Source organism: Ursus americanus, chromosome 1, assembly GCF_024610735.1.
Source record: "Ursus americanus isolate L20-20 chromosome 1, mUrsAme1.1.p, whole genome shotgun sequence".
NCBI lineage: Eukaryota > Metazoa > Chordata > Mammalia > Carnivora > Ursidae > Ursus > Ursus americanus.
The window spans coordinates 97,725,744-97,969,536 of NC_142127.1; the positions used below are offsets into that span (position 1 = coordinate 97,725,744).

Sequence of the window (243,793 nt, forward strand, 5' to 3'; positions counted from 1 at the left end):
TTTCCATTTTCTGTAAGCCCTGACTCCTCATGAAAGTTTCTTGAGCGTGGCTCTGTGTGTGTTGGTGTGTATGCGTGCCCTCGTGTGCATGTCTGTGGCATACCCTATTGTTACTAACACTGTTGTTAATAGAATTTCTGAGAGGACTGAACAGTAATTAAAGTGTTTTCTCTACTGGTGCCTTGACAACCCACAAAAACAGGTGTCATACAGATATGAGGGTAGAGGAAAGAGTGTAGTGGACCCGATCCATGTGGTTGAAATGATTGGACATAAACTAGATCTATGTCATTTGCAGTGCACTCCAACTGTCTGAACATTTACTCCATTGTTTACACAACAAGATAAAAAAGAAGGGTGTCTGGTGGCTCAGTTGGTTGAGCGACCAGCTCTTGATTTTGGCTCAGGGTTGTGAGATCGAGCCCTGTGTAGGGATCCATGCTGGACAAGGAGCCTGCTTAGGATTCTCTCTCTCCCTCTCCCTCTGCCTCTCCTCCCGCTCACATGCATGCTCTCTCTCTCTCTATCCCTCTCTCTCTCTCTCTCTCTCAAAAAAAAAAAAAAAAAGATAAAACAGAAATAATACTGCATGCAGCTCAAAGCCTAATGCAAAGCGGATGCTCGGTGGTAGCAACCATCATCAGTCTTGCTTTGCTTCAACATTATTGTCATTGTTTTTCTTGTAATGATACTGAAAAAAGCTGTGACTCTTCCAGTCATATTCACTGGAGTCCACTTCTTAGAATTTCTTTTCCTGAACAACCAGCAATAATAATGTGAATAATTACCACTCTTTTCAAGTAGTTAAGATTTTACTGAAGAATAGCAGTAGTATTTATTCCTGAATTATCTTATGAAATCATTCTCAACCACATTTTAGGAGCTGGAGAGAGATTCACGCAAGCATTATTTGAGTTATCCATGTGGTAGTTCTCGTGTTACCGCCAGCTAACTGAGTTGGTTATCACCACTAGTAACCCACCTGTGATTAGTGACAGCCAGGTCCAGGGTTAAAGCATTCCTCTTCATGTTCTTCCTACTTGCCTTGCCTCCCTATTGTTTCCTATTTTGAACGATTCCTTGTAATGTAAGCACTGAACAATGGCCCGGATGAGGCAGAAATGAATTCACAGCTCTTGGGCTAAAATATTTGAGGGGAAATCATCGAGAAAATGACCACAACCATTTTCATGTGAATTATTTTCATTTTCTTTAGCACCTGAAGCATAAAAAATTTGGGTGGCTTCAGGACTTGAAGTCAGTATGTTTCCAACGACTCTATAAATTATCTTTCAGACAACCCATCACATTAAATAATGGAATTATTGAGTAAATAAGGAGCCAGATGACTCAAAGTGTTTTATAGTTGAGGGAACATCATGTCATATCATGGCAGTATAGAAAGTCCACTTTACGTAAGGTTGGGATTTCTCTCTTTAAGGTGTCACCTTACACTTTGACTGCCAAGTCTCAAAGAGGCAGGGAATTAGTGCTGTCAGTTTGAAGAACTGGGGAATGTTTTTCCTCTGGATTTCATCACCCCCTCATCAGCTGCATAAGCAAGAAGTGAGATAATTTGTATTTATGGAGACAGATAGGATTCTATGTCATAGGCAAGGAGAAGAATTCCCATGTCCTTGTTACAGTAATAATGGTACTAAATGCCTTGAGCCCTTTTAGAAGTAAGTAGGATATAGATCTTTAATAGTGTAAGAAAAAAGGTGTATTAGGTATCACAGCTAAGCAAGAAGTCACTAAGTAATACAAACATGTTTGGCTAGAACTACAAAAAGATAATTTTATTATTGAATCAGAAATGAGCTAATTAGCTAAAGAACTTCAAAAAGGGTCCCTGTGGTTCATGCTTAGGACCAAAAAAAACCAGAGAGAATTGTAAATAAAATGCGTTCTTTTATTCTGGATACCATTTTCACCTCCACCCAGCCAATTACTATATATCTTCTAGTTTTATTTTATTTATTTATTTTTAAAGATTTTATTTATTTGACAGAGATAGACAGCCAGCGAGAGAGGGAACACAAGCAGGGGGAGTGGGAGAGGAAGAAGCAGGCTCCTAGCGGAGGAGCCTGATGTGGGGCTCGATCCCATAACGCTGGGATCACGCCCTGAGCCGAAGGCAGACGCTTAACAACTGCGCCACGTAGGCGCCCCTAGTTTTATTTTTTTATATAAAGTGTTATACAGTAGAAAAGATGCTCTAATCCCATTTGTTTGTTTTCCTCTGTAATATAAGTAACAGACCAGAATTTGTGCACCAAACAAAATAAAGTTATTTTCCTTCAACACACATTCCATTAGACATCTGGAAAACATTTGAGGCCACACTTCATGATCCACAGATGAAAGAATTGATATGAATGAGAAATGATGATGTTCCTCCAAGGAATGAAAAGATTTGAAAATGAGTTTTTATCTTCTTTCCTAGATGCATTTTCTAGTCCTTGTCGAAGGCCAGCAAAATGGGCTCAGGATTCAACAGCAGAACCACACATACATGAGCTGGGCTCGTGCTTCTGCAATCGATCAAACAATCGCACTTTACCAGACGCCTCAAGAGAATGTCCTTAATGCTCACCTTACAGCATTTTACTCCTAGTTCTTGGGTTCACCTTTTCAGAAGGCAATTTCTATACTTCGATCACCGCCTGGAATTACAGGCCCAGCTGTCAATGACTTAATAGCCTGTTCTCCTATGACCAGATGTATCACTCAAGTGTTTCATTACACATGAAACAAGAGGAGGCTGGGGTGGGACTGTCCATGCCAATTGGATTATTTCTTGCACACTCACTAATGGTGGGTTCTGAACTCTCAGTTGTCCATAGATATTATTACATTAATTCTGATGGTGAATATATATATAGCTAATTTCTATTTGAAATGTAGAAATTTCTTCAATTTTATTTTTATCCTTAAAATACTGTAGTAGAACTTTCAGAAAATGAATTATGGTCTTCTATCCCATTTTATTTTTTATTTTCTTCTATATTCTGTCTTCTTTTCTCTTCATTTTTAAATCATATAATTTGTCAAACTGAGGGAACCCAGCCAATTATGAATTCAGTTTTCTCTTGCATTCTCCAAGACAATTGAAATTCCAAAGCTTCAGAGTCATATTCATTTTAAAGGACTTTCAGTGTAAAGTCTCTTGTTGATTAACTCAAATAAGAGCATGATACTGTGGAATGGCCTTGACTGAACTCTCTCCAACTATTGATCAGCACATGATTATATGTAGGGTATACTGGAATGCATTGCACCAATATCATAACATGTGGCTGAACTATTTGGTTGAAAAGAATTACTGAGAACAGAATTACCTGAGAGTTGGACAGTTACACTGTTCAAGAATCTATAACAGAAACTGGGATCATGGATTACAGAGGGGCATATTTTGAAGATACTGCACAATATGTCGTAAATGTATGAAAAAGTATTCTGAGACCAGGTCAGTAGGATTCACCAAGCTCCCAAAGGAGTCTGTGGAACAAAAAAATTTAAGAATTCCTGCTCTAAATCACAGACCGTGGTTTGTCCTATGTTTTCTTTGGGAAGATAATGAACGTGCTAGGGAGGCCAAGGACAAACCTAGAGCAGGGCCAGTATCATGGGCATGTGACCCATGCTCAGAAGGGGGTCTTGTGCTTGGGATTCATACTCTGCAAGCACCATCTTGAAATTATTAATAATTTTATCTTTGAATTTTTTAAATAAAGCCCACTTGGAGAATGGAGCACACACCAAGGGCATGATGTCTTAGCTTGTGCTGGGTCTATTTTCTACCATCTCTTTGTGTTCTTGCCTCCCGTAGATAGGTTCTTTTACAACGATCTTGCCAGCACTGCCCTGATTTTTGAACAAGGGGTACCACATTTTAAAATAAATGTTTTATTTTAGAATAGTTTTATATTTGAAGAAAACTATGAAGGTGGTACAGATAGGTCTCATATACCCAAGATCTGATAAATGAGTAGTGAAATTGAGATTTGAACCTAAGTGTATGGGCTCCCAAGACTCACAGTCATGTAAGTTGATGGAACCATCATTGTTTTTTCTGGCCAGGCACTTTGGGAGTTGTAGTCTGTCTAGTTCTTATTGAGGTTGCCATAACTCAGTTTCCCTGTCCACCTAATATCACTTAATATCACTCTCTTTTCTTTCATTCCTGCCTTTGGAGGGTTTTTGTTTGTTTGCTTGTTTTCTTTCCATAGTCACCTCATGGCGGCATAGGATTCTAAAAATATGCAGTGGTCAAGTCTCTAAAAATGTGATTGGCAGACATTGACTGTAAAGGTAAAGGTTGAATTCCCTAATCCTACTTTTTGGAAATTCAGAAATCTCCAGTATCTCATCAGAGAAGAAATGTGGCAAGTCACTTCAAAGCAGGAAAAGAGAATGTTTGAGCTCTGGGTAAACCCTTACAGAGAAATGATCCAGCAGGTTCCTGCCAACATCTAATTCTCCCAATTAAACTGGTTTTCTCTGGCAGAAAATTCTCCTTTTTCAGCTCTCCTAAGCATTGACACTATCAGTTATTTTATTACCTATAGCAACATTATTGGTCATCAGCCTACTATTTGTGCCTAATAGACATCTGTTTCAATTAAAACCACCATAGCTGACACCCTCTTCTGAGCTCCCATCAATGATCAGGAGTGAGAAACATAGGGGTGCCTGGGTTGCTCAGTCGTTTAGCATCTGCCTTCAGCCCAGGGTGTGATCCCAGAGTGCTGGGATTGAGTCTGGCATCGGGCTCCTCTGCTGGGAGCCTGCTTCTTCTTCTCCCACTCCCTCTGCTTGTGTTCCCTCTCTCGCTGGCTGTCTCTCTCTCTGTCAAATAAATAAATAAAAACTTTAAAAAAAAATGGAGTGAGAAACATAAGCAAAAAAAAAAAAAAGAGTGAGAAACATGAACAAAGCTGTCCATAGAAGCCTACCAGCCTTGCCTGGCACCCACCCACCTCACGCTTGCAGGACCCTCACCCTCGCCAAACTGTGTCACTGCCACACGAAGAAAACAGCAATTAAACAATATGACTGAAGCTCAGCTTGCCATCCATTCTGCATCCAGTATAGGAAAATAGACATTAACCATGGTCAAGCTCTAGATTTGTTGAAGGGAAGGTTAAAACAAAACAAAGCAAAAAAAACAAGTATAGCAGTGGAAAGTGTTCTGCTATGTTAACTATTCATTTTTCACCTGTTTCTATGATTGAATAAGCTTGACCCCTTTCATGGTTAGAAAAATAGCCAGGAGAGCTCAAGATGTGAAGTTGAGCATTTTTTCTTGTGGGTTTGCTTTGAAGTTTTTCTAGGATTTCACTATCCACCAGGGCTCTGAGGTATCTCCTGTTTCTTGAAGTGACACTGAATCTGGAGTCCATTTTGTATTTTTTTTATTTGGTGGAAAATCATTTAATAACAGGTAGTATTCAACATTAAAACCACGTTTCCTAAGTCTGACATACCAGAGAAAAAGCAAAGGTGTATAATCAAGCAAAGCTATCTCGATTGAACACCATTCTCAAAATCATCCAATTTTATCCCTTTTAAATGTTTCCATATCATTTCTTTTCCATCTTTCATACATATCTTGCTGGGAGAGACATGGCTGAAGTCAGATGAATGATGTGATTTCTGGGAAAGAAAAGGAGACATACAATGTGGAACTCACACTTGGTAACCTTGGAGTGAGGACCAGGAATTTTCAAAAATGAGTTCTTTGGAAGAAAATGTTTGCTTTGCTTTGTTGTTTCCATAGGATACATGTGGCTAGAACCACAGGATAATGACAAGAGCTGAAACCACCATAGGTCATACATTATTCTTAGTTCAGTGAGAGAACACTATAAAGTCACAGACATCCTTTAATAATAAGAGAAAATCCTTATATTACTCTTATCCAAATGTTTCTGTCCTTTCAACAACTCAAACACATATTCAAAACTCAAAAATAATGTATTCCATGAGTTGTGTTAACACAGAGTTTTTTAATATTGAGACAGATGCCTAGTAAAAATTTGTTCATTTGTTTGTCTCAAATTTTCTTCTTGAAAATGTTCCAAAAGTGGAAAGAAAAAATGAGAGTGTCAAGGTGAAATTCAAGACCCATTATTGGAGAAACTTGATAAAAGTGGCGATTCTGAAACATACTATAAGTAGAAGTGCTGCCAGACTCAGTGAAGATCAAGGAGTAAGAGACATGGATGGGTGAAGACCCTCATGGCAGAAGAACCACAACAGCACAGTTCTTCAAGGCAAGTGGCAAATCTAAAACTCAGCAAAGCTTGAGGCACAGGGTGGTGCTGGGAGCTTCCTTGGTCCTCATGGCATAAAGTTTTGAGAAACAGGGAGAGTGGATAGGAATGAAGAATCAACTGGGAAGGCAAAGAATCCCGAGGCCTCTAGCTCAGAAGGCAAGTGGAGGAAAGAGACAGTGTCTGACCCCTTCTTAATAGAAGAAACAGAGGAATGAATAGATAATACAGAAGAGAAAATTATGGAAATGAATAAAGCTGAAAAGAAGAGGGAAAGAAAACTATTAGATCATGAATAGACTTAGAGAACTCAGCGATTCCAAAAAGCACAATAATATCCATATCATAGGCATCCCAGAAGAAAAAGAGTGGGATAAAGGGCAGAAGGTCTATTTGAACAAATTATAGCTGAGAACTTCCCTAATTTGGGGAAGGAAACAAGCACTCAAGTCAAAAATGAACAGAGAACTCCCCTCAAAATCAGCAAAAAAAAAAAAAAAACAGGTCAACACCATGACATGTTATAGAGAAACTTGCAAAATACAAAGATAGAGAATTCTAAGAGCAGCTAGGCACAAAACTCTTTAACCTACAAGGGTAGAAACATAAGGTTAGCAGCAGATCTGTCCACAGAAATGTAGCAGGCTAGAAGAGAGTGGCATGATATATTCAGTATGCTGAACAGGGAAAATACGCACCTAAGAATACTGTATTCAGCAAGGTTGTCATTCAGAATAGGAGAGATAAATAGTTTCCAAGACAAGCAAAAACTAAAGTAGTTTGTGAACACTAAACCAACTCTGCAAGAAATATTAGAGAGTACTATTTGAGTGGGAAAGAGAGACAAAAAGCAAAAAAGACTAGAAAGGAACAAAGACAATCTATAGGAACAGTGACTTTACAGGTAATGTAAATTGTAATACAATGACACTATGTTCATGTCTTTTAATAATGACTCTGAATGTGAATGGACTAAATGCTCCAATCAAAAGACACAGGGAATCAGAATGGTTAAAAAAACAAGACCCAACTATATGCTGCTTATAAGAGACTCATTTTAGATCTAAAGGCACCTCCAGATGGAAAGTGAGGGGATGGATAACCATCAATCATGTTAATGGCCATCAAAAGAAAGCTGGAGTAGCCATACTTATATCAGACAAATTCGATTTTAAACCAAAGGCTGTAATAAGCATCGAAGAAGGGCTCTAAATCATAATAAAGGGGTCTATCCAACAAGAAGACCTAACAATTGTAAGTATTTATACCCCCCCTCCCAGCTTGGAAACGGCCAGATATATAAATCAATTAATAACGAACTTAAAAGAACTCATTGATAATAATACAATAATAGTAAGGGAACTTTAACACCTCACTCACAGCAGTGAACAGATCATCTAAGCAGAAGATCAATAAGGAAACAATGGCTTTGAATGACGCACTCGACCAGATGTACTTAACAGATATAGTCAAAGTATTTCATACTAAAGCAGCAGAATACACATTCTTTTCAAGTGCATATGGAACATACTTCAGAATAGGTCATGTACTGGTTAATAAATCAGACCTCAACCAGCACAAAAACATTGTGATCATACCATGCATATTTTCAGATCACAATACTATGAGACGTAAAGCCAACCACAAGAAAAAACTTGAAAAGACTAGAAATACATGGAGGTTAAAGAACATCCTACTAAAGAATGAATGGGTTAATCAAGAAATAAAAGAAGAAATTAAAAAATACATGGAAGCAAATAGAAATGAAAACAGGAACATTCCAAAACTTTTGGGACACAGCAAAGGTGGTCATAAGAGGGAAGTACGTAGCAATACAGGCCTTACACCTAAAGGAGCTGGGAAAAGAATAGTAAATAAAGCCTAAAACCAGCAGAAGGTAAGTAATTAGGATCCGAGCAGAAATCAATGATATAGAAATCAAAAAGCAGTAGAACAGATCAACAATACTAGGAGCTGGTTCTTTGAAAGAATTTTAAAAATTGATAACCCCCTAGCCAGACCTATCAAAAAGAAAAGAGAAAGGACCCAAATAAATAAAATCATGAATGAAAGAGGAGAGATCACAACCAACACCACAGAAATATAAACAACTATAAGAGAATATATGAGCAATTACATGCCAACAAATTGGGCAATCTGGAAGAAATGGATAAATTCCCAGAAACATATAAACTACCAAAACTAAAACAGGAAGAAATAGAAAATTTGAACACACCCAAAGCAGCAAAGAAATTGAATCAGTAATCAAAAATCTCCCAACAAACAGGAGTGCAGGGCCAGATGGCTTCCCAGGGGAATTCTGCCCAACACTTAAAGAAGAGTTAACACCTATTCTGCTGAAGCCATTCAAAAAATAGAAAGGGAAGGAAAACTTCCAAACTCATTCTACTTCCAAACTCTTCCAATCAGCATTACCTTGATTCCAAAACCAGGCAAAGACCTCTCCAAAAAGGAGAAGTACAGACCAATATCTCTAAAGAACATGAATATAAAAATTCTCAACAAGATACTAACTAATCAAATCCAACAGTACACTAAAAGAATTATTCACCATGATCAAATGGGATTTATTCCTGGGCTTCAGGGGTGGTTCAGTATCTGAAAAACAATCAATGTGATCCATCACATTAATAAAAAAAAGGATAAAAACTATATGATCTTCTTAGTAGATGCAGAAAAAACATTTGACAAATACTGCATCTTTTCTTAATAAAAACCCTCAAGGAAGTAGGGATAGAAGGAACATATCTGACCATCATAAAGGCCATATACAAAAGACACACAGCAAATATCAGTCTCAACAGGGAAAAACTGAGTTTTTCCCCAGAGGTCAAGAAAATGACAGAAATGTCCACTCTCACCACTGTTGTTCAACATAGTACTGGAAGTCCTAACTTCAGGATTCAGACAACAAAAAGAAATAAAAGGCATCCAAAGTGGCAAGGAAGAAGTCAAACTTTTACTCTCACAGACGACATGATACTCTTTGTGGAAAACCCAAAAGACTCCACCAAAAAACTGAGGAACTGATTCATGAATTCAGCAAAGTTACAGAATGTAAAAATCAATGTACAGAAATCTGTTGCATTTCTATATACCAATAATGAAACTGCAGAAAGAGAAATCAAGGAATCCCATTTATAATTGCACCTAAAACCATACCTAAGAATAAATCTAACCAAAGAGTTAAAAGATCTGTATGCTGTAAACTATAGAACACGTATGAAAGAAATTGAAGAAGACACAGAGAAATGGAAAAACATTCCATGCTCATGGATTAAAGGGATAAAGAAAGGTGGGTAATCAGAAGGGGGAGTGAAGCATGGGAGACTATGGACTCTGAGAAACAAACTGAGGGCTTCAGAGGGGAGGGGAGTGGGGGAATGGGATAGGCCGGTGATGGGTAGTAAGGAGGGCACGTATTGCATGGTGCACTGGGTGTTATACGCAACTAATGAATCATCAAACCTTGCATCAGAAACCAGGGATGTACTGTATGGTGACTAACATAATGTAATAAAAAAACATTTAAAAAAAAAGAACAAATATTGTTAAAATTTCTATACTACCCAAAGCACTCTACACATTCAATGCAATTCTGATCAAAATAACACCAGCATTTTTCACAGTGCTAGAACAAACAATCCTAAAATTTGTATGGAATCAGAAAACATCCGAATAGCCAAAGGAATGTTGTAAAAGCAAAGCAAAGTGGGAAGCATCTGGTCCCAGACTTCAAGCTGTATTACAAAGCTGTAATCATCAAGATAGTGTGGCACTGGCACAAAAACAGACACATCGAGCAATAGAACAGAATAAAGAACCCAGAAATGGACCCACAACTATATGACCAACTAATCTTTGACAAAGCAAGAAAGAATATCCAATGGGAAAAAGTCCCTTCAACAAATGGTGTTGGGAAAATTGGACAGCAACATGCAGGAAGAATGAAACTGGACCACTTTCTTATACCATACACAAAAATAAAATAAAATGGATGAAAGACCTAAATGTAAGGCAGGAAACCATCAAAATTCTAGAGAAGAACACAGGCAGCAACTTCTTTGACCTTGGCCACAGCAGCTTCTTACTAGGTATCTCAAGAGGCAAGGGAAACAAAAGCAAAAATGAACCATTGGGACCTCATCAAAATAAAAAGCTTCCGCACAGTGAAGGAAACAGTCAACAAAACTAAAAGGCAACCTTTGGAATGGGAGAAGATATTTGCAAATGACATTGGATAAAGGCCAAGTATCCAGAATCTATAAAGAACTCATGAAAATCAATACCCAAAATAAATAATTAATCCAGTTAAGAAATGGACAGAAGACAGGAACAAACATTTCTCCAAAGAAGACATACAAATGGCCAACAGTTACATGAAAAAATGTTCAACATCACTCACCATCAGGAAAATACAAATCAAAACCACAATGAGATGTCACCTCACATATCAGAATGGCTAAATTTAACAACTCAGAAAACAACAGATGTTGGCAAGGATTTGGAGAAAGGGGAACCCTCTTACACTGTTGGTAGGAATGGAAACTGGTGCAGCCACTCTGAAAAGCAGTAGGGAAGTTCCTCAAAAAGGTAAAAATAGAACTACCCTACAACCCAGCAATTGCACTACTGGGTATTTATCCAAGGGATACAAAAGTGTTGATTCAAAGGGACGTATGCACCCCAATGTTTATAGCAGCATTATCAACAATAACCAAATTACGGAAAGAGCCCAAATGTCCATTGAGTGATGCATAGGTAAAGAAGATGTGAGATATATATATATATATATAATGGAATATTACTCAGCCATCAAAAAGAATGAAATCTTGCCATTTGCAACAACATGGTTGGAACTAGAGTGTATTATGCTAAGTGAAATAAGTTGCCAGATAAAGATAAATATCATATGATTTCACTCATATGTGTAATTTAAGAAACAGAACAGATGAACATAGGAGAAGGAAAGCAAAAATAAGATAAAGAGAAGGGGCAAATCATAAGAGACTGTATAGTTAAGAGAACAAACTGACGATGCTGGAGAGGAGGTGGGTGGGGGAATGGAGTAAACGGGTGATGGGTACTGAAGAGTACGCTTGTTGTGATGAGCACTGTGTGTTATATGTAAGTGATGAATTACTAAATTCTACCCCTGTAACCCTGCTAAAAAAGATAATAGTGTCAATCAAATCTGAGTAACGATGATATGATCATTAGTATTATGAATCTCATAATAACACATATAGCTCATACTATGTGCCAGGCAACATAAATATACATATGTTTAATCCTCACAACAAACCTGTAAGTTAGCTTCTCCTATTATCCCCATTTGACAGATGAGAAAACTGAAGCACAGGGAGGTTAAAGAATCTAGTGCAGTGAATAAATTGCCTAAGGTCATGGAACTACACAGTGGTGGTCAGAATTTAGACCTAGACCCTCTGGCCCCAGATTCCATGCTCTTAACCATTAAACCAGCAGATCTCCAAATTTTTGGTCTCAGGACCTCATCACACTTTGAAATTTATTGAGGATCCCCAAAAGCTTAATTTTTGTGGGCTATTTCTCTGTTAATATTTACCATGTTAGAAATAAAAACCAAGAGATTTTTTTTACAGTAGAATTCATTTAAAGTTAACAATAGTAAAACCATTGAATTTTAACACGAATAAGAAGTTTTTAATGAAATGTATTTTCCAAACCAAAAAATAAGAATAACAGTTCTTATCACTGGTTTACCCTTTTAAAATCTTTTAATGTCTGGCTTAATAAAAAAAAAAAAAAACCTGGAATCTAATATCTGCTTTTGCATTTTATCTGTTGAGCTATGTTGTTTTAGTTGATATATATGAAAACAATCCAGCCTTACACAATACGTAGTTGGAAAAGGAGCAGAATTTTATTATAAGCCTTTTCAAATAATTGAGGATGTTCTTCTTTAATATTAAAAACTTTGAAATGTTGTAGTTTCTTAAAGGACACTTAGAGTGGAGAATATGAAACCATAACAATGAACTTTTCTTACCCTATTACATTAAAATCCGTTGATCTAACTCACACTTTGAATGAATCTTTTACCCATGCATAATTTTGCGACATCACACATTAGTCATTTAGTTCACTGAGTAATACAGATCTTTTAAATGTTGACACAGTTTATTGTGCAATATTGAGAAATCATACTGTTAACATCACTACTGAACTCATCAGAAAAGTCATAAGTGTTGGAAAGATGTCAAACTCAGAATGGTAAATGAAGTTTTTCCAAAATTTTAATTTTTGCTCAAAAGTTTGATATTTTTCATTGGCAACAAATATTGCCACTCATCTTCCTTGATGTGACAGGCTCACTTGATTCATTTTTGAGAAAATATCTGCCAAACACTCAATTCTGAATAAGCTTAGGTTTTCTGTCATTTATTCTTTCATGTGAAGATGGTGTTCCAGGAGCAAGGAGCTCATCATACTTTCGTATTTAGCGGAAGTGCTCTATGTGTAATTCCCTGTCGTTGTGCAGATATTACAAAGACATGTACTTAAGGGACAGGTTTCATAAAATTAACGATTATTTCTCCTTTATTAATAACATTCTTACAGAAAACTAAAACTGGGAATTTTCTTAAACTGTGATTTTATGGCTGTGACGGCAACGATGACCACCAGTACTTTCTGGCGTTACTGCCTTGATGCACGCTCAGGCACGAGCAGTTTCGGCCGCCACTGCTTTTGCACAATTGGTAAAAATGTCAAAACAATGAAAAAGCAAATAAGATTTTAGTGTTGTGATCAAAATAGTTTTGACCTTGCAGACCCCCTAAAAAAGTTTTCAGAGATGACCAAGATTTTACAAACCACACTCTGAGAAACACTGAGACATATTATACTCTCCATAAAGTTAAAAAACGAACAAGCACAGTATATTTACAAAAATATTACAGAAGAAAAGAAAGAGAGTGGTATGGACTGAGTGTGTGCCCCCCCAACCCTAAATTCATATGTTGAGGCCCTTATCCTCAGGGTGTTGGCCTGGTGAGGTTCTGGTGAGAACTCTCTTCATGGCTTACCCTGATCTCAGACTTCCAGTCTCCGTAACTATGAGTAAATCAATTTCTGTTGTTTAAGCCTCCCCAGTCTATCAGGTTTTGTTATGACAGCTTGAGCTGACTAAAACAAAAAGGAACAGAAAAAAAATGGCAGATGAATATAGACGCACCAGAACTATATTGCCAAGTAGCAGCTCAAAACTATAACTAAACACATTGTCATAAACTTAAAAAAAGAAAAACTGAAGCTGTGGCCTCTATAAAACAAGATCTCAAAGCTGAGATTAAAAAGTTTAGGGAAAATATAGGAAGACCAAAAAAAGGTGATTCAAAACTCAAGAAAAAGAGGCAAAAGAACAATAATTAATCCTAGAAAGAAGTCCTTTCTAGAGCAACAGTAAGAAAAATACAATAAAACATGGAGAACACAGAACTGAAAAAAAAAACAAGCAAACAAAATTAAAATGGATACAAGGTTTAAAAAGTTTAATTGATGGGGCGCCTGGGTGGCACAGCGGTTAAGCGTCTGCCTTCGGCTCAGGGCGTGATCCCGGCGTGATGGGATCGAGCCCCACATCAGGCTCCTCCGCTGGGAGCCTGCTTCTTCCTCTCCCACTCCCCCTGCTTGTGTTCCCTCTCTCGCTGGCTGTCTCTATCTCTGTCGAATAAATAAATAAAATCTTTAAAAAATAAAATAAAAAAAATAAAAATAAAAATAAAAGGTTTAATTGATGCCCCAAGGAAAATCATTATGATAAAAGAGAAAAAACATTTTGAAATATATTTAAAGAAAATTTTCCCCAAATCAAAGGAAATACGTCTCTACAGATTGAAGGCATCTGCTCTGACCAAGTAAATACTGAAATAGAAAGCCAACATTGGATCTAAGGGTACTGAGGACAATTTATTTATCTTTGCAATAAAGAAATATTTAAGCAGCCAAGAAGATATAAAATCACCATAAGAGAGGAAATCTGGTTGGCCATGTAGCATCTTATTCCACGTTGTGTCTAGAAGATGATCAGCACAAGAAGACAGCTGAGCACGCTGCAAAATACTCAAGGCAAGAAAGCATTAAACACAAGTTTTATAACAAGACATTCTGCCCTTGAAGACTTAAGGTAACAAAACTTCTGCACATATAAGAATTCAGAGAGTAAAATTCTCATTAGTTTTAATTTTTTTCCTTGATTAAAAAAAAAATAGGTGAAAAATGATTTGAAGGGAAAAGGATTCAAGGTGAGCTTTAAATAGACCAAACAAGAGGACTTTGCCAAAGGACAAATTATAGGCCTAGAACGACCTTTACGGATAATAAGCCTCAACAATACAGAATTGAAATAATTTACACAAAAGCCAAGAAAGGAAGTTGGGGAGAAGGGGGTGAAGATTATATGAATATGCTGCTTTCCAGTAGTTTCATAGCTTGTGGTTAAAAAAAGAGTATTTAAAACCAATAAATCAAGTAATAGAAATAAAAGTATAGATTTAAAGATATGAAGGCAAACATGGGGAAAAATAATATATTCAATTAAAATTGGTGGTGAAAGGGAGGGGAGAGAGAGGAGGAAGAACTAAATAATAATTTCATTATTATTCAAAATAGGAATAAATAATGTGTGACCAAACAGAGGATTAAGCATACTAGATAATATTACATTTAATAAAGCGGCCGACAGAAAAAAAATCTCATTGAAAAAAACCTCACCACAAAAAATATGCAAAAATACAAAAACAAATCAAACAAGCTGATATACTGTATATCTGATAGCATTTTATTTTATTTTTTTGAAAGATTTTATTCATGTATTTGAGAGAGAGAGAGAAAGCAAAAGCCGGAGGAGGGGCAGAATGAGAAAGAGAAGCAGACTCACTGAGCAGGGAGCCCTTCTCTGGGTTGGTTCCCAGGACCGGATCCCAGGATCCCCAGGATCATGACCTGAGTCGAAGCCAGATGCTTAACGGACTATACCACCCAGGCACCCCTATCTGATATCATTTTAAACCAGTAGGAAAGGACTGAATTTAGAGTGGCAGGTCAAATAGTAGCCATACAGAAAACTAAATTAAAATAGATCCCTACCTTGTAAACTACCCAAAAAATGACATCTAATATAAGGAAAGTTCATGTATAAAAAATAATGGTACCGAAAACAAAGAGCGTGGGGAATTTTTTTCTTACTATTTTGGCTCAGGATGACCCTGCAGGGATAAGTCCAGAGGGTATTAACACACTGACCCCCCCTCTCCCATCCTCCAATCTCTGGCCAGTGTTGTCCATTAGCTGAAACCAGATGGTGCCAGAGGGCAAAGGAGCCAGAAGGATACAATACTTCAGTGGCTGGAGAGTGGGTCAGGAAAAGAAACAGTCTTCAACAAATGTGCTCAGAATACAGAATGAGGAAAGGGTAGTCTCTTCAACAAATGGTGTTGGATAAACTATATATCCACATACAAAAGGATGAAATTAAACCCTTCTCTTACACCCTACACAAAAAACAACTCCAAGCAGATTAAAGACTTAAATGGAAGAACTGAAAATGTAAAACTCCTAGAAGAAAACATAGAGGAAAATCTTCATAATATTGGTCTTGGCAATGATTTCACGGATACGAAACTCAAAGCACAGGCAACAAAAACAAAAATAAGCGAGTGCGTGTACAGAAAATGAGCAATCAACAGTGTGAAAAGGCCACCTACAGGAAAGGAAAAAAATGTGTAAACCATATATCTAAAAAGGGGTTAGTCTCCAAAATACATGAGAAACTCCTACAACTCAATGGAGGTTCTTAAAAATAGTTTCTCTAAATCCTATCTCAGATGGATGGAGGTTTCCAAGTGATCCCCCCCCCTTTTTTTTTTGCATTTACCACTTGCACACTTGATCCAAATATTAAGCCCACATTTAGTAAAGTGTTCAAAAGATTTTTGGTATTGACTTACCCATCAATTTTCCTTTCCCTTATTTATTCACATATTTTGTATGTGATATAGACACTGCAAGATACTGTGAAACTTTTTGGAAAAAGAATAATATATAAATAAAGTTGAAAAATGAATTTCCCTTTGTATGGACAGTTATCTTTGCACCGACTCAGCACAAACTCTGGAGCCAGGCTACCTGGGTTCAAATCCTAGCCCTGCCCTTAGGATCTGTGATGCCTTGGACCTGACATGTAACTTTCCTGGGTGTCACTCTCCCCATCCCTAAACAGAAGTAAATAAATAGAAGTGTTTCCCCTAAGGTCACAGTGAACAGTATATTAGTTACTACACAGACACAGGACTGTATCCTGCATATTGTTAGTGCTACACAAATGCAACCGAGTATTAATGTCGAGCTTCCATGTCACACTGTGAAGTACATGGCTTAGGTTTAGAAATGACGTCCAGGGAGTCCCACAGCTTGAGAGGAGCAGAGGGTTGGTGTAGAATAACAAATGCCTGCAATTCAAGGTACTTTAGGCATTCTAGAGCATGGCCTATTGTTTTACATGTGGGAAATCAAATCCTGAGATCCCAAAGGATTAAATGACTGACCCAGATCACCCTTCTTCTAGGGGGTAGGGCACATCAGTGAGGGTCCCCAGGCATAGAAGAGGCAGACTTACCATTATAAGAAACAGGAGTCTAGCCTATGGAAAGAACACTGGATTCCCAGATCTAACCCTGTCACTCACCCTGGGGGTCATGGGCAAGTCCCTGGATTTCTCTAGGTCTCCATCTGGGAGAAAAGAAAATTGTCAAATCATCTTCCAAGTCCTCTTGTGATTCTAGTCATTACGGTTCTCTTTGGGCTCACGCCTGTAACTAAACTGGAAACATTTGCAATGTGGTAGAAACAGAGCTTCCAAAGTCAGAACAGAAGATTTAACGTTTCCTACATCCAGGCTTCGACCCTCCTCTGTACTCCTGCCCAGTCCTTCCCATGAAGAAATCCCTTTGAAGTCATTTTGACTCTGTTGATTAAGGAATCAGTTCTTCTAATCCACCAGACTTTGATCCCCACGCAACCCAGATAGTTTCAAACAGATGAAACCGCTGCTCCACAGTCACCGACCATGCTCCCAAGCAGCCAGCAAAGATGCTGCCCCCCAGCCAAGCCCCCGATGCCTCGTGAAATGAGTGGTGAACCTCAAGCCGTAGTCCTCACCACTCTGTAGCCAAGTCATTAATTCATTCAGAAACTATTTATGGGTCCTATTTAAGTGGCAAGCATTGTGGTAGGCATTTAAGGAACTCATGATTTAGGGAGAATAGACAGCCATTACTCACAGAGTCACACCAAGGAAAGCATAAGTACAAGTACAGCTAGGATTAGTGCTTGGAAGACAATCCGCACAGCGCTGTGCAAGTAGAGTGCAGTGCAGGACTTCCGGTCACTCCTTTAAAGGTAAAGAAGTATTATCTGTGTCACAGCGAATGGGTTTAGGATGCGAGGACTGAGGATGAGGAGTTGGCACTGCTCTTTGCAGCATATGCGAAGGCCACTGGTGTGAGTATACGAGGAACTAGAAGTGACCAGCACACTGAGGTACAGAGCACAACAGGACTCTGCGTCGGCTCACCGTGGGTTCATTTAAAGATAACTCTAAGAAACAGTTTTCTCAGTTATATTGATGCTCAAGCCTCCCTCTGCCCCGCTTCCTGCACGTTATCCAGTACATGGGAATAGTTACAGTGGTCTTGGTTCAATCTCTGACTTTGAAATGCATGAAGCAGTTACCAGAAATTTTCACCAAAGGCTATCCATGATGGTTCTTTCCAAATGCTCTTGCATTTAGTGCTACAAAACTACTTTGATGATGCAGTTACCATCATCATTAACCTAGAATAACACCATCATACTCACATGCATTTCCACAAATTGTTTTTTTTTTCCAGATGGCATATTTTCCAGTAGAAATGACTTTGTGTATTACCTGCTGTTCCTGAGTATCTCAGACCATATTGTGTCTGCTGGGAAGAATTTTCGCCAGGGAAGCCAACATTGTGTTTATATTTCTCTTTCCAAAAATTAAAGAATTAAAGAGCAAAAGAAGTCATTTTTAAGTGAGTCGTATATACATATATATTCATATATACACGGAAGATATTACATGTTCGTTAGCAAACAAAAGAAAATCTTGGAAGGAACAATCACTCCCTAATTACATCAACATGAGAAAGTTGCTCTTGACACGATGATATATCGAGATGACTACTTCCTTTCTTCTCTATTATAAACATGTTTTCTTAGATTATGAATTGAAGTTACAGGGGGAATGCCGCTAAATAAAGCCCAAGCTGTGATATCTCTCCTGGAAATAACAATCTGGTTGTGAATATCAACATCTTCTTTTAAAATTGGGAAATCAAAGATGAAGTAATGAAGAGATAATACTAAAGAACAGCAGTGTATTCTCAGGCTTATTTGTACAAAAATGCTGATGGCAGATAGACATAATAGTTCTTGAAAATTACAGGGTGTTAAAAACTGAACAATAATTATGATACAATGGCCTCCATTTTTAGTAAAGTCATGAAAATTAGTGTTATACCATTCAAGGTTCATTGGAGTAAATGGTATGTTTGATTAAATGGGAGTGCATGAAATAACACATTTATAATCATAAAAGAGTCTGGGAAACAAAGACCCAATTGTTAAGATCCAACTACGCTCAGAACAATTTCAGTACTTTTTTTTTTTTCTTATTTGGATAGTCACACTAGACATTAGAGTCCTTGATTCACAATGGATTCTGCATTTCCACTATCGAACTTCTCAGATGAGAAATGCAACATTTTAAGGAAGAATAAAAATGATGGTGTACACTAGATACATAAAAAGTAAATAATTTAGAGCTCATCTCTGCCATGTTATAGTAGATACCCTTCATACTAAGAATGAGAAGAGCATCTCAAGTCTTAGTCTAGCTCTGCGGAAAGTGGGAGAAATCGTTTAATCTAAGTCTCCATATTTTCATCTGAAAAAAATGTTAATGTGGTATTAAGATAGGTAAAAGATGCCCAAGACACGGGTAGATCTTTCTTCTCAAACTTCTGTCCTGCAGAATAAAAACTTTGAAGCAGACTCCAACGTATAATTTATTTTACCAAGAAGACAGGTGCTGGCCTGATAGGAGCGGTTTAAGAGAGAGCCATGTTGCAGGACCATCTCTGTGACTTATCTGGAGTGAGCTATGCCCTGCGCCAGGCCCTGGGTCAAGAGCCTCCACCCACCTGAAAGGCTGGCTAAGACATGCACACTCAGGAGTCAGACTGCCTCTCCAGGATGGTGCCATTTAGCAAATACCCCTCTAAACTTAACTTCCTTCAACTGTAAAATAAGCTGAATAATAGTTCCATCAGCATTTTCATTTTGGGAAGCATACAATAAAAAAATGACAGGAAAAATCTTAAATCCTGATACATGGTAAACACTTTATAAGTGTTCGTTTCCATTTTTTTTTTAAGATTTTATTTATTTATTTGACAGAGAGACAGCCAGCGAGAGAGGGAACACAAGCAGGGGGAGTGGGAGAGGAAGAAGCAGGCTCACAGCGGAGGAGCCTGATGTGGGGCTCGATCCCAGAACGCCGGGATCACGCCCTGAGCTGAAGGCAGATGCTTAACTACTGAGCCAACCAGGCGCCCCTCATTTCTATTTTTATCTCATTTCAATCTCACATCATTCAAGCTCAAGTTTCGATTCCTGATGTGCATGGAAGGAAAGGAAGACCGAAATTTATTTTCTCCTGGACCAGGGAAATACATTTAGATACCAGAGCAGAGATCAAAAAGAGCTACCAAAATCATCTGGGGAAGTTAAGCATTTTAGTTTCATGAAAAGGAGCCCCTCTGGGGAAGAACCATCCCCAGGGCTCACTGAGAGCACAAGCGTTGAAAGCAAGGCTCTGAAAAGTCACTAAAGGCTGGCCCATCCACAGCACAGAGACACTATGTTCTCAAGACTGAGATGGACCTGAGAATGAGGTAATCTGATCCATTGGAAAATTTGGGGACCCAATTTGGGAGTCCCAAAAGTCAGGTGTTTGGGCTGTTGCAGGGACAGAGTGAACCCAGAATGTCCTTGGAGCACGTAGGTAAATCATAGGCTTTGGTATTAGTGGGTAGTGAGGTCAAATCCTAGCTTTGCTTCTTAAGTGATTATGGGATTCAGCCAACTTCCTTAAGCTTTTCCAAAATCAACTCTTCATCCATAAGGAGGGGGTAATAATTCTGACCACATAGGATTTGTGAAGATTAAATAAGTTGATGTATTTAAAGTGTCTTGTACCTCATATATGCTCAAAAGTATTAGTTCCCATTATTTCGGTTCCTTCAAAACTTTCTTCTCTCTTTACCTTCTTTAGCCCATGTCTTTGGTGGAGTCCATGGAGTAGCCAATGGACAGTGCTGAGCATGAATGAAATAATTTGTTAATCTTGGACCTAACCATCCCTCCAGAAATATATTCAGGAAGAGCCTGTAAACATGCTTTCCTGAGTTCCTTTTCTAAGATATTCTGAACCTAAAAAGGAAAGGCTAGAACGTGTTCAAATCCCATATCCTAATGCTTAAGTATCTCCTCCAACAGCTACCGATAAAGATTATATTATAGTGTCATTTGAATTTGCCTAAAAACAAAGATAAACTTTTGCAAAACCAAAACTATAATGTTGAAAAGAATTGCAAGGTTCATTAGTTTTTCAGAGAAAAGGAGAAAGAAAATGTGTCGCGAGTTCTCTGATGGTAGCCCACTGTGGAGAAAAAGGCAATTTGTAGAAAGGCAACTTTATTCATGATATAACAAAGTCGGACCTTTAAAAGAAAGAACTGAATAATCGGTCTGGAAAATAATTTTTAGTAATAAATTCTCTTTGGTGGCTGGCCAGTCAAATTCTGGTATGGGCTTATTGTGACAGAGCGACTTCGGAGCTGCTTTTTAAATGCTGGGGAATGCTGTTCTTCCACGTGAGGCGGAGGGACCTGGTTCTGCAGCGTGGTACAGAGCGCATGCTTCGGGACAACGCGGGACACAGCCGCAGGGCCTGGAACGGCAGAGGCGGAAAAGCACCACAATCCCTGTGTTACTGGCAAATTCCAAATTCTGGCCTTCAAAGGCTTCTTCTTTTTGTGATGTGGGGATTTGGGTTGGATCATATTGCGATGTCTGGAAGACACCAATTCCCAATGAAAAGCACAAAGGGCTCCATGGGAGAATTGTGGGCATTGGCTTAGACCAAGGTTGTCCCGGCCTGGAAAACTTGGCCTAAGAGTTGCCTAATGTTGTCACATACAGGAAGAGCCATCCTGCCTGCTTCAAACTTCCTTATTTATTTATTTTTTTTAGTTCTCAGGCTGCTTTTCCTCACAACCTCACTTCCCTCAGCGTACAACCGAAGCCAGCGATTACCAGACAGGACATAATAATGGGAGATGGGAAAGGGCTGAGTTCAGGGAATTTCATCTCCTTGAAATGCGTATGTATTTAAGAACCATGCTAACTTTGTTTCACAAGGAAATTTAAAAAAATGTAAATGAAAATATACTTCAAAGGACTGTCTGCTATGTCCTTGATAACTCAACCACAATCCTGGCTGGCCAAGAGACACCCAACCCAGACAAGGAAGGCTTCCCACAGGGGCAAGAGCAGAAAAAATGCTGAATTTGGAGTTGAACCATCATCAGCACTGAAGCCTCCAAGCCATGAGCTCTGAAACATGGCTCAGTGTTACCAGCTGCCTTATCATTATGGGTTGAATTGTGTCCTCCACCCAAATTCATATGTTGAAGCCTTACTTCCCAGTATGTCAGAATGTGACCTTATTTGGAAATAGAGTCATTGCAGGTAAAATTAGTTAAAATGAAATCCTAATCCAGTATCACTGATGTCCTCATAAAAGGGGGAAATTTGGAGACAGACAGGCAGACACACACACACACACACACACACACACACAGTAATGTAAACATAAAGACAGAGAGCGAGGTGATGGTGCAGAAACCAAGGAATGCCAAAGATGGCCAGGAAACTACCAGAAGGCACAGGGCAGATTTCCACTCATAACCTCAGGAGGAACTAACCCTGCCAACACCTCGATCTTGGTCTCCTAGCTTCCAAAGGTGTGAGGTCCCAGTTGTTTAACCCATCCAGCTTGTTACAGCAGCCCTAGAAAACTCATACACTCATACACCTGATGGAGTTATAATCAGGTTTCCATTTTATTCATTAAATAAGCATTTCTGAGTGTGTCTGTCACTGAGACAGACTCTGTGGGTGCACAGAGGATCAGGCCACTGTGCCCACCCTCTGGGACTGTGTAGCAGCACCAGTCAGACATGACTATTGAGCACTTGACGTGCTGTAGCCTATAAAATATATATCAGATATCAGAGACTGTATTGTAAGAATGTGAAATAGCTCACTCATGCATTTTATAGAAGTTATGTGTTGCAATGATAATAGTTTAACTATTTTGGTTAAAGTATATTATTAAAATTATTTTCTCCTCTTTCTTTTAAATTTTTTAATTTGACTACTAAAAAATTTTAAATTACACCTGTGGCCAGCAGTATAGATCTATGGGAGAGCATTGCTCCAGAAACTCTCAGATAAGGGGTGAGGAAGACATAGAAGCAAATAATGGCCTTGTGTCAGGGCTGTAGTGGATTTTCACAAGTCTGTAGGAGCCTGGAAGAAGGAGCTGCATCCACAAAGAAGGGAGGATTTGACACAGGAGCAGGGCATTCCACAGCCCAGAGTCCAGCCCTTTTGTGGAATTACTAAGAACACTGCGGCTATCCAACAGGTCCTTGTGAAGGACTAAAAAGCGAAAATGAAAACCCCCACAGAGCAGCATTAACTGAGCATTAGAGAAATGCTGGCTCTGGGCTAAGTACTTCATTTACATTTACTCGTTTACTTTTCATTGCAGCTCTATCAGTCTGACACCTATTATTCTCACTTTATAGATGAGGACACTGAGATGTTACATACTTTGTCCAAGATGTCAAGTTCTTTGCCCAGGCCAACACAGAGAAGGGTTCAAACCTGAGCCTGGAATAGCAGGTGAGAGCCAGCTTGAGAAGGAGCTCATTTATCACAGCAACATATACAATTAAGGAAGGGGTGGAGGGAGGGTGGGAGGACAGTAACTAGTTTCTCTTGTAGACAATGAAGAGGACATGGAAAGATTGTAAGTAAAACTCTGGCGTGATCACATTTGAGGTTTAGGACAATAGGAGCTCTGGGCGTGAAGAACTGTGGGGCTGGCGGTTCTGTGTTCAGTTAAGAAGCTATTCTCACAGAAGAGTAATCCAGAGAACTTCCTGTTACTATGGCCTTTGAGGGCTCTCAGGAGACCTTTGCAGACAAAAAGACAAATGTCCCAAGTCCAGAAGTGATCTGAGGGCACAGAGCTGGTCTGACTGAAACCAAATTGTAGATGATGCAGGGCTCCTTCCCCCCATCTTTGGGAGCCACTGTTCTTTGACACTCCCGGCCATGGGAAAGGCTTGGATCAGTAGTTGAATCGAAATAGCAGAAGAAATAAATAGGACTTCTGCCCCAGAGTTTTGTTCCTTGGAATGAGAGAGGGGCCAAGTTTTACCTTCAGCTTCTGAGGCTTTCTGGCATCCCTAGAGTCACTCAGAATGAATCTTTCTTCCATTCTGAGACTGCCTAACGTGTGGGATGCCTCACTCTTTTCCTTCGAGAGTCATGGAGAAGAAACGACTCTAAGGAAACAATGATTTTGATTCTTTAAAATACAAGTTCTCATAGAACAGCACTTGGAATGTGATGACTCAAAGCTCACACCTGTTGCAATTCTGAGCCTAAAAGTTAGGCAACTTTAGATAAGATGGCTCTTCTCCAAAATGTGATTTCAAGAGCTATTTCTAGAAGGTCACTGGTGGGCCTCACATGCCCTCTTTTGGTTTATGAAACATGTAATATAGTGAAAAGGGTCCAGTATTTGCTATTTCACATGTCTGAAAAAAACACATTGAGAATAAGGATATGGGTATAACTCAGGACTGCTATTTTAAGATGCTATTTATTTGTGAAAGAAGTTTCTACCCCGATAGAAAAATTATCTACCTTCTGGGACAATCATTATGCAAAGGCAAATTCCCCTTGGCTGATGGGTTGTGAAAAGGTGCCTCTTCCTTTGGAAGAGCGTGCTGCCCACTTGGTCTATTACGTCCTCTTGGCAGGGCGCAAACTCTATTCTGTGTGCAGAGACCCTCCAGACCTCATAGCCCATCCACGCGGAGCTAACATGATGACCACATTCGTAGTGGAACACTGCAAATCATAAACACATTAACCGATCTGAAAAGTAAAATGTTAAACTTTAAATACAAACCAGGCATCTAAACATAATTGGTTATAACTGACTTATTATATAATCTCGATAAGTTACTGAGCTCTGTAAGGTGATCCTCAATAATTTAGTGTCTTAATGATGTAAAAAAGAAAAAAACGAGTAGCAAAGAGAAAATTGATTGATGATCAGAAAGTAATTTCAATTATTTTAATAGCAATGTTTCTATGAGAAACAGGAAGAGTTTAGTTTTTGGAGGGAGTTATGTTAATCAGATCAAGGAGTTATACTAACTGAAGATAAAAATGGATATAAATGATGAGTAGAAGAGGAATTTCATTACTTCCAAGGACTCTGAGTCCTAGAATTGCATTAACCATCTGTTGCTTAGTGGAGAACCCATTTTAATAAATAAAGAATAATGGCTTGAAACCAGCACATCAAAGCCTCAATTTCAGCTGTACCAGCTTCTACTTATGCTGAAATTACACCATGTCTAGTAAATTGTTGTAATATGTGGCAGCAGTTTCTCCCAAGCAGGCAAACACTTCCAGTAACAACGTTATTCATCCTATTTATTTTGCTTATTAAAGATAAACATAAAACTTGAGCTTTTCAAGCCCAAAACCACCAACTCCTAATTAGTTTTATCTAAATTAATGAGGTTTTACTCTACTAGTTTCTCAAAATGCAGTATTAAATTCTAGGAAAAGCTGTTGCAGTTAAAATGGAGAAAGGCAATAAGAATTTGGCAAAAGACTAAAATTAACGGTCTAATCCCATCCGAAGTCCCCCAGTTAAAATCTTCTTATACCCATAATAGCATTGCCATGAAGATAATCCAATTACGGACATCGCATTTTGTTTTCTGTGGAAAATTGGAATCAGAAACACTAGTTCATATCTGTGATCAATCTTGGTTTTGGTTCATCCCAAATTTACATTAAAATGTGACCCTGGAATGGAGTCATTTCTTGGCTCTTTCTTGCAAGTGGGTGTTTCCTTGAATGTTTCTCTTGGGCTTTGCCCCCAAAGAACAAAGAATGCTCCGGAATGGCAACCAGCACCATATGATGGCAGGTTTGAAATCAACTAGGTCCTACCCAGCATATTTTATTTTACAAATCTCATAATATTTTTAAATGGCTCAACCTTGGTCTAATAGGTATGTTTAGATAAAGAGATGGAACATTTTTTATTAAGAAAATAGTTGTTAAATGACTTTATAGACATGAAAGTATTGGTAATTATTGGTAATTTATTATGAAGGGCTTAAAAATGGATAATACTTCAGTAATTCCATTTTCAGATCACCTCAGTACCTTCTTAGGGTAGCCTCTAAGCTAAGCTATTGAAAACTTAGTAGGAGCTTAAAAATGTTTTTAAATGGAGGTCATGGGTTTCCTAAGCACAAACTATTCTGATTATTTTTAAATAACCAATTTTGGGTGCCTAAGCAAAACCCAAAATAATCTTACTAGGACATTCCAAAAGAAACATTCTCCCCAAATCTCTTTGTGAATGTCAGCTTTGGTCAAGTGTGCAAGACTATGTCTTAGGTTCATTTTTAAAAAAATATTGTAGTTTATTTGTAAATGTCCAATATAAGATGGATTAGATTTTTCTTCCTCTTAGCAATTTGCTCTTACCCGTGCAGTTGTTTTTCTTTCTAAGCCTGGGGTTTATGCACCATACATAGCTCTCTTCTGGTAACTGTTATCAGCTGGTACCTCTTCAAAAGAAGCAGCCAGAGTCTTAAGTTGAACAATTGTGTCCCATAAAATTACGCTGAAAGCCAAATCTTGGTGTCTAAAAGGAAAGTTTCTTGAAGATCAATCAGAATTTGGCAATTAAGGGAACCTTCAGCCTCACTCAGTTCAGTTTAGGGTATACCAAGGAGATGAGAAGATATATTGCACATTTTTGGAATGCTTAAGAACTAGCTATGATGAATTAAAGTGTCATCACGTCCCATCTGACTGAAAAATAATAACAAGTAAGAGCAATTTAGGATAATCTGAAGTGTTTGACAGTACTGTCAAAGTTTGCATCAATGGATCATGAACTAAAATGTGATCACGGATTCAGAGCACATATGCTCTTCCTGTCAAATCAGAGAAAGTCTGGAATGGTGTTGCGTAAATAATTAAATATTAAAGTTGAAAAGGAAGAAGGGGAAGAGGGGGAAAAAGTATGAAAATGCAAAAGACAGGACAAAGGAAAAATGTTTTCTGAAGTACAAATTTGGGGGAAAATCAGTTATTTTCATATGCTTCGTATTGTCAGAAAAATAAAAACGCCTTCCCCTAATACCCATCCTCTTTGTTTTCAGCAGCAGAAATAAACAGAACAGAGTGTAAGACAAGAATTCTGTAATATACGACTAGAGAGGAAATGTGACCAAAAGGGATGAAATCCCCATCTTAATGACACTTACACCCCAGAGGCTTAAATAGATACTTACATAATATATATACACATACATATACTTACGTAATCATACAAATAAAGATAGAATTGAAAATGCAGTGAATGACTGAAGAGAAATTACAGGGTGCTCTAGAATCCTGTAGCAGAAGGACATGACTCAGAGTTTTAACATGTCCCGAGAAAAACAAAATAAACCATGAATCTTGGTTCTGTAGGGGGTGGAAAGAGTATTTTGTCCATTGACCACAGCCAATAAAATACTTAAGTAAAATCTCATATTATGTTATTTGTGCTCAAATAAAACTTCCTGGGCCTTTGTTTGTTTTTAAAACTTTTTCTATTGCTATCAAAAATACTTGGAAACGAATAGCAAAGGATGTTTATTTATAGTGGTGTAGAATGCTAATTTAAAATAAGATAGCAGAGGGGTGCCTGGGTGGCTCGGTCAGTTAAGGGTCAGACTCTCAGTTTCAGCTCAGGTCGTGATCTCAGGGCCGTGAGATCGAGCCCCGCATCAGGCTCCATGCTCAGCAGAGAGTCTCCTTGAGATTCTCTCCCTCTCCTTCTGCCCCACCCCTCTCTCTCTCTCTAAAATAAATAAATAAAATCTTAAAATAAAATAAAGTAAGCTAGAGGATTTAAGAAGAATGGAAATAAAAAATCCCAAGGAGGTGGATCTTGCCTGAACAGAGGAATAGCCCTGGACCTGAAGTCAGAGGGTTCGAAGTCTCCATCGAACACATCCTCGGTGGGCTGCCTTAGCCAACTTATGCAACCTCTCGGAATCGGAGTGTCTCCATCTCTAAAGTAACTGCCAAACCTTCTGGGGGGAATATGAGTTAACGTACACGAAACCGTCTTGTGACCACCAGTATGGAACATATAGTACAGAAAGGGAGAAAACAAAGCATTAAAAAAGAAAATGCAAGTCTGAATCACCCCTCTGAGGAGAGTTAATACTGCCTGTCCCCAAAGGCTTCATTAGCTATTTGAAAGATTTCGTTGTGTATTTATCTTTAAATTGCTTACTAATCATCTCAAGCAAAAGCTCATGGCAATATTATCAGAGCCAATTACTTAGCATGTCACACTCAGTACCCCGGAAAAAATAACAGCAAACGCTTTCTGCGATAAATAACCATACATGCACTTGGGATTTAACTTTTACTGTGAGAGGAAAATGGCGTTGCTTTGAAATAGATGCTGGCTGGGTCCTTTCTTTCTTTCTTTTTTCCCCCCCTCCCTCGTAGAAGCATATTCAAGGACAAGGTAGTGAAATTGAAATTGAGGAAAGGTCAATGAGGGAAAATGCCATTTGAATCGGAGATGGGTGGTAATTCTTAATTGGGTGTCCCTCTTCAGTAGGCTCTCATATTTTCACTTCAGGAGGCTTGATGCTGGTTACGGAGTCCATGAAGGGCACTGCTCAAGACGCACAGGCTCCATGGCCACCTGTCTTGTGAGATTAATGGGGTGTTCTGAGAAATCATGGCCTGCAGGAAACATTTTTAACCAGTGCCATCAGAGGGAATCACTCCGTGTTTACCTTCCAGGATTTCAGCACAGGTTCTCCCAAGATGGAATGCAAGATTTTATAAATAGTGATCACTTGCAAAATGTTCTGGAAGAGTCCCCTCTGAAATAAGTCCGCCACACTGAATAACTATTTCAATGGTTGACACGATATCATCTCAGTGAATTAAATATAAATTGAGCACTGAAAAATAAAACAAGATTTATTTAAACACAATCAAGGAATGGGTTATTTATGACCCAGTAGGAATGCTTTTGAGAAAGAATTCCCTCTTTACTCAATTTGATCTATTCTGTCCTTCAGGTTTTCATTACTTCAAAAAGGAAAGACATATAAAGTATGAAAGTCCTCAGCTTTATTAATGCAAACATATTTTTTATTAAAGAGTGAATGCATTTATGCTAAAGAATAGTTTACATGTGTGTAGAGCAGCAAGCAATATCTCCAAGAGGCGAGTTCTTCTCAATACGACTCCATGCTCATTCTACATGCCTTAAAACTGGACCCATACACGGGGGCACACGTACACACACACAAACGCATACACGGACACGCAGATACACAGACCAAAACGCTGACACCCTAACTCTGGATTCAGTGAGCTCTCATTTAAGGCTTCTGAAAGGTGCCCCAGTGCCCTTAACATTACTGGGATTAAAAACAGACTTCCATCAAGGAGCAGCATTACCTGGAAAACTAGCCATCTGCTCCCAGCCTTAAATGTATGTTTTTGAACCAACACTTTCAATTGCATTCAGTGTTGACTCTGTGTTGATGATATCTAAAGATCCATGAAACTGAGACATCTCAGGCTCTCTTAGTGAGAATTTCTCATTAGAAACAGTGAATAAACCGGCAGCTCTGCCCCTAAGGTATCACCAATTTTAGGATAACAGGGTCAGACTTCCCTTTAGGACGCAGTTTCTCTAGACAAGCCAGGTGTATACAGCACATTCCCTAGTAGAGTACAATATTGAGTGATGGGGGCAAGGCTTCCTTGGTGATGCCCGATCAGATCTGAAGCTTGTCGTGAAGGATTCATCACACAGGACCATCAACTAAATAAGTTACCATAAATCAGAATTGATCAAAGGACAACCTACATGGAGTTTGCTCACTTGCTGATAACTCGTTCCCTTTTTCCAAGGTTTCTGTGGCTGTGGTGGTTGTTTGAAACTCCTACTTTGATTGTTTATTTCATCTGCTTGGTTAATTTCTTCCCTTTTTTGTGTCCTGCAGCGTATGCTGAGAATCCATCCCTTGGGGGTGTTGGCTGGGTTGGAAGGGGAAAGAGGGTAGATGAGGATGGATGAGGAAAGCAGCTATTAGTAGTCGCAAGTATTCTAAGAAAATAGATGAAGTGAATACAATAAGAGGGTACTACTTGATATATTTACGTAAATAAAAGCATTATCTTTAACTGTGAATTAACTGCCAACTATCAGGTTGTTAGTTGTAAAGCTCATATAAAGGCTGTGCTGATTTGCTTACTGAGGAGAGAATCTGAAACATGCCAGGGAGAGGGGCTCTCAGGATGAGCCTGAGGTGTCCTTTAGCTCTGCAGCCTCCACACCTGCACCTGCAACCCCCCATAACCCCCCCGACTAGGGATCCTACAGGTGCATCTAACATTCTTGTTGGATTTCATAAGGCAAATTGGAATGGTTCATCAAATAACAGCCGCAGTGTATTTGCCTGAGAGTGGTGATAACTGGCATGGAGGTCTCCTACAGGGAGGCATGGGGAAATGAGGGGGGAAAAAAAAGAAGAGAGTCTAGAACTTTCCTCCCCATCCACACGCCCACCCTCCTCACAGTCACAGCAGCAGCAGATTTCAATGTAATGTAATTACTTTAATAATACATTTCTTTAGATTTAGAATTGCTCTTCTGAATTTAAAAAGCTTGGTCGGCCAATAGTTTGGCAGTCTTTTCTTCCCAAATTTGAATCATTGCTTATTCATCTATCATCTGGAATTCCTTGACCAATGCCGCCATGCTGAAGCACGCTCAGTTCATTCAGCCATCATCGGATTCCAATTCCTGGGAAACTTCTTCCGATGAGCTGTTCCTATGGATCCGACCGTCGCTTTTCATACTGTGGAAAGTCTTCTTGAAGGCCTCCATCATGGCGTGGGCCAGCTTCTTGGCCTCGAGCTTGCTCTCACACTCTACAGCATGGCAGTCCATCTGGTAGGACAGGTCGTCGTTGATCTCCCTGTAAACCCAGGCGAAGATGTTGGGGCTCACGTTGTGGTCAGCGGTGCAGTAGGCGATGCGCGCCACCTGGAAGGTATCCATGTGGACTGTGGCTTCACCTTTATGGTCGAGGTGATGGAGCCACACTTGGAATGGTCGGATTTCCAGAAGGGCATTGGCTGGAAAGACATCTTCTCGGGCTAGCGTGTGTTTCTTCCAGAGCTCGATGACTGGCTTTTCTGTGCAGCCTGACAGAAACTGCATGCCTGTGGTGGGGACTTTACCCAGATAGGTAACCTGCAAAGGAAAGAGAGGAAGGAAAAGGGAAAGGTCAATATTAGGCTCTTCCTTCTAGTTGTTCACTCAGATGCTCTCAGACAGTCACACTGTCACTTTGGGCAGGTGGGGAGACATCTTTCCAGCTCCCTAAAACAAAACAAAACAAAACAAAACAAAACAAAACAAAACAAAACAAAACAAAACAAACTTGTTACCAGAATATCTCCCTTTTCTCCCTTACAAGTCGAGCACTTGGCAAAGGTACTGAAATGCCTTAAGTAGCGTTGGATTTTTAAAAAACCTAATTTCTAGAGACCCACTTTCCCTCCCCTCTCCCTACCGCCTTTTAAAATTCAAATTAGAGTAACAATATGATCTTTTTACATAATTTGGCATTTCTTTAAAATCATAAAGCCATTTGAAGTTTACTTTCAACCAAACACATGCAGAATTTAATGACAGGAGGAAGTCAAAAGGATGCTGCATCTGGAAAAAAAAAATCTTTATTAAACTTGTCTCCTTATCTCTTTACAATTCTCTTAGTGTTTGATTTCACTTAAGCTTTTGCTTCCAGCAAATGCCAAGGACACAAAAACTGCTCCATTTACATTATGGCTTAAAACATGATTGTTTTCCCCACCCCCTCCTCCAACCAGCAAGATAATTTTTTAAGTATAGCAGTGCTCAGTTGTTTTTCAGCCTAAACAAGTTTTAAACTATGGGCATCTGGTTATAGTGATAATAAATGAAAGATCCACAGATGGGTTAAGACTGAAATGCTGGCTTATCTAATAGCTAGACGGGCAGCATGAAAACAAAGACAAATAATTCCAAGTGATTCAATAAGTGTCTTTTTTTAAAGATTTTAATTATTTATTTGAGAGAGTGCATGCACAGGTGCACGAGTGGGGGGAGGGGCAGAGGGAGCCCCAGGCAGGGCTCCATCCCAGGACCCCACCCCCACCATGACCTGAGCCAAAGGCAGAGGCTTAGCCCACTGAGCCACCCAGGCGCCCCTCAAATAGTGTCTTTTAAAACACTTGTTTATTATCATACTAAGAAGGAATTTTCATTCTTTCTTTTTTTTCATCCTTCAAAATGCATGGAACTGCCACTGTTAGACAACTGGCATTATGGAAATGCATAAAACTGAAGAAATCATTTAAGAAATAACATGAAATAATATATAATTAGATTCAAAATTGATGAGACAGATGTAAATACTGTCAATTTGCGGAAGACGAGATCAGAAAAAGGTCCATGGGAATGATGAGAAAGGAGATTTGGGTACAATGACGCCAATCAACGTCTGTGTTTAGTGAGGCTATAAAGGCCACATACAAAAAAATGCAGAACACAGAAGTTACGTACTGTTGCGTTTTTTCATGGTTTGTTTATCTCTTAAACAAGAGTTAATTGTACAGTCCCTTTAAAAAACAACTTCTTTGTAAAGAGGCACAGTGCTGCACATTCACGGCATACTTATCGGGAACCTATTATGCACAATGGCAAAGTGCCAGGGGGGATGGGGAAGGGGGAGGGAGAAGATGGAGAGGTCCAAAATCAATAGGAAGGAGGTCACTGGTATTTGCTTGCAGCACGGTCTTTGAAGCAGGCAAGTCAAGATTCATATCCTAGTTCCACAGTTCACAGGGTGGGTGGTTCTGGGCCAACCGCTAACCCTCTCCCATAACAGAAGGCAGACCGTGAAAAGGGCAGGCGAGGGATACAAGCAAAGTACCCCGGAGGATTCAGAGGAGGGAGTGATGGCATCCTGCTGACGGAGGGCCTCAGGGGAGAGAGTCACTGGATCTCAAGACATGGGGTCTCAAAAGCCCGGTAGGAGAAGCACATGAAGGGAGTGAGAGAAGGAGGGAGCAGAAGGGAAAGGGGTTGCAGTGAGGCAAACCCCCTCCCCACAACTTGGGCAAATAGGCCGCTTGGGCCTGACAAGACAGGAGGTGGGGGCAGAGGGTAGCCCTGGAAAAGAGACAGGAGGTGAGCTGCCACTGGATGAAAGCAGGCTGAACTTTGGAAGACGGCCCTGCAGGCAGTCTAGGGAGTAGGGACATCCCTGCTCTCGAGGGAACGCCATGGAAGGTCTACAGTCCCAGAAGTGCCTGGATCAGAGCGAGGCTGTGAACCTGGAAGACTCATCCGATGCCTGGGAGAACAGATGGGAAGGGCTGGGCAGCAGCAGCGTGCTCGGGCAGCACAGCCAGGAGGCAAGAGGGCCCGGATCGGGAGTGGAGGTGGTGGAGGTGAAGGGAAAGGACAGACAGAGCCCAATGGGGCCGACATTACTGAGATGGGACTGACAACACATGGCAGGAGACAGAAGGGGAAAATGACACAGACAGAAAAGCAAGTGCCTCACCCCACAAGCAGAGCAACGGGCTGGATAGCTCCCATCGCTCTGGGTTGGAGTAAAAGTACAATAAAGAGTTCTTGATTTACATACTTGCCGCAAATGTGCTTTCTGTATAGGGTACTTTATGATACCTTTATTCCTTTTAACAGCTTTATTACTTTTTTATTGAGGTGAAATTCACATCACATAAAATTAACCACTTTAAAGTGTGTGATTCAGTGGCATTTAGGAGTCAAAATGTTGTACAACTATCAGCTCTGTCCAGTTCCAAAATATTTTCACCACCCCCAAGGGTGACGTCATACCCATGAAGCCGTCATTCTCTATCGTCCCCTCCCCCCAGGCCCTGGCAACCTCCACCCTGCTTTCTGTCTGTATGGATTTACTATTCTGGATTTGCACATAGTATGAGACTCTTTGCGTCTGGCTTCTTTCACTGAGCATAATGTTTTCAAGGCTCATCCAAGTGGTACCATGTAGCAATACCTCATTTCTTTATAGGACATCTTTACTTTTGGAAATTCAAAAGGAAATGGGGAAACGAGCTTCAGTGCTTGAAGTAAAAGTGCATTCTTTCTTTCTATCCACTGAAACTAGAAATAACCATGTTTCTATTTGATAGAAACAGCCTTCAGAGGGAGGAACTCGACCTCAATTTGCTCTAAGCTCACACACACACACACACACTTTTTAAAAAAGTTATCCAGCCAATGCCGTCTAACATGATATCATTAAGGGATGAGCTTAAAGAACTTCATTAGAAGTTGTAGATAATTCACTCTAATCGAAAGCAATTTCATAATAGTAAATATGTGTAACTCGGAAAAATGTATTCCTCTCTTATAAATATTTATGACTTGAAAACTGAAGATTTTAAGGGAAATGAAGTTTTATTTTGGAAGTGTGCTTGAGAGAAGGATGGGGCAGAGATGAGTACGCGAAGAGCTTACTAAAATAATAATGAAAGCTACTTATAATATGTAACCTCTATAAAAACAATTTTAGGGGCTCCTGGGTGGCTCAGTCGTTAAGCGTCTGCCTTCGGCTCAGGGCGTGATCCCAGAGTCCTAGGATCGAGCCCCATATTGGGCTCCTCCACTGGGAGCCTGCTTCTTCCTCTCCCACTCCTCCTGCTTGTGTTCCCTCTCTCGCTAGCTGTCTCTCTCTCTGTCAAATAAATAAATAAAATCTTAAAAAAAAAAAACAATTTTAAAGCTCTGAGGTAGAATGTAGGACGTAGATGTAACCTCTTTGGTATTAAACTTATTATGAAAGTAATCTTCATTCAATGGCCCAGTTTCACCAAGGTCACCTGGATAGCGCACTGCCCACCAAGCACGAGGTCCTAAATCGTCACTTACGCATATCACGGCCAAATCAAGTCACACGGATGCTGAATAAGCCGTACCTAATGTTTGCGTCAGACTTTAGACAAAAGACACTGTGTGTCTACCAGCTTCGTTGACAGCCCTGTGGATCCGTGGCTTAGGATGGAATATGATTGCCGCTAGCCCATTTTCAAAGATACGAACCCTAGGTCAGGTGGTGGCACCAGGACGCAGTCTCCGTCCTGCAAGGTGCTGGGCTTTCAGGAACATTTTGATGATTTGTGAGGAAAACTGCACGGAAAAAAATCTTAAAAAGATACCTGTTGAATTCCTGAGCCACTTTGCTATTGGATGAGAAACGTTTCCATTCGAGTCCACCTACTCGCCTTTTGTTTATTTTCCCCATATTGTGACTGTAAGAGAGATTCTGGATTTCTGTGAGCATCCTAGAACAGTGAGTCCTCCCAAAGAATGGACAGTATTCTTATGCGGTGCTTTCATAAATGATACTCTTTTCCATGCCATTAGGGGCCTAAGCCTTTCTTTAAAATTTTATTCCTGGCTATATAATTGCAGAGAGTAAGACTCAGAAACCTTCTAAAATTCCCAGGTAAAATAGAGCACAAATAACAAAATTTTATACACACACACACACACACCACACATATACACACACACATATATTTTTAATATATTTAATATCCATATATAATATATGTTTTCTAAAACTCAAGAAAATACAATCTACTTAAAATGAAATCAAAGAAAACAAACTGCTTAATCTCAAGAAATGCAGACTTTTGGCATCTTTCCAAAAGTTTCCTGTGACAAAAGAAGCATAAACGTGTTCTACCAGGACTAATTCTGAATATTCCACCAGCTTCATCTTGCAAAGTATTACTCAGCCTGCAGAGGAGATTAGGGGCTGCCTCCTCTCCACTGTGATACCGACAGGGGCCTCCAACCACACCAAATGTTCACTGGGGCTTCCACAATCTATGTCTGCTCTCGATCGCGATCTTCCATGGAGACTACAGAGGCAGGAGTGGACAGACAAGCCCTTTGTACAAGCACAGAATTAGCAAACATGGCCCCCGACATGCAGACAATGGCGGATCGTCTAGATAAGCAGCTCCGATAAGATAAGCTGCTTGATAGGACCAGGGTCTGCTCACCTCAGGCCTTAGTAAGGCTCTTGGCTGAGTCTCCTCTTCAATTAAATGAGCTAACCCTTTCCAAACCCTTCTAGGCAGTCCCAGTAATGAACTGTTCTCTGGTTCCTATAGGAGCTAGTCAACATAAAACACGAGCCAGAGGGTCTAAACTGATGTCACTGGGTGAACATTGGGAAGTCAGTGAAACCTCTGTTTTGTTGCGACTGTGGAGTTGATGATGTCAGAAATCCCAGGACATAACATAAATACAAAGAAACAATGCTAAGTTGACATTTCCTAAAGAGACATAGAAAAAGAATGACCTGAATGGAGTTTCCCTAAAAATGGAATGTAAAATGATGACATGAGGTACAAGACAGCTTCCCCTCAGAATGACCCCTTTAAAGCAGCCCTGTTATCATCCGTAATGGCCCATGTTCTGGAATCCTCACTCTGTGCCCTTTCCCCTCATAAGTCAATGATTTACTGCCTGCCTGCACATTTGCTAACCCTCCCTTAAGTTCTCCAGAGTCTGCCATTATCCCCTATTGTTGACTCTAAGTCACCGGAAAAAAACAACAACAACAACTCCTCAGGCTTTAATTTAAAAATGTTAATTTCTCCCTTTAATTTTTATATATGGTTTAATAAAAATATACCTATGGCTCTATTTTTCAAAGGAAAACTTAAAGTAAACACTTAAAAAAAATCAGCTGTCTCCAAATACCAAAGCTTCATTATGCTGTGCGTTCACCCATGTCCTCTACCGACATGAGGCCACAGGATCCATGCGTGTCAATAGACGGAAACCCCCAAATACAGCGTGTTATCTCTGTAGCCTTCCATGTCAATGCTGTGGCAGGGATTTACTCTCTCTCTAGAGAGACATCACTTCTTGCCACAATATTCCTTGTGCGGGAAATTTTCTTTCACACCCCTCTCTGGGCACTTCCTCCCTAGGAGGAAAAACACAGGACTCAATGTGCAAGGCGGCTTCAGGAGGTCCTGCCACCAACATAGCTGTACACCGTTTCAGGTCTGGTTAAGGAGACTCTTGTTATCCTGTCCATCTATGAAAGAGGTGAATGTTTTCTAGATGAATAAGTCCCTTCTGAGCCTCATCCTTATAGGCTGAAATCTTCCAGAGCCACAGAGTAGACGAGAAACCTTGAGTCACCAAACTGGTCACTAAATGTCCAAAATGGTAGACAGATTTTTTTTTTTTTTAAAGTTGTTGCCTCCCAGGGCGTAGGAACAAAGGGACTCAGAAGATGACAGGGAGAGTCTTCCGGGGGAGTAACAACCAGTTGGAAATATGCGGTAAATACTAACATCTTTTCTAAGGTTGCAGGAATAGGCATTGGGCAAGAAACTTATTAGAATGAATCATTCAGAGAGAAATAAACAAGCAGAGCAAAAAAAAATAAAAAAAATGAAAGTTTTTCCCCATGTGTCATTCAATGGCATACACCAATGCCTCAGACACAGACGGTTGCAATGTGTGTGAATGGGCTTTGCCCAATCCTGACTGAAAAAATTACAGGAGAATATTCACGGCGTGTGAAAATCCATAGAAGCCATGGAGTTGAGGGGCCCGCCCAAGCATCTGCAACATTCCCAGTGTCAGTCGGGAGACACTAGTGTCCTCAGAAACTCTCCTTCCCACCCAGGACTTTTCCAACAGCGCAGCCAGCTCGCCATTCATGAATCACCATTCTTTCCTCATCTGTGGCAAAACAAACTCTGGTTGCCTGACATGGAGCCTTCTGGCGAACCAAGCCAGCACCATCCCTTCCTCCTGGTGGCCAGTCAATATTTCATTCTTGCCCGAAAACCCCTTGTTTAGGGTCCTGACTCATTTCATTCTAGACCAGATAATGGGATGGAGAGGCTAATGACAGAGGCCCCGAAATAAAGAGGGGGAATGAAATGGATGATCACGTAAGAATCCAAGCACCTGGCTTCTTGGGGATCTTGGACCTTCAAGCTGGACAAACCCAGCTGCACAACGGCAGGAGTCCAGCTTTGGTTCCATTTACTGTGAGGTTTCTGCAGGATGGCACATCCAGATCAAAGCTTCTCCAGAGGCCTTTCTTGGGATATAAAAATCCTTGGTGTTCTTTCATCATCTGTAGGAGACTTCCTGTCCTCAGCTGACATAAAATAACATGATATGAACTTGAGATGGAGAATACTAGACTGGAAATCCTATAGCCTTTGGGTTACAAGGCAGAAGATAAGAAGAGCCAACTCTGAACCAATAGCAGAATCAAGCTCTTCTCTGACATTATACTGCACTTTGTGGAGAAAGGGGACAGAACATTGAGATCACAATCCCAGCTTGAATTGTCTCCTTCCTTGTGGGCCGCAGAGAAGCAAGCAACCACTGTACACTCTGAAGAGCAGGGATGGATCCACATGCCAAGAACCTAAAAATTCTCAATCTAAAGACAGACATAATGCTAATTATGACCTTGAACTTGTATTACATGTTGTAAGCCATGAAGAAGGTATTAAAGAATAAATGCTATTCACAGTGAAACCTATGAAGTCATTGAGAAAAAAAGTAATAAGCTTTGGGCTTGAAAATCAATTTCTTTTGAAAATTAAATTTCTTAATGGCACATTCATTTGATAAGTATTTACTGAGCACCTACTAGGAACTAGGTATATTAGTGAACAGAATTAATACAACTCTTGGAGCTTATGTTCCCTCCCAGTACACAGACAAAGGTTACAGGACTCAGCACGACATGGGCAAGGCGGGCCCCTGTGTGAGAAGAACACACACATGCCTCTCTGAGCATTTTCAATGAATCCAGAAAACTTCTCTTAGTTTCAAAAAGGTCTTTCATACAGCACAATGGGGACAAAAAAAAAAAAATCCCCATTTAGAATCCGTTCCTTGTTCAAGCTATGTCCTATGAAGGCTCATATCTTTACGTTCGCTGTGGTTTGGGTTCCTGAGATAGAGGTAGAAGATCAGGCAAGAGAGGGCTTTGGAAGAGAATCAAGGGAGAAGGGAAGACAAGTAGGAGCTAGGGAGATATGGAGGTAGAAGGGCCAAGGCAGACTTTGCCTCCCAAACAAAATGACCTGGCAACAACAACACCATTGGTGACTTGACATTTGCCCTCATGACTGGAAAAAAGGGGTTCCTGGCCTCCCTTGACATCTGTGTCTTCACTCTCAGGATGTTCCAGGCACATCAAACCAATTTGCCTTTATCGAATTATTGGAGTAAAATGATGCGTTGTTTTAGGCTGCCCAGCATCTATTCTACTTTTCTTTGATTTCTCCTTTATTTTGGAGATCCAAATAACAAGTGTTGCCAGTGTTTAAACCCAAAGTATTGATAATTATATTGCAATAAATTCCTGATGATTCAAAGCTATATCATCAACATTCTCGGTTTTCAATGCTAAATGGGGCCACCATACCTGCCTAACACCACCGCTTTGTTGCAGAGATGATGATTCTGATAACTTGCCCAACATCACACAGCTGGTCCCTGAAAGAGCAAGATGTGGGACACAGTGCTTCTACCCCAAGGACCAGATTCTTCCCTCTACCCCAATCTTCCCTGAAGAGCCTTTGGACCCTTTCTTTTATTATTATTATTTTTTTTCTTTTTCATTCTTATGTCATCTACCTTCTCTCTGGCCACTTCTTCAAGTGTCTACACTGAGACCCGGTCAGGAACATGGAAAGGTGACAGACACTTTGCCAGGGCTTGTTTAACATTCAAAAAGGAATTTGGAATCAGTTAAACTGTCCTTAACCTGAGATCTGTTTGCATAACTCAGGGATTTAAATGGTGATGCTAGCTAGCATCAATATTTGAAGGACGGAGACAAGAATGCACTCTTAATATGCAGATACCCTATTCCTAAAGAATCTTGAAACGGTGCTTTGCAAAGCAAACAATCCCTATTTCAAAGAATAGTTCCAAGGAGCAAATATTAAGCATGTGCTGTGTTGGCTCTAACCCTGCCCTTGTGGGTGGTGTACCAACAAGCCAGACAGCATGTGATGTGGAATTGCTCTGGGAGCCACACACATGGTGAGCAGGGCTTTACAGAGCCCTCAACAAAGGCAGGAGAGCCTCAAAAGGCCAGCCTGAGAGGCCAGAGCTCAGCTCTCAGCAGACCTGGGAATCCCTTCTGGTGACCCTCCAGGGTTCTACTCCTTAGCCCTCCAGACTTCTGTGGGTCATCCCTAAGAAGCCCAGACGATTCTGGATCAAAATGAGGATTTTCTTCTCCAAAGTAAATCTTGGGTGCCACTCTGGGGCCTGTTTTTTGGCAGACCTCTTCAGGAATACACCCAGCTGTCCTTTGGCTAGACAGGGATGAGGAGGGATTGTTGCCACTTTCCTTGAAGCTATGCTTTGAAGTCTTTGCCTTATATCTGTTTGGCCAGGCTCAGTCCGCTGACCCAGAGGCAGATGAGCCTGGTGGCCTAAGGTAAGCCTGTCTCAACAGCACATTTTTGTTATCCCCAAAGGGGATGGTGATGACCTGGAAAGGCTCACAGACTTACTCTAAATTTTCTTCTTAGCAACAATGCTGGCAGTACAAGTTAGGTTTTCCAAAGTGCATTTCCTCTGGTGCACATTTATGCGTATTCCTTTGTTTAGTGATATGTATTTACTTCTGTAACTTTCCTAAGGTCATAAATATTAAGAATACTTTTCTTATTGTTCAGCAAGATCTTTCCAAGTATTTGCATGTGTTATGTTGACAGAATCTATAAAAATATTAATAGAAATTTTACTGGGAGATATGTTTTACTTTTATTATGTAAATGTACATCACAGGGGGAAAAAGCAAATTTACTAAGACGCAATAACAAAAAATAATTAAGTACTATTTTTGCACTCTAATAAAGAAACGAACATTGCTTCAGTTGTTAAATACAGCTTCTGTCTCACAATTAGGTGTTTAAGTGATAGATTTGTTTCTATGATTCATATTATTATACCTTTGTCCCAATGTAGAGTGATTCGAGACACTTTGCCCCATCTTGTGCCTATCAAGCTGTTTCAATGCACGATTTGTCCTGTCAATTGGCTCTTGGATGTGTGAAGTTGGAAATATTGTCATTGTCACTGTCAAAGACAGAAGCAATTTATCTGGAAGGTACTGAAGTGTGCCCCTGAAGACAAAGTCACTTAATAAAAGTGACACCACATTGAAACATACATCCCCTCATCGGGCCCCTTCTGGTGAGGTGGCTCAAGGATGGTCAAACCTGTCACTGTTCCACTCGGTGGGGCAAGAGCAATTTATTTCATGACAAGTCTAATATCTCCCCTTCTGTTTTCTATTCAGGAGAGTATCCTGGAGAGAGACAGACATTCAGCAGAGCTCTCCAGGCCCCAAAACGTTCACAATGAGAAGATTCCCTAAATGATAAATCAATATGGAGCACAATGCCTGAGAGTTATCCTGACAAATGGATTCAAGGGACAAGCACGGTGGCAGGTGAAAAATGTCACCAATTTTACTCCTCGTAGCACTTTATCAGTTCATTTTGCTTAGTGCACAATTCATTAGAAATGGACCAGAGACGGCATTAAACATTTGGAAGGAATCATATCGAGACAACATTCAGTTGGAGGTAATAAAATAAACACACCAATCTCTGGGCTGCAAGTCTAGAGCTCTTGATCAAAGGCCAGTGAAGGTTTGCAACAAGAGAGGTACACTGAGGCGAATGACACATGGAATTACTATGTATTCCAGAGAAATGAACATTTATGTTCAGACGAAAACCTCTACATGAATGTTCATAGAAGCTTCATTGGCAATAGCCAAAAAATGGAATTGGTCCAAATGTCTTTCGACAGGCAAATGGTTAAGTAAACTGTGGCACAGCTCTACCATGGAATGTACTATTGACAATCCGGATGGATTGTCTGCAACAATCCAGATGGATCTCCAGGGAATTCTCCTGCATGAAAATGAACAATCCTGAAAAATGACATACTGTAGGATTCCACTTGTATATCACTTTAGAGATGGAGAACAGATTGGTGGTTGCTGGGGTCAGGGGTGGGGTGAGGACTCACTGTTAGTGAGGGACATATTTAGAATCTTCACTGTGGGGCTGGAAACATGCCTACACTCGTGCAAAAGTTGCACAGAACCAAATACATGCACGCATCCTGAGTACAACTTGGAAAAGCTGAAGAAGATGGGTGGAGGGTATGACTGCAGTATTACACGACAGTTTTGCAAAGTGTTACCCTTGGAGTAAAGTGTTGGTAAAGTGTTGGACAACTCTCTGGCTTACTTCTTAACAACAGCGTGTGAATCAATTATCCCAATGAAAATATCAATTAAAAAAGTCATCTCATCCATCTTATTAAGAGTTGTTTTTCTAATTAAGCTATCTTTTATTTATAATTATTTATCAAAATTTGTAATACATTTATGCTGTTCTGATCAATGCATATGCATATTAATTGTATGGATAACTCAAACCAGAAGATATTTATATTTAAAGACATGGTCAAAAATTAGTTTTTAAAATTTTCTAATATTTACATATTTTCCTTGCAGAAGAAATATGACAGGATGGCAAATAAATGATTGAACAACATTCTGAAATCCATTCTCTCCCTTTACCGGGGAAAGGGAGAGTGACCCAAGAAAAGAAAGAAATGGTCTGGTTTAATCTCCTTGTCAGCTTGTTAATAACAGATCTTGTGCCATATGCTAGCAGGAAAGATCTTATCTGTGGAATGTTTTTTGCAGGGTGTATCTGTTTGCCTAGAATTGTTCGTGGTAAACAAACCTGAAAGCTGTAGAGTTACAGCACATGGCTTCCAGGAAAACGTCTCTTAAGCTACGTAACTAAGTATAAAATGGAAATGGAAATACGTGTAAGTATAAAATGGAAATGTCTCAAGGTTTAGAGGGCTCTCCTCCACATAAGTACTAAAACCACATACAGTGTTAGGTATCTTCTGTGTTATCTGGGCTAGACCACCTATGATGCAGCAAGAAGGGACTGAAAAAGACTCACGGATGATCCCAGATCTCACCTTGTTTGGCTTGTGCTGTTTCCTTGAAATTATTAGTAAAGTTTGGTCCTGGATGAAATTTCTGATCTGAACACCCAATTCTCTGTGTAATCTCATAGGGTGATCAATAACCTTTCAATCAGACACTGATACTATTTTAGGATGGCATTCGATGGGGTTGCAAGGGCTGCAGGAGGGGACAGAAGGACTGTAAGAGATCAAGGAGGAAAAGAAATGCTGTAGAATTTATGATGGTTAAAGAAGAACTATTGTAAGTAATGCTGCTGTGGACATGGGGGTATGGATATATTTTCTAGTTAGTATTTTCACTTTCTGGATATATTCACAGAGGTGGAATTGCTGGATTACACGTAGTTTCTTTTTTTTCTTTTTTCTTTTTTTTAATACATGGGGCTTGAACTCATTACCCTGAGATCAAGACCTGAGTTGAGATTAAGAGTTGTACACTTACAGGCACCCCAACCAGGCACCCCATAGTTGTTCTATTCTTAATTTTTTGGGATCCCCCATTCTGTATTCCATACTGTGGCTGTGCCAATTTACAATCCCATAAACAGTGCACAAGGGTTTTCTTTTTTTCACATTCTTGCCAGCACTCGTTTTCTCTTATCTTCTTGGTGATGGACATTTTAATAGGCACAAGGTGATATCTCATTGTGTTTTAATTTACATTTCCTTAATGCCTAGTGATGTTGGGCATCTTTTCATATACCTGTTGGCCTTTTGTAGATCTTCTTTGGGGAAATGTCTATTCAAGACCTTTGCCCATTTTTAATTGGGTATTTGTTGGTGTTATTGTTGTTTATTTGTCTTTGCTACTGAATTATATGAGTTCTTATATATTTCGGGTATCAACCCCTTATATAGTTATGCAAATGATATATGGTTTGACATTTTTTTTCCCATCATAGATTGCCTTTTGATGGTTCCTTTTGTTATGCGGACACTTTTTAGTTTGATGAAGTCCCACTTGCTTATTTTTTATTTTGTTGCTTATCTTTCAGGTGTCATATCCAAAATATCATTCCCAAGACCCAATAGCTAAGACGTGGAAACAACCTAAATGTCCATTGATTGATGAATGGATAAAGAAGTTGTGAGATAGATAGATAGATAGATAGATAGATAGATAGATAGATGATATAATTCAGCCATAAAAAATTAAGGAAATCTTACCATTTACAACAACATGGATGTACCTTGAAGGCATTATGCTAAGTGAAATAAGTCAGACTGAGAAAGACAAATACTGTACGATCTCACTTATATGTGGAATCTAAAAAAACCAAATAAACAACCCTCCCCCCAAAATGAAAATAAACAAACAAAAAAACCCAGCTCACAGACAGAAAGTTCAGACTTGTTACCAGAGGCAGGAGTGGGAGGGAGGGTAATTGGAAGGATGGTGGTCAGAAGGTAGAAACTTCCAGATAAAAGATAAATAGGTGCTAGGCACATAATGCACAAAGCGATGACTACAGCTCACATCTATGATACACAGGAGGGTTGGTAGGAGAGTAAATCCTGTAAGTTCTCATCACAAGGAGAAAATTCTTTTTTTCTTTTCCTTTTTATTGTATCTATGTGAGAAAATGAGTGCCAGCTACACTTAATTGCGGTACTCATTTCACAACATATGGAAATCAAACCATCAGGTCATACGCCTTAAACTTATACAATGAATGCCAACCACTTCTCAATAAAACTGGAAAAAAATAGTGCCTGGCATACAAGGTACTAGCATAAGTTGGAAAAAAAAAAAAAAGAAGAGTATGCTCATGGTATTTTTTTAAAGAGATGCTAGTTTGATAACATAGGTTATATTGACTACATTTAAAGAGTCATGCAGCAATTTTATTTAAAGTTACAGTGTTTTAAGGGCATGTGGGTGGCTCAATCTGTTAAGTGTCTGCCTTCGGCTCAGGTCATGATCCCAGGGTCCTGGGATCGAGCCCCGCATCAGGGTCCCTGCTCAGCATCCCTCTCCCTGTGCCCCTCCCTCCCGTTCATGCTCTCTCTCTTGCTGGCTCTCACTCTCTCTCTGAAATAAATGAACAAAATATTTTTAAAACTTAAAAAATAAAATTACAGTATTTTAAATATGATAAAAATTATATCCTTTGCAACTGCTTAAGTGTACAATGGAAATATTCACTGTGTAACTTAAAAATGTATAGTCAACTAAAATACTGATAATATTTTGTAGAAAACTGAATGAAATCCCTAGAATATCTTACCTGACTGACTGTTACTTGAAAGATCTACTCATAATTAGAGAACTGCTAACTAAAACTACACCAAGATGCCTTTCTCACTTACCAGACTGGTAAAAATAAAAGGTATGGCACACATTGTGTTCACAAGGCTATGGAGAAATAGACACTCTCATGTACTGCAGATTGGGGTACAAACTGATATAACCTTTTTGGAAGGGAGTTGGTAATAGAGAACAAAACTATACAAGATCATCGAATACTTGGCTCAGCGCTAATTTAAATGGAAAATAAAAATATCTTTATAAGCATATATAGTTGAGTAAACAATCTTGAAGGTTTAGTTTTTAGATACATGCAGCCAAGGATTTGTTTTTGATCAAAATCACCCCATCATGCTGATCGGATCAACCTATTTCAGTGACAGTTGACGAATACTATTCTAATTGTCCTGGTGCACGTGTGTGTGTGTGTGTGTGTGTGTGTGTGTGTGTGTGTGTGTGTTTGAAATAACACCTCTGACAATCAAAATCTGTAATTACTCAAGAGCTTTACTGTATTTACCTTCTGTTTCCAAATAGAACCCAATGCATGATGTGAAAGTAATTTTTAATGACTACCCCCATCGTGTTTTTATATTGTTAGTTAAAAGTCACCTTGGAACCGTAACTTTCTTACTATTTAACTATTCAGCTCTGCTCAAAGAAATAGTGTGACTGATAATATTGCAACTATTCACCTCCACAGTAGAGTTATCACACTGAAAAAAAGCCCTAAAGAATTCTCCTGCTAGATTTCTTTGTAAGAAAAGAGAGTGATATCAAATATTTAGAAATACAGGAGCAAGGACTTACAGAGGCTTATGTTAGAGCTTTGAAGAGTGTCTGGTTAAAGTCATTGCTAATGAGTGTATTCTTAAGAGAAGAAAAAAGAAAGAAGTCTCTCTTTCAGTGTTGGGAAAATGAGAATAAGGAACGAAGCCGACTCACCGGAATCTTCTGAGATGAATGACCACTTCAACAAGTACAATTATTTTTAGTAAGAGTGCACTTGCACTGGAGCAAAGGTTTCAAATCTTGATGGATTAAGGAAAAGCAAGAAGCTCTTCTGTTATTTTTCAAGAAGCACCTGCTCGGCAGCCAGAAGAGTCCTATTTTCAGCCACAGTAGAGTAATACTAGCAGGGCAAAGTCTATGATCACTGCCCAGTAGACAGACTCCATTTTGCTTCCCTCTGGTTGGCTCAGCAGAGGCAAAGAGCCATGGAGACCATCAGCCCAGGTAAGCAGAAAACTCAACAAGGCAAATGGAGGAGGAGACCTGTGAACGGCATCAGAAGGAAAGTCTATGTGGCCAGCAAGGGAAGAACAAGGAAAACATCTAGTCTATATCCTTTGAAATGGGTCTGACTTTCTAGGCTCCGGAAACCTCATACACATAAAGCAAAGATACAGATAGCATGACTTCCAGATCTAAGCCTGGAAAGCAGATCTCTTTCTTAGAAGAATTTTATTTTCATTGTTTTAGGAAATGTCTCTTTTTAAAAGTCACATAAGTTCCCCATAAAGGCACTGAATTTCCCATATGGGCCTTTGTACTGATTCTTTTGAGCTCTCTCAACATGCTTCTGATGAGTTTCTGTGTGTTTCCATGTTCTCACTCTCTCTCTCCAACACCAGCTTCATCGGGATGCTGAGATGCTTGGGGTGATAAGAGCTACTAGGACCCAAAGGACAGTCATACATGGATCTACAGGAGCACAAAGCCCTGTCACGGAGACAGCTGGTGCAGGTTCAGCTCATTCTTCCTCCTTTACCAGGAACAGAGTGTGACGGTTAATCTTCTGTGTCATCTTGACTGGGCTCTGGAATGTCCAGATATTCGATTAAACATTATCCTGGGTGTGTCTGTGAGGATGTTCCTGGAGGAGACTAACATTTGAATCCTTAGATTGGGTGAAGTGCATTGCCCTCCCCAGTGTGGATGGGCCCCATACAATCCCTTGAGAGTCTGAACAGAATAAAAGGTGGAATAAGGGAGAATTTTCTCTCTCTGCCTGTCTTCAAGCTGGGACATTGATCTTCTCCTGCCTTTGGATTTGAACTAGGCTGGAGCTAGACCAGTTGCTCTCCTGGGTTTCCGGCTGCCAACTACAAGTCTAGGGACTTTTTAGTCTCCATAATCACATAAGCCAATTATCTTCAATAGAACCCTTTATTATGCACTATATACAGTGCATATATAAAAAATAAATCTCTTTACACACACACACACACACACACACACACACACACACCCTATTGGTTCTGTTTTTCTGGAGAACCCTCACGCAGGTGGGATCTACCACTTCACCACTATCTCCCCTCTCCACACCCCATAAATCCTCTTTCTCACTATCCCTTTTCTTTTTGTTAGGGATTGCTCGAATGTTCCTCAATTACTGTCAGCTCTCAACCTCTATAATTGTGATTCTGTAACAGTGATTCTATACTGAATCAAAGTTATGATGTCTTTGAAGGGAAGTAGACTAAGAAAGTCAGACTTGATTTTTCTTCAACACCGAGTTATACTTGGGAAAATAGTAAAGATGAGTGTTTGTGTTCCTCATTTCCAGAGGGGACAGGCCATCTTAGCCTCACACTGAAAGAGCACTTGCTCGACCTGTGGGGAGTTCAGGGCAGAGAGGACATGCCTTCAGGAGGCCCTGGCTTCTCTCTTCTGTAGCCTCCCTCTACAGATGGCCTCACTCTGCCCAAGTCCCAGGAATCTCTTCTTGTGCTTCTTGTGAGTTCCCTCCATTTTGCCTTCTATATAAATACCTGGGAATTCACAGTAACAGCCCATGTTAGAGTGCAGACTCCCAGATTATAAGTATGGGTGCCACATTAACAGCATATGACACATTGTGTGAGCCCCAGAATAAAGAATAAAAAATCAGCTAACTCTCCTTAACTTTCAACTTTTTAATGGCATGATAACATACTCAGCGTTACCATTTTCAGACTCTTAAAATTCAGGCTAGTTTCATGTGAGTTTATTTCCTTTTGGATGTTGGTCTATTTGTAATGATGAATGAATGATAATAATGTAATAATAATGAATAACAATAATCATCTCAATTAATAAAATGAATGACTGGTATCCTGAGAAAATAAGATATCAAGGAAGCCCGAAATATAGCTAAGCTCATATTTAAAGGGGTTTAAAAATTAACTTTCCTCACTGATTGGTTAGAAGGAACAGGAACAGACTGGTGGTAGTTTTAGTTTGTTTAGGGTTCTCCTGCTTTGTTCAAGGTTTCTCTACTACCAGGCCTCTGTTACCTCAGTTGGCAGTGATGCCTTATTTTGTTGGGTCAGTGCTTTTCACAAAACTGTGAATGTGCTCAGAAGGTAATGAGTGGGCACCTGGATAGGCTATGCAAGAAACAAACAGATGGGGGAAAGAGTTTGGGGTGGAAGTGAGATGATATGAAACCTTCCTTTCCCGGCCCCAGCTATGATGAGGAGTTTCCGGAACCTGGAAGGACACTTTTGTTCAACATCAAATGTCTCAAGCCCAAGCCCAGATGCCTTCCCTGCCTGCCCTGCACTCTCCTTTTTGGATGGCTCTTCTTGGCCATCTCCCATAGTTTTCTGTCAGTCACAGACTCTGTGTCTCAGGTCAAGGGCGGCAAATCTTTGCACTGTCACTGAATGTTCCCTGTTCCTTGAGTTTGTGCAATCACAGAATTGGCAGGTGAGGCTCCCTCTGTGACAGTAAGGCCTCCGTTATCTGCCTCAAGTGCCGATGGCCCAAATCAAACTTGACATTGCCTGTCTCTCTCCACAGTCATTCTGCTCTGCCTGGTGGCAATTCAGTCTGGGGGTTAAAGGAGAAAATGGCTCTTGGAGCTTCTCACTGATTCCATCAAAGAACCCACTCACCCTACCAGGAGCCACGCTGCAGCAGGGCAATATATTCCTTCCACCGAGCAAATAGATTCAGTTAAAAAAAATAAACACGCTGGGAGGGAGGCCACAATTTTTCACCAGTCAAACCTTAGTCTTAATACACAGACATACACACTCCCCCAACTTCCTGAAATTCCTTCCTTGCAAAGCTTGCAGTGTGTGAATGCTAAGAGAAAAGTTAGCATCTCTAAATTAGAAATGTGATGTGTGTGCCCGCACGCATGTGTCCACGTGCAAGTGAGAGAGAAAGAGATATGAAAATGCACTTTGTGGCCTGAGGAAACATGCCCCAGCTCTTCTTCTTGTAGAGGTATACAGTGGGAAAATTAACAGACCTGGTGAAATCTGATGGAAAACAAATCCTAATTTTCCCCCTTAATTTTCTTTCAGGAAAAATATGAAATAAAAACATAATTTAGTCCGAGGTAATGAAAACTACCTCTAACCTAATTAAACTCTCCACTATCCCCAATAATCCTCCAAAAGCAGAAGACAAGTGAGATTTTTATTCTTCTAACTAGAAACTTAGATTCAAAGGAAGACTCTGAACAGAGTCACCTCCCTAAAATATTTGATCCCTTGTTAGATTTTGGTTTGGACAAAATTTTTAACTTGATGATTCCATCTTGCTTTCAAAATGTATAAGAAATTCACCAATTTAAACCTGCTGACATACAGTTCAAGCTCTACTCACTATTGCCCTTATATGAGCTTAAATCTCCCAATAAAACAACAAACTCAGTTTCTATTGCCCAAATTAATGTGGCAAGATCTCCTATCATTTGGATTGCTGCAGAAGAGCTCCCAATAAAAGAACAGTTAGTTATTTTGGGGTGCCCAGGAAAATTCCCCTGTGACCCTACAAAGCACCATGGGCTCCCAGAACCATGGAAAGTTTGAATGAACCTGGGAAAAGGGCTGCTGTCCCAGCTCTGGACCACTCTTTGCTCAGCGGGATCAACACAGCTACATTTTGTGCTCAGAGTGGTCCCAGTTTTCTTGAATCAATCCCTCACTCTTCTAGCAAAAGGAATTGAAATCTAGGCCAAAGGTCTACACTGCAAATAGACATCACACCAGCCTCCTCCACTTCCTTCCTGGCCAACATGCTCAAAGCAAACTTTTCCACCGAGCTCCAGTTTCAAACCGGAAGCCCTCAGACAACCAGGGGAAGACAGGCAGAGAAGTGATTTTTGTGCTAATCAATTCTGAGCCCCAGCTAAGCCAATTATCGATGACTTATTGACCTCACAATAAGATAAAAGCAAAACAAAGCATAATCCTCTTCATTTAAAGCCAATACTGCACTAAGTGATGATCTGATTAGGAAAAAAAAAAGAATAAAAACAAAATGAGATTTTAAAAAATGACAATATTCAGTTTTATGTCACCAGGAAATTAAATTTTTAAAAAATATTTAATATTTCTGATTATTTTACTTGTGGGTCTCATCCCAAATATAAAAATAATAACAGTGCCTAATATTATGAAGTGATAACTCTCAGGCACTGTTTTATGTACCCAATATATGAATTCACTAATTCTCATGTAGCCTTGGGAGAGAAATACTGTTCTCATTCTCAATTTATATAGGAAGAACTGAGGCACAGAGAGGTTAAGGCACTTAGCAGAGAGGTTAAGGCATGAGAAGTTTGATTTCAGAGCTCAGTTCTTAAGTGCTTCTCATGTCATTTCTTTGAATCAAGATGGTTATCTGTATTCAGACACTCCCTCTTTGCTCAAGTACCTTCATACTAAGACTGGGGATGTAATGAAATCAAAATCTCCCCTTGTGATATATACTGTTACTTAAAACTATTTTGCTTTTCAGGGTGATCCCTAAAGTGGCAGATTACTTCTCAATACCTTCTGTATGTGGTAGCAGGAGTTACCATTTTACAACTCAAAGTGTGCCTTCCTGAGTGCAGACAAATGAGTTGAAGCCACATGCTATACCATCTAGCAAATTTTTACCATTCCAAAAACCCTCCTAACTGACCTAACTTAATGGAGACTCCCCTAACTGAAGAGCCCCTTTTGGAGTAGCACCATCAACAAAATTCAGCCCTCTTAATTACCACGCTTTGTTCTACCCACATCCTCTGGCCAATCCTTGCTGCAGTCCTAACTCTATAAAAAATTGTAATAAAGGCTGCACACTGCCTGGTGGGAGGGTCTCCTAAAGGGGACAGCTCTCTCTGTTGCAAAAGAGAGATAATCCTTCCTTGGCTGGCCTTTGTTTATTCTTTAACAATACTGCTTCTCCTCCATAGGAAAGAAGGAACAAAGCAAAATTTGCAACTTCAAGGTGTTGGCCAGAGTAGCAGGGGTGGTCCAAAGATCTGTCCTAAAAGCTTCACTTAGGTGTGCTAACCAGGGCAGGAAGGGGCTATGATGGGGCAGAAGTCAAAGGGAAAACCAGAAGCAGTGGCTAATGGTGTATATTAAAATGAAAATGTACGCTATGCTATTTTTTTATAAATGCAAGATTGTACATTATGCTTTATTTTTAGAATTTTATACATGAAATATATTAAATATGGACTTTCACAGATTTTATTTTATGAATTCTTCACAATTTTTAAAGTAACAGTATCTGGAGTGTTGTGCAAAATTTATATTGCAGTATAGGGTACTGTCATTTTGCTGGAGGTTTGGCAATCACCACATGACCCAAGAAATTAGATGCAAACTTGATTGTATATTAGCATTTTTCCAAGAAAAGAGTCATTGCATTAATCAGTAAAGGGATTAGCAATGCAAAAGAAGAAAAAACATATTGCCTATACTAAATTCCTAGAAGTAGAACTATGGCAGTGATGAATATGAACATTTTTTAAAATTTTGGTGTATATTTTAAAAGTGCCTTTCAGAAACATTTTGCCAAGTTTTATCCCAATAGCTATGTATGAGGCTCTTTCTACACACTTTTCAACAATGGTCATCACTACCTTTAGCATCTTTGTCAATTTGACAGATGAAAAAAGTTACCGTGTTATTTTTTTATTACTAGTAAGATTAAATTTTTTCATGTTTGTTGGTGATCTTTATTTCTCCCTTCGTGAATGACCTGTTCAATTTCTTTGCCCCTTTTTGTTTCTACAGAGGGTTGTTTATCTTCTTTCCAGTATTTGAGTCTCATTTTGTTTTACATGTCACTCCTTTGGCCAATATGTCCAGAACAATAATAGACAATTCCGGTGATAATGGCAATCCTCATCTGTAGCCTGAATATATTTGAAATGCAGGACAATTCCAGAACATCAGAAATTCACCCATGAGCAAATATAAATAGCCAGATACATTTCAATGTCTCTATTACCTTGTGATTATCAGTAGCTCAGATAATTGATAATCAAGAGCTCAAAAGATAATACAAGAGGCATGTTCCAATTTCTTTCCCAAGTTTAGCAGCTCAGAAATCTGACATTACTTTTCTACCACTCAAAAGATCATAAGAAACTTGCTGACTGTATTCATGCTGTTTTAAAATTCAGTCAGAGGGGGGAAATCAGAAAAAAGTCATCTACAAAGAACATACATAACTCTGAGAACAACTGGCTGCATTACCTAGACACATGGAACAGACTTTTCCCCAAAGCAACTAATTCTCTAGCAACTTAGTTTATCACAATCTTGGGAAAAAATTTACACACCAAGATATATACATATACGTATTTATATATATATATATATATATATATATATATATATATATATATATATATATACACATTCGCATCTACATGTATGCATTCATGTGCAATTAACCTTACACAGGCAAACTTCTATAAATATTGATCATGGAAGAGGAAAACTGGAAAATTGCCAAAATAATAAATCATTTGGCTATAGAACTTTCCCAGATGACAGCTCCTGTTTCTTTAGATTATCTTTCTGTGAATCTCAAAAGAAGTGCCTTCCCTGAAGCAAGACGAGAGACCGAGAATGTTCAGCCATACAAAAGGCACTGTAGCCATATCGGTGAACTCCCCCATTCGAGTATACATCTCTTAGTTTCACAACCCCCTCACATATTACAATGCAGAATGAGGGCCATGACTGATGAAAACTTTGGAGATTTCTCTACCTGTCAAAATGTATGGCCTCTCCAGCAGAGTTCTAAAATTGCATCAATTCTAAGCTGGGAAATCATGGGCCCAGGCAGCAAATCTATTATTCTGAGGTGAGACAGGCTCTCTACATCTGGAGAGTTTTTTTAGGCTATGTGGAATAGGCTCATTGGTCCTTAAAATTTCCTTTCTAAAAAGTCCATCTTCCATAAATAAATAAACAAATAACAGTCCATCTTTCCAAATATCTACATAAGTATACCCTCAGTTCACAGCATGTTAACTGCCAAGTAATGGCGGATTTGGAAATGTCCCACGAAACTTTGGCCGCTCTACATCATGCTGTGTGGATTTTGGTGTGTGCATCCAGAATACTTGTATGGGACTCTCAGAGACATATGTCTCGCCATCAGCCAGCGAGCCATTCAGTGTCCCAGCTCAAACAAGCAGGGCAGCTCCGTACAAACCACTGCAGGCTCTCTCAGGAGTAAGCTGTTAATACCTCTCCCAGCTTGGCAGTGGCCTCAGGGTTTATTTAAATAATTTGAGCACCCCCCCCATCACATGCTTAATGTCAATCAGTGCGCTTTAAATTATAATTTTTTAAAGCATCTCCTACCATTTTCTATGAAGAAAATAACCATTTGCTACGCATAGATTAGAAATCCATCAGGCCTACAATACATACAACTTAAGAGAAAAGCTTGTATAGAAATTTAGCAGGAGGGCCAATCGATCAAGTGGTCTGACTCCAGTGTCCCTGAGTGTCGAATTTCCTTGTAGGGTTCTCTACACACCCCCAACTATGGCTGCGAATCCTGGGCTCTGCACAAACTCTACTTCTGCTTGATGACCATTGCATGTGCAAACCCCCATTCCTTTCCTTTCTCCTACTGCATGGATGAAACAAACTCAAAATGTCTGTCGAGTTTTATAAAAAGGAATGGAACAAAAAAGAAAACAAAAAGAAAATTTTAATCCATTTGAACAGATGACTATGCAAAAACAACAGCTTTGGGAGCCTAAACTAATCCAAATCCTTATCATTAACTGAACGGTGGATTTTATACCAAACAGTTGGACTAATCAGCTGCTGCCTGGCCTTGGACAAATTACTGGATCTTGGTTTCCTCATCCACACAGTGAGGATTCATTCAACAAATGTTTGAGTGTCTCCACTCTGTCAGACTCTGAGAGCACAGCAGTGGGGGAGAAAAGACAATTGAAGCTAACGGTCTATCATGTAATACAAGTAAACAACATCTACAGTATCAATTGTTACAGGGAGGAAATCAAATGGGGGGATGTGAATAAATGTCCAGCACACAGAGGGGCTGGGGTGTTGCCTTCATGATGGTTACAAACTGACGTGGCTCAGCTTGCTGCTTCAGCTTGGATTCTTCTCCAGTTCCTGAATCCTTTCTTCCTGTCTCCTAGGCCATCTGGAGGATAACACTTTCCTCCTGTAGCATCGGACTTCATCCTTCCCATTTTGTCTATAGACAGACCTAGACCAAATAGCTCTCTTCAGAAGAGCTTTAGCCCCCTAGTGAGAGGTCAGGCGCACCCCCTATTCTCCAGCTCACCTGAAGGACAGAGAAATGTGAGAGCTCAAAGTCCCACACAGGCCTGGAGTCTTCCCAGCTAGGCTCTCCTCACGTGTCCCATCTGGAGGATGCTGGTTAGTTCCCACCCCCACTTCCATGAGCAAAGAATAATTTCACTAAAGCAGTTTAACAGTATTATTATGCCAAACTATTCAGAATTTGGGATAAACGTAATTTATATATGTTAGCACCTGTGCGCCCAAAGGTTACAACGGCCCAGAAGTACAAACAGAACATCATCTCGAGGCTATTGGAAAAGATCACACAGAAATACTCATACATGTGCGAGGGGGCTCCTGTCAAAGCCTTAGACTTCTTTATAATGCTCGCTGTGAGGAGAAACTGTCCTGTTTAATTTTCTCTTTTAAAGATAGTTCTATTTTCACTATTATGTTTAGTAATACATTTCCATAATAAGTTTCTACTCTTCTCCAGAGTTTCTACCTGCTGCCAAGGGCCTTCTCACCTAACTGCTGGGATCTGGCTCAGAGACCGCCTTTTTTTCAACAACTGGGGATCGATAAAGCACTTGCTGCTTTGAAGACAGATTTATGTGTCGGGCCATTCTCTCCTCCAGAAGCCTTTACACATGAAATAAATTTCCTTGGTTATCTATTGTCCAATTTGGCCTGTGGGAAATGTTCCTTTCAAACAAGAAGAAAAAAATTGAACTGAAAACTACCTGAAGGCTACCTGGCATCTCACTGAGATGAGGGACAAAGCATGTGACAGCAATTCCAAGCAGTTCCATGTGAATATTGATGGCAGATGAAGAAAAAAAATCAGCAGAATTTTACTAATGGTATTTGTGAGTTTTCTTTACAAGCAGGAACTGTATTTAATAAAGGTTCCAACATTAAAACACATCTTTGTCCCAAACAATTTTTATTCTTTAATGTGTGCCAAATGTAATTTTTGTGAAAACTGTATTTCAATAAGTAAATGATCTTAAGTGATATTTTAGTCAGCCACGATTAGGAGCAACAAAAGCTTCTGCCACAAAAATCTAATAGAACATAAGTAAACATAAACATAATATAACCATTTCTAGGTAGAAGACACATTTCTATCAATTAAAACACCTGTGAGGCATATAAATGTATGTAAGTCTGTAATACACATGGGCCATATTCTGGTTCAAATTGTATTAACTTCTCTTTTTCCTGACTGGACATTTCTCATAAAACTAAGATTCTGCCTGAGTTTTTAAATCTATTAGGGGAAATGGTTTAATTGAACACCACCAAAATAGGATTTTCAAAAACTGTAAACTCAGAAACTATAAATATGTTACGCTGATTAGAGAATGAAAAACAAGCATTTGTTCATTCAAAACAAATATTTTCTGAGCATCTAAAATATGCCAGACGCTGCTGTAGGCATGTGGAGACAGAAGTGAATAAAACAGACAAAAATCTGTCTTCATGAGGGAAGAGAAAATCGTATCTTCTTATCTGGTGGCACCTGTCCTTTTCAAGGCTCCATCAGCCTGAAAGGCAGGTGTCCCATGGCGAACCTGGACAGTAAAGCCTCTAGTACACCCTCTCATCATACACAGAGTTCAAATTCACTTCATTTTATACCGACCAAGGCTAACTTTTCACCCTCCAAATTGGATGATTGCTTTTGGACATAATATAAAATGGAATTTTGTGGTTTATCGTTACCTTAAACAATTACTCTGAAGGGGCTTAACAATGAAATATCGAGTGACCTCTGCTCCCAAGAAATACATTCTTTCTAAAGTTAAACCAAGCAACCGGTCAAGGCGGACCCATGATCCATGTTTTGGAATATCTTCGGGGAAGGTTTTAGGATTAAGATTCAGAAGAAGTCTATTGAATCTTGGAACAATTTCAAGAAAGGAAAAGTTTCTCCATTCCTCCCCATTCATTCAATTCTTGTTTTAATCATATGAATGGATACTAACCAAGGACGGGATAATTACAGATCAATAACTACAGAATGGGTGGTTTTATATGCTCATAGTGATGCTGGGCACTTTTTCAAAAAAAGAAGAGTTTGTATTCAGGTTGAAATCAATAAACATGAAGTGATCCCCCAAGAATACGAAACAGCAGATAACTAAGTGATGGGTAGTTTGGTATAATGCATATACCCAACAAGACGTCCTAAGAGGCAAGGTTTAACAAGACTGAGATGAACTTGCCTTGAACAAGGGGGTGAACAGGTTAAAAAGGACAGATTGCTCATAAGGCTTGACTGAGGAATTAATCATATGCACATGTGGAAGGAAGAAGATCATCTGACTGAAATAGGGTTCGTGTTTGAAGAGAGGTAGCATGTGATGCTGGGGACATAAGAGATTACGAAAGAACCTGGTGACTTATAAGGGTTCCAACTAGACCAGAATCAGTAACAGGAATGATGATTTGGTGGGGTGAATCAGATGATAAAAGCAGTATTTCTTTTAAGTAATCCCTATTCCCAACATGGGGCTTGAATTCATGACCCTGAGATTAAGAGTTGACTCTGAAATCAAGAGCCGACCTGAGATCAAGAGTCATATACTCTACTGACTGAGCCAGCCAAGTGCTCAATAAAGGCAGTATTTTGGAAGCTTAATCTGGTGGAGGTGGCCAAAGTCAACCACAATGTGACTTGCCACTCACAAAGGAAAATGTACCTCGATGGAAAACTATGCATTCATTGTCTAGACTCTAGGGAGTAGCCCTCTGAATTATCGGATTTGGGCTCTATGGGAGGGCTGTCCAACTTTATAAGTTACAAGTAAGTGATAGCAATGCAAATAATTCTTATGTATAGATGTGCAAATCTGTCTTGTCCAGAAGCAGTCTGAGCGACTTCCCATCCCCCCAAGCCTCCCCCACCCCCAAACTGGGGATAACAATTTTGCTTCCATATATATAGTCATTTCAATATTCCTGATCATATCAATGAGCCCATCCTTCAGATTCTCTTTTGAACTGGCTATAACATCTGCCTACTTCCCTCATTGATTGATGAGTAAAATAAAATCCAAATACATGTTTGTTTTATGTCTGCCTAAAAGTCAGAATTTTGCCTTATGCAGAAATTTCCTATGAGGGATAAAGTCATAACGCAGGCCTGGGTACCTTGGCAGAGAAATCGGTGCCGGTACAAATGGGGAGAAGGGAAGAAACCAGAGTCTTTATAAAGAAAATGCTGGGCAAGACATGGTGACTGAATGAGTCCCCTGGAAAATTCCCAACTCGTTATCATGGTCTTTTATGCTTATCATTCCTGATTGGTCCTCAAATTCACAAAAATTTACAAATCTCCAATCAACTCTGAGAAAGGTGCCTGACTGGAGGAGAGAGGCAGAGCTTCCTGACATGTGTTCCTTTTGCAACTCTTTCCTGCTCCTCATGCAGAGCTGACCTCCTAAGAGTGATGCCAAATACCAGTCTCTACCTGTGACATCTCTTGGCTTCAACCTTCCCTAAGGAGGAAGAGGGTAAGAAAAACAAGAGTAATGTAACATGTTTAAAAGGCTTTCCTTGTGTCCCACTAGCCACAACTTAAGAGAAGGAATTTAAAAATAAGCAGAGGAGAGTGGTGCCTGGATGGCTCAGTCGGTTGAGTGTCCACCTCTCAGGTCATGATCTCAGGGTCCTGAGATGTAGTCCCATCTCTCTCTCTCTCTCCCCCTCTCCCTCTGCCCCTGTCCCTCCCCTCCCACTCTCTCCCTCTCTTAAAAACAAAAACAAAACAGAGGAGAAAATCTTGTCAGGAAAAAGATAAAAAGGTAGAGTTGCCTTGGGCACATCCCCATTGGATTAACCTATATGCAGATAATTAGAAATTGACAGTAACTGGGGCACCTGGGTGGCTCAGTCAGTTAAACATTCAACTCTTGGTTTTGGCTCAGGTCAGGGTCATGAGTTCGAGCCCCCTCCTTGGGCTCCATGCTCAGTGGGTAGTCAGCTTCCCATCTCTCCCTCTCCCTTCGCCCCTCCCCCTGCTCGTGCACTCTCTCTCTCCCTCTCTTTCTCTAAAATAAATAAATCTTAAAAAAAAAAAGAAATTGACAATAACTATGGTTTCTCCTAATCACAGAATCGAACTAAAAGAAATCCAAATATTGGTGTTTTTTAAGTTATCTGTATACATAAGGCATTTTTGGTTCAATACAAAAATATATCATGTGAAAAGCCGAAGACAACATTATGTGCATATCTAAACAAACTTAGCAATATATCTACCAATTTTGTTCTAAAAACCAGGACAGGGCTTGAGAATATAGCCACAGCTGCTGGATTTGAACCTTTACAGGCACACAGCTTGTTTTCAATAAAGACAAGTCATTTGTAGCACTTTAAGTTTGCAAAGCATTTCCACATAGGGCATTGTACTCAACTCTAATCTGGTGAGTCAAGGCTCCCATTTCACACACGAGCAAGTTGAGGCTGAGAGGTTGGATAGCTTGCCCAAGTGGACAGTAGTTGTTAAGAACTGGATTCAAGGGATGCCTGGTGGCTCAGTCAGTTAAGTGTCTGCGTTCAGCTCAGGGCATGATCCCAAAGTTCTGGGATTGAGTCCTGTATGGGGCTCCTTACTCAGCGGGGAGCCTGCTTCTCCCTCTGCCTGCTTCTGCCTGCCACTCCCCCGGCTTGTGTACTCGATCTCTCTCTCTGACAAATAAATAAAATCTTAAAAAAAAAAAAAGAAAAAAGAAAAAGAAGAAGAAGAACTGGATTCAAATCCTGAAGAATTTCAAATTCCAGAGAACTCCTAATTAACCAGACAGGGCAGGTTATTTTTGTACTGTACACAGTCTGGTATTTTGAGTGGTAAAGCTCATACTGTTCCTTAATTCTCAAATGAAATCTCCATGGCTGCTGTTAGAAATTCTTTTCAAAGCTCCTGGATCCAAATTAGCTACAGAATGTTACGGAGGTATGCAAGCCAGAGAGAAAGACTCCCTGTGGGAGGCTGACTGATTCATGGCCCCAACCAATGGCCAAACCCTCTGCCACACATGTCCACAGTATTGCCACACAACCAGCCACTGAATTTCAGGGTGATTTGTTACGCAGCAATATGGTGGCCTCAGAAATCAGATACACACTCCCTTTTGTTAGACAACTACCCCCCTGTCTTTGACCTCTAAACATATCTCTCTGGGAAGAAGGAGTAATTTGGATGATTACTTGGTCTCTCTTTAGGAAACTGGACTCTGATATGCTAAATGGAGCACATTAATACAGCCTCAGCATGATATAATATAAATAAATCCCTTAAAAATAAAAAATTAATGACAGCCCAGAATCAAATTAATTCTCTTCACCTGCTTTGCTTTTTCTTTCCTTCCCTATACAACCAACAAGCAATCTGAGAGTCACAAGATGTTCACACGCTTCTTGCTAAAATCAATTTCCAAAGTAGTAAATTGCACTGCCAGCATGATTAAGATAAATTCACATCAGTGTCCCTAGCGGTCCATCTTCAAATATATTCTAATATTAGAGACCTGTATTTCCTGAATGTTCATGACCTAAAGGGATGAAAAGAGAGGTAGAATTGCCTGCTCCCTATAGCAGAAGAGGAGCTTTTCCTTCCTTTGTAGGAAGAAAATACGAAGTTGTCTATTCAGTCAAAGGACTGCTGGCTTCACTCGACACGATATTTTTCCAAGATTTTTTTTTCACATGGAAAGTAATATACACAACTTTAACATAACAGACAGAAATTACTATTTTTGCTGACCTCAAGATGTGTGGAATGCCACTGTGGAAACACAGAAACAGACAAACAAAAACAAACCAGAAAAACACAAAAGTTAATAAAAACACTCATTTATCATCTTTGGTTCTGTCTAGCACTCCTTCCTCCTGCAAAATAAGCCACTTTTTTTTTTTTGCCTTATATAAATAAAGGTAAATACTAAAAACAGAATAAAATCTGAGTAAGAAAATGCTCTACACCAAGATAGCCAAAATCATCTATGAAAAAATCAGAATTTTGTAAGTAAAATACTTAAATATTATATTAGAAATATCACCAATGAATGAACCTGGTTAAAAAGATACTGCAGATTCTGTTAGTTGGTAGAATTGGTCAGCCTTAAGAACTATGTTTGGGGGGTGCCTGGGTGGCTCAGTCGTTAAGCGTCTGCCTTCAGCTCAGGGTGTGATCCCTGGGATCAAGCCCCGCATCCGGCTCCCTGCTCTGCTGGAAGCCTGCTTCTTCCTCTCCCACTCCCCTGCTTGTGTTCCCTCTCTTGCTGGCTGTCTCTCTCTCTGTCAAATAAATAAAATCTTCAAAAAAAAAAAAAAAAGAACTATGTTTGGGGCCTTTGTTTCAATTTCCCAGAGAGTGGTTGAGAAGACATTTGGGAATTCACACAGAGAGTAATGCTCTTCTCAAAATTATTGCATAGAGAATGGGCACAGCCTTTTCTACCCACGTTCATTATGAGCTGGACAGGATGAAGATACTTAAAATCAGTATTCAGGATGCATCAGAAATGGGACAATGATATTTTGCTGACCTAAATGTTTACAAAAGAATTAAACAGCAATTAGATATGCAAAGCTTTTCTTCCTCCGAGGCAGGATACAATTAGCAAGGTCAATTACGCCTCTGTGAATGGCTATGTGTCCCCTTGGTAAAGAGTAGCCAGAGTAAATACAAGTCCCATGGGCTTGTAAGAGCCACTTCTCTGCATGAACACCTGAACACTAGAAAACTATTTCCCAATCTACCCCTCATTACATCATCGCGGGATGAATGCACAATAGAATATTGTTAAAGGTCTCCTTAGGAAATCAATAAAACCACATCCAGCATCTTTACCCATCCCCTTTAGAGTGTTCTATTTCTTTAATGGAAAATACCACATTCTGAAGAGGAGAAAAAGAGATGAGTTCACAGCAGAAACTCTCCAATGGTCTTCTTTTGTTTCTTTGTTTGTTTTGGTTTCTGGTGGTAGCTGGTTGTGTTTGGAGCAGAGGAGGCACCCCGTGGATCGCCATTGATTATAACTCAGTGAGTGCTAGTGTGGCGAAGAAGGGTTCTCTTCTGGTTAAGCGAATGCTCAAATTTACGACCTGGTTATATGGTGAAGATGCCCCCCATGCTCTGTGGCACTCTTCTGGTGGTTCTCTCAAGGGCATAGTTTAGAACTAAACTCTGCCAGCTACTCATCTCCAATCAACCTTACTGTCACGCACTTTCAAAGACTCGATAAGCACGCAAGTCAATAGATGTGCTTTTAATCACATTCATTAAATTAATTAAATGGAGAGTAAGTTTTTAAAAAAAACAACAAAACAAAAAAAAAACAAAAAGAGCTCCTTAAAGGCAGAGACTGAATCTGTTTTTTCATACCATCAATTGTACCATGTCCTTAAGACACATTTGTCAACCATGAACTATGCCTGCAGAGAAAAAAGCTCCATTACCAGTGCTTCAAAAATCCATGAAAAGTGTTGTGGCTGAAAAAAACAAGAAGTGTGACAATGCTTTGAGGAGATACATGTGAAATTACCTATAAGGGTAATAGCGCTAATGTCTTTCTTTATATATAAATTTGACATTATTTCAGGAACCTTTGCTCCAAACCAACAAAACAACTTAGAAACAGGGTCATTCCTCTCCTTGAAGCTAAACCATGCATTTTCTATAGGGTAAGATACAAAGAGAGAAATGAGAAAACAGATCTCAAACAAAATAGAATTGATGAAAATGCTGTGTGTGTGTGTGTGTGTGTGTGTGTGTGTGTGTGTGTGTGTTTGGTAAGGCTGGTTAAAGTTGTATTAGTAGTTTTTAAAGTAAAAGGAAGACACTAAGACAGAACTGGTAAATTACGTCACACCCAGTGGCTTGATTTCATGTAATAAATACCAAAACATCTTGACCAATATGAAAAAGCAGTATTTCTTAGCTCTCGCACTTGACAATACTTGAAACTATCATTTATTGAATACCTGCTATGTGCTAGGCATCAGGTCAGGCATTTGCACGTGCGATCACACATGTAAATTTTAGGATCATTATTTAACAGAGGAGGAAATGGGGTCTCAGAAAAATCAGTTGATGTGTCCAGTCCCATAGATTAAGGGATAGTGACAGGGCTTGACCCCAAGCATTTTCCGAATCCCACTGCAGTGTGCTTGTCAACTATGCTAGAGCACTGAAGAACTGAACAATAAATCAAATTAAATGGTCCCAGCTAACGAATTGACTATGTAAGTGCCATGATGCCTTCACCTCACATGGGGATTCTAGCAACTATAACTGGATATACCAACTGCAAGATCTGTTGAATGACATTTTGTCTCACCTTGTAACATCCCCCCAGAGGAAAATTCCCTTCATTCAGCAGACGTTTACTGAGTGGATACCACACGCCAGGCATTTTCCTAGGCGCTAGGGTGGTAACAGGGACCAGAGTCCCTGGTTTCACGGAGCCTCCAGTCCAGAGAATGATACAGAGATACAAACATACCCTTACAATCAGGGTGTTAGGTGCTGTGTTGGGGGAAACACTGAGTGTCATGGGGCTCATGCACCAAACCCAAACTCAGGGAAACAGGGAGGCATCCCCCAGAAAGAGATTCAAAGTGGAGATGTGAGGAAATGAAAGGCACGGGGGGTCATACTGAGGCTGGGAAAGAAATGTGCACTCTATCCTGAACTCAATGGGGCAGCCATTCACAAGTTTCAAGCAGGCAAACAGTATTCATTAATCTTTTTATTTGAGAAGGATCCCACTGACTGCCATGGTGGTGAATGGGTTGGGGATTCATAGCAGGCAGGCAAGGGAAGAAGCGACCACAGCAGTTCGAGTAGAAGAGAGAAGAGGTATGAATGCCGAGGCAGGGGATGAGAAGGTAGTGAGAAGGAAAATCAAGCTGATTCATGATTGACTGGATGTTGGTGGTCATGGGTGGACATTGGATGAAGTGTCCTCTCGGACACTTACTGAGTTGGGGGAGGGGGGAGCTAGTGCCACTCACAGAAAAAAGAACAATCTGGGAAAGGAAATGATGACTTAAACTTTGGATAAGCTGACTTTGTGTAACCACCAGGTAGTCTGGAGGACAGGGGGATGCTCTGGGCTGCATATCAATTATGCTTTTCGAGAAACTTTTGAATGGCAGTAAGCATTGAACTTTCTTTCAACTTCCTCAAAACAGGCGCAACTGTCTTGGGATTGATTCTTTAAATCTGTAAATTCTCCAGTTTTTGACAAAGAAAAGTTGTGACGTTGGAGAAGGGGAAAAAAAAGGGCCAGTGTGTTTGGTGTTTTTGAAAAGCCACACTGCAATTGCCTACCATGAATGGCTTAAAATTATTTAAACTGTGGTTATTCTCTGAAGAGACCTTTTGAGAAGTTACGGGACGACGTGATCATGCAAAAATCTTCTACACTAACCTTTTACTTCTTGAAGTAAACACATAATTAAAGAGAAACAAAATGTACTTTACTCAGATGCTGATTCCAAAGACAGCCCATTTAATAACGAAGACTTTATAAAGCCAGCATAATGGAAAATGTGCTGGAGTCGTGGAAAGGTGTGGCAATTCCATGCAGTGAACAGATGGTGGCCATGAAAACTGTGAAATATAACGAGCCTGGAGTAGGCTTTTAAGTGAGCCAGGCTTCGGAGAGCATAACCAGATGCCAATCACTGGCCCCAAACTGATAGTTTGCTTTCCACCTTAACAGCTTGCACAGATGAACGTACATTCTCAAGGTGCTTGCAGAGAAAGACCTTGGCTGAACAATAAGTACCTGGACTTTCAGAAACTCTGCTTTCAATTTAAACTACTCATCCAAGGGGCGCCTGGGTGGCTCAGTCGGTTAAGCGTCTTCCTTCGGCTCAGATCATGATCCCAGGGTCCTGGGATAGAGCCCCGCATCAGGCTCTCTGCTTACTGGGGAGCCAGCTTCTCCCTCTCCCTCTGTCGGCTGCTCCCCTGCTTGTGCATTCTCTCCTGCTGTCTGTTAAATAAATAAATAAACTCTTGAAAAAAAATAATAAAATAATCTACTCATCTGAGTACTGTGAAGGGAATGCTTCTTTTGACTGCTAGCAAGATTCCAGGATTCTAGAGTTGACTTCCCCTTTGACAAAAAGTAAGTTCTAGTCTAGTCTTTAGGAAAAGAAAAAAAATCCTTTCTCCAAAACACAGTCGATATAACACATGATAAGCAATGTTGATGACCGCTTTTTCCCACTTTTGTGATCAATTAGATCTTGCAAAAAGAGTCTGGAGAAAGTAGCAATACTTGGCTTTGTGGTGTTTTGGAAGTCTCTGCTGTCAGAAGGAATATTAACGCCCTTTGTGTTACAATTTCTTAAATCCCTCCCTACTTTACACCCCTGTCCAAGTAAAGCACAAATACACACACATGCAGTGCACACACAGACACACACACGTGCAGCAATTTTTAAATCAAAAAAATTAAAACCATACGGAGTCTTTCCCAAGGTTTACTGAGGTCACAGCTTCCTCTTGAGAAAAGATTTTTTTTCATTGCATGTCTTTTTATAAAGTTACAAATGGGTCTTTTGGGATTTTAAAAGAAGAAACAGCAAAAGTGAGAAAAATCAGAGAGGACTGTGTAAGGCATTTACCTGGCTGATAAATTCAACAGACTGTCGCTACCATGTTGACCACCTCATACTTATCTTCTAACCCATTTCCAAGGGTCCTGCTCCAGTGGTCACGTGTATTTACCAGTGGCTGATGAAAGTAATTTGTATGCTTGACAGTAAACTATTAATGTAAGCACAGGCTCCAACTAAAATATTTTATAAATACACAAACAGTGTAATTTGTACTTTTTCATGTAACCTAAGGATTTACAAACAGCCTTACTAACTCTAACTCCACTGTGGCTAAAGGGAACCAGGCAGATAGAACTATGTTTTAAGCCACACACACACACACACCACACAAAAAAGGGGTGGGGGGGGGAAGAAAACCAGAACTAGATTATCAAAATGGGCACAACAGGAGCTGATATACAGTAGAATCCAGGATACTACGCATTCATTCATTTACCGAATGCCGAACCTATGCCACACACTCTCCAGGTGTTGAAAACCCACAAATCAAACAGTCCCTACCTTCCAAGACCTCATGGTCTATCAGGAAGACAGGTCAATTCCAATTCGATTTGCCAAGTGTTATGTGACAGAGGGAAGTGTTAGGTGGGACCAGAGAGGTCAAAGAACCTCACTCAAAGAGGGTAACACCTGGGCTGAAACCTGAAAAGCACACAGGAACTAGACAAGGACTTAGAACAGTCCTGTCTTGAAAGATATTCTTGTTTGTATATGTAAAAATAGAGATCTAAACCACTGGCAAAGCAACAGTGGTCTTAGTATCCTGGCCGAAGTGCGAGACACGGCGGCTGCTTCACGAGGCCGAATCCTTTCTACAAAGTGTGATGCCACTTGGGCTGGATTTGAACGAGCTCAGAATGTTCTGCTCCAGATCTTCTGGCCCTTTAGAGACAGACATTTGAAAAAGAGCGAGTTTCTATTTTGGGGCTACATGACACGCAAACTGAAGACTCCTTTTTGAATATTAAACTCTAATAATCCCTTCTCCATGAAGTCATCCAATGGCTCAAGTTTCATCACGGCAAGCCAGTGGGAAAATCACTGTCCTCATCCTCATGTGCTTTGCCTGGCCCACCCACACGCAGCCCATGAACACCCACACCCCACCTGTCCACAAGTTTTCTTCTAACTCCATAGAAACTGATTATAACTGAATTTTTAAATATATACCATAGTTACCTTTAAATAACTCTTTCTTTTTTCTCTTTCTTTAGTTTAAAGTCATTATAGGAATGATGGGCTTATACAAGACCTTCAAGAGCTTTAATCAGATGTGTCAGGTCACAGGTGAGGAAGGGAGGAAAGTCCACTTCAGACTTGGGTGTTCTTCATTTGTGACATTGAGGCCACTGACTTCAGGCCCTTGGGGCAAGCACAATCCTGTCTCCTCCCATTGTCCTGCTCCAGGTCCTCAATGGCCCTCATGTGGCGCCCTCACGGGTCACCCTGCTTCCTTCCAAACCATCCCCCTTCCCAAATCAATTCCATGAAGTCACCAGTGAGAGAGATCTGCCTACAAGATAAAGTCTAATCTCCCTGACCTGGCAAATAGGACCCTTCCTGACCCATTCATAACCGTCATCCATTTCTCTCCAAGCTGTGGCCTCACACTGGAAGTTCTATGATGCTCCTCACCTCTCACCTCCATCCCCACACACGCACTGTACTGTGTCTTGTCCTCTGGGCCTCTGAACATGCAGTTCCATCTGCTGGAATGTCCTTTCCCGTTTTCTGCAACAGCTCTCCCTATTCATCTTTTTGAAGTAAAGGTCAGTTCCAAAACTTTCCCTGAAGTCCCTCAGGGACTCAGTTCTCTGTGCCCATGTAACTTCCCTGCTTAACTACTCCCAGTGCATGAAGCCCATAGAAAGTCTCTGTCTAGATGTATTTCTCTTACATTTGACTGGGAGCATTTAGGTGTCAAGGCGCGGGCCTCATCAACCGTGAAGCCTCTCACTGTGATGAGCACCATTCATGTGTATTTGTAGAGCCAAGCCAAGGGCTGCCCTGGCCTTGAGAAGGGGAGCAGCACCGGGGAGGACTCCCAGGAAAGACGTGAGTGTGACCTAGGGAGGCACAGTGTGTCAGTAAACCGTCTCCATGGTGTCAGGAGCTAGATGGCTGTAAGGCTTGTCTCTAACGCTTGGCGTGTGAGGTTTGTCTCCACCTCCCCCCTTTATTCATCAGCATGGTACGCAGCAAAACCCAACATAGTCCACAGAATTACACTGTCCAGCTGTACTGAATGCCACCACTTGTCTTTGACTCTAGATGACTTCCTCTGTAAGGCAAGCATCCTTTACAAAAACTGGTAAGTAATTAAATCAGGGCGTCGAGCTTCCTTTCTACTATGTTATTTTGCCAACTATAGGTATTTAGATCAAATTTATTGTTTTTCTTTCCTTCGTAGAGAAACTGAGTAACAGAACTTTCTGACTTTGTTGAGGTCGAAAGTGTGTCTGGGTCTGAATGCAGGCTAGCCCCCATGACACCTGCGCTGGAGAGTAGTTGTGTTTCATGGACACAGGGACCTGCTCTAATGGAGGGATTGTTGGCAGAGGGTCAGCTGTGACCATCGGGGCTTCAGAGGCACTGTCCATTTCTTCCTCACAACAACCCTGCAGCTGAGAATCAGAGTCCCCATTTTGTAGATGAAGAGGAAGAGACCCCCCTCAACAGGGGTTAAGTAACTTGCCCGCAGGAGGGTCTGCTGCTTTCACTGAAGTAAAGGCTAGGATTTCAACCGAGGATGGACTATCTGGTTCCAAAGTCTAAGCAGCCCACACCAGCGCCTCCCTCTCAGAACGCCTAGAAACTCTGCCTGGACCGCCGCCCCCCCCCCCCCCCCCGCCTTCCGTTCCTTCCCTCTTCAAGGTAGAACATCTTTCTCACATTAACCATCCCCAGCTCCAGCCTTAAAATGTCTTTTAAATTTTAGTCCCTAAATAACCATCATCAAAATGTCTTTCCTTTCTTTAATGAGAAGAGTTTAGATGAGATGAAGTGGGAAGTAGGGTCAGGTAGGGAAACTACATAATCTTCTCCCATATTCCATCTTTTTGAAAACAAAGGATTTTCAGGTAGGTTTATTAAAAAAAAATGCAGCTGAATACATTTCAAAGATCTTCCTCTCCAGGGAGAGTAAGCTTAGGGTTTCAAGATCTCAACTCCAGATAGAAAGGCAGAGTGGCGGCAGGCATGGTTGATGTGATGTTGATGGCAGTGAATGAGGCACAGTTCTAGAATTTACTCTCTATGAAACTCTGGGCAGTGGAGAAAAGTAGCCCTTCCGTACTCTAGGGACCAGAGTTGATAAGCATAAAGCAGATGGAACAGCATGGTACCTGGTGGCTATTTCTCCGAGGTACAATCTATGCATTTTAGACATAGTTTTATAGTTATTTAACAACTTAATCAATATTTACTGAGAAATGCCCATGTGTGAAGGTCTGTTAGTGCAGTGGGTGATGCAGAATTCAATAAGATGTTGGCTTTGTATTCTCAGGGCTCACCATCCAGATGGTAAATTGTATATGCATATAATTAGGTGTAATTCCAGCAGTCTATAATACAAACTACCATGCAAGTGCCAAGCACTAAAATATCATTACTGCTTTATCAGGCAAATGACACATTCCTTTAAGAATGTAATTTTTAAAAAATTCTGTTCCATTATTCCAACTGATTTTTCTGAGAGCATTTCACCCACAGGCACAAATCAATAATTTGACAAGAGAAGTCAAGAGGAAAAAACCAGAAGACAGAAAGCACTCATATCTAAATATTTGCATATTATTTCACTTCAAGAAACATTTGTCATTGCCTGCTAGGCACAGGACCAGTGTTTGCTTGGGAGGAAGGAGCCCTGGTCTTGGTGCATGATGATTTGCTCAAGACTACAATATGTATACAGCTTCAGATATGTGCTATAACCTCTTTTTTTAATATGTGAGGGCTGCAAAGAGGAAATTCAAGGATGATTTCCTCAATAAAAAATGCTTTATAAAGATTGTGTACTAGGTTTATATGAAAGGGAAGGCAATGGAGCAGAGAGGTACTTGAGCCCACACCGCCTGGATTCAAATCCTCCCTTGGCCACTTACTACTTACGTGACATTGAAACTGTAATTTAATCTTTCTGTGCCTCAATTTTGTCCCTGAAAATAGGATACCATGGATCAAATGGCGGTTGTGGGATTAAAGAAATAATTAATCCACGTAAAGGCTTAATATGATACTTAGCAGAAAGTAAGGACTTTGTTATCACTGTTATTGTTATCATGTTATCACTGTTACTTCCTTCTGACAATATTTAGAACATGCAAATAATATCTAAAATGCAGATAAGAAGCTCTGATAGTAAACTTTATATCCAATATTATTCTGGCCACTCCATGGGAAGAGGATAGTCCCCCATCCAAAACTCAGTTTGAATATTCAGACTGGTGACACCCCTCCCCCGCCAACATAAACCAAGAAGGTATAAAAAGGTTTGTAGGGAGGAGAAGGCAGGCTTCAAAAGGAGGTCCAACAACACCTTGAGAGAGGAGCGAAAGGCAACTGGCTTGAGGTTTGCGCAACAGTTAGGGGCTGGGACAGGGTGAGGGTCCTGAGTGTGGGTTCCCGTCGGCGCCAAAGGAGGGAGTATCTGGGTTTCCTTATCAGCTTCCCCAGATGCAGGCGAAAGACTCAAATGCTGTCCGCAGTAAAATGTCAAAAATTGGAGTCAGACTCTTCATTACGAGTGTGTACAAACCTTCCCAAACAATTTATACAGGGCTCAGGGAGAGGATTTTGGCAGGCTGGTACATGTTTCATACGTTGCAATGTTCAGAAATCTAAGTTTCATAATGAAATGGTTAATCTAAATGTCTACATTTAGACATCTATTCCATGAAGGGAAGTAAGTGCATATATTTGTGTTTAATTTCCCTTGGTTTGTTTTTTAAAAAAACAAATAAATATTACCAAAACTAAAGAAGAGCAGAAAATTATGTTCTTTAAATGCAACTTCACTGTAATTTAAAAAACAAACCTTGGAGCAAAAGGCACTTCTGAGTTGAAGAGTTTCATCCCTGGGCTACCAGATGGACTATCTCTAGAGGGACCCCAGGAGAGAAGTTACAATTCCCACCTGCAACAGTCCGTTCTATCACCTTAGGATCCTCGAAGCTACCTAACACGTAGGTGAGTACATGGCACTGGCCACGAGGAAGGCTTATTCTCATTGAGGTTCTGTGTGGTTGTTGCCGTTGCTTTTTTGCAGTTACTGGTGAGTATTTTCTGAGTTCTAGATAAGCACCAGACCCTCTGTTGAGGATTTCACATTCACTCTGTCATTTAATAACAACCCTATGAGGTAGATACTATTATTATCCCATTTTACAGATGGGGAAAAATGGAGAACAGATGGAGTTCGGCTGGCCATTCCTTCATAGCCTATATATATATATATATATATATATATATATATATATATATATATATACCATCCAGGGATGTTTTGTCTTGTTTTTTCAAACATCTTTCTGCCATACGTGGAACCATAGACATGCCAAGTTCTATTTGATGTGATTAACCCCCCCAGGAGGAAATTATAATTCTAATTTGGAAATAATTTAGCTAGGAAAGAAGAGGCTGCTGAGGAAAAGCCACACAGTAAGAGAAAATTCTTCAGCATCTCCTCGTTTATGACCATAGACAACTTTTTGAAACCATTGCCATCTATGGGCTCAAAGATGTTTATGGTGAAAAAATTATGGCCCCATGATAAGAAGTCCCTGTTTCATTTCTAAACACCATTTTGCAATGGATGAAAACATTTTCCACATGGTCCTGTAAAAAGTAATTTAATTTCTACAACAGCCATAATATTGAAATTTTTCATTTGATCTTCTCAATCTTGGATCATTCTTTGGCAGTTTTGAACACCCATGGGATCCTATACAAATCGACACAAATAATGATTATGTTTCTCTTGTCAGCTGAATTCGCATTTTCTAAGGCATAATATGACTGAGTGCATCCCTCTAGCCCTAGGCATGTTGAAAAATCAAATACAGCAACTCACCACTTCATTATGAACCAGGCAATTTTCTACACTTCTTTAAAAGTTCACAAACAGTAACAGCCTAAGAGATGATAATACATAATTGGAAATGGAGTCTCTAAAAAATCTTACAAGTTTAACTACTATAATTTTAATGTCCACATGTCTACTAACTTTATATGAAACTATAAATGTTTGCTCAACTCTAGAGATAGACTTTCAAGTTCATGGGCATTTTAGCTGTGGCTTTCTTTTAAAGTTGCCACATTAAAAACTTTTATGGATTTCGCAGTTTTGTTTCTGCTATTTCCAAGCCAATGGACACCCCAAACCTGATGTGAACCTACTGTGAACATGGAGACAGGACTTTAATCAGGTGGGAAGGATCCTAACTGGGTGCAAAAAACATCTTCGGGGAAAATAAGGAGCTACTAAAAGATATCAGAGTGCTTGCAAAATCGGAATCCAAGCTTCAAATACCTCCCTATCACCCCAGTGCTATAATACAGACAGCACTACTCAGCAAGGGGCTTACACTGAATTGCAGGGCCTAAAACGGGGTTATCTTCACAAATTGGGTAATGCTGCCATCTTTAAGCTGGCATTAGACCAAATAACCATAGGCAGCTTAAAAAACAATTTATTGCAAAAACGAAGCTTTATCCGAAAATGGGAGGATGAGGCCGTGGTTTCACGGCTTGCCTGCTTTATATTGCTGGAGGTTGGAGTAAACATGTCTTCTGACAAGATCAATACTCTCCTGTCTTTAATGGAGCCAGTGCCATCCCCTTACAGTAGGCCGAGAACTTGTCCTGTCCCACTTTATAAATATCCAGTAGGAAGTCTAGACATCACAGAGTGCAAGAGAACTGAAATCACCTTTTAAAGAAATCAACAAACACTACTGCAGATCCAGACAAACCTCTACTGGATTTCAGCAAACCTGAAGTTAATGTAACTTGGCCCAAGTTGGTGAATACATTTTTATCATTGAAGGTAATTTTGGAGGAAGCCAGAACGTTTGGGTTCTTAAACACTTTGGCTATTAGAAATATAGCTGAAAGAAAATAAGTTTATATCAAACCTTAATTTCTTATTTTAGGGGCTGGAAAAGTGATCCAGGGAAATCAGTGCATGTAAGTCCCTATACATAGTATCATTTGCACACAATTAAGAAAGCACGCATTCTCTTTCATGGGGCTCTGTGATCTCCCTGCAGCATCCAAATTAAATGTGCTGTTGTTAAGATGTCTCCAAAACAGAAATCATTAAAGCATAAATCAATCGCTACAGACAGATAAACCAAGATTTACGTTTAGGTCTTACAGGGCTTTTAAATGGTAAATCTGATAGTAAAACCTGTTTATGGAAATGGTACAAGAAGCTTCATAAATGCTGCCACCTGTTCAGTTAATGATGTTGAAGATATTTGATTTCTATGTAGCTACTCACTCTTCCAGGTTTTCTGGGACATGGACCCATCCCTGTAAGTCCAGAGCAAAGCGCAGCTCAAAAGATAATTTGGAAGAAAAATAGTAACAAAAAAAGGGTGGGAGAGTAGCAACAGAGTGAATTTAAATTGGATACAAGTGGAATATGTGGAAAGAGAGGAAGGAAGGAAGGGAGAGAGAATGAGAAGCAAGCAACCCAACGTGAACAGGCATGGGGGCTTTGTACAGTATCTTTTTAATACAGTATTGTTTAGTAGTAAAACTGGTGCACATTTGTACAAAGAGCTAGTGAATTTAGGAGATAATAACTTCCTGCATTAAATACAATCTCATGGGGCGCCTGGGTGGCTCAGTCGGGTAAGTGTCCCACTCTCAATTTCAGCTCAGGTCATGACCTCAGGTCCTGAGCTGAATCCCTGCACTGGGCTCTGCACTCAGCAGGGAGTCTGCTTAAGATTCCCCCATCCCTCTCCCTCTGCCCCTCCCCCTGCTCCATCTCTCTCTCAAAAAATTAACTTAAAAAATATTTAAATAAAAACTTTAAAAAATAAAAATAAATACAATCTCATGATTCTTCATAATTCTTCAATGAAGAGTGCCTCAACAGATCCCAAGGACCAGAAGGCATTTACCTATTTTTAATTAATTAGGGTAGAAGTGAGTTGATTAGCCCAGTCTAAAACATGTCAAGGATATCAAATAGCTTTTAGAAATTCAATTGTGATGATAAAGTATGTAAATGAATTATGAAATGAAAAACAATGCACAACTCTGTTTTCTATAAACAACCAAAAGTCTGTAAATAGATGGCAACATAGACACAGAGATTTCAAGGTGATCTGAGCTTGCTGTTGAGGAAATCTAAGAAAAAAACAGGCACAAAACTTTGTTCAACGACTATGTGTTATTTTTTAATTTTTTTCTGTCTGTGTACTAAAAGTTCAGAACTTGTAATTACATAGTACACTGGGAGATTTTATCTTTAGTATTCTAGCAAAACAGACTACATAACAAGTAGTATCTTCCCTGTTTTTCACAAAGGCCTGACCTGTCTATCATGCCTACCATGTGTCCATGAACATTGATGGATTGCTTTTAAGGGAAAAGGTACTCATAATTTTAAAATGAACTTCAAAGTATAACCACAATGAAACCCTAAAAAGTGACTTGAATGACATCTGTAATCAAGATAGCCACATGTAACTGAGAAATGTACTATGTAACTCAAGGAAAATACATTCATGAATTCCTCAAGGTGGTATTCCTGAATGCCTGCTCGACAGTCTACCGTGCTGAGTGCTACCAGTTACCCAAAGAGCCTTAGATCTTTCCCTTGAAGGCCTAGGGTTAGAGTAGGAGATAAGGATGTAACATGGAGAGAGTGGTACATATTCTAGGACCAGTACAGACACCATGCTAGGAATAGCAGAGGTAAAATAGATAGGGACCAAACAGTCCTCATTTCTGTGACATAATATGAAACGTGCTAATATGAAGTCAAGTTTTTCCAGGGAGATAAAACTGGAAAAATCCATCTTATTGGCTAATTACCAAGTTAAATGCATATTAATATCATATCATAATGATTTTTTATTCTTGTTTCCCCCCCCCCTTTTTTTTTACAAAGAGAAAAATAACACTTGGCTGAAAATAATGAGGAAAATTTGGGGAAATGTTGGGGTGAGTAAGAGTAGTTTAAATAAAAATGCTTTTATAGCATCAACTAAACAAAACAAGTCATGTTAAGTTTCCAAGGCAGAACTGTTTACAATATCAAGTGCTTGTGGGGGAAGCAGTTTAAAATATAAAGGGACAAAATAAATTGAAAATTACAAAAAGGAGTTTATGTAAAGGACCTACTTCTGGTTTGTTTTTTTGTTGTTTTTTTCCCCAAGTTATTGTAAACCACAAGTCAAAGCACATTTATAAGTCAAAGCCCAGGATGAGCATGAGCCTAAGTGAGGGGCCACGGAGGATTGGCTCTGGAATTCTACTTTAGCTCCAGAAAAGTCTCTTTGGGACATTTCTTGTTTGTCATGGCTGCTATAAGGTTTATTTTACTCATAATAGTTATTCATTATCTCTATTTTCCCTATTTCACAAGATTTTCCAAGGATGGGAGCATGTGTTTTACTATATGTATTTTTACTAAATATATATATATATTCACTAAATTTTTATTATATATATTTACTATATGTTTTTATTATATATATATATATATATATATATATTTTTTTTTTTTTTTTACTATATAGTAAAATATATAGTGAAGCCCTTTCCTCCTGCTTCTATAGTATCAGTCGTTTTGCCCACTCTGGTTCCATCTCAGTTTTTATAATTGGTTCCTTAACTTCCTCCGTGCAAGTGCCCATGATACTCAAGGCATGTGACAGAAAATGGGGTACTAGAGGGTTCCTATCCTTCCCTTAAGTTCAAGAGATTTTCAGCAACTCAGTTTGTTCCACTGAAGAGATCAACAGTGGCATGGAAAGAAATAAGATAAGACAAACTTTCTTCTCTGTATTCTTTTAAGAATTAGGAAATCTGGAAGTTGAAAGAACAGAGCCCTAGACCAAGTGATTGAAATGTATCAAGTACTGATTGTCCCCCCCCCCCCCGGACTGTGGAGGAAGAAAAGGGGATTTTTTTAATGTTTTTTTATTATACTATGTTAGTCACCATACAGTACATCCCTGGTTTTCGGTATAAAGTTCGATGATTCATTAGTTGCGTATAACACCCAGTGTACCATGCAATACGTGCCCTCCTTACTACCCATCACCAGCCTATCCCATTCCCCCACCCCCCCCGAAGCCCTCAGTTTGTTTCTCAGAGTCCATAGTCTCTCATGCTTCATTCCCCCTTCTGATTACCCCCCTTTCTTAATCCCTTTCTTTCCCTGCCGATCTTCCTAGTTCTTATGTTCCATACATGAGAGAAACCATATGATAATTGTCTTTCTCTGCTTGACTTATTTCACTTAGCATTATCTCCTCCAGTGCCGTCCATGTTGCAGCAAATGTTGAGAAATCGTTCTTTTTGATAGCTGAGTAATATTCCATTGTATATATGGACCACAACTTCTTAATCCAGTCATCTGTTGAAGGGCATCTCAGCTCCTTCCACGATTTAGCTATTGTGGACAATGCTGCTATGAACATTGGGGTGCATATGGCCCTTCTCTTCACTATGTCTGTATCTTTGGGGTAAATACCCAGTAGTGTAATGGCTGGGTCATAGGGTATCTCAATTTTTAACTTTTTAAGGGACCTCCATACTGTTTTCCAGAGCGACTGTACCAACTTGCATTCCCACCAACAATGTAGGAGGGATCCCCTTTCTCCACATCCTCTCCAGCAATTGTTGTTTCTTGCCTTGTTAATTTTTGCCATTCTAACTGGCATAAGGTGGTATCTTAGTGTGGTTTTGATTTGAATTTCCCTGATGGCTAATGATTTTGAACATTTTTTCATGTGTCTGTTAGCCATTTGTATGTCATCATTGGAAAAGTGTCTGTTCATATCTTCTGCCCATTTTATGATTTATTTATTTGTTTCTCGTGTATTGAGTTTGAGAAGTTCTTTGTAGATCTTGGATACCAGTCTTTTATCTGTAGTATCATTTGCAAATATATTCTCCCATTCTGTGGGCTGCCTCTTAGTTTTTTTGACTGTTTCCTTGGCTGTGCAGAAGCTTTTTATCTTGATGAAGTTCCACAAGTTCATTTTATCTTTTGTTTCTCTTGCCTTTGGAGATGTGTCATGAAAAAGGGGATTTTTAAGCAGACACTGTATCAGCTATTACAGAGCAGGGCAATGTGGCTGAAGCCACAGGAGGCAGAGAGGAAGGCAATGGATACGGAGCGTTGGGCACGGAGGCTGGGAAGTGGAGTCCAGCAGGGTTCTCCCTCTCCAGAGGGAGCAAGGGAGCTGCGACCCGGGCAGCTGGGCAGCCAGAAACAAGGGAGGGTGAGGCAGGCCTGGCTTGCACGGGCCATGCTCACTCCTGCCTCCACCCCCTCTAGCCCATCCTCCAGGGACCTGCTGCAGGGCCACCAAAGAGTACAGACGCAGGCAGTCAGCTGCCTGGCCAACAGCACATTCAGGCAAATTGTCATCTTTCCACGGCTCACATGAAAGAATCAAGAAAGGAAGATACAATTCTAATCTCATCACACACTACTTCCTAAAAAAACTTTCATGGCCACCCAGTGTCTACTGGGCAAAACTTGAAGCACTTGAGGCTTTTTGTAATCTGGCTTCAGCCTACTCTTGCAGCCTTTCACAACTGGCTCACAAGTTCTAACAAATTAAGCACATTGCCTTGATGGCATCCCACCCTTATACCTGTCTATGCTTGCACATGTCTGTGTTCTTGTCTTGGAATGGCTCTCCCATCCCCCATTCTGTCATGATGACTTGCTCTATGAATGCCCCCTCATCCCAAGACACGCTCCAAATAGCACCTCCTCCAAGTGGCCTACCCAGTCTTCCCCTAGCCCACCGGGTGGAATAGGGTGCTTTGACCTCTATGCTCATACCTCCCACACACCTCGCTTAGAGCTCTCATCACAGAATGATCGAGTCCATGTCTTTCTCTGGGAACTCAGGATCTTCTCGAGGTCAGATGTCACATCCTGTTCACCTCTCATCTTTCAGCCATTGGCAGAGTGCGGGACCTTAGTAGGGACTCAACACGTATTTACTCAATAATCTCTTGAGAGGCACGTTCAAATCAGGTTAGCCAATGCTTTCTGAGTACTTACCACACGGCAGACCCACACAAACTCCCAAGTGATAAAGGGAGGTAAGACACAGTGACTGTGTTTCAGAAGCTTTGAGTCTCCCGGGGAAGAGCAAACAATTACAAAGCAACATAAGACGTACACTGCTAAGATATGTAATAGATTCAGGAGCAGTACATGAGAGAAAATACTGAGATATAAGCTGGCCGCAGGCGAGTTTTTCATCTAGGAAACAGTGAGAACTAGGGCTGGCCAGGAGGCTTGGAGATGAGTTAGCAGCTGACAGAGAGCCACTGACGAGCTTGGGGGAGCAACAGTGTCTTGATGCAAATGGTATTTTAGGAAAGACCACTTGGCAGCAGCAGGATGAAATCACTGGAGCAGGGAGAAGGTGCCATCTGAGGTCCCCTAAGCTTCCTGGCTCTGAATGACAAAATAAGACTTCTAGTTTATACAGCCACTTCAGTCCCTGCCGTGAAAGGTATTTACCTCATCAAGGGATGCAAAGAGCGCATGCTGCATAGAGTTAAATGCTGGACAGACAACAGGTGGTGGTTGGTGCATGCAGAAGATGACGCATGTCGGGACGGGTGGAGCAATGCAGCTAAAAGCTTGCAACTAGCTCAGGAAAAGTACCATAGAATTCTCAAAGCCAGGAGAGTTCAGGGAGACTGCGGCACATCCGACACACTTTTCGGCTAGGACTCATCTAGCAGTTGTCTCAACAATACTTAACCAAATGAGGAAAACACAAAATTGGTAGCGTAACCTACATGAAAATGGGGGCATGCAGCCTCGGTATTATTTAAGAGATCCCACAATTACATTTCCAAGTCTAGAGCTGCTGCAGAATCAAGACCAGGGGTTCCTGAAATATCAACATGACAAGGTGTAACAGCTCGAGTCAGCAAGTGATTCGGAGCCTCGTTTAGACTCTGTAAGATTCGGAGGCCATGGCTGAAATGTGGACTGGGATGCTGAAAAGGAGCAATGACATGGTGTTACATGTTCAAATGTAGCAATCTGCCCTGCAGTTAATCTGGGATGAATTTTCCTTCACCCCCTGTGGTAAGCAGAACACTAATGGACCCCTGACTTCACTCCCTGGTGCCGCTCCAGTGATTGCGTTATTTTGCAAGGCATAAGCGATCTTGCCAGTGTCATTAAGGTTACTTACTAGGTGACCCGAAGAAAGGGAAATTATCCAGGCGGGTTTAATCACATGAGCCCTTTGACAGAGAAGGTTCTCCCATGGTGGCAAAGGGGAAAGTCAGAGAAATCTACAGCATGAAAAGGATTCCAGCACTGCCACTGCTCTGAAGATGGACAAGGCTCTGTGAAGAGGCATGTAGATGGCCTCTAGGGGCAAAGAGGGACCCCCGGTTGATAGGCAGAGAGGAACAAGGACCTCAGACCTCCAACTGCAAGGGATTGAACTTTGCCAACAACTTGAATGATCCCTAAGTGGGTTATTTTCCAAGTCTTCCACACGAGAATGCAGCTCAGCCAACGAGCTTGATCCCAAGTTTGTAAAACCCTAAACAGAGGGCCCAGCCATGCCCGCCAGGGATTCTGACCTCTAAAACTGTGCAACAATTAATAGGTAGTATTTTAAGCCACAGAGTTTGCGGTAATTTATTAAAGCAGCAAGAGAAAACGAGCAAGCCTTCCAAAAAGTCTTAGGAAAGTGACACCTATGCATTAATAGACATGAAGGTCTTGAAACTGGACACTGCAAATGCAATTTCATGAAGCAGGTAAATGGTATGGGCAATAAAAACCATGGTAAGGATGGGAAATTTTGGACAGGCTCACTGGACGAAATGTGGCCCCACAGGCACAAGTTCTGCCCCGCGGTTCAGAAAACCCATTCCTTTCCGTGGTCCAATTTAATATCTTATTCTCTGATAACATGGGCCCCAGCCAGTCACTCATTCATTCATCTTATGCATCTTAGTGTTTACTTCATACCAAGTGGTGGAGTGACCACCACACCCACACAGAGAATGCAAGGTCAGGGAACACTACTCGGCTATGTGACAATCCCATCACTGGGTAAAGAAAAATGAGATCCGAGGTTACCAGCAAATAATATGTTAAATTAGATAAGGGAAAGGAGTCTTGGAGTCTCCGCCCAAAAGCTGAATCAAGGTTGGCATAAACACGAGCTTGAAGGCAGACAACTTGATGCAATCAAAGTTAAAACAAAGGACAAAAGGGTCATTATTTAAAATAGATGTGAGGGGGCACCTGGGTGGCTCAGTAGGTTAAGTGTCTGCCGCAGGTCATGATTCCAGGGTCCTGGGATAGAGCCCTGCATCGGGCTCCCCATTCAGTGGGGAGTCTGCTTCTCCCTCTGCCCCTCCCTCTGCTTGCACTCACACTCTCTCTCCCTCAAATAAATAAAATCTCAAAAAAACAAAACAGAACAAAATATAAGTGAGAAGCATGATACCCATGCCTGACTCAGAACCATCTCTTTGGTGAAACAGTCAAAATATGTGGGTATTTTGTTATCCGTTGGTGATTGTCAGAAATGATTCTGCTGCGAGAAGATCTCTGGTCCAATGAAAGTGAACTTGACCCAGGGAAGCTATTGGGATCGAAAGGTTATGTGTTCAGAGCTGATGTGTTTATTTCAAGTACACTCTCTGTCTAGGAAGCCAAGCACACAGTCTAAGGCAACCCAGGTTGCTACGACCCTCCATCACAAGCGTTAACTCAGAAACGCCAGCACCACGTGGGACCTGCTGGGGGCAACATCATGACAGCGAGATGTGAAAGCTTGGCTCTATATTGAAAAAGTAGCCAAGGCATTCCATGGCTGCCAGATTTTTACGTTCTTTGTGTTACTTTAGCCCAGGCGGTGAAGTTCAGTAACCTCCACATGCTGCCTATATAACAGGAAACATTTACTTCAGTGAATGATTATAAACAGAAGGCTCTTGAAACAGCTCACTGCCAATCAGACCCTTTAAATATTTACATTCTGCTGGCTGACACAGACCCAGTGTTTATTTCCACAGTTGCTCCACGCAAGCTCCAAACTAGATCTCCACAAGGCGAAGGTGTCTGGGTTCTCTGGTCATGCCACTGGCCATCTCGGGGATAAGAGGGTACAAGGTCAGACCTGAATTCTTGTCTTCCTGCTACTGACCACTTCCTGTGTTATTTGCTCTCATTATTCTTTATTCCATGCCCACATGGCTATCATTGCAAAAGAAGAGAAACTACTCTCTTGGCATATCCATCTGGGGGCATTTTCACTTGTTCATCATGCCAATGAATGGGGGGGAAAATCTTTCCTTTCTAACTGGTAATGGTGCTGACAATTCTCCATTTTGCCTCCAGGTTAACCGAAAATGATTGAGCTGGCAATAGTGATTTGATTCAGCTGGTAGGTTTACAGCCCTGTGAACAGGGACTGCCTCATCCCGGCCTGCCATGACAGATGATTTCTTTTCCTTGCTCCAAATATAATTACGTTCCTGATTAATAACAAATGTGGAGGAGACTCGGCCCCTGAAGCAAAGCTCAGGCAACCCATTCTCAACCACCAGCAGATTTGTTTCATATCCTTTAAAAAAAAAAAAAAAAAAGGATTCACCGAACTCAGAGCAGAGATGGTAAACCTTTCGAGAACAAAGAGCAAGTTGGGGACCTGGTGGCCGACTCCGACATGACATGGCATGTTAGACAGAATGCAGAATGTTAACTCTCGAGTCACTTCAGACAAGCACACATTCACATTCTCTAGTGCATTAAAGCTGCATCATTCACAGCTAGCGAGCAGCTCACTTCTCTCTTCGGATATGGCCCAAGAAAAATATTGCTTTATTTTCCTTCGTAGTTCAAAGGAGATGGCTCATGCCAATAGGAAATCAAGTCACTTCTTTTTAAAAAAGATGTTTTCTTCTTCCACTTGTTTCTGGGCTCTGAATCTCTCTTTCTCTTTAAACAACTTCAGACAAAGCTCCCTAACAAGTAAAATTAAATTAAAAAATGTACCATGTTTTTCTGCAAATAAATCATGATAATTGCATCTATTTTAATGTGATTATTTTCCGGATACAGATAACTTAAAAAAAATAATAAGCCCACTGCATACACATCTCTCTCATCCTCATACTATATATCCTTGTGAAAAACAAAGAGCAAGTATTGTCTTCATGCAGAGGGGGAAACAATCACACAATATTGATGTGACTTCCTCAGTCCTTAAGGAAGTTCATGAAGAGGATTCTAGACTTCTCTGACCTCCGTGACAGCATAAGTCCCTTTTTTTTTTTTTTTTAAGATTTTTATTTATCTGAGAGAGAGAGAGAGAAAGAACAAGTCAGGGGGAAGGATACAGGGAGAGGGAGAAGCAGACTCCCCACTGAGCAGGGAGCCTGACATGAGGCTCCATCCCAGGACCCCATGATCATGACCTGAGCCAAAGGCAGACGCTCAACCAACTGAGCCACCCAGGCACCCTGACAGCATGACTCTTTAAAGCCAGGAAAGTGATTGCATTCACTCTTGCATTCCATGCCTTGTAGGTTTGAGAGGCGTTCACTAAGGTGTGCGAGACTGGATTGAAGAGAATTCTGGCTGGCCAACCAATCACTCAGATTCTGAAACATTTTAGAAGCTTAGGGTCATTTGACTGTCTCTGGTGGAAATGTCAGTCCAACGGTAGTTAGAAGATACCCATGAAGAAACCTTGCTTAAAAGCACATATTTGTAACATCTCAATAACACCCATGACCTGTGACATACCTGGAAAAGCAAATTTCACCAGCCAAGCCTGCTCCTTTGTCCTCCAGTTAGTTAGATACATGGCTCATCGCACCACACGATTCGTTTCAATTCCAGTGGGTCTGTCTTACACAAAACCATACCAATCCTTGTGATAGTGTAAATCAGGCAAACTTGAAATTAGTGAGAGCATGAGGGGGCTTTCAAAAAAGACCTGATTACAGCTTCTGAAAAATCAATTTAGGGGAAAATTGTCTTTCATTTCAAAAACAGGCAATTACATTCAGATCAACAACATTAAAAGTAAGAGCCAATGTTTCAGAGACTATAATCCACATACTTTTTGAGCGGCTTATTCACATTTAAATTCAGAACCTATTCAAAAATACAATGGACCAGGAAAAACTAATATATTTTATTTTTAAAAGATAATTTGTTTGGATGATTTCTTCTTTGCACTTTCCATAAGCTTAAGTTTGTACTGTTTTTAAAGGTTTCATAAAAGTACAACAGAGAGAATTTAAGTGACAAAACTGCTAATGCAGCAGAAACATACACTTCACCTCTGCAAAATAACTTCGCCGAGGCCTTACTGAGTGAGACGAAAGTGTAGGTAATAAGTAAAAATGACATACTAGCTAAAGAGGCCAATTAAAGACTCCTGGTGTGGGTAGCGAGACAGAGACAGTGATTTATGTGTCACATTTGAAAGGATTACTCTTCTAAACAGAAGTACTATCTTTCAGGGCTGTATGCTTCAGATCTGCAGAGCATCTGCATGGACATAACATTCTTTCCATCCCAGCATCATGACACACGCGTGTACAAGTGAGCTCTCACACACGCATGCATACACGCACGCACACCAGGAAGGCAGCCAATGACCACCACGCGATTTCTCACCACAAACTGCTGTCAGAATGAATACTACGTTTTAACTTTTCAAATAACTGGAAGGATTAGCAGGTGAAGTCAAGAAGACAGCTGAAGTATTTAAGGTTTCACACTCTGAGACACACACATCGCACTCAACGTTGATCAAATCCACTAGGTGACCGCCTATCAGATTACATTAGGTGTTTCCCTGTGGGAAGAGTCCAAGTCCAAGATATCACACCAGAAATCTGTTACCAAAAACAAAACTAAATGAAAACAAAAATGAAATTAATCATGATTTAGAGAATGGACGCATTCTTCATATCTGGTGCAGTGGGACCCTGCATCATTTGAAATCACTGTTAAGGACATGCTGCTAAATAAAAGAAACCAGGCCTAAAAGAGTATTTGCTGTGAGATTCCATTTCTACGTAGTTCAAAAACGGCATAACCAATCTATGCCGTCAAAAATCAAGATAGTGCCTACACTATCAGGAGGAAGTGACTGACAGTGAAAGGAAGGGGCACAGAAGGACTCCTGCAAAGGTTGTAAGGTTCTATTTCTTGATCCCAGTGCTGGCCACATGAGTGTGTTGGTTTTGTGGAAATCCATCAGGCTGGACACTTACGACTTCTATGCTTTTTAGTATGAATGTCATCCATCAATAAACATTTGCTCAAACATACACCATTGAGTAACCAAGTCTGCTGTCTCTCTAGTTTCTCTTTCTCCTTAAAACACACACACACACACACACACACACACACACACACACACCCCATCTGTATATTCTCTGAGCAAAAACTAAAGAAAGTGAATGCAAAGGGTTTTCTCCTTTACATCCTGACTCTCAATTTGTCATGACCTTAAACATTTACAACAGAGATACATTCAAAAGCCAAGTTTTCACTTCTTACTTAAATTTTTTAGATGTCATTAACAATAGCTGTGCAGCCACAGAAAACAGACTCTGGGAAGCTAGAAAAATTGCCACGGCCTCACAGCCAAGAAGATGATGAGGATTTGGGCCTCAGATGTTTCTGACTCAAAGCTGTCTGCTTTATAGCATTTTTCTTGACAGCCCACTGGCAGCATAGAGCAACAGTCAATGCCTGTACCAGTGTCCCGCCCTGGGCACAAGTCCTGGAGACAAAGCTGCAGAGCAGCCCTCTCCATCCATGAGGTCTCTGACCACGGCCAAGTGTAAAAACTAACCCCCAAGAGCAGAGCTGAGCTCCTCTCACTAACAGCTTCTTGCAAACAAATCTGGGAGCTTCTAAACATCCTATCTTTTTAGCAGGTTACAAAGATTCTTAATGGAACAGGTGGATGTCTATGAGAGGAAAGGTATCTGGGGCAGGTTGGCAAGGATTTCTTTTTTCCCTTGTTCATATCTTCATTTTGAAAACATTTCTTGAGCAACTCTCATATGCCAGGCCCCGAGGGTACCGTGATGAGGGAGGCAACACGCTAAGCACCAGGTTATCTCCCAGCAATGGAGGGAGAGGAAGGTAAAGAAATAAGACAATGGGGTCCTCATGATGAAATAAAGGTGTGGACAGAATCCATCCTCCTAGTAGGTAGACACAGGAGCCCCTGAACAATAAGAAATAGTCTCTTGTCCTCAACTTCCCATCATTAGAGAAAGGAAGTCGGTACCACAGAGATGAGCCTAAATACATAGTGTCAGTGCCTAAATACATAAGAATTTTATTGTAGTTTTTCAAAATCACACCAAGCCTTTTACTCCAGTTGCATCCTATTGTCACAAACTACAAAAGAAAAAATCAAAGGCAACAAATACACTCGAGCCCCATGCGTCCAGCTCCTAACTGCAAAAAGCCAGTTCACTACTTCCCGTGAACACTGCCTGAGATCGTTTCCTTATCTTTGCAGGAATTCATCTCTGTCCAGGTCCTCTTCTGTTTATCTTTATAAGCTATGCCTAGCTTATAAGATTAGAGGCACCAAAATACATCCTCTTGCCTTTACAATCAAAGCACTGTTGGCAATGGTGACTTCCAGACTTTGCTCAGGAGATTCTTCATCTTGACTCTCAAAGGTCTGTTTGATAGCTCAATTCTAACTTCAAATTGGTATATCATAGATAGTAAAAGGAGCTTTTATTTTCATACTCCAAGATATTCAAAAGTAAAACAAAGGAAGGGGAGTGAGAAGAGATTTCTTAGCTGTTCGTTCTTTTTTATTCCCTTGGTAGCCATTGCTGACCATTGGTGACTCCCTCTTGCTGCTTGCCATCAGCTATAACTTGACTGATACCAGTATAGCTTTATAAATTTAATAATGGCTGAAAGCACTGGCCTATTTACAAACTTTGAAAGGTACTGGTTAAAATGCATTTTGGTATCTCCCATTCCTCAGAGTTACATTTGGTCCTCAGTCGTGCAAGCCCTGTGGGTTTAGTCTCTATTAAGATTTTAGCTGTGTCAACCTTGAATAGACTGGACTCCTTTAGAAAGAAAAGGTAATGATCATCCCACTGGAATAACCTTCATCCTTAGACTCTGGCGTTTTCCCTCAAGTGAGCAATTCTTATCGTCACACTAATTAAGTAAAAACATAAAGGCTTTCCCAATGCTTTTCACAAGGGAACGCTTCTCGCAGATTTTATTTTATGAAATCTGTAAAATGCTAGGAGGCATATTAATTAATAGCTAAACATATATGGAATACATAATTAATTACCAAATATGATACCCTTAATACTTGAAAATACTAAAGAGCCAATTTTCAGTAATTTGTCTAGGAAAAGAGCTTTTATTTCTAAAGAAAGGCAATATAGATTTGAGACTGCAGTGGTGAATTTGGTTTTGCTGGCTGAAAAATGTCAGTTATCAGTAACTAACAGGTATATTTTCTCTGTGGATTACAGTAAAGCACCCCATGGTAGATAGATGGGGGCACAGGGTTGAAAAAAGAGAAATAAATGAGAGAGAGGGAGACTGAAATTGAGATTGATTGTGGCCTGTGGTTCTCTAAGTAAGTAAAAGACCCATTTGGTCAAAATGGTTTTGCAGCCCAAATATGTAACATACGTGAGCTGTTCCCACTGCTATTTCCCGGTCAAAGGTTATTATTTAATTTATCCCAGTTAAATCTGATCTCAACTGTAATTACCGTGCAAAGCTCAAACTCAATCCAGACCCTTCAGTTCAAACCTCCCTAAAATAAAGACGATGACCCCAAACAGTTTCCCCACGTGGTCCTTATTCAGAACACCTGAATGTTACCCTATTAGTAATGAATTCCTTATTGTTATTTTAGGTCTAATCAAATAAGTGAATCAACTTAGAAATGAAATAACAAGATCTATAATAAACAGACAAACCCAGAATCTGTAGAATATCAGACGAATTCATTTTCACCGACTTTTATTTAATATTTGCGTGCATACAAGGCACTGAGGCAGGCACTGATGAGAATTACGTCCTACCACCTGTCACTCTCTCAAGACACACGGAAGGGAGGTGGAGACCCTTGTCCCGCTGCTTTGGCTGGGTCTCGTTGCCAGGTCACAAGAGGCAGGTGGTTGTCAAGGAGCAGCAGTGACTGTGCCAAGGGCTTGTAGCTTTCAGCTTCCCGATCCCAGCTTGGACAGTTCCTGAACACAATAGTACAAGTGGTCTGCTGAGTCCTACTCCTCCAGCCCTTTCAGCAGTTTGTACATACCTACTTTCCGGTATTAAATCCCCTTCTGCTTAAAATACTTGGTGCTTTTTCTACAATGAATCCCAACTGATGCATGAAGGTTCTACTGCAGAGAACTAGGGTTGAGAGAGAAGCCAGGCAAGAAACGAGAGAAGAGTTGGTGATGAGTTGTCATGATTCATTCACTCATGCACATGTGTTCATTCCATGATTCATCCACGCAGACACTTGCTGAGTCTGTACTACGTGCCTGGCACTGTGTCACTACTCAACGGCTTTAACTTTTAAGGAACCAGGGTGATGATGGTTGAAAAAGAGAACAAGGAGGGAGCATGGATAGTAAACCCTCTGCTGTATGCACGGTTTGAAAGCCCTATTAACTAGCTGGTGTGCCTTCATCTCTGGGTCTTTTATCCTTCTCACTGTTATCTACTACAGTTTCTCTTGTGTTCACTTAAAGCCCCGTGTAGGACTTTGCAAAAAGATATTTGTCTTCTACAATGTATATCTATAAATAATTATGTATACTACATATATTAAAATACAAAAACAAGCATACTCCCATTTAGACACAATTAACGTGATATTATTTCCCATTAGGGATAAGATCTATTCTTTTATTCTAGAAAATGAGAGTTACATCACTCTCTGAAAATATGTGCACTAAAATCCACATAAATGATTATGAGCACAAGGGGCATGCAATTCCCTTTAAAAAGAGCAAGGTATTTAGGCTGACATGAATAAGTAAAAGAGAATCTATTCAAAGTAAGAATCATAAAAACTCCCTCTGGTAAAAAAGCTGATGAGTATTGAATTTTCAGGAAATATCAACAAACTCTCCAAAATTTATCAGTTCACATTCATTGGACTTGAACATAAGCCTTGATATTCACAGTGAGTGGCAATGGTAACACTCTGGCTGGAATCCATTTGAGTTTTCCATTGGAACCTGTGAGTAACACGTGTCTGCTGCCCAGAAATCATCCTTTTCCTGTTGACTTGGTCTGTCCTTCGTGAACGTATTACTCCTGATACTCCTGATACCCCACTGCACATGTGGCTAAATACTAGCTAGCCTTGGAAGCCCCATGCACATCCAAACTCTTCTTGCAGCCAGAGCCAGATGTCTAGGGCTACACTGATCTCTCGCCATTATCGATGCCTACTTCATTCCTAGATAAATCCAATGAGTTTCCCAACAAGTTATTTTCTACTTGCATAAAGGATGGATTTACAATCTCCTCAAGCACATGTTTTAATATTTAACCTTTTATTTACTGCCTAGTTATCTAAGGGTCTCCACTATAAGCTGATGGTACAAGGATGGAAAGACATAGTACCACGACTTAAGAAGTGTAGAGTCTAGTAAAGGGAGTCAGACAGCCCAGCACAGAGAGAAGCTGCCCAAAACAAATGAAAAACAAGGATGAGAGAGGCTTAGGCAATTCAACAAAGTCCCCAACCCTCATGTGTTCATCCTGCAAAGGAGAAGACAAAGGGAAGTCAGCGATGGGATGAAACGAGGTAAAGAGAAAAGATCACTGGTCTAGGAATGGTCCCTAAATCCACATCTCTCAGAGCTGATCCAACTGCCATCTGTCTAATCCAGTAAAATGGCTTCTCAAGTTTATCAGGAAAACTGGCTTCAGCCGAATATATCTCCAAACCCATCTGGGATCCTGGTTTTCCTGCTTCTATGAGAGGCACCATGTCTGTCCCAGTCACTTCAGCATGACAAAAGAAAAGCACATGGGTTTGGAATCTGTGGGTCCTAGATACAGCCCAGTGTCTATCAGGTACTAACCATATACCTATTAGCCAAGCACTCAGCCTCTCGCAGCCCCAGAGATCTCATCTGTAACATTACCTTTTGCAAGGTTGACAAAAACATGAAATTAATTGAAATGTGTGAAATTCAGTAAATATTAGTTCCTTCCCAGAGATCAAACCTTGGGCATATCTTCGGTTGAGTTAATTAGCAAACTGGAAAAAATCAGGAGCTCTCATTCTTAAAGTCTTATCTTTACACAAACACACCTCCATTCTGAGCATTCACTACTGCTTGCGAGAACCTCTCATTTTGCTAATCATGTAGGGTTATTTGTACCTGCTTCATTAGATTGTTGTGGGTATAAAATAAAATGGTAGAAGAGCAAAGAGCCAGTATTCAGTGTGTAGAGTCAACACTGAATAAATGTGAGCTGCTATTATGTTTTATTTACATTATTCTTACTTGTTGGTATTAGGGAAGAAGAGTCACCTATAAAGATATTTCTTTTGCTTGTTTGTTTTGTTTTGTTTTGTTTGCAGGCTCTATGCCCATTGTGGGGCTTAAACTCATGACCCTGAGATCAAGAGTCACATGCTCTACCAACTGAGCCAGCCAGAAGGCCCTAAATTTACTTCTTGCTCAAACTTTTTCAAGTGCTACTATCTTTTGAAGATGATTTTAGTCAGGTTACCATTTTAAACAGATCAAGTGCCATGTTACACACATTATGTTACACGTATTATCTGATCAAATCCCCAAGACAATCTGATGATAGCATCCTATAGATGAAATCAATAATGATTAAGTGATTAAGTAACAAGCCAAAGCCACACAGTTACTGAGTCACAGAGTTATGATTCCCTGCCCTTTCCCCCTTCAAAGGACAGGGAAGCAATGTTTCCTGTGTCCTTCCCTAACCCCTGAACCATACAAACACAGGGAGATCCTGGTTTCTTCTCTTATAGACACAAAAATAGAAAATATAAAGATTAAGGTATTAAGATTTGGTATATTACCTCTACCTTAAGTTTTTCCATCTCAAGGCCAGGGGGAGAGAAAAATGCTCGACACAAAGAGAGAAAGCTTTCAATTCTATAATGGTAGAATCTGAAGCATCACTAAGGTTCACACGTTGTGGTAGATAAGCCCCCCTCAATTTATAATATTTAGGGGAAATTGACCTTTTTTGTATTTTGGGACAAAGGCTACATGTCTTCATTCCTTTATTCCAGGAATTTGGAGTCATTTCTGATTAATGAATTACCTTTAAATTGCTTTCTCTGCATGTTCCTTCAGAAATCCAATTACGATTCCATTATTGGGGGGAGTGAATTAGAAAGCGAAGAGATGCTTGCATAAATTAACATATCAATGGATTTCTTTGCATTGATAAGCAAATTTCTTTTCATATCAGAAACTGTTCATACAAAGATGCTCATTATAGGCATTAGAATCTGTCAGTACATCACATACTGCATACCCAGGCCACACCCAACATTTGCCCAACTCCAAACAGACTCATCAGTCCTTTACTGAAAGCTACAGAATGAAAAATGTTTCTTCTGGATGGAGGCATACTCATAAAAAGTCTTTGATTTATAGCCTTAAAGTTACCACTCATCCATATATGTGTGATTATTACGGGACTTTTAAAAAAAATCTATTTGGTTCTACTTTGTTTGATTTCCCAGTTTTGAGGCTGAAAAGAATGAGACATCTTTTATCAGTTCAGTGCGAGAAAGTAAATTATAACAGCTTCATCTTATATGTGACTTTTAATACATGGGAAATCTATAAGCATGTCAAATGGTGTTGGAGAATACTCATATAAGCAATACAGAAATGTTTAAAAGCAAAGTCTATCATTTTGTCAATAAGCAAAGCTGTTTGTCTATAAGCCATATTTGTATTAGAATTACTCTTACAATTTTAAGACATTCATTTAGAGGTCAGATCTAGGGAAATATCATGCTTTTCCTTTACTTTAGAAAAACTATGATGAATTTGAATTAAGAAAGGAAATCACAATGCCAGCAATTGCTAACATATTCCTTTATATTCTCATTTTATTGAGTAAGGAGCATGGTACTTTCGGACAGTGTCAGCATTAGTCTAAATAATTTGTTTTGGAGGCAATATCCCTGCTAAATGGAGTGAGGATAATTTGTAATCTTCACTCAAAAGACTCTTTACTCAGCAATTTTCCCTTAACATATCATCAATAAAGACATCTCCATTTCACCCACTTAAGGTCCCTGTCATGGGGTAATTTCACTAAAAGTTGACCACATGACATAAAGAAGACAGCCCTATGATAACACATCTGACTCATGATGGCATTACAGTTCTTGACTTCAGCTTTAGAATTCTTATCTTTCCCACCTAGTGGTTCAGCTGGAAGATAATGATGTGGGGCTGTCTAAAAGGATCAGATGGGTAATATCAAAAGCTTCAGAGCCCTAAGTGCTCAAAGCTTTCAGAAATTGAAGTCTGGGTTATATCTCCATGGGAGGAAAACACCATGCATATGTTTGGTCAGAAAAGAAAATAATTTCAGAACTGTGTCTCTTAACCCCTCACTAAGGATCCCTGTAATGTGCCCTTAGACTAATAACCCCACAATTGAATCTCAAGAAGAGGGCCTTGCTTACAAGAAGGCATTCAGATGTGTCATGAAAAATAAACAAGTCAAGAGTGGAGAGCAAAGTAAGAACATATGAAACACACCATAAATCTCTAGCACTGGGAACTCAGCTGTGAAAATAGCTTGTTCAAGTCACCCCATGTTTGATTAAAAAATAAAACATTTCTACAAAACAACCACGTTTGAAGTCCACCACTGCTACAAGATAAAATGAAGCCTTTAAGGAACTTTCGAGATAGAAATACATGAAGTGTTTATGAAAACAAACTTCTGTTGACCTTGTGTGTGAAATCTCACTTTATGGGCGTATACAAGTGCCTTACTGAAAACCTCAAGTTGAGGAAGTTTAATTTGGTGGGAGTACAACATGGAAGGAACAAATGCCACCCATTTTATACTTTGCCCAGTGTTCTCCATCACAATGGGAATACTGAGCTTTGAATGTATTGAAGAAAGTCCGACTAGATAGAAATCTGGTTCTGGAACGTTCTGACTGAAAACCTGAACATATTAACTTGGGACATCATAGCTAACATAGCTGTCTCAGGTGGCCTTTGCAGTTATAAGGGCAAATATATGCCTTTAATTAGAAGTCACTAAGTTTCTTTCTGTCCCAATTACCTCCACCTAAAGCATGAGAATCCAATATTATTTGAACCCTGAGGCTATTCTGCCAAAAAGAATTCATTTAGTTGACAATGTCAGAAACTATTCTTTGGAAAAACAGAATGGCATCGTAAAGAGGGAAGTATGATAGGGAGTGGTTTCTGACTAATCGTTATAGGTACTTAGATAATATCAAGTCGTTCTGTACAAGCGCGTTCTAACTACCGTTTTCCCCCAGAAGTAACATTTATAAATGCTTCTTTCTTTTCTTAACCTAACAAGCCTAAAGCTTTCCTCTTTATCCTTACTGAAGAGTTAACGAATGGGTCTTGCACTGAAACCATAATGGTCTGATTCTACTGAAAAGAGAAGTGATGGGAAGTCCTCATTATTGCTTTCAATAAGCAAAAATGCTGCTGCAAGTTACATGGAACATAAGATTTATCTGGATCATTCTGAAATGAGAGCCAGGAATTCTGTGAGGTCAAGCTCTTGTTCTATTGCCAGGATTTCTTGGGTTTCTTACCACAGGCATGAGCTTTGGGTCCAACAAGTCTTGCTCAGCGCAAAACCGTCCTTCAGGGGCCCACTGAAGCATAAGCCTATGTTGTCTGACATCCAAAGAGGGCTCCTGTTGGGGGCCAAGACTCGTTTTAGTCTCAGAGGCCAACAGCTTGCAATGGTTGTGCTCTGTACAAAACACGAGAATTCTGGCCCATTTCCTCATTTGTAAAATGAGAAAGATAGAAAAGTATTGCTTCTAAATTTGTTTCACCAACCACTGCCTCTATAAAAAGCTAAAGATAAAAGGAAGAGAAAGGGATATCATGGTTAAGCAAATTTGGAAAATATTGTAAAGGGGGACCATTTTTTATGACAGGACTTTCAGAGCCTTTAAACAAAGTTTATTTGTCCAATGTACTCATACCTAAACCACATTAAAACATTCTTAAGTAGTTTCCACTTGTTAAAGTTGTGAGTACCCCACTATGTGCCCCCTATTTTCTACTCCTCTCAGAAGAAATGTCTTCCTTTTGGTTAAAACATATGGAGAATGCTCCTTCCTGAGGTTGGTGGAGAAGAACTCAGGATAATAATATATCCCACGTAATATTTAATAGGGAAGGATGAAGTTCCTGTCTCTAGTCTACAGCCCACCTTGATATCAGAATTCTTCCCCTTTCTGAGATCAGGCTCACTCGACCTTTCCAAAGCTCTACCCCTCATTTGGTCTCTCCAGCGATGTGTGCCCCAGGTTTTCCTATTCAAAGCGAGTTAGGAGTTAATGGACTATTTTCTTTGGCAGCCTGGGGCAATTTGCTCTCACCATGTTCATGCTTTTTCCCAGTTTTCTTTATTCCTTTTCCTGGCTCAGTCTCCATCATCATTTTTTGGCTTTCTGCTCCACTGCATTTCTCTGATGCTAAAGCGATGCTGAGGACTTTCTTTCCCTCTGCCAGAGAAAATAGCCAGAGGACCAGGTCCTGCCTGGTGCACTGTGGCCACACTGGGGATGTTGGCCAATGCCTGGGAATTTTCAGGAATCAGAACTATTTCTCGACAATGTTTGCATCATTCAACCATGGACATAGTTTAAAATATCAATCTCCTTCCCACCCCACCTTCTCCCCAAGCCTTGCACTATATAATCAGTAAGTCAGAAACCAGTTGAAAAATTCTTAGAGTATGGCTCTACAAGAGAAGGAAAAAATTAATTTTAATTCAAAGAGAAGTCAAGGACTAGGTTGGGTGAGGAGTAGAAACATAGAACTGATTTCTACTCTACTCTTGACTTTCCACATATGAGGCAGCAGATGTGGGTTTTATTAATCACTGTACATGGGTAGATTTGCACCCACTGGCATAGGACCTTGGACACAGCATGAAAAAAAAAGCATCAATATCCAGTGTCAGGACAGGGTAGCAAATATAAAGTTTCTACTTCTAAATGGGCATTTATGCTCCTCTGTAAGCAAACTTGAAAAACAACTTTGCCTTCACCCAGAGAATGCAAAAGCCAGCTCAGGTGTGTGCAGAAACTGAGCCACACAGGACAGAGCCATGCCCTGTGTGATCAACGACAGTAATTCAGTAAGTACTAGCAGCTAGTATATTAGTTCTAACTATGGCCCAAATGCTGGGCAAAATGTTTGCAGGTATTATTTTATTTAGAACTACCATGCCTCTCTGAGGGCAATCCTATTATCATGTCCAATTTATAGTTCAAGGAACGAGGCACAGAAAAGATAGAGTTTGCCTAAACTCACAAAGATAGTAATTTATGAAGGCAAGAAATCCCAGACCCTCTAATGTGAGAGACTGTGTTCTCCATCACCAGTTTCAAATGCTCCCTCTTAGTCTCGACTCAAACTGGTGCTCTCACACCATGAGCAGGGTGGGCTGTGGAGCCTGTGGGAGGCAGAATAACCATCTCCCAAAGATGTCCACACCTCACCCTCCGGAAACTTTACTTCCGTTGCTTAACTCCTTTCTATCACATAATGTAACAGATTCACAGGTTCTGGATTCACAGGCTGCTAATCAGTCAACCTTAAAATAGGAAGACTGCCCTGCATTACTCACGTGGGCCCGGCGTGGTCATCGGGGCCCTTGCAGGTGCACGAGCAGGGCTGAAGAGGGAGTGAACGTCAGAGTGACGCCCAGGAGCAGACTTGGTCACCTGGTTCTAAAGACAGAAGAAGGGGACACACACCGAGGGACGCAGGCCACCTCGAGAAGCCAGAAGAGGTAAGGAAATGAGTTCTCCCCACATCCTCCAGAAGGAACACAGCCATGCTGCCACCTGGATTTTAGGTCAGTGAGGACCATTCCAGACCTCTGACCTACAGGGCTGTACTATAATAAATGGGTTATTTGAAGCCATCAAATTTGTGGCAATCTGTTACAGCAGCAATGGGAAAACTAGCGCCAAGCCAGAGACTCAGTAATTAGGGTCTTGAAGCAAGAAGATGACGGAAGGAAGAATGACATAGGCCTACAGGTAAGGAGGAGGGTAAGACGGAGCAGAGACGATTCCTCCCCAAACTAGTTCAAAGTTTGTTCCTGTTCCTCGGGGAAGAGAAACCAAAGACGGATGTGAGGAGTGACTCTGCATTGTTTCCGGTGCCGACTATAATTAGGCAGGGAGATGTCTGTGTTCCCTTCACGGACTGTGGACTCAGTCATGCTCATCAAATATCCCTGCCATCTCAACAGAATCCACAGGAAAAGAACCCTCTAGGTATTGTTATATATAGCGTCTGTCCTGGGAGGCCTCCACCTGACAATTAGAGTCAAAATTGCTGTGCAGAGTGGGCAAAACCAGGCCCAGAGTATTGGGGAAGGATTTAGGCCATCAAAACGGATGTCGACTTGCCACACAGCACGTAACACAGGACAGTTTCCATACCGCCTTCAATAAAGGATGCAGAAAATGCCATCTCTCAGGGACTGGAGCCTCAGCGTTCCTCATGGCTTTAGTAGAGATTTTACCCAGTCTCTCAGAACCAAGGACCCGGATGACGAGGGGGCTGCCCTGGTGTTCACATTTCAGAGCTGACAGGCAGGTAGAATAAAGTCTGTTCATCAGACATCAAATGTCGACAGAGCGTAACCTCTTTAGGGCTAATATTTCTCACTTTAACCATAAAATGATCCAGTGGTGCATGTTCCAGAGAAGATAGATTTCTATTTTTAAAACCATGCTAGGTGTGGGAGAGACTTCCGGTGCCTACCAACACCAGGGTCCCCTCTTAGACCAATGCACTCTGCTAGATGACAACTGCCAGCCTCCTACAGCGAGGTGGGGTTGTGGGACTGGCACTTCCAATGGCTGAGGGCAGAGCTGATGCAGGTCAGCTTTAGGAAGAGGCAGAGGGTCCATACTGTTGCTGTCTTTGTCAGCTAGACGCAGAGGATCCAGGTCCCTGGGCCTGGAGTGACCAGATGGTCAGAGCTGAGACCCTCGACCCTGGAGAAGAGCAAATCAGACTTTGCTGGGTGCAAGAAATAAAGACTCATTGTGTTAAGCTACTGGGATTTCAAGGCCACCGGTTACAGAAATGGCCTCGACAAATACGCGGGATTTTACAAACCAAGAACTTGTCCAAGTTTGATGATTCAGCAGACGTGGAAACCACTGCCTGTCCTTGGATCATCAAAGAAGCAGGATGCTCTCCAGAATCAGACTTATATTTCTTATTGGGTTTTTAGCCTGAGGAAACGCTCCCTTACCTGGTTTACTGACCTTTTGCACAGACTCGAGTCCCCAGAGGCAGCTCTCTACTTTGCCCTGCTTTCCTCCTCTGAAGCAACACTAGCAAATGAGCTGGACTCAATGAACGAGGAATGAATGAATGAATTTGCACCTCCTGCCAGTCACTTGGTGACTTGGTTCAGCCTTCTTCCAGACAATGGTTCAACCGAACAGCCTCTGAATGGTCCCTGCACCAGCTGCTGTGGGACAGCTACTAATTAGCCTGACAAAGCAACCCTGTAAATGTAAATGTTTTCAAGAAATGTTTAATGTGCGCAGCCTGTGCAACAATACAACTAAAAATAGACTAAGCATTGACTTCCTGGCAGAGAATGTAGGAGGTTGTGAAGCTGTGATTAGCCAACTATATGTTTTATCTTATTTTTTAAAAATGCATTAGACTCAAATGAGTCTGAATTCATATGGCAATTATTGACCATGTCACTCATTAGGAATTAATTATACACTATCTTATGGCATCTCCCCTATTGCTTTGAACTCACAGTAAATTGTTAATTATAACAGTGAGCTTCCAACTTACATAAACCCGATACAGAAGGTGCTCACTTGGAAATGCCCTGCTGAGATTCTCAGGGTCTCATCTTGTCTCTATCGCTTTCTGAATGTGGAACCTTTGAGAAGCGACCTACTCTCCGAGTTGACCCATCAAATGGGCATAATATTAGTGCTTTAACTCATAGGGATGGGATCACCCAGAGGCAGCATTTCTTAGCCATCTGGCTAGGGAGGTGATCCACAAATGCTGACTGTCCATACTATGGGTACATGGTTTGGGGCAGATCCCCACCTCTCTGGGCCTGAACTGCTTCACCTAGAAACACAGAGGCACAGACACAAATGCCTGACATAACAGAACCAAGGGCACCGCTCTGACAAAGAACCCGAAGAGTAAACAGAATGTGTGCCAAGCCAGACAGGTGACCACGAACACCTCATGAGATAGTTATGTCCTGGGTGCATCTGTAAAATAAAGGTTTTGGTTTGGGGTGGGGGTGTTTGTTTTTTGGCCAATGGACTTTTGAAACATCTTTGGGCATGAAAGCCCACAACCTCGTAATGTGTTACTGCTTAATTTATCTCTGTTTGAGAATACTAGGAAAGAATTTCCATAAGCCCTCGAGATGGAGGCACTTCCTTTAGCCTGGACTCCTATCTGATCATCTGATGGGGCCCACTTCGCTCCAGAAGCACCAGGTGGAGAGGCAGTGGCCCGCCCTCCCCAGGGCGAATTCAATCAGCAAGGGAGGGTTTCCTTCCAGCTGCAGGCAGTTAAAACTGAATAACCAATTCAGCCCCACTAAACCAATCTCTCCCCTCAAGACAGAGGAAATAGTCCATTTGAACATGGATTAGGCCAAATCTCTTGGGATCTCTTCTGTAGAAAGGACAAAAAGAGTTCTTCTGTCAGTGTGAGGGAGAGAGGGCCAAGGAGTGTGGGCTCTGGGGATGTGTGTGCTCACCAGCTATTGTAATTGTTCAAGCGACACTAGTGACTTAAAGGGCCACAAGCACGGCCCGTTCCCCGAGTCACCAACAACCCCCACGCAGGTACAGGGCCCAGCAGAATGCCCGGTGCGGTGGAGAGATCAGACTCGAGGTATGTGCATGTGGTCATCATTTACACCAGGCCCCACAAAAGCCCAGCCACGTACATGGCATCCAGTCACAGACAAGGAAACAGAGCCCCAGAGAATGCTAATAAGCAGATGGGGCTGGCACTTGCTTCCAGTGAGGATTACTTCCAAGAACACGCTCTGTCCCTTATCCATCCAGCCTGATGCCGAGGTAGCGCTCAGTAAACACCAGTTTCGGGGAGGGATAAATGCGCCTCCTCTGACGAAAAAGCCAGGAGCAGTTAGAATCAAAGCCAAGACTACACAGGTCCTTAGCATACCTTCTGAGAGGAGAGTCCACCGAGGACCGACTTCCCTCCATATTTTGATGCAACTATTGATAGCGGAAAGCTCTTGCCTTCCGGTGGCATTTTGTATTTTACAATACATTTCATTATCAGTATCATAGTTTGTTCTTATCAGTAGCAATGCAAAGTTGTTCTCACCAACAGCATCATCCATTTCACGGTAGGGTGTGGTAAGGTGATTTGCTTAGGACACTGATCTGATTCTTGGGTTGTCCATGGGAACCAGCTGGGAGCTCTGCAAGCATGTCCAGACTGGGCTGGACCCCAGATCAAGTGAGACTGAATCACCATGAGTGGCAGCCAGAGATTGATAAAGGAATATATGACATTAATAATTTTGATCACATGTTGAAATGAAAATATTTGGAATATACTGGGTTCAACAAAATATATTCCTAAAATTATTTGCACCTGTTTCTTTTCACTTTTAACGAGGCTATTTAAGAATCTAAAATTGCCAATGTGGTTCATATTATATTTCTATTGAATGGAGCTGCCTTAGGGCAAGTCTGTGCTTATCATTTCACATGCATTTTATTTAACCATCCCAACCAGCCTACAACATAGAGACTCCAATAGCCCCATTTGACAGATGAGATAACTGAGCACAGTGGGTGGAAGTACTTTGCCCAAAGCCACAGTGGTGGTGAGAAGCAGAGTCTGGATGCCCTAGGCAGAGAGAGCCCTGTCTCCTCTTAAACACCACTCTGTACAAGGCATTATCTCTCTTTCTGTGCAATGGAGTTTGTGTGGGTTGGATACCTAGGGAAATACCTAAAGAAATAAAGGGCTGTCCCATAGCTTGCTAAAGGATCTACCATCTACACATAAATTCAACTTCATGGGTTAAGAGCAAATAATTTGAAAACCCAAAGTAGCACGTTTTCTTCGGGGATCGGATATTTCCATAGCAGTGAGTCTGGCATAAGATACATATTCTCATCTTTAAAGGAAAACATTTAAAATCATTTTATTCTGGTTTAGCCCTCATTCCCTACCAATGAATAAATTGTATATTCCTTTCCATGGACACAATTAGAGTCTTGGAAACCTATCTATGCAGTGATATTGATTTCTAGAAAATTTGGTTTCAACTGATTCCAGATCCTGAGATGAAGCCTAAAATAAAACAGCTGAATTCTGTGGGATGGCCATGGCCAACTAGGGCTCAATATATGAAGATATAGTGAACCATCCTAGAAGGCACGAAGCACTTTGCCCTTCATGAATCTCCCAGTAGCTACTTGTTAACTCATTTGTTAACTAGCCATCTCTTTGAAAGGTAAGACCAAATTCCCTACCTCTCTAATGGCAAACAGCCAAAGAATTTCTTTTCATCTTCCAGAGACTTAACAGAAATGATACAATTAAGAATTAACTTTCTATCCATTATCCTGCCCCGCTGTAGAACAAGCTAGCCAAACAGACAGGTAGGGGAATACGAAACTTACACTATACAAGGGGATATATCATGTTTTGTGCAACCAGCTGGAAATGAAAAGCTGTCTATACACTGAATTTTTGATCCATTGATTGATCTTTTCTTTTTTTTTTACATTAAAAAAATTTTTTTTATTATATTATGTTAGTCACCACACAGTACATCCCTGGTTTCTGATGTAAAGTTCGATGATTCATTAGTTGCGTACAACACCCAGCGCACCCTGCAATACATGCCCTCCCCACCACCCATCACCAGCCTATCCCATTCCCCCACCCCCTCCCTTCTGAAGCCCTCAGTTTGCTGCCTTAGAAATACATTACCTTCGCAGTAATCGGCATTAGCTTCTAAATTCTTATCTGAGTAATTAAAGAACTGCTGTTCAAGACTTACAGACAATAACAATCAATGTTCTTGAAAATGCCTTAGTATTTTCTTGAAATGAGCTGGAGTAAAAACAGCTGAACAGATCATTAGACAGTTGGATGGAAAACTAGATAGGTCGTTCAGTCAGTGGTCAGAAAGAGAGGAGAAAAAGGAATAGAGAGGCTGGTACAGAGGTAGAGAAATAGATAAAAAGAAAAAAGAGGAAGAAATGAAGAAATGACCAATTATCTGTAAGAAAATTTCTTGTAAGTGAAGAATCATCAATATCATTCAGTAACTGATAGGTCATAGTCACAAAGATAAAATGAAAAATTTTTAAAAAGTCTTTACACAGGCTCTGCCCCATATAAAAATCTAATACTTGTCTGTTGTTGTTTCCCTAACTCTCATTAAGGTTGCGTGGAGGGTGGGAAAGATGGCATAGACACCTTCTTAACCCCCTCCTCCAACACACAGGTACAAAGCGCCTCCCATCTGCTCTTCACATAACAGGGTGTTGGCATCAACCGTGGGATGTCCTGGATTCACAATGCAATCAAGGAACCAGGATGCAGTGGATTGAATAACACCCACCCCCAAATATGTCCAAGTCCCAACCCCTAGTACCTGTGACTGTGATCTTACTGGGAAAGAGGATCTTGGTAGATGTTATTAAGGATCTAGAAGTAAGATCATCCTGGATTTAGGGTATGTCCTAAATCCAACGACTGGCGTCCTTAGACTTGAGAGGGAAATCTGAAACCCAGAGAGGCATGGGGGGGTGGCACGTGACATGTGAGGATGAAGGCAGAGATCATGGTGACGCAGCCACAAGCCAAGGAAGTTCAGGAGCCACCAGAAGCTGGAAGAAGGGAAGGATTCTCTCCTGAAGCCTTCAGAGGGAACATGGCCATGTAGCCCTGGCCCTACTGACACCTTAGTCTCAACTTCCAGCTTCCAGAACCGCGAGAGAATAAATCTATTGTTGAAAGCCTCCCAGTTTGCAGGAGTTGTTATACAACCCTTGGGATCTAATGCTCAGGGGTTTTCTGGAACCAGTGAGAAAGGCTGCCTCATCTCTGGATACAAGGATATTCTACTCACTCAATGGGAATGGGAGACAATGTATTGCGTAGAAGAATGCCATGAAATGACCAGCTACTCTTAGCAAAATTTACTAAACAGAATGGTGGAGCATGCCTCCTTTCACTCTAAATCTGACCACCAGGAACAAGAGCTGAAAAACGCCACACATCTTGTTTATATGACATGAGCTTGCATAGACTTCAAACTGTCCTGCATAAGACAGCCAAACGATAGGAGTTTTGCTCAAGTTTCTTATCATCAAGTTATCTGGGGTGCTTTTTCATTTGAGCATTTTGAAACAGAAGGAAACAATTTTGCTTTTAAAGTCTCACCCGATAAAAATACAGACCCACCATCTGAGTGTTCCTGCCTCCCTGCTCTAGATGTGGTCTGTGGACTGGTCTCACAGACATTCCCTGCAGCTTCTTAGAAATGCACGATCACGGGCCTCTCTCCAGCTGTACTTGAATCAGAATCTGCATTCCTGAGAGCCCCCGGTGTCTGGCTGGCACATGAAAATCTGAGACATTCTCCTCCAGAGTATTTACTCGACAACTTTTTCAATGGCTATGAAATTATGTCATCTTAAACCAAGAATGAATGACCAGAAACTCATGAAACATGCACACACACACACACACACACACACACACACACAAATGCTTTAAAACCCTTCTCAGCTCTTTTGATTCTGACAAGAACTGTACAGTTTTGAATTTTTTTTAAAAAAAGGGAAAAATGAAAAGGAATACTTTATGTGTTTCACTGTATTTATTGAATCCAGTATTTTCTAACTGGGTTAACAGACTCCTAGGAAAGAGAGACCCAGAAATCCAAAGGATCAGAAGCAGTATATTTTTAAAATTTTAAATCACAGCTGTGGCTTTGATCTGCTATTAAGTCAGTTTATTAGAAGAGCCCAATAATGGTCCCATGATAGCTCGGCTTTGGTGATCCCCCTCTGTGGCACCATGGTGAGCACACTGCACTGGGTGACAGGTGACACGAATACAATGGCGAGAACACAGTGACTCTACGCTGCCCAAGGAAGGGAGACAGGGACATGATCTCTCTCCTCATGGGGAGGCAAGTGTCTTAATAGAGGGAAGCCTGCTGTATTGGGGGCGAGGGGAGAGCAGGGAACACTTCCTAGAGGAAATGGCGTCCATGCAAAGTCTTAAAGAATAAGTTGGAAGAGTCTTGGAAAAGAAGGTAGAGAAAGGCAGTCTAGCAAGAAGGAACAGCATAAGAAAAGGAACAGAGGCATAAAAAAATTGGGAATCTGGCAACTGTGGAACACAAAGTAGGAGTCAGAGAGTGACAAAAATGAAGCTAGAGGGGCAGGTAAAGGCCAGTCCATGGGGACAGCCAAGGAGCCCAGACACTGTTGTCTGAGTGAGGGGCACTTCATCTTCCTGCTGCTGGTGATCAGAAATAAAGAGCCTAGAGTCTCCGTTTCTGGAGCACCTCACAAATCAGGCTCAATAACAGAATAATGAAACTGTAAGAATTCTTAATATAACATTAGCAAAAATTGGGACACTTCTAAAAAGGACACTTCCATCAATTAGATTTTATGATGACAAAGCATAAAACATAGGAAATGTTCAGGTCATATCACACGGTTAATTCAGTGTAATAATAACAATTCAGTGTTATAAAATGTTACAAGAGAAAGCTCACTGGTAACAAGACTTGTAGGGATTTTATAGGGATAAAACAGACAATGGATTTCAATCTTCAAAAACATTTTCTGCTGGAAAAAAAATCATGAAAATCATCACGGTAATTTGCAGAGTCACCTGTTTGAGGAGATTCTTTGAACCTTCTTTAAGATAAGGCAATGGAGGTCTTTGGAGCTTGTGCAAACTCAGTTCTTTCAGGCTGTAGAAAACCCAGAGTTCTAACAGAGTCTGTATTTGTGTGTTCGTGGCAAAGATTCAGAAAAACAACATGGAATTTTCCAGGCAATTAGGGAAGTAGAAAAGCCTGTGTGTCAGCCACACACTAGTTGGCATGGTAATGTATGGAGGGCTGTGGCACTGAATCCCGTGTGGGCCAGTCCACAGACACAAATTGCATCATTACCTCACACCAGCTGCCTTGCAATTGCGAGCTCCCCACCACACAAGGCATCGGGCAAGAGATGACGTATGATTTAGACCTCTGTCAATATCGCCCCCCAAAATCACCACTGTGGGTAAGTTACTGAGGATGGGCCAGTCGAATAATCGTTACAAACGGAAAACTGAAGTATGATCTGTTTTTGTTATAATTATCTCGCATAATCATATTTTATATCTTTAATTAGCACACATGCATCCAAAGGACACAGATGCAATACCTGGAACCTACAACAGCATGGCAAGGCTTGGCATCCTGGGTGGGTTAGGGCATGCGAAAAGCAAACCCGATGGATCAGCATCTGGTGAACCAACAGCAGGTGCATATGCTGGCTAGCCAGAGCTGCAGGGCAACCGGGACATGGATTCCATCACTGCGGCTGTCCCATGTCATAAACCAACTTTTTTCCTTTTAGCGCGCAAGCTGCTTAATGTGCTCTACCTCATCACATGGGACATATTAATGACGACTCCAATTAGTCGTCCTGTAACTAGAGGAGTCACTCCACCTGCTTGTGCTTCCTGGAAGGATCTGTGGGAATGTCTCCCTCATCTGCTGGACAGATGCCTAGATGCTTACCCTGCAAGGCAACCTCAGATCCAAGTACCTTTCATCCCAGCACCTTTTGGATCTGAACTCAGCTGGGCTGGAGATCCTGGAGCCAGAGCTGGGTGCGGGAGTGACCACAGCCCACCCACTGCTGGGAAAGATGAGCTACCAAGAACCAAACCCCAGAGAGGTTAGGACAAGGATGAGATCCCCATCTAACAGGAAGGGCCTCCCTGAGTGAAGGCAAGAGTAACTGACGGAGGAGAAAGGGAAGGCTCCCGGACACAATGGAAGGTGAGCCCAGGAGCAGTTCCTGGGGTAGAACAGCAAGGATACTGTCACAGGGCAGAGCCAGCTAGGAACAGTTCTGCTCACTGGAGAAAGTCCCTAAGACCTGAAATCAAAAAAGTGGCAAACACTTTTTTTTTTTTTTAATCAGAGATGACAACTGAGGAAAAAAAAATTAACTGCATGGGATAAAGAGGAAACCTAAATCTCTGAATGAAAATTATTATATAATATTATAATCATTATAAGCAATACATGATGCCATAATACATACATAAAACTACACATAAGGTCTAATATTGAGACCGACCATTTCTAAAGGGGTTAAACTGTTCAAAAAATGTCATAACTACTATATCTTGTTTATTTTCCCTGGGAATTAAAAGAAAAGAAAACCCTTCAATATGCTCTAGCTCATCACATTTTAGGTCTAGTCCTTGCTAGGGTGGGAGAAGTCATATGGAGGGCAGTGAGGATGGGTGGGCAATGCCATGACCTCCTCCCCCTCTCTGCATCCCCTCTGTCCTCTTCCCTGCCCTGCTCCCTGGCAACTCACCTGGACACTCAAGAGGGAGCCCAAGACAGCAAGGGAAGGTGGGGGAGCAACAGAAGCCACTACAATTTTACTGTCTCAAAAATTAAATCATAAAAGGACATAATAACAGAGTAGTATTTTCTGACCCAGAAATCTTCAAAGGTGTACATTTACTTGAAATCTGTCTTTTAAAAAACAAGAAAGGATGGATGAGAGATATGGGATTAAGGCAAAGGAACTCAAACAGGGCCACTTTGACCTCTCACAACCCAATTTAAGTAATAGAAAATGAATTCTTTTTCTAATATTTTTTCTGCACAGACTGAATACTCCATGTGGACAAAACAACAGAAACACTGTTCCAAAATGAGACAGAGGCTTAAACATTTTAATGGACTTTTTAAATCTTTTTAAGTCTTTTAATAAAGAATATATTGACTGAGAAGTAAAGTAGATTTAAAACAGCCTGTCCAAGGGCAGCAGTGAGCCTCAAGTCCTGATTATATGATAAACTGAAGGACATCAAAATAAGAATGAAAGTAATTTGAAATAACTTGGAAATGATCTTTCGAAAATTGTCTCGAAATGTCAGAGACAAAATTCTAGCGAGCTTAGCAAGAAAAGAGAAAAGCTGGCCAAAGGCTTCAAAGATGAATATCACGTTCCAATTTCTGTGATTGAGCAAAGAGATTAGTGTCTAAAGGTCCTAAAATCTTTAGAGTTGGGTGACAGTAAATGGCACATAACTTCAACTATTGGAGGGCGTGTGATAACTAATTTGAAATGTTCAGAGCTCTTCATCCATGATTCCACTGCTAAGACGATTTCATCCATACAAAGCTCTCAGCCTACATTGGTCCACATAACACTCTGGCAAAGCGAAGCCAAACAAAATCTCACCGTAGACAGGTGGGAAGGAACAACAACAAAAAGGTTTGAGCCTATTAGAAATTTTCCTAGTTTCTCTGCTAAGAAGAAAATGCTTCTGATGATTAGCTTTTCCATTAATGTCAGGGTTCACAACTAAAACGCTAAGCCTCCCATCAATATACTCGGCTATATCAATGCACTTGCCATCTAGAAACGCTTCTCTGAAATGGAAGGGCTGAAGTGTCTCTGACATGTTTTTCAGAAAAACGAGACATTCTATCTATCTCTGAAAGTCTCATATCAGCAGGGGAGCAATGGAACCCTAATATTAGCTCATAGATGCCACCCTGTGCAAGAGACCCCCCTTCCCTGGAATCGAGTGAGTCCGCCTGGTAACATGAACCATATTTTGCTTTTTCTGTAGTCTTGGAAGATTCTTTCTCCTTAACAAGGATCTCTACCTCACAAAAATCCAATAGTGTGTGCTAATACCTGAATTCCCAACAGAACCTAAGTAAAGGGTCTTTTAAATAGGAAAGCTTCCCAGCAAGTTTCAAACATGATTTAAGCTAGAGAAATCTGATTTTGTGCACTTTGGCGGAAAATATCTGTTATGGGGCATGGCATCCTAAAATGACAGCAATGGAGTCACTATTCATCTGAATTAACCCGGTCATCCTACCTCATCATCCATTCATGAATGTGTCCATGTAGATGCCAAAGTACCTTGTGGATCTAAAATTCTAGAATCTCAGAATAAATTAGGCAACACCCATTCTTAACTCCATGGCAAAGAAAGAATAAATGTATTTTGTTCAAGGCTAGAATGGATCTTAGATGGTATCTAATCCAATGTCATAATTCTATACATGAGCGAGCTGGGAGAGGACTCAAATTGAAAGTAATTTGCCTAAGACCTTTAGTTACTGCAATGGGCAATTTTACCTGCCAGCTTGGCTGGGCCATGGTAGCCAGATGTTTATCCAAACATTATTCTGGATGTCACCGTGAAGATATTTTTAAGATGAGATCAACATTTAAATCAGACTCCCAATAAAGCATATTACCTTCCATAATGTGGGTGGGCCTTGTTCAATCAGATGAAGGCCTTACTAGGAAATGGCTGACCTATCCTGAGCTGGAAGGAATTTTGCTTGCAGACTGTCTTAGGACTCAAACTGCAACATTACCTCTTCCCTGAGTCTCCAGTCTACCAGCCCACCCTGCAGATTTTGGACTTACCAGTGTCCACAATCAATCATGTCAGCCAATTCATTTAAATACATATCTCTCTCTTCTCTGGAGAACACTAATACAGTTCTGACATTGACGTTAGAACCTAGATCTTTCTTCTCACTCTTTAGGGATGCTTCTGAGGGGTGCAACCGTCTTTTCACTGCTCATTTTCTTGTACGTTGCCTCTGTCCGACACCCGAACCACTATAATAGTATCTTTTTCAATCCCCTCTCTCCAAACCTGCTCTAACCTGACCACAGATGATCTCCTATTATGCATAAATTACCTACCAAGCAACCACTAGAAATTCTTCAGCAGCCCTTAACTTGGTTTGCATGTCCTTCATAATCTGGGCCCTCCTTACTTTGACACCTCCCTCCATTCCACTAGAGGCAACTTTGTGCTATTCATGCCAAATGACCCCTTCCTCCAGGTCCTTACTCTTTACCTTGATGACTCAATGTGACTCAGTTCACATAATTACCTCCTCTGAATACTTCCCTATACCCTTTCATGTTCCTCCTCTGACTTCCTAAAACACATCTTGTAATAGAAATTTATAATTATTCATACACACTCATCTTCCCCTATTAGACTATAAGCTCTCTCAAATCAGGACTTGGCATCTCATGAATCTCTAGGAACTGGCACAATGGATTTTCTATAAATTTTTGTTGGATCCATAAAACCAAGTATCCTGACTCTTAGCCAATGACAGACCTAATTTAACTTGAAAGGTAAAATTTCTTATGCCCTTCACATATTAATATTGATAGATAAAAAGATATGAGTTTAGATATGCAACCATCTGAATTGTTTGAAACATAAACAGACTATCTGGAATTTATATCCAACTGAGAATCCGGTTTCTTATTTTATGCTGCTCTTTTATGTGAAAAACCCAACCAATGAACCAAAACTAGCAGCTACATTCTTTACTCAGCTGTGTACTACTGAAGAATTAAAGAAGGTTCTATAAACCCAAGCAAAAATTTGAGCATGTTCAAAAAATTTACTATAAACTGTACATTTCAAAGCAGAATTTAAAGAGAGGAAATACATGAGTCCTTCAAGTAGTACGGTTTCCTAATCTGTATTTTAAAAACCTTTCACCTAAATCTTGTTCTTTAGTCTCTTCCTTATTCAGAGTCAAGACTCAAACGTCTATCAGGAAACCATGGGCACATCGGTGCACAATAATGACACAACAGACATGCCCCACATCCTCCAGTAATACCGGAAAGCCCATTTTCAACGTTTTATTTTGTCAAGGTCTTCAACTTAACAATCCAGAGACAGCATTTATAAAAAGTTACTATATGGGTTTTCTACTGGCCCCAAAATCCAGAGGTGAGTCACCTGAGTGCAGTTTCTCATTGCTTCCTGTTTTCATTCTACCTTCCAACTGGCTTCTAAGTGAAATTAAAAAAAAAAATCATCTTAATCATTAGAAATGGTCAGCAGGGGAATTCTCGGTATCTTAGTAATGAGCCATTGAATTACCAGAGAAAAATTAGATCCTAAGACTTCCCATTTCAGGGTTTAACCCAGTGGTAGTTGGGTTATCCGCTATCCTAATGGTACCACACCCTCCCTGTGCCCCCAGCAGCATCTCACGCATCTCTCTGTGCCTTCCACAACATCACATTCTCCTGGCTTTTCACCCACCACTCTGGTTACTTGTTCTCAGTTTCCTCTGTGACTTTCTCCTCCTGATATATAAATATGGCCTCCAACCAGGCCATCTCTACCCTAACTCCTGCCAGTGATGATCTCCTATAATGTACATCTTTACAGACCAAACAGCTGTTTCTTGGGGGCATGGCCTAGGCCCTCTTCTCTCATCTGCTTTTTCTCTTTGATGACCTCATCTTCTCACATGGTTTTATACACCAACTGTTAACGGGACAGCTTGGATACATCTAATTGCAGCCCACTTCTCTATTCTGAGCTCTGGGTCAATATAGCCAGAATTGACATCTCTAATATAATAGCCTAACTTAGCAGGTCCAAAGATGACTCTTTATTACTGCCCCCACAAAAACAAAAACAAAAACAAAACTTGTGAAACCTGTTCTTCTTCTAGTCATCCATTCGTCAGTAAATGGAGTCATGCCATACCACCAATTCCCCATGCCCCAATCCAAGGAGCTATCACCAAAATCTTCCCTTCCCTGGGGCTCCACCTCCTTTCAAGCCATCCTTCCCAAAAGGGTTCAGATCCATCATGTCACCCTCCACTGCCACCTCCCCAGTCAAAACTAACATTATTGCTCACCTGGATTATTGCAAACATCTCCTAACAGATCTCTTACACAGCCCTGCCTTCCTCTGACCTTCCTTTCCCTGTAGCCAGAATGTTGATGCTCTTATCTGCTCAGTTTTTTAATAATTTCCCATTGCTCCACACAGAGATCAAAATCACCAATGTTCTAAATACATCCAGAAGACCATCCCAAGACCAAAGATCATCAGTGGCTCTTACCTGCTTATTTCCATAATCTCTTTCCACTTGCTTTATCCCTTCAACATCTGTGTCTCAGATATGCCAAGATTCCTGCTGCCTCAGGATCTTTGTTTGTACTCTTGTCTTTGCCTGGACTCTTCCTACCCTCCTTGCCACCACCCACCACACAGCTACTCAGATTTCTAGCCTTAGCTAATGGACACTTCTTCAGGAGACTTTCTGAACTCGTATGCTTCTGTACTCTCGTCTTCACCAGAGTAAATAAGACAAGAAATCTGGTACATCTCAGCAGCAAAAGAGTCTTGAACACAGGTATTTGGCGCATTTTATGAAACTAAACTTACCTACTAACAAAATCCAACTGGGCAAACTGTTTCTCAAGCTGCTTTCTAACTTATTATACATAATTGGTTTTCTTTACCTGAACCACCCTTTCCACCCCAGAGGGAATATCATTTGCAGAGTTTCAGCTACTAAGGTACCACTTGGGACAGGAAGCATGGGGAACTCATGCAGTCACTTTCTAAAGAAATAGAACTATCCTAAGAATGTGTGCAGTGACAATGGTGACATTATTTGCATGCCATCTTCTATAACAAAGCACTTTTACATATATGGCCTCATTTAGTTCTCAGTAGCCTATAAAGTATTTTTTCCTCCATTTTACAATCTAGGAACTAGGGTTTAAGGAAATCAATTACTTTGTCTAAAATTAGACTGGTAGTACATAGGAAGGCCATGATGCCCGCCAAACTCTGTGTACTTTCTATTGTACATTCATCCCTACCAGAGTATTATATTACTTTATCAGGACAATGCCTGAAGATTTTAGCAAATAATACAGCACCTAAAATAATAGTGGATAGTGGGTGAAAATACTTCAAATGCTTACCTTCATATTTTGTATTCCTTATTTAAAGCCATCATTGATGGGAGCCATTCTTCTTTTTCTTAATCCCTTTTTTTATTGCCTTTTTGGGGGGGGGGGATGAAAGCCATTCTTGCCTCCAAAGAGTATGATATAACTTTTGTTTTGGTTTAACAAAATACCTAGAGAGGCCATTTGGGAATAAGGCAAAGTGGCAAAGGGACAGCATATAAAAGAAAAGGCAGTGATCCTGGACTACTTAAAGTAGGAATACTGCACCACCTCTCCCTACACCCACAAATCCCTGAGGGGAGTACCATGTGAGAGATGGGGTCACAGCCAGTGATTTTCAAATCTCCAAGGAGCAAGCTTCCCCTGCTGACATTTGGGTTGTGACTGTAATACTATATAACCGCGGTTAGTAAATGTAGAGGGGCTGAACGTTCCAATGTAACTTTAGTGTTTTTCTCCACATTCTAACTTCAAGAACCAAGCACCTAGGAATGGCATTGTTTGAGGTACAGTCTTCATTCTGTCACTCACGTTTGTGGTAACCAAGGGGAAGTCCCTTTGCCACTTGGACCCTCAATCTCGTCATCAGGAAAGGGAATTGAATGGGAAAACCCTCCGAATGTCACCATTCTCTCTCCTTTTGTCTGTGTGATACTAAGTGTCTGGAAGCTGGTAATGAGTAGTTCACAACAGAGAAATGAGCTACTCACTTGCTATAAGCTCTGTGCGGCTCTCTTCTCTCAAACTATATTTTGGAAAGAGGAGGAGGGGGAGGTTGTATTTATTTATTTATTCAATAACTATTTATTGAGTACCTACAAGAATCCAGACACCGATCTAGGTGCTCAGACAGAAGAGCAAACAAGATTAACAGAGTCCTGCCTAATGAGGATTACCTTCTATGTAGGAGATAAACAATAAAGACATAAATATGACACAAACGGGTGATTATGGCTATAGAGAAAAACAATGAAGGGCAAAGAGATAGGAAGTAATAGGATCCTGTGGTTTGTGACAGGCTGATTAGGGTAGGAGTCTAAAAAAGGTCCCAACCGAGCAGACACCTGTATGAAGGTAGAGAATGAGCTGTGCAAACAGCTGGACTGTTATTTCTAATAAAATGCAGTTTTCATCAACATCTCTAGGAGAATCGGCATTTACTTTCCTTATAGTTTACAGTAAATCCTCATTGAGATAATGAAGTTTCGGTAGCTGAAAAGTTAATGGCAAAATTTACATAATTTACAACAATTCAACCTTCCTTTGCATAAAATAGCAGAGAGATGGTTTCTACACAATTATTAATTAATACAAAAACTTATTATGTGCCTATAATATTTAAATAAATGTAGCCCACATACAATATTAGGCTGAATGGCTTTAACAGTCATATCCAGGTGTGGTTCTGTTAGAGGTAAGTCCAGTGGCACGGCATATAGGGTACAATGACACACAGCGATCACTGAATGGTTTTGCACTGGGATCCCGAGTAGGAAGTTACTCCTCTCTCTAAAAGGGTTTTGCAACTCCTTTCCCCAAGGCCCCCATACCTGGGCATTCTGATTGATTATGGGAGTGTGCCTGACCCTACAGTAAACCAAGACTCAGACCAAGGGCACTGAGATTAGATAAAGCTCTAGATAGCTCCAGCATCACACAGCCGGCACGTGCATTGGTCAAGCTGGTAGCCGGCGTTTGCAGAGCACAGTGAAGGAAAGCAAGTGTACCATAATAACAAATGGATATCAGTTCTGAAGTTCTGTTCTGAAGCAGGGAATGAGACATCTCAGTATAGATGGTGAGAGATAGAATCGGGGAGAAGGGCTGAGAAGGGGATCATTAGAACAGTAAAGAGCTATTACTAGTTCCTTAGGTGACTTGGAACCAGAAATTGGAACCCACTGTACAGCATTATAAACTACTGAGCCAGAAAACTTGCCAAGCAGGATTACATTTCAGTATTGGAGCTGGATAAAATTCATCTTGAAAGAAAGAAAGAAAGAAAGAAAGAAAGAAAGAAAGAAAGAAAGAAAGAAAGAAAGAAAGAAGAAAGAAAGAAAGAAGGAGGAGGGGGAGGAGGAGAGGGAAGGGGAGGGGGAGGAAATAGGGGAGGGGAGCAGGGGAAAGAAGAGGGAGGAGAAGGAGAGATAGAGGAAGAGGAAGAAGAAGAAGAGCCTTATTAAGATGTAATTCACATAACATACAATTCACTTATTTAAAGTATACAATTCAGTGGTTTTTAGTATATTCACAGAATTGTGCAACCATCACCACAATCTAATTTTAGAACATTTTTATCACACTATATAGAAAGCCTGTACCCATTAGCAGTCACTCCTCACTACCTACTCACCCTGCCCAGTTCCAGGCAAATGCTAATCTACTATCTGTCTCTATAGATTTGACCATTCAGGACACTTTATATAAATAGAATCATGGCAGACGTGGTCTTTTGTAACTGGCTTCTTTCACTTAGCATCATGTTTTCAAGGTTTATCCATGTTGTAGCTAGCATGTGTCATTGTTTCATTTCTTTGTATTGCCAAGTAAGTTTCTATTGTATGGTTGTATTACATTTATTTATCCATTCACCAGTTGGATATTTGGGTTGTTTGAAATTTTGCTGTCATGAATAATGCTACTCAATATTTGTGCACAAGTTTTTACGGGGACATATGCTTTCACTTATTTGGGGATACTTTCTCTTGGGTATATACTCCTAGAAGCACAATTTCTAGGTTATATGATAACTCTAGCTTAACTTTTTAAGGAACTGATAGTGTTTTCCAAAGTGGCTATCCCATTTGACATTCCCACCAGCAGCGTATGAGGTTCTCACCTTCCCCAATCCTCACCAACATCTGTTATTATCTGTCTTCTTTATTCTAGCCATCCTAGTGGGTGTGAAGTGGTACCTTACGGTAGTTTTGATTTGCATCTCCCTTGTGTTGAAAGACTGAGCATCTTTTCATGCACATATTGACCCCTTGCATATTTTCTTGGGAGAAAAGCCTCTTAAAATTATTTGCCCATTTTTAAAATTGGGTATTTGTCTGTTCTATTACTGAGTTGTTAGATTTCTTTATACATTCCAGATGCGAATCTTTTATTAGCTATATGATTTGCAAATATTTTCTTCAAGGTAAGTGGACAAAGTAGACCAATGCCAGGTAATGAACTCCCCTTAGGGGACGCTGCCTCGGTAGGTCAGATTTCTGTCAGGCTCTGCTACATGTTAAATAAAGCACAGCAAGACTTGATGGTAGCATGAGAGATTTTCTCTGTATGTGGCTTGAGAAATTAAAACCTGGGGCAAAGGCAAAGTAAAATGGAATGTTTGCTCTTCAGGAACCACGCTGAGTTAATTTTATTATTTTCTCCTTGAGCTAATGAGCAGTGTCAAAAGTCTGGAGTTTTGGTTTTGTTGGTGGCTACATTAGGTGGGTATTCGCCTTATCATAACCGAGCCACCTGTCCTGGCTTCCCACAATGAGGACGGCTCCATTTTATTGTTGTGATCTTCCTTTCGACTTCTCCCAGGCGACTGGCATTTTACTTATTTTGAGCAAAGGAAATTTTTAAAAAAGAATTGTAACAAAAGAAGGAAAAGAAAAAAAATGATATGAGATTATCTTAATGCTGTAAACAGCTACAAACAAGAAAGAACCGAGGTTATATCTACAGCAGTCAATTCTGAGAGCACCACCTTTAATTCTCTCTAATTACATGTTTAAAGTATTTTTCTCAGGGTGCCTGGCTGGTGCAGTCGGTGGAGCATGTGACTCTTGATCTCAGGATCATGGGTTGAAGCCCCATGTTGAGTACAGAGATTACTTAAAAGTAAAAAAAAAAAAAAAAAAAAATCTTATAAAAATTAAAATAAAGTATTTTTCACATGCTTCATATTTGCCTTTCATCTACTCAACAGACCTTGAAAATGAGACTCAGGGAGCATGTCTCACATCTGTGGCCATAATTCTCACTGATATTTGACCTGCTGCTTAAAAAGAAAGGAAAGTTAAAAGAAAAATCAAAATTTAATCTGAGCTCTATTATTTATTTATTTTTTAATGAGACAGAAAAACTAAATACTCTCAATTCAGAGATTATGTTGTGCTAGTTCCTAACTGAGCCTAGGGTGGAGGAGGGGCCCCTAAAACAAAATGCCTTTCCAGTACCTGTTGTTGCAGACAGAAGATCTAACTCTTTGGGGATCTTCTATTCTGTGCTATGCTTCTAAAATTTCCCATAATGAGTCTTCATTTTCCCCTGGGGGCCAATTTTATGACTGGGCTTAGGGTTAAATGTCTATGTCCATGTGTGTGAGTGTGTTACCTGCAGTGTAACCTACTTCACAGGACAGTGAAGTAAATATTATTACTATTTACTGATACCCAGTTGCTATTTCTGGTATTAAGAACAATCACACTTCCCTGTGTTTCCAAAGTTAGCTTTGGCTCTAAGACTTGCTTTTGCCAATAAAATTAAGCAACAGTGATGTGTGTCTCTTTTCTGCTGAAGCATTGTAGAGCCCACCTGTGGTTCTCCATGCTCTGTTTCCTGTTCCTGTGACCTGTGAAATCTATATGGAGGCACCTCCATCAGCTTGGGTCTCAGAGTAAAGATGACATGAATCAGAGCCCCCCCCCCCCCCCGCAACAGGTATGTGGTGTACGTAAGAAATACACCTGCCTTACTGCATTGTTTTTGCTTACTGACACTTAGGGAATGTTTGTTACTGCAGCATAACATTCCACCCTGACTAATAAAGGTAGCAAAAAAAAAAAAAAAAGCTGCTTTCATTTTTGGTCCAATTCTTCCTCAACACATTTGAAATTCTCTGTTAATTATTCCGGTAACTGACAACCCACATCATACCTGATCTGACCATGCTGCAGAACCTGCCTCTTGGAACATGTAGGAAAACAAAAACAAAAGAAAACAAAACAACAACAACAAAAAAAAGAACAAACAAGAAAAAACTGCTTAGAATATAGGCTCTACCATACTGAAGAATATAAGCAGCCCTCCCCTTTCTTCCCCCTCCCTATAAACATGCATTGGAGACTCTAATCCAGGGGAATAAAATAATTTTTAATAAGATAATTTTGCTGAAAATCACCCCATTCCTTAAACATTTAAACATGGGATGCGTGTTGACTATACTTGGTATGCATACTCTGTGCACACTTCCCCACATGCATTGTAGCCCGTGCGAGGCTGGTCTTCAGGCAAGCAGCTGGTGTACCACTGAAGGCTTTCTCTGCCGAAGTATATTGAGCATATTGAACAAAATTTGAACCTTCCGTTTCTCAGCAACAAAGCCCCTGTGAGGTTCTGAAATGGTTATGGACTGCACATTCTTTGGGTTCTATTAAGGGAGCAATAGAGGATAATCCACCTCTAATGTGTTTACCAGGTCAATTTTCTACATACTTACAAAGCTTAATTTCTCCTTACAGCCATCCCACAAAGATCTTAAAATGTGACTACATCACAAGTTTGAAAGACTCTCAAAAAGAGCCACACCACCTGCCAGATGCGATGGCAAATGTCTTTAAAAAAAAACAAACAAGCAAACAAACAGAAAAACAAAAAGTTTTTATAAAAAGATGTTCCTGCCCAAAGTTTCTATGAAATAATGATGATGCAGCCCCAAAGGAGGTAGGATTTTGGGTAGAGAAAAATAAAAGAGAAATGCATTTGGAACCAAAGCACTGAGTTTTTCCCATTGTGCTACATGAAAAAGATGGGTCTGGAGGCAATTTAACAAGTTTAAATTACAACTTGGAAAGTAATAAGCTTTGGCTCCTGAGATGCGCAACCAACTGGGAATGGTCTGGCAAAAAACTTCATATTCCACATTTCTCAGCTAAATCCCAGACTCACATGCAACACTTAGCATTAAGGGGATAATATGTGAATTTATGAATCTTCATGCAGGGTTTAAAAACCTGAAATTACTAAAATGACTGGCTGAGACATAAATAAGCTTTTGCCTATCATGCAAAATACTGATAAAGGAAGTTTAATGAATTCTTTGATTTTAAAACATGATACGGAAGACAGCATCATTAATTTTGTATCTTTGCATATTTGATGAAGGTGAATTTTTCCACATAGTCCCAGACAGATGGCCCATAAGTCAAGTGTCCCCCTCATGTTTGCACTTGTCTGTTTCATTTTTTTATCATTAGAGCGGGCTAAAAACTTCTTTAATAACCAACATTTTCGTGGCTTCACAAAATAAAGGTTTATTTTTCTTATGCGACACTCTAAGGCTGAGCTTCCTCAATGCAACTGGTCAAGAACCAAGGCTCTCGGCTTGTGACTCCACCCTCCTCTTGAAACTTGGAACCTTCTCCATGTAAACAGTAGGAGGAGAAGGAGAATCAAAGACCATTTGCACATTTAATGGGCCAGGCTTGGACAAGGAATACGTTGTGTATGCCCACATTTCAGTGGTAAATTATAGGGGACACCTACCTGCCAGGGGGACTGGGAGATATAATCCAGCCATGGGTCCAGAAGATAAAGAGAAAAGATCTGGTGACTTCTTTGCTTCCTTGCTTGGTGAAACACAACCTCTCTGTTTTCACTTTTACAAAATGGGCAAAGAAATTGGACCTATTTCTTATGATTCCTGATCCATTTTTTCCCATGGATTCAAACTAATCAGACTCAGAATTGACTTGAATTTTAAGAGACTTATGAATGAGCAAGATTTCCAGTTTATTTCTGTTGGAGGCTAGAACCTACTATTTACCAACTAAGACAACCCTGTTATGTGTCCCCCAAAATTCATATGCTGAAACCCTCAACATAATGGTATGTGGAGCTGAGGCTGTTGAGCAGTAATTAGATCATGAAGTTGGAGCGCTAATGAATGGGATTAGTGTCCCAATAAGAAGAGACCAGAGAGCTAGCTCACTCTTTCCACCAAGTGAGGACATAGCAAGAAGACAGCCATCTGCAACCAGAAAGAGAGCTCTCATCAGATACCAAATTGGCCAGCACCTTGATCTTGGATTTCTCAGCCTCCAGAACTATAAGAAATAAATTTCTGTTGCAGATAAGCCACCCAGTTAATGGTATTTTGTCACAGCAGTCCAAGCTAACTAAGACAACCCCTTTCTTAAGTCAAGGTGTCCAAAATGCAAAATAAGCCATCAGAAGGGGACGTTCTGATCAGAGGGTAAGAGAAAAGGACATGGGCCAGTCTGAAGGTGTGTCTTTTTCTAGACCAGGCGACCAGAGTTTCTCAGCCTAGGCACTATGGACGTTCCAGCCTACGCAGTTCTTTGTTGTAGAGCTATTGCATGAACTGAAGGATGTTTAGCAACATCTCTGGCCTCTCCCCACTAGATGCCATTAACACCTCCCCAGTAGTGAAAACCACAGATGTGCCCAGACATTGCCAAATGTCCCCCAGAGGACTAAATCGCACCCCTGATCTTTGAGAACCACTGTTCTAGATCACAAAAAGGTTCAATGAACTAACACAATCCACTATGACTGGAATACTTTTACAGACCAGACACAGTGACTGTCTCTCTGTCTGTGCTTCTGTTTCTCTGTATCTACCTCTGTCTCTGGGACAGCCTGGGAAACCACTGCCATGTGCCTGCTCTTTGGCTCCTCTTTGTCTAACCTCCATGGGGCTCATCCTCCTCTGAGGACTCATGCTTCCTTCAGATGCACTGGTGCCGTTGATGAGGGTACGTGTCCTTCCTATACAGTGAGAGCTGTCAGGGGCTCTGTCTGTGTCTCCCATTCCCTACGCATCAATGTCACACATTTTGTAAGGGGGTAAATTACTAAGCAAGTTCCCCACAAAAGGTAAATGGATTAAAACATTAACACCGGAGTCCCCCAAACTTCACATATTCTTGACAACTGGAAGTGTTTCCAAGGAGGAAGTAAAGACACTTAACATTTGTGAGCTCATTACAGGGCACTTATTCAAAGCATAATCCAGCTTAGGAAAATTCATTTCCTTTAAATTCCCTCTAAAAACTCAAATAGAGGGGCACCTGGGTGGCTCAGTTGGTTAAAGTGGCTGCCTTCAGCTCAGGCCATGATCCCAGGGTCCTGGGATCGAACCCAGCATCGGGCTCTCTGCTCAGTGGGGAGCCTGCTTCTCCCTCTCCCTCTGCCTCTGCCTGCCTCTCCCCCTGCTTGTGCTCCCTCTCTCTGTCAAATAAATAAAATCTTAAAAAAAAAAAAAACTCAAATAAAAAAATATTTTAAAATCTTGGTCCAAATAGCAGTGCTGCATTTTCTCCCATTAACCAGCTGTTGCATTTCAGCAATTAGGGAAAGGCTCTCTGATGTTGGTATAACTGTACAAAGTTCCAAGTACTTCAAGTTGAAATGTGCAAAGAGACTTATTTATTACTTCTATTGCTGAAAGGAGAATCTTTGATAAGGGGGGAAAAAAACTGTTCAAAGCCAAAGAATCCTTTTATTTGAATATAGTGGACTGACTTCATGATGACAATATTTGGATAAACCAAGCTATTTAATGAATAGTACACCAACAGTGCATTCAGAACTGTTAGCTTCTCTTCATTTCAATTTATTTCTAAACTGAAAACTAAAACTAATAATAATAATAATGATGATGATGATAATAATAATTACCACCATGCTTGGAGTATCTACTATTTCCCAGGTCACTTATGTTCATTATCTCTAATGCTCACAAATACCCTCTAAATATTTACATCATATTTTTAAAAGATGAAAAAAATTGAGGCTTAGAGAAGGTGTCTGATTTACCTGGGAATGCAAACTGGGTAAGTACAGAGCTGGGACTTGATCCCAAATCCCCGAGTCCAAAGCCTGTCATGTTTGGGTTGTTTCCACCAAACCATGATGGCTCCAAAGAACTTAATTTATTGAAAATTCCATATCGGCAATTTCAGGCACTTCTACCTATGACAATCTAAACGTCACTATGGTAGGAGATATTCTAATTTTCATTTCATTGCCTGGCAGTTCTCCTCAACTGGATAATGTATTGGGTTCTACATAAGCATATTAAGTCGATCTCAGCTACTTAGAAAGTATTTATTCATTCCTACCTTGGAATAGCAGCTTATGCAAACAGTACTATGAAGAAGCATATTTCTAACAACAATCTGATTTGTCTTTATCCCCCAAGTGGATCATGGTCTCTGCCCTGAGAGTCTGAGCAGAAGGAACAGAAGAAAAGGCCATGTTTCTCTTTCTCATTTCACCCCGTGTGGTGACGGCACAAGCTTAATAGGGGAGGTGGCTCCTCTCAAGAGCGGTGCCCACGGCTGGGCTGTGGTGTTCACACTAATTACAACGAAAATCTGTCCTCTGCCCAGTGGGCTCAGGTAACCATGGCAACCTACCAGCTACATCGCTCACACAAATTGCAGCAAAGAAGCGACGAAGGGCTCCACCCGGAAACTGAAGCGGGCCCACAAAGAAGGAAATATTTCTCAAGGACACTTTGCTCTTAAGTAGCTATCGTCAACCTTGCATCTATGCAGCTTTATCAACAAAATAAATGTCAGTTCACTTTCACCAACTGGTGTTAAAAGTTGTTAAACATAATACCCTTGAACTTTCACTATAATGGAACTGTGAATCAAAGCTCGGAATAACTAGTCATGAAGGGCAGGTTGGAGTCATCTCAAAGGCTCTCTCGTCCGCAGCCCGTCTGGAACCCTGCAGATGCACAGGTGCCCTTGCACCTTCCTGAACGCTCCCCACTGAGGGTGTGAGTCCCAGCAAAGCCCCCGAGCAATGAGAAGAGTACAGCCACCTGGAAATGGGGCAGGTGACCCGGTGTGAGGTTGACAGCAAGAAAAGGAAACCGCCCTTTTGGAAAGTTTTTACAAATACCATCTTTAAGAAATATCCTAGGAGCAGGAGCAGAAAGTCTTTGGTTGGACGGAAATGAGGACAGTGGTGACTTCAATAGTCACTGTGGAATGAATCTGAGCGAGATAATTAGGGAGCTAGTAGGTTTCTTAGGTGACTTCATGGGTCTATCTGCAGTTGGCGACTCTGAACATAGAGGGACATCACTTTCCCTGATCCCTTTTGTCCACTTCTCCCACAAGGCTGGGCTCCTGGGAGGCTTACTTCAGTTTGTGTCGCTGGCATCTAGCTCTGCTTCTGGAACGAAGTAAGTGCTCATAAATGTTAGTGGAGCTCAACTGGAAATGGCAAGGTCTGTAATGCCCGATATACTGGTTTCCTGGAGCTGCCGTAGCGAAGACTACAGGCTAAGTGGCTTAAACAACAGAAGTGTATTGTTGGCTTAAACAACAGAAATGTATTGTCCCACAGTTCAGGTGGCCAGAAGCTGGAGGTCGAGGTGTCCTCAGGGCCATGCTAGACAAGAATCTGTTCCAGGTCTTTCTCCTAGCTTTTGGAACTTCCTTTGCTTGAGGCAGCATAACTCCCCTGGTCACAAGGCATTTTCACCGTGTCATGTCTACGTCCAAATGTCCCCTGTTCATATGGACACCAGCTATATTTGATTAAAGGCTTTCCCTACTCCAAGACAACCTCATCTTCAACTAATTACACTTACAACAACCCTATACCCAAATAAGGCCACATTCTGACGTACTGGGGGGTAGGACTCCAACACACTAATTTGGGTGGGGATACAATTCAACCCATAGCATGTGAGCATAAGTAAACTTTAGTAAATACTGGACAGTTCTACACACACAACCATGAAGAGTAAAGAAACCCCATTCATACACAAAAATTACCATGACAGTCATGCTTTAGGAGTGATTTATTTCCCACAAAATTCCGTTCTACCGAAAGGTACCACAAAATACTCATGCCAGACATGGATTTCACTAATTAATCCTACTTAGCAATTAAAAGCCAGTGTCTCACGAGTCAACAGAGTTCTGAATAAATCACACAGGTCAACTGAGCAAAATTCAGTTCCTAAAGAGGCTGAACTTTTTCTGAAAGAGGCAACAAGACTCAGAAAAAGGAAGGCCTCTTCAGGTTCTGGCTCCCCTGTGTTCCTGCGAGAGGCAGCCACCATTCCAAAGAAATCAAGTAAACAGCTAACGTTATAAAAGTGCTTTCGAACCCACAAGTCAGTATAAATAAATAAACACATGAAATCCAGCGTTTGCAGCCATTAGCGCTGTTTAAGTTTTCCTGGACTTGAAAACTGTCACAAATCCTCATGTTTATTATTGGCAGATATTGCTAAAATTTTGAACCAAAATGCTAGAAACTGTTAGTTTGTCTGTGATACACACCATTTTGAATTTTGTATGAATGGGTTTTAGATTCAGGTTACAAATTTATCCAAGCTCATTGTGTAATTAAATGTTTGATTAGGAACAAGAATTAACATATTACACAGAGGCATATAATTTTATGAGACAAACTATTTAATCCCAATAAAGAGATTCATCATGGTAATTATCTGACCTGTCCAATTCAACATGTAATTCAAAATGGTTTTTCAAGTTATCTAAAAATATAGTTATTAAATAGATATATTAAAATGTATGCACTGCACTGTAAAGATTTTTTTAGGAAATACTTCGGCAAAAGATGAGGGCATTTTAAATAGGCATTTAAAAATACAGAGAGGGGCACCTGGGTGGCTCAGTCGGTTGGGCGTCCAACTCGATCTCAGCTCAGGTCTTGATCTCAAGGTTGTGAGTTCAAGACCTGTGTTGCCCTCCATGCTGGATGTGGAGCCTACTAGAAAGAAAGGAAGAAAGGAAGAAAGGAAGAAAGGAAGAAAGGAAGAAAGGAAGAAAGGAAGAAAGGAAGAAAGAAAGAAAGAAAGAAAGAGAGAAAGAAAGAGAGAAAGAAAGAGAGAGAGAAAGAGAGAGAGAAAGAAAGAGAGAAAGAAAGAAAGAAAGAAAGAAAGAAAGAAAGAAAGAAAGAAAGAAAGAAAAGAAACAAAAAATAAATAAAAATATACAGAGAGAAAAGATCAGGGCTGGAATTCTGAGGAAAGGATAAAATATTGACAGTTTTGTCACAGCAAACACTAGGTGCTTTAATTTCTTTTTTTTTAACTTGGTGACATTTGGAAATGGTGTATTGAATGCATTTTTAATCTTTCTGGTTATCTTGGTACAATGCGACTAGCTGGCAGCACTCGAACTGGAGATGGAGCTGTTTTAACTGCCAGATACAATGTGTGTTAATCAATCCGAGGTCTTCAAGTACAATTTCGTTTGCTACTTCAGGAGCTGGATGGCATGCAATTGTTCACAGCTGTTTCTAATTACACCTTGATCCAATAATAACTAAATATTGTTTAACACTGTGGCAGTAACTACTTAAGAAAATGTGTGAGATCAATAATGGAAAGTAACACTTTCAGGCATAAACCTGCATAAATTAGAACCTGGGGAAAACCCAAACACAATTCAGTAGGTGGCACTCTTCCCCCAGCCAGAATTCTCTTCATTCTGTGCGACTGGAGTACTCTCTCTATGGCAATTACCTCTATTCGTTTGTCCATGGAAATTTTGTGTCCTAAATCAGTATCAACATACTACCCTCAAACATATCGCCTGGCTTCTTCTCTTTGAGATACGCAGCCCAGATTAAAAAAAAAAAAATCTGCTGATAACAGGTGAGAGTAGAAAAACAGCTTGATTTCATCCCAAGTCCTTAGATAATTAGTTCAGTGTAGTGTTATCTGAAAGTAAATTAATTCTGTATACCCATTAAAAACAACCCAAGTGATTTGACCTCTTCCATTGATATTTTCCAATGAACTAATTTAAAATATTTACACTAGCCAATGAGCAGGTTTCTCATCCTTGGCACTGCTGAGTTTGGGGCTGGATAATTTGTTGGTGAAGGGATGGGGGGGGGGGAGGGCATCCTGTATGTTATAGGACGTTCAGCAACATCCCTGGCCTCTACCCCCAAATGCCAGTAGCACCTCCCAGTTGTGACAGCCAAAAATGTCTTCAGACATTGTCAAATATTCCTGGGGACAAAATCATCTCATTCGAGATACATCAGCCAGTCCTTTACACCGAAGACCGATCTCTGGCTTCATGGCCAAGGATTGAGCTATTCTACTAGCATACTTTCAATAACAATGTTTTTTTTCCTTTTTATCTGGTTCCAAAGGTTGATGCATGTCCAGTGTTGAAAATTTTGAAGCTATAATAAGCACAAACAGGAAAACTAAAAGCCACTGGTGGCCATCCCACACTTTGATAACGACTGTTACAATTTTAAGTGCATCATCTGATTTTTCTCTGCATAAAGATGCACATAGAGTACATGTAATATTATTTGATTCATTAAAATCTGAGGACCCTATTGCAATACTACTTTGTAAAAAGGACTTTTATCTCTAAATATATATTCCGTCATTAAATATTCAATTAACCATGATTTTTTGTGGCTACAGAGTATTCTTTCCAAGAGATAGATCATTTTTTTTAAACCAAGCTGTTATATTAGGCTTTTTATATGATCCCAAAAGTTAATGTCAATTACTTTGGCTATGTTCACTTGGGATAAATCCCCACAAATCGAAATTTTGAGTACTAACCTATTTTAGTTCTGCCTTTGCACAGAGAGAAGAAAAGAGAGAATGATGAAACAAAGAAGGAAAAAGTACAGAGAGAGGAATACAGAATGGAAGGAAGGGAGAGAGAAGGTAGCAAATGAGAAGGGATGAGTGGGGGGGGATGGGTGAGGAGGTACAAGGGAGGGACCCACAGAGGGAAGGAAAGGAGGTCTAAGAGAAGGGAAGCAGTTGCAGTAGAAGTTCATTTAGAAATGAACTTGGCGGGCATACCTTCCACTTTTATTCTCAGCCTTTGGATGGTTGGTGTGGTTCGTCCTCCTACAAAAATGACGTTATCCTCACCCTGTATGATTCAGAGATCATACACTTTGAATTATTTTTCCTCATTCAATTGCTCCTGTAACTAGCAGACATCGGTAAAACGGCTACATGAAACAAAAGTGAGAAACCTTGAAGATATTATGCTAAGTATAAGAAGCCAGACATGAAAGGTCACATATTGTATGATTCCACTTATATGAGATACTCATAAAAAGCAAATTCATTGAGACAGTAAGTAGATTAGTGGTTGCCAGGGGCTGGGGGGGTAGGAAATGGAGAGTGACTGCTTAATTGGTATGAGATTTCCTTTTGGAGTAATGAAAATGTTCTAGAAGCAGAGCACGGTGATGGCTGCACAGCATCATGAATGTGCTGAATGTCACGGATGATACACTTTAAAATGGTTCAAATGGTCAATTTTATGATGTCCTTTTAAAAAGTCATTAATGAAACAAATTATAAAGGAATCTCTTTCTAAAAAGTATTTGAGTTGAGCTAAGGGATTTAAAAATAAATAAATGAAAATAAAAGCAAACAAAGTGATAGCTATCCTCTTGAGCACCTCTACCTATCCCCATCTTATCTCGTCTTCGTGACAACTTTGACAAATAAATATGATTCCCATTTTACAGATAACGTAAAAGAGATACCAAAAGTTAAGTTGCTCAAGGGGACGGAAGTACTGAAAGGCAGAATTAGAATTGGCTTCTGAATCCACCTGTGCTCAAGGAATAAAACCAGGCTAACTAGGTGGGTAAAATCCTTCATGTGGCCTCACGTGCACGGTAGCCTCGTGAGTTAACTAGACACAGATCATCCACACAGGCATTTAGGAAAGAAGAAAAGTCCCCACACCAGCTGCCTGATTGAAATTTTCCAGCTCAGAGGAGGCACTATTGCTCAGCAGGAAAGGAAACAGGATAAAAACATAGCACGAAACTCTAAATCCTTCATCCGCAACCATCTCATGAGCATAGTAAAGCCTTAATCTCCCACTTTTGTCAAATGAGACATAATCAACCAAATTAACTAGCTAGGTCATTGGGGCTGGGAGCGAACATCATGAAAAAAACAAAGTTTTATGTATATATGACCGATTTCAGAAATCACCTTTTTCTCTTTTTTCCCCCAGCTTAATTGATATAATTGACATACGACATTGTGTAAGTTTAATGTATACAATGAGGTGATTTAATACATGTATAAACTGCAAAATGTTTACCACAATAAGGTTAGTCAACACATCCTTCACCTCACATAATTAACATCTGTGTTTTTGTCATGGTGAGAACTTTTAAGATCTAGTATCATAACAACTTTCAATAACACAATACAGTATTGATAACTATAGTCAGCACACTGTACGTTAGGTCCCTGAAACTTATTCACCTATAATTACAAGTTTGTACCCTCTGGTGAACGCGACCCTATTTCTTCCACACACACACCCCCCCCAAGCCCCAGGGAACAATCAATCTCCATTCTGTTTCTATGAGTTCGTTTTTGTTTTTAGATTCCACATAAAATGGGATCGTACAGTATTTGTATTTTTCTGCCTAACTCATTGCATTTAGCATAATGCCCTCAAGGTTGATCCATGTGGTTGTAAATAGTAGGATTTCCTCCCTCTTTATGGCTGAATGATATTCCACTGAATATGTATATACCACATTGTCTCTATCCATTCATCTGTCAATGAACACTTAGGTTGTCTCCATGTCTTAGCTACTGTGAATAATGCTGCATTGAACATGGGGGTGCAGATATCACTACACAACATTAAAGAAAGAATTTTCTCATGATGTTCGTGGCCAGACGGCAAACAGGATTGGTTGATAACGTTAAAGCATCCCAAGTCAAGAAGGAACTTCAGAGTGGCAAAGAAGACCTGAAGCAGAGGATGGGCATGGTTTAAAGAGAGAGAAGCACAATCATGTGAAATGTAAAACTCAGATTACCAGACTCTGAGCGGCAAGTTCAATGTGTGCTTGTCCATTAATTAATGAAAAGAGGTCTGAAAAAGTGGTCAGCAGATGTGGTGGGCAGTTTCTCAGATGCCCCCCAGCAAACCTCACCTCCTAGCACTCAGGCCCTTGTATAATCCTCTCCCCTTGAGTGTGTGCTGGCCCCTGTGACTGCTTCTAAGATGCCACTTCCTCGTTTAAGTTACAAAAGATTCTGTCCTCTATCTCGCTTATCCTGTCTTGCTCTCTCACTTGCTGGTCCTGATGGGGGTCAGCTGATCTAGAAAGAGACTCTTGTGGCAAAGAATTGAGGAAATCTTTGGCAGCCAGCCAGCGAGGCACTGCCACTCTCAGCCCAACCACCTGCAAAGACCTGGATCCCGCCAACCGCCAGTGAGCTTGCACAGGGAACCTCTCTCAGTTGAGCTTTTGGATGAAACTGCAGCCCCAGCCAACAGCCTGATGGCAACCACAGGAGAGACCCCGATGCAGAGACAGTCAGCTAAGCTGCACTCAGATTGGCAAACCGCAGAAACTGTAAGATAATAACTGTCTGTTGCTGTAAGCCACGAGTTTTGGGGTAATTTTAATGCAGCAACAGATAACTAGTATAAAAGAGTTTTCTGATATTTCACTGGTTAATAAGGAGAATCATTTTAGAAATTTAATATCCCTCCCTTTTGGACTTAGCCATATATTAATGCCCCTGAAACAAATTTCCTATATGAAAATAGTTTCTTCTATCTCTTTTTGTGAATAAAGGCTAATGGGTTATTTACCTTCCATTAAGAAATCAATAAAGGATTGGCACTTTCTCTCTTTAATTTAAATCTATTGGCTGACTATCCTGAACTTCAGGGACATAAATTGACTAAAGAATCGATAAGCACTTTTTGACCCCCTGAGAAAATTCAAATATTCCCCCAAAATCCTCAGCCCTACCTTCATCCAAAACTATCCCCTGCAGTCCTAGAAAAGAGCAGTGATGGAGAACATTAAGCAGCAGGCTCACAGATCTTATACCAGAACTTATCACATGTCTTTATGTTTCTTTTGTAGAAATGAGCCATACTAAAGTCTATGCAGCAGAAAAATCAACTCCCTTAAGGCAAGGTATTTCCTACTACTAAGCTTTATTTTGCTCAAAACAGTGAAGAGAAAAGGCCAAGGGAAGATGAAGGATTTTTTTTTTTTACATTTAAGAGATTTAATAAATTAAGTTCATGGCCTTTCTTTAATCACAAACTTTTGCATATGTCATCGATTTCAAGTAAAATAAACTATACAAGGCAATGCCCTTTTCTGACTCCTCATAAGCAGCTGCTCTATTTAATACATTTGCGCAAGTCCCAGGAACAAAAGAGCAGAGACGATAGAAAGATTTCTGTCAAGTACACTATGCATATTCATATGGATAAGCAGCTTGTGACATATGTGTTTTAATGAAAAGAACTGGGGGCCTTGCGTGTAAAAAATAAAGCATCATCATTTATTCTTTCATCATTCTTTACCATAAAATACATTTAAGTTAATTTCTAACAGTAAAGATGACATTTATCTCTTACCAGAAGACTAAATTAAATCAAGGACACTAAATTCAGTCTGAGGTTTCCAATTAGCTGTTAATGGTTTAAATACAACAGTTCCTGAACAAAGGCAAAGGACTGAACAAAGGCTTGAACTCAATACACTGTAAGTTCAGTCAATCTTCAAGTGTTGAAAGGCAAAAATAAACAAAGTAACAATGAAGACAAGCAGACACTTCTCTGTAGGAATGAATGGAATAGGTGGACTTATGTCAAATGCATCTACTTCAATTATGCAGGTAATTGAGGCTGCACATCCAGGACTGAGTTATGCCTTCTATAAAGGAAGCACTTTGCGAAGCTAACTTATAAATATAGACATAGCAAGGCATTACAAGCCGCGCTGGATGGGCTCCCCATTTTTCTGTTTGAGAAGCTGGAACAAAGCAAGGGAGAGAGTTTGCTGGAACACAAGGAAATGCATCAGCCATTCTATATGTAAAGCAGACAAAGCTTTTCCTTTGTGCAGATGTCTGGAGGGCCAAATGCAAACAAAGGGGCACGCTTCTCCCTAACATGATTCTCCGCAGAAAGCGCTGGACCTCGGCTAGAACTGAGAAACCATGTGCCTGGAGCAAGACAAACAAGTTGTCAGGACCCTAGAGGATAACTGACAGCAAATGGTCTGTTGCCTCCATCGTCAAATCGGAGCCGAAAGCAGCCTCTGCCCTCTTTTCCTGGGCCTTTGGAAGGAGGGAGGAAATAGTGATGTTCATGTCAGTAAGTGTGCAAAGACTTGCACAACTGGCGTGCAAGCTCTCTTCTAGAAGAGCATCGTGCTCACAAACTACTTTTTAGCTTTATTCAGGTATAACTGACAGTGACAATTGTACATATTTAAGGTGTAAACTTTGATGCTTTGGTGCATGTATACATTATAAAATGCACGCAACAATGATGCTAAGTAACACAGTATCACCTCGCATGGGTTATCTTTTGTGTGTGTGCTGAGAACACTGAAGATCTGCCCTCTAAGCAAATTTCAAGTTTACAATATTGTTAACCATAGTCACCACGCTACACATTAGATCCCCAGTACCTACTCGGTCTGCAAAACTGAAACTTTGTATCCTTTGACCAACATCTCCCCATTTTCGCCACCCACCCCCAGCCCCTGGCAGTCACCATTCTGCTGTTTCAATGAGTATGACTATTTTAGATTCCAGAGGTAAGTGAGCTCACACAGTGTCTGTCTTTTTGTGACTGGCTTGTTTCACTCAGCATAATGGCCTTCAGGTCCATCCGTGTTGTCACAAGCCTCTCAGGATTTCTCATGCAGTCTTTCTCCTCTATCTGTCCATCCCCAAAACTCAACTGAAATCCCCACTCTTCAAAATGGGTTCCAAGAGCCTCCTGCAGAGACCCCGGCACATCCTCTCAGCCTTCTCTAAAATATCCACTTGACTGTTGGGTGCTCACTGAACCAAAACAATAGAGAAAACATGACACCTTATGGCTCACAGGGTTCTCCAACACCATCTCACTGCGTATGACTGTATACACTGATTTCCTTCTCAGAAAAACAAGGGGACTATTTACGGCAGACATGTGTTTTTACTGTGGCGCAGTGTCCATTTCTCCCTCCCACAGTCAAGACATACCCAGATTTCCCTTTGGGAGTCCGGGTGGGTCTGAGCAGCTCCTCACAGGAGACACGTCCAAGCTAGTATACTCCTCCCTGGGCCACGGAGATGTGTTGGGCCTGTGCAGGTGACTTGAGCCTATCTAAGCAGAGGACCTGTGTTAGGAGGTAGGAATGGAAGCAGGAAGTGGGGAGAAAAGGAGTAAGCGGAACAACAAGAAAGGGGTCGAAAGAAAAAGGATGGAAGTAAAGATAACATTGAGAGAAAAGAAGACAAGGACCAGAAAAAGAAGGGGGAAGGAAAAATACAGCTTCCCCACACCAAACCCTGCCTTGGAATACGTGCATTCTCAATCTTGCTTCAACATCATGGTCAGGGCACTTAGCTTATCTTTAGTCACGCTTAAAACAAAGAAGAAAAGGGGGCGCCTGGGTGGCTCAGTCAGTTGAGCGTCTGACTCTTGATTTCGGCCCAGGTCATGATCTCAGCGTTGTATGATTGAGCCCCATGTTGGGCTTTGCATGCAGCAGGGAGGCTGTTTGAGATTCTCTCCCTCTCTCCCCCATCTCTTTCTCTCTCAAAATAAAGAAGTAAATCTAAAAAAAAAGAGAGAAAGAGAGAGAAAGAAAGAAGAAAGGGATACAGTGTCCCAAATGCCACCTTCTCCATAGTGATGGCATAATCATCAGTTAATGAGTCAAATGTTAGAGCCTGAAGACAAATGACTACAGATTAATGAGCTAGGTAAAGAATCTATTTATCCTGCAAATACAATGAAACAATTTTGCTCCTTTCATAGTATCTGGAACTTTCCGTATTTTAGATGGTGCTGATCTTAGTACTTTTCTCTTCTAGGAACCTGTGCTATGACTTTTTTTTTTTTAAGATTTTATTTATTTATTCGACAGAGATAGAGACAGCCAGCGAGAGAGGGAACACAAGCAGGGGGAGTGGGAGAGGAAGAAGCAGGCTCCTAGCGGAGAAGCCTGATGTGGGGCTCGATCCCAGAACGCCGGGATCACACCCTGAGCCGAAGGCAGACGCTTAACCGCTGTGCCACCCAGGCGCCCCTGTGCTATGACTTTTTGAACAAGACATAAAAAAAGAAAAAGAAACTCCTAAGTCTAAATACCCCCAACATTGGGAAAATCTTTTCTACTTACTCCAAAGAAATCTGGATCTATAAATGTGGAGTTTGCCACAGCTAATGAACCATCTCAGCTATAACAGCCGGCTACTGGTTGTCAATAAATCTCAGAGTTTGGCCAAAGCTTGATGAACTGCACTTTATTTTGATGTCTTTAGCATCCACACAAGCGATTATGAATTCTATTCTTATCTCTCCCATGGTACAGGAAGGAGGAGCACCAGAGTATTGGTCTGCAGAGGAAGAAAGCTAAATGGGAATTCTGCTTTTCTATCTGTTTGTTACCGGCATCACCCAGTCTGACAGGTCTAGGCTTTCTTACCTACCAGTGGGGTCCAAGAGAGGAATCTGGTCTGGAGCTAAATACCTGACACCAGCCCATCACTTTCTCTGCCCAGAACAACGGCAGACATCACCGAATGATCTTGGCATGCTCTTCCAAAGCCAGGGAGCAGCCTCGATGTCTGCAGCACAGGAGACAAGGTCCTTTGTTTCTAAAGCAAGCTGTCTACACCCCAGGAGGTACCTGATAGAATTCCCTCAGTTGGGGATACAATACATTAGAATTTCTATCTATGGTTATTTTTATCTTCAAAAATATGAAATAAATTCAGCATGAATATACAGACTGACACCAGCCAGTCCACACGTTAGATATGGAGCTACAAGTCTGCTACACATAAGAATATGGTGAAAAGGAGGGGCGCCTGGGTGGCTCAGTTAATGAAGCGCCTGCCTTTGGCTCAGGTCATGATCCCAGGGTCCTGGGATGGAGCCCCAAGTCAGGCTTCCTGCTCAGCAGGGAGTCTGCTTCTCCCTCTCCCTCTGCCCCTCCCCCTGTTCGTGCTCTCTCACACTGTCTCTCTCTCTCAAATAAATAAAATCTTCTAAAAAAGAGAGAGAGAATAAAAAAGAAAAGAAGTTGATGTGGACACCTCACTCACATGATCACTCAGGTCATTATAGTCCATCTCAGAGGACTTATGGGTCATGTTATCTGGTTTTAACAAAACCCAGCTGAGATTCCTGCAAATAAATGGCAGATTTTAGATAATAAACAGAATGCACCCATAAGCAGACATCAAGAAAATGACAGAGCTGATACACCCCGCCCCCGCCTTGGTATGTCATCTTTTCCATCTCATTCTGGGGTGAAACTGATGATCTCATTGGGTCTAACAAGATCATCTAAAAACCCTGACATCATCAAAGCCATCTGAAATTTGGTCTTACACCCACTATTACTAAAGAAGAGCCTTGCCCAAATTAATGGTAACCATCACAATGAAGATAGACATACAATATCATGTATTTCAGATTTAGTTCATTCTCCTAAGATTTCCATTCTGTATCTTTTAAAAATACACATCATGTGTGAGTAACAAGTACATAGATTTAACCTATATATTCATCAATTTATAGTGATCATTAGTGAATGTTTATTTTGTTTAAACGGACATATGATTGTAAAAAGAAGAACTGTATAAAGTCCGTAGCAGTGGATTTTAGTGACCATGAATGAATAAACTAATTTTTTCTTTGTCACAATGGTCTCTAACTTCCCTTCCGTTGACTCTTTTTCTCAATGACTCCAGCATACATATGGCAGAATGAGTTATCTTCCTCCCTGTTCTCTCTTTCCTGAGACGTGACTCTCATGAAGGAGACATGAAATCAAGATTCTGTTGGCATAAGAACGACAAGTGCAGCAGGTTTTTGCTATAGAAAAGACTCCATTTTTGTCATAAAGTTTGTTTTACGGAAGATTTATGTGCAGGGCCCTGAAGACCCCTGGAGCTCGCTGTCCCCAAGCCAAATGCTCTGAAGGGCCTGGACCCTTGGGGGATGGGGCTGCAAGGAAGGGATGAGGAATAAAAGGGTTTTAGAAAGCTTCTAGAATGAGAATAAGGAGGAGAGGACAGAGGAGAGAGGTTTTTATACACAAGCAAGATGGGCTCCAAATGAGCTGGTGGGTTAACGAAGCAGAAAAGCAAACCCGTGTTTTGTACCATCCCATGAAGAGACTATCAGTAATGTCTTTGTTACAATGGACAAAGTCTTTCCTGCCCTACGAATATTATGGGATAGCCAGATGGTGACATGTGAGAATTCCAGCACTGCTTGTAAGTGGTGAAAAACAAGTTCTAAAGAGAATGCGTTAATCCATCAATGTGGGGGAGAAACTAATTTCAGCTGGATCTTTTATCTCACAAAGTAGCTTCCCCATGTCCCAGGATGATAAACTTCATTTATCCCCATTACTTTCTGAGCAAATTATTTTTCAATTCCTGGATTTGGTTTATGAAGATGCCTGGTGACTCATAAACACCAATGTGACTAATGTCTCATTTAGAGATCTCAGTATGCACGGAAGCCCTGACATCACTTCTCTTGCCAAGAAATGAAGGTATCATATTTTCAGTAAAAACAAAGAAATGAACAGCCAGCACACCAAGGAACACATCTGCACCTGCTGTCACAGTGGTTTTTATCATTTACTTGCTAGGTAGTCAGAGGTTGAAATACTCAGAAATATAATAAGAAATATCTGTACAAATTTAAGAGCATAATTTGCGACCTTTTTATGATCTGGGTTATTTATTACCACATATACTCTCCTTTGCTACCGTGTTGTCTGTAGTTTATCGACCTTTCCATTCAAACCAAGGGGAGCTATATTTGAATAACAATGGTATTTTATTTACACAGCTCTACTCTTGTGAAAAACTGAAAGTACTTTATAAATATTTCTTTAAGCTTGAAAGTAAGTTAAGGATCGCTGTATCCATCTTAGATAAAGATATAAAACAAGAGAAGTTCAAACAGCTAAGATTAGCAATTTAGAGAGGGCTGAACAATTGAGAGGATAAAGATAGCAAGTTGACCTTAGACATCCATGTCTTCTTCAAACCCCGCTAATCCGATCATAATGGACATTTTTAAGTCATAAGCACAAAAGGACAAAATGAATGAGATAAGAGACAAGAACTTATTAGAGCTTCCAACAAAGATTTGGAAACTTTAGGAAACCCAGTCAGTGTACAGCCACATCCTCCAAACCAAGTATTATGAAACTGCTACTTTTATCTAATTTATCACGTATCATGTTTCTTATTTCTCAAATGGTTCCACAACTGGGAAGGGAAGTAGGACTTTTACTTAAGGCTTCCCAAAATATCAAGAAGTAAGAGTCTCCAAGTGGAAAAGGCACACAATTTTTCAAATGCATGAATGAGGGGGTAGAATTCACACTAAGGCACCTCGTCATGAAATTTCAGAGCACAAAGAACATAAAGAACATTCCAAACTTTCCAGAGAGTAGAGGAGGAAGAAAGTCACATACAAAGGAACATCACAATTTGGATCAAATAGGATTAGATCCCTCAAGAGTAACGGGGATAGTAGAAGTCAATAGATACAACCTTCATAGCTTTAGGTAGAAATTATTTCCAATCTTCCTTTCTATACCCAAACTTTCAAAAAGGTAAGGGTAGAATAAAGAAATTTTCAGACATACAAGGCACACAATTTTTACTCCTTGAATGCATGCTCCAGCAAAACAGAAGGAAATCCAAAGAAGAAGAAGCAAGCAGAGGAGCATCCACCCGGAAGGAGAGAAGTCCCAGAGTCACAGCAGTGAGAATGGCCTAGGGGCCAGTACTCTGTCAGGCGCAGGAGCACTATGGACTCTGGAGGAAGTTCAGGAAGACATGAAGAAAGAATATGCTATCTCCACAAGTGAGTGGTTGAGTCACATATTGATGGGTATATGCTAAATCAGAAAGCACATTTGAGGAAAATTAAGTATTAGTATATATAAAGTGATGAAAATGTTGTCAAAGCTAAAAATAATAGACTATTAATTCAAAAAATATTGAGCAAGAAAGGAAATAAAATCATGGTGCCTCGACCCACTCTTCAGTTATCACACAGATAATAACTAAAATTTCAGAAGTAACTATGTTAGGAATACGGAGGAAGGCAAGTGGGTAGAGTTATTATAGATCTAAATCTTTATCTACCAAACCAGTCAAAAGATATGACTTAAATGGTAAAAGTAGAGCATTTGAAATATGAAGATAAGCATAAGAAGAAATGGCTAAAATAATTAGTTGGAACAGGACTGGGGTGTGAGAGGGATGAAGGCGACAGGTAAACAGTTTATGTTTCATTTTTCATTACTATTTGGTAGGTTTGTTTTTTTTTTTTTAAATCTCTGCAGGTATTGCTTTGACACAGTTTTAAAACTTAAGGCAGAAAAAATCACGTGCAAAGAAAGTCTAGGCTTATATGAGATTATATTCAGTCTATGCCTTCTGATGCTTCCTTATTTAACGTACATTCTCCATTTAACAAACAGTAAATTAAACCAGTCCTTCCAGTAGCAGATGCACTGGTGCTGTAACATGCAAGTTCCTCTAGTGTAAAAAGTAAACAGAACACTGAAAAAAAAATGACATGACCAAAAATAAGTAGAAAATACATATATAGCTGAAAATGTCTTTTAAACGTTACCTTCTTACATTTAAGCACCCTATTTGCATAAACCAGATTTTAGCTTGAAGTTATCTTAACCTTGAAACCATCTCAAGCAAGTTGTACAGTCTCTGCTGGAAACCATAAAGTATATTATTAATGAGTTTTTACCAACTTAATTGGTTTTCTGTGTGGTGCTTCTGTAGGTTGCCTCACAAATGAAGTCTACCACAGAGGAACTATATTTTATGCACAGAATTAGTCCAGGAAAATTTGTAAAATAATTAACATATTTCCCAAATAACTGAACCCTAAATTCAGATAATGATTAAACTAAATTTTCAGGACTAAACCAACAAATTGTTTCAAAGACAAACGATCTAAACAGGAAGTCATGAGGGGAAAATAGCTTCATAATGAGATACTTCTCACAGACACACACGTTATACTCATAATATTTTCCGTATCATTTTCAAAATTATCCTTAAAGCTTTACTGAAAAGGGGGGAGGGAGGCAAAACATTATTCCCCCTACCTGTCGTAGAACTATGGAATATTTTACAAGCATATTCACCTAATATGTAAACTACAAACAGTCAGGACATAAACCCATGATCCCACTCAAAACTTTAAGATAGCTCTTCCTTTTCAGAAATTTTGATAAAGTAAATAAAACAAAGAAAATTTGGCTCAACATAGGAGCAAGATCGTTCTACAGACCAATACTCGTCATTTTTCTGTATTTTAAAGTAGTTTTCTGAATTCCAATGCAAGCATTTTCTTGGGCTCAAGAAATAACATAACCTAAACAACTGATTAACTAGGAGCATTATATTTCTTTTTGCTTAGAAATTTTGGCATTTCTAAAATTCCTCATTTATAAAGAAACTATCTATAATGGGCCAAGTAAGACCACCCAAAAATATTAGGTCCTCTTCCCTGGAACTTGACATGTTACCTTATAAGGAAAAAGGGTTTTTGCTGATTTGATGAAGTTAAAAATCTTGAGCTAGGGAAATTATCCTGGATTATTGTGTGGGCACTAAATCCAAACAAGAGAAAGGCAAAGCGGGGGGGGGGGGGGGCATTGAAACAGGCAGAAGAAGAGGAGGTAGTGGGTCCAAATAGGCAAAAACTGGAGTGATATGGCCACAAGCCAAGGACTGCCTACAGCAGCCAAGTTTCTTCTACGGCCTCCAGAGGAAACTCCCTGACACCTTGACTGCCACCCAGTGATACCAATCTTCCACTTCTGGCCCCCAAATCTGAGAGAATAAATTACTGCTTTAACCACTAGAGGTTGCCACTAAGCAGCCTGCCCCATCATCCCTGCAAATGCAGTTGAGTAGGTTGACAATTATTAAGCTGAACACACCAGACATGTCTGACACCGGACAAGTCACGAGTTAGATGGGAAAATGTCACTTTCTCTGAAGCTACAGAAATTCTGATTTGGGCGAAGAGAAGAAACAAATGTCTAAGTCAGGGTGACTTAGAAGAAGCTGTTTTCCAAAAGGATCCAATTAGAATGGAGTTTCTTCCACATAGCTTTCCATCCAAACTTCTGTCCAAAGAAACATTTATTCTTTAAAATGTATTATTAAAAGCTAACTACCAATGTAATATTTGTTCATTGTTGACAATTTAGAAAATGCAAAAAAAAAAAAGAAAAAAATAAGGAAATCACAAGTTTTACCCAGAATCCTGCTATCCAGGGATCACTTCTGTTCATATTTCAGTATTATTCAAAAATAAAATCCTAGTAGCATTTTGCAACCAGGTTTTTATTTCATTTAATACATGATGAACATTTCCCACAACAGTATAATTTCCACAACAGAATTTTTAATGACTGCATGTTTTCCTTAATGTTGTGGAGCAAAAATATCATACTATCAATTTCAGGCATTTAGGTTGTTTTCCCATTTTTCACTAATGAATCTTCGCTAATCTCCCCAGAGTTTTTGAAGACAAGAAGTAAAGTAGGCAGTGACATTTGGAGATACAGGAAGATATAGTCTTTGACATGAGTCCAAAGATTAAGCTCTGTTGCCACATCTGATGCCCATTTTTCAGCCACAGCTCTCACGTTGTGGGGCACCAGGAAATTAATAGTTTGAAGGTGTCAAAGATTCCCAGAGAATACCTCAATGGGGCAAACAGCTCTACTGCACCCATCATAGGGTAGAGAAACCCCATAAAGAAGCCTACAATCCCACTCAACAAGCCTTCACGCAGAATGATAATAACCACTCTAAACACTTCGATCAGCTGAAGTAAAAACAACTCCTCATATGAAAAGATGTTAGTCATCAAATAACAAAGGTGTGTTCATGAAGGATGAAAAGCCACCACAGCTGTCAGTGGGAAGACTGAAGGACAGAATTCAAAGTCCTAAGGGGAGACTTGCAGCCAAAAAGTTTACAACCACAATCAAAATATCCTCCCATGCTAGGCACCACAGCTGTAGCATAAGTAGTGTGTATGTCAAACGTATACACAAAGACCATTCTAGAACAATATAAGAGCTTCAGCCATCCCCAGAGTTGTTTCCATTTTCTCCCCTCGACACTTCCGAGACTAGAACAGGGTGGCCAGGAGAGTGGGCACAATGTGTAGGATAAAATGACAGGAATAAGACTGAGGACAGTTTCAGTGCCTGGTGGGGAGGACCATCCTCTTGTTCTCATAATGTTCCTTTTCCAGTGATTCTTCTTTCTCTCTGGTCCTCAAACATCAGAGGTGGGTACATGCTTCCATGTGTAAGTGCGTAAGTCTGCCTCGCTCCTTTCTCTTCTCATGGCTCCAGTCACCTTGAGAGACCAGACCTCTATGAAACTCTGCCTCCATATAACGAGGTGCCCTTTGGGTGTTGCCTGGTGGTGGTCTCACAGAAACTTCAAATTCCACAAGCTTGAACTCATGACTTCTGAAATCCTGCCTCTCTTTCTCTACCTTGAATAATGGGTTGCCAAATGAGAAACATGGAATGAAAGCCTGAAAAGGGGGCTCAAGATTTCTCCAATGAATGAGAACATTCTCCCCACCCCCACCCACCAGGAAAACAAAAGCCCCTCAGTGCAGAAGGCCAAACCACATGCTAGCTGATGGTCATTCATGACTGCCTGCATGGGGCCCTGGAGAGTAGCCGATTCTCAAACTGAGGCTCATCTCATCTGTGCAAGAACATCTCCATGTGTACTCAAGGGGATGGGCTGGGCTGCAACACGGAAGAAAAGACCCCCCACCCATGCTCTGCAACCTGAGAATTTGTACTTGCTTCTACTGCCCTTGCTCTTCCTACTGAATGTATGTGTCCGCCTTCAGATCATTAAGCCTATCTTTTCTGCAATGGACATTTTTGTTGCCTCTCTAGCATCTCCTTCCCTCTTCCCTCCTGTTGGAATTTGCAGATTCCAAAGCAAATAAATTTCAGTGACTTAAGTCAATTCCAGTTGGTTTTTCTGTTATTTCCACCCAAAAGACCCAAAACCATTGTTTATCCTTGTGTCCCTATTAACATCTGGAAAATCCTGAGAGTGTGCAATATATATTCTTGTAAACGAAGAAAGAAATGAAAGAAGAAAATTAGGGAGAAAGAGAGGGAAGGGAGAGAGGAAGGAGGGAAAGAGAAGGTCAGAAATTTTACAAATCAACAAAGAGTAAAAATTGCAGAAAAATAAAAGCTTGTCTCTTAAACAACGGATGTGAGCTCACGCCAACTTCTACCTTCTACATTTGGGGAGACAAGCTCAAGTCAATGTGCTTTGATTTGTTTATAGGAAAGTCTGAGAAAGAATAAAGAGAAAATGGATTCGAATTAGACACCATTTACTCTGAATCTAGAGGTTTACATTTTGCTTTAAACCAAGAGGTTTTAAAGAGCCAATAAAGACCACACGCCTGAATCTTACTTCATATGTTATTATTATTCTTTATTTTATTTGTATTCTGTCTTGATATCAAAATCAGACATGTATTTTGCAAGGAGAAAGTCTGCACAATTGGCAAAACTGGACTCATGCCATGCCCAAATTACCTACACCAAGAAAAGGCTGCAAAATGCATTCAATGAGGATGACGACACGGTATAATCGATGTTTCTCCTTTGTGTGAATGGGTAAAATCAGGGGCCTTTGGTTAAAATGGGAAAAAAAATGAGAAAATATGACTACATTTCTAATTAAATACAAAACTGATCAAATAAACACAAAAATATGTGTGAAATAGACACATGTGATGCTAATTTTAAATATATTTAAATTCAGATCAGGAGCCCACATCGTAAGTAGGGTTGCTGGAATTCACTTCTAAGACTGGCCATCTTACATGGGCACAGAATAGAAGGATTTGAGGACTGCCTGCAAAGCCTTCAGCTCAGGAACTTCTCTGCCCTGTGCAGCTGGATATCAGCCACATCCTTCCTGAGACCTAGTGACTACTAGCAGTTATTCCTAAATGCACGAACCTCAAAAAGAGTAATATAAAAATCCTCATGCTGTAAATCAATCACAAGGCCCCTCTTGGGAATTAGATTGTTCGATGGCTTTTGCCCTCACAGAAGGGAACAATTCAGTGAGCGTCTTAGATGGGACTTCACGTGATGCTAAGCCAGGTGCCTCACTCAGAGGGAGGAGAGATTAGGCAGCTAGAGCGTTCTATGGGAGAGTAGGCCCAGGTGAGGCCCCGGTGGGGCCCACAATGAAGCGTGAGGGGACAGAGGCAGTTGGATGCCCACCAAGCTGCAGAATGAAGACAAGGGCACTCTCACCATGAGCAATGAGAGAACCAGGGATGGGGGTGGGGAGCAGAAAGAACTATCATATGCTCAGTTAGCCCTATTCACCACCAATTCCCAAAGCCTGTCTGGTGGCCGAGAAGAACCAGACCTGGAGACCAATCTCAGGACCCTGGGTCCACCCACCTATAGTGAACAAGTGCAGAGGAAAGACAGCCAGGTAAACCAGAACAAAGGCAGGTAGATTCAGATCCAAACAGGAGACCTATGTAAGGAACTGCCAACTTTCCTGCCTTTCCTTCTGGCTTCTCTCCCTTCCCATCCTCCCCAGGTATGTGTCCTCTATGTCACCTTCCTTCTTCAAATCATCGATGTCTTTGCACTCAAACTACCACCATTCACAAACTTTATAAAAGGTTTTAAATAAAAGATAAATGTTATAACATGTGCTAGACTCCCAATTGTGTGTCAGCATCTTCATTCCAGTGTTGCTACTATTTTGCTTTAAAACTATAAACGCCATAAACCTGGAGACTATCTCTGTGGAATAGGTTTTATACAGTGTTCACATGGGCATACAGGAATTCAATGGACATTTTGTGTTTTATTTCCTACATATGCTTTACAAGGAATGTGACTTTTTCTCTTTTTTTCGAAAACCAAATTTGAGAGGCATATTAAGGGTAAAATTATATGATACGTTTAGTACATTTTCCTCATGCTTTCTGGGTTTTGTGAACAAAGACAAAATTCTAATCCAATTAAACAAGGTAAATTTGAGTCTTAGACCTTAAATACAGTGACCTTGGTTCTGGCCTATCAAAGATGTAGAAACTGAGGCTTGCAGAAGCAAAATGACTTGCTAAAATCACATGACAAAGCCAGTTTTAAGAGCTATCTTAGGACACACATGGGAGCCACTCACAGGTCATTAAGAGGGTGTGGAATCTAGTGGGGAGGAGCAGAGACTATGGAGACAAACTGATGAAGTTCAAATGCAGGCATTGCCAGTTACTCAATGGATACTCCAGTACAGGAAAGAACCTCTCTATGCCTCAACTAACTTACCTGTGAAATGGGGCCACAGATGGCACTTGAACCAATGAAGACCCAATGGTTCTACACCATGAAAAGTACATAGGAGAGTGCTTAATGTATTAATAAACATCAGCTCCTTATATTATCATCATTTCTGTATTATCAGTATTTTATTACTAATTATCATCATCATCATCATCATCATCACCATTTCATGAAGGCTTTGAGAACTTTGGCAAGTAGGCCCAGAAGTGAGTCAATCCAACCAAGAACAGCGCCCCCTGTAGGATAAGGCACTGTCAGTAAGGAACATTATCTGATGCACACGTCACCCTGCCCCATACTTTCTTGGATGTCAGCCTCCTGGTCAGCTGTGGCAAACCCATTCTAACCATACAACGGCCAGCTAGCTCCATCCTCCATGTCCCGGCCTATCTCCCACCTCCCCAGATGTGAATCCACATACGTCACTTACGTGGCTCTTCTCACACACCACTCTGCAGCTCAGGTCCTCAAGCTCCAGGCAGTGCCCGGGCCCCACAGTCATGGAAATTGCACACTTTATTTTTAAGTGCAGGTTCTTTCCTGCCTGCTAAGCTGAGCGCCTGTATCGAAATCTCTGGAAAGAAGGTCCAGAAACCTGCCCTCCAGGGCTTTCTGATACACACGCAAGTTCCAGCAGCCCTGGAGGTTTATTGATTCAGGCACTCATCTATTCCTTCCACTTGACTACAAACTGCATTACCTGCAACGTCCGCTTTGATGCCTTTCTCCACAATTCCATGTACACAGTAGGTTTTCAATGACTATTAATTAAATAAATGTTTGCTAACAAGTCAAAGCCACCTAGGATTCTGTGGTGCGATGCGGGAGAAGCCAGGCGTGACCAACCATTGTTGCTGTTGCTGCAAAATCAGACACAGCATCGGATACTCTGAAAAGCTCCAACAAGAGTGCGGGCAGGCGCGTCCTAATGGTATGCAGTGGGTTTTGCAGTTCAATGACTCCACTCCAGAAAAAAAAAGTGGCAGCAGTAGAGGAAAACACACAAAGACCCAGCTGCCCACAACATGAATAGCCTGGCAGGGCAATCCCATCAGGACCCACCGAGAATACAGATCAGAGGGAAGGGGGAAATCTGAGATGAGCCAGAGCCTCGATGGTGCTACCCATAATCCATTTTCAACTCCCTTCTCCTTTGCTTCCTCCTGCCTCTCTCCCTCCCCAAACCCACAGTTATGCAAGCACGACTGGAGAGCTGTTTAGGCAAAAAGAACTAATAGTGTGTGCTGACGGAGGGTCCTGTCTGCTGGTCTCGCAGCTGGGCCTGGGCTACATTGTGCTCATTATTCCTGGCAGGCGGGAGCCCGAGAGAGAGCTCCTCCTTCTGCAGCTGGCATTTTGTGAGCTAAGTTACTCGTAAGAATCAGAGAGGAAGCCCTGCATTTTGTTCCTGTGGATGATGGGGGGAAAATGGGGAGGCCAGGACATTCTAAACAGAAATTTCAAGGCTCAAACATGTAACTTTTTCATTGTGTTTTTATCGAAAGAATGTGACTCTGAACACAAACATGAGATTGTCATTGAGAATTAAAGAATGTAACTCCAGTGCGTTTAAGTTAAATCGTAACTGTCTAAAGGGCATGACGGTATACAAGTTGAAGAATGATACATTGGGGGTTTTCTTCCTTCAAATAGAATCATAAAGCTAGAGTTGGCCCGAATCCCTGATTCCAGATCATGATTATCTACTCCTGGAATTTCATCTTCAAAATTTCTAGGGATGGCAAGTTCATAAACTTTCTATAGCACAGTGGAATGTGTTTTTCACCTTGAATGCCTAAGTTCTTCCCTGTGTCCAGGTGAAATCACTGATGATCTCCCTTTGTCTAGTCAGCCCCACTGACTGATGCCAGGGCACTCTCACTCTCTTCCGTGTGCTCTTCTGAATTCCTTCTATTTTTTCCAATATCCAATAAGCAAACATAACTTAACGCAATACACAGAAAAAAAATTACTCCACAAATCTCACACCCTATGCTCCTTTTCATGAAAATAATAGTTTTTATTATCCTAGCAAATATTTCACTCTCTAGCAAATATTTCTTTCTATCTCTCTCTCTCACACACACACACACTTCTTTCATCTCCCAATTGGATTGCTAGATCTTTTATTCTGTAACTGCATTTTTCCCCTCCCATTTAAACATACTTTGCAGCCTTTATCAAATGAAACTCTCCTCCTTTCACTTGTCCCTACTGACTTCAACTTGCTTTTGAGGGACCATTTTCCCCAACAGGAACAGAATTCAAAATGACTCTAGGAAATCTCTAAAGTAGATATAACACAATTTGATCTCATATCACTTTCAAATTTAATGAGTATTTTTATAATTCCTTTGTATCATCAATTCCCCTTGTAGGCAAGGGGACCTAAGGCCAGTTCTGTGGTTCCACTGTCTCCAGTTGAAGCAGAGCCTCTGGCAAGTGTTTTTTGGAAGCTGGAAGTTCACCTCAGCTTACTTACCATTTAAAATCACTTTTTTGTAGTGGAGTCATATAACTCCCTTGCCTAAATCTGACGGTTCCCCACAGTAATTAGAACAAAGGCTAAACTCCCTCCCGCCATGATGACAAGGCTCATTCTCTACCTGGACCCTGGCCTGACCGCACCACAGAACACAACTTCCTCAACTTCCCAGTTCCGCTGCCCATTCCTCTCCAGTACAAAGCACACCCAGACCATCTCCACCTCTGAGAATCAGTGCTCCCTGTCCCTTCTGCCTGAAAGACTCTTCCACAGGTTCTTCTAGACTGGCTTTCTCAACAGCCAATGCTTGTTTACCTGTACTTTCTCCTCCCTCCTCCCCAACTAGAAGTTAAACCCTACAAAGATGTTGGTGGGCGTTGCGCCCACTGTCCCCAGTGCTGGGCAGATAGTGAGCACCCACTGGGTATTTGTGGGACGGATGAACATGTGCAGGGTTCTGTGTACACAGCCATCACTCAAGATTTCTGTAGGCTCCAATCTGACCAGAGCAATGCAGGAACAGGGGAGGGGATGGAATATTCTGGCAAGAAAAATCGACAGGCCTCGACTTCCCTAACCTAGAAAAGCAACAAGGAGAGGCGTGTGTCTACAAAGTTATAATAGAAACCCACATGCAAACATACATTTTTGTTTTATTTTATTTTCACTACTCAAAATAAATTTCTGCCCCTTATTTAATTTTTTACTCCTCAAAACAACTTGCTGATGACAAAATATGCATAAACATATTTTCTTTGTCACCTCTGAACTGATCGCTATAGTCATCAACTCATGTGAAAAAGAATACCGTGTGAGAAAGAACCCAAAAGCTTACCAAAACTATACATCTCAATTCTAGGGGTTTTTTTAAGGTCAGCATTACAGTTTACATAAATGAAAAAAATGTTTTTTAATGGATTCTGAGGCATGAATATTAGTATCAATTTGGAGAGCTGAAGCCAAACAAAAATGCAAAATAACCCCCAAAGGAGAAGTACACTATTGAGAAACTTGTTTTCTATTCTTTAAGATGTGTTTTATTCAGAATGCAAATACAAAGGGAGGAAATATCACTAAGGACAGAACTTTTCTGGGGAAGCCCCAAAGTTCCACAGGACTACAGCAAACACAGTGAGAGGACTATTTTATTCATACATACTAGAACTTATATCTTTAATGTATACCTGGAAACGATGGAGAGCAGCCCTGATTGCTAAAAATACATCAAGATCTCCTACTCAACACCCAAAGAACAAATAATCCAATCAGCAAATGGGCAGAAGACATGAACAGACATTTCTGCAAAGAAGACATCCAAATGGCCAACAGACACATGAAAAAGTGCTCAACGTCATTTGGCATCAGGGAAATACAAATCAAAACCACAATGAGATACCACCTCACACCAGTCAGAATGGCTAAAATTAACAAGTCAAGAAACAACAGATGTTGGCGAGGATGTGGAGAAAGGGGAACCTTCTTACACTGCGGGTGGGAATGCAAGCTGGTGCAGCCACTCTGGAAAACAGTGTGGAGGTTCCTCAAAAAATAGAAAATAGAGCTACCCTAGGACCCAGCAATTGCACTACTGGGTATTTACCCCAAAGATACAAATGTAGTGATCCAAAGGGGCACCTGCACCCCAATGTTTATAGCAGCAATGTCCACAATGGCCAAACTATGGAAAGAGCCCAGATGTCCATTGACAGATGAATGGATAAAGAAGATGTTATATCTATATACAACAGAATATTACACAGCCATCAAAAAACCGAAATCTTGCCATTTGCAATGACATGGATGGAACTAGAGGGTATTATGCTAAGTGAAATAAATCAATCAGAGAAAGACAATTATCATATGATCTCACTGATATGTGGAATTTAAGAAACAAGGCAGAGGATCATAGGAGAAAGAGAGGGGAAAAAAAAGAAACAAGGTGAAACCAGAGAGGGAGACAAACCACAAGAGACTCTTAATCTCAGGAAACAAACTGAGGGTTGCTGGAGGGGAGGGGGCTGGGGGGATAGAGTGGCTGGGTGATGGACATTGGGGAGGGTACATGATGTGGTGAGTGCTGTGTATTGTGTAAGACTGATGAACCACAGACCTGTACCCCTGAAACAAATACATTATATGTTAATAAAAAAAGAAAATTAATTAACTAAATAAATAAATAAAAATAAAAATACAGCAAGATATGGATTCGTCCAACCATCACTCATTGGAGCTCATGAGTTGTGTTACATTTTCATTCCTTTCAGAAGTCACCACTGGGAAACAAGTATCCTAAGGCTATGAGTCCTTTGGTTTGTCCCACCAAGAGGACCCCTGCTGGCCACATGCCACTTACCTTGCAGCCACTGTGAGTTCTGGTCTTCATCAGGGGCGTGGTGGTGCACAGCTCGATGGCCTCGGGCTCATGGAAGATGACTGCTGGAAGGGGTTCCTTTTTCAGTGTGAGGACATTCAACTTGGACTTCAGCATGGTCTGAAAGTGCTGAGAAGCAAGATAGATAGATAAATAGATAGATAGAGAGATAGATAGATAGATAAATAAATAAATAAATAAATAAATAAATAAATAAAGAACAAGCAAGCCAGCTGCAGTTAAAATTTTTGGCATTGTACATGGCACAAGTGTACATCAAACCCAAGAGCAAAATCTTTGTTTTACAAACTCTCTTTTACTAGGGAGGTCAAGAGAAACTTCATAAAATGAAGGGAAAAACTGTCAGGACAGCACCAATGTGACACCGTGGGAGACGGCCAACCCCCATGCAGAGACCAAGGAAACATGGGGTTAATGGAAGAATCACCTAGGACCTTGCTCTGAGAAGTTCTTTCAAAGTGTTATATAGAGATAGAATCCTAGAGGTTCAACCAGGCCCATGTCAGCCAAATAAGGGTAGATGTTCAGGAGAGAATGCTAACAGAGCTATTTGGGGGAGCAGTCTAGAGCTAATGGAAAAGGAGAAGACCCAATGAAAAACAACACAAGACCCCTACTCTCTGCCTTCCCCAGTTCTGCCATGCATTGGCTGAAGAACTTTAGGAAATTCACTACTTCTCAATAGACCATTTCATCTGCTGGACTCTAGGTAAATATCTATTCTATATGCAGCTCCCACTGGCACTGGTTTTAAAATATGCCCAGAATCCAATTACATTTAATCACTGCTATGTATACACCCAGTCCAGGCCCATCTTTGTTTGGTCCACCATAGCAGCTGGTTTGACCACTTCCAACCTTGCCCCAGTGCAGGGTATTACCACAGTGCAGCCACAGAGAGCCTTCTAAAATCAAATCATGGCCTGTCACCCCCCTGCTAAGACTCTCCTAAGCCTTCCCTTCTTCTCAGAAAAATTCCAAGTCCCTTCCCTGGCCTTGAAGCCCATGCACAATTCAGGGACCTCTGTTTCTCTAACCTTGGCTCCCACTCCTCACCCTCTCACTTGCACCCAACCACCATAGTCTCTTTATTCTTCTGAGAATAAGGCAAAGACTCATGTGCCTTGGGAGCTCTGAACATGCTACTCCTGCCCTGGTATCTGCATGCCTGGCTTCCTGATATTCTTGAGGACCTTGATCAAATGCCACCTTATGACACAGTTCCATAGTCAGGAGAGCTCCATGATTGTTTTAATGCTCTCCGGTTAATGTCACAGTCTTGAAACCCCTCATAACTTCTATCTCTGAACTTGCGTTTTGTAAGCTAAGTCCAATGAGACAGTAGTGTGCATGCATGAGTAGAGGAGATACACACCGTATGTGCAACCCCTGATCCTAGCAATTCAATGAGATGCAAAGTGAGTACAAGGAAAGCATGTTAAGCCTATGGCTCAGTACAAAGCACTCTGGCAGCCCCAAGAGGCCATGCTTTAGGAGCAGAACTTGCTTCAAATGCAGAAAGAAGTCAGTTTGTTCTAACAAACATGAGTGATCAAGGAACCCTAGCGTATCCCTTTTATTTGTATGACTTTCCTGTAGTAGGCACCCACTTACACTGAAAACGACAACAGAGAAGGAAAGGGACAGGCAGGGCAGCCACAGCTCCTCCTCCTCCCATCTGTCCCTCCTCGTGAATCAGTAAACCAAAGGTCAAGTGTCGGGAGAATGTGCATGTATTAGAGATGAAAGAAAAACGGGTGAGTTCGTTTTGTAGTGTTTCCATTGTTCTGGTAAACACAACATTCAGATGCACCCATGAACAAGGAAATGCAGATCGTGTGATTTCAATGATTCCACTCCTATATATTTGTATTTAAAGTGGGCACTGCACAACATAATGATGACTGGCAGAGTCACATTATAATCCAAATTTTGAATTTTTCTTTACTTACAAGTAAAATAGCAAAAGCAACCAACCAGCCAAACAGAAAAACACCATGACTATTGCAGAGAGAGATTCAGGGAAGAAAGGAAAAGGTTTTATGATTCAGTACCTTTGGTGCCACTTTTTTTGACTTTCTGAGTAGAGGATACTGCATTTTCACTTTGCCCTGGGCCTCACAAATTATGTAGCCAGCTCTGCACACATATACACTCATCACTGTCTATTCCCTTCCTCTGCTTTGTTATTCTCATCACTACTTATCACCATTACAAAATTAGGTATTTTGTTTATCTTATTTTCTGTCATCTTCCATTAGAATACAAATGCCATAAGAGCAGAAACTATTTTATTCAATGAAAGATCCCAAGGGCCTAAAACAGTTTCACAGGTCCGCATAGAATCTACTAGAACTCCCAACTGGCCATGCTGATGGTCCGTTTTATGTGCCCACTTGCCTAGGTTACTACACTGTTACTCAACCAAACACTAATCCAGGTGTTGCTATGAAGGTATTTTGTAGGTATGATTAAAGTCCATAATCATTTGAATTGCAGACATATCCTAGATAATCTGGATAGACTCGATTCAATCCACTGAAAGACCTTAACAGGTGAGGTGAGGTTTCCCTGAGGAGGAGGAACTTGTACCTGCGAATGGGAGCTTTTGTCCATGCCGAGACTTCCAGCCCACCCTTCCTGATAGCCTGCCCCAAGGATCTCAGACTTGCCTCGCCAGCACGCCAGCATCGACAAGTGCCTAAACCAGTTCCTTGAATAAATCTTGATGCTTATCTCCTACTAGTTCCGTCTCTCTGATCTAAGCCTGACTCATACTGCCACTTTCTAGGATACCAAGTTGCCACGCCTGGTATTTCTTCAAATGGGAGAGAGATTCGTCCTTATCTTTCCCAGTGAGTATTGATTTGTATTTTTTAAAAACATAAAGGTAAGTTTTCATATGAATCTGGAAGCTTCTTTGTTCCCAATTGGTTCTCATCCAACATGGGGGTTACAAAGGTGTCTGCGAGGAGCGAGAGGCAAAGTTGGTTGCCAATGTGGGACAGCAACTGAGGCCATATGATGAAGAGGGTGAAGGGGAGAATGGCTCAGAAGAGGAGGTAACGAGCAAGTGGGGACACTGTCCCCCCATCTGCCATTTTGCTGGAGCTCTATGAGAAATACATGAAACCACGGCTCAATTCTGCCTGACTTCTGCCACACAGTAAGTTCCTAAAGATGGCCCCAGAGGTGACTCTATTCTCATGAAGGCTGCCCAGAAGCTCTGAGAGCTGTCCTCCTGACCCCACTGTGAAATGTCATGGCTATTGGTCCAGTCGCCAAGCACAGAGAGAGATGGGAAGCTGCAGATTGGAACACACACACAGCCAGAGAGCCAAGTAAAAGAAGGAAATAAACATTTTTAAAACCCGAAATTGGGGACAGGAAGACCACGGAGTTCAAATGCCAACTTCAACACGGGCTGTGAACCGGAGCTACCTAACTCTTCAGAGCCTTGCCTCTCCGCCCAGCAGGCGTGTGCCCCGCGGGAGCTCACCGGCCCACCGCGTGCACCTTCCCCGAACACCTGTGCTCAGCCAGCCACTGTGGCAGGTGCAGCTGGAGCAGAAATCGAATGCTAGCCTCTGCCTGAAAGGGGTTCTCGCAGTGCTGGAGACTGGGAAATCAAATGACAACTGCAAATCATGTGAGGTCATCAGACGAGCTGAACAGAGACGCTAAGGCAGTAACTGAACGTGAAATTGAGAAATGAGTCCTTTAAAAAAAATGGTTTTTTTTCTTTAATGGCTTTGTCCTTTTTGCCCACAATGAAAGGATGAGGGTAAAGAGGGAAATACACTGTGAATTATCTGATGAGTCACTGAGTCTACAATAATATGTCCTTTTTATAGAAAATTAACATTTTTATGTAACTCTGAGTTGCTCTTGTAAATCTTCTAGTGGTAGAAGTGTGATAGCTTTAGCTGTTTGTGATAAGAACACTCCTGTGCCCCCTTGGAGGAAATGTCTCCACTGCTCTCTAGCTGCTCTGTGGAGCGGGGCTGTCCCTGTCCCCTGACTCTGGGAAAGAATATGGGACACAGGCTGACCACCCGAGTACCTACCGCGTGTCCCTGGCTAAAGGTTCGGAGGAAACTCAAGACTGGCTGAATAGACTCTTCCAGAAGTCTGAACTACAGAGTTGCCAGGCCAGGGTGATGTGAGTACAAAGCTGCGGCTGACCTGCTCACCCGCCAAGGTCAGTCTGAGAATGAGACCGCACAGAGACAAAGACGGCCGAGATACGGAGGGTCACAGACTTGATATTGCTGAGCCCTGGCTCCCGCCGCATCTGACTCAGATCCATCCACGGATTTACGGAGAATACGAACCAATACATTCTCTGCGATGCTTCAGCGCACTTGGGTTAGGTGTCTGAGCCTTGCAACTAAGAGTCTCGCCAACACAAATTACTTTTTGATGAAAAGAAAAATCGTCCGAGGCTATAAAATGGAGCCATTAACAAAATTTTAAAAGGACTTCATAAATGTTGAACTGCAGAAGCCAAGAGCAACATTATATTAAAAAAAAAAAAAAGATAGTGAATCTTGCACTTTGTTACCTGAATAGGCCGAGCCTTAATGATAAAACACCAATAATAATCCAAAGGAGGTCTTACAGTCCCCAGGTTATTCACGCCTACAGTAAAGTCCTCTGAGCTCCTGCCAAAATGAGATGAATTCCAAGTCTCAAGAGATAGCCAAAGAGCGTACCCACAATGACACCAATTCAGGTGGCAAGCTCTCTTGCTCGATAGCAAAGAGGGAGATGGGACAACCAGCTCTATCAGAAATGCATGGCCTTGTATTTCCCAGGTCTCAGCTTTCCCATCTGTCAAGTGTAAAGTGCTACGTTATGCCATGTAAAAAATAGTATTGCTTGTTCTTTGCGTGGGTAGACAAGTGCAACAAAGACAATGCAATTTACCATAATCCAGGAGCATTATAAAAAGGCAACAAAAGAGGAATCTAATAGAGGAGCTTGGAAAAGCGATTGCTCCCAAATGAAAGATGCACAGAGTTCCATAAAGAAAATGTGTTATTCATTCTTAAAGGAGGGAAGTGAATAGTGTTGTAGAAAATTAGGGCACTGCCCCGGACAAATTAAACAAAGCTCGGCTTTCTGCATTTGGTGCTTTATGTGCAATCCTAAAATAGAGCCTCTAAATCAAGCCCCATTATGCGGATGGGGTAATCGCCATGCCCTGTATAATTTTACAGTTGGCGCTTCCTACTCCTATTCAGACATTAATCTCTGACAGTTTAGCAGGCAAGGATTTACATATTTTACCAATTCAAATCGGGTGTATCTCACCTTTGTATTGACTCTGTATCCAAAATATAAAGCATCTTTTGAAGGCAAATCCTGCTTCCTCTTTTTCTAAGATAACTGGAACACTCTCCTCACTCAAATTAAAGAAAAGGCATTAAGGTTTTAATCCCTGGTTCATCCTTGCATTGTGAAGGCTGGCTAAAATGGTCAGTTTTAACTTGCACATTACTGATTCAGTAAGGCCCTCATCAAGCTTCAGAAATATTGCAAATGTTCTCCTGAAGAGAATCACAAGGAACAAGTGGGTGAACCAAATAAATGGAAAACTTCAGTACCCCAAACAAATGTTAATTTGTACCAGCGTGCAGAAATCAGTAGGGCTTTCACATTCTGTTCATAACCACACTTCATTTTATTACTTGGGGGGTATGTAAGAATTAATTAAACTTTGTTGTGGTTCCCTTACATTTTATACCACTTGTTTTTAACAAGGTAGATTCAAGCCCCAAGCATGAAAAAAGAAACCATAGCAATACTCCATTGTGACTTTCAGAAGATCTCACTGATCATTTTTAATGCAAATTCTTAGATTTCTGTGTTTAAATATTTATTCTGGCATTTTTACAAAACAAAACAAAAAATAATATAAAAGCAAGAAAAAATTATTTCCTGTTAAAGAGACAGCAAATGATTTGTTAAATGATTAAGAGTCATCACATGAATGAATATAAGAAAAATTTACTTACATTCAATTTTCATGTAAGTAGGTTTTAATGCAAAATTTTGTTTTTCATTTTGTCCTTTTTTTTAAAAGGAAACAGGGTTGGAAAATCTCCCCCCAAAGCCAGCAAGCATATTCAAAATCGCACTTTTTCACTTTAAGGATTAATTTTTTTTAATGCAGTTTATGTTGATCTGGTATTTCAAGAAAAGAAAGACCAACAGCAGTCTGGCATTTCCCTTCTTGCTGCAAAGTGTCCTAGTAACTGCCTTATTGAAAAAAGTTCCAACTTAATTTTAAAGGCCTACCTCCAGACACTCCTAAATTTAAAAGGTTGTCTATATCTGTTAAAGTGATCGCTATTATTAAACTAACTGAAAATACTCATGTTCACACACCCGTATTTATCCATGCAGCTTTAATTATGGAAGCATTTCTTTTGAGCATCACAGATTCTCTCAAGAGATTATGTGGGAGAGGCACAAAAATAACTCAATGCCCACAGAGCCCGCAGAAAGCCCCCAAGGCTCTGGAAGAGCTCACTGGGGAGGAGGAAGATTTCAGCACACGTACACAGGAGTACAAAGGTCAGAAAAGGTGAAGCAGCGGAAATATGGTATTGTAAGCACCTGACAGTACACAGGACATGGTGCACTATCATCTGAAGACAGTAAGTTGAAGATGTATGCTAGGGGTGCCTGGGTGGCTCAGTGGGTTAAATGCCTGCCTTCAGCTTTGGTCATGATCCCAGCTGGGGTCCTGGGATCGAGCCCCGTGTGGGGCTCTCTGCTCAGCGAAGAACCTGCTTCTCCCTCTCCCTCTTCTGCTCCCCCTGCTTGTGCTCCCTCTCTCTATCAAATAAATAAATAAAATCTTTAAAAATAAATAAATAAATAAATAAAGGTGTATGCTATAAACCGTAAAGCAATGACTAAAATAACAAACCAAAGAGTAGCATGCACTCATAGAAAAGAAAAAAACAGACTCATAAAAAAGAAGGCAGAAGGAGAGGGAAAAGGTAACAACAATAAAAACCCAGATGAGACAAAGAGAAAATAAGTCATAAAGTGATAGATTTAAAATCTATAAAATTGATACCCCTAGTAAAAAAGGCAGCAGATTTAGTGAGATTTGATGAAGGAGGCCCGATTCTATGTTGTCTACAAGAAATTCACTTGAAATATAAAAAAGCAAATACTACTGATAGGCCACAGGGGATAAATAGACATAAACTACAAATACGGTTGGAGATTTCAATCCTGCTCTCTCCAAAATGGATAGAATACATAGACAGAAAAGCGGCAAGGGTATCTAAAGTTTGAATACCACCACCAACCAACAGAATTCAAGGGTACAGAATACACTTCACCAAAACAGACCAAATTCTGGACCATAAAAAAAAAATTTTTTTTAATAAAATAAAAAACACCTCAGTAAATTTAGGATTCAAATTCTACAAAGGAAAATCAACAGAAAGATCTCAGTAAAATTTTCAAATATGTGGCAACTAGCACAGTTCCAAATAACCCCTAAATCAAAGAATAAATCAAAAGACAAGGCAGAAAGTACTTTGAACTGAATGGAAATGAAAACATAACACATCAAAAATTCTGAGATGCCACTAAAACATACGTAAGGGGAACTTTATAGCACAAAATGCCAATATTAGAAAAGAAGAAAGTTCTCTCTTCAATAAACTCAGCTTCAACTTTACAAAAAAAAAGGGGGGGAAGAATAAACAGAGTAAATGAAACCCAAAGTGAGTAGAAGAAACCAAATAATAAAGATTGGAGGAGAAAATCAATCAATAAAGTAAAACACAGAAAAATCAATAATCAATACAATGGCCTATCTGCAAGTTCACCCAGTCTTTGTGTCTGCTGTGTCTACTGATGAGCCCATTAAAGGTCATCTTCATCTCTGTTCACTCTGTTGTTGTTTTCCTTCTTATTCTTGTTTCTCTTAGCACTTCCGTGTGATTCTTTCTTTGCTGAAATTCCCCATACATTCATGCTTGCTCTCCACTTTTTTCACTGGAGCCTTTAAATATTTATCAGTTATTTTATTTTATTTTTTAAGATTTTATTTATCCATTTGACAGAGAGACAGCCAGCGAGAGAGGAAACACAGGCAAGGGGAGTGGGAGAGAAAGAAGCAGGCTCCCAGTGGAGGAGCCTGATGTGGGGCTCAATCCCAGGACTCTGAGCCAAAGGCAGACACTTAACGACTGAGCCACCCAGGCGCCCCTATCAGTTATTTTAAATTCCCTATCGGAGTCATCTCTGAGCCTGGTTTTGTTAATGGCTTTGTCTCCTCACTATGGATCGGTTTCCCCCTGGCTTTTTGTGCCTCTCCTATTTTCCTGTTGGATTCTGGACATCATGTGTGGAAGAGTCCCAGGGAACTAGCACTTCACTTGAAACTGACCACATTCCTTCTGCTTGGGTGTCATTGTGTTGAGCCAAGTCAATCTTGTCCGGAACTGGTCTCGCTTGGGTTTTACTGCTGCATCACAGATTTCGATTCCTGTAGAATGACCTGGTCTTTAGGGTGGGGTCTACTTTTCTGGGAGGTGTGTCTCAATGTTCCTGCGCCACCTTGCAGACTTCTCCGTACATTTGGGGCTCACAGCATCTCCCTCCCTGTGCATCCCCAGCCCCCATAGGTTAACTGCAATTGCTTGATACCAGGTGCTTTCTAGCCTGGGAGTGTGTTGAGGGGAAGGCAAGGAAGGGTACTTCCCTCTTGTTCCACCTCAGCCTTATCCAAGTCCTGTGCCCTATGGTCTTGGAAGTCAGGGTTTCTCAGTGATCTTGTCTCCGTCCCCGCTGTTCAGAGATCACTACTTGTCTGGATCCAGGGTGGTTCCCTGCCTTTTCTCCGGATGCAGAGGACTTTTTTCTTTTCCTGTCCACACATTACAATGGGTCTTCACCTAAGCCCTCAGAGCACAGGATGTTTTACCCTTCCCCAGCTGTGCAGTCTTGTGTTCCTTAGAAGAAAAGAGTCTGGGGGCATGCCCTTGACCTTGGCAGCCACACCCCTCCCCCAGGCATTGATCATCAAAGGAGGTTTGCTCTGGCTTCCAGCCTGGCTGGCAGAAGATCTCCTGAGTCCCAGTGTGGCTCTGTTAAGAAAGGCCTATGAGTCAATTTTGAATTCCCCTTGGGTAAAGAGTAACCATGGGCTCTTCACGCCAGTACTACCAACAATTGACCTTAAAAATGAGTTAACGATGTTAGCTGGATTTTTCTTACCCTTTGCCCTGCAGGCCATCTTCCACTGTTCCCCACTACAAGTGAGCCATAACTCATGTGGTGTCTTTTTTGGGGGAAGATTTGTTTTCTGTGTATTTCAGGCCAGTTGGATGTACTATGACCCTGGCTCTTTGGTGGGTTCAAGAGAAGGTTTGATTTTGTAAATTAGCTGGATTTTCTTCTTAATAGGATGGACAGTGATGCTCTTCTTGCTGTCTTCATTGTAGGCAGAAGCCAGAGTCAAATTTATATTTTTAATCAACCAAAACTAAGTGCACGGAAGAACACTTTGTATTTGGAGAGATACATATAAAATGTTATGAAATACATATTAGCATTATCCACAAGTTCCAAAGGTCCTTTCCCCCAAACCCTGTTTCTTTCCAGCTCAGATATTTACATGTCCGTGGATGCTGACTGCTATCTGGTTGTGGTCAGCTCCCTCCCTCCCTTCTCGGATGCCTCCTCTTCTATTTTGGCCTTATGCTCCCTTGTAAACAAATGTGCACACATGAACCCTGAACCTCTCTGTAGGAGGAATTACGACCCAGAAATGCAGAATGTTAAAGAGTAGGAGCAACCTTCCAGAGGACCTAGACCAATACCCCCATTTCACAGATGAAGCAACTGAAACCCAGAAAAGTGAAGTTACTTGTCCAATGTCCCCCTTGAGCTACAGGCTCCAAAGGCAGCCAGGCCCAGAAGCCCAGCCCGGTAACAACACGGCTGGTTCAGTCCTCAACCAACACGCCAGCCCGATCACTTATCACTTCTGCACCCGTCTAGAGCTGATAAGGTTGCTGCTGAATCATCTTTTAAAACTGCACAATCAGGGCTCCTGGGTGGCTCAGTCGGTTAAGCATCTGCCTTCAGCTCAGGTCATGATCCCAGGGTCCTGGGATCAAGTCCCGCATCAAACTCCCTGCTCAGTGGGGAGTCCGCTTCTCCCTCTGCCTGCCACTCCCCCTGCTTGTGCTCACTCACTTGCTCCCTCCCTCTCTCTCAAATAAATAAATAAAATCTTTAAAAATAAATAAATAAAACTGCATAACAGACTTCATTTTGTACTCAATAGTATAATGCAAGGAATGAAATGAAAGATTTTGGAATCAGAAACTCCTAGGTTCAGTCATGAGTCTAAATATATGATTCATCACACAACAGGACCAGTCATTGATATAAACGTGTGAGAGACAGAGAGAGAGAGAGATGGGTCCACACCTCTCATGAAGTGCCAAAGGCACTTGACAAGATTATCTCATTTACCTTCTGAAAACATTCTGAATAAAGCAGGGCAGATTCACTCTAAGGTACTCTGATGTCAAGGCCCTGAGTCGCTAACATTTGGTGCAGTATTTCCCCTGACGATGAACTACCTAGAGGAGAAACTGGTACACATGTACACACACACACACACACACACACACACACACACACACACAAACTATCTTTATTCTTTTCCCTCCCTATTTTCCGTCATTTAAATTTACACAACCACTTGAAAATATCTGGAAGCACAGGGCACCTGCATGGCTCAGCCGGTTAAATGTCCGACTCTCAATTTCGGCTCAGGTCATGATCTCAGGGTTATGGGATCGAGCCCCACATCATGCTCTGCGCTGAGTGTGGAGTCTGCTTGAGATTCTCTCTCTCCCTCTGCCTCTCTCCTACCTGCTCACGCATGCGCACGCTCTCTCTCTCTCTCTCTAAAGACAAAACTCTGGAAGCACATATACAAAAGCATAAGGAGGACCACCTCCTAGTTGCTGAATTGCAAGTAATTTTTTCCTCTTTTTTCCTTTGCTCTCTTTCCTTTTGCTAATTATATTTTCTATCATGCCCAAAGCTAACTGCTACTAATTTTCTGTAAATTTTAATGGCAGCTACTTGCAATTATCTCGTAGCTGAGGCCTAGATCAGGTGGATGCCCAACCACGTCTTTCTTTGACGCACACATGAGCAGGAGTGAAACACGAGGCAGCCTTTAAAACCCAGACCAAAGCAAGTGCACAACAAGAAACACCCCAAGTACTGTCTTCCTCCCAAACCATAAATGAGGGCACAGAGCACAGAAGAAAAACAGAACAGCATAAACACACTTCTAAAAGACTGAAGTCAGACAAAACAAGGTAAGATTTGGAAACCAAACCAAATGTTATGAGTTTAAGATTCCAAAGGCTGTTTCTCCTATTCCCCCAAGGGACGTCACTCAGTCCCTGAGCACAGCCCCAGGGACACCTTCCTGTTCCAACTGGAAATGTTTGCTTCATGGTGTCAGTGAATCCTCTGCTCAGGAGGACACAGCACATAAGTGTTACTAACACACATATATTTCCAGCCACACTCATTTGGTTTTATTTTCACTTCATTTTCACCAGGCAAAATTCCTCTGCAGGACTATATTTTGGTGGATACACGACTGAACATCATCTTACTACGTTGGAAAGAAATTAAAAATAATCTTATCCCCAAGCTTCAAATGGTCAGGAAGGTACCACGGTGGAGACTGGGCAAGCCCGAGTTTGCTCTGATCAGGGCTCAGTGGAGAGACTAGGCAGTAGTCCTCCACAGAGGACAGAGAATTCATCTGCTATACATGATACCTTCAGAAGAGTTTTGTTTTAAAAAAATAAGAGTAAAAAGTTGTCCATATCAAGGAAGACAGCTCTTATATTCCGGTGGCGTTCCTCTCAGTTACGATCACATCTACAAAGGCTTTCCTGAAACTCCCTACCTGCCAGGCCAGGTAAAACTAACCTTTCTGCCTGAACCGGGCCGTGGAGAATAATCAGGCTTTTCATGCCACCTGTCACACATGAAGGTACTGCTTCCCTACTGTCTCTTTGTATCCCTTGTCCCTAGCTAAGCACCTGACACAGAGGAGCTACTAAATAAATGCTTAATGCAGAAACAAATAATTAAGTGAAGAAAAACAACATTATTGGAATAAAAAAACCATGCCTTCAAACTAAATCATGCCTGAGTCACACTCCTCTTAGGTGATTCCCTTCCATTCCTTGATTCCATACCACCTCCTGCTACCATCAGCCAGACTGCTCCTTTCTGAAAATCACCTTGGCAATCAGTTCTGGTCCAGGTCCACAGCCAGACAAATATCCCACCTCCCTGGCAGGAAGCCGGCAACTCTCAGCTACAAGAACCATGACTAATGGCCCCACCTGAGCCCCCTGAAATCAGAAAAATCCATTAAGTTTCCTTGGAAAGGAAGGGATCTGTGCCTACGGCCCCATAAGAAGCAACATGTAAAAGAGACAGGCCATCTCCGAGGCCTGTCCCACCACTCTACAACAGCAGGAAAGGCTCATTCCCACCCAATCCTGGTATAGATGGCAAAGCATTTCAATGAGGAAAATGATCCCCTTTGAGCTTCAGCCAAAAGGTCCAAACATCTGAAGAAGAGCCTCTCTTTTGTCCTCCAAATGGCTTAGGAATGGAATGTCCTTCCTAAACCAAGGGACCCCACAGGGCAGGCAAATGTCAACTATTAATCAGTGTAGCATACATAAGAAAGCAAGCAAAGAGGAAGAAGAAAGAGAGGAAGGGGACAACCATTTGGAAAAGTCGTTGTCAAAAAAAGAGAAAAGAAAAAGAAAAGAAAGGGTACTACTTTCCTAGGGCTGCCCTAACAAAGTACCAAAAACTGGTGGCTTGAAACAGCAGAAATTTATTGTCTAATAGTTCTGGAGTCTAGAAGTCCAAGATCAAGATGTCAGCAGCGCCACACTCTCTTTGACAGACCCTTCCTTGCCTTCTCTAGCTTCTCATCCTGCTGGCAATCCCTGGCAATCCCTGGCTTGTAGATATATCACTTGTAGATGCACATGGCTACCTTGTCTCTGTGTCTTCACATCATCTTCCCTCTGTGTGTGTCTGCTTCTGAGTCCAAATTTCTAAGGACACCATATTAGATTAGGTCCCACACTAATGACCTCATTTTAACTTTATCTCTGCAAAGACCCTTTTTCTAAGTAAGGTCACATTCTGAGGTACTGAGGGTTAGGACTTCAACATATCTTTTTTTTTGGGGGGGGGGGAGGGCACGCCATTCAGCCCATGACGGAGAGGAAAGGTACACACCATGTATATTCTCCAAGATCACAAGCTCATCCAAGCACAGCCATTTCACTGGCCAGTCAATATTATTTGTTTTCACTGCACCTGAATCCAAGATGTTAAATTCCTCAGGACAAGACACCCAAGTAAGTGGGCGGGACCTGGCCTGGGCCTGTCTGAGTTCAGTGGACCTGAATCTGACCCTTGACTGCTCAGTCACAAAAATGCCAGTGGTTCAATAAGCAGCCCAGGCCACCCCCAGGAACGGATCTACCTTGTAGCTAGTCTGTTTGCTTTCTAAGAGTTCTTGAAGGCAAATTGCACCTGACACTTGTCAGCTTTCATTACCAGCTTGTATCTTACCTGCCCCGACCTCTTTCGAATTGGAACACAATAAAGAACATATCTCTTAAATCCCAGTGCTGTTTTATTCAGTCATTTATTCATTAATCCTCTTACTGAGTCCAGGACTCAGCTGAGTACATAGTATTGAAGAGGACAGGCATGTTTCCTGTCTTCATGGGGCTGAACTTCAACCACGAAAACTGACAAGGAGAAAGTCAGAGTTCCCGATTTCAAACAAAAACCTTTCATCATCTTTCCTCTGATTAGCTTAGTGCTTCGGTGCTAAGGGAGCCTCTAGCTTCTACTCCTGGTGCTCTGCCCTCAGCCCGCAGGCTTTCCCACTTCTGAATTCCACTATCAGTGCCTGCTTCATTCTGCCTGCGGATTCTCCCAAAGCCCCTGAAACCAATGCAGCCCATGAACAGCCCTGGAAGTCCTTAGTCGATGAATGGCAGAGAGTAGGAGTATAAATACCCAGCTCCTCAGCCCTATAAGTGGTCTAACTCCGAGCTCTGATGCTTTTTTGTTTGGGTTTAGTTTTGGTTTGGGCTTTTTTACATTTCTGAGAATTTCCCCCACAGGATTGAGCTCTGGTCACACGTGGTAGATGGCTTGATAGCATTCCCTTCATGGGCTTCCTCTCTTTCCCTGCCCCACTTCCGTGCCCACCACCAGTGTTTCCTTCACTTTCCAAAAGGTTACTTGCACTTAAATCCTTACCTCAGGGTCTATTTCTGGAAGAACCCAAACCAAGATAAAACCTAATTCCCTTAATCCATTTTAATTCAACTCGGTGGGGGCGCCTGGGTGGCACAGCGGTTAAGCGTCTGCCTTCGGCTCAGGGTGTGATCCCGGCGTGATGGGATCGAGCCCCACATCAGGCTCTTCTGCTGGGAGCCTGCTTCTTCCTCTCCCACTCCCCCTGCTTGTGTTCCCTCTCTCGCTGGCTGTCTCTATCTCTGTCGAATAAATAAATAAAATCTTTAAAAAAAAAATAATTCAACTCAGTGTATGTTGACTATAGGCATACTGCAGGTACATGATATTATGTATCTAGGAAGCTCTCAGTCCGGTCAGAGAGAAAAAGGCATCATACAACCGGCTTAAATACACTGCAAACATATAAATAAAATGTCTATAAGTGTATAAAAAGGGAACAATTAACTTGGCTGGGATTGGATTAGGATAGGCTTTATGGAAGAGAAGATAACACATCTGGGCAGGAAGTAAAGCAGTGTTTCTCAAAGTTTTTTACATTATCTCTCCCACCTAAGGAGGCTTCTTAGACTTTGTTTTTTCCTAATTGCCTCCCTCACCCCCATGAAATTTCAAAACACAGATGTATTATATATCTGTTTATGTTCTGTGGTATAGATATCCCCACTGTAATATCTAAGATCCTCCCCTCTTCAAGAACCAGTTTTTGCCCCCTCTGAAAATGCATGAAAAAAGGTCAGGAGGCTGAGGGGAGACAGTACAGGTAAAGAAGTACCCTGAAAGATATCAAAAGATATGAAAGTGAACAGCTTATAGAGGCAAAGATAAGTGGTCTAATTTGGTCTGTGGTAGATTAAAGATGGCTGCAAATTCTTTGACACCCCTCACCTCAAGAGGAGGGGTCTATGTCCCCTCTAGTCAACTTTTAGGAGACTGGCAGCTTCCAGCTGCTGTTTTTGCAACATTAAATCTTGGAATCCAGCTGCTACGCTGTGAGGAACCTCGAATAGCCCCAGCAAGAAGTGCTTGTGGAGAACAGGACAATCTTCCTCAGCTCCTAGCTGACACCCAGCACCAGCTTGCCAGCCATATGAATCAGCCATCTTGAAGGGGCTTCTTTAGCCCCAGGTGAGCTGCCTCAGCTGACCGCCCCCCCAGAGTCCTGTCCAAATTGAAGATTCGTGAGCAAAACAGATGACCGTTACTGTTGTACACAGCTAATGCTCGAGGTGATTTGTTACACAGCAATAAATAACCAGAACATCATGCTTATAGACACTATTTAAAGCTACCAAAATCTCACAGCAAAGTCATTACAAATTCAACCCCACTGCAGTCTTAGTCACTGTTCACTGTGTTGCATAATAAGAAATGAAAGCAAATATTGGGTAAACAAAGAGCTCTTGAGTGAGTGATTCATTATTAGGGCCACAGACCATACTCTCCTTGTCAAATATAATTTTTTATTATTTTAAGCTGTTCTTGTTTATTGGTTAGCTTGTCAATAAAAACTATCATAGGTCTCTGTGAACAGCATTAGTGTATCTCCCAGCAGCAAGAAGACACTTAATAAATACTTTCAAATACTAAACAAGAGCAACAACAAAAACAACAACAGGCAGCCCTAAAAGTAAGTGATTCTAATAGAATCCCGCCCTCACGCCATACCCATCCCTCTTTGGGGACCACTGGTCTTAAACAAATTTTCTTTTGACTTAAAACAAGTAAGACCATTTCTTTCTTTTCTTTTTTCTTTTCTTTTCTTTTCTTTTCTTTTCTTTTCTTTTCTTGTTTTTAGATTTTATTTATTTGTCAGAGAGAGAGAGAGAGCACAAGCAGGGGGTGTGGTAGGCAGAGGGAGAAGCAGGCTCCCTGCTGAGCAAGGAGCCCAATGTGGGACTGGATCCCAGGGGATCATGACCTGAGCCGAAGGCAGATGCTTAACCAACTGAGCCACCCAGGCAGCCTAGTAAGACCATTTCTTATCATTGCCTCCGCTCACCACCTTCAGTCAATTATCGACCTAAACATAAGGGGCTTGACATTATGGTTCAGAATTACTTGAAACGATATTTTTACAACGCGAACATGAATAATCATGGTATTACAACTGCATGATACGTGTGACACACTTTTGATTCATTTCCTCTCTCAGGAAACAGATCCAGATGGACTTTGTTGTATCTGCAGCCACAAAGGTAAGTTTGGGAGAGCTAGGTCAATTTCTCCCGTAAAATCTTCTACTGATGCCAAACTGGACTTCTGGAGGGGGGAGGGGAATTCTGCAATTGCTGAAGATGGACTTCACTATCCCCATGCCTGCCGCCTCCTATTATCTGCCTCAAGTACAACACAGGCTCCCTGTGCTTATTCCAAAAAGTGACATCTTTCAAAGCTACAAATTCAAAACAGGTGCATATTTCGTGTGTAAATTTAGAACCACTTTATATTTCCTTCGTTACATTCAACATGCTCATAAAATCTGAATTTTTGCAGTTTCAGCCAAAGTTCCTACAACCCTTTTTTTCTTAAAGACAATTAGCAAATTAAATTACAAACAAGAAGGATAAAGAAACTTGACTCTCCACCAGCAAGTGGGCTTGGTAAACAACCTCAGGTCCACGTCCAAGTGCACGTTAATTGGTTCCATTTGGCTCAGAACTTCCCTGCCTTGCCTCAACTCACAGTCACACAGCCAGCAGATGTTGCCCGGGGGCATATGATTTTCAGTTCCTGGATTCAGCACGCATTCCCAACACAGCTTGCACTATATGTTGTTTCTATTAGGTAACGAGGCCCCAAGCCCCAAAATTCAAAAGCCTGTACCCCAGAAAGTTTCAAAAACTCTAGTCGACACAGATAGCACAAATGATACTTAACAATACAAGGTCTTTTCCTGTAACACGCAGTGTGCAGATCAGCCATGCCTAAGTTCAACTATGCCTCATGGATGTCATCTTCTGTGCCATCTGTTGCCATTGATGTTTTTTCAACCCTATCATGTAAAAGAGAAGATGCATGAACTTGGGAGTTTCCTTAACCTCCCCACGCTGGAGGTTGATCATCTAGGATGGGGACAGTTACAGTGCCTACAGTTCACAGGACTGCTTAAGGATTAACTGGGTAAAAGAGGCAGAGCAGCTGGCATCACAGGTCCTGACACGGCTAGAGCGGCAGATGTCAGCCATTCTTATAAAGAGGATCGTTGCTCCACAGTTAATGACATTCAACACTAGGATTGTTCTTTTCTTCCTTTGGTTTTTGTTTTGTTGTGTTGTGTTGTTTTTTTTGTTTTGTTTTGTTTTTGGGGTTTTTTTTGCTTTCCTCAATCCTTCCTTACTATACTAGATTTCAACATTTATTCTTTTCAACTTTCTGAAATACCAAGAGACCTATTTCCCCTAGTGACCTATTCATTGATGGGTGAATTCCGAAGATGGCTATTTTTGGCTTCGGATAAGGAAAGGATTCACATGAAAAGATATTAAAATGCCCAAGTCAAAATGCCCCAAACTTGTCGTCTTTAGGGCCCCTCCGCATGAACTGTCTTCTCTCTCCAGCATGACCATCTCAGCCCCAGCATCAATGCAGAGGTCAAAGTCAGAGACCAGGGCTGGGTTTCTACTTTTCCCTCTTTCTTAAACTGCATATCCATGGAATCAAAATATGAAGCCAATTCTCTTTATCAAATCCCTCCACTACTATGCTTTCATATTATCAGAAGCTAAAGGAAAGAAATAGAACTTCTCTTATTTGAGGTGATCGTGATACGTTGTGATCTGCACCCCCCACCCTGGGGGTTCTCCATCCCCAGGACAGAGACCACAGCACAACCACAACATCACAGAGGGGAAGCCAGTCCATGGCTGAGCAGGATGGGCCACCTCTTGAGTCTGGGAGTCATTAGTCCTTGGTACCCCGAACCCATGAGCTGATATCCCAAGGTATCTTGATTCAATAGTGGTTATTAAAGGTTTTGTTTTATTTTCTTCAATCAGTTTTCTTAAAGAAAAAAATACAGGTAATGATCTTTCACTGGTGTTGTTCTGTTGTTCTGTATTCTCATCCTTAATTTTTATTGTATAACCATCTTTCTCAGCTACTCAAGCCCTAAACTGCATGGTTCATTATCTATAATTGGTCAGGATAAAAACATTCTGTTCACTTATTGTGTATATTTATTGATTGTATTCAATTAAATGTATTGTATTATTTACAAAGGCACTGTGACTTGCCCAAACTGAAACTAATTTTTAACAGTTCCGTTTCACATATACAGAGCCACACTATGTGCTTGAATCTATGTGTGTCTAAACATTCAGAGGAGGGAAGGACCTCTTACACTCTGAGGGCATCAGAAAAACATGTGAAAGAGAGGTAGGCCACGTATGAGCACTGGGCTGGAGTCGGGAAAGGCCAAGATGGCAAGGCACGTGTACAGACCATGTAAAGAGTCACGGCAGCTTAGGGCGGGTCTCAACTTGACTTTATAGAGACTAAGGCCCTGGCCCAAAGCTGGACCCTCTCTGTAAAGGTCAGAGGTGAAAACTCTGTGCAAAGAAATTGTGCCTAATCCCTTCAACTGCTGGCTCATTTGCACACTCTTTCCTTTGGTTCGCATGTGTTTGGAAGGAGCCGTGAAAATTCTTCTGCCTTGGTCCCACGACCTTTAGCAACTCTGCTGCCCCTGAGCTCAAGGCCGCCTCTCCCTAGCCTAAGGCTGGTGCCCCACCTTATCCACTCAGGGAAGGTCTGCAAATCCTAGGTTTCCCAGAAACCCAGGGGAAAGGGAGGGGAACTGGCCAGAGACTGGCTGGTCCATGAAAACAGCCTGCAGATGGGGGACCCTCATGGCTCCTATCAGCCCCCACCAGCCCTTCAGAAATGAAGCTGAATTCACTCCCATCTCTTCTAAGACATTAGCACAAGTCTGTGCTCCTCAAGCTGCTGCTCTTTTGCCCCACGAGGAAAATGTTTCTCATTCAGAGCTAGAAAGCCAAACCTTTAAAATGGGGTGATGAACAGGGAACACCAAAAAGAGAGAGAAGCTGGGGGAGACAAACAACGCAAAAGGAAGTGTTAAGTAAAAAAAAAAAAAAAACCCTTAAATTTTGACACCATTTATACATAGGCGATGGCATCCTTTTTTTAAAAACTGAAGCATTCTCATAATTAATCTATTGGAGATTGTAGTTTCCCTTTAATGCAATATTATTATAAAACTCAATCATGCAAGATTCCCAGATTTAAAAAAAAAAAAATCTCTCCTAAAAGCAAAGGTCAGTAGATACAAAGTAAATGCCAGATTTTATCTGGCTGCATGAGAACACAGTCTGCTGAGCTGATTTAAGCAAAGGCAGCTGTGTGTAGGTCATTTGTTTGTCCTGGACTTAGCCGTGGATGGAGCGGCGCAAAGCCACAAAAGAGGCTGGACCCTTCTTGACCAAAAGGACCTTTGCTCAGAGCCAGCCCCATCTGTCTGGACTCACCTTATCCCCCTTCTTCTGGACAGAGCCCCTCACAAGACATGCCTCCCCGCCCCCACCCAGCACAAGCCCAAATACGCACCAAACACAAGAGCCAGGTCCAAAGGACCAGATAAATCTCCCGTAGTTCTAATAAATGCCAATAATTCCATCCATATGCACTTTGTAGACGTGTTCCAAATCTGAAGCTTCCCTTGTTTTTTAAATCTCTGCTTTATCAACAGTTGCGAAAAGTTCAAATGACCTAATTTTATCTAGCGTACCATAAAACTGTGATTGACATTTAGAATAATACACCTTAGGCAACGCATAGAACAGAGGTGCCTCTTGACTCATCCGAGATTAAATTACGTTCAATAAAATCTCAAGTTTTGCAAATACTGTAGTTGATTGGAAATGAGTAATCTATCCAATGTACATAATTTGTATGCATAGAAAAGGCATGAGATAAATAATGATTGTTTAATCACTAGTGCTAATATTATGCTTGCCATGTGACAGAATAAAGTTCTGGGGGTGAAAAGTCTCCAAAATGTCAATGTAAACAAAAAGCTTTGAACTTTGAGCACTAGTTCTCGAAGTGTGGCCTCCAGACTTGCGGCATCCGTGTCACCTGGGAACTCACCGGAAGTGCAGGTTGTCAGGCTCTCCCAACCCCAGATCTGTTGAATCGGCAATTCCGGGGTGGGACTGGGTCATGTGCCTTCTCGAAGGCCCTCCAGGTGATTCTGATTCTTGCTAATACTTGAGAGTCACAAGATGAAAGGGAAGCCTGATACACAAGAAAGCCTCTGATCAGGGCCTTGAAGGTCCCGTGAAAGAACACGATGTTAATATGACAACGACAAGGACAAAAAGAGGCAAAATCCCGTAGAAAACAGCAAACCTTGTACTTGGGAACCAGCAGGGAGTCTAGTTTGGCCAAAATACATGGTATAAAAAGGTGAACACAGAAGATGATGCTGGAAAAAAACAGATATGGGTCAGGTCAGAAAAAAACAACACTGTATTCTACAGGCCAGGAGAAGTCCATGAGAATTTGGCAGAAGAGACTGACAAGATCAAACTATCCATCAGTAAATATCTTTGGGAATCAGATCCTCTACCACATTATAAATAATAAAAGATGACAATGAACCAGGAAGTCACACTGATGCTTTATCCCCAAATATTCTTATAAGCAAAGCATATCCACTGATAATCAAAGGATTCCAATTCATAATTTATAATATCCTTAGCAACCTACTTTCACATTTATAAGTCATGAACCACTGAACTGCAATCAAATAGCTCAGAAATGAAATTCTGCTTTATTTCTCTTTGTAAATATTACCAGAGATGTCTCTCACTTCAATGATGAAGACAAGAAATAGAGCAAGAACCACTGGTGTGAAGAGCTTACTTTTTTTGTTATGAAAATTAATAACTGTCTGCATTTGCCTAGGGCAAGGAGATTGAATGCCATAGTCAGAAGTAACACAAGAGGCTTCCTAGAACAACAACGGAGTGGTTTTAGGAAATTTGTTTAAAATCTCTGGTTCTCAGAAGCCACTGTCCACAGCTGCATCTTAAACATCCAACTCTCTGGCTAGATCTCTTATATTCTTAGCTCGCTCTTGAATACCTGGGACTCCCACCATCTTCAACCATACAGGGACCCATTCATCTACCGCCTGATTCCTGTGACCCACCCCTCTCCTATCCTCAGCCTTTCTTACTCAGCTCAATATCTGAGGTCAATCCTCATAACAACTTCCTTTCATTCACCTGTAATGCCCACCTCATCAAACTCCCTTGGAAAACCAACCCTGGCAAAACCAACCTTCCGCTCAAGTCAAGGCTGCATGCACAGAGATGAATATGGCTGGAAAAACCCACAAGACCAAGCTGGCTGGTCTCACATGAAATTCATGACCATAAACCCCAAGCAGGCACATCAGGCTGCTCAGCATTCTCTCTGCACTTTGTTAATTACTTACTCTCACACAGTTTCACATGACTATTTTACACCTTCTCTTGCCCATCCTCATTCTCAGCTGTGGGTCTTGCTCCCTGCTACGGGTTGAGTTGTGTCCTCCCCCCACTCCCAAAAAGCTATGTTTGAAGTCATCACCTCTGGAACCTGTGGATATTATCTTATTTGGAAATAGGGTGTTTACGGAAGTAAGTAAGTAAAACTGGATTAGGGTAGGTTCTAACCCAATGACTGGTGTCCTTCTAACAAGAGGGAAATTCAGACACAGACACACATGAGAGTATGCCATGTGACAGCAGAGGCGGTGCTTGGAGTGATACGTCTATAAGCCAAGAAATGCCAAGTTGCTGGCAACCACCAGAAGCTAGGGAAGGAAAAGGCAGGGAATATTCTCCCTCAGAACCAACAAAAAGAATAAACCCTGCCAACACCTGGATTTCGGGCTTTTAGCCTCCAAAACTATAAGGGAACAAATTATTATTTTAAGCCACTTGTGGTGGTTCATTTTATGTGTCAACTTGACCGGGCTGTGAGGTGCCCAGATATTCGGTCAAACATTATTCTGTGGGTTTCTGTGAGGGTGTTTCCAGATGCAGTTAACATTTAAATCTGCAGACTGAGTAAAGCAGATCACTCTCTCCAATGTGTGTGGGTCTTGTCCAATCTGTTGAAGACTTTAATAGAACAAAAAGGCGGACCCTCCCTCAGGTAAGAGAGAATTCCTCCTGTCTGACTGCCTCAAGCTAGGACATTGATCTTTCCTTGTCTTTGGACCCTAACCCAAACATCAGCTCTTCTTGGGTCTTGAGCCTGCCCACTTTCAGACTAGAACATATACCATCAGCTTTCCTGGGTCTCAGACCTTCAGACTCAGACTGGAATTACACCATCAGGTCCCCTGAGTCTCCAGCTTGATGACCACATATCTTGGGACTTCTCGGACTCCCTTAATTCATGAGCCGATTCCTGATAATAAATAAATATACATTTAAATGTAGTTTGTGGTACCTTGTTACAGCAGCCCTAGGTAACTAATACACTTCCAGTTTCTCTGACGAAGTTGGTGCCCCACAAAAGAGAACCCCTCTAAGCGTATACCCCTCAGGATTGTCCTGGGAGACCCTGTCTTGCCTCATGTTTCTCCAGATGCTGCACCTGTGCCCCTAGGTGTCACTTGCACATGGATCCCATCCTCTCCTGCCCACTCAGGGACATCATTCTAGCAATTCTCCACCCTCCTAGCTTTTATGTTTTTCTCTCTACAGGCTCGTGTCCATAAGCATGAGACATGCTATAATCTTTGGCTGAACCAAAATCCTCTCTTGAGCCCACCCCCAAAAGCCATTTTTCCATCTCTCTCATCTCTTCCATAGCAAAAGAGTTTCCTAAGTTTGTTTGCCTTCTTGCCCAGTTCCACTCCATTGCTCTCATCAGGCATTTGCCCCATCACGCCACTGAAGTGGCTCAAAAAATATGTGCTGAATGGCAAACTAGTCCGGTTCCTATTCCTCCTTATTCTTATTGGCTTTTAAAACCATAGTCACCTCATCAATCATGACACATGCCACAAATTACATGTCACCAAACGCACACAATTGCGGCCACACGAGCATGTGACTGAACTAAGTCATTCATTCTCTCCGGGTTTCTTCATCTTGAAAACAGAGATGTCAGGCATTGACCCTGAACCCTTCCTCCTTTAACTTTCTGTGAACAGCTTCCGTTCATTCCCTGGTGGTCGCGAAGGTCGACCAGTGCCTCCACCCAGAAGGAAGACAGCTGTGTGATTTGGGGTGCGTCTACTGCTCTCCTGAAAGAGGAAGGGAGGGAACGGCGAAGGGAGGGAGGAATCGGGGAGGAAAGAGAGGAGAGGAGGAAATGCAGGAAGGCAGGGAAGGGAGGCAGGGCCACTCAGAACACTTTTCTGCTAAAGAAATGTTGATTTTTACATACTTATCCCACCACAAGAGATGATTATATGAAATAATTGCTCCTTAAACCTCCCTGGTCTTTCTTAAGGCTGCTTTTAAATATTTATGTAAAGTCTATTTATCTTCTGTATGAGATTTCTTTCAATGACAACTACTGGTAAGTGCTCCTCAGAACAAAGAGGATCCTTCTTAAGTCTATCTGAAAAGCACAAATCCCTCCTATCTATCAATCTGCATCTCCTGTCCCTTATACAGAGCAGCTGTGTATGTTGCACTTGCACAGGGTAACCTCAATCAATGGCAGGTGTAAGCGGAGAGGTCCCTCTCTCTCTCCGCCCCCCCACCCCCAGACTCTGCTCACCTGGCACGTGCCCACTGAGCTGTACTCAGCCCTCATTCGGAGCAGCGCCACCTGTGGATTACCTGGGGCTTGCACAATGAGGACACATCATTGGACACTGCAAGTAACAGATAAACCCTGAGTGGCTGCTCCATGCCAGGCACAGTGCTTGGGACTAGCCACACAAAGAAAAAGAAGAAACTTCAAATAGTTACAGTTCACTATTGATGCGACTGCATGAGATGGGGGCAGGTCAGTGGCAGAAAAGGCAGGAGCATAATGTTAACTGGTCTGAGCCTGACAAGTGTTTCCCAAAATGTAAGAGAGACCCTTGGGGTACAGGAAATGATTTTAGTTCACAGAGACAGCATTACGCAGTATTCAATCACCTTGGGAGAAAGTCATGCCCACTTCAATTCTCTTTCAAATCATATCAAGGAGACAGTCTTGCTTCGTGCCAGTTTCCTAAACACCTTTCTTACATATAAATCTTTCTTTTTAGCCCAAAGAGTACTGGCTGCAAGCTCAGAGCCTTCAGAAAACAATAATATCTTGTCAATTATTTTTTCCTACTTTGTTTTGATCATTTCCTTCTATTCATGGCAATGAGACGGATTTCCCATGAAGGCAATGACATAAATATTCCTTTTTAAATAAATGTATTACCTAATAAGGTGTATCGATTTAATGACACTGTGGAGTATATGCTTCCATTAGCATCCAAGTATGTAAAAATGGAGAACGGCATAAGGTATCAAAGTGCTGTTGGTTGTATTATGTGAATAGAGAGAGCTGGGCCACACTGGGCTATACCACAGGCTGCAGGGGGCTCGGGTTCACGTCTGTCTGCCTGGGGGCCACCCAGCATAGGGTACGCTGCCAAATATTGAACAGATGTCACTGAGGACTGTTAAAATGAATTAAGGAAACCTAGATGTCCACTCATTGACCAACCACAGGGGAGACGGGCAGGTAAAGACAGGATATGATCTTTGAGTTCCTATCTGTAGATTGTGTGGAGGGAGAACTTGGGAGATTTTTTGCCTGTTTAGGGGTAGGAGAAAGAGAAAGTGAGAACCTGTTTCATCCACCCATCTGCAACTCAGAGCTGACTGTGATGATACTGCATGGAACAGTTTGCTTCCAAGCACTCTGTTAATTTCCTAGGCATAGTGGCTTTTCCCGTTTTGTTGTCTGTTTGGTTTGCTTTGGTTTCTCTTCTATTTTATTCAAGGATTAATTGTGATCTGGGTTCTCTGCAAGCCTCTCACTCCGCAAGGTGGCCCACTGGCCCATTGGAGCAACTCTCAATGGGGGCTGTATGGTCCCTATGGGGGCAAAAATGGGTTTGGGAGGCTGAAAAAGGCCTTACTCTTTTTATATATGAAGCACAAATATACCTTCAATACATAAACCGTTATATAGTATAATATAGTAAAATTCACTGGGGATGGTGTTATTACGGAAAAATGTCTTAAAAGGCTCTCGGTGAAGCAATAATGAAAAAAATATTTGGGCCCCCCAAATCTTTGTTGTGGGGTTCTTTTGGCGTGACTGGCTGTTTAACAGCATCCCTGGTCCCTACCCATTAGATAACAGTTGCATCTCCCAGTTGTCTCCAACATTGCCAAATACCTCCTGGGAGGAGGGCAAAATTGTCCCCATTAGCAATGACTGGGCTAGAAAAAACCGTTCACAGGTATCAAGCGAAGGGAGCCAGCAGCGCAGCCACATGGTCTGGGAAGAGGGTGCTTCCAAGGACACAAGCATAACTCATTCATGAGAACTGAAGGGGATACTTATATAACCGGGTTCCTCTCCCAGGGCTCATTTGGCACAGTGCAGAGCCCAGCTCCATCTATAAAGGAAGTCCCACTAAACACATGAAACGATACATCCACCAGTGCCTCAAACAGATCTTCACCATGAGTAAATGTGAGTTCAGCAGCTAATTCGTGCCCTGCAACTAAGACCCAAAAGGCTTAGGGGTATTTTTCAATCCACTCAGCAAGTTCATTCATGAGCTTATATTTAGACACTCTTAATACTTCACCCAAAATTAATAAGTTCTGAGCACCAGGGAATGCCATGCAATATGTGAATCAGCACTCTTAAATTGGATTAGGGTTTTTAAAAGAATTGGTAAGTCAAATGTAAGTAAAATAAATCTTGCCAACCAAAAAGCAGGCTTATGAGAGATAGTGAGGCATAGAGTCAGAAATAGGGATTTAGAAGGATTCGGAATCCAGTTCTACTTTCTACGAGTCACGTAGCTTTAGAAAACCCAATGAGCCTCAAAAATTTAAATGTTAAATGCTTTAAAATTTAAACCTGGAATAACATATGTGCTATGCTAACAGCAGGGGTGATAGCACCCAGTAGAATGTCTGACTAATTAGAGGCACCCAAGGAATGTTAGTGGTTTTCCTGGTCTCCTCCCCTCCTTCCTTCCTTCCTTTCATGAGGATGAATACACGCTATATAATTAAGAGCACAGAAAGAAAAAAATTATTAGAAGAAAATAGGGGATATTAAAAAAATACAAAAACATAGGGACAATTTACTTTTTTACTAATAATTAAGATGAAGAAATAGCTCTTTCTATGCACAAGACTGTTCACTAACTGGCCTTGGAGTACCTTTCCTACCCTCTCTGCCAAGATCCATCTCTACGGACTGTGCGTAGCTGCTTTAGTCTGTTTCTGTTTGGAAGGTGTGCCTGACACTTTGGAGGGTGACCTCCTTACAACACGCCCAAAGACTGAAAGACATTTGACATTTTGGGCTCTTTCTTGTGTCCCAACATATCAACAGCAGCAGAATCAAGTGCACTGAACACAATGAAGTCTCTTTACAAGAGTGTTTTTTTTTTTTAAGATTTTATTTATTTATGTGACAGACAGCCAGCGAGAGAGGGAACACAGCAGGGGAGTGGGAGAGGAAGAAGCAGGCTCCCAGCGGAGGAGCCCGATGTGGGACTCGATCCCGGAACACCGGGATCACGCCCTGAACCAAAGGCAGACGCTTAACGACTGCGCTACCCAGGCGCCCCACAAGAGTGGTTTTGTACTACTTTATAACTATGAAATTTATTTTGGTTCAATAAAAAAGAAATTACTCTTGAACTTAAATAGGAAACTATAATTCACAACGCACAATTTGAAGAATCTAAGAAACAGCATACAGAAGACTAGAGGTTAAAAGATGTATCTTATAGAGCTTCCTGATTTATCTAAGCCTATCTCCCCATCTGTAAACTGGTATTAATCATAACACCTATAATGTACAGGGTTGGTGTGGGGATTAAATCACATAATGCATGGAAACACGGCAGGGATGGCTGGAAAGGCTAGGTTCAAGTTGGCTAGAACCCTTGCACATGGCTTTTCCAGGATGGGCTCAGGGTAGTCAGACTCTCTTAGCTGTGGCTCAGTGCTTCCAGAGAACATGTTCTAAAAGGCCTGGGCAGAAGCTTTTGTTGTAACACTGCACCTGACCCAGCATCAGGAGTCTCAGAAAGTTACTTCTGCCATAGCCTGCTGGTCAAGTCATAAAGCCAAGCCAGATTCAAGGGGAGTGGAATTAGACTCCATCTACCAAGGGAGAAATAGCAACAAATGTGCAGTCATTGTCAGTCTACCACACAGACCACAAGTAAACACAAATGATACTATCGCTGCTCTTGTGGGTCAGGTCTCCAGAGAATTACAGAAAAGGGCCGCGTTTTGTTATTTGTCATGTCATGTGTGAATGCATGTGCGTGTGTGTGTGTGAAGAATTTAATTACCATGTAATAAATAGTATGCACTTAATAAAATTATATTGTAGCCTTATTGGAAAATGACCTTTCAGAGTTGCTCTTCCAGAAATAAAAACAAGTAGAATTAATGTCAAGTACAATTTGCTCCCAGCCAAATTAAACACTGGTTTCACAAAATGAAAAAGAAGCCATATGTTATTTTCAAAATGGCTTCCCAAGAGGGCAAGCAATATTGTGAAGAAGTATTGAAGTTGTGGAATGGAAAGACACTGTCAAAGAGGACTTATTACCTCCATGCATAACAAGAATAATCTCCAGTCCCTTGCCACTGAGCTATGGTCCAGAAAACCTAATGAAAATTCTAGGAGGGAATTAAATTTAATTTGTTGTTCTGGGCTTAGAGCAGACCCACAGCTATTCCAAGGGAATATTGAACCTTCTGAGTTTTCAAAAAATAATTTCAAAATGGCTATTTCATCTTGAGGTCAGAAAAGGAAAAAAATGACACACACACGCAAAAACTAAATAATTGGTTTAAAGCACTGGAAGACATAAGATTTATTACTACCTCAATCTTTATGAATTTAGGCACTTCTTTTACAAAAAGAAGTAACAACACAGAGCCTTTGAAAAATATTCTAGAACAAGAGGAAGAAAATGTCATTCTAAAAACTTAAATGAAGAATCAAGTTTTCATATATTATTTATATAGGAATTTGGAGAAACTTTTAGAAAGCCATTTTTGCAAGTTCAATAGCATATAAGATGACATTACCTCTAAGAAACAGAAATTTTAAAAACTAAGCACAATGTGAATTGAACTAACAGCAGGATTACACTAAATACAAAGATATTCCCAAATCAAATTTAGGATTACAGGGTTTATATTTAATTCTTGGAATGTATACTTACTAAAATTTTCATTCTTTAGTCACATTCACATAATTACTAATTTGGACTATTTTATAATGTATATAGAATATATATAATAGAACATTATATATATCCTACTATATATCTCAGTATATGTGAATGCAAGTATATGAACACAGAGGAGAATGTAAAGGAGTAATGGAAGAATACTGTACAGTATTAGAATAAAACAATGATTAGGTATACATGTATTATGAACATATACATATATACCTTGCATATATACATGTATATATTATACATACATAGAAACATATACATTCAACTCAGAATGACAATGTCAATTTCATTACTATAAAAAAGATCAATAAAGCAAATTATTACTAAAAGCATTTTAAGATATCTCTGCAGACTTGTTTCTTTGTATTTAGGTTAAATCTCAACAGTAAATGACAGTCAGATGAACGCCTTTCTATAAGGTTAAATCGCCAACTTGATACAGAAATGTATCAAGCAAGAAACAACTTGCTTTCATTGTTTAAATATTGCTTTCAGTTTTTATAGACTAAACATTTTATTTTGCTTTAATTTTACCTATAATTATGTAAATTATTTGCAAAATTCTGCTATATTTATAAAATTCTAGTTTCTATCCCCAGCCCCTCTACTCTGTCCCTCTTTCCTCCATAGTAACTCCCATTTTTAGTTCTTTAGTTTATCATGCTACATGCCACTATATATATACCACACACACACACATCCATATTTCTCCATTCCTTCCTTAAACAATAAGGTACTGTACACAACCTTCCCCACTTTGCTTTTTTTTCTTTTAGCTTATCAATATGTCCTAGAGATAATTCTTAATTTCTTTTCATAACTGCATATTACTCAGAGCATGCGTGTCCCATAGTTTATTAAATTGGTCCCTTCCTTATGGATTTTGAGATATTCTCAGGCTTTTGCTAATTTGGTGTTGCAATGAACAGCCCTGGCATTATGTCTTTTTATATTTTCAGCCTGAGTATACCAAATTTTGATAAAAACAATGAAGAATCGACCCAAGAGGCCATTTATATGGAATGGAAGTATTTAAAATATATTTCACCCACATTTCCTTCTTTTCTTATAAATGTACTGAACTGAGAAAAGTATCAAAATTAAGGATTCAAGGGTAGGAAGGTATAATAATAGGAGGATTGATCACTAAAACAATTAAACATCAAGGTGAATCTAAAAAATTATTAATATATAAATATAATACCCTGAAGATAAAACTCAAAACTATTCCTTGAAAGTGAAGATGTATAATGCAAAAATTAGTCAACAATAATAGCCTGGGTATAAAACCCTTAGGTTATATTTTCAAGGACTGGAAAGTAGAGGAGAAGAAAATAAAAGTTTGCTGAACTTTTTATACTTAGCGGAAGTAAAAACACAATTTCATTGTTAACTTTGATAAGAAAATAAATATAGGTTAGGTTTTTCAAAAACATTCTTCAAAGATAACTAAAGAATCTATACCTTCAAAGTTAAAAAACTATCCTTTCCAAATCACTGGAGAAAACAAAATTAAACATACTTAAAATGTGTAGTATAAAGAAGCATGGAAAAAACAAACCTCAAAATAAGATGATCAAGATGGTTACCAGTACATCAGTTGTAACAATAAATATAAATGGGTCAAATTATCTTGTTAAACTTTCTCAGATTGGGCCACATACAACTCAAATCAAACTGCTTATAAGCTACCTTCAGAGACAATGCAGAGCAGACTTCAAGGTCAGACAGACCTTGCTTAAAACCCCAGCTTCACTAAGTGCAAGTTATGTTTATGCTTTGGGTCTCACTTCCTTTAACCATATAGTGAGATATCTACCTCCCAAAGATTTTGTATGGATTATAAAAAATGTATATTATGTGCTTTGCCTAGGGCCGACATAAATCTTTTACTGAACTTTTACTATTAGAACATCATAGTAAGTAACATTGACATAGTACTATACAAGTGAGTTAAAAATAAAAGGATGGAAAATAGACAAAAAGTAAGACAACATCAATTGTTGGATACAAGACAAAAACATTTATTATTGAATACAAAGAGCACAATTTTCAATTAAACTGCAATGATCGTGTATCTTTATGTGTCAAATAATACACAAACAGATATAACACAAAATATATTCAAATTTCAAAAGAAAAATGACAGACAAATACTACTATGAGACACTAAGAAACCACTTTCAGAAATTGAAGAATCAAGTATAAAAAAAGGCACACAAAGAATGTGAATTATATAAATTATAATGTTGATTTAATTGATATAAATGAAAGTGGGCAGCCCTCAATGGTACATTTCGGAAAACTGTAAAAAAAAAATTATAACATTACTAGGGAAAAGAAAAAGTTTCTTGGACACTATTATTGTTGTTGTTGTTGTTGTTGTTGTTTTAAAGCACTGAAAATTACACCCACTATCCAGTGAAAAGTCATCAGATATCAATATACTAATTTGACTCTAACAAACTCAAAAAGGAAAGACACATTGCAAGAATGTGAAATCGCTTAAGAATAGTAATTAGGGATTATGCTTTACCTACCTTATGTAACTGTAAACTATAAATCATATATTTCTTTTTTTATGGCACAGATTTACCACCATACATGTCAAATACAAAATAATTAAAATTATAGAAACAATGCACACTAAACATATTGTGTTGGATGATAAACAATTACAATGTGGTACCATAACAAGATTAAAATTTCCTACCATAACAGAGGACAACTAATATAATTCATCTTGCTTTTATTTCTGAGATTCATGGACTAGGGGGATGAGGGCACCACTGCCTTAGCTATACTGTGTGTTTTCTTTGTAATTCTTCATACAATGGAATGTTACTATTTATTAAATCATTGTTTTTTCCTTTAATGACTGTTTTACAAACACTTGAAATATATTTCATTTTTTTAAAGATTTTATTTATTTATTTGACACAGAGAGAGAGTGAGCACAAGCAGGGGGAGCAGCAAGCAGAGGGAAAGGGAGAAGCAGGCTTCCCATTCAACAGAGAGCCTAACATGGGACTCAATCCCAGGACCCTGGGATCATGACTTGAGCTGAAGGCAGACCTTAACCAACTGAGCTACCCAGGTGTCCCTGCATTTCTTTTTTTTTTTTTTTTTTTTAAATTAAAAACCAAAAAGACAACTCTGAAAAACAATCCATTCAAAATCTAGTGTTCTGGTTCAAAGTCCAAGGTTTTAAACTGATGATACCACTGAATAACTGAAATGAAATTTTTCTGAGTTCTTGATGAAAATCCAACCAATTACAAATAAAAATCCTGACAGCTTTCAGGTTTAAAGTAATAGGAGGCTACAAAAACTGGCATACTGAGAAAGAATTGTTAATGAAACAAAGATTTCTTGGAAACTATATGCACAAATCCTCCCCAAATTTATTATCCCTTCCCATTGTACTAGAAAGATACAAAATGAAACAATGAAATTTTTGCATGAAGTTCTCAAATTTTCTTAGGGACTTATATATACATCATAAATAGTTTTCAAACATTCACAAGGTGTAAAACAATAATATGTTTGCAACATCTGTCCTGGGCAGCAGTTGATGAGGTAATAAACCATATCAAGGTCTAGTATAGGAGTAGCCAGCAAAGGAGCTCTGTTCTCAGATCACCTCTCTGCCCACACTCTCTCCTGGGTAATGTCATTCTGTTCTATGGTTTTGAATCCCAGCTATATTGCAGTAACTCTCAAACACATATGCCTAGACAAGACTTCTTATCTGGGATATGGATTAGTACAGTTGACTTCAAAGCAATTCTGTTGTTTCACTCCCCCAACTTACCCAGGGGCCAGCAGGCAGGGAGGCCATGGCCATCTATGAAATGATTATATGCTCTCCCAGGTAAGCATATCTGCCTGCACTTCCCTTATTTACAGGACAAAAAAAAATCAAGTGAATATATACAAAGAGCTATTTGGGAGACATTTATCCCAAAATCTTTTTTTTTTTTTTTAGAATTTATTTATTTATTTATTTGAGAGAGTGAGAGAGGAAGGATGAGCAGGGGGAGGGGCAGAGGGAGAAGCGGACTTCCCCCTAAGCAGGATTCTGGGATCATGACCTGAGTCGAAGGCAGACGCTTAACCGACTGAGCCACCCGGGCGCCCCTATTTTTTCCTTTATACCAAAGAGACACTGAGAAAATAATTGATGACTTAATTAGCATCAATATGGACCCCATACCATATAGACACTATAAAGGAACTCTCTTTCCAAGGCCTGATATCTGCTGAATTCACTGTGAAAAGCTGGCCCAAATCTCTATATATTGTATATCTCACCGGAGAATTATTGTGAGTGACTGTGTCTGCCTCCCTCACTATACCAGCAGCTCCTCCAGGGAAATGAAAAGGTCTTTTAACCCAGTACTACCAGCAATTAAGACTCTGCTATGCACATGGTAGAGCTTGTAGAGCAAATATAAACAATTCAGAACCAGACCCTCTGACAAGGCTCGGCACCCAAGAAGAATACAAGGCTTCTGCTAGGTCTCTTGCCCCCAAACCTCCCATGTTTATCAGCTGTCACTGCTTCTGCTTCTGCCACCAGTGTGAGCTCCAATGCCCACTCTGCTATGTGTTTGTCTCCATATTCTTGCATTTCAACCACGTTGCTTTTCTTTTCATAATTAAATTTGCCTCCACCATTAGAAAGACATGATGTTCACCAAAACATCTAACAATCTCTTAAATTTCTTCCTAGCCACTAAAAATGCAAATAAAGAACTAATCACATCATCATGTAAGTATGTCAAGTGACATATATTAACCCAAATGAGCAGGTCACAAAGCACGGTGCATTGACTATTTCCTATTTTGTAAATAAATGTGTATGCCTGTGTATGCATATATAACAGGCTGCAGAATACACACCAAAGCATTAAGTACAGTCTTAATGAGTTTTGCTGTGTTTTTCAAACCTTTCTATACCATGAAATCTCTTACTATGAAAATACCACTGTTTTCAAGACAAAAACAAAAAACTAAGACTATTTCAGTTGTTTGGACAAAAAGGCATCTCAGGAACCTGGCAGAACTATCAGGTTCAAAAAGAGGAACAAGTGGATCTGGTTTTGAGTCTACTCTACACGTTAGCCAGCACCCTGCACAGAAGAACACTGAACAAATGTCTGTTAAATAAAGGCAGTAACCATTTCCCTATGTTGAACTCTCCCTGCGGCATCCTCGTTGGCAGATCCCGGCCTGACCTAAATCTCTGCACTCTGCATCCTCATTTCTGAAAGACCGCTGGCCCACAAGGGACAAACAACTAAGAAAGACATTTTTCAAAAAAAACCTGTGAAAACACCTTTAAATCATTTTCTTTTTCTTTCCATGTTTTTATTGTGACAAAATACACACAAACATAAAAGTTGCCGTTTTAACCATTTTTAACTGTACAGTTCAGTAGTATTAAGTACCTTTGCCCTCCATCACCAGAACTCTTTCCACACTCAAAACTGAAACTCTGTCCCCCTTAAGTAATAACTCCTCATTTTTCCCTCCCTTCAGTCTCAACAACCACCATTCTACTTTGTCTTTATGATTTTGACTATCCTAAGTACTTAGAAAAGTGGGATCACACAGCATTTGTCTTTTTGTGACTGGATGACTTCACTTAGCTTAATAATGTCCTCAAGGACAATTCTTACTGTAGCTGTGTCAGAATTTCCTTCCTTTTTAAGGCTGAATTGCATTCCATATGTAGATGCCATATTTTGTGCACCCATCCACGTTTTAGCTACTATGAATGATCCTATGATAAAAATGGACGCACAAACATCTCTTCAAGACCCTGTTTTCAATTATTTGGGGTATATACCTAGAAATGGAATTGCTGGCTAATCTGGCAATTGTATTTTTAACTTCTTAGGAACTGCCATACTGTTTTCCACAGCGGTTGTTATCATTTTACATTCCCACCAATGCACACAAGGTTCCTCTTTCTCCACATCTTCTCCAACACTTGTTATTTTCTGCATTTTCTTTTTGATAGTAGCCATCCTAATGGGTGTGAAGTAGTAGTTCTCTCCTTGTAGTTTTGATTTGCATTTTCTTAATGATACCTCACATTCAGTTTTGCTTCGGTGGCATTTTTTTTCTGACTCTGAAGATGAAAAATCTTCCCTGCCTTAACCAGCCAAAGCCACATTACTGCAGCTCCCACAGTGTTTTTAGGCCTGCACTTCCTCCCTGCCTCCTGCTATTATGTGAAGAGACATGGAAGTGAAGCTAGCACTTAAATTATTTGTCTCTTCACTCACAGAGAGGACCCTGATGATTCCGAGGAACAACTGTCAAATATTTCTGAGAGAGAAAAGCATACCTAATCCCTAAAGAAACACCACCTATTAATTTGACTATCTAAAAGCACAGAAAACATGTCTGAAGACTGTGAGGTTCTTATCACTACTCTGCAAAAGAGTCCTCATTACCAAGAAGTTTTAGAGAACTGACAAGGCTACAAATCCAGGGCAGGCATCAATTTGGCTTTTGTTCACTTCTCTCTTTGAACCTCAAAGCAGAATTGTTCTTGGAATTCGAGTCAATTACTTTGATAACATGATTATTTCACTGATACTAGTACCATGCCTGCTCTGAGTTATTTACGCCTTCTTCCCATTCCATTTCTATGAAAATGAAAGGCAGATGAGGAGTTTGGCATAAACTCAAAACTTCCAGGGATATTGGCCTGGGATAGCTAATTGCCTGAAAGGGTTTCAGGTTGCCTGTTCTACTATAAGAACATAAAATGCCTGCACATTCCACAACATCTGGCTCAGGTAAGGTATAAGTAACATACTTCTGCGTTTATAACATAAACTTAATCTTTCTGTAAATGTCACCTGGTCATCAACTAGTATTGCCTTTTAAGTGCTATTGAAAAAGGACATAAAACAGTGTTCCAAAAGTAGTGAATTTTTAGTTTGAAAGTAAAAATGGTTGATTCTAATAGTATTCCAATTACAATCTGACTTCATCACACTGCCTGTGAATTCAATCCATTTACCTCCTGAGCTCAAAAAGTAACAGACGTATGGTTACAATTAATGTCCTGCACTCCAGCCACAAGAACAGTGGCTCATAAACTCTTTTGGGATTTCAGACCCCTTTAAGATTTTAAATAAAGTTGTGGATCCTGTCCCTAGAAAAATAAACAGAATCCAAATTTAGAAAAATTTCCAGAGGTTTGTGGTCATTCCTCTATAAAGTCCATGTACAGAACCTATTTTAACTCAGAATCATTTGGGGGGCTGGTTACAATAGAGATTCCTGAGTAGGAGAAAGGTATCTCCATTTTTAACAAAAGCCTCTGGTGATTCTAATGAACACCACGATTTGAAAGTATCCTGGAGGATGACAGTCCTTGAGGTCAATAGAGCCAGGTGAAAAATTCCTGATACAAAGGTAGGGCTACAGGGTAACGGGACAGGTTTTTAGCTCTCTGCAGAATCAATCTTATTACAATCACATCTATGGAAGGGATGGGGGAAAGAAATCCGAAAGCCAAGATACAGGAACATAAGAAAAATAAATAATATAACTATGTATACATTCTATACGATAGATGTTACTATAGTATATAGCATATATACTATGTATATATGTATTTTATACATAGTATACTATGTATTTTATACATATGTATTTTATACATAGTATACTATGTATTTTATACATATGTATTTTATACATAGTATATAGCATATATACTATGTATATATGTATTTTATACATAGTATACTATGTATTTTATACATATGTATTTTATACATAGTATACTATGTATTTTATACATATGTATTTTATACATAGTATACTACTATATTTTATACACAGTATACTACTATATATACTAAAATAGTATGTATTTTATACATATGTATTTTATACATAGTATACTATGTATTTTATACATATGTATTTTATACATAGTATATAGCATATATACTATGTATATATGTATTTTATACATAGTATACTATGTATTTTATACATATGTATTTTATACATAGTATACTATGTATTTTATACATATGTATTTTATACATAGTATACTACTATATTTTATACACAGTATACTACTATATATACTAAAATAGTATGTATTTTATACATAGTATACTACTATAATTCAGCATTTCTAGTAGAGCATTCTTACCTTGAAATATTTAGCGGGCTAAGGCTCAATGGACACAAATGTGAGCGACAGAATATGAAGGAGCTGTGCACACAGGTGAATCCTATCACAATCTATGCATGAGTGGACATACCAGCTCCTTGAGCATCCTGCCCGGGCCTCATTCATCTCATCCCCAAGCATGGGGAATATTGCCTTGCTCATGGCTGATGCTCAACACATATCATCTGGATTTAATTTTAATCTGTCTCTGCTAACAACTCTATTCCAAATATAACCATCTGCTTAATGACAACAGACCTTACTGAGGTCTGCTACAGAATTAAAATGGAAGAGCCAAACTTGCCTGTACTCAGTCCCTTCTAAGATGGCGAAATTTAGAATGGTCGGAAGAAGTCAAGTCTATCTATGTTGCTTATAGCCAGAGCTGCCAGTTAAGAGTGGAATATAAGCTCCATAGGGTATGACTCAAGAGAAATGAGATCACCTTGGGAGTACGTAGGAAGATCAGTTTCCTAACTTCAGAGTCATATTTACTCTACAACATGATGATAAAAAAGAACACATGTCCAGCTACTCCAGTATGATTAGACATGTACTGAGTTAATAACTTGATAAATGGACAAATGATTCTTTGGAAGATCATGAACAAAACCTAAGGAACAAGAGATTTACACAAAATTTTCACATCATGTCAAGGAGTTCTCTGATCCCTAGAAGAAGGTCATCTGTGCCCACCTTTTTTTTTTTCAACAGCATTCAGCAAGTCTGTTTATCTACCTGAAACAGCATAATACTAATACAGAAAGGGGAGAGGGACATGAAGGGTGAGGTCACATGGGCTTTGATCATGTGTTATGCCACACTGGAAAGAACATGTGATCTGGACACAAAAGTTTCTGATTTGAGGCTTGACTCCATGACTTTATAGCCACAAAACAACTAGGACTACTGTAAGGACCGAGTGAATTAATCATTATGGGTCCTTTCTGCCTAGTAAATACAGAAGTCACTTTCATTAAGTAACTATTATACATTTTTTTCTGATTATATAGGAGCCTAGATATTAATATACTTTAGGTCATTATTTGTGGTACGAAACTTCTCAGATTATAATTAAAACTTTATATAAAGTTACTTTGGTATTTAAGTTATTAAGATCCTTTGAATGTAAGTCAAGAAAAACTTGACTACACTAATTCTATTCCAAAGAAAAAAAAGAAAAAAAAAGATATTAATCTTATATAAATAGAATAACATTTAAGTTTAAATTTCTTAAGAGAAAGCCAAAATCATCATTCATAAAAAGGTGAATGTTTAAAAAGTAGCTAGAATACACATCATTAAATTACATCATAAACATTTACATGGCAAGCTACACACACACACACACACACTAGCACCCATTACACATGCATATTATATATGCAAACATATACACACATTTCTACATCAATCTACATGTGCGTATAAGAATCATTATATAATGCTGATTTATTCGTCATTGCGTGGACTCTACCTAGCAATAACTGACTTTTATCTACCAATTAAAATCTATTGTAAATCCCTATCTTCCATACATCAACATGCACTTCAAAAAAGTTTGATTCTGTGTTACCATCATCTGACAGGGGGAACAGGGACAGGGGAATATTTTGCTCAATGAGAGCTTTAACTAAATTCTTATTTTTTCATGGTCTTTTACAGAACCAAATTAGACTCACTCTTAAAAAAAATATTTTTCTCCAAATTATATCAAGAAAATTTAGAGTTACAAGGTCTGCAACAGCAAGCACAGGACTTGGTGAAGTAAATGCCACCATTTCAAATTCCAAAGTCAATTCACAGTAGCGATTTAAGAGATGCAAAAGGCCTGGCAAGAGTCTTTATTTCCTCCAAGAATCCTCTGCAAGCAAACTGTCCATTCAGCAATGCTGCAGGCTACTGTTTCACCATGCGACAGGCCCACTTATTCATAAACAAATCATTAACATTCTTGACATAAATCCATAGCGGACCATTAATCCCAGCTATGATAATGTTTTAGTACATTTGCTCTGCCCATCATGAATGGGAGTGTTGTTTCCCAGAACCCATCCCTGACAAATAAGAGACAAATTATGCCCCGTGAGAAAACTTGGAGAATGAACGGCTTACACACCAATTACTGTCTCATTATCAGGCTGATGCCGAAATAGATCCTGTGTGCTTTGGGTGAAATTTAGAATTTTTTTACTCAGACCGAAAAATACAAGTATGTATAAAATCCTTTGCCAAGGTGGTTTTGTCGCTCAGATGGTATCTGCGAGCCACACTCTGGGGATAGGCCTCTGAAAGCAAATTAAAAATCACTGCTTAAGGAAATAATTATTGCTAGTGAATTATTGCCTGTATAACTACAAAACATACCAAAGATCTTAACAACCGTAATGACTAATGATTAATATGGCTTTTTAGCATTTCTGTGTTCATCATATTCTGCCCAAGCATTATCAGGAAAGGGATATGAGTCACAGAAAAACAATAATCAGTGCATAAAAAATGTATTTAAGTTTAGTTGACTCTATGACCTGACTCTTAAATTCACTTTATAAATTATCCCCGCAGAACTTCAACAATAAACACTTTCATGCCCAGAAAGCTCGGATACACACTCATACATAAGAAGTGCTCTGCTATATGTTTTTGTTTTTACGGTCCAAGGTAAATGGATTCAATTCTAGCTCTTTAACCCTGACATCATAAGTTAAACAAATACCACAAAAGGGACCGAATCAAACACTGTATTTTTTAGGTATACCTAGCGCTACCTATGAACCATCTGCTGGGCTAAACCCCAAGCTCGTGCTCTGTCAACCATCACTTCACACATCAGCATTGGCAGGGACAAGACCATGAGCCTGTTCATTTCTCCAGAAGGTATCTGGCTTCCAACATCTGTTGGGTAGTGCGGTTCTTCTCGAACTTTGTGTGAATAGTTATTACCAGGGGATTTTGTTGAAATACAGATTCTGGGTCAACAGATGTGTGATGGCACCAAATGGTACGCATTTCTATCGAGCTCCCACTGACTCTGATACTCCTTGGCACATACTTTGAGAAGCAAGGTGGGTGATGACTGTGTTTTGATTACAGCTTGGTAGATCAATAGTTGGTTTTCTTCAGGCATGAAATAGAAGCTCTATTTAACTTTGCTTTCCCTGTTACTAACATAATTATTAATTTAAATCAATTAATTTAAAGATAAAACATGTAAAGCCATGTTTTACACGACTCTTAATGTAGAGTAGAATCTAACATACAAAAGTCTAGAGATAGACATGCATGGGATTGGCATGGGGTCACCCTACCAATGACTTGGATTTGAATTTTATTCTACTCTTCCATTAAACAAAACCACAGGGCCGTAAATATGGTTTGGAACTTCTCTTGGCGGAGCTGTTACATACAACAGGTCTGAGATGGAACTTCAGAATCTGTACTATTAAATACCTCTCTAGTGGTCCTGATCTACAGTGAGGACCAGAAACCACTGCCTTCATCTTTGAGACGCAGATACCTTGAGTGTGGCTGTGATGCCCAACCACCTGCCACCTGGGCTCTAGCAACAGGGTTTAGGGTGCAGCCAACTCTTCCCAGATACAAGACTGTGCTGTCATTGCTGAACTCACAGTGACTCCCATAGCCATGGGCACCACTTCCCTTAATGTGTCCATTTCATAACTCTGGCCATATCTGGACCAACAGCAATTGCAAGCTCCAGGCCCTGAGGTTTTCCTCTTTTAATTACCACCACAACTGGGTCATGATGAGGTGGCTTCAGTGAGTCCTCCTACCTGTAAGATCAGTGGGCAAGCCCCTGCCCAGTGACCTCCAGACTCTGGCTTCCTCTAACACTTCTCCGTAAAGGAAAATGAGTGCCCCATTACTACCCAATCACTTGGTGCATCTCCAGTGCAGGCCTCACAATCTCCATGAACAGGCTGGTCAGTCCGAAGGAAAGTACTTTCTCTCAGGTCACTGCTGTTTTGTCTCTTACAGCCACCGTCTGCGTATATAATCGGTCCTCACAGCAACTGTCACAAAAAGAAATATCTATTCCCACACTCTGGTTTTAGAGGATAAAGATCCCATTTGCAATTACAAATCTTAGACAGAAAAAATAGGCCTTACAGAACATATTTATGCAGAATGCAGCTAGGTGTTCATGCGGAGATCTAGAAGTTTGTTTCAAAAGCCCAGAATGCATTCCCTTCACTCTTTCCTTCATTTCTCTCCCTCCTTCCTTCTCCTTCTCTCTCCCTCCTTTCCTTCCTTCCAATAGCATTTACAATTCTGTAAGCTCACAGAAACCTTTCCTAACCAACCAGAATATTATTTCTTAGACCTATCTCAGTTACAGGTGAGTGTCTCCTCTGGCATGATGAGAGAGAAAGAAAGAGGGAGTGGGAGGGAGGGATGGAGGGGAGAGAGGAGAAAGATATCAGGGCTGTGAATCAGTGTTCTCGTTTCCAATCCTGGCATCATGCGGGAGTTAGAGAAGCAGGCCTGGTATAAGGTGGTAAGTGGAAACTGAGGCTTGGCCTTTTCAGGGATGACAGGGAGTGGCCAGAACCACAGCAAACAAAAGAGCCCCTGGCCTCTGTACAGGTAGAGCCTCAACACAACTCTAGACAAGAGTGGCAAGCAAGAATATGAGATAACCACCACCAGCGAGTCAGATTTTTCAACAGAAGCCAGAAGGCCAGACACTTGTAAGAAATCTCCTGATTTTTTGGTGTTGGCTACAATTTAAAAATTCTACAAGCACTGTGCTAGCCAAAGGAAATATACCAGCAGGCCAGTGTGCCCGCTGGCCAGCCACTTGCAAACTTTCACCTAGATGGTCTCCATGGCAGGGATGCTGGCTGCTCACCGGAATCTGTTTCCCCTCCTTCTCAGGCACTCAGCTAGACCACATTTCTCCACCTTCCCTGGAAAGAGCTATGAACTGACAATTGAGTTCTAGCCAACAGAATGTGAGCAGAAAGGACAGGTGCCTCTAGTGAGGAAAGACTTGAAATAAGTCGCTGCTCTTCCTCATGCTATCTCTCCACCTATACAAACAGCAATGAGCCCACAGGAGCAGTAGAACCACAGCAAGGAAGAAGCCTGGGTCCCTGAATCACCATATGGAAGAGAGCCACCCACTGTCCAGGAACACAGTGTTGGATGGTAACTTGGAAAAACACATGCATAATGTTTCACACTTTTTATATTTTAGGGCCTATCAGTTATTGCAACCTCGCCTGACTCATTTAATAGAGTCTCCAGGATCTGTCATCTTTGGCTTTGAAAAATAGTGACTTTTCACCATCCTTGAGATGCCCTTACTTCAGCTGTGAGTGCAATGCTTTCATTTTTCTCTCTTAGACATGTTTATCTTTAGTTCTGAGTACACTAGGTCCCCCATGCCTATTCAGACAAGTTTAGCTAATTTATTAATCAATTGCTTAAGGGCAGAAATTGTGATTTTCCAGAGCACTCAGAAAGGTATTTAGGATCAGATTCAGAATGAGGATTATCACATTTCTATTAAGGAAATGTCACCACAGAGGAAAATTTACAAACATTTTGAAAAATCCTCTCACATAATCATTGAAACAACAACACAACAAAAAACTACAAAATATCTCCCACGAATAAGGTGGTTACTTTTTATAGAGGCCCCTTCCTTGAGTGTTTGCTTACTGCTTTTTCTTTCTACCTACGATGAGCTCCCAGGAAGTTTCATATCAGAAAAGGAAAAAAAATGAACTTTAAAAAAAAACGGTTAACATATGGAAAGACATCGAGAAGATCGGCATTCTAGATTGGATTCCTGCCACAAAATCCGAGAGTGGGAGAAGTCAGAAGATTTCAAGGCACTTTTCCCAACACCCTTTGCTATATAAGTAAAGATAAAAATTCAAAGAGCATAGCTTGTTGTCCTATAATTGTATTTCTTTATGTGCAGATAGTTTGCTGGAAAATTAAGAAAAGGAGCTGAATGTCATGTGCCAATATGGCACCAGAAGCCAACAGTGAACCAAGGCAGATTAGAAAATAAGATCCAACCCTCCAGACAGACCCAGCAGTCTGCCAGCAGCAACAGTCCCCTCCAGGCAGGGCACCTAAAAGCTTGGCGAAAACAATTAAAGAGGGTTAATAACTTTTTCCATTTACTTTCAGCCAATAGGATTTAATTAAGTATACTTTAATTAAAATTTAATCACACTTCTTTTGTGGCTGCAGACAGCCTCTGCTGAAAATTTCATTAACCAGTATTTTCTAAAACCCCTTTCCAAATAAAGCTGCCTTACAATGAAAAAATATTTATTATGATGATATTGTATTCTTTCCTCAAAAATGGGGGGGAGTGCAGTGAAACAATTACATAAAAGACATTATACAACAAAATGTAGGAGGCTGGTTTGGGGGGAAAATTCTCCATAAATCACAGGTTTGAGCAAAGCAGCATTTGTTAGATTCAAAATTACTATAACTCTTCATTCAAGTACTGAGAAATGAGGTGTTCTGCGTAACCTAACGTCTATATTCCCCAGGTCCTTACTAACTCTTTGGATACATTTACAGGCAGGAACTGTTCTGAGGACAGTGGTCTAAATCTAAGTGCCAAATCTTTAGTTGACTAGGATGAATCAAAAATCTTTATTTGCATACTTGGGGTTTTCTTAAACAGAGTGTATGAGTAAAACAGATCTCTTTATTGATCACGTTTACTGTCAATGTGAACACAAATTATAATACTGGGCTTAAATGGAGAAATGCTCTCATGGGTCATTGAGAAATGTGTGATTCTCTACAGAAATGTGGATTTCCCTTAGCCAAATAGTACCACATTAAATCTTCGAAATGCATTTGTGAGCTCTGTCCCGTCCGCAGAACATGATGATGCTTGGGCATTGTGGTAGCTGTTTGAGTGCCAAGGGTTCTTCTTACCTGCTTCTGGACAGACTTGGGCTGTGTTCAGGATGGATGAGGTTGTCAGAAAACTAACTTTTCAAGAAAGGAAACATCATAATGCAACATTATCTGTACCATCCAAGAGCAACACACAGTGAAATGGTTGGCACTATTACCAAGTTTCCATTAATCAGAATTTTAAGAAAATTCTATCTTAGTCAACTTGAAGTTAAATACAATTTTGAAAATAACTGAAGATTTCTCTAATGAATAAGAAACTTAGTGTGTCTCAAAGCCACTTTTAAGAAATCAACTTTAATTTTAAGTACACTTTCTCAAATATAAAAAGTGTCAGACTGGCTTACTAACCCCAGACAACCCTAGATCACATCTTAAGTTTGTGCTTTAAAGTGAGGCCCTTATTCTGGCCTCTTTTTTCTTAGAATTTGCATTTTCTGTGGAAAAAATAAATAGAAACAAAGAAGAAAGAGCTGGCTAAGTGTTCTACCTGTTTGTGTGCTTGTTGTCCCTCTAACAGTGTCCTTCCTGAGCCATTTTTAAAATAGATTTGTCCTCAAAGCCTTTAAATCAGGTGCCCAAAGGTTTCTTCCAGAGAAATTTATAATTTCCTTTCAAAGGATAACTTTGTAAAGTTCACCCAGAGATTAAGCAGTAAGTCATCACAGAGAGATGTTCTATAGCTGTCACCTGGTATGTGACTTCATGTTTCCCTCCTCTGTCAAAAGAAACACAAGCCCAGGTTTTGTTATGGCAGAGGAAACTTTTATGAGAAAGTCACTAAGAATTGAAGACAAGTCCTCAGCATCTCTCAGCAGCTCTTGATGTTCTACGTAGAGCTGGAAAGGGGGCTAAGTTTGGAGAGGTGTCTTTCCGGTGTGCTATTTTAAATCTATTTCCATACAAAGATATCCTTGTAGAAGTACTAACAGGAATTGGCCACAAAGATATACCAGAGGGTTTCTTTGGCAAGGGTTGGACCTCACAGTCATGGCCACCGTCTGACGGTTTATAAAGCAAAGTTGGGGGCACATATATTCAGGCACAAACTGTAAGAGGCATTTTATAGGCTTTTGCCATTTACTTTTCACATCAACCCTGACAGACAGGTACAATTATTCCCATTTCATATACAAAAAAAAAAAAAAAAAACAAAAAAAAACTGAGGCTTAGTTATTTATTCCAAAACACAGCAAGGCAAAGTAGGAGAGACAGAATCAGAAGGCAGGATAGCTAAGCCCCATATCACAGTCATTCCCTTCTCCTCTTCTCAGCTGACCCACCATTTAGTACACGCTCTTATCTCACCCATGACCTTGAGCCTCTTTTCCAAACTCACTCTCAAAACTAATCCCCCTTGTAACCAACAGGACAAATTAATGACACCAGGGGAAGGAATTAGCATACACTTTGGTTCATGAAATAAAACAAAGTTAACCAGGAGTAGAGGGAGAAAGAAAAAGATACATGGGTTAAGGAGTAGGTCAGACCTGGGCTCCATCCAAGCCAGTCTCTGTGAATTATGAACTTTGTAACTTTGGGCAAGTAAATTAACCCCTCTAAGCCTCCACTCGTTCACAGGTAAAATGCCCAACTTCCAGTGTCTCTGCGAGAACAAAGTAAGATAAATATGACAAATTCAGGGACCCAGGACACAGGGCAGCCCTCCTCCCAACACCTGACCCAATCACAGCCCGAGTTCAACTCCTCAGGCTCTCTGGCTACTGAGTGTCATTTCTCTCAAGGGATACCCTGTCCACACCATCAACTGTTTTGAGATCTGGCTTTTCTCACCTAGGAAAATTAAACTCAGAAAATCTGAACCAGACACAAAGGCAAAACTTAGAATCCGAAAAGGCAGAGAAAGTGTGGATTTAGGGAAGAACAATTACCACACCTTAAACTCTAGCACCCCCTTGTAAGAATAATAAATTGCTCACAATTTTCCTCCAACCACCTTCTCAATCAACAACATGTTGATTGACACTGTCCATTTTATAGGTGGTCCCTCCCCCAAAATTCTAAAGTCATATGTCCCTGTGCATCTCAAGGGTAGACATTATGCCTTCCTTCTATTCTCAAATACTCAATGCTACTAGATACAAAATGTGTATGATTTTTGTCAATGGAAAAAAACATACAAACAAACATGTATCATGTAATACACTGTCTTCATTAAGCTAGCCAAGGACCCTTGATTAAAAAACAAACCAGAATTAAATACACTATCAAACACCATAAACAACCATATAGACTTTAAGCCATGTAGAACTTAATAAAGAGTATGCCAGAAATAGAGGTAGTAAATCATTAAATTTTGAACCGGAAGAGGCGTTCCATTTTATTTTGACCGACTATCTTTTTTTTTTTTTTAAAGATTTTATTTATTTATTTGACAGAGAGAGAGAGACAGCCAGCGAGAGAGGGAACACAAGCAGGGGGGTAGGAGAGGAAGAAGCAGGCTTCCAGCAGAGGAGCCTGATGTGGGGCTCGATCCCGGAACGCCAGGATCACGCCCTGAGCCGAAGACAGATGCTTAATGACTGAGCCACCCAGGCACCCCCGACTATCTTAAATTAAAAGTAAAAACTGATACACTGAGGTGAGGTAGGCATGCCTATAAACATAAAATGAAAGAATGATATCTGATGTGATTCAGATTAAGTTCCAGACTCCCTTCTAAGTGTTTTATAAATAGTACAACTTTTCATTCCTACAACCCATCGCAGTTGGTATTATAACTAGCCCTACTTTACAGATACTGAGCACAAGTTGAAAGAGGCTAAAAAATCTGCTCAAAGGCATATCTAGCAAGTAATAGAGCCAAGATATAAACCCAAGCCTGCGACCTGGGAGTCCACTTTCTTGACCATTGCTCTTGACTGGAAACCTGCAGCATGGATTTCTCCACCAGGGAATAACCTTGTTGTTCTTAAATCCTGGCCAATCCTCCTGTCAAGAGTCTAGGGAGCTGTCTGGGCAAGTCAATCAAATGGTAATTACTCCTTAAGAAGTATATCTGAAGGCAATTGAAGCTGTGTTCAATTAAAAACAAATCTATAAGTATTTAGGATAAAAATAAATAGAATTCTAGAATCAGATACAGAGAGGATAAAGGCATTATTAGAGAATGGGAAAAAATGGATGGCTTTTTCATTAAATAGTTTTCCTATCACTAAAGATCCACATGCTTGGCATAAAAAAGGAAATTATATTAACAAAGAAGGGCATATAGTGAAATATAGAAGACCTCTCCCATTCTCTGAATTTCAATGTCAAATCCCAGAGTCAAGCACTATCAGCAGGTTTTGTTGTTTGGTTTGGTGTTTTTTTCTTTTGCATCTCTTTCCAGAAATTCTCAATGCAGTCATGAGCATAAACAGATTTTCTTTCTATTTCCTTTTTTTAATACAAATGTGATCATACCAAATTACTATTTTATAGCTTCCTTTTCTTCTTATGATATATTGAACATTTTCCCCTAACAGCAGCACAGGGCACATTTTATCTCCCCCTCCCCTCCTCTTCTCTTTCCCCCTCCCCTCCTCCTCACTTTCTCCTTCTTCCTCCCCCTCTCCCGAAAGGGACAGAGGAGAAATCCTCTGTCCCTCTCTCTTTTGTTTAAGCTCTGTAGTGTTGCATTAAATCCTGGCATAATTTCACTAGTCATATATGGATATTTAGGTTGTTTCTAGCAGCTTAGGTATACTGTTGTTATTAATACAAACAATATAGAAAAGTACAAGTATTGGGGCAATTGTGAAATAAATTTACAGAAGGGAAACTGACTTGTCAAAACAGTGTGCCTTATTTTCTTGGCACTAATTGCCCAAACCCTCCAAAAAGGGATCAGAGCAATTTACACTCCCACAAAAACAATGAAAGTATCTATGATGCCTGGCTCCCACAGCACTGGGCTTCATTTTACATTGTAAGCACTACCTACCTGACAGCTGGGGGATAAAAGATGCCTACTACTGCTACATTTTCCAGCTCTTGCAATGAATAAGGCTGAACATCTTTTTGTTTGTTTATTGGAAATATATTTCTTTCTATTACCCTATGTATTAAATTTTTGCCCATTCTTCTACTGGATTGTTTGTCATTTTCCCGTTGACTATGTAAGTGTTTTGAATATTCACAAAATAGACCCTTTGTTGGTCAAATGTTTGCACTACATCTTTCCCCAAAATGAACTGTATAAAGCTAACTTCAAATCAGGGATATGGTTTACCATAAGTCCAAATATGTGCATAGACATGACAGGAGAAAATTTATTACAAAACCAGATAAAATTAAACTAGAAAGTTGAATTTATATTCACAATCTCCAATTAATGTACCAGTGGTCTCCACCTTGTTAGGACAGAATCAGTCACATAGTTGGCCACCTCTGATGCCTTGTTATTACATATATTTTAAAACAGAATTCAAATCAAAATAATTGTAGGACACCTGCATCACCTCTGCCAAACATGGCTTGGAAATCACTGAACACCAGGATAAAGCCAACAGAACATCACTTTTCCTATGGAGGAGAATGTACCCGTCTTTTTCGCGTTTTGACATGTGGCTTTAAGAAGAGCTATTCTCAAAAGGTGAAGTCTTTAAAACTTGGCCTTGTGATCTTGATAAAAAAGATACTAGGGAGCAGCAGAACAAAATCTAACCTTAGTTCTTTAAAATGGCAAACAACAAATATGCTGCCTATCATATGGTTCCCTTCAATTTCCACAGGGGCAAAGCTCGTACTGGGTTGAGTAGGAGAAGAAGACACACATGTTCGTCTGAAGGTTTCTCCTCCAAGTTCAGAGCATGATACTGCCAATCTGCTTCTCAGTGCCAGCACCCAGCATCCTTGTAATTCATGGGTTCTTGTGGCTTTAGCTCCAAAAATGATGGGGTCAGAAAGCAACACAGGGACTCAAGAAAGAATATCCCACCATCAGGAGGTCCAGCATGTAAATCATCACACGACCCAAAGAAAAGGTCAGTAAACTGATGAAGACACTAAGAACTGAATAATCAGTAGATTAAGGCCTTAGATTTTGGTCTTTCAAAAAATATGCAGGTAATCCTCAAGCCATCAAATTCTTAAAAAGTAAATAACTGTAATACTTGCTGCTGTTGACACCTTAAACAGTTTTTACAAAGTATTTATTAAATATTATTCCACTATGGAGGGAAAATAAGCCAGAAACAAGACCCAGAAATAAAATCAAAACTATAGCATGCTACTTTTCAGAATGAGGAAACCTACACACAGAAAGAAGTACCTGACTCAAAGCCACAAATGACATTGTTATTGTCATTGCCCCTCTGGTTTGCAAAGTCCTTTCCTGAAAAGGCATCTTAAGTTGTCATTTTTTTTAAAGATCTTTTTAAATAAACAACTTTTTTTTTTACTTAGAATTTTTACTGAGTTATAATTTACATAGTGTGAAATGTACAAGTCCAACTTTTGTTGTATAAATCCAACTTTTAAATAGATCAAAGCACTACACAACCACGTTTCAGAGGTCCATATTCCAGTCTCTTGGGGCAGGCTGACCACAAGAGTCCTCGACTTTCTGTTAGCCTCTCTGCTGGAGCAGCCTCCTAGGGACAGAGCCCATTTCTATCCAGGATCTACAGGAAAACCCATCAGAGCTCTAGAATAACTCCAGAAAACTCCATCCCATATAATAAAGCAAAGCATGGAACACTCCATCAAAATGAACATTGCACTAGGTAAGCTCCAAATTTAATTTCATTTATGCTAATGAGGTTTATGGGTCTTTGAAAATACGAAGCTCAGCTGTTTAGGATTTGCTTTGTTTGTTTTGCTTTAATTAATGATAGTGCCTTTCTGGAGAGAAAACAGTACTGAGAAGAAATACAGTCAGAGTGGTCTATTCAAAGCCTCTCCTTTGGCCTTGGCTCTGAAGTTAACAAGGTTCCTTAACCTCACTCCAAGTCAGAGAATGGGGATGAGGAGGCAACAAGTGGCTCCACCTGAAAACAGAGAGACTTCAAAGAAAAGAGGAGACACCGCCCAAGTGCCAGGACAGGGAGAGAAGGGCAATATACGGTTGGCAACTGTGGAGAGGAGCCGGAATGGCTGCCTTCAAATAATACTGAGATACCCAGCACACAACTACCAAAAGTTGTTTCCCAAGCTTCTCATAGTTACAGTGCATTAATTTAGATTTAACTCATTCAGATTTTGCAATAATTCCCTGTCACCACCCATCTCCTTATCCTACCATTCCCAGGTACCTCTAAACACAGTCCCGGCTCTGTCTTTACAGCTTTGTTTTCCAATTCCACTCATGGACCCTCCAGTCACCCCAAAAATCCTTCACTCTTTCAAGTTTTGTGTTGTTTCCTCTACCTAGCATGTCCTCAAGATTGAGCCCAAATGTCATTCCCTCTGGGAATACTCTGCAAGACTCACTGCAGACTATTGGTTGTCTCTTCCACTGCACACCCCAAAACTTTTGTATATACCCTCTATAATAGCCCTTTATTTTCAGTACCTGATTATTATTCTCCACTAAAGTACTAATTCCTTCTCAGTGGCCAAAAGGGGACCAGAGACAGTGCCCATGATACAGGAGGTGCTCAGAAAAACAAATACTAATACACACATCATGATACAGACTGGCATGGATTTTCTCATGAAATGATTATCCTTGAAATGAACCTCCCCACGATTTTGCTTCCTGAGCAAAAAAGGTGTAAAAAAAAGTCATGACAACAAAAGAAATATAAAAGAGAAAAATCAATGACAATCTTCTCCCATTTCATTTCCTCTTATTCCCATTCATCCCATGTCCACACACTGTCAAGTTGTACAAGCTACAATTACAGGGTAACTCTTGCTGCACATGCTTTGGGAATCAATAATGGAGCCAAGAAAAATCTGAGGCAGTGACAGAGCAAGGCAGGGAAGAGGCCAGATCAGGGTTAGCAATAATGTGGAGGACCAAAATGTTGACCAAAGGCAGGATGGGGCAGACAGGTGTCAAAGGATGGGAGAGCAGACAGACTGGACATCCAGGATCTGAAACAAGGTAGATGGGCCCAGTATGGCAGTGGGTTCCATATACAGAAGGCAAATTTAGAGCCCTGGGATTCAGGGGAGAAGAGAGGAGTGGAAAGATGTCTAAGGTCCAAAGGCACAGGCCAGATTCAGAAATGGGGGAGAAGGAGCTATAGTGACAAATGGAAAGATGAGTAGCAGGGATGCAAGACCAATAAGCCCCAGTTTTACCCAATATATTGATTGGTTCAACAGAGCCTCTCTATGGATCCTCATAGAGTCAGAGTAACGTATCTTGGTCCACACTCCTTTCTTTGTAGTCTAGGTTCCTAAAGTCTTCCTCAACTGAATTCTCACTCTCAGAAGTCAGGATGTGTTAAACTGAAACCTCTTAAAGTTGGTCTCTACTATAACCACACAAATGCACAATTATTAATCTCAGTCCAAGCTTCAAACAGCACTAGAGAAAAATGTATTATTCAAGAATCGGATGGGACCACAGAGATCATCTAGGTCAGGGCTTTTTTTTGTTGATAAAATGGAAGGGAGAGACTTGCCTAAGGTCATGTGGCTAATAAGCACTGGGCCACAACTAATAATACCTCATAAAAATGTGGGTCAGACACTGCACAGATCACTCCATATATGTGATTAACTTTAAACCCACAACATCTTGAAACCTCTTTAACAGGAAAAATAAGGCCCCAAAACATCAGGCGACCTGTACCGAACTTGCACGTGACAAGTAGCCAGGTGAAAAAGCCCCAGACAGAGAGGCATCTTTACTCCACAAACACTGTATTTAATTCTAACAAAAGGATTGTACAACCAATGAGGAAAACGAGTCACGAAAACCCAGAAGTTGGCCCCAAGCCCACAGGACTTGGACACCAGGACCCCAGTGGCCCACACTCTCCAGTGAACCTACAGGCAGTGAGGCTGGGGAAACCCAACAGGGGGGATCTGGAATTCCAACCCCCAGCAGGTGGCAGCAGTCAGGCTCAGCCTGGTAACCAAGGATTCTGTAAGTATAGTTGGCTTCACTACATGAATTGAGTCTTTTCTAGGACCAATGGTCTATTAGAACGTTGTGTCTTTAAACTCAGTGCTTTCATGTGTCAAACAGCACACCACTTCCCCATTAATGTAAATTAATGAGCTGTTGTTATAGGTTTTTTAGTCGCCTTGGTGTAAAATTAAAACTAAATAAATAAAACAGTAATTGGAAAACTCAAATAAGGAAGTCATTTAGTTTAAAACTGTCAATGTTTACACCACTGCTTTACTTCCTACGGTTTTACTGTGCCACTCTGACTTGATTTTTTTAACTAAAAATTAAAAAGAAAAACAACTTATTTTTCCCAAAATTTCACCAGATTGCTTCAAACCAAAAATATTTTCAAAAATATTCCCAAACCCTCCATCCCACTAAATTGGCAGCTCGGCATAGGCTTGTTTCCTTGTGTTGCTATTTAACGGCATTATGTATAGACATCTGGTATCCTCACACAGATTTAACCTCACTTAAAGAGCAGATATTTTAGCTTTCACATTTTTGAGTAGAGTGACCAACTTGTCCTGGTTGGTCCAGGACTTTCCTGACTAGGGCACAGAGCAGTTTGCATCCTGAAAATGCCTGGAGTTCCAGGCAAACCAGGGCAGTTGGATGCTCTATTTTTGAGCTTCTTAAAGTCGAGCAATTTAGCATCATCCTCTCCCTTGAGTTTCTCACCTCACGGTCATTTGGGTTCTGTCCCCCCTCTTCACTCCGTGCTCCACTAGAACTATATTGTCTATGATCCAATGACCCAACCAAAGGCCTCCTATGGGGCTCCTACCTTCTGGACCCACAGCCTTGGTCAGCTCTCCTGTTCACTCCTTCCTTCTTAAGACTCTTTCTTCATTCCTTTTCCACATTCACCTCCAACTTCATCAATTCCTCTTGACCACCATCTCTAACCTTGGACTTTCCCAAGGTTCTGCCCTCTGCTGACCCCTTTTGTCCTGAGACAAATGTTCCCTGGGCATCCTCTAACCTTTCAACTTTACACATATAAGCCAACACACTTGATTTCCACCATCCCCCATTCCCTTCCTCCCAAGTACAAAACTGCATTCCAGCTTGTCTATAGAAGACACTATGGGATGCTTCACAACAACCATATTCCCAACACATTCAAAATGGAGCCCTCTTTGCTGATCCCTCTAATGGTGCCCTGTCTAGGCTCAGAAAGCAGCAGCCCTTCCTTTCCTCTCGCTTCCACACTCCTACACCGAAGCACTTGGAATGTGCTGGTGATTCCGCCTCCCATATTTCTCTAGGGTTGCTCTCTCCACCGCCCCCACCCCAACCCTGCCAGGCTCCATGAAGGCTCTCATTACCCCAGGGCCAGTACCACGCTAAGTGCCTCCCTCCTGTTCTGAAGCCTTCAGTGCTGTCAGAGCTCCCCAAACATAAATTTGGTTATGACATTTGCAATAGCTTTCCAATGCCTCTAAGGACAGAGTTCAAACTCTTTAAGACGGTATCTAAAACTTTTTCCCACTTGGCTTCAATGTACCTATTCAATGTGATCTTGGGATGCTTCCTGTCACACTCTTAGAACTCCAAAAGCCAGAGCCACAAACACCCACGGGTTCACAGTCCGAGACGAGCCACTGGCCTCCCTATCATGGCACATCCATTATTTTTATTTTTCTGTATCTACTTTCAGTGCAAATCCATATGTGGACTTTTCAGCAGCTAAAGGCACAGTATAAATATAATTTTCACTCCTTTTTCAATTGACTTCATTAGTATCCTTACATTACCATATAGCTTCCATAATTAATCTGATGGTTATACAAACACATAATTTCCTGAATCATTTCCCTGCGGTGGGACCTTTAGGTGGCTTCCAATTTTTTACTATTATAAACATTACTGCAATGACTATTTTCTTACACATGGCTTTCGTTGTCTTTTTAATAATTGCCTCAGGATAAAGTCCCAGGAGTGGGATTGCTGGGTCAAAGGGTGTGGAAATTTTATGATTCGTTATAATTGTTGCCAAATTGCTTTTCCAAAGAGGCTCTACAAATTCCACTGCCACCACAACAACAACCTTGCAATTTTCCTAGCTTTGGTCTTAAGAAACAAACAAGAAAACAATTATTCATTGGAAATACGTAAAATACCATCTCATTATTATTTTAATTTGCATTTCTTTTATTATTAATAAGCTTAATTTTTCAAATTTGTTTACGAAGCATATTCTATTGTTTATGCATACTCCTTGTCCCTTTATCTACATGGTGTTTCTTGTGCATCAGTTAAAATACTTGCTATAAAATTTAACCCTTTGACTGTCATATTTCATGCAAATATGGTCCTGGTTTGTTTTACTGTTTGCTGTTACCTACAGGATTGTTCATTTTAGGGAAATCTGACAGGTTTTCCAGAAAAGAAACTGCTTATTTCTTACATCGTGGTGTCCTAACGGTCAGGAGGAAGATGACCCTAAGACCTCTGATTGTTAACTGCACTGGATTTGGAGTCAGAACTGCCCTCCCCGCTAAACTGCACCATCATCTGCCACGGGCTGGGCCATGACAGGTTTCTGGGCCTCAGTTTTCTCACCTGTGAAATAGGGAGTAACATTTTTTTTTTAAAGATTTTATTTATTTATTTGACAGAGAGAGACAGCCAGAGAGAGAGGGAACACAAGCAAGGGGAGTGGGAGAGGAAGAAGCAGGCTCCCAGCAGAGGAGCCTGATGTGGGGCTCGATCCCAGAACACTGGGATCACGCCCTGAGCCGGAGGCAGACGCTTAACAACTGCGCCACCCAGGTGCCCCGGGAGTAACATTTTTAAAGCCGCTACATTGGATCTGCCATCCAGTAAGCATAACACCCAACAAGACTACCCCATTGATCACACTATCTCCTGCTCATCTCTCCATAAATTATACATTCACGTCAAACTCTGGAGCCTCGCTGGAATTAACTGTGGTATTTGGTATACCATACGAATTTTATTTTATTTTATTTATTTTTTTTTTTTTAAGATTTTATTTATTTATTCGACAGAGATAGAGACAGCCAGCGAGAGAGGGAACACAAGCAGGGGGAGTGGGAGAGGAAGAAGCAGGCTCCTAGCGGAGGAGCCCGATGTGGGGCTGGATCCCATAACGCTGGGATCACGCCCTGAGCCGAAGGCAGACGCTTAACCGCTGTGCCACCCAGGCGCCGCACCATACGAAATTTAAACTAACCGTTTCTTTTTAATTGATTGACTTTTATTTAAATATTATTTTCCTTCCTCTTGTTTTAGATTCACATATTATTTATTCATTTATTTTATGATGGACCATCACTGTGGGCTTTTCAATATGGATAAATTAAATAGTGACCCATAAGGCAAAATAGAGACTAATATTTAAGCAGAATATGTCTATGTTTGTTTTATTGTTTTCTGACTTAATTTAATTAACCTGTCTTGTTGCCAGCATTTTCTAATTAACAAATAGTATATTTGCCTCACTAATGAATTCAGAAATTTTTTTAAAAAGCCTATATTCAAATGCCAGCTCTGAGATACTGTTTTGTGGCATGTCATTTGGCCTAAACCTTTGCCATTTTTCATTAGTAAAATGAGAATAATAATACCTAACTTTTTTAACTCCCAAGAATACTGTAAGGGTCAAGTGTAATGATGTCTGGAAATGTAAGGCAGGGACATTCTTCCCATTATCATGATTATGATGATTACCATAAGGCTTGGTTTCTATAGTTTTTCAACTTCTGTTACATCTCCATAACCCCTCTCATAGCATAGAAGTTAAGAGCCAGGAGACCAGCATCTGACAACAGCTCGCACTCATGACTTGGTCACTGACCAAGTGTTAGATGTGGGGAAATCTGCATAAGCTCCCTGAGCTCAGTCTTCTTCTGAGTGAAATGGAGACCATCGTGAGGCTAGAGTTAGCTACCACGTGTGCAAGTGCTTGGAGGCCTGTATGCACACAGAAGCATGGGACAACTTAGGTAACACGTTGGTTATTCTCATCGACCCTCAAGAGCTACTCTCTACCTTCTGTGGGTTGTGCTCTTCACTTGCCCTCAGGCTTCTGAGAAGTACCAGGCAAAGGGAATCACAGGAAGGAAACAAGAAGCCACTGGAGTATCATCTGCTTTCTCACCCTTCCTCCAGGCCCAGGATTTTCACAGTGAATCCTCTCCACCTATGGACATAGCTCACCTGGCAACCTCTCTCCTGAGGGAGGGGCTCCACTGGGCCCTTTTCAGGACTAACGGCAGCCCACTGATCCTGGTGTCTGGTGCTTCATTAACCTCTGTGCATCCCCTTAACTCTGACCTATTCACATTTCAATAGACAGTTTGTCCTTCAAGTGACCTCAGTTAATCCTTTGAGTGCGCCATCTTTTTTCAGCCAGGATACAAAGTCTTCACAGCACTTCAAGGACCATAGGCCTGACATCTGGGTGGCAGTGTCCACACTCCACCTACGTCTGTGGCCCAGTCAAAAGGTAAGCACTGCTCACATTTCCCAACTTTCTGGAATTAGTTTAACAGTTGCTTTTAAGAATTTCACATCTGAGAATTTCATTACTTATGTTCTCAAAGTCACAGAAAGCAAAGGACGCATTGTTGTTGAACCTCAAAGTGACAGGAACATTTGGAGGATAAACAGACTTGCTGCTATCACATCTCCTGACAAAACTGAGCACTGACGACACTTCCCCAATCCAAGTGACCCCACCCAAGATTCTAGACCCCAAGAGCCAGTGATGGTTCCCATTAGCACATTTGAGGTCTGCACTCTTCCAGCTTGGACAAGTTCATCCCATCAGAGCTTTGGCCAAAGTGCACTGCCAGAATGTTCACCAACACCCACATTACAAGGGAGGACTCCTAATACTGAAAATTCCCTGGTCTTCTCTGATACTTCTTTCTCATGAAACTTGCCAGGAATAAAATTAAATCCAAAATAAACTCACACATTTCAGAAGTTGGGACCATTTTGGGTTGGGAGGGGACACATTTTCAGTTCATACAATAGCAGACAACAGGAGCTAAATGGTTAGAATGACCCTCTTTAAGGATCATTTTTTTCCACAGTTACTGCAATAGTGCTGATGTAGACAAAAACAGGGTGTTTTGGATTTTATTTTTTTAATTTGCAGTGGTGTCATATTTTCTTAATGATAAAAGAACAATCTCCAGAAACAGAAATTTTCCTACAAAGAAATCTGTGCTTGGACAGAGAAACTGATCTTTGGGCTGACTTTATGGAGCAAAACCAAACACATAAACACAAAATAAAGACCTACAGATGAGGAAATAACCATTTTTATAAACTCACACTTACCACAAAAAGGACTTGATCCTTCAAATGTCAACACTGCTCCTCAAAATCACTTAAATAGGTTTAATGCTCAAATTTGTGTTCCCCAGCATGCAGGTACTAGCTTAGTCACATATGCCTATTTACACTTAAACTCATTAAAATTAAACACATTTGGGCATCTGGGTGGCTTAATCAGTTAAGCGTCTGACTCTTGGTTTCAGCTCAGGTCATGATCTCAGGGTTGTGAGATCAAGCCCCGCACTGGGCTCCATGCTTGGTGGGGAATCTGCTGGAGATTCACTCTCTGCCTCTCCCTCTGCCCCTCCCCTGCTTGCCCATGCACATGTGCAAGCTCTCTCTCTCTAAAATGAATAAATCGTATAAAATATTTTTCAAATTAAAATAAAGATAAAAGTAAACATGTTTGATAAAATCAGTTCCTCAGTCATAATAGCCACATTTCAAGGGCTCAACAGCCACATGTGGCCAGTAAGTATAGTACTGGACAACACACAAGACTGAGTATTTTCATCATCACAGAAAGTTCTATGCAACAACACTGGGTCAAACCTCTTTATCCAATGCACTATGCACATCTACATTTTCACGATGACAGCTCAGTAGCAGCAATTACAATTTTTTGATGTTGCAGACCCTATTGGTGGCAGTGATTTTGGACTCCCCTTCACCTCAGCTCTCTGCCTCAGAGGCTAGAAATAGTAGGTAGCCTTGGTAGGCTTGTGACACAATGCCAGGCCATGAGATAGAAACAGAACTCTGTTGGGGAATCCTGGGAAAACATTTTATTTTGCTCATAAAGGTAGTACATCTTTTGCCTTCTTCATCTTTGACCATAAATATGATGACTTGGGTTGTAGCAGTCATCTTTCAACCAAAAGGTAAACACATGAGGATGAAAGTCAACACACCAAGTTCGGTAAGACTAGAAAGACAGAAAGAACCTGTATTCTTGATGGCATTGTTGAGGAGCAAATCAAACCAACACCAGCAATCACTCATGCCTACATTTGTCACATGAGCAGCTGTATCTCTCTGGTTGAACCCACTATTAGAAGCACTTCCACTAGAAGCAGTCAGATTCCTGTTACCATCCTTATATGGTGAGGGTCTATAAGTCAAGTATTCCAAGATCTAAGCATTAAGTACAGAACAATCCAAATGTTAATAGCAATTTATATCTATGTTTACTTACATTCCATAGTTCATATATTTCAGCAGATAGAATAATCACAAAAAGATTTGATTAAATTTTATAGTTACTATTTAATATATGTATATATATATAGCAAATATAAAAACATTTTTAAAGTACGATGATAGGGGCGCCTGGGTTGCCCAGTCGGTTAAGCGTCTGACTCTTGATTTCTGCTCACGTCAAGATCTCAGAACACTGAAATCGATCCCTGCCTCAGGCTCCACACTCAGTGGGGAGTCTGCTTGAGATACTCTCTGTCCCTCTACCCCTACCCCTACTCCTCACAGGCACACACAGTCTCTCTCACTCTTTAAATAAGTAAAATCTTTTTTTAAAAAAGTATGATGATAAATTATAGATCTAATGGCAATACATTGAGGAGTTTTAACAAATGTCTTTGAGTACAACTATATGTATAAGTTTTCTGCTTTAAAAATGTCCCTTAATGAGCACATAATTCTTTTATGCATATATACATATGCAATTTATAAACATCCAGGAAACATATGTGGATAGAGATTTCCACACTCTTTCATATTTAAACGAAAAGGTATCTGTTAAAACCATGTTGGTAGTCTTTTTCCTAAAATGATCTTAGAGATTAATGGTTAAGGTCCCTTTATACACAGGAATACAATTTGTTGGTGCCTGAAATTTTACCATGAGAAATATCTTAGGCTTATGCAAAACAGGAATTTTGAAGCCTGTTAAAAATATAATTCTTGAGGAGAGAACTTATCCCTTGTTGGTCCTTTACATTATTTGGTATGAGAAATACACCTTATCTCAGAGAAACACCAGCACTCTGAAGGCTAACAGCTTGGAGTCTCATCAAGTGTGATAGCAGAGAAATGGTGTGCTGACTTCCCTTTTCAACCTAGTCTCAATGTCATCTAGGACAGCCTAAGGCCATCACTAATTTCCTATGTTCAGTAAAGGCTGTGACTCACAACAGAAGCTGAAAAAGGATTTATGAATGAATGAATGAATGAATGAATGGTCAGGAATAAAACTCACCCTTGCTCTGGAACACATCCTTTCTCCAACAGTACCACCTCACCTTAGAATGCTGCCAACAAGCTAACTTTGAGGCCACTATGGCTTCCTAGACCTCACACTGCATTGCGTTTTTTGTAGTCCTGCATCACATTTATTTTTACCCCAACTTGCAAGGTGATTGGATGTCCCTGTGTTGCCCCATTCAAAGGAACTGTTTAAAAGCAATGTTACAGTTAGTTTGTGGTGATAAATAAATTGTTATATATTTTTCTTCTTATCAAAATGTTTTACTAGACAGTCAAGTCAAATGTAGGATATCCATAGATTTTCAGGTGGGCATCTCTTATTTACTACCTCACTTCTTCCATATGTTCCTCTTTTTTGGAGAGAGCTTTAGTTCACCTTCAAAATTACAAAAATAAACCCTCTTTGCTTCATGTAGCCTGTATCATGACATGCTGAACCCACAAAGAGCGCATCTGAACTTGGCTTAAAACAGATGTCTTATTCAATAATCTCACCCAGGTGATCTATAAAGTTTTATTTAGCTCTTCTATTTACACATATGGTACATATTAAGACTTTTATAAAAGACACAAGGCATTCTGGGAGAAGGACCTACAAAGAATTTATGAAGTGAAACAACTGTCTCAGTGCACCAAATTATTTGCTATGTTTTTAACATTTTAATTCATTGCTCATACACTTCTCTGAGTAATTGCAATGTTTAACCTTGGCCGGAAAGGGCTGCCAATCTAAAAGAGAATAATCATGTCTAATATAGGTCAAGGAGTTTTACATCTATCTGCAGGAAATAAAGGTGTTTGGAATTGTAATTTGATATCAAAAGCAGGTACCATATTGCACTTCACTATCAGAAAGAAAAGAGAAGGGGGTGGGAGGAAGGAAGGAAGATAGACTAAAATAATAAACCTTGATCAGTGAAGCAGAGACCACTAGGATTTTAAAGTACTGAAATTCTTCAGTAAGCCCTGCATTTTGCAATATGAACCCTTCTTGGCCCTTACCACATACTCAGATTAAACACCACTCAGATCCAAAGCTTGTTTATCTCTTTTACAATTGGAAGTTTCTCTGTGAATAACTTCTATAAGCCCCTTTGGTATAAAGCCCCCTTAAGTTATCTGATTTGTCAGCCATACGATTTCAACATTTGTTTCACAAGCTTGGACCCTAATTGGATTTAAATCAATAAGAGGAATTTATTGCTGCCCTTGGGGCTTTGTAATATCTGCCTGTGAAGCTTTGTGTGAGTTACTGGGGATGAAAAAGTTCATTTCTTCACTTTTTATATCAAATTGCAGTCTACTTTTCAAAATACAGCACACTATAATTTCCAAAGGGATACATTTCATACACACAAACAGATACACTCTAGAAACATAAATAAATATATATGTATACCTTCCTGTGCAGATAAACATATGCATTAGATATACTATCATTTCTGTTGATTTGTTTCTCTGTGTTTTAATTAACACTTAGCAGGGTTTATTAAACTAAAAAGTCTCATCAGTACGTCCTCATAAGACAATCATGGACATCACTAAATTCCTCTTCTCTTGTTAACAAGAGCTGCCCAGCCATGGGGGACCACAGCCATGCAAGGCACGGAGTTTTTGCCCCAAACTGTGTGCCAGCAGAAACCCAGTGGCTGAGGGTCAGGTACGATGTACAACAACGTACAACATCCACACCTCGGCCCACCTGTCTGGCTAGACAATGGGTTAGAGGACCAGGGGAGTCTCAGTGGACTCTCGGTCCACTGGAAGCCAATGAGGCCAAACCAGAGTGCTCAGCTCAAGTGAAGCACACAGCCTCTAACCCAACAAACTCAGACTCATCCTTTTGGTCTATGGAAACTTCTCCTCCAAGCCCCAAATTTGGCCTTCTGTGTAATTTGCACACGTGGATGCCCCCTACCTCCTGGGGATGTAGCATCACATGAATATGTCACCTCAGCCTTCAAGACAAAACAACAGTCGACCAATTACTGAATACCTACCATGTCCCAGGTATTTAGCGTGTATGCTCGTTCACCCTGCCAGGCAAGTATTACCAGTCCTGTTTCATGGATGAAGACAATGGTGCCGAGGCAGTCTGAGAAACCTACCCAAGGCTGATCAAGTAACAGAGCCAGAAACAAACCCAAATGTGTGTGGCTCCAAAGCAGCATGTTTGCAGCTGTACCAGAGTTTCCAAACCTGGGTCAGTTCTCCCCCATATGTGTGGTTTTATAATGAATGTTGCCACCAATGTGTCTCAACATTCCAGATGTGGGATGCCATTTTATATAACCCACTTCCCACAACTCCTCTTTAGTCTCCTCACCTACAGACACAGAGATGGAAGCCAGAGGTTGTGCCTCCTAATCTCTCCCACCCATTGAAACCTCACCCATGTACACTCCACCGAAATATATAAATGTGCATATAGATAATTCACACGTATGTGTGTGTATGTATCTGCTCACTTAATAAGAAACTGCTGGAAAAGTATATGAAGTATGAAATGCAGACTAAAGCAACAAAAAAGCACTCTGAATTGAGACTTAGGGTATGTTTGTTAAATCTGCTTTTCGATATCATAATGTGTAAGTGTTCAGATGGGAAATGCCAAGAATCTCGTATGAACAGGAAGGGCAAAAAGAGAAGACAGTGGATTTCTTCACAAACCACAATCCCTCAGTTAAATCTTTAAAGTAAGATCTTTGTTACAAAACAAAAACCAAAGTGGTCAAAACTGCCTATCAGTTCTTCATTATATAATGTAAATTATTCTAATCAGATTACTTGATCAAAGCTGGAATGAGAGATTCTAGATGTGCAGGGAGAGCAAGAGGGTGAGAATCATAGCTTTTGTAACACAGGAATGTTCAGAGGGTGATGGGCCAGCTGGCAGGCTATCACAGGGCATTTTGAACCACTTACTAATTCTAGATGTACATGAGCTGGGTGGGTGTGGGGGTGACAGAGATGGGAACCAAGATGAGAAAAAGAGTTATAGATATGGAAGATCTGGGGCACCTGGGTGGCTCTGTCAATTAAGCAACTGACTCTTGGTTTTGGCTCAGGTCACAATCTCAGGGTCGTGAGATCCAGCCCTGCATTGGGCTCCATGCTCAGCCAGGAGTTTGATTGTCCCTCTCTGCCTTCCTCTGCCCCTCCCCGGTTGGCACACACACAGTCTCTCTCTCAGATAAATAAATAAGTTGGTTTTTTTTAAATAAATGGGAGGTCTGAAAGTCCTAGGGACCAAAAGTACCCAGTATGCTAGCTTTTTGGTGATTACTCTACAATGAGGAAACCTCTCCCATCAAGCATATGCCTCATTTATTTCTATAGAATCACTTTTAGTTAGTCATTCAGCAAACATTCATTGAGTATTAACTATGGCATGTTGTGATGGGAGATCAAGAAAAATGCCTTTATTCTCAAGAAGCATGCACCTTGGAGGACTAAGTCTTATGTGAGAAACATCTAGAAAATAATGTATGGTGCCTAACAAATAAGGTGAACACTATATGTCAAAGATGATATGGGGAGAAACAGGTACATTGATCAGGATGCCAGCGCTTCATGGAAAAAGTGACTTGAATTTACCTTTGAAAGATGAGGAGGAATTTGAGACATTGAGGAAAGACAAGTTATCAAGGCAAAGAATAGCACAAGAGCATAAAGTCTAGGGGGACCCAGAAAGAAACATAGTAGGGAGACTGGCTAGACATCAAATACAGGAACCAAAGTTGGACAGATGAGCTTTATCTGCTGGATCTAGAAGCTGGACTTTAAGCTTGCAGGAGGGACAAAGGAGAGCCACTGTAGTCCTTGGGCAAAACAGAACAATTCACCTAGTAGCACTGCGCAAGGTGAATCAGAAACCATGTTTGTCACGTAACACTTTCTCTTCTGCCGCATCTCTCTGACGCCAGCCAGAGAAAGTCCTCTGCTTTTAAGGGCTCATTTGGTTTAGTGGGCCCCATCTGGATGATCCAGGATAATCAACCTATTTTAAGGTTCATAACCTTAATTATATCTGTGAGGTTCCTTTTGCCATACAGTGTAATGTGGTAGGCAAAATAATGCTCCCCACCAAAGACGTCCACATCCTAATCCTGAGAACCTGTGGCTATGTTATATTACAATGCAAGGGGGAGTTAACGTTGCTAATCAGCTGAAAGTAGAGAAATTATCCTGGATCATTGCAAGACTCCTTTAAATGTGAAGGAAAGAGGAAGAAGAGTTAGTGTCAGTGATGCAGTGTGAGAAAGAAAACCTGACCAGCACTGAAGGTAAAAAGGAGCTAAGAGCCAAAGAACGCAAGAAATCTCTAGAAGCTGGAAAAGGCAAGGAAACAAACTCTTCCTTTGAGCCTGGGAAGGAAGTCAACCCTATGAACACCTTAATCTAAGCTCAAAAAGACCCATTTTGGACTTTTGGTCTCCAGAACAGTAAAGATAACTCTGTGTTGTTTCAAGTCACTAAATGTGAGCTACTTTACTACAGCAGCAGGAGGAAACTAACACACATAACACATTCAAGTTTTGGGTATTACGGTGTGGACACTTCGGGAAGGGAGGGCGGATTCAGCCTGCTACAGATGTGTGCTCACCTCTTACTGAATAGCAAACTAACAGGACCAAGCAAGCACACCTGGAAATTTCTGATGACCATTTTATTGTCAAACAAAGACCTATTTTGGAAAAACCGTTATTACAACAGATGGGTATTTCAAGTACCTAGCATAGAGTCTGACATGTAACAACACTTAATAAATATTAACTGTTATTCTTACATAAGAGATCGTAAGTCCAGTTTCCTGCAGCCTGGTCACCCAGTACGCCATGAATTATTCGAAGGACTGAAATGTCAGTTATGTTGCTGTTATTTCATAATCTGACCAACAGCTTCCTTCCTCCTCCTCCCACGACCCTGGGCGTTCAACCTCCCTCCCCCTAGTCATTCTCAGCTCCTCTTGACCACTCTGCTCCTACAGGTACAGGCTCCACCCCCAATCTTTCATGATCAATAGGTTGACGCCAGTGGCAGAAAGTGCCCTTGGAAGCAGTGAGTCTCTCCACTGCAGAAGAGCAAAAGTTAAGACTGAATTCAAGAGGAGAAATAAATCAGAACTGCCACTACCCTCCTGGAAGCAGCAGGCAGAGCAGAGGAGCTGCCCAAAGGTTGTGGTTCTGAAAGTTGTACTCAGGGCAGCAAAACTGCAGGAATTCTGAGGTCCGCTGACCCGGCCATCAGAAGGTGGTAGCTTCCAGGGAGACATGGCAGGAGGAAGGATGCAGTACAGCCAACAGCAGCCAGATGGGTATTTCCTAATATGTTTATAATTTTCTTCCATTTGAAATTTAAGATTTATTTTCACTGACTTTTTCTTGACTCTTTTCCTTTTTTTAATGTTGGCATTCACCCATGACATAGACACTAGAACACTGGCATTGTCGTTTTCCTCCACTGTTGCAGTAACTGACCAGTACTGTCATTGTGCTACAGTAAGTGCATAGGTCATGACAGTGACCCTGTAATCCTAAGAGGTACTTCAAATTGATGGGCCGAAGGGATGAGGGATAAAATCATTTGGGGAAAATGGCTAATAGCTACTGAGTTTGAAGTGAGGAAGCCCAGACCAGAAGAGTCTCCATGAAAAGAGAGTCAATGTGATGGCTTCCAGGCATCCGGAGGGCAAGAGAACAAGAGGCTCATGGTTGGCTGCACATAAGAAGCAGTTTGCGGCAAAGTCTATTCTTCAATGGAGCGGAAAACCAAAGCCTGTATTTTGGAGAAAAAGATCTGAATATCATCTTGTAACAAGACTCCATGAGAGCTGATGATAGCCCACACATGACCTGAACAAGGCTGTAAACAATTTACTCTATGAACAAATTAGTAATGTGTGTCAGCTTTTAAGAAAACCATGTACATGTAGACAGTCAGTGAAGGGGTCAATTCAGGTATAAACTTTTAAGAATGAGGTCCTCTTTTAAGAACAGAGGTCTCCCTAACATAAACTCAGCCCAGAGAAAGGCAAGTGACAAAAGGAAGAGGAGGGAGAAGCAGGAGGCATCTCATGAAGGTAGGTCCAAAAATTTCCAGGGGACTCAGAGGAGCAGGGAGACACCATTTGCAGATAGAGTGGTCTGTTGGAGCTTCACGGAGATGGTTCTCTCACAAGCCCTTCTGTATCTGGGAGCACAACTGCTGATTCTCCCCTTACCAAGGAACAGCCTCCTTTTTCCAAAGATCACCTTTTACTACTAGTAGTGAAACTTCAGGAGGGACCTTCCTGGAGAGGTAAAGGAGGAAGGAAAAGCCCAGTGCAGGTGGTCAACCAGAAGTATAAACCTCGGTTATCGGTGGGAAGTGGAGGCTACTGTCAGGTCACATTCACATCCCAATAGCAGCATTCTCCCTGAACAGATAAGACAGCATTTGGGGTGAGGGGGCATCTTGAACAAAGGGAAGAAGGAAAGCAGATGTTCCTCTTCCAGTAGAAGGAAGGGGCCAATAGGCTGAAATACAGGAAGAACAGTTAGAGAGGACAGATACATCAGCAGCCCAGAACAAATCAATCCACGATGTGTTGTTATATATAAAGTTTTATTGAAACCCAACCATGTCCGTTTGTTTATGTACTGTCTATGGCTGTTTTCACACTACCTCAGAATAGTTACAACAGAGAATGTTCTACAAAACCTAAAATACTGCCCTGCCCTTTGCAAACACACCCACACAAACTGCTGACCCCCAATGCAGATCACGATGTATGTGTTTTTGAAATACTGTAAAATCTCACCCTAATACTAAGATATTAATACAAATAGAACTTGGTGGTAGGTCCTGTGTAAGAAAATTACCCAGTGTGGGAACTAAGGAATCCTTTTACATCCAGAGAACAATAATAGAAACCAATTCCAAACTTTTACTCATTCTGTGAATACATTAAAGGATTTAGGAGAAAATATTCAGTCACCAACATTTGTCAGTTTTGCAGAGCGAGTAGTCAACCCATAAAAAGAACACTACTGTTCTGAATGACTTGGGTGAAAAAGAAAAAAAAAAGTAAACACATGTTATATGAATATTTCCACTTACCATTTTTATTCATTTGAGAGTGTCCCCTAAAAATACTGCCATACCAAACTGTCCTAACAAACATTATTCTCTAAATAGTACACGGTTTTGACTGGACATGTAGAAATAATTTGCAAGGACCCACTTTGTGCAATAGGGAAAAAAAGAACAGTCTTTGAATCTCAGGCAAGTGCAAAGCTATTTCCACCTTTGTGTGGTTTAAGACTGGTAGAGAGAAATGTAATTAGGTGCAGTGGGAGAGAAAGGAGAAACTTTTATCATTCTGAATAGGTATTTTGCTTAAAACTGAAGGCCACCCTAACATAAATAAGAATTTGAAGTATAAGTGACATTTCTTAAGTATCTATACCCTTACATGTCCTTCACCCCACCTTAACTACCCCCGACACACACATACACAAAGGCTTTTCTGAACCCTTAGGAATGTCTGATAAACTCTCAATTACCGAAGCAAACCATGGAAAGCAGTTCTATGGAATTATTAACACTGGAGTTAATTCATACTGACATTGGGATTAATTTATTCTGACTTACACATAATAAAATTAATCATTCCAATTTTAATTAATGCCCTTCTTTTAGACTCCTCCACTAAATAGAAGCTCCACGATGGGGGGGTGGAGCTAGCGTCAAATCAATTAGTAACTTTGAAGGTTCATTGAAGTTCTTGCTTTCATGTTAAAAAATGATCATATTAAATTTCAATTTGGAGAGCCCTTTTCTCTCCATTTAATATGGCTTGTCTTACTTCTTTAAAACATTCTATTTCCTTGTTGGTCAAGAAAACAAAACTATCTTGGAGGTAAAATAAATCCCTCAATTACCAGGAATGGAATTTGAAAGGCTGCCTCTAATCATCCAATAAAGTTTTTTTAAAAGGGGGGAACATGACTCAGTAGGATAAGGACTTCATTCAAGTATTAATTGCTTTCAAAATCATCCAACTTGATACTGCATTAACTGTTTAAAATGCCAAACCACATCGTTGCTCAGTTGATCTTGGAAAGCTTCGAAAACCACAAACTAGAGCCCAAAGATAAAAGGTCAGTGAATTGGTTACTTCCAGAATGAGATCAACTTTTGAAAGAAAACAGACTATAAGAATGTGTTTGCCACATTCACTTGACTTGATCAAAGTAGCTCTGGATATTAATTTGGGAGAGGGAGCAAATCACAAATGAGTAAGACACGAGCTTATCTGTAATGACATGAACTTTGGCTTCACTTCTTGCATTTACGAATAGGTCTCTAGCCTCACCGGGAGATATGGGCTGGGACAGGAGGCAAAAGGCATTGCCCGAAGTCTGAGACAGCATTACCAAGTGGGTCATGACATGGTTGCCCTAGTCTGACCAGAATCATAATCCTGGCTGTCCTACTGAACATCTCAGCCTTGGCCAACTTCTTCCCTAAACCTGTTTCCTTGCTGTAAAACAGCAATCACATCAGTACCAACCTCAAGAATATTGTAATAATTAGTGGAGATAACGTGTGCAAAGGGCTTGACCGAGAGAAAAATGTGGTGTAAATATTAGTTTCTATTATTTCTTTATTATTATTACTAATTATTGTTATTGTTATTATTTAAAGTATTTCATTCGGTTTGAAAGGAACTCATCCAATAGCCTACCACTGCCACCACCAAGAACTCTTGAGTTCTGCTTTACTTTTGTTGTTGAATAACCAGCAGGACAGAAAAACTATTTCAAAATGTTTCCTTCATGTAGGGTAATGGTTCTCAAACTTAAGCAAGACTTAGGCTTTCACTGGGAGAGCTTGTGAAAACATGGATGGCTGGACCCCACTTCCAGGGTGTCAGATTCAGTACATCCATGGGAGGGCTAATACCTTGTATTTCTACCAAGTCTCCAAGGGATTGATGCTGAAGATCTGGAGATCAATTAGAGAACCACTGTTCTAGAAGTTTATTCTGTACTTAGGCATCTTTGATTTAGAGGGAAAAGAGACTGAGACTGACACATTTCTGGAGGAAACAAGAGAGAGAATGGGAGATGAATTTGCATCATCTCCTTAATAGCCACAAGCAAGAAGACAAGGACAAACCCATTTGTCAACCAATGCCAATGCAATGGGAGACCCTCAGTGTGGTCCATGCGAGGGTTCAAAGTCAACTGTGGAAAGGGGATATGTTAGACTCCTAGAACCAGGCTGAGAAATAGGAGAGGAGGACAAGCAAAAAATTCAAAACAAACCTTGTGAATGATGATCTCTTAAGCTCCATTTGCAAATATATTCAAAGACAAGGTCATGTTGCTCAGTAGCAATGAAACCTAAGTCACTTGATCCTTCAATGAATTATTTCAAGAAGTTGAAACTTCATTTGAACTAGATGGCTTATGTCATTTATAATGTAGTTCTGACTACCTTTATACAAACTGCATTTTTTCTAGCATTAATTTACAACATTTCATGATTAAACTGCACATAAAAGCACAGGTAAACACTCATAAGACAGAGACACAAAAGGTAATAATTGCTTTGCAATCCAACTCAACCTATATTCCTGGCACTACTGTACTCCTAAAATATGCACTGGGAACTCTAGGCAGGAGTTCTATTTTCATCTAGACTAAAGAGGCAACATGGAATAATTTAGCCCTGCTGGACAATATTTCACCTGGCAACAACCCAAAACCATTCAACCTAAAAATATGTTTTAGAAGGAAAAAAATGCAAGGTAGGTTAAGACTTCACATTTCCATTGCTACAGATACAGATATACTGCCAATTAATTCTCCAAATCACTTCATTCTGGAGACATCCTGAACATAAAAATGAATAGTAAGTAATATCAATACTGCATTCCTGAAGTTTCTTATTTCCAGAAGCATTTTATAAATAAAGCTAATCCCCTGAGACATCCTGTGAAGAAATGATGTATGGTATTAAAAAAAAAAAAAAGCTTGGAAATTGGGGAATGTGATATCCTTTTCATAGAACTTCCCAATTTACTAAGTTGCAAACATACACACGTGCTTAACTTTGTTCAGTTCAGAGGTTCACAAATTATTAGTAAGCAGAAAATCCTGTTTTCATGTTCATGGTATATCTCTCCCAAATATAAAGTTCTGAGTTGACAAATTATTCTTTTCTTTCAATACTTAAAAGAAGGCATTGCCATAATCTCCTTCACTCCATCATTTCTGATGAGAAGTCAGTGATCATTCACAGCACAGTCCCCTTCATGTAATGGATTGCTTTTCTCTAATCGTTTTCATGATCATTCCCATGATTTTGATTTTTAGTGCTTAAGTGTAGCTTTCTTTGGGTTTCTCCTACCTGGGTTTTGCTAAATTTCTTGGAACTGTAAATTTGATATTTTTCAGGGGCATGTGGGTGGCTCAGTCAGTTAAGCAACTGACTCTTGATTTCGACTCAGGTCATGATCTCAGGGTCATGGGATCAAGCCCCATCTAGCCCCACACTGGGTTCTGCGCTGGGGATGGAGCCTGCTTAAGATTCTGTCTCTTCCTCTCCCTCTGACCCTCCCCCCCACCCCAATCCATCCCCCTCCTCACACTCTCTCTCCAAAAAAAAAAAAAAATTTGATATTTTTCACTAAATTTGGGAAATTTTTAAACATGATTTGTTGCATTTTTTCGGCCCCAGTCTCTTTGTTCTCTTTTTGGGACTGCAATTACACGTGTATCCTCTTCTGCTTGATGTGTCCCACAAGTTGCTGAGGCTCTATTAAGCTTTTTCAGTCTCTTCTTTTTTTCTTCTGTGTTCTTCAAATGGAATGATATCTACTGATCTGTTTTTAAGTTCACTGACCCTTTCTTCTTCCTTCTTCAATTTGTAGTTAAGTCCATAGAACAAAATTTTCCATTTTAGATATTTCACTTTTCAGTTTGAAAGTTTCCGTTTGGTTCTATGTATGGCTTCCATTTCCCTATTGAGATTCTCTATTGTTCACTCCTTATAACAAAAACTTCCATTGTTTAAACATATTTGTAGTAGCTGCTTTAAAGTCTTTTCCTACTATTCCAACATCTGTGTCTTCTTGGGGTCTGTTTTTATTGACTCCTTCTTTTGGCGATATATCACATTTTCCTGCCAGATTTTTTTCTTTGACACTGACCATGTTAAATGACATATTTAGGACTTCTGCCATCATTCTCTGGTAACAGGAATGTTGATTTTTTTGCTTTAAAAAGTTTGTATGTTACTGACTCATCACTTTAAACATGTGGATGGTTTTTATTCCTTGGTAGGATGGGTCTATTTCAGATTTACCCTCAGTCAAAGGAAAAAAATTATTTTACCAAGAAATAAAGCCTACAAAATACTGCTTACCTAGCCACAGAAAATCTAAATTTTGTACAAATAAAACAGAAGTAAAATCATTCTTTATGTGAGCACGGGTTTTCAAGATGTCCAGTTCTTCCAGTATAATTCCAAAAGATAAACTATATTTATTCTGAGGAGTTGGTGAGATTTTAAGTCGTACAAAATTCACAGCATGCATCAATCAGTTTTATTTTTCTCAGATGGGCAGAAAAGTTTTAATAACTGGCCTAAATGTCCAAATAAAAACCAGAATACCTTACAATGTATCTGCTGCAGTTAAAATAGACTCTTTTCCTATTTTTTCAATAATTTTTCCATAAGGGTTATAATTATTCAAAAATCAAATAGAAGAATATGTTTGCATGTAATACAGCCCTGATTTGATTCCATCTTTACCACTCTTGGCAAACTCTTAACCTCTATAAGCATCTGTCTCCTCGCCTGTAAAATATCTGTAACAACAGGTACCTCTTAAGCACAACAGCAGGTACAGAGTTATTGTTCAGTAAATAGTTATTTTTAAAGGCAGAGATCTCTGCCTTTAGATCATGAGGTAGAAAAAATTTAATCCAACAGCTAAAATATAGTTTTCCTGTTCTGCATAATTAGAGGCCAGCTAAAATCAAAACTCACACCACTTGCTGTGACTCACGTACTCCACATAACAACCAGAACTGCATGCCCACAAGCAAAAATAGTTAGTTACAGGTCTGAAAGGACAACTCGTGATTCTGCCCCCACCCTATCCCACTGCCACCTGAAATATGCCCCCCTTCTATTACAGATCCCAGCAGCCTCCACATGTAGCATGATGCCCCACCAGCTGCCCTTCACACTCTCTCTCCTCGCTAACCTGCTGTCAATCCATTCTGCTGCCTAACTGTCTCTCACATCTCCACCACCTTCTCACCCCCAGTAGTCACTGTTTTGCATGATATCTTCATCCTCTTTTTTCTGCACCATTTCCAACAGGCTCCTCATTTCCCTGCTTTTAATTCATCTTCTATGTCACTGCCAGAATAATATTCCTAAAACTAATACATCTGCATCCTTCACCTCCTTTCAGCTGCCAGGGGCTTCCCAATGCCTAAAAGATGGAGTCCATGCTCAGGCATAGCCCATATGAGACCCTTCCTTCCCAGTCAAGCCTCAACTACATGTTAGCTTCTACATCCCTTCTCCCCAGTAGCCACCCTCCAACGTTCCAGCCTCATGTGGTGTGCTCACTGTTGTCTGGACAAGCTCAAGTTCCCAGCTCTGCATATGTTCTTATCTATGCCTAGGGTAAGGTAAGAACCCCTCCTCTGTGGAGGACTCCCATCTAGGACAGGGCTCACAACTGACCCTCTCTACTGGATTACAGGACCATTCCACTGTACCATAATTACATGTTCATATTCATGTTCTCAAGGCTATGAGCTCCCAGAGGACAAAGACAATGCTCAGCATAGTATCTGGTTCATAGTACATGCTCAACAAACATTTATTGAATTAATAAATGAACATCACTTCTACATTTCTGTGGCTAACATTCCACAGATATGCAGTATTTGGATATTAAAGCCCAGAAATTAAAAAGAATGGAACAAAATATTGGCCTCAGTGCAAATCCCACCCCCCCAAGGACAACAATCAAACAAGGAGACTCAGTATTAATCATAATTATAATCACCTTTATCTGCATTCTCCCAATACCAAGAGAACTGAAAATCTTTTCTTTTTATAAGATCAAGGTCACATCTATACTGATCAAAGCCCGATTTAGCAACTCTTAACTTTTCCTAGATCCTACATTTTAGTTATAATGCTTTCTTTTCAGATCATATGAGGTTTTAAAAAATTTAATTTGGTTTTGTCAAGCAAAGATTAATATTGGATACTTTAATCACAAAACTCGCGTTTGGCATTGGGTCTTTGCAGAGAGCCCCACGTGTATTTTCTCTGAGACTAAATTACTCATTTCTAATACAAACATAAGAATAAAGCAAAAACCAGCATTGTGTAAACAAAATATGTTACTTTCTAGTTCTCAACAGAAAACTAGTGCCACCTCATTTAACCACATGGGATCTCGTGTACGGCAGAGAAACCATAGATTCTTGTCAAGCATTCATCATAATCCAAAAAAAAAAAAAAAAACTCTACTCAGTAGCCTTTTTCCACTCAAACTTCTTTCTTCCCAAACTTTGAAGCATCATTATTTTTGCAAATACAGAACCAAGTATCCCTGATTCTTATCGTCATCCAAACAATTGCAACCAGCTGTGAAAACTAGCACTGGAATCAAGTCCATCTCTAGGGCGTCCCCTCAAAGCTACCAGGCATGATTGTTTTCAGCAACAAATATTAGTGACCCTCTTTCCCAAAATTCTGACTCTGCAGACCACTTCTTAAAAAAAAAAAAAAAAGATTCAACCCTACAAAATCCTTTAATACTTCTTCATTTCAACTCAATCAAAATTATGCAACCTCTCCTAAGAAGACCGATTATCTTCTCTCCCACTGATCTGCATTTAGTTGCCAAATAATGCATTTACTACAAATACAAAATACCTTTTTCCATCCCTGTAATCTCAACACATTGTCTAATCAGCAAAAGTAATTCTCCACTCTTTTCAAAGTGAAACTACATCCTCTTTCCTTCTCAACTTCCTCATAAGAACCTCATTTCCCAGACTTTGTTCTCTAAATTTCCATCAGAAGCTTCCTACAAAACCCTCCCCAGTCTGCGTTTTGCTTCTGGTAATGTTTGGTATGACATCAGCACGGCGTCAGTCACTTTGGTGCTTACAGAGGTAGGGAAACCATCCTGGAGAACCTCAAAACTCCATGACGAGAAGCTTCAGGTACTATAAACAGAATGTCACTTGTTTTTCAATTGTCTAAGGTCAAAATCCCACATATAGATCCATTGTGTAACAAACTCCATCTCTGCCAGTAGGCATGTTTCTCTTTATACTTAAAAGAGCTGTCCAAACTAATTATGGCATTTGCAATCTCCTCCTTGACAACACTCTCAAAAACCCACCTGTGGTTTGAAACTCTTCTGCGGGACTAAGTCCCTCGCGCTGCTTTTCCTCTGAATTCAGTTTGGAACACATGACTTCATAAAGCTTCTCCCTTGGACACATGCCTCTCTATCCCAAGCAGGGCCAAGACGAAAATGATGTTTCTTTAACACCCTAAGCTTCCTGGTAAATGCCACAGGTGTCTATATATGCTCATGGACAAGGGAGAAAGGCAATTTGTTTTGCTTTGCCTAATTTCTCTCTCAAAACTTTTCACTAACAGTAATAATCCTGAAGGTATGGAAATGTTACTCATTTTAACCAGAGTCTGTTTTTGCAGATCATACAAATATTCTGACAACTTCTTAAAAATTACCTAGAGCACAAAATCACAGCGTTCCCAGGGCACCTGGGTGGCTCAGTCGTTAAGGGTCTGCCTTAGGCTCAGGTCACGATCCCAGGGTCCTGGCATCGAGCCCTGCATCAGGCTCCCTGCTCCGCTGGGAGCCTGCTTCTTCCTCTCCCACCCCCTGCTTGTGTTCCCTCTCTCGCTGGCTGTCTCTCTCCCTGAAATAAATAAATAAAATCTAAAATCTTAATAAATAAATAAAATCTAAATAACAAAACAAAACAAAAACAAAAACAAACCCTGCAGCGCTCCCTACCAGGAAAATCAGCATTGGGGGTCGGAGTGGGCAGTACCACTCCTTTAATTAGCTTACTGCTAAATAATACTTGAACCTATTTTCCAATTTACAAAACACTTTTTTTTCCCTACACTCTCTAGAACTCTAGTATTAGACTCATTTTACTGAATGAGGAAACTGAGGCTCAGAAGTTTGTGTGACTTGCCCAAGGTCAGAGTGAAACCACCTGGTGGGGCTGAAACTTCCATGAAACTCACACAAAAATATCCCGATTCCCAGGCTCATCCCTCCCTCCTTGTCATACCAGGCTCCCTTGGGTCCAGGGAATATTTAAGTCCTTCTTATCATGCGTCCCTCCTTTGGTTCCAATTTGTCTGGTTGGTTTCCTTTGGTGTTACGATTGGTTTTTTTCACAGACCAAACTGTGACAGGGGCTTCATCAGGTGATCGTGGGTGGATAAATAAGTGAATTGTTCTCTTTTCTGTAGGAATACAATCACAATTCGCATACAATAGCCACCACTGATTCCTGCCCAGGCTAGCTGGGGTTTAGAGAGCTGGAAGACCTCACCCATGGCAATTCCAAATATAATGCTTTACATTCAAGTGACAATCAAGCATCTCTCAGATTCACATTAGCCAGAGAACCAGGAGTCAACATGGCCCACCGGAAGGAGATCATCCTCCGTACTACAGAGCCTCCAGATCATGAAATAGTATGACCAGGGGAACCACACAAGCCAATACAATCTTCATTCATGTCACATCTAAAAAATAAGTCCTTTAAAGGAAACAACTGAACGTCGTACAAGATGCTTACAGGGTCCACTTTCAAGTTCCTGAGTTCCACTGCGCAGAAACACACACATATAATTGAGGAGTTTAGCTTTGCTGCTTACATACCAGTCTAACAATAAACAAGCTGGAAGTCAGTTCCTCTATTTATGTCGTGCTGTGGGCACCCACACCCATTTATTATCTGTGGGACCCAACGCACCGCAAACCTTAGTGGCAACAAATAGTTCCAAAGAAAGAACCGTCCGCTGAACAAGTAAAAACATGAGTGGATTCCAAAAAGTACAAAGCTTAGCTAAACAACACTCACCAGGCAGAAGAGGGCCTTTTAGAACCTGCTCCGAATCCTTCGACTGAAGCAAAATGTTTTTGGCAACTGGAAATCGTTAAAATTTCCTATTTTCTGATTATCGCAAGTGCTTACCTCTGCACATCCGGTCTCCAGCTGGGTCTGTCAGAACAAGAAATCTCCTAAGGAAAGCTGGTTCTCACCATCTTTTCAGGCCAATTCAGCAAGTTGCAAAATGGAGAAGGTTTGCCATGACAGAGGAGAAAGGAGGGTGTCCTCAGCCTGTGAAGTCCCCCAAACCACAGATACTAACGCACCAAGTCAAGGACAGAAACAGAATCCTGCTCAGAAAGAGAAAACTTTTACCCTGGGAAAACAGAAAGAAAAAGAAGAAGAAGAAAAGGCTGGAGAATTTCTCCAGTCAATGTGTATATATGTGACAAACTGAACACAAAGCTCCACAGAGGAACAAAAATTCAAGAGTGAGGATTCTTAGAGAACACAGAGTATCCTGTAGGATTAGCTCCACTTGCGAACGAAAGAAACAGCAAAATAGCAGTGGTTTAAAGAAGACAGACGTTTCTTTCTCTCTCACAGAAATGAAGTCTGGAGTAAGGAACCAGGAGCTAGTGTGGCAGCTCCCAGGCATCAAGGTTCCAGCTGCCTATCCCTCTGTACCCGTCCTTTGCACAGGGCTCCCCCCAGATGGTCTAAGAGGGCCTCTCAACCTTCAACCATTACATTCATATTCCCACCAGAAAAAAGCAAGAAGGAGCAGAGAAGCAGGTACCCTCCCTTTCAGACTCCTGCTGACATCCCACTGGCTACCACGAACTTGTTATGTGGCCATAACTAGCTGCAAGGGAAAATCGTAAAATAGGCACTCCCAGTTGGCATTTGCATTTGTGCAAAGATCAATATTCCACAGCTCGAGAGACTTCAAGGCCCTGCCAGCCATGTGTCCGTCAAATAAATATATATGGGCTGCTTCCTGTTGCCAGGCACTGGGCTCTGCAGTGGTTGCTGGGTGCGTGGTGAGGAACAGACCAGAACAGCCCCTACCCTCAGGCTTCAGACAGTTCAGTGGCCACCACCCCAAAACCATGAGAAATGGCCTTTGCAAACACGTCTATGTAACATGTTTTTGTTTAGCATTTTATTCTGAAATAATCTCAGATTTGTCCAAACAGCAAGAACAGTTACACCCTTTACCAGATCTACCATCAACACTTAACCATGTTTCCTTTACAATATATTCTCGATCTCATTCATTCTCTTTCTCCCACCTTCCCTTCTCCTTTCCCCTTCCTCCCCACTCCTGTCTCTCTCTCTCTCTCTCTCTCTTCCTCCCTTCTTCCTCTCTCCTTCTCCCTCCCCCTCCCTCTTCCTTCATCCCTCACTCCCTGCTTCCTCTCCCCCTTTCTCCTCCCTCCTTCCCTCACATGCATTTGAGATTAAGATACAGACTACAGATGTCACCCCTCCTTCACACCTAAAATGTTCAGTTATATATTTCTCAAGAACAAGAACACTCTCTTGCATAACTGTCATAAAAGTATGCCACCATCCATGTCAATGAAGTCCTTTATAGCAATTATTTTCCTGGCCCGGAATTCAAGATCGCACACTGCACTTGGTTGTCCTGTCTGGAACGGCGTCTTGGCCTTTCTTTGTCTTTCTTGGCATTGATATTTTTTAAGAGCACAAGCCGATTATTTTGTAGAGTAAATGTTCCCAAAACAGGAATTCCGTTCAAGTGGTACTTCCCAGTGCAGCGTATCAAGAGACACCAGTGATGCTAACTTTGATTATTTGTTTAGGTGATACCCACTTGATTTCTTCACTGAAAAGGTGCAATTTTCCCTTTCTTCAATTGATAATTTATGGAGACATGCTTTGAGATTATGTGAATATCCTGTTCCAAATCAAACATTCACCCACCGGTTCTAGTGCTCACTAATAATCCTTGCCAGGACCAATTATTATGATCGTTGCAAAATGGTGAGTTCCTAGCTCCATCATTCTTGCCTTATTTATTAGTTGACACTGTGTAATAAGCAAGAGCTTTCCTTCCTCACTTATTTATTTGTTTATATCAGTTTATATCAGAATAGCCTCATAGATTCTTATTTTATTCAATGGGTTACAATCCACAACAGATATTATTTATTTTATTTTGAGGGTCAGTGTGTACCCTATTTGGTCAATGGAAATCAAGCTGGTTTCTTTTCCTTTTGAAGTAATCTTTTTTTTTTTTTCTTGTTAGCATTTCCTTGCTTTAGAGCACAACAAATCATGTGTTTAGTGATCCTGGAGGCATCCGGGTTTCTTGAAGATGCTTAACTAGAGACCATTTCATCTTACACAAGGAAAAGCAACCTAAACATCTCTCCCGTCTAAAACTCCACCATTACCAAGAAACAGATATAACCCTAAACAAGACAGATTCTACATTTTATATTTTAATTAATTATTGTTTTTATGAATAGCTGAGTGTTGACATCTCTCACATTACTGAAATTAAATATACCAGGTAATACTCTATGGTAAGCAGGCAATAACTTAGTTACAAGATAAATACAATATATGATATTTTGACTTAAATGTCAAGGAGATCAGGATATATTCTAAAGAACTTAATACAGACTCATAGAATTGTGTGCTTCCCCATTAAAAGTTGGCTCTAAAGACAAATACAAGTGTCTCTCTCTTTCTCTCCCTCCCTCCACCCTCCCACTTCCCCTCCACCTTAATGCAAAAGTCAAACTCCACTTTTAGCATCCGCACTGATTTATAATGACATGTATGCCATACTACCTCTCTCTTCTCTCCTTCCAAAGAAATTAAGAGATGGCAAATACATTATAAAATATCATTAGTTCACTGAATACTACAGAAATAAATATATTCGCTGGGCTTTCATTGTGCTCCTAGCTTTATATCCCAAGTATTACACCAGGTGCAAAGGACATACAAGGAGGAACAAAGACCCAGTTCCCAGCCCCTAGGGCTTAGAGGCTTCTAGGACGTGGAACTCCACAAGTAATTCTAATAAAAAGAAAAACTAGAATGAGCTAAGCAGGATGACTGCATCGTAAGAACTGTGGACACTTAGAAAAAAAGTATGATTCACTGCACTTGGAGTAAAGGCAGAAGAAGGGTAGACAAAGGGCAGTCTCATCTGCTACAATCCTCTCGGCAGAGCATACAAGTGATGAAGGATACTTCAAACTAAGGAAGCATTAGCAAAGGCATCGAACATAAGAACACACAAAATGTGGGAAATGGTCCAGAATGCACGAAAAGATGTAGAGAGATGAAGATGGTACATGACTTTGACCCAAGCATCAAAGCAACCCCTTAGCATCTGATAAGGACAGATCTTTACAAACACTGGCCACAGAAGGGAGAAAAGGAAATCTGCCTAATCACCAACATTTTTGTTCATTTGGCCTCGTTCCATACAATCTTCTCACATCCAATGTGCAAAAGACTGCAGAAAGAGGAGAAGAACAAGCAGTATCAACTAAATAACATTTTCCCAAATAAGAAATTAGCCAAATAGCATCTGTCCAAACAAACATAAAAATTCTAAACTTCAGAACACTTAGATGAGATTTTTATTTTAATCACAAAGAAAGTCTCCCTTTCTCAGTAATCCTGGCAATTTTCAACACATGCCATTGCACAACATGCTCTTATTGAAAGATGGGCTGGAAAACCATCTGAGACCATGTGGGACCAGCTTCAACTGATTGTTCATGTCAGAGGACTGTGTCAATTAAAATTGCTCTCAGGGCGCCTGGGTGGCTCAGTCGGTTAAATGTCTGCCTTCCGCTCAGATCATGATCTCAGGGTCCTGGGATCGAGCCCCACGTTGGGCTCCCTGCTCAGCGGGGAGTCTGCTTCTCCCTCTCCCTCTGCCCCTTACCCTGATCGTGCTCTCTCTCTCAAATAAATAAAATCGTAAAAAAAAAAAAAAAATCTGCTCTCCCAACCAATACATGGACACACATAGTCTCATTCCTAAGATGTCAGCATCCCCCTGGGTAGGGTTGAAGGGAAGCTTTTGTGTTCCCAGTAAAAGGGTACAGATTACAAAGGCTCTCCTCTTTTGCCCTCCATAGTCCTGGGATGGAAGTTTCCTCCATAACAACAATCTACTTTCTATTTAACTGAAACCTTCTTGAGCACAAGAACCGCTTCTTTAGACCCACCTTATAATTCAGTCTGGCTCCTCACCCAAAAATAAAAGATCCATAACATTTGCTGAAAGTAAAGCCTGTAAGACAGGGACATAAGGGGAAGCATTCTGACAAACCCACCAAAGTCAGTGTATTTTTACCCCACCCCTGTAATCAGCATTAATCAAATCTACGGCCCCCACCTCTTTCAAATGCCACAATCCCTTTTAAGCCCACAATGCTGCTGACCCACATATAGTACTTTGATAACCCAGTACTTGAAAATATGCTTAAAGTCCAAAAGTCACTATGAATCCATAATGATTTTAAATATTTCTTTCAATAAAGCACACAAGGTTTGGAAAGTACTTGATATATTTGCAAGGTATATGTTTTTGGTCTATAGGAAATGCACATAGGGTTCACAGACATCTTTTTTTTTTAAGATTTTATTTGTTTATTTGAGAGAGAGCGAAAGAGAGCACAAGCGGGGTGGGAGGGAGGAGAAGGAGAAGCAGACTCCCCACTGTGCAGGGAGCCCTATATGGGGCTCTATCCCAGGGCCCCAAGGATCATGACCTGAGCTGAAGGCAGACAGTTAACCGACTGAGCCACCCAGGTGCCCCAGGGTTCACAGATGTCTTAAAAAAATTTTCATGACTCTCTCGAGTTCAAGATCCATAGGTCAAAAAGCATTAATCCATAATAAGAGCATTTTATTTGAATCTACTGCATTGTCAGTAGACTACCCAAAACCCCAAGATGTGAGTTGTAACAGAGCCATGACTTTGCCTTCTGCTCTGGCCAGCTTTAATCTAGTTTTAAATTTCTGAAGCAGGCTTCTGCTCCTATTTATAATGTGAAGTTTAAAAAAACATGTTAACACTTATGAAATTGTTATGCTACATAAAAATTCCCCTGAGTCTGAGATGCCCATAAGAAATGCAAGAGACGAAAAATAATTTGCTCTATCACGCATTTTCTTATTTACCAGCAGGCATTAATAGCTTCAAATCAAAGTTAAATTTCCTATTTAGAGAGGCCAATGATTGAAATAAAAAAGATAAATAGCATCAGTTTCTTAACATAACGAAAGCAGGCATCTGCTGAGCTCCAAGACAGACTTTTTCAAGTGCATTTTACAAGCAATCAACAGTCTATCAATTTCTTCCAGGCCTTGGATCAAAATGAATCCATTTGCCCTCTCCATCTACAACCCAAGAAATGAGTTTTAATGACCATGTAAGGCAAAGATCATGCGCTTTCAGCCATAAGCCAAAACAAAAAGAAAAGTGAGAAGAAAAGAATTAAAAAAAATAATTCCCCAAAAAACAATGGCTTTGAAGCAACAGTCAAACTTATTTTTGTCCAATTTAGCTGTGACTTTCAGCCCACCAAAGAGCCTGTAGCCACTGAAAAAGAAAGACAGAAGAAAGAAAAGGTGTCCATCGCCCCCTGGGAGAGCTAAAAAAAAAAATGTCTGAAAGATAACAGCAGTGAGCAAGAGAGCTCAGCGAAATGCAGGAGTGGAAAGAGCTTCAGTCCCATTAGTTGTGAGGAAAGCAGGAGGAGAAAAGCAAGAAAGGGAGAGAGTCCACACAAAAGTGAAAAAACACAGATATGGCCCCAAATCACAGAGCAAGTCTACCTTACGGGTAGAGATCCCTGCAAATTAGGTTTTATTTCCAAAGACTCCCTCCAAGTTTTTGCTGAATGCTTGCCCTGCTCCGAGGGACCCTGCCAGCACACGTCCCCTCCTGTTCAGAGTACACACATATCTCACGGGCCAGCCTCTGTCCAACAAGGGCATTAAATTACATTATGAAGAAAAACGCCAGTTCTCTGGGCCAAGGAGTAAAGAGATCAGCATTGAGTCTGTGCTATTTACCATTAACACAACAGAGAGAAGGAAACACCAATTAGTACGTTTTCTTAGGCTCTGTATTCTTCCTTCTCTAGACCACCTTACTTCCAGAAAACCACTGAGCTGTATCATTCAAATAGTCTGTCAACATCCTAAAACAGATATTGGCTGTTCTCTATACGTGAATATTTAAGTATAATTTCAATCTCTCCAAGAGGATTCCCACAGGGGGAATACTAATTTGAATTTTCTTTGGTTGTACAACACTCTCCCAAATTTGCACTTTTGCAAAGCCATTCATTTTCTACAAAGCATCTAGCTCCTAGAGAAAAGACAAGGGGGTGGGGTGGGGAAGGGGGGCGGGGGGGGGGGAGGGTGCCCAAGCTAACTGATGCCAGATGAACTTTCCTGGATTCAGAGAGCTTTGTTTTGAAGATTTCCGCCTTGTATTAAATCAAAGTGGCAAAGCAGGTCTTGAAGACTAGTGAACTACATTCTCTACCCAGAAGGTCAGGGCTGCCAAAGTTGGACATATTTAACTTTCTGGGGTAAAGAACCCACACTGTCCTAGAGTGAACTTACGGAGCCATTCACATTTTTAACCAACAACTACCAATGTTTCTTGAGAACTAAGACTCAGACAGCCTGAGACTGGATCTTTTTGGCTATTTTGGCCAAAACAGCTGTTTGCCCCCCAACACCATTTCTACCCCAGACTCAGAGACCAGAGGGATTCATTTTATAATGTGGACCAAAATTACTTTACTTGTTTTGGACGTTGTAAAAGCATCATTACTTAAAATGATAGGCTGCTTTTTCAGTACAGAGATTTGGCAGAAAGGTAAGAGTGATATCCAAGTTATAAAAACCTTAAGATTTATAGCAGATACCCATAGTTGGGCTACACCCTTATAAACAAGGACAAAAATCATTTTCCAGCAATGGGCCAAAATGCAGAAGCTGCAGGCCAGGACTATAGGATAACGAGGATTCTTTTTGTTCGGTGGCACTTACTAAAGTAAGGCTATGTGCGAGGAAAATTCCAGGGAGAGAAATGTCTGCATCCCTTTCTTCATCTCCCAGTTGAGCAAGCACACTTTTGACAAGGAAAGGGTACCCATAAGCAAGGACAGGTACGTGTCCACGACCTTCTGGTTGGTATCTTGGAGAACCCTCAAGCATGGCTGTCTCGCTTTTCTCCACACGCCAACTCTGTTCCACATAGAACGTTTCATGACACAGAATTTGAAGGCTGACCTTCAGTGGGTTCAAGGAAAATTCTTCCTGTATATCAGTCAGAGTTTGCAGAGATTGCAAGCAGTAGATACCAAGCCCAGCTCACTTGAGAAGAAAAAAAATAATTATCAGAGTGATACCAGATTGAAAGGAGATACAGAAGGACCACGCTCAGGAAGGATGGGGATCAAGAAGCTCCTGGGGTCTATGCAGCAGGACTACAGATCGCGGCGGGCAGAATAATCAGTTTTGGAGATTTCCAGGCTTTTCATCACCCTGCTCAGGATCCCAATTTTGGGAGAAAGTGTCTGAGTAACTTAGATACCAGGAGCACACATGGATGCCACAGCTAGAGGAGGGCACACTGACAGTCCCCCTCCTTGAAGTAAATGGAGTCCCCCCTGACACAAGAGAGGGAGAACAATTCCCAAAAGTGAGATCAGGGTGCTGTTATCAGAAGGTGGGAAATGAAGTTGGGCAGAAAAAACTCACAGATGTCTGCTTCGACTGCTACATAAACAGTCTTAGCATTTCTACTTATTTTTTTCAACTTCTAGAGACATTTTTGTCAAAAACTACAATTAATATTATCACCCAAGAGTCTGTGCTACAATGTGGAATCACACGGTAATTTCTAGGGTCTTCAATTTAGGAAAACACTTGGGGCTCCAGATGAGTTGATAGAGATTTTTCTATTAGATAATGAGACCTAAGTAATTCATCATGTTTCTCTTCTTACTTAGGCTGCTGGGAAGCTCAGAGCTGGAGGTTTCAGGCTCAGCTATACTAGCTAGCCTAGGTTTTCAGGTACAGCTAAATTCTTTATTATATGACTGGTATTTGAGGGGTTTTATTTCAGTCTTGTTTTAATGTGTTAGTGGTATTTCTATCTTCTATTGAAAAGTACTTCAAAAACATGTGAATTTCTTTCTTCACTAACCAAAAATCAATCTTTTCAGAACTATATAAGGATCTAATACATAACTGTATTTTCTGAGCTTTTAGATTGGCCGAGAACTTTATGTTCTGGCCGGAATTATCTCTTCCCCTTTCTGCTACAGCAGAGTTAACTCTGTGCAGCAGAAACTATTTCAGATGAATTTCTGGTTTTAAAGGGTGCTGTAGGTGGGCGCCTGGGTGGCTCAGTCGGTTAGGCGTCCGACTCTTGATTTCAGCTCCAGTCATGATCTCAGGGTTCTGAGACGGAGCCCCTGAGATGAGCCTCAGCGTGGAGTCTGCTTAAGATTCTCTCTCTTCCTCTCCCTCTGCTCCTCCACTGCTCGCACTCTCTTACTCTCTCTCTTAAAAAAATAAATAAATAACAATAAAAGGTGCTATAGGAAAACAGTTTAGATGAACTTAGGTTAGATAAGAAGGAAAGATAGATAAACAATAACCCAACTCTGAGTCTGAGTATAGTGTGCAATAATTTTCAGAATAATTATCAATACAGTCATAAACGCTTATTGGGAGGGGGTCCAAATGAGGAGCAATAGGAAACCATCTCCAACCTAACTAGACAGTCTAATTCAGAGGAACCAGGACATACACAATGTTCGTGCCTCCAGAAATCAAATAGATTGGTTGAGAGTGAGAGGTCTAATTCATTGGTTTATAGCTTAAGACACTTTCTGGTTAACTCCATGTACTTATAATGCTAAAAATAATCAGATTCCATAATTCTGCAGGAATGGGCAGAGCTAAGGAGACCAGCAACACATCTGGGAAGGTAAGTGAAGCCACAGATCTGCTCCCAAGAGGACCAGAAAACATCTACAGCATGTTTTTGAGTGATTCGGTATTGGGTTTTTGGGTTGTTTCCCTTTTTGGGTTTGTTTTGTTTTGTTTTGTTTTGTTGTTTTGTTCTGTTTTTGGTGGAAACAGGGATTCTTAAATACGAAGGTGTTGCCACCACTGAAGATGTCTTTCAGTTTAGGTTTCCTGAAATAACATTTGAGAATTTCTTCATAAGCTGATAATCTGCAAGGAAAATGCTGAAAGCCATTAAATTAAAACCTACTCTCCATCCTCTAAATTTCCCCCCTTTTTTGGAAGCAATCTGTGCCAAAGTTTGGCAGTAAAAATGCCCTCAAACGAGCCAATATTATAACAATGAGAAATTTCCACTTGCCTGGCATGGGCTATGCAGGAAACAGTGATGTGGATTTAGTGAAAAGTCAGAGAAGCCTCCCACTTCTGCCTGGAAGCCCTCCCCTGTGCTCAGAATAAGCAAATGGCAAGCATAAGGCCACTTGTGGTTCTCATGCTTCTGTGTGCCCAGCAGAGAAGGGGCGGTGGCGAGTCCCTGCTCCAATCACACAAGCTCTGACACACAGATCCCGAGAAAGAGGGGAGAAGAACTGGCCTCCAGGCACCTGAAGGTGGGCTCCTGGAGTTGCACCTGCAGAGCAATGAACGTAGTCATTACAATTTTCTATCGCCTTGGCTTTTAAAAGTCAGAAGACCAAGAACCTCATACTGATCCAAGAACTACATGAATTTTAGATTTAGTTTTCCCACCAACCAAACAAAGGAGCTGAACTGGACCAGGGTCCCAAACCCAAGGGCCGCAGGCCCATCAGCTTATGGGACTTAGTGACACCTGCTCTGTAAGGCCTGGGACAAGCTGGAGGCTGCTTCCCGTCCACACAGAACAGTGCCAGCCATTAGCCACTATATCAGAACCCACTGTGGCCTGAACATCCCATTTTCTAAGAGAATCAGAAAGTCCAGATTTCCTTACAAACTCCTCTAATTTTTCAATCCTGGAAACTAATTTGTCAAGTTTTTATAGACACTGAAGGTGCCAAAGGAAATATTTTTGAAAGCTAGAGCCAAGCCTCAGGCTCACAGTTTGTCAACTTAAAGAAGTTCAAGTTCTGTATTGAAGCACTCTGGACTGTGGGATGCTTCTCCACAAAGGGTTGGCTTCTCTCCTCCCCTCACGTGGAAATTCATGGGGCACTGGCATCTTAAAGGCTACAAGAAGTACTGCAGCAAACCAGACTCACTTCATCTCCCCCACTGCTTCCCAAAACAATTTAAAGGCTGAACCCTCTGTGGCAAGACTCATATGAGTAGCTCACTAAACTCAGGCTCCACAGAACACACTTTGAGAAACACCAAAACTCTATTATCCATCTAGCCCTAAGATGCTCTGAGGATATTCCTAGTTTACCCTTTGGAACTGAAATAGGGAAAGGAATTAGTTATTTACGGACTCCCAGTAATTGCCAGTTACCACGCTTAGCTCTTTGTAGAAATTTCTTTCCTTCACTCCCAAAGTGATAGAGTTAGAAACAGAAGTCTAGCATGTTACCTGACATTTTTAGGGGTGACCACACACCCTGGTTTGCCAGGGGACTCTGGTTTATGCCTGCTCTGCCAGATAATTACTAATAGTGTCCCTGTCACCTCAACGGGACCTCAGATTGGACAATATACCATATGGTCTCCTTAGATATGGATTGAACAAATTCTTGCACTCCTTGCACTTTACTTTAAAAGGGATTGAGTCAGGCACCTTAAATTTTCCTCCTTGAGGAGGAAAAAAATGGTTTTAAACTAGATTAACATTATTTTTGTGACTGCTTCTCAATAGCATTCTACTAAGATTCAAAGGCCATTGGTAAAGTCACTATGCGCTGAAGTTTTGAGTTGCCATACTCATGAGAAAAAGAATTATTTCATAAGAAATCCAGACTCTACATCTGCTAGGCACATCATATTCACAAACTGGAATCCAGACCCATTCATGGTTTGGCATGATGTATTCTCTGCTTTCTATTGCAGGAGGAGGAATATCAAGAAGGTGGTCCAGCCAGCCATGGGGCCACAATCCTGGAAACTCACCCACTCAACAGCACAATCTCCGGAGTCTACTGGCCACTAGGGTCCGAGCCAGGTGCTGGGAAAAAGGGCCAAAAAGGCCTCAGAGGACTAAGCCATCCGGGCAGGTTGGAAATAAGTGAGAGACAAACCACCAGGAGCAAGAACAAGAAAGGGGCCATCCTAAATGACAGAAGGAACAATGAGGCACCAACTTGAACCACCCACGCTTTGGGTGGGATTTCTTCTTTTGCTCAACTACTAGTTTCCTTTAGGACCTTCAGGCAAACTAACATTGGTGAAACATGCCATTTCAAGGACTAAATAAAGGGATGCTTTAAAAAAAATGAACGCAACTCTAAGAAAAAAATAGTTTGCTATTTACATGCTAGTTTAGGATTTTTAATTTCCAGTTCAAAGAATGTGAAAGCTACAGAGAATTCACAGAAGGGAGGGCAGGAACCATGTTTTAGTTCCCCCAACACCAAACACTGTGCCTGGCATACAATGACTACTTCACATACTCTTTTTTAAACAGCTTTATAGAGGTATAGCCAACACGTAATACACTACCTAACTTCCAAAGTTGTGACATATATATGAGCCCATGAAACCATCACCATAATCAAGATTTTGAACACGTCCATCGCCCCCAAACATTTACTCAAACCTTTCCAAATTCTTTCCTCACATCCGATCCTCATTCCTCTGCCTTCCATCACCTTAGGTCCCCGTCAGCAGTAAGAGTTCCAGTTCATCCACATCCTCGCCAGCGCATGGTATGGTTGAAATCTCCTTAATTGGAGCTATTCTAGAGTTATGTAGTGATATCTCACTGTGGTTTTAATTTGCATTCTCTCCATGATTAATGATGTTCAACAGCCTTATGTGCTTAGTTCCTGTCCATATAACTTCTTTGCTCAAACTGTTTGTTTGTTTTTAATTGGGTTGTTTATCTTCTTATTATTGAGCTTTGAGAATCCTTTCGATATCCTGGATACAAGTCCTTTCTTACAGATATATGATTTGCAAGTATTTTCTCCCAGTCTGTGTCTTATCTATTCATCCTCTTGTCAAAATCGCTCAAAGAGCAGAAGGTTTTGATTTTGAAAAAGCCCCATTTAATCAAATTTTTCTTTTATTGATCATGATTTTGTTATTGTCCTAAGAAATCTTGGCCCAATCCAAAGAAACATCGGGGTGTAACAGACCTGGTTGTTGCCTTGATGTTAGGAATGTTTACGCTGATGTATAAAAAGTTACAAAGATTTTCTACTGTCTTTGTCTGGAAGTTCCATGGCTTTAAGGCTTTGCATTTAGGCCTGTGATGAATTCTGAGTGAGTTTTTGAATGCCAGATGTATGAAGTACGGATTAAAGTTTGGAGTTGGTTGTTCTGCATGGGGATATCCCATTGTTCCAGCATCGTTTGTTGAAAAGACTATCCTTTCTCCAGCAAACTATGTTCTTTGCACCTTTGCCAGAATTGCACACACTTCTGATCAAAAAGCAGAATACTCACAGAAGGCCTTCATTAACAGCTGCTAAAACATAAAACATGCATACTCCTAAATGTAACAATTCCAGTGCTGCTAGTCCCATGTAAAGAAATACAAGTGCAAGTAGGTAAGGACCTGCCCAGGGAGTTATACCAGTATTATCTAGGAGGCAGGAGAACAACAAAAGAACACAGACATGCCCCAGATACGCCCTGATACAGAAAGGACTGAACAAATTGTGGTCTAACTCTACCGCGAATTCTATGCAGATACTAAAAGGAACGAGTTGGAGCTATGTTAGAGTAGTTCTCCCTTATCCATGGGGAATATGATCCAAGACCCCCAGTGGATGTCTGAAACCACAAATAGTAGCAAACTCTGCATATGCTCTGTTTTTTCCTATTCATACATGCCTGTGATAAATTTTAATTTAGTTAGGCACAGTAAGAGATTAACAATAACTGATGATAATTATAACAATATACTGTCATAGAAGTTCAGTGCATGTGGTCTCTGTCTCTCAAAATATCTTATTATACTGTACTCATCTTTCTTCTTGTAATAAGGTGAAGGATGTAGGCATTGTCACGTAACCTTTGGCTACTACTGACCTTCTAATGATCTGTCAGAAGAAGGATCATGTGTTTCTGGACTGTATAGTTGACTGTAAGTAATTTAAACCATGGAAAGCAGAATCATGGAGAAGGGGGGGGGCACTGTACTGACCAGAAGAGATACCTAGGAAACACTTTGGAAAGTGAAAAAACAAATGCATAGTAATACATATATAGTATGATTATGTTACTGAAATACATGATAAAGACCTAAATTTGCCTCTATATATTTGTATATGTTTGCACAAACCTGGAGAAAGTTGTGGAAAAATCACGACCAGACAGATCATATGAGTTTCCTTCACAGGTAGAACTGGGAACAGAGAAAGGGACAAGCTTATTAACTGAGCATACTTCCCAGCTGTCTGATTTCTTACCTTGTTACCCTAAGCAGCTATTGCTTTGTAATTTTTCAATCAAATTAAGTGTAAAATAGTAGCCATGACATGAAGCAGATATGCCATTCCATTTCACATCCGCACTACCATTTGGGGGAAAAGAAATTCCCGTTGTGTTTTTTGGTTTTTGGTTTTTGGTTTTTGGTTTCTGGTTTGTTTGTTTGTTTGTTGTGAGTGGTTCAAGTACTCAAAAGAAAATTCTAAAGTAAATGTTATGGACTGAACTATATCTCTCCAAAAATTCATATGCTGAAATCCTAAACTCAATACCTCAGAGTGTGGCCTTACCTAGAAACAGGCTCAGAGGAGGGTGGGTCCCTGATCCAAGATGGCGGGTGTCCTTCTAAAAAGACACACCAGGGAGGACGCCACGTGCCGACCGGCAACCATGCCACAAGCCAAGGGACAGCTAAGATTTCCAGGAAACCACCAGAAGCGAGGAGGGAGGCATGGAACAGAGTCTCCCTCACCGCCTCCGAAGGAACCCACCCTGCCGACATCTTGATTTCGGACTTCCGGCGTCGGGATCTGGGAGACCACAAATTTCCGTGGCCGAGGCGCCCAGCCTGTGGTGCTTTGTGATGGCGCCCACAGCACTATAAGCTACCGAGAATCTAGGCCCGACACAAACTGGCCACCCCTCAGCACCATGGCCCCGCGACCCCCCGCGGTTCCCAGGGAATATCCACAGCACACTCAGAGAGGAAACGGGGGGGCGCCACGATGCCCCAGCCCGGGTGGCTCGTACCCCGGGACGTCGCACACACCTGGGCAGAAGCCAGCGGTTCCTGACTGGAAAGGCATCAAAGCAGGCGGCGGGAAGACGGGGCGACGCCATCTGTGGGTTTATCCTCAGAGCCACAATTATGAAGCAGCAGCAGCTGTGAGGCAAGGACCCGTCACGAAGGGATCAGGACGGGTCTGTTCTCGCAGAAGGATGACAATTAAGGCGCCGCCTCCTCCTGGCAGCTCTGCGGGGTCCCTGCCTGCCCGTCCCGCCTGCCGGTCCACTCCTTCTCAGAGGAGAACGAAAGGGGAGATGGCTCTTCCTAACCCGGGCAGCCCTGCGCTAAAGCCGGCGCCCGGCCCTCCCTGGGGCTGCCGCGTGGACAAGAGGAGCCGGCCGGGAAAGCAAGTGTGACGACTCCTCGGGACGTCGGCTTTTTGTCTTCAGAGTGAGTTCCGCAACGGGAAGAGGTTCTTCGTTAAGATAATTTATACCGTTACCAAGTGAAAAAAGGAAAACGAAACAAAATACCCAACCAGATGCAAATAAGCAACCAGACCATCATCTGGCGGGGGGGCCCTGAATAGAATCTAAAGTCAACCCACCCTTGTCCCCGTTGGGGAGCTACCCAGAAACCCTGCAGAGACTCTGACAACCCGGACTGTGTTGAGGATAAAACCCTAGGCTTCCTTGGTCTCCGCCTGCCTGGAAAAGAATCCCTGAGATCACCTCAAAGCAAACATCTTCACATCCCATAATTTTAATGACCAAAGTTAACTACCTCTTGAAGTACATTTACTATATTTTCCAGAGGCGCTCCCTTTAGCAACACAAACCCCGTTTGCCGCGGTTCCTAGGATGTTGACCAAAGCAGATGAGGGAGAAAGAAGCAGTAATTTAGTTGTTTTATAATGTCTGTTTTCATTTTCTCTGAATCCACTGTAAATAAATTCACACACTCAGTATAAAAAGAGCACGCTATAGAGACACGTTCATTTTGCCCCAGTTTATGAAAGTCAGGCACACCTAGGCTTCCAGAAATACAGAGAATGTGGTCAAAAGCAATATGGTTTCATTAGTGCATTAGTTCACTAGGGCTGCTGTGCCAAATTACCACAGATGGGGCAGCTTCAAACAATAGAAATGTATTCTCTCATAGTTCTGGAGTCTGGAAGTCCCAAATCAAGATGTCGGCAGGGCCGTGCTCCTTGCAAACGCTCTAAGGAAGAACCCTCCCTCAATTCTTTCTTCTAGCTTGTGGTGGCTGCCAGCAACCCCGGCATTCCCTGGCTTGTGGAAGCCTAACTCGATTCTCTGCCTCTGTCTTCCCAAGGCTTTCCTTCCTGTGCTTCCTCTGTGCCTTCAAATCTCTCCTTAGAAGGCCACCCATCAGTGGATTGGGGGCTCCCCTAATCCAGACTGACTCAACTCGATTACATCCGCACAGACCCTATTTTCAAACAAGGCAACATTCCCAGGTAGCAGGGTTAGGACTTCAGCATATGTTTGCGGGGAGGCGGAAGGTGTTGACACAACTTAACCCATAGCAATGAGTAGGACAGGGGACCAGGGTTTGAGTCTGCACCTGGGTCCCTCAGTAAGGGCCTCAGTTAAGAAGGCCGAAGGGGCAAGTAATGAAAGACTTGATGAGCATCTAAGCTTCAACAAGCAGGAGGTGGTGTTTTCCTCGCTGCTGAAACCTCCCTTATCAAAGCAAGACCACTGTGGCAGCCACTGAGGGAAGAGGAAGGAGCTCTGGGCCATCAGGCATGGGAGAGAAGACCTCAGCAAGATGAGGACCCCACGTGGCACCACCATTGGGGGAGAGAGCTCCCCAAGACTTTGGAAGCACTGAAATAGGCCCAAGGCACAAAGCCAGTCTGTGTCAGATTCCTGACACTGTCCTCTTCGAGTTCTTGGCCTGAGGGTTGGGACCTGGGGAATACTCTGACGCTGTGTCACTGGTTGGCAGCTAAATTGGGATCAAAACTCCTTTTAAAGTTAACATAAAATGATATTAACTAATTCCACTAGACTCCAAGGAGGTCTTTGGACAACGACCTCAACTATTTCTTCATGCTGTACTTAAACAAAGCCTCCGTTGAGATTTGGGCAGGGGGCAGAGTGAAGCACACTGCAGTGTTACTGAGCGTTTCTGTACTACCTTTATTTGCTGACCACTAACGACTCCCTGCATTGCTGCTATTCACTATTTGCGGAATCGAACAGCCCTGTGGAACGGAGCCTGTTTCCCCAGTCTGTCCAGGACTGACTCTTCCAGGACCCAATTTACAGGATTAATTTACATACTCAGATGGGAGTCAGTGCCAAGGGAGGAGGGAGGAGAGAGCCAATCTGGAACATCAAACAAAATGCAAAAGTTGCCCAACACCCCAAGATAACCCAGTACAGTCAACATTAAACAGCCCAATTAGGCAATGGGTAACCAGGGGGCAGAGTTGTTTCCAAAGCTGGCATTTTGCAAGGCACTTGGTGGAGATTTCGCTGACAAACTCAGAGAAAGATCCAATGATGTAAGATAACATCCTGCTTCTGAAAGACTTCAAAGTAATGATCACTCCAAGTTTCTTTATAAATGATAAACCCCAAGGCTTTGTACTTACTCATCTAAGAGGGATGAAAGAATGGCAAAATCTAGAATCGATTTGGTGAGAAATCTGTGCCTCACTAAGCATACCTACCACTTATTTCCAAGCAATTGTTCCTTAACTCCCCAACCTCCTTCCTCCCTTCCCCCCAGTTTTGGTCCAAATGTGGTAGGACTGCAGACAAGATCAGGCTTGATTACCAGCCTTCAAGGTCTCTAGTCTGGATAAATGCCATGAGCTCCAGTTGAATGGCACCTGGGAATTTCAGCTAAAATACGACATAGCCGCTTACTTCCCCTGGAGGTGTGAGCCACCCAAAGAGGGTAGCCTTTGTCGGCACAGGCAACCATACCACTTCAACAAGAAAGATGAAAGCAGCCACTGGGACCACCACTGCTATAATTCTAGTTATTAGTAACAAGAGCCCCAGCATGTGTAGGGCATTGTCTTATCCTTGTGCATGACAGAGAAGTGGTTAAGAAGTAGGTTCTGAAGCTAGAACACCTGGCTCTGATACCAGCTCCACTCATTTCTAGCTGTCCAACCCTGACCAAATCATTTAACATCTTTGGCTGTCGGGTTTTGTTTTGTTTTTTTTTCTTTCACTATAAAATGGTGATAAAAGTAGCTATGGAAGATAAATGAACTAGATAATTCAAATAAAAGTCCTTAGTGGAGTGCCACACACACAGCGTGTGCTCTATAACAACAGGCCGCTGTCATTACCTTCCTTAATCTGTGTCCCTTTTGTCAATTTGGTCAGCCTGGAAAAGTGTCATATTTGCCAAAGTCTTCTCTCTGCCCGGCGGGCCTGGTCTAATGGTCTCCAGCTGACGCTGTAAAGGGTTCTTCCATCATTTCTCAGGGGAAAAGTAAAAGGGACATAATAATAGAGAAACAAGTCTAGAACAATCCCCAGTCCAAGTGAAGGTGAAACCTACCAGCTAAGGCAAGGCAGAGAAAGCGAAGGTAATCCTGGGGAACAAAGTGCTCTTACCTAAAATCTCCAAAGTTTTTGCTCCAGTAAAACTTAAGTTTTGTTTACTTGAACCTTTTTGCCAGCCCAGAGTTTCACCAGAAACCAAAGAAGGCAGGATCTGGTCTGCTCCCTACCCGCCCTCATTTCACCCCGTTTTGAAGGTGCTCATGCTTGGCCACTGAACAAAATGAGAATAAAAAGGAGAGTGGTGAGTGCAAGAGAATGATCCAGGCTGAGAAGCCAAAAGCCAGCTTTATGGATTGAACTGCATTTTCTGGATCTGCCATGGAAAAATTTCAGTCTCCGGGAAGACAGGCAAATGATTAAATTGGAACCTTTATAGAATCCCTCATAAGGGGCACCTGGGTGGTGCAGTCGGTCACGTCTCTGACTCCTGGTCTGGGTTCAGATCATGATCTCAGGGTTGTGAGTTTAAGCCCTGCATTGGGCTCTGTGCTCAGCACAGAATCTGCTTCAGATTCTCTCCTTCTGCCTCTCCTGCTCATTCTCTCTCTCTCTCCCTCTCTCTCTCTCTCTCCCTCACTCTCCCTCAGATAAATAAATAAATCTTAAAAAAAAAAAAAAAAAAACCTCATGAGAAAACAGTTACACATTGACTCCACAACTAGAACTCACCGGAACCTGCTTCCCATACACCTTCCTACCATCACGTCCCACTCCACCCTTGTAAGAACTACCCCTCAGGCAAGGATCTGTTGGCCTCCTTTGTCTCAAACTCAGCTTCCGTTCATTTTTCTCTTGCTCTCCTCCTTTCCTGGCCTGCAGAAAAATGTATCTGGGAGCTCACTGAAGACATATGCTCCAGGGAAATACACGCTTCTATGGCTAATGTCTCCTCACTCTTGTACGGATGAGTCTGTCATTTCTAACAGATTCTCCTCTACCCAAGAATTAAGACAATTAGGAAACCCATGCAAATTTTAAAATACCAAGGCCAGAAGTAATCTCATCTCTATGTTAAAAAAACCAATACATAGCCTTTTTTTTTACTGCAAAGTCCCCTTCACTTTTCTGAGAAAAGCCTGTTTCAAATCTGCTTCTTTAAAAATTTATAACTCTCCCGAGTCCCTCCAAGAAAAAAAAAAAAAAAAAGTCCGCTGTGTGGTACAGAAGGTGAAAAGGGAAGAGCCCATATTTATGCAGTTTTAAAAGTTGGGGTGGTAATTTAAATCTTCACATCCCTTTTGATCCTATTATATTTTTAATGGCAGAAGCTCCCAGCCAGGGCTCGAGTGGGATGCAACAGAAGTTTTAACATTCAGGGGAGCAGATGAACTTGCCGCGGGGTGTGTGACTGAATGAGAAATGATCCAGCTCAGCGCTGCTCGGGGCAACAGGTCGCTTCGCCCCGGCTGGATCTGGGTCAAGCAGCTACACCTCAAATCGGGAAACATCAGCATCATTTCGTTTGGCAAAGAAGTGAGTATTGATAGTGATAATCAAACCTGATCAAAGATGTCATTTCCTGAGCAAAAAAGGCTGGTTGCCAGCCCCAAATTAGCTAGAGAGTGACTGTCTGGCCTGAGCCAGGTTCTGCCACGCTCCCAGGGCCACAGACCCTTTGAAGGGGCATCATCTAGCAGGAACTCATAAAATCAATTAAGAAAAGATGCCATTCTTTTCTTCCCTTGCCTCTTTTGTTTCTAGGTATTTGTACAATAAATTGGCTCCTGAGTCCTTAGTCCTATTAGGAAGCTCTGGGAATTCTTCCTTGAAGGATTTTCTGCACTCCAGCTCATCTAAATTGAAGTCTTGCATTAAAAATTGATGAAGAAAAAAAAATTAATGAGGTTGTAGGAGAAGGTTAGGATTTGTGTAAGAAGGGTGGGGCTGTAACTCCATTCAGGAGTGGGACTTATCATTTATTTCCCCATTGAACACAATTTCCATCACCATCTCCATGGCCACAGAATCAGGGCAAGATAAAGCATCCCATTCACTAAGGAATCGGAAACCAACGTTCCTATATGGTGGTGCCTTGAGGGCAAGAAGGGGAAGAAAAAATCCCAGACAGCAAACAGAGACCGTGACAAACATAACCACAAGGAATGTAAATAAAATATTATTACACGCAGCTCACTCACCACCTCACCCTCAACAACTCCCTCCCCCAGAAAAGAAAAGTAAAAGCATACAAATTGTGTGTTTTGAAAGAAGAGTCGAGCTGCTATTTGGAAAGAAGCCAGGACTATGAAGATTTTTTTTCACCATTTGGCTCACTTCTATAATCGCAAGACTTGAGCTGAACCTTTTAAAAGAGAACCGGGCTTGTTGACTAATTTAAATTGGGGGAGCACGAAGCTGAGCCTCATGTTGGGAAGAACCTTCCAGCAGGGATTTGATCTTCCTCAGTGATAAGACATGTTTACCTGAGCTTTCAAAAGCCCAAACCCCGGCTCTTTCAACATGACACTTCAAAATGAAGTAAATGCATTGCAAGCGCAAACTGTAATAAACCAGACTCGTGCCAAACACACATGTGTACATTTCACAAAGGAGCCAGGACGACATTTCTAGTAAAGGAACGATTGCCATGCGGAACGCAAGCCAGAGCTCTCGCCTGCCAAGGGTCACGTGCTCCGGAGCACACAGGAGTCCTTAAACAAAACAGGCCGGTAGAAATAACTTCAAGAGACAAAAATCCACAAACTTTGCAGAGGCGCAGAGCTCCAGGCGAGAAAAGCCACCTCAAAGAACTCTGGCCTCATCTAAGGACTTCTAAGAGCTATCCTCCACCCCGTTCAGTCACCCCTACCTTTAGAATAGAAGCCATGCCCTGAACCGAAGGGGGGTTCAAATGCACAATTGATAACTGGTGCCACAACCAAAACACATTCACTTACCTTTGGTCAATCATTCAGAGTTCGATGTGATACTCTCTTACCAGGATGAGGAGGTTAGAGGTTAGTCACCCACCACCTTGTCCGCAAGGCTACAAGTCCCTTTTTTTGTTTAGTTTGTTTGAGACCCTGGGGGACTGGCCTGGGGTCCTGGGTTCTGTTAATATGCACTCACTCCCCACAAATCCACAGGGCCACGGAGGCTTAGACATGGGATAGGGGGCATCTGATTCTGCTAAATGCAATGCCCTCTGCAGGTTAATCCTCAGTATGAGAATTCCCAGGCAAAGGGTTAGCCTCTCCCAACATCTAAGAACAGTCTGCATTCTGCATTTGGAGCTTTGCATTTTCATTGAGAAACCTTCCACATCCTAAGTCTTCAGACCCACTCAGCCTCCAATGGTGCTGTATTTTACCACTTTAACACTTCTTCAAAGTTTACTACGAAACAATGTGGCTCTGAGCCTGCCAAAAGTTTCACTGCAGGATTCAGTGGATTTCATCTGGCAGAGTAGCTACCCCCTCTCTTGAGAATATTGGGGAGCAAAAGGCAGTCATCAAACCTTGCAGTCTGGGCAATTCCAGGGTCCCAAGCGTCACTGGAGGAGCTCTTTTCGGTAAACATCCCTTTTTCTCATTTTGACCCCCTTCCCAACACCCTGTTCAGAATCCAAATTAAAGGCAGTCTATCATTTCAGTGGACAGCTCTGAAAAACTTTTGATGGGATAACCCAGAGCATAAGTATTCCTGGTTGAACTTAACTTTTGATTTTCAAAATACCTGGGGGAACTGAAGTTCAGGGAAGATGAAAGGAGAGCACCAACAAATAGGAAAATAAAATAAAATAAAATAAAATAAAATAAAATAAAATAAAATAAAAGGCATACCATGACCAAACCAAAGTAAGTTTGATATTTCTAAATTATAATGGTAATGGAGGCTTTCACAAATCATTTGTTCTGTCTTTCATGGAGACAAAAAAGAAGAAGAAAAAATCTGGATGCAAAAACCCTAACCCCAGACCAGTAAATTGTGTCAGTGGAATGCAATCTAAAATTACTGGTCAGAACGTGCAATCTTACATCTATCAACACACACACAAACGCCCCAAGACAAAAGTTGTAACGCCCGAAGCGATGCATTTGTCAATTTATCACCCCTTCGCCCCCGTCGGGTGCCTGGCGCTGGGGTAAGCCGACAGCATCATGTTCTTAACCATGCGTCTCACACGACCGCTCTGGGTAAATCCCCGCCAAGTGGGCAAGAGGCGCCCCCTCGGCTCCTGCGGCCGGGGCACCTCCTCCTCCAGGCTGGCCCCCGGCCGTGCGGGTGCCCCTTACCTGCAGGCGCTCGGTGGCCGGCTGCCACATCTTCCAGCCGGGGTTTGGCAAAGGAAACGCTGGCGAGACTCTCAATCGCGCCGGGGGGCAAGGGTCTGCGGTGCCGCTTTACATCTGGGGTCGGTGTCCGCTGGAGGTGCGTCCCGGAGCGGGCGGCCGCCGCGGGGTGGGCGCTGGGGGCAGCGAGCAGAGGAGGCGGCGCCGCGCTCGGCTGCCGGCAACTTGTGGGCACGGCCGCGCGCCGTCTGTCCTGGCGCAGCTGCGAGAGGACTGCGCAGCTCCGCCCGGGCCCGCGAGCGCACGGCGGTGGCGGCGGCGGCGGCGACCGCTCCCTCCTCCTCCCCCGCCGCCGCCGCCGCCGCCGCCGCCGCCCGGACCTGCGCGCTCTGAGCATGCCCGGGGCCGGCGCCCGCCCGAGAGCCAGCACCCCGGGCCCCCAGATCCCGCCGCGAGAGCGGGGAGGCCAGAGCCAGCGGCCCTGCCCCCACCCCCGCGGGAGCCCCGGGCAGGACCGGGTCCGGGAGAGGGGACCGACTGGCTGGGGAGGGCAGAGCCTGGAGCACGGGGGCTTCGGTTGAACAGCGGGGAGCTCTGAA

At 40.9% G+C, this 243,793-nt stretch overlaps 1 protein-coding gene across 3 annotated transcripts; it reads right to left on the bottom strand.

Annotated features, from left to right (window-relative positions):
• Positions 1-28,805: 28,805 nt before the first annotated feature.
• Positions 28,806-243,542, bottom strand: PID1 (phosphotyrosine interaction domain containing 1). Of its 3 annotated transcripts, none has more exons than XM_045775310.2 (3): positions 243,198-243,537; positions 145,307-145,453; positions 28,806-31,119 (listed from the first exon to the last, which is right to left on the bottom strand). In XM_045775310.2, the coding sequence occupies exons 1-3, from the start codon at positions 243,225-243,227 to the stop codon at positions 30,643-30,645; spliced, it is 654 nt and encodes a 217-aa protein (XP_045631266.1). In that variant the 5' UTR covers positions 243,228-243,537; the 3' UTR covers positions 28,806-30,642. The 3 variants fall into 3 exon arrangements, with proteins under 3 accessions (XP_045631266.1, XP_087720245.1, XP_087720252.1); XM_087864119.1 differs by lacking the exon at positions 243,198-243,537 and adding an exon at positions 241,860-242,695; XM_087864126.1 differs by lacking the exon at positions 145,307-145,453 and having other exon boundaries at positions 243,198-243,542.
• Positions 243,543-243,793: the final 251 nt, after the last annotated feature.

Coding starts and splice junctions, on each gene's coding strand:
- PID1 (XM_045775310.2), bottom strand. CDS start 243,227: ATGTGGCAGCCGGCCACCGAGCGCCTGCAG. Junction 145,454..243,197: donor CGGCCACCGAGCGCCTGCAG/GTAAGGGGCACC, acceptor CTTGCTTCTCAG/CACTTTCAGACCATGCTGAA. Junction 31,120..145,306: donor GAACTCACAGTGGCTGCAAG/GTAAGTGGCATG, acceptor TTTCCTTTGCAG/GTTACCTATCTGGGTAAAGT.